Raw genomic sequence first — 223,690 nt, forward strand, 5'->3', positions numbered from 1 at the left:
CAGAAATGAAGAGAATGTCCCTGAAAGATGTAGGGGGAGCCCAACATGACGGAGGAGAGGGAACCCCCACGCCTACCCTTCCCGGGAGGTCTCTGACCCTGGGGACCAAGACAGACTTGTAATAATTGGTCTGAGCATCCAAGGTGGGATCCACTCAAGGAATCCTGAGGTAGGAAACTGCACACAACGTCCAACATCTGGGGGGGGGGGATTACTTCCGATCTAGAGTATTTTCTCAGATGAATGTGGTGGGAATAGGAAGCATCTTCCCTGGGAAGATATGGAATGATGTCTGCATCCAACAAAGAGGACACCATGCAGGGGGCAGGAGAGGACAACCGGGGGCGGCGGACGGGCCCCGAGCTGGCCGGGGGGAGCACTCCATGCACAGACTGACACCCAACATGTGTGTTGTCACAGGAGGAGCCTCCTTAACTGGAGGGTCTGCACATGACCCTCAGCGCACACCCAGGCAGGGGAGCTAGCACACGCACAGTGACCAGTCACCGAGGGACACGGTGAGCCTCAGGCTCGTCTGTCAGCAGTGTCCGCAGTCGTGACAGCCAAATAATGAGGGACAATCTCACGTGATGCCCAGTATAGCTACCCTGGGGGCGGAGATCGTGCGATCCGCCGTGGCCCAGGTGCATCCTGGTGCTGTCCTCGCTTCGTGGCGGGGAGTTAACAGCTTTTCCTGGGAAGTGGCGTTCAAGGACAGACCCACTCATTTTTTTAGGGATCTAGAGGCGGACAGCGGAAGGAAAGGTGACAAACTGAACATCTTTCCGTCTCGGGAGCTGGAATAGAAGGGGCGGTATCTGGGGTGCCTTGTTTTCATAACGAGCCCTAGACAGTGGCTGCCCGACCCCTACACCAGGTATGCTGAGAACGACTTTGATGAGAACAATTCAAACCTTGTCAACTCGATGCCTCCTTTGTTTAGCGTGATGACTGGGAACTGCAGCCTGAGCGACCGCGCACGCTCCGGCATTGGCTGGGCGCGCTCACAGTTTCTGGAATCCGTACGCGAGCACTCCCCAGAACCCAGAGGCCCCGGTCCGTGGCGGGGAGCAGGCAGAGGGCGCGGGTGGGACTGTCCCTTGCGGTTTTACGTCCCTTGTCCCCTGCCCTCTGCTACAGGTACTTTTCCAGGAGACGAATTCCCCGGGATTTTCAAGGCTAGAGCAGAGGGCCCGTGTTAACAAAGGCGCTAAACACAGCTGTTCAATGTCTATATTTAAAACCAGTAACGGGCGCCTGGGTGGCTCAGTCGGTTGGGCGTCCGACTTCGGCTCAGGTCACGATCTTGCGGTCTGTGAGTTCGAGCCCCGTGTCGGGCTCTGGGCTGACGGCTCAGAGCCTGGAGCCTGCTTCCGATTCTGTGTCTCCCTCTCTTTCTGCCCCTCCCTTCTCATGCTCTGTCTCTCTCTGTCTCTCAAAAATAAACATTAAAAAAAATTAAAAGAAGTAAATAAATAACCAAAACAAAAAAGGAAGAAAGAAACATAAACAAGCCTGGTCTTCTTTAGCCCAAAGCACAAACTTTTCAAACAGAAGCTCATATGATTCTATTTCTCATGACAAGTTATATTATTAGATTTCAATCCATCTCTTAATTTATAGTATTATAATATAATAATTATATTATATAATAACTAGATAATTGTATGTAAATATGTATAAGTAAATATGTAATGCAATTATCATATAATAGTAATACAGTAATAATATAAAACACATATACAATACATAATTATATAAATATATATTATATTATACTGTAATCATCTGAAAACCAAACATTCTATAATCATTCTTGAATTGGGGGACAATTAATGCTTTTTATTTAATACACCACTAATTTATTTTTTTTTTAATTGTTTTAAACGTTTATTTTTGAGAGACAGAGAGACAGAGTGCAAGCAGGGGAGGTGCAGAGAGAGAGGGAGACACAGAATCGGAAGCAGGTTCCAGGGTCCGAGCTGTCAACACAGAGCCCAATGCGGGGCTCGAACTCACAAACCGTGAGATCATGACCTGAGCCGAAGTTGGATGCTTAACCGACTGAGCCACCCAGGCTCCCCGATACATCACTGATGTAAAGTACCCTTTACAGTAGATACCCTGTAGATACCCTAACAGTAGATACCCTTGTTAAATGGGGAAGGTCAAATTGTTTTTTCCTTATATTGTGAATGTCAGTAACAAAGTCTAGAAATAATAAAGTTATAAAGAATTTTGTAACACAACCGTTACTAACGTCCTGATCTAAAACTCAATTTTACTTAAAATCACTTATTTACCATATTTCGGTTAAAAAGAGGAAGTGATTTGACTATCCAAGAAGGGCAGGCCATCAGCCGAAGCCCAGCCTAGGAGTTGTTCCCCGAAGGCGCGCCCTTCCTCACCCCTGCGCGTGGCACTACCTGATGGTCCTGCAGCGGTGGGCAAGCACCTGTTAGGCTAGTGCGTCTTTGCTGAGTCGTTCACTGTAGCAAACCTGCTCAGCACGTGTTCTGCGTCTTCCCAGTCCGGTTCAGTCCAGTTCAGTCCAGATCAGTCCAGCTCAGTCCAGTGCAGGGCACAGAGCCTGACAGACTGTGGTCCCAGCCCTCAAAGGCACACAGTGGAGTCAGGATGCTGGGCAGAAAGTCCACAATACAGCTCATGAGATGGCCTACAGCCTCCAAAACTTTCTGGAAAATTCTTTCTGGATAACTCACCACATCTCCAGTGAGAATCATGAACTTCTCAATATTCACCTGAAGAACAATGTTACTTTCTGTGCACTCTGGATATTTTCTTTTTCTTGTTGTTTTTTTTTTTTTAACAACAATATTTCTGAAAGTTAAGGGCCTAAGAAGAGAAAATTATTAAGAATTCCAAGAAAGGGACTTTTCAGGAGAAGTGTCACGAACCCACTAAGTGCCCCGATGAGCGGCAGACAAGGTTTCTTTCTTTTTCGGTGTGAGGCATCTGGTGGAGGACATATGTGACATCCACGGTGTGGACTTGGCACCCTGAGCAGGAATTAAGTGCCTCCAGCACTGGGCAGTGAGCTGGTGGCTCTAGAAGGCTCTACCCATTTACACTGACTGGAAAACAAGACCGTTCAGGTGACTTCCTGCGGGTGCCCGTGATGTGGATGTTCTTTGTTGCATGGGGCAAGATATAGGATGCTTTTGTAAAGAGTCCCCTGGGAACAGAAAGCAATTATTTAGAAGGCCATTTCATGCCCTTTTGGTATTTGGTGCCCGACTCACCGTGAGGAGCCGGGGCTCTGAGTGTGGCCGGTTTCCTACCGACTAAGCCAGGGGGGCCTGTGCTCCGGAGGAGCAGGGAGGCCCCAGGGTTCAGGGACAGCGCGGACCTTCGGCGGACAGCCGGACAGCTGTGCTGCTAAGATTAGGCGAATTCCTGCCACACTTAGACACCAGGTGAGGGGCAACCGTTCATGAGTTTATATGACTTGTGACTAAGCTTATTTTGGTTTCAATTCATATTTCACTCAAGGTTGTCATTTCTGTAGTTTTGTTATTTCTGTACGAATTAGTGCTTCCTTCTCTTCATCTGTGGTCACCTTAAATGTCAGGAGAGCACTGGAGAGCCACCTACCACAGTGAAAACACACTCAGGCTTTGTGCGCACGATCTCTGAGCTCCGTTGAAACAGCACACCAACACCTGACCTGCCTTCTCCACAGGAGCTTATGAACATCCCACGATAATAATGTGCTCGAAGGCATTTTACAGAATAGAAATATGACATTATTTACTATTGTTATTTCCAAGTGTTAGAAAAAGAACTTATTTAAAATAATTTTTACCTAGTTTTCGTTTTGTTTTGTTTTTTTTAATTCACTCTACATATGTTGGGTACCAGGCACGGTTCTAGACTCTGGGGACATAGAAATAAACTGGACAGGGGCGCCTGGGTGGCGCAGTCGGTTAGGCGTCCGACTTCAGCCAGGTCACGATCTCGCGGTCCGGGAGTTCGAGCCCCGCGTCGGGCTCTGGGCGGATGGCTCGGAGCCTGGAGCCTGTTTCCGATTCTGTGTCTCCCTCTCTCTCTGCCCCTCCCCCGTTCATGCTCTGTCTCTCTCTGTCCCAAACAAATAAATAAACGTTGAAAAAAAAAATTTAAAAAAAAAAAAAAAAGAAAACCACATGTTCAACACAGGACTGGTATCCAGAATATTCAGTGAACTCTCAGAAATTCAACATTTAAAAAAATCCAGTTAGAAAATGGGCAAAAGACACAGACACTCAGACATTTCACCAAGAAGATACACACACGGCAGGTACGCACATGAAAAGATGCTCAGCTTCATAAGCCGTGAGGCAAATGCAGAGGAGGACCACAGTGAGACCACCACACGCCCATCAGAACGGCGGGAAAAAAGTCGGGACAACAGCAAATTCAGTGAGGGGGCCGAGAAGCTGGATCCTCACACGTGGATTGTGGGAAGGCAAAATGGTGGAGTCACCATGGAAAACCGTTGGGCAGTGTCTTTAAAAAATAAAACTAAACATGCTGTTACCATATGGCCCAGCAGTTATACTCTGGGGCAATAATCTCAAGGAAATGGAAATTTGTAGTCATGCAAAAATCTGTACACGAGCATTTACGGCAGCTGTATTCACAGTAGCCCAAGACCGCGAACAACGCTGATGTCCTTCAGCAGGTGAACAGTGGTTTGTCCACATCGTGGAGCCCCCTCAGCAATAAGGAGGAGCCAGCTATTGGTACAGAAACACCCTGGCTGAGTCTCCAGACACTGAGGCCGAGGGAAAAAAGCCAGTCTCTAAAGACCACAGACATCCTTGAGATGACAGCAGGACGGAACTGGAGGACGGATGTGTGGCTGCAGGTCGAAGTGGGTGTAGTTACGAAGGACGGCACAGGGGACCCTTAGGGGAGGGACGTCCTGTCTTGGCTGCGGGGCGGGGGGGGCACATGCTCACACACAGGGAGGGGACACAGTGACGCGGATGATGCACGTGCACACACACACTGGTGGGTACGAGTACACCTGGGCCGTCCAGCTGAGATCAGTGGAATGAATCAACGTCCCGCTGGGGGTAACGTCTTACGGTTCTGCAGGATGAGGACGGGGTAACGAGTACGGGGCATGGCGACATCATCTGTTCAGCTGCACACGAGTCTGCAAATGTTTCAAAACACGTAAAACAAAGAAAAGCGTGGGGCGCCTGGGTGGCTCAGTCGGTTGAGCGTCCGACTTCGGCTCGGGTCATGATCTCACGGTCTGTGGGTTTGAGCCCTGTGTCAGGCTCTGTGCTGACGGCTCGGAGCCTGGAGCCTGCTTCCGATTCTGTGTCTCCCTCTCTCTCTGCCCCTCCCCTGCTCGTGCTCTCTCTCTCTCTCTCCCTCAAAAAAATAAATAAACCAGTATTAAAAAATTTTTTTAACAAAGAAAATGTACAGTATAATTTCACATAGTGACAAATGCCATAAAGAAAGCCCCACAGGCTCTCATCCGAGTGACAGTGGGTGACAAGACATTGCCAGCAGAGCTTTGGTTGAGGGCGAAGTGTGGCCGGGAGTCTGAGGCCACCCCCTACCTGGCCAGTGTCATTGGTATCTTCGGCCAAGTTCTCTGCTAAACACCCCACTTAAGAGCTCATCCTGGGGATCCCGTCGTAACTTATCACAAGCAGCAGGTGTGATGGAAAACCGTGCGCGGCAGGAGCCATAGGTGCCTAATCCCCCTACTGTCGCTGAACAATTGGGAAAAGGTGATTGATGCCTTATAAGGTCGCGTCCCTGAGGGAGTCACTCATCCGTGGGTCCTCCGGGAATTCTCACGTAGCGAAAGGTGTGTCGCTCAAAGAACAGTCATGTCACTTCATTTCATTCTTTTTTAACTTCTGTTTTTAAGAAGAAATTTCTGTTTTACATGCCAGCTGTCTTCAATCACAATGTTTATATTCATTTAGTAAGAAGCTTCAAGTTCCCTTCGAGGGCATTTAACCTATAAGCCATTCGCCAGTGACTTTTTAATCCACATCTCGTAACGGCCCAGATGAAAACACTGACAGCCCGGGCCTCCCTTTCTTCTGGAAGGAGCGGGTGTCTCTGCCTTGTGCAGCCCCAGCCCCTTCGGGGCTCAGGGCCCAGGACAGGAGCCAGCGGCCCCATCCGGTGAGGCAGGGAGGACAGATACAGTGACACTTGATGGAGAAAAGGTTGAGTGCAGAGTGGAGCTGTGTGGGAGGGGACAAAGCGGGGGTTCACTGCCCTGGGTTCTGAACGTGTTCCTGGAGAATGCAGCACCTGCCGAGAGAAACCTGTCATCTTGTCCACAAAACTCCATTTTGTAGACGCTCATCACTTTCATGACAAACCTCCTCCCAACCATTTCTGGACTCCTGTGTGGTCGGAGTTCTCCAGCCACGGCACTGTCCAGGTCTTTCTCCCGTGACCTTCTGTGAACCACAAGGGTTCCCCCAAAACGACAGTACATGCTTAGAGTGATACAGGTGAATTTCTGGCGTTCCCAGAAGAGTGGGATATTGTGAAAATCAATTTAATAATGTTTTATTACAATGTGATTTTTTTACATTTTTTAAATTTATTTTTGAGAGAGAGACAGAGCACAAGTGGGGGAGGGGCAGAGAGTGAGGGAGGCACAGAATCCGAAGCAGGCTCCAGGCTCCCAGCTCTCAGCACAGAGCCCGCCGCGGGGCTCGAACTCACGAACCATGAGATCATGAGCTGAGCCGAAGTCGGACACCCAACCGACTGAGCCACCCAGACACCTCTGAAAATGTGATTTTTAAACAAAGTGCCAGCAATACATTGGATGGAATGTCTTTGATCCTAAAAGTCCTTTCCTATTCACACATTTTCAACCGCCTAATTGTTTTGCTTTATGTTGGTTCATTTATAAGATGTATTTAAATTTGTCTATTTGACATTCCTCATCTGGTGAGAAAAAACATCATTTTCATAAAACCACTGTACTGAATACTGCCCAGCTCACTCTTAGCCAGTTTAGTGAGTAGCATCTCAGAACGTATTCAGAATAACTGTGCCCACTACATAAATACTGATCATAGAAGGTTGTACATAAGGCCCGTTGTAAACACTATATTTGGGTGTAACTTTATAGCCATAGCAAATACAAAATTTAAATTATCACTTAGGATTGTATTTTGTTTTTTTAGTTAGCAGAAAGCATGCTCTTGTAAAATCTCCTCTATGGAAAGAACTGCAGGTTTTGTGTGTGTCTTTTGAATGGAGAAGGACAAACATAAGAACCCACGTGACGGGCGCCTGATGAAATGAGCTGTGTGCGCGTGGGCAGAAACATTACGTTTGCTTCTGCAATTAGCCCTGAATCGTTCACACTGTCTTAATACTTTCCAGACACAGTCGCAAAACAACTCTCACACTCAGTTTTATAAGACTTTGTTGGGGCACCTGGGTGGTTCAGTCGGTTAAGCATCTGACTTCGGCTCAGGTCATGATCTCAGGGTTTGTGGGTTCGAACCCCTGTGTCAGGCTCTGTGCTGACAGCTCGGAGGCTGGAGCCTGTTTCGGATTCTGTGTCTCCTTCTCTGTGCCCCTCCCCCGCTCATGCTCTGTGTCTCTTTCCCGCTCTCAAAGATAAATAAACATTAAAAATAAAAAGAATTTGTTTACAGTTTTGTGTAATTTGCACATCACAAATACTAATTTAGTTTTCTAAAGGAACTTTTCTATTATGAATCATTCATCAAGAACTAATCGCTTGTGGGGTGCCTGGTTGGCTCAGTCATTTAAGTGTCTGATTCTTGATTTCAGCTCAGGTCATGATCTCACGGTCATGAGACTGAGCTCGCGTCAGGCTCTGCACTGAGTGTGGAGTCTGCTTAAGATTCTCTCTCCCTCTCTCTCTCTCTCTCTCACTTTTGCTCTCGCTCTCACTCTCTCTGCCCCTCCCCCATTCACGTTTTTCTCTCTCTCTCTCAAAAAATAAAGTAAAATAAAATAGATTACTCGCTCGTGATAGTAGGTGGTCCCATCCGCTGTCCCCACTCGCGACAAATCCTGTGTCTGCGCACTTGGCCTGGTTACTCTCATCCCTTTCCCTTTAAGTGCGTTATAAACAAGCAAACCTCCCTGATAATTATATCCCTCAGGTAGGATTTTTCTTTCATTATGTATGTCAACCTCATTTCTCTGCCTTTTATTCTCCTCTAGAGTGACTACATCTGGAAGAAGGAAAAAATGTAGTTATCGAATCCAATCAACTGTTTGTGTCTCTGAAATTATCAACCACATCGGGTCAAGAAAGGTTCTGGTCGGTGCCACAGACGTATGGCTGTCCAAGAAGCCACATAAAGGTACCGGTTCTATGTCATACTTTACGACCTACATGGAGCAAAATGTTTTATATATTTATCTTAAACCATCTTACTTTGAAAAAGCATAAAGATAGGCTTGTAAATGGAAGGGTTTTTTATTTACTAAAGACCATAATGTCCATTAACTTTAACAAGCAAGCTCCATTTAAAGTCAAAATTTATCATCTATTACTAAACATAGACTCAGAGGGTCTCCTGTTATTCGACTACAACATTAACCCCCAAATAATTTCATAGCCACATTGACGGGTCTGGTCACTCTTTGGCAGTTGTACAGAGATTCCTTGGTGTAAAGCTTTTTTTGAAATCAGATCTGTATTTCCACTATCAGTTCTATTCGGGGGACATTTTATCTTTAAGTAAAATAAACATGTCTTTAATTAGGGCCTAATCTGCATTGCCCAAGGCCTTTTTATAGATTGCTGTCAATTGCTGTTGACAAACCTCTCCTCGGTGCCACTGTGGACATTGAGAGCCATGTTCCTGACAAAATTTCAGGTTGTGGCTGAGTTTGCTTTTCAAGAATTTTTTTAAATTGTGGTAAAATGCATATAACATAAATTTACCGTTTCATCTGTTTTTAAGTGTGCAGGTCAGTGGCATTAAATACATTTACAAAGCTGTGCAGCCATCAGCACACCCGTGCGCAGAACTTTTTCATATCCCAAACTGAAACCCCATGTCCGTTAAGCCCTTGCTCCCCAACCTCTCCCCCAAGCCCCTGGCACCCACCATCCACTTTCTGTCTGTGTGAATTTGACTTTTGGAGGGACCTCATACAAGTGGAATTACACAGGATTTGTCTTTTTGTGTCTGGCTTGTTTCACGGAGCACGTCTTCAAGCTTCAAGCTCCCTGTGGTAGCAGGTGTCAGAATTTTCTTCCTTTTTAGGGCTGAATCATATTCCATCATATGGACGGACCACAATTTGTTCACCTGTTTGTCCATAGGTGGATACGCAGGTTGTTTCCATCTTTTGACCATTGTGAATAATGCTGCTGAGAACACGCGTGTGCAAATATCTGAGTCCCTCTGCTCTCAGTTTTCCTGGGTCAATACCCATAAGTGGAGTTGCTGGGTAATACGGTAGCTCGATTTTTAATTTTTTAAGAAGCCACCCTATTGGCTTCCACAGTGGCTGCGCCATTTTACATTCCCACCAACAACCCACAGGGTTCCCATTTCGCCACACCCTTGCCAACACTTGTTATTTTCTGTTTTCTGGGTTGTCTATTTGTTTAAGAAGAGCTATCGTCACGGGTGGAAAGTGGTACTTCAGTGTGGTTTACATTTGCATTTTGCTAATGACCTTTTCCTGTGCTCGGCGGCCATTTGTGTGTCCCTTTTGCGTCATTTCTAAGAAATCATTGCAGACTCCAATTTCATAAAGGTTTTCCCTTGCATTTTCTTCTAAGGGCTGAGGAGTTTTGACTCTTCTGTTTAGGCTCGGATTCCATTTTGAGTCAATTTTTGTTGTGCTGTAACTTGGGGATCCAACTTCACTCTTTTGCATGTGGATAGCCTGTTTTCCCGGCACCATTTGTTGAAAACACTGTCCTCTCCTCACTGAATGATCTTGGCTCCCTTGTCAAACCATTTGACCACATATGGGGGGAGTTTTTCTGGCTCTCTTTCCTATTCTATTTCTATGTGTCTATATTTTTTTACAAGCATCTGATTGGTTACTGTAGTTTTGTAGTATGTTTTGAAATCAAAAAGTATGAAACCTTGAATTTGTTCTTTTTCAAGATTGTTTGGCTATTTGGGAATCCCTTTAGATGCCATATGAATTTTAGGATGGACCTATTTCTGCAAAAAATGATATTGGGATTTTGACAGGGATTCCATTGAATCTGTAGATCATATGGCTAAGTATCTTAATCAGAAAGAAATGGGGGTTTTCATCCTTTTTAGTAGTAGATTTCCATATCCCATTTCAGCATGTACCATTATCTTTAAAAATTCTTTTTTCCACTTTGAAAAAAATTCAGATTTTATTACTATTTTTTTGGAGGCTGGTCAGGTGAGCCACGAGGATTTACAAAGAACATTAAATACAACATTTAATAAAAAATCTTTGCGGAGGATGAAGATACGGTTCTGTTTAATTTATTAAAACTCCACATTTCACAGGCTTTTTCCCCTTAGCAGTTACTTTGTAGTGGAAAGCCACTAATGTCATGGAATGTTCCACACAATCTGCCATCGAAGGCAAGCTTGTCCGGCATTCAAGAGTTCTTTGTTCATAATAAGACCATAAGAGATACAGAAACTTAGATATCATGAGGCATCATCCAAGACGACAGTCACTATTAACGATGGGAGAAGCACTGGGTTCTTCGGTGTCATTTTCACACCACCACACCCCCACCCCGGGGTGGAAGCCTGTAAACCATGAGCCTGAGCCGTATGCTGAACACCAGCCCTGGGCAAGCCCTGAATTCCTCCCAAAGTCCCCAAGTCTAAGTGATTATTCTTCCCATTTTAAAGGCCAGTAAAGGGAAGATTAGTGAACTTAAGTATCCATCCTAGGATGACATTATTAAGTGGCCAAGAGGGTACCTGGTCTACAAGGGGAGAGAAGGGAATTTTGTTAAGAAATCCAGATTTAACATGAATCACTAATTCCAAGTAGCCTTTACACTTCAATGTTTAATCCAAGCCTATTTCCAAGCTGAATAAAAATATTGCCAAGTTAGCATTAGAATAGGATAAGACAAAAAATTACTCCAAGAAAAGGCTTTGTTTCCAACCACGCTTCCCTGGCACAGGTACCAAGGAAGGAACAAGTGTGTGTTAATCCATGTTTTCATCAGTTCCTCATTTCTAACACTGTTGAGTACCCAGTTTGTGCTGGGAATCCCTCTGGTCTCTGGAGGTACAAAAATGAGGGAGGCATGGTCATAGTCCTCCAAGAGTTCAGATATGGAACCAACATAAGGCGTGGTGAGACCTGTGAGACCAGACCGCACAGTGCTTCCTCAACCATGCAAGCACCTGGCTTCCTTCTGCCCTCCAGAGCACCCACCTGCCCTGAACCCTGTGTGGCACTCGGTCACCTCCTGTCGAGTTGACAAGGTCGAGGTGAGATGATTTACGAGGTCTGGAAGAGATTTTAATTCTGACCAGAGAGCCCAAGGATGTCTTTCTAGAGGAGGTGACCCCAGACCTGGGTCTTCAAAGGTTAGCTCAATAAATGTGCAAATATAGGAGTGGCTTTGCTACATGGTGGAAAAATACAAAACCCAGAGGTGGGATCAAGGCACAGATATGGGTATGGGTCACTTGGTATGCACAGCAACATATTAGGACAAAAGGGCTTCTTCACTCCTGGTGACTTGTGTTTGGTGTTCGTAAAACAAGTCTGCGTGCTGTACGATTTGTGTGGTCCACGAGAGAGGCAATGAGATGTGGTGTATCTCCCTTCCCGTTCAGAGGGAGGGTATAGAGTGGTCCACTCTAAGGATATGCCTTCTTGCTCTCAACCCTAGAGACTGACCACTGCTGTCTGTCATCTGCCCACCACTCTTCCCACCTCTAGCACCCAACTTTATTGTACTCAACTGAGCAGATTCTAGTTTAACGAGCAGCTGTACAGCTCTTTGAACTACAGGTTCTCAGGATTATTCTTTTGTTGATCCTACTCTTTGTTGGAAAAACTCAGGTGGAAGGACCCTGGGACCAACCGCCCTTGCTAAGCAGAGGCTATCCTTCCTTACCTGTGATTCCGCCACTGCCCCTCCATGCGCCATATCTCCTGTCCCGGCAGCTAGCTTCCTTTAGCATCCCCAGTGAAGAAGGACTTTGGGGCTTGCTCCTATGGGAAAAATGAAAGTGCCATAGAACAAGATTTAGATTTAGGGCAATTTTTTTGTCCTACTGTGTCCCAATTAGCCACTGTGATTGCTGAGCCATGAACACCTGTGGCGTCTCTGCAGCTGGCACTCTAGGAAATCCAATTTCCTCTGAACTAGACCCAAAGAGAAAATCACACCCTGCATCCAATTTCCATGCTAAAGACTTTACTTAAAATAAAATCAATATCTGTTTCCCAAAAAACGTCGTGAATTGTGTTCTGAATGGCGACTATTTTAAAGAAAAGTGTATTGTGTATCCAGAAGGAAGAATCTGCTGAAATAGTTCAAACTTTATAAATCTGTGTTCTTTGACCCATTGAAACGAATTTATTTAAAACAACTGACAAATACCATTAGGCTTCATCCTAGCACTGCCAATAACCATTTGAATGCCTTTGGGCAGATCACATCAAATCTTTCTTTTTCTGTGAAATAAGGATAAAGGGTTAAATCAAATGAGTTGGATTACATGAAAGTAATGTAAACTACAAGTGATGATAACTGTAGCTAAATATATATGAAGTCTCCAGTATGTACCGAGTGCTACTCAACGTGGGCCATTTTAGTCCTCAAAGGACCCTACAGAGTTGTTACCGTTCTTATCCATATTCTTGCCCATGATTTATATCAGAAGAAACTACTGTGCAGAGACGTTAAATAACTTCTGCAGTTAGTAAGTGGCACAGATGGAATTCAGACCTGGGTAGGTATTTAACTTCCCCACCAACATTCTTTACTGGGGCCTGTCTCTGTCCTGTCTCCAAAGCCTAGGCAGATATTACACATGTCATTCTGGTGTCTATCCCACATCCAGGCACAATGTGTTATGTGTATACACATCGCACCCTGTGTGTATGCATACACGCCAAGAATTTGCAAAACTGCCGTGTGTTGCTACTCGATCACCCTGTTGTGCCTCACGGTAGGACGTTGCTAATATGACTTCAGTTCACCGCTGTCAGACATGCTTCCCCAGAAAACAACCACATAATCTGAGTCATGCTTCGTCAAGGATCAGCTCTAACTCATGACATGGTGCCTTCCGACTGTTTTCACGACAATTCATGCACATTGCTTAAATAATTCTCGTGACTTTCGTTACTCCCCATTTTAACAATATTTGTTAAATGTGATGCTACGAGATCTTGTGGATAGTAAAAACTAAACGAAGGTGCTTGAGCTTTGGTTTTTCTGGAATTTAGCTCAGGAAAGAGTAGAAATACGCATTTTTCATCATTGGTATCAAAGCCGTGGACCACCACTCTCTTGGAAAGTAGGATACAAACTGCTGACACCTGCTTTCCTTCCCCCGCAGTGTGACAGAAACTGCAAATCATGAGGTTTCTTTCTTCCCAACAGAGAACAATCACCTTCAGTCAGTGGGCGTTTTGATTGAAGCAAGGTTGGGAAGTAGGCAAGGTCATGTGGGACCGTAGATCACTGAGGGACTCAGATCTAGGGGCAAGCATCTATCACAAAGGGCTTCAGTCAGCCCGGGTCCACCTGGCAGGCGGGGGGAGCGATCACCAGAGAGGAGCTCTCTTTGCGCTGGAGGGCCCAGGCCGTGAGGGGAGGTCAGCCGCGGGGCCACCTTCCATGAACTCCTTGTTCACTGTGTGTGATGAGATTAGGGGGTCCCAGCAATGCCTTAACGCCCCACAGGTCCACGGACACCTTGGGACGACTTGGGTTTCCCGCACACGAGCATCAGAGATGGAGAACGCTTTCCTGCTGCTTTCTACCCTGGGAGTGAACTAGGTGCCTTCCAAGCCCAGAGATGCCGGGAGAGAGCACAGCGTTCTCATCAGCGACGCCGCTGGGGCTGCTGCAGGTCCTGACCTCTCAAACCATTCTACGAGCTTGGGGGAATGAGGGAAACACTAGTGGAGTGTGCTGACACTGTCCCTGTGCTCACCGGTACCAACTGTTTGGAACATCAGGCTGTATATCACAAAATTCTCAAAAAAAAAAAAAACCCCAAAAGCAGAAACACCACGAGAGCAGGTGCTGCGCGTACAGTATTCGGACCCGTGTTGTGGCCTGTGCCTTACGGAAGCTTCCGGTCCAGGGTCCGACACACTGCACGGTGTCCCCAGGAGGCCCCACACCTCACTGCAGGGACCTTCGCAAATACCCGTGGTGACAGAAACCGCAATGATCTGCTAACACTCTGCGTCTCATAAGCAGTGTGTGCCCTGGCACCTTGGTGGGCGATTTTGTTCTGGTGCTTTAAGACTGACTTCGGTTCCTATTTTATATCTCTTCCTTAATAATACTTGATGTCCTTCCCTTGGCCTTAATTTTTGTGTGACAAAAAGATCGTGTGCCGTCTTAGTTACAAAGATCTGCCGTTAGTGTGTCTGGAGAAGCACATTCCGCCTAAATAACGAGGGGCGCCTTCCAGTGACGCTTCTCATAATTAAACCCCTTGTCTGCTAATGTCAACAGCTCCTTCTGTGTGTACTGAGCCAAAGCTGCGTTATCAGAAAGAAGCGGTGTGTTGAGCTTTTAAATTTCCTTCCAAACGGTGGAAACTTGTAATGACTCAATACCCCGAGTCTTGTACAGTTTTTCTGCCTGAGGATACTGTTGTTAGCGAGGTGGGGTCTCCCTCCTCGATCCTAGAGGACACTGTTGATGGAACTACACGTTAGGTTCTAGAGTGGCCATCGGAGGTACTCGTCCTTCTTTTTCCTCTTTGGGAGGAAATACAATTATCCTTGGGCATATCATCTTCCTTTGCCTTGTAGACTCGTTCTAATTTGACCAGGATAAAAATCACGTTAGCCCTTATCTCATTGGTAGCTTTCATGAGCAATTTAAATCCAATGTAAAATTCATGGCTGGAAATTAGTAGACATTTGCTAAAGCATAATGAATAACATATTCCAGTCGTGAAAGGGGTGTTAAATTTACACAGAGATAATATAGAAGTTAAATGAATAAATCTTCCCTCATCAAAATCGCTTCTAAAATATGGAAATTCTAGGGCATGAATTGTTTTCGTGTTGCGTTAATAAACCAAACAAACACACAGGAAACAACCCATTAGAATATGGCAGACGCGGGCAGACGGCGACTCACTGGCATGTTACATTTAACAAAATATTAAGCAAAACAAGGACCGCGGATCTGGGAAGATATCTCAGAGAGGACACAGCAGCTTTTATACTAGGAAAGGGGCTCAGCCGCATTAGCATCGTAAATTCGCCGCCGAGTCACAGCGTCACAACACTGCTGGCCTCTCGACCCGCGACCCTCCCGCAGGTTACCGGCGGCAGAGACGAAGAGCAGGAGCCCTAAACGACGACTCGCGGTATCACTGTATCTCCAAAGCTTAGGAAGGACGTGCCTTCGTGTTAGCGAGTGCAGAGGCTCGCGCGTGGATGCTCAGACGCACGAGCAACGTGTGTGCGTGGAGTTGCGGTCCGTGAGCACGGCCCCCGCGGGCGCCTCTCCTGGCCCCCGACCGGCTCCAGGAGCTCCGACGAGCTCTGCGGGCTCTGCAGGCCTCGCCTCCCTCTTGGGTGCGTCAGGAACCCGACGTCTACCTTAGACGGCTGGGGAAGGACTGGATGAATTAAATGGCGTGTGTCGCACAGTGAGCATTTTAGGAGAGTTGATTACCTTATGACGCACGTTGCGGACCTATCTGTGGGAGGACGATTCGGGGAAGGAGCTCTTTACTCGCCCACAAAACGCCGATTAAATAAATTATGATATATTTACGCGACAGAACAGTATGAATTAATATTCTTAAAGGCGGGGGCTTACGTGGACTTAGCCCAACGTATGTTGTGAAGTGAAAAATCGCAGGGTACAAACGCAGGTGTGGAGAGTGCTGCCACCAGTAGATTTGGGAGCGTGTTTAGGACGCACCTCTGTGGGGAGGAAGAACGTTGTCCCACGTACACGTGTGTTCCTCTTTAAACTGTGCCCGCACTGCCGTGTAGAACCTGCAAAGTGTCCCAAAGAGATGCCAGACGGCCGTGGCTGGAGGAGCTGACACTCCCACAGGGCTCGGGTGGCTCCGCGAAAGGCTCCAAGTGGACAGGGACGCAGTCACGGGAAAGGGGAGCGTAGGGTAATGTCCGTACCCAACTCAGAGACAGGCGAGGCTCTTGGAAGGAGAAGGTGTCCCAGAGATGCTGACAATTCAATAAATGTGAGAGTAGTAGAGACAGGATGTCCGCCAGCATGAGCAAAAGCACCGTGGCAAGAAAACGTGGGCCTTATGTGGAAAAGGGCCAGTCTGCCTCACTTCTGACGTGTGCACGGTGCAACCACGTGAGCAGGGACAGGGAGAAGGGGGCAGTTGCGGGGAACTCGTTCACAGCACTCCCCCGCACGCCCAGGAGCAAGTGTAAGCATGAGCAGAGGTGGGGGGAGAGAACCCACCCACGTGGAGGGGGCTCTCGGTCTCACCCTTCTCGGACTCTGGGTCACGAGCACGCGGGTGGCGTGGAGGGCGGCCTCGGCGTCGTTCCCAGCGCTCGCAGACCCAGCCTTCGCCCCTGCGCTGCCGTGCGGGCGCCTTCCCCCAGCCCCCCGAGGCCGCCACACCAGCACTTTCGGGCACGATCTCTCCCGCCAGCCGGCCTGCCGGCTAGAAACCGGCCCCAGACGCTGTAACACCCGCACAGTGATGGATGAGGCTCATCTCCCATCGTTTCATGGGAGATTTACATGCGCAGCTCTCATTAGTGCTAACGGGAGTCGCCTGCATAAATCTTACACGCGGAAGGTAAGAAAAAGCCAGCTTCCTCGCAGCCTCTGTGGGTTCTCTGGCTCAAGGCTTCCCTCCTCCAGTCTGGGGCCAGCTCCGGTGTGCTACCGCGTGCCTTGCACTTAGGCGGCTGGCACTCTTCATTTACACGGAAATGGACCGTGAACAGGGCTCTGAGCTCACATGTTGCAACACCTCCTCCTTGTGCCCATCAGAGATCCAATTAGCGTGGCCGATCCAGCGTATTTCCACGTGTCAGTTGTACCTGCTGCGAGTGTCATTCTGCTCCGTGACAACGCGGCTTGCATCCCAAAATAGAGGCAGGGGGTAGAGGGATGGGGACAGGGAGTCCTTGTTGTGCACTGAATTATTCCTAAAGTGACTACGGATACTGGTGCTTTTTAAAGCGCCGGCCTGTCTGTGAAGCGAGGACTGTGTCCAGGGGCAGGAAGGCTGCCCTCGGCCAAGTCGCTCGAGGGCCGTCCCGTCCTCAGGCCCGTGAAGTGTGGGTCTATTTGTGATGGCGAAGCGAGGACTGCAGAAGAACTGGGGCCGGCTGTCTCTGGGGGCACCTGAGACCCTGACTCACCTTGCGTCTGAACGGGGGGTACCAGCAGTTTTCAGGAACCAGTCGGATACTTTCCTGTTACCAGGTGTTCCGAGCACCTGCCACGTGCCCACCATGTGGTGGTGTGTTCAGGGCCTCGGGCCCCTGGGCTGGGGGTCAGGCCGCGGCCGGCGGGAGGCAGGGTCTGGCCGTGTTCATACGCCAGCGTGCACGTGCATGGCTGCTGATAAAAGTTGACCATGATGGGGGCGCCTGGGTGGCTCAGTCAGTTGAGTGTCCGACTCCGGCTCGGGTCATGAATTCGCGGTCCGTGAGTTCGAGCCCCGCGTCGGGCTCTGTGCTGATGGCTCGGAGCCCGGAGCCTGCGTCCGATTCTGTGTCTCCCTCTCTCTCTGCCCCTCCCCCGTTCATGCGCTGTCTCTCTCTGTCTCAAAAATAAATAAATGTTAAAAAAAAAGTTGACCGTGATAACTTCAGGATCATCCCGCTCTGATGGTGAGTCACGACTGTGGGCGACAGTGACCTCGTCCCCGTGACTCCAATAGCATAGTGACAGCAGACGTCGCATTAGCACCATCCGCGTGCAGGTGCCCCACACAGTGACATGTCACAAGGACCAGTGTGTGCGTGAGACGAGCAGAAGACGGACGGACGGACAGTCACAGAGGAGAGGGGTCACGAAACAGGAACTTGAACAGTTTGATCCAGGAAAGCAACACCTCAGTGAAGAAAGGTGCCTTCCCGAGCTTTTTCCTTCATTACCCAGTTTTTTCAGAAAAAAAGATCCATTTGATGGAATCAGTCTCATTGTAAGCAAAATGATGAAAACTGTGTCCTCCTCTGTAATCAAATTCTCCTGTGGTTCAATTCGTACAGTCTTTTTGATAGAGCTGATTTTTTAAACTGATGGTCACTTGGGCTACTGTGGGGATAGTTGGATGGCTGTGTGTCCCCCACCACACGTCCGTCCGTTCGGCACACGTGACAGAGCACCCGTGAAGGGACGGCCTTGTCCTGGGGCCGGAGTTGTGACCGAGCGGGACACAGATCCTGCCCTCACCTTTCCGGACGGTGGGTGAGGAAGGAAAGGGCAGGATGCAGGGGAGTGAAGGAGGCTTCCTGGAGGGATGGCCCTGACGAGAGAAGGGACTGCTGACCTCTAACAGGAGCAGGGACAGCGCCCCCGCCCCCCCAGGGATTCATGACAATGACAGGACAGAGATGTTGTAAGAGCTCAAGTAGCATTTTCTAATCGTGTCTGTTTCCTTGAGGAGAGAGGAGGGTCGTCCCTGAACTTAAGGAGGGAAGGGATGGGGTGTGGAGGGGACGTGAGCGGGAGAAGGGAAGAGGGCTCGGGGCCGCGGAGGAGCCTGCATCACCAGAGACCCCGTGAGGCCATGTCAGCTGTGCTCCGAGGCGGGGTACAGCGGGGGGCACAGAGGGGCCAGACTGGGGTTAGGCTTTGCCGGGGGGGATAGTGCGAGGAGAGACCAGCTGGGCAGCTTCGCAGAGCGGGAGGCGGTGCCTGCCCTGTGATGTCTCTGGTGTGTCCGCGCCCGAAGGGAGGCGGGGCTGCTGTTTGGCGGAGGCCAAGGGCCTGCATGAGGCCACATCATGCGCACCCCAGCAGCAGAGGGACGGAGCCAGAAAGACCCGAGGTGCCAAAGTGGGTGCGGGACCGAAGGACAAGAGGGAGCAGCTGGGCCAGACGCCGGCCTGGGGGTCCGTGACCTGGTGCGGAAGTCACGGGGGATGTCACCAGGCAGGACGTGCTGAGAGCCCTGGGCTTCGGTGACACCAGGAGTCTCTGTCTTGGACCAGCTGAGACCCAACCGCAGGGCCTTGCGGGGACTCAGGGAGTGCGGAGGGGGGTGGAGGACATGTCCCTTTGGCTGCCACGTGAGGGCCACCAAAGTGCAGTGCCCAAAGACTCTGTTGCCACGGAGGGGAGGCGGGCAGGAGACCTGTGAGGAGCGCACAGGGGACGGGAGTTTGCAGCTGCCGGCCCAAAGCCAGAGGACGCCACCGATGGTCTCCAGCAGGAGGAGAGAGGGGTGCGGCAGAACGGGGACGTCGGCGGTCAGGGGGTGACCCCAGAACCTGAGCTCCACGGGCACAGACACTGAGGGCAGGTCCACAGCGGTGCCGACCTCGGGCGCCCACGTCAGGAGCCGGGCGGCCCGCTCTGTGTGGTCCCCGGGCCCTCTTCTTTCTGCCGGTGGTGGCGATGGACAGATGACAGCAATTCCACGGACCCCCACTGTAATTCAGCATTGATCGCAGATAATCTATTAGAACAAGGCTCCTGAGAAAATACACGAGCCAGTGGGAGTAAACGTAATATATATGACATTGCAGTTTGGAGCACAAAACTCATTTAACTGCTTAATAAGACGTCACCTGCATCACACGGGTTATTTTAAACCGTTTGCCCTGTCAGTGCTATTCAGGGCCAAGGCACAGCTGTAGCGTCACCGTCGTGAAAACAGAACCTGAAAATGCGGGTGACGTAACGGAAGGCTGTTTGGTAAGACGTCTGGAGGGAGAGAATGAGTACGGAGCTGTGTTCGTGGCCAGAGAAGCCTCGAGCCCCGAGGTCCCACGTGCGCGGTCACAGGCGGGAAGGCGGTCGTCGTGAGCCACGCCGGCGGGACCCAGCTCGCGTGACGGGCGTCTGAGCCACACCTCGCCCGTGCCGGGAGCCCTCGCCGGCTTCCCGAGAGGCCGTGACAATGACCCGGGGCCGGGCAGTGAGGACACCCCAACTCTGCTCAGAGCATGAGGGGCTGTGTGGGCTTTTCTCGTGTTTGGTCGAGGAAACATTCAGCAGAAGAAGGTGGCTACAGCATGATCCGATTTTCAGTGGATTCGGGTGACACACTGCCTGCAGGGCCGTCCGGGCGCCACGGGAGCAAGACCGGGCCCCACACAGGCTCCTCCCCGATGGTAACAGGTCATGCTGCGTGTGCGGCGGCCCCAACCAAACCCAGATGGGTGTCTCCACGGCCTGCATCGGCCCCAGCAATGACAGGTTTATGCCACGTGACTGACCTTAATTCCTACTTTCCTCAAAGCTTTAATTTGATTAAAAAGGCCAGCAACAGAATGATTGATGCAGGGGCAGGAGATTTCTATGCTCACCTACGGTGTCAACTTTCATAGGATAAAACCTCAGGTAGCTTGCGTTTTTAGATAATACGTCTTTACAAGCGAACATGTCTCTCCAGAGAAGGCGGGACAATCAATACTAGGTTCTCCTTCGCCGTGATTTATCTTGTTTCTCCTTTTGTCCTATTTGGCTGTGTCCGTTTTCCCCTTTCTAAATGCTCGGTCGTGTGGGGGTGCTCAGCAGAGATCATCAGCCCGTCACTGAGCGCTTTCGGACCTGAAGTTGATCGTAAAAGAGACGTATGTTGAAGTTGAACGTAAAAGAGACGATACCCCTCCCTCAGAAGGAACACTCTCACTTAACAGCTGCAGATACCCGCCCCCATTGACCAGCCCCCCGGAGGGGTTCACTCTTCAGGAGCTGACAGAACATGAGAGAATATCAGTATTTTCCCCAAATAAGTGTCACATCTTTCTAATTCTCTCTGAAAGGAGGCCAAGCGACTCTGCAAGAATGTGTCTTAAGTTCCTTCCAGAATTTGAAAATGTAAATAACAAATTCACTTTTAATTAATTTTCCTGCCTGAACACACACAGCTCCATATTATAAATGCGCAGCTCAGCTCTGGGGCAGAGGGATGCCCCGGAGTCTGGCAAAGCTGTCTCCTGCTCCAGGCACGCGCACCCAAGGGAAGACGGGCCGCGCGGGGCCCGCGGTGTCGACGGGTCCTCCGTGGGCTTCACCTCCGGCATCCCTCCACCAACCCTCCCGCCCCAGAGTCCAGCCCCCACGTGTCCCTGAGGACGTGTGGCCGGACAAGCTAGATGCGCCCCTGCAAAGTCACTCACTCACCGAGGACCCGGAGGGACAAGGACAGACCGTCACTTGGGGCCTGGACCCCTGGTCCCTGAACATACCGGCCGACAAGGCTCATTAAACCCAGGGACCAGGATGAACGATATGGGGCTGCAATGGAAACACGGACCCGTGGCCCCAGGCCTCATCCGCGTACAGCAGAGCGGCCCCTGCAGGCAGAGGTGTGGCCCAAACCTGCCCGTAGCTCTGTTTCTCACACACACATGCCTGGGTTTGTCCCTCTCTTCCTCTGCTGGCTGGCTCTCCACTCTGTGTCTTCACATGCATGTCTCTCCTCGGCCGGGGTGCCAACAGCAGCTCTGCTCAGTCCTTCTCACACCCCCACGCCTGCAGTCACCCCCCAGGAAAGCCTGCCTTGTTCTGCACGCCCGACAACACCAACCGGCACCCCCGAGGGACTCCCGGGCCCGGCACCGTGAGCAGGGCCAGCGGGACGGCTATAGCAGACCCGGGTGGAGGCCCGCATCTAGGTCCACAGTCCTCACTCGTCGGCTCTCCCGTAAGAGTTCACACATCCCCCGTTCAGAAACTCCATCTTGAACCTTCCTTCCGATGGTAAGCTCTCCGTCCCATAAGTTAGAGAATGGAGATTCTGATGAGTTGACGACGTATTTACCGGGAGTCTGTCGTAGAATACACAAAGGTCGGGCACAGAATTGTACCGAATGGCCGTTGTGATATAGTCAGGGCTGACGCCGCGGTATGTGTGGGGGAGACGTGCGCCCTATGGGGCCGCACGACCCCTACGTCTCAGCACCAGGAAAGCTGTGCCCACTGAGGTCCGACACGTCCAACAGTGCTTGCTGGCGGTCTCTGGGCACTGGGATGTGGGGAAGGGTGAGACCCGGAAAGTCGGGAGCTGGCTTGTTGCAGAGCCTGGTGTCGGCAGGGTGGCTGGGAGACGACTGACGTCACAATACTTGTGGTCGTAACAGGCACACAGGTGAGGACGGGCCCAGGGAGAGGTGCAAATGGTGATACCTGAGTGTCAGCCCCAAATGAGGATGGGGTAGCTAAGAGAGGTTTGGAGACCGCGAGGGCCAGTGCGGGCAGGAGACGAGCAGAAACCAGGGAGCTGTGATTCAGTGCGACGGCGTGTCCTGTGCAGAGCGAGCTGGGCCTCCCCACCACTCTGCACGTGTCGGGAGCTCGGATTTTGCTCTGAGGGCCGTGAGAATGGACCGGAGACACGGAGGCAGACAAGGACCACGGCCATGTGTGTGACTCATGACCACAGCATGGAGAGTTGACCCGAAGGAGGTGTCTTTGTGGCGGGAACAACGAGGACATACTCTGGGACACAGACAGATAAGTATGGCACCCTGACAATGGCGGTCGGAAGGGTGGACAGAAACAGGCAAATGGAGATACACACTGGGCATCGACGGCCATTGTGGAATCAGGGAAGCAGGCCCGTGGTGGAGAGGAAGCCGGAGCAGGCAGGACTCCAAGGGCCTACCTGCAACCTTTGGTCGGATGGGGATCCCATTCCCTAGAGCGAGAACGGTAACGGTCACCCCCGAACGCGGGAGATTCTGCTCCGCTAAGGACACACTTTAGGTTTCTACAGTGTAATCTTAGACTTAAGAGGCATCTCAGAAGTCTGCCCATTGAGTTCAGTTGTGGTGGGATGATAGGTCATGAAAAGGGTCATGCTTCCTAAAAAGTGAATCTTAGTGCAGGCAACTCTCACATTCCCCCAAGACGTGTGCGTGCCAGGAAGTAGCATCGTTCAACCGGGAAACACTCCCCTAATCCCATTCCCTGTAAACATTCCCCGTCCGAATGGCCACGCTAGACCCGCGTGCATCTCACAGTCCACCAAGGCCTGACCCAGGAGTGAGCGTTTCTAACCTAACAAGGAGACAAGACAGTCACACAAAATAATTGCTCTTTGAGGCCGTGCAGAATCAATGCTAGGGCACGAGAGGTGCATAGTGATTAGGGGCTCCCACCAGTAATTTGTACCGCCCGAGCCCAGCGACTGCCATGCCGGGCAAGAGGGCCATCACTGTAAGCGGAGAAAAGCTGCCTTCGGTCTCACCAGAGCACTTCTGGCCACGCTCTGTGCCACGTGGTGGAGGCAATGGGGACAGGCCTGGTCCCAGCAGCCACAGAGCATACAGATAGGGATCATATCCACACGTGGACACGTAAAATGGCTACAAGTTGCAGAAGGTGTCTCGTTCTGGGGGCAAAGGCAGGCATATTCCCCGTGTGGTGACTCGGAAACGCCTCTCCCAGGAAAAAGCAGTTAAGCCGAGGCTTGAGGTGGAAGGGTTGGTGCCAGGAAAAGTGTGGGGAGAATGTTTCAGCAGAGGGAACAGCAGAGACCCCGCGACAGAACTGAGCTGGGCTGATAGAACCAAAGTAAGACACTGTTGCTGGAGCTGAGGGGCTGCAGGACAACATGGAACAAAATGAGACCTAAAAGGAAGGAGCTGTTTCCCCAGAGAGCCCATGGCCACCACGAGGAGTCTGAAGATGAGGCACGATGGGAAAACGACCAATGGGTTTCAAACAAGATAGTGCTGGGAACACATTTGTGTCTTAAGTTTGGTTCTTACACACATTGTGGACTTGACTGTTCGAGGCCGCGGTGGCGATGGAGAAGCCATGTGGGAAGCGCTGCCTTCGTTAGGTGACAGGTGACGTGGCTTGGACTAGTCAGTCCTGATGAAGGAAACGTGGTGTGAGATGCCTCGTGGAGATGGACCGTGAGGACGTGCTGACGTGGGTTCCTGAGAGCAAGCGAGTAACTGAGGCCAGCTCCCATGTTTCTGACGTGGGCAACGCTCCGGGGGGGGCTCCCCTCCACGCACAAGAAGCCTCGGGGGGTAGAGACTGTGCGCAGGAGTCAGGAGTCCCATTCCGGGTACTTGTGGAGGCTGGACGTAACGTTCAGCGTCGATCTGAACATCTGAGTTGTGCTGATACCAATGCCCTGGTCTGAGCTAATCTCCCCTCGGGGCTTCTTTGAGTTGGAAACCACAGTTCGAGAACTTCAGAATCATTGAATCCTTCTGTTGCAGTTTTAAAATACGAGAGATTTGTTTTTTTTAAGTTTACTTATTTACTTTGAGAGAGACAGAGAGAGAGCGAGCATGGGAGGGGCAAAGAGAGAGAGAGTCCCAGGCAGGCTCCAGTGCCCGATGTGGGGCTTGAACTCACGAACCAGGAGATAGTGACCTAAGCCAAAACGAAGAGTCAGACGTCTAACCAACCGAGCCACCCAGGCGCCCCTGAAATACAAGAAATTTAATGACTTCTCTCCAGTCATGAAGTCACTTCCCTGAGAACCCAGAGCAGACCCAGACCCTCACCCTGCGTGTGTCCACCGCTTAGGTTCTGGGAATGCCAGCATGTGTACCTGTCCGTGGCAAACACCCTCCTGTCACCGCCATGAGACGGTGGACTGAAACGCGATGGGACACCGTGTGGTACTCAGCTGCCAGGAGAAGCTCCTGGAAACAGAACGTCCAGGACACAAAGTGACACCACCTGGGAACGATCAAATCACCGTGTTCTTGAAACCGTTTGGAATGGGGGACAAACCAGCAGGGCGGTGAATCGCCTCCTTGGATGGTTTGTGTAGTAGTCTCCCTACTATGGACCATCCCTATCAGAATATGATGAAAAGCAGTTTCTTTAGCAAGGTGCAAACCTGGATTTTTTTTAACGCTAATCTCTGATGCTCTCTGCGAATATTGAAACACGAGGTTCTTTTCCCCTCGATGTCCAAATGCCTATCGGGCAGGAGCACCGTGAACAGAGCCGCGTCCACAGCTCCGCGTCCTTGGGCCAAGGCTGGGCCGCTGCAGGGTACCTGGTGGCCGGCCTTCCTGCCAGTGCCTCCGTGGCTGTCATGACATGGGGCCATGGGCGATGCACTCAGTCTCTCGAGTGCGCCGTCTCTCCCAGGAGCTCTGAAAGAGGCGACTAACTGGGTCCAGTGTGACCCTCAGTCTTGAACGCGTCTCCCTGATGCCACGCTTCGTGATGTTTGCCTGTTGTTCCGTGTTGGTGTCATAGCTACCGTGACATCATCAGGGCATCAGACATGATGTCATCAGGACATCGGACAGTCCTAGAGGTCCGAGGTGTCCCAGAGTTCAGTGATATTGACAGGCCAGGTCTCTCAAATTTATGGAAAAATAAATTTTAATTTCTAAAGTGAAAGGGTTGTTTTGCTGGAAATTAGTAGACATGCTTTTATTCGAGTCGGTGATGAAACATACACAATTTAAAAACTAAGTCACACAAGTACTTAGTACGTGTACGAGATATTTAAGAAGTAACTATGTCCTCATGATGCGAGATGTTAAAAACTAATGCTTTTATCAGCATGTAAGATGGACTTAATCTGATGTAAGTGAAAAACGATTAAACCAAGCACACATAAGCACCATATTGAACAGTCATTCTGATTAGAAGTCAGAACAGGGGCACCTGGGTGGCTCAGTCGGTTAAGTGTCCGACTCGGCTTAGGTCGTGATCTCACAGTTTGTGGGTTCGAGCCGCGCGTCGGGCTCTGTGCTGACAGCTCAGGGCCTGGAGCCTGCTTTGGATTCTGTGTCGCCCTCTCTCTCTGCCCCTCCCCTTCTCATGCTCTCTCTCTCTCTCTCTCTCAAATATAAAATAAATATTAAAAAAAATTTGAAAGTCAAAACAGGCATATCTTAAAGCTTATCAAATATATACCTAAAATGATATATAAATCACACTATACTTTTGAGGAGATTTTTCCAAATTAATGAAATGTTACCTCAGTATACTCCAGAAGCAATCTACATTTGTGAGGCCTGCATAATTTCTAAGGATATACATTCAGCTTACAAATACATGCCTAATGAAGCTAAAAGTAAAATATCTTAAAGACTCACACTTTTTTAAGTTATAGTTAAGTCATTTGCTTTCTCCTATTCATTTTGTGAATCTTTTTTTTTTCATTTTTGTTTATTTTTGAGAGAGAGAGCTCGAGTGGGGGAGGAGCAGAGAGAGAGGGAGACACAGAATCGGAAGCAGGCTCCAGGCTCCAAGCCGTCAGCACAGAGCCCAACGTGAGGCTCGAACTCACGGACTGTGAAATCATGACCTGAGCCGAAGTCAGACGCTCAACCGACTGAGCCACTCAGGCGCCCCTCATTTTGTGAATCTTTAGCATCTAGGACAACAGCCTGCAATTAGTAGGCGTTCAATTTGTATTTACAGAGCAAAAGAATGCATGGATGAGTGAGCAAATGAATGGTAGGTAAGAATCAATGCTTCAGACACAAAATACGAATCTGTATACTTGAAAACATGCTAAATTGTACATTAGCCAATCATTGCTGTAACAGGCACTCTACCAGATTATAATTGGTTCTTGCCAACCGTTGTCTTACAGGAAAAGGAGTGACGAACTTAAATTATGAAATATGCAAATGAACATCGGTGAAACATTAGCTTAAAACAACTCAATCATGGTGGCCGTGCGTATGTTTATGTTCGTATCATCTTAGACATAAAAATACATATCTGGTCAACACACATGGACACACGAACAATTGACTTATGCCAACAATGTTCTCAACTGTGTGCAAATTCTTCAGTTAGGAATTTTGAAGATAACGTTAGATTTATTTTTAATGAAACGGGGCCTGGGTTATTTTATGTGCACAAACATATTTCCAATTCCAAATCATACCACGCATGGAGAGCTGTTTCAGCCAAGCAATAACACGTGTGTGTGCACGGACACAGGCACGTATAGGTCAGTCAGCAATGCAATCTACCGGCCACTTGAGCCTAAAGTAGGAGTGATTGCCCGTGTCATTACACGTCAATACAAGTTACCTTTCTCTTTCTGGCATATTTAGAAGAGTCCGTTGCTCTGATTTGTTGAACATCTAGAAGGTTTCTTTTTAACTCTAGAACATTAGTTGGAAAGAATTTTGAGGAGCGTCTGTTCTCGTATTTCATTTTATAGATAAGAAAACTGCAGGGGCGCCTGGGTGGTGCAGTCGGTTAAGCGTCCGACTTCAGCCAGGTCACGATCTCGCGGTTCGTGAGTTCGAGCCCCTCGTCAGGCTCTGGGCTGATGGCTCGGAGCCTGGAGCCTGTTTCCGATTCTGTGTCTCCCTCTCTCTCTGCCCCTCCCCCGTTCATGCTCTGTCTCTCTCTGTCCCAAAAATAAATAAACGTTGAAAAAAAAAAATTAAAAAAAAAAAAAAAAGAAAACTGCAGCTCCAAGAGTCTCATTAAAAAAAAAAAATTAATCACCCTCCTTTTCAAGTGCTTCCCTGACATGTAAGCCCCATTTTTTCTGGCTCGAGTGCCAGAAAAGGGCCTCTTCTCTGCCCCTTAAACATGGTTGGCTGGCAGTTTGGTTTTGGTCTATTCCATTAGACTGCAGGATCCTTGAAGGTTTGAGGGCTCCATCCTGTGTCCTCGTAGCCGGCCTTGGCCCACCACTCACAGACGATTCCCAGTAAAAGGTGGGGAGCCAAAGAAGGAAGTTTCCCTTAACAAAGTCAAGGTTAGTAACCGTGTCTCCCAACAAAGTCTAATCATTTTTTTTATGTGTATTTATTTTTGAGAGAGAGAGACAGAGACAGAGTACAAGCCGGTAGGGGCAGATTGAGGGAGGGAGACAGAATCGGAAGCATGCTCCGGGCTCTGTGCTGACAGCTCAGGACGCGGGACTCAAACCCACAGACCGTGAGATCATGACCTGAGCTGAAGTCGGGCATTCAACCGACTGAGCCCCCCAGGTGCCCCTACAAAGTCTAATCTTGATGTTACAAGAGCAATATTTGGAGCCATGATGCGCTCGTTTTCTTGCTATAACCAGGTATCTCTTCAATTAAACAATCCCCTCACGTGTAGAGCGGACACGAAATCTGCCCTCTCCGGGCTGCCCCCTGCTCTTGGAGACGTTTTGTTACTTGTCATGCGCTTTCCTAACTTTGCACCGGCCAAACTTCCCATTATTTAATTACCCTTTTGGTAATTTACTCCCAACGATGCAGAAGCACCCCAACAGATGCCGGAGTCCATGGCAAGCGTAGACCTCTTCTAGGCTATACCGGGGACACTGTGTTGTGTCTGTCCGGTGCTGCTAAGCTGAACTGAGTGACGCTGCACCCGTTGACCCCAGCTGGGGGCTGGCCCCGTGCGGCCCCGCTCTGCCTGTCCAGCTGCCGAGTCCCCTGAATCGGGTAGATGCCCGCCTGCCCCACGGAGGCGCCTTGCGCAGTGCTGGGGTGAACACCCCTGAAAGGTCTCAGACAGGTCTGGAGATTCAACCCCCATGTAATCTCCCTTCTGCCACCCCCCGCCCCTGCAGCTTCAGCCCCTTCCCTGGAGACGGCGAGCGTCGTCGGGCACGTGACGACACGGATGTGCCCTGTTCTCTGTCTGCCTCCGGCTCATTGTTCTCTCTGCCGTGCCGGCCACGACTTGACCACTCACCCTCAGTGAAAACCGCTTCATGGACAGGCTGACTCTGTCTCCCGCAAGGTGTCAGTGGAGCTGGTTCCCAAAAACCCACCACTGCTGGCCTTGAGGGGCCGGCCAGCAGCAGGGCTAGGGCGGCACTCAAGAACATTCTAGCTGAGTGCCACCAGCAAGGACACAGGGGTCCTCTGCACGTCCCGGCCTCAGGAGCCAGGTGGCGGCGAGCGTCGGTAGTCGGCAGAGGGCCCCCCCCCTCCCCGCCCCGAGCCCTGGCTCAGGGAGAAAAACTGGTCTCCAGAACCAGCCCTGGGAGGCCATGCGCACCGGGCTTCCAGTGGCTGCGGGGGGTGTCCCGGTCAGGACCCCTCAGCCCACCTAAGGGCCTTGCAGCCCATGCCCTCCGTCTGCTGCCTGGTCGGCAGCCTCGTGCCGTGCTCTCCGAGCCTCTCCACACCCCTCTGGTGCAGGCAGGCGTGGACCCAAGACCAGCAGACCGTCTCCAGACCCTCGTGGGGACAACGGTAGAAACAGACGTGATGTCATGTCACACCCAGAGGAGCCTCAACAGATGTTTGTTCAAACAGGCAGGGGACGGGTCCAGTGGGGCAGTGGGACCCAGCCCACGGTTTCGGTGCGGTGATGAAGCTGGAGACCAAACGGGGAACTCGTAACGCGGAGCCCCGCTCAGCGCGGAGCCAGAAGCGTCTCTGAAACCAGCGAGGACGGTGAGGGCGCAGGCGCGTGCCGGCTGCTTCTGGAAAGCCCGTTCAGACTTCGGCTCTCTGTCTGGTTTTCCGTTTCTCGCTGAGGCTCCGCCCGTCTTTATCCTAATCAGGCGCGTAACTGGTTGTCTTAGGCCTTTGTTTCGCTTCGTGCGTCTTGTTCTGAATGTTGGGCTGGAATATAATTGCCATAGGTCACACTGCCTTTTTAAAAAATTTATCCAGAGTGCAGGTTTGGGAGCTGAGGGTGCCAGGAATGTTACATGTAAATGTATGTAAATGTATGCTAATGTCCCACTGCAGCCCCCAGGTGAGGGTTCGTGCACCGGGGAGCCCGCGCTCCCCACGCGCTCAGGACGGCCGGAGCATATTTATTGCTCTGTCGCAAACAACCTGGCAGCTTTTCTCAGAAGAGCCCAAAACTCCCCCAGACTTTTCGAGTTGATGAGGAAAATCACACTGGTGATCTTTCAAGTTATCTGTGTCTTTTTTACACAAGAACCAGCCTAGATGTTTCTTACGTGTGCTGGGTTTTAAGCGACTTCAGTTCGGTAACCACCATTCTGCACGTTTCTGTGAGACACTGTGCCGGGTGAACACAAGGCAGCCGCTGGTGCGGGGGGCACCCTGCAGCCGGGGAAGCTGGCCGCGCGCGGGTGGACCCCGGGTGGGGAGCGCTATGTGTCAGCCTGGGGGGACCACCCAGGATCTGGAGCGTTTGTGACCTGTGCCCAGCTGCACTCTGCTGAGCCCAGGGCTTCCAAGGCCACAGCGGCCGAGTCGGGAGCCCGTCCCCCCACGTCACCCCGGGTGTCCCAGTTCCCATCCATCTTACGTGTTCGGTTTCCAGATGAGACTCTAAAAATGAAAGATTTCCAGGCGGAAAAACCGCGGGTGCTCAGGACGGCTCAGGACGGCTCAGCCCGTAGGGAGGCCGCAGAGGCTCTGACACGCGGCCCCGACGCGGGCAGGGGCAGTGGGGACAGGAAGGCGCGGGTCGTGTCGGAGCCGCCGTGGAAGGGCTTCTGAGCCTTGTACCGACTGAGAACCTGCCAGAAAGAGCGGGGAGAGGGGGGACGAGGCGGGCACGGTGCTGACAGCGTGGCCGGACGGGCGTCACGGGTCCGAGGCAGGGTCCCCGGTGGGCGGCTGGCGGCAGGAGCACGGGCCGGGGCACCACTGGCGTCTGGCTGGAGAAACGACGCCTGACGTTCAGGAGGTGTGAGGGAGCAGCGGTCTTGGCGGTAACGCTCCACGACTGGTTGAACTACAGATAAAAGCGAAGCGTGTGCGGGGCTCGAAGACCACCACGGCCCGCTCGGAACCCTGGGCGCACCCTGGTTTGGGGAACAGTGCCGCGTGAAAATCGGGAAGAGGCTTCCAGAGCGATGAAAGGTCCAGGCACGTCAGACGCTGCACCGGGAAGCCCTCCTGGATTCGGAAGATGTTGTCGTTGGAGTGGAGGCGGAAGGGAGAAAGAAGACAGAAGAAGACTGTAGTCAGGACGAATACCTTCAGAATTACTTGAAATTGGCATTTGCTTTGAGGGAAGTATTTCAAAATCAATGTAAAATATCTTCTCAGAAGAGAGTCCAAGTTTTCCGGATATAAAGAAAGCAGGCTGGCAAGATCGTTTTTACCCTGAATCTTTTTTTTTTCATTGAGGAACTTTAAAATCAGGCAATTCCAGGGCTGCCTGGGTGGCTCAGTCGGTTAATCGTCCGACTTCGGCTCAGGTCACGATCTCGCGGTTTGTGAGTTCGGGCCCCGCGTCGGGCTCTGTGCTGACGGCTCGGAGCCTGGAGCCTGCTTCCGATTCTGTGTCTCCCTCTCTCTCTGCCCCTCCCCCGTTCATGCTCTGTCTCTCTCTGTCCCAAAAATAAATAAATGTTAAAAAAAAAATTTTTTGGGGGGGCGCCTGGGTGGCTTGGTTGGTTAAGCATCCGACTTCAGCTCAGGTCACGATCTCACGGTCCGTGAGTTCGAGCCCCGCGTCGGGCTCTGTGCTGACGGCTCGGAGCCTGGAGCCTGCTTCCAATTCTGTGTCTCCCTCTCTCTCTGCCTCCCCCACCGCCGTCAAAAATAAATAAACATTAAAATAATAATAATAAAATAAAATCAGGCGATTCCAAAAGTACCTAACGCCGTGAATCATATCCGATCTCATCACCGATTTATATTTTTCTTCAAAGGAAAATCTCACCCCAGGAAACGCATCCCGTGTTGATTTTAACGCTTGCGCCGAAGGAGTGTGCTACCGAGAGTCTGCATGCTTCTCTAGATCCCAGATGAGATCGTCCAAGACGGGAACGCCTGAAGGGGCCCCGCCCCGCTCGGGTGGCCCGTGTATGTTCCTTCCCCTCCAACTCCCTGGTCCTCGCCCGCCGCGGCTTGACACGTGGAACAGACCCCCGCGCAGTCAGCACAGGAGACGGCGCACCAGGTCTGCAGATCGTGAAGGCGGCAAGGGCGGGTGTCTCCTCTGCTGGGACCCTCCCTTCCACACCCTTGCTGGGGAGGGGTTCGCACCAGGGCCGGAATCGGGGAAGCCGGGCACGGATCGCCCACGCAGGTCTGGCATGGAGTCCAGCCGCACCTTGGACAACCCACCCACAGGCAATATGCAGGGGCCCTTGGCGAGGCTCCCCGCGTCTTAATGGCAGTCGTGTGCACAACCGTGGTGAGGTCGGCCGCCCGTGTTGGGATGAGGCCGCTGACGTCCGGCAGCCTGGAGCCCCCAGAGCACAAGCCCGGGCCACCTTGGCCCTGCTGCCTCCTCCTTTCTCCCCCTCTTTCCTCTCCCAGCTGGGGGCAAGCACCCCGTCCCCCCACCTCGGGCGAGGTATGAGAGGCCGGCTCGCTTTCTAGTCTCCTTCTAGCCCTTGACCATGACTGGAATCCCGTGCCTGCCTCCTGTGTCCTCCTTCAGATACTCCGGACTTATTACGGAGGCCAGAACACTAAATCGCCTCATTTATCTTAATTCTGGGTTCCAACCGCAGCCACGTCAGTTCCCGTTCGGGTCATGAGGGGCTGGTGACAAGGAAGCCTGAGCAGTGATACCCCAACCAGTCTCCATTCATGCATCACATCCCATTTCCCACAGACAACTGGACAGTTAGTTTCTCTCCCCGTGTGAAGAGAATAGAGCAGGTTGACATTTGCCTAAAAGGCCCCTCGGCCAGGAAGGCTGAACCAGAGTGACTGGCCTCACCTTGCATGTGTGGCCATGACCTTTGGCCTTCAATGCCATCCAAGTGAATTGCCCAAAAGAGGCCATCGGGGGCCGTGAAATGAGATCCAGTGGTGCAGTGAGGAGGACGCCAGGCCTCGGCCCAGTAGGTGGTGTTCACCCCACGGGCTGGGGTGTCCCTGAGAGGGGACAGGGGCTCACAGTCCCACAGTCTGTGGGTGAAAGACCACGTCCCAGGGCAAGCCGTCGGTGGGGCAGGTCCAGAGGCCATGAGGGATGCTCTGCTCCAGCCCGTCCCCAGCTTCTGGGGTCTGCCGGCCTGCGGAGGCGTCACTGATCTCCGCCGAAGGGCCACAAAGCATCCCCCCGCCTGTGCACGTGTCCAAGTGTCCCCCTTCTGTAAGAACACCAGTGACGGCGGGTCGAGGCCCACCCTGTTATGTACGACCCCATCTTCACTCATTTTGTGTGCAGTGACTCTATTTCCGGATAAGGTCACATTCTGAAGTCCTGGGTTAGCACCTCCACATGTGAATTTTTGAGAGATGCAATTCAGCCCTTAACAATTAGGCTAGTGAAACACAACATTCGCAGGAATGTTGATAATGCTCCTTTGGTCGTACAGGAGGCTATTCCAACAATGACCGTGGACGCTGTCTCTTTTCTAAACGGTGGAGAAAATTACCCAGTCCTGAGCCACATCAGTGAACCCCGGATGCGACTGACTTTGGAGGCAGTAACCCCCGAGTACTTGAATCAATTCTCAGCAGGAGCAATCCTTTAAGATGAAATGTCCCTGTCATTTTGGTCACACGTGGGTGGATGATCATCTCCTATCACACTTAACCAATTTGGCCATGTCGAGCCTGCAGCTGAAAAATGATATTTTTGGATGGATAAATCAGGATGAAGGTTAACCTTATACATCAACATCTTGTACATAATCTTGACCCCAGAGACGTTCCAACACATTCACAAGAGGAAAAGAAAAATTGAAATATCTCTCGCATTCCCTCATCTTGTACCTGGCCGAACCTGTGATTCTTTTTATTTAAAAACCATTCAAAATTACTGCTACGGAACTCTGCATCTGACAAAGAAAAGCTACCACCCTATAAGATAAAGGGCATTTAAATTTATATGAGAAGCTGTTAAGCAACTGAGAGCTTAAACTAGTTTGTCAGAGCACCTGGAGGTAGGTGTGCTCGCAGGGCGGGACAGGTGCACTTATGCGACTGCGCAACAGAAGGACCCCAGCCTGTCCCCGCGAAACGCCTCCGTAGACTTGGAAGGAACCCGACACATTGTCAGCAGACGTGTGCTGGGGGCCACGGCAAAGCGAGACCCTCGGTCACCAGTATCGTGAGGTTGTGTTCCCCGTACGCGCAGTACCCTGGGCCAGAGGCGTCTGCGGGAGGTCTGGGGTGCACACACTCAGCCCTGAGGGGGGCCTGGTCCGTGCCGAACAGACCTGGAGCGTCTCTGGAGCTGGGACTCACTGTCGCGGTCCCCGCTCTGCACCGACACGGAGTCCTGGTCCTGGTGGGGGCTCCACATACCTACGCTTCAGCACATGTCCCGTGTCCCCTCCAAGTGGCGCCATCTCTGCGGGTCTCAGGCAGGGACGGGGCCCGTTTCCCAAGACAGCGTGCGTGTGCCCTCGCTCCCCACTCTCTGGTTTCCAGAGAACACAGAAGGCCAGGCTCAGGGGCCGGCCCAATGAAAAATTTTCTGGACGACTTGCCCCCAGCGCTCCAAGCCCATTGAAAAGTCCCTGCCGAGGTCAGAATAAAACCGAGAGCCCGTCTGTGGCAGCAGGATCCCCTGAGGCACTTCCTGCCTGCCTGCCTGTGGCCCCTTTGCCGACACCTGGGTCTCCCCCTGGGCCTGCCCTTGGTCTGGAAACATCCTCACTGCTTCTCACTCGGCCACCCGTCTCCTCCTTCCCATCAAACCCGACACCCCATGTTGGAAGAGCCAGAGTACCGGTGGCCTCCAGAAGCCCCCCCGCACCGCCCAGGTCCGGCCGGCCCCTTCCTTTCTCAGAGGCTGCTCACCTCTTGCTTTTGCCCATCCTTCTGTCCCGGACCTCTGTCTGTCCTGGGCCTGCGTCCATCGGAGGCAGGGCTGCATGCAGGGCTGTCTGGGGGAGGACCCCGCTGAGGAAGGGCTGCTGCTCTGGGCAGCTGAGGTCCCGGGAATCGCAACCCCGGGCCAGGCCCCCGCTGCACACCCGCAGACGGACTGAGCGACTGTGATTTAGGGGGATGTGGGAGCAAATCCTGGAGGAAGTCCCTCCTAGATGCGGCGTAGAAAGTAGAGGTTTTGCAGGCCAGGACTGAGGAGGATGGCCGCCTCCCATCCCACACTTTGTACAGGAAGCTGAGAGATCCCGTGACAAACCGGGGCGGGGGGCTTGCCGCCTGAACAGCAGGAAACAACAAATAGCCCACGTGTATGCAGACCACGCAATCAAGAAGGGGAAGGAAACAGGGGCGCCGGGGTGGCTCCGTCGGTTAAGTGTCGGACTCTTGATTTGGGCTCAGGTCATGATCTCACGGTTCGTGGGTTCGAGCCCCACGTCGGGCTCTGCGCTGAAGGCGCGTAGCCTGCTTGGGATTCTCTCTCTCCCTCTGCACCTCCTGCTTACTCTCTGTCTCTAAGTAAATAAATAAACATTAAAAAAAAAGGTAAATGATGCAATCAGCAAATCATAGAGGAGGAGACAGAAGAGGCTACGGGAAGCAGGAAGTTCAGACACAGAGAGTCTATAAAACAAACGTCCTGTCAGAGGAAGTTTGTTGCAACCAAGTCCCGGCACAAGTGTTGGGGGACATGCACGTCCACACGCTTGCCGATTGTGAACGGACTCGGCCCCTCGAAGGGCGGCTTGCTGCTGTGTGCTAACGTTGTAAATGTTGAAAAATCTAAGCACGTGTGTGAGGAGGAGAGACACAAAAGGACGTTCATCAGAGCACGTTGGCTCAGTGAAAACAGGAAACAATCTGAAGCTGTGTTGAGGTATTGGAGAGTTTCGGAAGGTCCGTGCCGCCCGGCGACGACGTCATAACCACCGGTTACGAAGTCTGCAGTATAGCTTATCACGTTCACGTAGAAATGCTTCCAGCCTCAACTGAAAAAAGAAGTTGGAGAAGGATGTGTAAAATATAATAGCATTTATGCTTAGAAACGGGGTCCTTCTGCCCTGTTCCATGTGGCACAGCTGGTGACGCCCAGGCGGATGGCGTGTGAGCTGGCGTGTGTGCGTGCCCCGATGAGCGTCACGGCAACGGCACAGACAAACCGAGCTGCCAAACGCACTTGGCTCCGGAGAAGGGAACGAGGCGGGAGGTCCAGTCCAAGGTACTTGGGTGTGACCTGTGACTTCCGAATTCTTTACACGGGGAATGTATCTGTGTCCCACTTCGCAGCAGTGGCTAGGGGGCCAGGACCCCTGGGCTTGGAGAGAAAACCTGTTCTGTTGTCTGAGTGACCTGGGGCATGCTGCTTGACCTCGTCTAAGTTCCCAAAATTGATTCCTTTGTGTAAGAAGTGGAGATTGTGAAGTCAGCACCAAATACGGAATTGAAGCCAGCTGCTGTTTCTGACCTAGGTCAAAACCCAGGCTCTGCACCTGCCTAAGCCGCAAATCAGCTGCCCAGCCCAGTGCTGGCCACCACCCCCCAGCCAGTGTAGACCGCCAACCAGTGTAGAAACCGCACCTTCCTCCAGCCTGTGTACAAACCTCAGGCTCGCGTCGGGGACGGTGCGTGGTCTCCGAGCCAAATGGCACGTGAGCAGGAGAGGCCATCCTGACTCTGGAACATTCCCTGCTCTGGCCTCACTCCCACTAATCCAGGGTTTGAAGGGCAAATAATTGCTCGTTGACTTTGCGTTGTTTTACAGCATGCACATTACAATAAAAGGCAGAAGAGTGTGGGTCAGATGAGCTGCTCGGGAGACCTCCTGTGACCACCGTGCTTGGGCCCTTCTTGTTCTCAACACTAACACAGAGTCCACAACGCGGCCCGACTCTTTCTGCCGCGGAGCCCTCCCCCCCTTACAGTGTGACTTTCCCCTGTCCCGGCCCCGCCCTGGCTACCTGACTGGGGACTCGGTTGGGTCTAACTCCCGTCTCCTGCCACGATTCATTCCTCTTCGCTGGGGAAGTAACTAGAACAAAACAAAGATCGCCAAAATCACCATTAAATGAGTATTTTTAAAGACCGTCAGCCTGGCCAATGACAAGTGTCCTTTTGTCCTAAGAATTTAGTAGCGGTTGGGATATGTACTTAACGTCTCGGGGCCACGTCAAGGGTACGAGCATTGTCCTCACAAATAGCAGCTCAGAGCACAACGGTGGAGAAAGTGTGGGCTAAAGAGCACATATTCCAAAATCCCACCCCCACCATCACAGGCCTTATCCACACTTGGATTTATTTCTTACCTATATTTGTTCGTGTTCACTGTGGGGGTGTTTGTGGTTATTGGCATATTGTGCTTTTAACTGTGCAACCAGTATTCACTTCAAAAGTACATCATTAGCACTTAAGGCACTGCCTCCAGGTGTTCATAACCACTCGTGTTACCTGGGGAAGAAGGGCTCCCGATGGCCGGGCCCTGGTCGTGTGCTGGGTTAGTTCCGTTCTCTCCCCTCTGGTCTGCCCAGCGGCCCATCAGGCAGGAGTTCCGACTCCCCTGCTGCGTAGAGCCTGGGACTCCGAGCTGCTGGGTCATCGGACCCAGGACTGGCTGGCAGCTGGTCAGGCCAGAACTCGGCTCCGCTCACCAGAGATCAGTGGTCTTTGCTTTCACACCAGGAACTGGACATTTGGTACATCCCCCAGCCTCCCCGTGGCGTGGGCTATTTACACGGTTTTCCGGTTTCCACTCTCCCGAGTAACTTGTGCCAGGCTCAGGAGGTGACGGGTGAGGGAAGGAGAGACAGCCAGGAGCCCCGGAGGCAGCTGGCCCTTCTCTGCACAGGGGCAGGTTGGAGCGAGGCCCCGTAAGGACGCTCAGGCGCCCTGGGGTCGTGGGAGCCCAGGACCCGACCCTCTGCCTTCTGGCCCCTGTGATGCTGGCTGCCTCCAAGCCCCGGGTGACCCAGCCTCTGCTCCCTGCTGCTTGAAGTGAAGGAGGCACAGCTGTCGCTGGGCCTTTGGACTCGATTATTAGCAGGGATTTAGTATCACCTCCTTTAAATCGTAATTTAAGCAGAGAGATGCTTTTTAATTGCTATCTGTGTCGCCAACTCCATCCCTGGAGATTAGGTCTGCTTTAATTAGATGTAACCTGGTGGATACGCGCCCGAACTATGGCTGCGATGGGCAGGACAGGAGTCGCAGGGACGCACGTGGCCGTCAGTCCTGTGGGGTTCCGTGTCCCCATGTCGCGGACGAGTACACGCGCACGTGCATACGTATGGGTGTGTGTGTCTAGATGGAGACAGGTGCGCACACGTGTGTGTGTTCTACGTACTGTTAGCCTTTCTTATCCCGCAGGCCAGATTCTTTCCTGCCTCATAAACGTTACTCCCCTTTGATCGTCTTAAATTCTGCCCGCGCCTGCGTCTCCCCGGGAGCGGCCTCGCCCACCAGCGGCTGCAAGGAGCGGTACTGCGGGTGCTGCTTCCCGTTTCCTTCCAGACGGTGCTGTGCGGCCGAGGAATTGCCCCCCCGGACACCTAGGGGAGCCAGCAGTGTGCTGGCACCTGTGAGAACTCCAGACTCGGAATCTGAGTGCGCCTCGCCCCACATCCCCCGCGGGCCTGCGTGGGGCTGGCAGGGGCAGGACAGTCACTTCCCCCACCGGCGTCCAGGCAGCTTCCCTGCCACCCACCCTGCCCTGCGGGTGCCCCGTGGCCCCAGTACACCCTGTGCGTCCTACCCAGTAAGGTCCTGAACTCCCCCGGGATCCGGGCTGTGTCAGCACCCAAGCTACGAGCAGGGACACCAGAGATGCCTTCCTGGGCAGCTGGGCGTGGGAGTCCCTGCCCCGCTGCTGCCCGTGACTGGGGGGGGGGGGCTCCTCTCCCGAAGAGACCTCCTCCCCCCTCCTCCCTCCTCCCCCTCCTCCTCCCCCTTCCCCTCTTCCCACCTCCTCCCTCCTCCCTTCCTCCCTCCCTCCTCATCCCTCCTCTGCCTCCTCCCCCTCCTCCTCCCCCCTCTCCTCTTCCCACCTCCTCCCTTCCTCCCTCCCTCCTCCCACCTCCTCCCTCCTCCCCCCTCTCCTCTTCCCACCTCCTCCCTTCCTCCCTCCTCCCCTCTCCTCCCACCCCCTCCACCCTTTCCCTCCTCCCTTCCTCCCTCCCTCCTCCCACCTCCTCCCCTCCTCCTCCCCCCTCTCTCCTCTTCCCACCTCCTCCCTCCTCCCAACTCCTCCCTCCCCTCCTCCTCCCCCCCTTCTCTTCCCACCTCCTCCCTTCCTCCCTCCTCCCCTCTCCTCCCACCTCCTCCACCCTTTCCCTCCTCCCTTCCTCCCTCCCTCCCTCCTCCCACCTCCTCCGTCCTCCCCCCTCTCCTCTTCCCACCTCCTCCCTCCTCCCTTCCTCCCTCCCACCTCCCACCTCCTCCCCTCCTCCTCCCCCCTCTCTCCTCTTCCCACCTCCTCCCTCCTCCCTTCCTCCCTCCCCTCCTCCTCCCCCCTCCCTCCTCTTCCCACCTCCTCCCTCCACCCTTCCTCCCTCCTCCCCCTCCTCCTCCCCCCATCCTCTTCCCACCTCCTCTCTCCACCCTTCCTCCCTCCCTCCCCCCCTTCCTCTCTCCTCTTCCCTCCTCCTCCTGCCTCCTCCCTCCTCCCCCTCCTCCCTCCTCCCCCCTCTCCTCTTCCCACCTCCTCCCTTCCTCCCTCCTCCTTCCTACTTCCAGTTCACCATCAGATATTAACCCAATGCTCCTTATATGCCATGGTGTGTGAGATATTAGTGACACATAGCCCCCAACTTCTCGAAAAGATTGAATAATCACCAAAGTAAATGCAAATGTATAACTGTGGCAAATAAAATAGTATTCTTGAAATTTTAAAATGCAGCTGAAGAACTAAAAGATAAATTTGAAGAAATCTCCCAGAAGGTAGAGGAAACAGAAAAAGAGATTTAAAAAATACAAAAACAAAGATCTCTGGAGGGTAAATGTGGACAATGCAAATCCGTTTAGGGGGAATCCTCCCCTCCCCACCCCCAAAACAGTAAAAAGGGAAAAAACATAAAGAGGGAGAAATCAGCAAAGAGAGAAGGAAGTTCTGGCTGGGTCGGCCTGTGTGAAGAAGGCCCCACGAGCCACCGAGGTGGGGACCGCGAGCGCCCGTGACAGGACCGGCCTCAGTGGTGGGCGCTGTGTCGGTAGCCGTGCCTCCGTGGTCTCAGGACGTGTTGTACCCCGCGGCCACATGCCCAACAGCGAGGGACGTTCCCCAGGGGAGCCTCAGCAGGAACTCGTCCTGGGAGGAAGCTCAATACGCCGGGGGCGCAATCCGGGCCGGGACTGTGCCCTGCCCTCAGGGGTCAGGCGCGGGGCTGAAGAAGCTGGAACAGCAGGCAGGAGCCACCATGGGCCCAGGCGTGACCGCTGCACCCCCGAGTCAGTCTGCCTCTTTCCTGTCAGGCTAGCCACTCAGACACCGTGAATGCACGTTTTTCTAAAGCAAATAAACAGAAATACGTTAGGTCTGAGACCTTGATTTCCTGAAATAATTTTCCCAGACGGGTTTCTGCCACACTTTGAATGTGAAAAAAAATACTGGGGCGCCTGGGTGGCTCCGTCGGTTGAGCGTCCGACTTCGGCTCGGGTCATGATCTCCTGGTCTGTGGGTTCGAGCCCCGCGTCGGGCTCTGTGCTGACGGCTCGGAGCCTGGCGCCTGTTTCGGATTCTGTGTCTCCCTCTCTCTGACCCTCCCCTGTTCATGCTCTCTCTCTCTCTGTCTCAAAAATAAATAAACGTTGAAAAAAAAAAAAAAAATAATAATAATAATAAAAAGACCTAGAGGGACCTGGGGGGGCTCAGCCAGTTAAGTGTCTGACTTCGGCTCAGGTCATGATCTCGTGGTTCGTGAGTTCGAGCCCCACGTCGGGCTCTGGGCTGACAGCTCCTGGAGCCTGCTTCGGATTCTGTCTCCCTCTCTCTCTGCCCCTCCTCTGCTCGCGTTCTGTCTCTCTCTCTCTCTCTCTCTCTCTCTCTCAAAAATAGATAAACATTAAATTTTTTTTTAAGTAAAAAATTTAAAATTCTTGAAAAAAGAGCTGGTTGTCAGAGGAGGGGCCCCTGGGGTGGTGGGGCCCACCCGTCCCTGTTCCTCCCACGAACACTCTCCTGAGCACGAGAGCCGCCTTCTGATGGAAGCGTGGGATGAACCCACCATCGGTCCTTCTTGTCCATTCGTTCTTGTAAAGGGCATCGTCTTCTGTGCCTTTGCTGGTAACGAAACACAAACCCACAGGCGAAGGCGCTTCAGGTGTGTGTAACAACCGGCAGAAACCGGAATCTCGAATTCAGTTGAATTATGCTAAGAACATGAGTGGAACCATAATTAATAGTTTGCCTGTCATTCGTCAATATGGAACCTAACTGTTGGATTCTTAAACATTATGAGCTATTCATGTGTGTATTTCTTGATAATATTACCAACGTTCAGTTGAACATTAGCCGTTGGCAAATGCTTCTTTCACCACTATGGTTTCATAAAAGAATTTATTTTTTTAGTTTATTTATTTAAAATCAAGTCAGTTAACACAGTGTGGAGTCTCGGCTTCAGGAGTAGAACCCAGTGATTCACCTCTTACGTCCGACGCCCGGTGCTCCTCCCGACAAGTGCTCTCAAAACATTAAAAATAGAATCACCCACAACCCAGCAACTGCACTACTAGGTATTTATCCGAGCAAAACAAAAATGCTGACACGAAGGGGCACAGGCACCCGATGTTTGTAGCAGCGCTGTTGACGACAGCCGCAGTGTGGAGACAGTCCACACGTCCATCGACCGATGAATGGAGAAAAGAATCTGTTTCAAAAGTCAAACACCTGCCTCTGTCACAGCATCAGCACCGAACACGTTGGCAATGTATCGTTTCACCTTTTGCTCCGGTAGATGGTGTTGTATTTTTCTCAATTATCGGGGTTCCTCTTTTTACTTCTTTTAGTACATCTAATGATGGCCATGGGGTTTCTATTTTACCCAAACAGACTGGTTTTTCTTTGTTTTTTCCTTCTGTTCCTTCACGTTCTCCGTTTTTCTTCATACCCCAAACAAATTATTTTTTCACATGTTTAAGATTCCCACTAGATCGATCCCAACTTCCCTGTGTCGTTTCTTTCACTCCTCCCCTATGTGTGTAGGAATATCTTATTCACCTTGCTTTATAACGAGTCAGAGTCCAGCAGAGCTCCGAAGAGCGAGCCCTCGGTAAATATGGCTGAATTCATTGAAGGCGTTCGTTCTTGGCCAGAATTCTTTGCATCTGGCTTTGTTGCTGTTCACAATATCGTGATCATACGTGAGACACTGAAACTCAGAGACGTTATGCAGGTGTATAAGTAAACCGGTGATGATAAATGTAGCGATGGTCATATGTAAACATACCACGCCATCCTGAGCCTTTACGTACAGTATGCTAGATCCCTTCTGTATCCAGTCTTCTCTAGAGACTGAAAAATTCTGGAAAATGTAATGCTTATAAAACAGCAAGCTCAGGTCATGAGGTGATAACTGGTAATGATTTAGCAACCCAAGTCAGCCTGATTTTAGATCCTTTAACCATTGAACATTTCATGGGGAGCCTGGGGGGCTCAGTCGGTTGAGTGTCTGACTCTTGATTTCGGCTCAGATCATGATCTACAGCTCGTGAGCCTGGAGCCTGCTTTGGATTCTGTGTCTCCCTCTCTCTCTCTCTCTCTCTCCCTCAAAAATAAATTAACATTAAAAATTAAAATAAAATAACACATTTTACTCGTATATCCTAATCCAATCACTTAGAATTCATCCTGCCCCTGTCAGTGGGAGTGCTATCTTTTTCTTTTTTCTGTTTTTCCTTCTCCTTTTCTTTCCCTCCCTCCCTTCCTTCTTTCCTCTTGTCATTTGGATCAACAAACCCACACTGCCCACCACGGGGTGTAGGCAGCCAAGATACAGAAACAGGTAGAATTGTCCCAGCCCCGAGTGATGCACCGTCCAGGGGCTTGGCACGCAAGACAGATGGCGAGCTCATAGTAAGGTTTCACGGAGATTATCAAACCCTCAGGAGGAAGTGGGCAGAAGTTCTCTTGTTTTAAGTGGCAACGTTGAAAATGAAAAGACAAATGCTTTCTCTTTCTGGGAATTTATGATTTAAATCTCCTGTGGTCTACATCCTTGTGTTTTTGGCAAGACAGCGTGCTCAAACACTTATTCACTGCCTGTGTGGGTGAAGTCACTCCTTGAGAAGAAGTATTCCCGGAAAGGATTTACAGCTCTGTCCCCAAGGGTCAACAGCAGCAGACAGGGATGCCGGGTCCCAGACGACAGGAAGGAATTGCTGAGTTCTGAGGAAAATGGCCTAATGACCTTTGTTTTTTATTTAACCCCAGAACCTAGTTGCCTGTTGTTCAAACAAAGCAATTTGATATGATAGTTTATTGCTGGAAGGGTTATGTGGCATCTATGTGAAGCTGGTTAACTGAATTGTCGGTGTTATCTTGTAATCTCTGCGAGGGTGCCTGGAGGGATCCTGGACCACAGGGACGGGAGTTCTAGAACCTTCTCGGGTCCAGCACAAGGTCTCAGACTGCAGAGCCGACTTTGCAAGTGTCTGGGGAGACCCTTTCCCAGAGTCCCAGGTCCGGGAGAGTGCTTCCCAGGGGAACCCTCGTCCACAGGCAGGACAGATGACACAGGGTCCATGTCTGCTGCTGCCACAGGGTGTTCTCCATGTATGTATGTCCCCTTCTCACGTGCTAACGAAATCAGAGGCACTTCATACGGTGGTTCGTATTTTGCAGATGGAGAAATGGAGGCACAGGGAAATTAAGTGACTTTGCCACAGTCCCAAGCTGGGGAGGACCAGGAAGAGAACGTAGAGGGACCCTGACTCTGGGCCCGCGTCCTGCCCACGGAGCCACGCTGCCTCCCTTCCTAGGAGAGAAGACGCCCCGCAAGGTACTGTGGGCCCCTGCGCCCCAGGGTGCGTGCGGCCCGCCCTGGGGGGACGTCGCCTGGACCACCTGTGTCAGGAACACATCCTCCCTCTGTGAGAGCAGCTCTCACCCCTCCTGGGCCCTCGCCCCGCCCTCCCCTCCTCCCGCATCAGAGTGTCCCTGCCTTCTCTATCCACCCCGTCTCTCGTTCTATCCACCACCTCTCCCCCTCCGAGGACAGACACACTCCGTGCTGGGAGTTCAAAAGAGTTCGAGAGACACTTTCTTCAGCCCCCATAAGCTCTTGTCTTATCTTGGTCCTTCCGGGGCAGTCTCTCGACCTTCTGCCTGGCCTCCCTCGCTGCCCGTCCGCTGTGAGGTTCGTGGAAACCGCCCCCCTCCCACTGAAACCGCTCTCTCAAATCCCACCTGGATCTCATGAGCACCTGTTCCAAACAATGTCAGGGTAGAAAGGGTTTTAAGCACCAGGCAGACCCACATGCCAAAATTCAGTGGATGAATCCAGCACGGACCCCAGTGAGGCAATGCCACCCACACTGGACCACTTCCCAGTGGGGGTCAAGGTGGGACCAATGAACTGCACGCAACATTCCCCCCTCAAAATCCTGTGGTCACAACTGAATGCACCTTCCTCCCCTCCCCCACACCCCTTCTAGAACTTTCTCCTCTCTTGCTTTCTGTTCAGTGCTGTTTCTTTAGGTGTCCTTCCCATCACTTGAATAGTCCCGTCATCTTCTGTCAATGTGCCATACCCCACTGCCTGCCCTTTGAGAGCCCCTTGAGGTGGGGGGCGGTGAGTCTCCCCTTGAGAAGGAATGCTGACACACAAACAGGTGTCCCACAGTGACAGCCTGGTGAGGGCAGGCAGCACCGTGACAGCAGCCACACAGCCACCAGAGTAGGGACACCCGAGGATAGTGCCACCCGCCACACGGGCAGAGCGGGTGCCACACAGTTTACGGATTTCCTCTGGACCTACTATGTGCTTGCACACCCGCCTGGCCACCCCATGAAGTGCCCGGGGACATCGTTCTCTCTGTACCATTTGTACGGGGCTCAAGGGGCAAAGACACAGTAAGTAGAAAAAACTCAACTTCAGGTTTAAGACTCCAAGCCCAGCCCCTTCTCGCCAAAACTCATGAATATCTCCCATTTACTGATCTCTGAAATATCATAATTTCTGAACATCTTCTTGGGAATGGTGTTCCTCTCCCCTGAACACAAACATGCTTTACATGTAGACATAAGCTTTTCTAATTCTTCTGTTTTTTCTTTTAACTTTGTTCTCCCCTTAAAAAACAAGCAAAACATTTTTTTAACTGGATTTTAAAAGTACAAAGTTCCAATTATAAAGTAAATAACTCACAGGGATAAAAAGTACAGGAAAGGGAATATAGTCAAAAGTGTTACAACAATTGTATGGTGACCGTGGCGAGCCTTTCATAACGTATACAAATGTTGAATCACTGTGTCGTGCACCAAAGCTGATATGGAGTGTGGTGAGGATACTTTCATTTAAAATGAAAAAGTGGGGGCGCCTGGGTGGCGCAGTCGGTTAAGCGTCCGACTTCAGCCAGGTCACGATCTCGCGGTCCGTGAGTTCGAGCCCCGCGTCGGGCTCTGGGCTGATGGCTCGGAGCCTGGAGTCTGTTTCCGATTCTGTGTCTCCCTCTCTCTCTGCCCCTCCCCTGTTCATGCTCTGTCTCTCTCTGTCCCAAAAATAAATAAACGTTGAAAAAAAAAATTAAAAAATAAATAAATAAATAAATAAAATGAAAAAGTGGGGGCGCCTGGGTGGCGCAGTCGGTTAAGCGTCCGACTTCAGCCAGGTCACGATCTCGCGGTCTGTGAGTTCGAGCCCCGCGTCGGGCTCTGGGCTGATGGCTCGGAGCCTGGAGCCTGTTTCCGATTCTGTGTCTCCCTCTCTCTCTGCCCCTCCCCCGTTCATGCTCTGTCTCTCTCTGTCCCAAAAATAAATAAAAACGTTGAAAAAAAAATTAAAAAAAAAATAAAATAAAATGAAAAAGTGAATTCAAAAATTCCAAACTAGAAAATCAGTCGGGTAATTTGAAATACTTAAGTAAATAGACAACTCTATCAGTACTTTTCCGGGTCAAAACATATTTGAATCTTTGAAATTTTTTTACACATTTTACTTGTAAGTAATCTCTACACCCAACATGGGGCTTGAACTCACAACCCCAAGATCAAGAGTCACATGCTGTTCCAACTGAGCCCGCCAGGCGCCCCTTGAATCTTTGAATTTTATTTTTGGTGCCACTTTATCAAAATTTGGGTTGGGAGAAGTGAAGGTAGAAAATGCTGAATACAGACCGAACATAGTCTTGGAGAGCACGTAGCTGAGCTTATGAATATAGCACATTATCTACTACTTATTAAAAGCTGTTCTTGGGTCACATTTGTGGGTTTTTGTAGCTTCAGAAGGAGAGGTGTGGCCTCTCGTGGCCTTGCCACCTGAGGGTACATGTAGCGGAGCAGGTGTTCATTAGAGGAGGGGCTGGGTGGGCTCGTGGACACGTCTCGGGGGTGTGGAGCAGACCTGCGTGAGGCCGCACACGCCCGGCCCCGGGAGACAGGGCACTGGCAGGAGGGCGGGGAGCCACTCGGAAACTGCAGCCGAGCCGGAGAGCCTGCGGCTCTTCCCAAGGTCCTGGCTGGGTCGCCGACACCTTTCACATATCCTGGGGGAAACACCACCAGCCAAGGGGGAAAAGGCCACAAGAACATACTCCCAACGGATAAGATGGGTAAATGGATTAATGCCTTAAATGTACAAAGAGCTATTGCAAATCGCTGTGAACATTTCAAAAACAGGCCGAGAGTGAGAATAAGGGCTTCTCAGCGGCCAGAATGCAAGAGGCCAGCACGTGAGAAGGCACGGACGCTCACCCCTGGGCAGGGGAAGAGAGGTGGGAGCTCTAGTGAGTGAATCTATTTCCCTCTGGAAAAGTGACACTTGTGTGGTGCACTGTGGGAAAGCTCTTAGAAGAACCATCACACGTCACCAAAAAGCACGCAGCTTTGTACGTGTTCCAGAAGTACCGAAGATATCGCCCTAGAGGACTAGATTATGGAGATACGCACAAAGATGTGTGTGATATTTATTGCACTTCTTTTTATAGTGGAATGAGACAAATAACTGAAGTAAAACAACGTAAATGTCCATTAGTGGGGGAGCTTACAGGGATGCTTGGATAAACCATAGGACACAAGTTCTGGGGAATACTACGCACCCGTTCAAAGGAGTCGAGTCCACGGCGTTGGCCTGGAGAGGCAGCTGTGACTCCTAGTAAGTGAAAATAGCAACTCACAGAAAAGTCCGCGTAGCACAGAGTCTGCTGTTGTCAATAGTCCACACACCGAGGGACAGTGCAGTGTGTGTTCACAATGATGCTTTAGGAGGAGAGAGCGCTACTCTGCACGTGGAAGGTGCTGGAGGGAGGAGACGGCCATGCCCCGCTGCCCAGCGGGCAGGCTCCTACGCTCCTGGTCGTGACCGTTTCTGCCCTGGGAAAGAGAGGGGGCGTCGCTGCTTAGACGTGAGGGAGGGGGGCAGCAGGGCAGCACGGAGGGCTCTGGGGACTCGGCAAGGGACGCGGGCCAGCGGTGTCTCAGCCCACAGCCCCTCGGAGGCTCCGGCGTCGGAACAGTCAGGGCGTGAGGTAGCGCCTCCCCCAGCGGTGGGAGGGGTGGCCGTGACAGCCACCAGGCGCGGAGGGAGGGGACGGACGGCGGACAGAAGTCAAATGTGATAAGGTTTCGGAGCACTTCCTTTATTCAGTCAATCACAGGAAGGCCAACCCTGGGCTGTGACAAGGTCCCTCCTCCAGAGACCCGGCGACACAGGGAGGAAAACCTTCCACCGTCAGGCAGAAAAGCCCACGACTGAGAGTCCACGCGTGGCAGGGAGGAGAGCGGCGACAGCGATGGACGTGGGGACAGGAAGCAGGGACGCGGCTCAGGAGACCCCGGGTGGCAAGGGAACACTGAACGTGGCTCTGGGGTGGATTCACAGTGACCGGCGCGCTCTGGGGGCCGCTAGTCGTGAGGTTGAGGCTGACCCAAGTTCAGGGGCCCCATGTGCTTCCAGGGTGGCGCAGCCGTGTCCCCAGTGGGTGTGGCCTGGGGACAGAGCCCCGAGGGAGCAGGGGAGTCGGGCGCCACATGCTTTCCTGAGGCATGAGCTTCCGTGAGACTTTGTGGCTGTAGGACGTGGCCACTGGTGGCCCCTGAAGTGACACCCGACAGGTGCAAACCACCTGGAGGCCTCTGTGGGAGCAGCCCGGCCACAGAGGAAGGAGGGGCGTGGCACCTGCTAAAGGTCAACAAAGTCAAAGGGTGGAGGGGACCTGAGCCCAACGGAAAGCACGAGGGCCAGGTGAGAGCAGATGGAACATTCTAGAAAGAAGGGATCCCCCACCTCACAGGAAAGTGATCTCCAAGATCACAATCCCCGGTGGGGCCCGGGGCAGGAATCGGACGTGAGCTCCAGCCCTGCTGTGTGTCCTGCATGGCTAGCGTGGGCCCGGCGCTCCCAGCCTCCGTCAGTCCTGGTGCTGCCACCTGCCACCTTCAAGGGCCGCTACCAGAGGGGACCCACGGGAAGCAGGGACGCAGGGGACGCAGGGAACGCAGGGACGCAGAGGACACAGAGATGTGGGGATCAGGGAGCACGTGGTACAGCACTCGCCCGCAGTCAGGACGTGGGGGTGGCCAGAAGCGTCCGGAAGGCAGACTTCTCTATGCGGGGCGGGCTGGATGGGGGTCAAAGCAGACACCGGGCAGGTGTGCATGGGTGACCCGGCTTGCTGTGAGGGACGAGCGGGGACGCTCCTCAGGACGGTGGCAGCCAGGTGGCCCTCCTGACGGGAAGACCAGGGGTGCCGGACGTGCCGCTCCCCCTCGCCAGCCGGCCTCCACCTGTGCGGCCCGTGGAAGGCCTGTGCCGACCGCACTGCTGTGCGTGATGCGGCCTGAGCCCGGGACTTGGGTCCGTACCACGCACGGCCGCTCAGCAGACCGGGCGACACCTGGCCCGTCACCCCAGCGCCCTTGGGTTACTCGGGACTAGTTCTTCCCCGAGAGCTCACAAAGCTGTGTCCTCCTCTGATCTCCCAACACCCCGGGCTCCTCGTGGGAGCAGAGACCGGGGACGCACCGGGCTGGCTCCTTGTCCAAGCTCGTGCAGCTGCGGAGGACGAAGAAACGGGCCCGGGGGTTCAGCTCCAGGACCCCGGCAGCTGCCCCCCGCTCTGCACTGCCTCCAGTGACGCCACACGGCCGTCTCGTATGTCGGCACTTGACCTTGTCTTACAGTGTTTTGTTTGCGTGTCTGTCCTTGCTTGATCTGGCAGCTGTTTAAGGGTCTTTTATTTACAAGAAATGGCACGAACACAGAGGGCCCCCGAGAGAATAAAGGTCCTGCTCTCGAAAGCGACTGGCTGGTCATAAGTAGTTTGCAAATTGTAACCTGCACCGCTCAGGAGAAGGTGCGGGGGCCGCTGCCACAGTGTGTCCCCGGAGCCCCTGCAGCACGGGCTCCCCTTCTCCGCGCCCCGAGCGGATGGGACAGGAGGGGCCCTGCCGGTTCCCCTCGACCACGCCACGACCCGGCAGGACACTGGCGTCATTGGAGCCCCGCGGGCTGAGATCGACGGTTTTTACTTCAGACCATACTTGTCTAGGAAACACCAACGACCAGCCACCACACTGATCCTGTTTTGAATATTCCTTCTTAATACTTGTGAACGGCCCCTTCCGAGGTAGGAATGTTCCTTTCTAGAAAGTAGTTCACTTTTGCTGTCCTCCTCTCTACTCGGTAGAACTTCTTTCCATATTTCCAAGAAAGTTTGCCCGACATCCGCGTGACCTTTAAGGGGATTGTGATATTTTTATTTTTAGCACAACTCGGCCAGTGTTTATCAAGCAACCGTTCTGGGCCAGGCACCAAGCGGGGCTGCCCCTGCCAGCTTCTCCCACAGCCCTGGGAGCCACGGAGAGCCACCCTGGGTGCGATGCCCTGTTTCCAGGCTCCCGGGACGCCAGCTTCTCGGAAGATGTGCCTGCTGCCAGGCTTTGGGAGCGGTGAGTCTCCAGCCCCGTTGAAATGTTAGCTGGACTGAGGGAGGTGACCAAGAGTCTCTCTCTCTCTCTCTCTCTCTCACACACACACACACACACACACACACACACACTGAACTTCTGGCCCGGGGTCATCATGGAGACTGCCCTCCCAAGCTGTGCACCATTGAACTGGTTCACATACTCAGAGGCCAATAAAATGCTGGTGTTAGCAAAGGTGATTAAAAATACAGGGAGCACAGCATCCTACGTGCATCACAAGTGACGCGTGTGCCCATAACTCGGACGCCGTGAGCTCCTCTGCTGCCAGCACCCCTGGGGACACGCGCCACACCTGGAAAATGGAGGAAGGAGGGAAGTGTTTCTGGTGCACAGGCGCCATGCTGGATTCTCCCATGGAGTCGTTCTGTTCGAGCCTCTCGGCCGCCCAGGGAGATAAGCAGGAATTTCACAGACGAGAGAACCGTGATCCACAGACCGGACCCTGCCCGGCCTCGCGCAGTTAGCGAACGTGGAGCCTGCCGTCACACCGCGGGCCAGACTGCGTCCATGGAGACGAGCCAGGGGCACTGCCGACACAGAAGGCCCGGACGCGGCCAGCCCTTCCATCTGGGCGGCCGGCTGGCGGGGGACCGCGCTCCCTGGCTGCGGCCTGCGAGGCAAACCCAGAGTTGTCCAGCAGGCCCTCGAGGCCACGGGTGCCCTCCCAGCACGCCCGGCTGCGCTGCCCACGGAGGCCTCGGCCGACAACCCGGGTCTTGAGAGCCAGGATGGGAACAGCACACGCTATGAAACTCCCTGAGATCCTACCACGTGTGTGACTCTCCGGGCCCCGGAACTTAGATGTTTCCTCGGACTCGGGTATCCCCCAGGGCAGGGACAGGAGAAGCTGCTTCAGTGGACAGAGAGAATCGTCACATGCCCCGCAGTGGGCTGCTGTCACCAGCAGGCACGGGATGGACGAGGACTCAGGCGACGGCGGCCACGGGGGAAACCTGCCCGTCTCGCCGGCTGTGGCTGACAGAAACCGAGCGCGGTGTTTCCAGATCCTCCTGTTTTTCCAGAAAAATCAGAAGTGCAGAATCGAATATAAAGCCCCGGATTTGTGGGTGTTAGCTCCACGGGGCGAGCACTGAGAGCCCAGCAGAACCATTCTGGGCCCGGATCCTGCATTCTGACTCTCGGCATTTTCTGCCAGAACTTGCTGGCGGGATAAAGGGGTGCGGTGATAGGGCCACACCTGAAGTCAGAGAACCCGATCAGTGCAGGCGCGGGCATCTTTTCTTACGCTTTCACTCGGGGCCAAAAGAGCACTAGCGATCTTACAAAAACTAAGGCTCCTGACTCGGCATTTCACCCAAAGCTCTGGAAGCAGGCGCCCGTCCCGTCCCTGCTCGGCTGTCCCACACTTGAAAGTAAAGACCCCACCGTGACCATAAACAGCAGTGAAATATGGGCTCTGCCCACCCGCTGCCCCCCAGAACCACCTCTGGGATGTCGGTGTCACCACGGCCGTGATGGACGATATAAATTGGGAAGAGGGTTGTTTACGGATGTAAGATCGCCAGGTCACCCAAATAGGAGCGAAACCGAAATGGGAGTCATTTTGTTAAAAGCCACTGCCTTCATCACCCTGGAGTCACCTTCGAAACTTGGGTTTGGTCCCCAACGCTCCTCTAGGTCCCCGGCCCCCACGTGCCTGTGAGGAAGCCGTCTGGGGCCCCATCCTCCGGGCTGTGAAAGGCTCCTCAGAGCTCGCAGCCCCCACCCACAACGTGAAGTCAGCGGGCGCGTGCAGACCTCCGTGGACGTGGCCGCCCGCGTGCTTGCAGCAGAGGCAGAGCCTGCCGGCCTGGGGGAGGGGGGCGCGTTTCCCTTGCAGCCTTACGTTTGATCACAAAGTTCTAAAGCGCTAATAAAGTTACTAATCAGTAGTCATTGAACAGTGGAGCTGAGCAAGCGAAGCATCAGCGCCTGTAACTCTTCCCTTCATTCATTCCTTCGCTCACGAACCCACAACGCCCGCGGTCACCTGTCCGCGTACCTCAAGAATAAGATCATTTTCTCTTTCCCCACAATTTCCTTTTCCTACGTTCAGAGGCTGGAGTGGAGTGGACTTCCTCGTGGCCGCGCTCTTGCCTCTGCTGGACCGAGCCCTGTCCCCCCAACACACACAGGCCTTGGGGTAAAGAGACAAGGTCCGTGCGCGGGGATCGGGGGTCAGCGTGGGGCCCCCTTGTGCAGGCGCCTGAACCAGCACCATCCCCAGCGCCTGGCTCTCCAAGTGACTGCGTCGAGAGGACGGATTTCCCTTCGAGGGCCCCTGTTACAGGGCGTTGGCATGGCCGACCGCTGTTCCATTGACTGCTGTTTCCTGAGGGTTCTTCTTAGGATTCGTCGCGTTATTCTTAAAGCCTTAAGTCCCAAACCACATGCATTGGTTTACTAAGGGTTCCCCGGTGTTGCCTGGAAGGGTGACCTCCCGGGGTTCCCCGATGATACTGGCGCATCAGCCCACGTGACAGTCCCGAGCCCTGAGGGCAAGCATGCTTCCCGGGTGATTTCAGCTGTCCTATCTAGGCGTGCCAGAGATTCCCTCCCTGTCCCCGAGTTCCAGTAACTTGGCTTTGGAGCCTGCTTTTGCCCCAGGACACAGCGTAAATGTGGGTCAGACCACCAGTCCACACGGCTTCTTTTGAAAACGTGGCCACTCCCCCCACGGCACTCAAACCGCTCCCACCACCACCACCACCACCGTGGACGGGGCGCGCCCGGAACATTGCAGCGACGAGGAGTTTCCAGAGTTCTCTCAAGACCACGAGAAACCCAGGGGGTCACAGACTCGCCTGCTTGCTCTCTGTGTTCCGCGTTTTCCTGCCGCACACCTGGGCGTCTGTGCCCACCGTCCAGGGCTTCCGTCTGGGAAACAACTAGCAGAAAGCCATCGTCGGTGACAAGAGTCCGAGAAGAGTATGACACTCAAGGTCAACATTTAACCGGACGTGTAAACGCTTCTGCCTCCTTAGGGCCTGATGACGAGGAATCCACAAGCAAAGCAAGGGTGCAGCCTCCCTCCTCCGTTCCCATCAGGGTCAGGCCCTGGCACGCCACGCTTTTGTAACGAGTTTCTAAATTTTTGTGTATGCCACCTGCTTGAACTTGTTCACAAGTTTGCAACATAATTAGCCTCCAAATCTCCTCGTTTAAATGATCCTCAAATACGCTCATTTCTGAAGCACCTGGGGGCTCAGTCGGTTGGGCATCCGACTTCGGCTCAGGTCATCATGATCTCGCGGTCCGTGGGTTCGAGCCCCATGTCGGGCTCTGTGCTGACAGCTCGGAGCCTGGAGCCTGCTTCGGATTCTGTGTCCCGCTCTCTCTGCCCCTCCCCCGCGCTCGCTCTCTCTCTCTCTCTCTCTCTCTCTCAAAAACAAATAAACATTTAATAAAAATATGCTCATTTCTATATTGTCCTACACTCCGTCACTGATAAGTGTGTGACGTGGCTCCCCTGGGTCACCGTACCGCGCTGTGCACCGTGGTCCCAGGTGGCGGGGGGGGGGGTGGGGGCATAGCCGCACCCTCACTTTCTTCTCTGCCCAGATAATTCCTACTTTTCTTTTCCTCTCTCTTTGCCCCTGTTGGCCCCAAGCACACGTCACGGGATCAGTCAGGGTGGAGAATCCCCGGGATATGGGCCACCTTCCCCGGAGGTTGGTTTCAGTGGCCACCAGTCCTTGCTGAGAAAGGTTGGGAAGGGAGAGGAAAGTAGGAGCAGACAAAACAAGGCTCTTGCAACTGTTGTATTTGCCCAATTTTTCCTCATTTCCAGCCTGTGAGGTTGGAGACCTAAAACTGAAACCATTGAAACCATGAGGCCTGAGCTGGAGACACTTCTGTCTCTCCTAACTTTGCAACGTCTTAACAGCATGCCGTCCTGTCACTTAATGTAAACATCGAACAGAACTCCCAAAATGTAATGTATTTGCACCACATTAAATTCACTAAAAAGCAGAACATTTTGTCATAGTGTGGAAAACAACTTTTTTTAATGTTTATTTATTTTTGAGAGAGACACAGAAAGACAGAGTGCGAGCAGGGGAGGGGCAGAGAGAGAGGGAGACCCAGAATCCGAAGCAGGCTCTGGGCTCCGAGCTGTCAGTGCAGAGCCTGATGTGGGGCTCAAACCCATGAACCGTGAACTCATGAGCTGAGCCTACTTACTTAACCTACTCAGCTATGAGCTTAACCTAAGTCACCCAGGTGCCCCTATAAACCTGCTTCTTTAAAAAAAATTTTTTTTTAATGTTTTTATTTATTTTTGAGACAGAGACAGAGCGCAAGCAGGGGAGGGGCAGAGAGAGAGGGAGAACAGAATCTGAAACAGGCTCCCCAGGCTCTGAGCTGTCAGCATGGAACACGACACAGGCCTCGAACTCACGAACCAGTGAACCGCGAGATCACGACCTGAGCCGAAGTCGGACGTTTAACCGACTGAGCCACCCAGCCCTCCCGGGAAACGACTTTTAACTGCAATCGTATTTATTCTAAACACAATTCAAGGATGCCAACAACATATAATTTCTGACCCTTGCTGATCTGTACCGATGGGTTTTTATGAGCCAAGACTTCCATGCGTCCTAGGGGGGGACACGGAGGCCATGGGGGCCAAGGTTGCCTGGGGGGCAAGTGTTCACGGGAACAAAAGTGCACAGAAAACGTGGGCGCGCAGTTTGATCCGCACACTTGAGGTTGCCGGCCACTCTGGTTTCTCTCCATTAGTAGCGTCCGCAGACCTTCTCACCTGCCACACCGCTCGGTAAATGAACCCGCCTCTGGGCGCGTGTAGCCCACTCCTGCTGCCGGTGCTAATGAGCAGTGAAAGGACCCAGTGCTGAGCAGCGGGAGGTGAAAGACAGGGTCTGGCTAATTGACAACATAGGTAATTGCTTCCTGAATAATTGAGGGGCGTCTCTGGGGGAAGGAGCTCGGGCTCAGCTTGTGTCCAGTCAGAGCAGAGCTGTGCACCAGGGAGGCTGTGACCCCGTCCTTCCCGGCCTGGTCCCACCGGAAGGCGCAGGTCGCCGGAGCGCGGGGTGGCCGGCAGTGGGGACCCCCGCGCCCCTCCCTGGGGTTCGCTGCTGTGGCCCGATAAGCACCTTCCTGCAGAAAGCAGCCTCTAAGGACTGGAGGGACCAGAGAGCAGCGTGTGAGGCTTCGATATCATTAATGTTCTACGATCTTCACGGAGCCTCAACCTGAAGGAAGTGTGCACTTTGTGGGGTGGGGGCGACAACAGAGGGAAAATCATAAAAGCGTCCTGACTCCAAGGGTGACGTCCCGTATTACAAACCAGTTCACTCTCTCTTCAGCAAATCAGTGTGATCGCTTTTGTTGGCTCCAAAGTAAATGTCTTACGTTTGAGTCTTTTCTTTAAGAATAAAACCGTTTAAAATTCCTAAGAAAAACCTCTCCTTATTTTAAAACCGAGCGCCCGACTTAGAAACAAAAGCGTTCCTGCTAAGTGCGGCTTTGAGGCTCCGCTTTCCAGATGCGCGTTGCTGGAGAGGGATGGGAACGCGGTGAGGCGATGACGGCAGGGTTACCCCTCGCGGGCTCCGGGGAGGGACAGATCTGAGATGACCCCGACGTGGCATCACCCACTGATGCCTCAGAGGCACTGGAGGAACTAAGTGGGCACCACGGTCCACCGGGCGCAGAGGGCAGTCGCCAGCCTCAGGGGAGCCACAGGAGGAGACGAGGAGGTGAGAAGGCGGGCGAGACCAGGGTCCCACAGGAGCCGGCGTGTGAATGAGCTCGTGCTGTCAGCTCACCTTCGACCACACGCTTGTAGGCGTAAACGTCAGGACACGAACACGCTCCTCAAACTCTGGGTGACAAATCGCACGCTTTCTGCTTAACCTGAACTTCACCGGCGCTTTGCGCACTGACACATCTGAGCGCAAGTAAAATGCAAAACCATTTCGAGCTCTTCGTTCGGGGTCGTTGGCTGAAGGAGAAAGAACAGGGAGCCCCCGTGTGCTTGGTGCCTCCCGTATGTTTGCCAAATTACCCCGAGTCGCCCTGACAGCGAGCAGAACGTGTCACGGAGCCCTGAACTTCAAGCGGGATCAGCGCTGTGACAAACACGTACAAGAGTGGCGTGCGATGGCCCCAAGGTAGACCCAGGTTGGGTGAGGGGTAACATCAGCGAGAGGGGTACTGTGGCGTAGCGGGAAAGCGAGGTTCGTGTAACGAGGGATTAGCGGCAGAGCTCACTTCTCCTGGAAGGAAATAAGATCGTCCTTCTATATGTAAAGTATGGATTAAAAATTTAAACGTAAAAAAATAAAGTAATCCTCACACAACTATATGAGCAGTTAGCAAATGAGGCTGAGTTTTTCCATTTAATACCCACAGAGGGATGCCAGCCTCACACCCTTTGGTCGCAAGGTCTGTCCTAAGCAACAGGCGGGTTTCCCATCAGAGACTGCAGAGGCTGAGTGTCAGGAACGGAGGGTGAGTGGCCCATGTGCTCCTGGGGGGGTAGGGAGCGGGCTGAGCCCGCCCTCCCCTCCTCGGGTGCCCTGAGCGCACCCCCAAGCCCGCAGACCTCTTTGCACATCCCATTCCCTCTGCCTGGAACATGAGCACCCCACCCACTTTTAATCTAAACCCAGCAATTAACCTTTAAAACTCAGATCAGATTCCACCCCTCCCCAGAAAGCCCCCCTGGCCCTCCCAGAATGGGTTGGCTGCAGCGCGTCCCAACGTCCTCGTGCCCCAGTGAGAACGGCTTTCAGGTCATCTACCCTAGCGGAAAGCTACTGCTCGGCGTTGAACTCCTTAAAGAGTAGGATTTCACCCCACAATCGCTGCATCCGCAGTCCTACGGCCTGGCGGGCCACGTGGCAGGAAACACAGCATTTCCACAGAACGTGGCCTGGTACGTTCTCCATCACCTCCTGAGGGTTAGCCCACTCTTGCTCTGGGTCACACGGGCCCCACCTGCCTTGCCAGCATTCCGCAGTGTTTGGAAAATGTTGCCACGTAGGGAAGCAACTTTGGAGCATCGATGCGTTACCCCGAGGTGCTGTTGACTCACACCGCGAACCCGCACAGCGTGCCTGCCCTCGGGGATCTCGCACCCTGTGCCCCGGCTGCGATGCCAGAGCATGGGCGGGAAGGCGGGCCCACAGCGGAGCCTGCATCACAGTGACTGTTCCTGAAACGTCCCTCACGGCCATCTTTGTCTTCTCGCGTCTCTGTTCCGGACAACCGCACTCCAGGAGGGAGCCACCACCCCGACGGGGCTCCTTCTCCCAGCGCCGTCCGTCTCTGCGGACACCCCCTTGCTCCCACCACAGGCTCTCAACCCCCCCGAATCAATTTGTTTCCACAATACACTTGAGACATCCCAGCCCCGTGCCCGTGCCCAAGGGTCGGCTGCAGCTGTACACCCACCGGGGCAGCAGGGCCCCCTCTGGGTGTGCCAGGCCCTCGACGTGCCCCCCGCTCTCCCCGAGGCTGCGGCCCCCAGCCCCCACCCGCTCGTCAGGACCGACCTTGCTGGCACCAGCTCCGTGACGGCCAGCTTCCCAGGAAACACACCCACCCACTCCCACTCCCTCTCTCTCGCCCACGACTGGGTCTCTCGTGTCTCCATACAGGCTTAAAACACGACCTGTCTCTTGTTTCGTTCAGATAGTGCTTCAGCCGCGAAGATTCCCCTGTGAAGCCCTTTCTCCGTGACCCGCCTCACTATGGCTGCTCGCCTTCTCAGATCCGTATCTGACTGAATCTACAGCCCTACATCTGCACACACATGTCTTCCGTTAAAAGGCATGACACTCATTAAATGAGCTATGTTTTTTATTGTATGTGTGTTTCATTTGCCGCCATACTCAGCACACAGTATTAATGAATGAGGGTCTGGCGGTCAGTCGGCGGGAACACTAACTCAGGAGCCTGGTGTCGCACTGCCTGAGCGTGGCGTCCGCGGAGAGCCACCCCTCGCCGGCAGCTGCTTGTGACAGCAGACCTGCCCTGCTCTCCCCCTCGTGGGAGTCTGACCGACCACATGCCCTTACGACCCTTCTGTGCCCCGCTGCGACCTTCTCGTCCTAAATTGCGGGGCAGGTGAACCATGCACGGAGGAGAGGACACTTTGTGCCCCTGTCTTCTGCCTCCTGGTAGCTTGGGTGGGCAAGGACATCACAGATGGGGCTGAAATTTCCTGTCCTCACGATCAGACAGACCGTTCTTACCGCTCTCCTCCCATCAGCCCCCCTGTCCTGTTGAGTGAAATTCTCCTACTATGCGACTTTGCATGTATAAATTATCCAGACATGTGGAAATACTGGGTGTACCAATACACTAGCACACATCCGTCCCTCCAGCACTGGTCCCTTGGCTTAAAAATGATGTGTAGGGGCACCTGGGTGGCTCAGTCGGTTAAGCATCTGACTTCAGCTTGGGTCATGATCTCGCGGTCCGTGGGTTCAAGCCCCGTGTCGGGCTCTGTGCTGACAGCTCAGAGCCTGGAGCTGCTTCAGAGTCTTGTCTCCCTCTCTCTCTGCTCCTCCCTGGCTCGTGTTCTCTCTCTCTCTCTCTCTCTCTCTCTCTCTCCCTCTCAAAAATAAATGAATAAACATTAAAAAAAAAAAAAAAAAAGATGTGTAGAGACAGGTGGCTTGGATTCAGGGCCCTGAACCAAAACTCCTAGTTAGACGGTCTTGGGCAAGTCCCATCTACAAAACAGATGTAAAGATACCTTTCCTAGAAAATTGTGAGGATCAGACACGGTAACACACAAAAATGCTCGGTAGTCTGTGACCTGTGAAACGGGCTGGTTACCATGAGCAAAGGGCCTCGTCTCTGGAAAGCATCCTAATGATTTGGAGCAGTGTGGACGGTGATTATACCCGGAACTAGATGACACGGCATCAGCCCCTGGCTTAGACATGTCCTGCCACACCTGCCCGCCCCCCTTAACTGTGTGATCGGATTCAACTCTGGGTTCCGAGGAGATTCCAGCCTACACGTATGAACCTTCCTGCAAACATAAGGGCTACCTCTCAGGTGCTGGCTACAAAGTGCGACTCGGAACTCACACCGAGGTCTCCCAATCGGTCTTTGAAAAGGGCAAAGAGGCTGTGCTGAAGCTTCATCAAAGCCCCCCCACCCCGTTACAGAGGGTGGGGCCTCCCGCTGACCTTGCGTCCCCCGCAAGGTCAAGGTCCGCTTTGCTTTGTTAAGTGACACAGTTAGATTGCCTGGTGCTTTCCCCCCATGTCGGCCTCCCAGAGGGTTGCCCCATAGCCACTAAGATGCCCGTGTTTGGCCATATGCACTGCTGACCAAACTGACCGCCTGCTCGTCTATCCACAGATGGAGGTGGACGCCGAGGAGAAGCGCCATCGGACACGGTCCAAAGGGGTTCGAGGTAGGTCCGCGCTTCTCCAAGCCCCCAGAGGCCCCGTTCAGGGTCCCCTTCGTCCTACAGAGCAGGGTGCGAGGGTCACTCAGACCTGCTCTGACACCACCCTCTCGATAGCTTTCTGTGGGAGAGGGCGCGTGTGATCGATGATAAATCTCTGTTTCCCATCTCTCTGCAGTTCCCGTGGAACCAGCCATACAGGAGCCCTTCAGGTTAGTACTCCGTGCACACGATGTATCCCCAGAAGCCGTGTAGAGAACCCATGCCTTTTAATGGGCACACCGCTCCCCTCCCGCCCCCGGTCTGTCGGCGGCTTGCTCCTACCCTGCTGCACTGATGGAGGCAACTCCCTGAGACCTGCTAAGAAAAAGCAGCCCTAATTGTTCCCTCCTTCCAGATTTGCCTCCTCTCCGTCCCTCTGTGTGCCCCTCCCCCGATGCCACCAAGCGCTCGGTCCCACCCGCCTGCAGCGAAGCCCCCATGTAATTACCTCTTTCCCGTTGCAGTTGTCCCACGCCGGGCTGTGATGGCAGCGGTCACGTCAGTGGCAAATACGCAAGACACAGAAGGTAACGGCCGCCTTTTTCACTATATACGGTCTACAGTGGCTTGTTGAGGGACCCAGACCCAAGGAAGAAAATGAGTGGGGGGTATTCCTGGAAAAGAGTGAGTGCTGTCTTTTCCTCCACTCCTCTGCTGTGAATTCAGCCTTTGGTTTCCCGGACAGGGTCTCAGAGGGTGGGCAGAATTCACGATAATACATAAGATGACACAAATTAAGACCAGCCTTAAACTCATTTTCCCACACACACAGGGCACCTGCTAAGAGCCTCCCTCTGCCTCACTGGGACGGCTTATTTGTCCGTGCCCACGTGCTCATTCTGGTAGCTGCGGGGTGGCAAGTCACGGATGGTAAATTAAAGTGTGACCTTCCTGATCCTTCTGGAGGAGCTCAGCTTCCATAATTTATCTGTCCTGGGAAAGGAAGCCCAGGTGGGCACCTGGGCAGCTGCTGGGGGAGGTCCCGGCAGGAGATTAACGTCCAGGACAGATCACACTAATGAGACTTTGGGGCTTAAACGATTATATTATTCTTGCAAACACTGGAGTTTAGGTCCGTAACGGCACTGGGTGTGAACATCCAGGAGATCAGGTGGCTAGATAATTATCGCTAAAAACGCATCACGGCAGAATTGTATTGCACATCTAGGGCTGAGAGTCATGAAGAGATCAATCTTTAGATTTACTTTTGCATAAGGAATTTCTTCCCTGTGCTATTAATACCTTTCAAGGGAAGATTTCGGTCGTGAGGAGTTGGAGATGTTTACAGGCTAGAATAAATTTTTAGCTAATTTTTCACAAATTAGGTTGCGAGGACTAAGGTCGTTCATCCTAACAAACCATCAAGAAGGAAGCCCACGTAATGAAAGCTCAGACCCTCAACCAGGTGTGCCTGAAACACCTCAGGGTGACCCTGCCTGCGCTGCCCTACGTTTCATTTCCTCTTCAGCTGAACATTAATTTATGGGTGAAATCAAGCAATTGTTTTGATTGTCCTTCAGTAAAATCAAGGGGAAAATTACAAATTACTCCCCAAACCCCCATGCTAGCATCTAAGGAGATGGGGAATTTTTAACAAGCATCCATGATGAAATGGTTATCAGACTTCTCTACATACCAAAGGAACGACAGGTCGTTTCTAAGGGAATCTGGCGATTTAAAACCTAAATTCAATTTATCATATTATTATCGTTATTGTATATTATAGTAAATTACTGAGTATGTAAGTTAAATAATTAGTTTACTTAAAGTATGTTATTTTATTTTATAAGAATTTATTTTGTAAATTCTTAATCTAAAGGTTTTTAAAACCACATTGCTTATGTTTTCAATGAAAAACAAGTTAGCAAGCCACGAATGAAATCAAGGTTTTCCCTTATTCCTCTCTTGATTAGTCAATAGTTAAAATTTATCATACTGTTACCGGAAGGAGTGATTACATTTGGCTAGAAAGTTTGAATTAGATGCTAGCTAGACAATTCATCACCACGGTTTTTCAGGAAAACCCATGACGTTTCCAAAGAATCCTCTGAAACACATTCTTACCCAAGGCACATCAAGCGGTGTGTCCGCGTCCCCACGTGACATGGGCGTGCACACCTGCCTGTGAGGTCTCTTTCCCCGCGTGCACAGAACTTCGGCGCTTAGCTTGGGGGTGGCCTCAAGACCGCCAGCCTGCATTTTCCTCTGGGACACGATGCGGGTGTGAGCACAGAGCATGGGAATCTTCCAGGAGTGATGGGGCCGGCACTTTAGAGAAGGGCCACGGAAACATCCAATTTTAGACAATTTTTCAACCCATTTCTAATTGAATTTAAAATAATGTCATAATTTTTATCACAAGTCATAGTCTACGTAATTGTTAAAATTTCTAACATTTTGGTAGAAATAGTTAATGTGGTGGCGGCGGACGAAGGACTTTCCTCCAGCACCACGGCGCCACGAGTCAGCGAGGGGCGTTGGACAGATTACTGAACATTTAGGACTTCGATTTCCTCAGTTTTTGAATGAGATACTTACAGACTTTGTTATGTAGAATTAATCACCATTGAGAACTCATGTGACCACATAAGCCGCTTCTCGACAAGACTGTCAGGGCTGTCCATTTTATTTTTAATGTCTATATGTTGTCAATAATTCTCTACGATGGTAGACACACAATGTTACATCAGCATCAGGCGTGCAGCACAATAATCTGACAGCTCTATACGTTGGGCTGTGACCATCACAAGTGTAGTCATCATCTGTCCCCGTACGACACCGTCACAGTATCGCCGACCGTGCTCCCTGTGCTCTGCCTCTCATCCCCGTGACTCACTCATTCCGTGACCAGAACCTGTGTCTCCTCCTTCCCTTCACCCGTCGTCCTCCTTCCCCACCTCCATCCCTCTGGCAGCCACCAGTTCGTCCTCTGTACGTAGAGGTCCGATTCTGCTTTTTGTGTGTTTCTTTGGCTTTTTTTTTAGATTCCCCATATGTATTTGCCTTTCTCCGACTTATTTTACTTAGCATAATACCTTCTTTTTATGGCTGAATAATATTCCTACATATATATACACATACGACGTGGTTTTTCTCCACTCACCTACCAAGAGACACTCGGGCTGCTTCCATATCTTGGTGATTATAGCTAATGTTGCAATAAACATAGGGGTGCATAGAGCTTCTCAAATTAGTGTTTTCGTTCCCTCTGGGTAAATGCCTAGTAGTGAAACCACTGTCTGTTTTCAGTTTTCTGAGGAGCCTCCACCCTGGTCTCCGGTGCTGCTGCACCAGTTTGCGTTCCTGCCAACAGCGCACGAGGGTTCTTTCCCCACCTCCTCGCCAGCACTTGTTTCTTGCGTGGTTGATTTTAGCCATTTCTGACAGGTGTGAGGTGATATCTCATTGTAGTTTTGATTTTCATTTCCCTAGTGATTATATATTATCGGCAATTTTTAACTAAGGGATGACATTTGAACTACTTAAACCGAAAAGGTGCTTCTCGTAGTAGATGAGACTCATGTATACATTAATATCTTGTGACTGGCTCTATTTCAAATCTGTAACATATTAAATTATTTCTGGCTTTAAAAGATTCCCTGCTACCGAAGTATCTCCCCTCTGACAGCTATTTATGTACATAAGTGTCTGCACGCACCCCACAGCCCAGGTGTGGCCCTGACCTCCGTACCCACAGCACAGGTGTGGCCTTGACTTCTCTGCTGTTCCATCCCCAATGAGACCCAGCCTCTTCCAGTGTGACAAGAGTGGCAGCCTGGGTCTTGGTTTTGATGAAATTGCCCACCCTTTTGGTATTTTAGCAACATGATATTCAGGGAATGTATTTTCATTTTATTAGGGATATAATTTCATTTTATTCGTATATCATGTCAGTTCGTAGTCAAGTAAAAAGGTACTTTAGTATGTGGACACATCTATTTATTTGAACACGCAGAAGGTAATTCGAGGCAGGTGTGGGAAATCTATACTGTGCTTGAACAAAAGACAGTCTGTTCATGGGTATGTTTTTATTTTCTTTTAAGTGTATTTCTTTATTTTGAGGGGAAGGGGAGGGCAAAGAGCGAGAGAGAGGGAGAGAGAGAGTCCCAAGCCGGCTCTGTGCTGTCAGTGCACAGCCTGACATGGGGCTTGATCTCATGAACTGTGAGATCTTGACCTGAGCTTCAGTCAGACGCTCAACCACCTGAGCCCCCAGGTGCCCCCACGGGCATTTGTTTATGTTCACGGGTCATAAACAGTCTGAAGTCGCTGGTAAACACGCGTGCAACTCTGCACAATTAAAAGTTGGATCAAAGATGTAAATTAGGAAGCACGTGAGGGAAACAGGAGCATACTTTTACCAGAAACCCAGGATGTATCAGGGGTTTGAGCAGAGCGTTGCGTTTTGTTCTGAGTCTTTGGACAGCCGAAGCAAAAATGGGAAAAAAGAAAGACAGAGTTCCACTACCTGGTGCAAGTGGTACATCAGTCCCTTCGTGCCGGAGGTAAACACATCTGAATTGCCATCCAGTGACCAGCAGGGATCCAGGCTCAGTCAACACTCTGTGCCCTGGAAGACAGAATAAGGACCAGGCCCCTCATGAAGCTAATCAACATCAGAAACGTTTCTCTTCAGAAGCATCGTCAGTATCTGGACACATGAGTCTGACTTCTGTTTTTCCCACCTGAGGTTTCGTGTTACCACCATACAAGTGTGACAAAAACACTACGGACTTGGCAATCAGGGCAGAAATAAGTCTCCTGTTATGAACCAGGGCACTAACATAGCCTCTTCTGTATGCAGTGAGCTGACCTCTTCCTTTGGACTCACTGTCACACAGCCTCACACGTGGCTCAGTGAATTCTGCCTCCCTGAGTGCATACGACTTTTCTTAGCGATACTTACAGGCAGCTAGAGACCCTTGTGTATCTCAAACATGGGTCCAACTACAGGGCTTCTCTGTAGATGGGAAAACTCACTTCTTTTTCAATGTTTATTCATCTTTGAGAGAGACAGAGCATGAGCAGGGGAGGGGCAGAGAGAGAGGGAGACACAGAATCCGAAGCAGGCTCCAGGCTCCGAGCCGTCAGCACAGAGCCCGATGCGGGGCTCAAACTCACAAGCTGTGAGATCATTCCCTGAGCCGAAGTCAGACGCTCAACCGACTGAGCCACCCAAGTGCCCCAAAACTATCTATCTTAAGTGGGTTTTCCAAAGTCTTAGATGCCCAAGTTCAGGGACAGGAGCTTCCTGAGCCCCCTCTGCTCTCCTCCGCATCACCTCCTTTCCCAGAGTGTAAGCATGTCAGACGCCCATGGGTGAAAAACCACTGGTTTCCCACGTGTCCACAGCTATCTCTGCGGTGGGAAGGTGGCAGAGAAAACGGAATGTGTGGAAGCCACACCCTTGGAATTCAGGGAGTTGCCGGCCCGTGAATGTGTTGGCGGAGAAGGGGCCAGGCCAGGTGGGAAGTGTGCAGACGTCGCCAAGGCCCGCGGAGGGAGCAACACCACCGCGCAGGGTGTCCGTGGCTGCTGAGCCTGACCCCGGAGCTGGCGGGGGCGCCTCAGGCTGCACGTCCCCCCGGCCAAAGATGGACATCTCGAGGAAGGGTGGGGACATGGTGACAAGAAGCCTCACATATGACTTCTTATGTAAAATCATTGTGGCCGCTCAGCCACACGACGGAGAGATGTGGTTATTAATCCAGAGCTTTGCAAGAACGGATACTAAGATAGGAGCAAAATGCCAAATGTCAAAGCATTTCTGCAAAAAATCTACTTACGAACATTTAATGAAGATTGAAAACTCTGCTGCCTTATATTCACAATGCATGTTTTTTCTCCCCCTGTTGATATGAAATATTGTTTGTGTTAAAGCAAAATAATGTTTAGAAAGGGGTATATCTCTGTAAGCTAAATTTATTGCCAAAATTGTGGTCAGTTTACTATTCTTAAAGTTTTTAGAAATTTCACCAATGCCAATTAGAAATAGGAATGATAAAAAATATATCAATATCTATTACAGATTAATACTAACCAGTGTAGAGGAATTTGAATCGTAGCCTTTTCTGTAATAGTTATGTACATCCTGGAACATTTGGAATTGTTGGATTCTTTCTGAATAGCGATTGTTGTATGAGCCTCTAGTGAGAGAGACAGAGAGACAGAGGAAACCCCTAACTTGGATTCATTCCTCACTCATCTGTTGTGTGACCTCTCCAGATTTCTTTCTGAAATTTAGTGGATTTCATTTATATTTACCCCTCACTTCAGTTTCTAAAAGTATGTGTTTGTTGGGCATAAGGTTCTGATGGAATATTTGACCTGAAATCTACCTTCAGAGTCTCGCCCACTCAACAAGCACCCAAAAGCTAGGTGATGGGTATCAGTATCATATTTCAATCCTCCCCAACTTAGAAAATTCTGAGTCAAGTCAATTGATCTTGAAAATTTAAAATTAAAAGCTCCAAATGGTAGCTTTCCTTTTTCATTAGAAAATTATTGGATTCTCTCTGGCTTGTTGTGCACATTCCGCATTCAGATTTTTTTCCCATCTCGTATACCTCTGCACCCGCCAGTGTGATTGCCATGGCGGCAGCCGCGGGTGAATAATTGCCTGTCTTCACTGGAGCTTGTTCTGGAGCTGAAGTCGAGGGCTTGCTTCCTGATGTACGCATGCCTCATTTGGATTCTGCCAACAGCCTGGGGGCTGTATTATTCATGCCTTGGCAGAGAGCACTCACTAAAAGCCTTGGAACAGAGCCAGGTACTGGCGAGAGATAGTGGAGTGGAGCATTGCAATGTGCAACAGAGAAGAGCATCTATAATCAAAAAAAAAAAAAAAAGAAGAAGAAGAAGAAGAAGAAAGAAAGAAAGAAAGAACGAGAAGAGGAGCAAGAAACAGGGAGGAAGCAGAAACAGGGATCCCTGCACGTCCCTTTTACCCATTTCACACTGATAGAAATTTCATTTGCATTAAAATAAAACACCCCAGCATAATTGCATTTTTTTCTAACTACGCTTGAAAGTTTAACACAATTTTCCACGTTTAATTGCAAAGCTGATTTTAATTAGTAAGGGCCTGCATGTGAAAAATGAAGATTCACTCGGGTGCATGGGGCACACTGCAGTGTTTGCTGAATGCTCTAATTAATGTATGGATGCCATACAGCAGGGCACGCCGTGGGACGCTCATGAAAAATTCTGTGCACGAAGCCACTCAGCCAGGCTATCGGTGTTTTACTTCACGAACCCGCAAGAGTCAAGAACTCCCCCCTCGTTCTTCATGAGCCGTCATTGTGCACGCCATCACCCCATCCGTGAACCCTATGGCACGCCTCTCCTTTTTACCGTTCGTCACTGGCATTATAAACCAGAAGTCAGGGCACATATGTTTTAATATCAATTTGGTAGCTTGCACGACGGTACAGGGGGCAGAAATTTGGAGATCTGGGGACTCATTTGTATGGAGTAGAATCAAAGCAGGAGGGTTCCCGGACTCGCCGCTCACAGCTTATCATTAGTCACATGTGTGCAGACAGACGAAACGCAGGCACAGTCCTTTCAGACCGAGACGACACTTAACCTTTATTGTCACAATACATCCTTTATTTGAAAAAATAAATAAAGAAATACAAAGCTCCCTGGCCATTATCCTGGAAAAGCAATCTGCCTGCTGCCTGTAGTACGTCTGCCCAGATGGCCAGGTCTCTGGCCGTTGCCTGTTTCATTATGTATCTTAGAGCTCAGCGTGACTGATTCGGTGCATTTAAATCTGGAAAACAAAACACGTAACGCATTTGGGGCACACTTTCGATGTTGACGAAATTCTATATATGTTTCAAATAATTCCACATTCACAGAGAAGGAACTTGGGCATTTTCGGGCAGTTACGAACGTCCGTAAGCATACCCGCGGACACTCGGTGGCATTCACAGTCTGGATTGGTCAAGTCTAGACGTAGCATTTATAACCTGGCTCTCATTTCTTGACCAATGATGAGAATATATAAACATGGCTTTGAAACGTCAACAGAGTGTTTACTCCTCAGCAATTGGTGGGAACAACAGGCATCATCTCGGGTTCTCCCCAAGTTCGGTTCTGACCGCCACCACGTGCACCGGGATTACGGCAGCTGCTTTCTCCGTGGGATGCGCGGACAGGAGGGTTCCTGAGGTCGGGGGTGCTGAGCCGCTGTGGGACCCACAGTGCTGACAACTCTTCCCCCTGGGACGGGAGGGGCCAGGGTCCTCCCGCTGCAAGGTGCACGTCCCCACATGAGAGCTTGCAGGCGGGGGGAGAGGGGATCTCCGGGTGGGGAACCCCCCACCAGATTTCAGCGTGCACACGGGTGAGGATTCCAGGAAGGGCTCCCAGCGCCCGGAATCTGTTTCACAATGAACGGTTTTGGGGGAACCGCCTGGTGAGCCCCACTGTGTGCCCGTTCCTTAAATCCGTGTTGGAGAGCGGTCACACTGCGCTCACCTGTACCCACACCCTGAGGACCCCGTGAGGACTCCCTTCTCCTCGTTCTCTGATCTTGTGTCCCGAAGAGAAAACGGTGTGTCAAACATCAGACCCCAAGACCCGATTGAAACCGTACCCTCTTCCTGCCTGAATTAGCGAGAGACGGAGGGAGGAAGTGCGCACTTAGCGGTAACGCTTTCGCTCAGTGAGATTTTAGTGCTTTTGTGTGAAAAGTTTCTGTGTGACTAAGTATGTCGCCAGCTGCAGTAAATGGAAAACCCTCGTCCGACGGGCTTACAAAATGCAGAATTAACCATCTCACGTGAACTGGAAACAAAGAGCCCCCCTCCCTCAGGGGCTTCTGCCCCATCACCGGCCCCTCTGCTGCAAAGCTCTCCCGAGTCACGGGACAGAAGACACCGGACGGGTCACTTCTAGGACCTCGCGGAAACACAAGGGGGAACTTTCCGAGAAGCTGCCAACACCACCCTCTGTTCCAGTGCTCCAGCTGGGTCTCCAGCCACCTGCGAGCCCTCCCTGATCGCCCTCCTGACTGTCGGGCCCACCCCTGGAGCTGGAGGCGGGGTCAGTGCCCCTAAGGCAAGGGTTCTCAAAGCAGGGTTCCGTGACCTGGAACATCAGTGCCACCTGGAAACCTTCTGGGAAGCCAGCACGTGCTTGGGCCCCACTCCAGACCCGCTGGATGAGACGCTGCGGAGGGGGCCCCGCGGTCTGGGATTCTGATGCTCCCTGAGATGGACAGCCGCTGCCCAAGGAACAGGTCTGTGTATACACAAGGCAGGCACCTGGTCAGAGGGAGTCTGCAGGTAACGGAGGAAGGAGACTTCTTCTGGGTAGAAGCATCTAGCAGGAGCGGGTACGAATCTGAAAAATCTTGGGTGGTGACAAAAGCCGCGCCCCGAAGACCCCAAGTGCCAGAAGCTGCCTCACAAATCTGTCCTCCTCCCCTCTCCCGGGTGGGGGGCGGCCCGGGAACGTCTCGGTCCCGGCCGGACAGACTTCGGCGGACGCGAGGCCACAGCCTGGCGTCCCACCTCACAGACTTCAGCCCTGCCTGTGACCATGACGTGGTCCCGGCATTTCCCAGGAGCTGGGGAGGAGGGCTGTCCCCCCAGCAGCCCCAGCCATGCCCCCGTGGTGCCGCCATGACCTTCGCTCCCCAGGCCTCCCTGTGGCCGTGGAGGACGACTCCCAACTGGGGACAGTGCCGTCCTGCATCCGGCTCTCCTCCCACGGCAGAATCAAAGAAGCAGGCCTGGTTGGGAAGGGGTCAGGGCAGACCAGGCGGCCTCGCCAGGCTCAGCCCCGTCCCGGATTGGGACCCCGCCAGAGCCATCTCCGGGCATCGTGTTGCACTCACGGGTGGGGTCCAGGGACTCAGGGCTGCTCGGAGCCCCCTCCAGGCCCTGGGCCAGCGTGCCGTCTGAGAGCCAGGCGCTGCGGCCACCTGGCCGTTTCTGCCCCACGGCCTTGGCCCGAAGAGAGCGCGGCAGCCAGGGATGCGGGGCCCGGGCGGGCGGGCTGGGGGGAGAGCCGGACGCGCCCTGGAGACTGTGTGGAGCCTGACTCGGACAGGCGTGCCTGGGCCCCGGCAGTCTCCATCGAGCCCTTGTGGGCTTAGAGTGGATCCTCAAGATAAACGCACCTTCCCTTTCCCGCTAAGGGAGAGCGCTGCACTCCATTTGTATGATTCAACCGACTTTGAAAGATCCACTCATTGTAATTTAGTAGCCACTCTCCGGGCTGTGAATATTACCTAATGCTATATTTAACATCGCCAGGGATACGCTTCACGTACAAGTGGATGCATTTCCTAAAACTCCAGGGAGCGAGAGCAGGGAAATGAGCATCTTGGAAGAAATTCCATTCGTAAATAATGCATAACGATTCAGGGATGCGCCCGAACCGCTTTGTGAGCCCCTCGGCCAGCGCAATGGCTTGTGAGTGGAGAGTCTGTGCTCCCCGGAGAGCAGGTGGGCAGGACAGGCTGGAGGGGAGCGGGCCCAGCGGTGCCGTGTGCTTCTCCAGAGAGCAGCTGAGCTAAGAGGGCGGGAGGCAGAGGCGCCATCCGGGGAAGGGTCCGCCAGACGGCAGTCCTGGAGTAGAGGCCTCAACCGCGGGTCGTGCGCTCTCGGTCTCATGGATGCTTCCGGTCCCTGCTCACGCAGACCTGGCCCGTCACGTGGAGAGCAGCTACTCGGCATGGGGTCAGGAACAGAGACTCCGTCCTGGTGGGGCCACATATGGGCACAGGCCCCTCCTCGTGTCTTCTCGATTCACCCCCTCCCGGCCGGGGCCCAGGGGTGGGGACAGGCGAGGTGGGTGCCGACAGAGTTCTCTCCAAGGACAGGTGGCTAAAGGAGCCACAGGCCTCACAGGTGGGACACAGCGTGGTGGGACGGTGGCCGCCAAGAAGGGTCCTGGCCAGCAGACATCGGGAACGCCGCTGTAGCCCCTCCCCCCTTCCCTACGGGAAGCCCCTGTAATGCCTGTAACAGTAACGACAGCGGCAGGACTGTTCGAGAAGCACTTTATAGTTTACAAGTCCTGGGCCCGTGGGTGGTGGCACTGGCCACCAGCGCAGCTCCGTGGTCCTGGGCTGCTGTCCACACCCGGGTGGACTTCTGTCCCCTCCAGCGCCAGCCCCTCCTGCGAGGCGGGCATGGCCTTTATCGGGGACACTTCTTAAATTATCCTAGATCGACTTCTAATACACGAAAAGAAGGGGGTGTGTTGCAGGCTGAGAAGAGGAGAATTTGGGGGGGGCTTTCACAGCCCTTCCCCAGCCAGGATGTGCGTCCGGTGGCTCTCGTCCCCACCCGAGGCCATCGGGGCACTGGGAGTCACGGGGCACGCGACACGGCGCCTGGCACCAGGTCTGCGGGGAGGGACCGTGCACACGCAGGGCTCCGCAGTCTTTGAAACGCTTCCGAACTTGGAAAGATAAAAAGGGGTTAGCTTTTCAGATGCTCTTAACTGACTCTCCAGGGGCCTCTGTTCACCAGAGAGGCTGAAGGGAGTCAGAGTGACTTAAAGGACGGAAATGGGGACAGCCTTCTCTGAGTATTGATTGCGTTATGGTCACTGCGTGACATCTGCCCCGGACGTCAGCCACCACTGCTGCTGGGTTTTTCCTTTGATTTTAATGCATTTTTGCTGTTTATTCAAATCAGTCTCAGGATTTAAATTTGTATTTCTTTTTTTATTTTCACTGAACATTGTAACATGAGCCTTTTCCTATATCAGTAAAGACTTTTATTTTGACTTTCATGGCTGACTTCCAACTCCACTCTTATTGTTAGAAATAATTTAGTTTTTTGAAACTTTCTCGTGTTATGAAAAATGTGTGATAAGTATCTTTACAGATAGCTTTTTACGACTTTGATTCTTTGGTGCATGTTGTCATAAGGAGAAGCATGGGGCTGGAGAGCAGGAAAACAGGAACTGTTCTTTTAAGTTTCTTTCCAGCAAAAGGAATCTTCGTACGTTCCCACCAGCAGAAGGATGCGATGTTACCCCATTGCACACAATAGGGGATGCAATTGTTTCTAAAATACTTCCTTCTTCTTGGAAAAAGAGTTATAGTATTTGTGAAAGGACCCATTTTTAAAAGATTGATCATTATTTTCAACTTTTCCGGACAATTCCGGACAATGGCATGCTTAGCCATGAAAGCCACGCTTTCTTCTTGCCTGAGAATGATCCCCCTTACTGTTTGGGCGAGCTGGCCCCCCAGACCGCTCCTCCCTCCCACAGCCTAGGACAATGTTTTCCACAGCCGGACAAAGGCAGAGGGGCCGATGCTTTGCGCCAGGCAGAAAAGGACACTCACCTTCTCCTCTCTGTCATGGTCACCCGGCTCACCCCCCCCCCTCCCTGCCACCAGCCCAGCCTTGAACGGCAAGCACGGGATTCAGAAGAGGAGGCAGGTGACCAGACAACAAAGCCTGAAGCACAAGTGTGTCTGTGCAGGGACAGGGCACACGAGAAAGTGGAAAGTCACCTTGACCTCCTCAAGGCACATCCACGGGCACACCTGTCGTCGCCTGGGTTTCTTGGAGGCCTCTTCCCCCCAAGTCCTTTTCCTGCCACCGTGGACACAGCACCAGGCCCCGGGCGTCTCTGTGCTCCCATCAGCCGACGAGTGAGCAGGACCCCCCCCACCAATGCTGCTGCATTTTAACTTTGAGCTGGTGAGCGTGCCCAGACACGTTCCTTTCCGTCTGTCACGTGTCTTCATGATTTAACTTCAGGAAGATTAGAGAATCTTCTTCTTGTCACCAGTTGCAATGCCGAAGGACAGCAAGGCAACCACTTAAATTGTCCTGGCTTCATTTGTACAGGGAAGGGAGGACAGGGTGTGAGCTTGGTCCCCGACTGATGGTGATCTATACCCGCCAAACGCTCGGGGACAGCCCCGTTCACCGTGACCCTGTCATTCCATCATTCCATGCACTTGGACAAACTCTGGCCAAACGTGTCCCTTCCTGATGGTGAGAGCTGATCTGGTGCGTGGGAGGCCGACCCTGGACTGCTCCTGCTTCTGGCCGGTCGCCGCAAGCTCCGGGATGGCCTCCGTCCCTTTGCACAGACAGGGCTGCCAGTGACCAGAAGGTGGTTAACTTAGTCTTCTGGAAACTGACGGTACGTGAGATCCCACAGTTGTCTCCATCGAGTTACTGGAGTAAATCGTGTGAGCCGGCAGTGTTCCCAGCACAGGGACTGATGGCGAGTTAGCACGCCCAGGCCTGCCCCCGACCCCTGTGGCCTCGGGCCCCAGCCTCCTTGACAACAGGGTTCTTGCCTCGGACACACGCGACCAGCCTCACGTAAGCCTTTCGTACGCACGGCACCCGCTCCCTATGCCGTGCACCCCACAGGCTGGCGCTCGGCCTTCAGCCCTGACGCCCTGAAACCACCAGCAGTTTTAATCCCTTCGCACGGGCTGTTTTTATCTTTATATCACTTACAAATGTATAACTCTACAGAACAGATCTACTTAAATTATAAATTGTCATCTGTTTTCTCCTGAAAACAAGAAACACTGTGGAGTACTTGGAGAGCATTTTCGTAGATTACCTTTTTCCACTGCTGCCATTCCGGGTGTGAACACTGCACAAAAATGTCTTTAGATTTTAAAACGATCAGAATTCAGGCGACAGGCGTACAGATTCCATCCAGGTGAGTCCTCCCGCTCCTGCCGCCACCCCGGGGCCTCTGCAGGTTATGAGAGGCTCCCGCACGTTGCGCGTCTTTGTGCCGCTGCTGGGAACCCACCCCGACGGTGTGGCTGGGGCGAGCTGCCGGGAGTCCGGCGAACCTTTTCTGGGGCAGCTGCCCTTGGCTGCAGCCCCGGGACACACGCACTGAGGAACCGGGCGGACAGACAGACATCAGCACAGCGCTGCGAATGTCATCCCAGGAGCAGGGACCCAGCAGGGGCAAGCAGATGGACGGGCTACATTTCCAGCCCGACGCGAGGACTCTGCCAGTTGCTTCCTCCAGAAATCACAGGGCTCGTAGGGAGCGGCCTAGAGGCAGGTGGCGAGACCATGTGACGTCACGGACTGCTGGAGGGACGCCCCGCGATGCTGACGGCCGAGGGCTCGCTGTCCAGCAGAAAGGATACCTGGGGGGGAGTGGGAGGGACGCCTCCCGCCCTGGGAGCAGCTGTGACCTGTGTTGTGCGGCACTGACAGGGAGGCACGCGTCCGGAGGTGCGGATCGCGAGGCCGCGGCCCAGGGCTGCCGGAGGAGGAGGCTGGGACGACACAGGCATGCCCACGGAGACCCGTCTCCAGCCACGGGCCTGGCTTTCCACACGAGCTCTGCCGTGCACCCCAAAATGCCTGAACAGGAGGCCACGTCACTTTCAATCTCTTTCGTTCACTTATAAACGCACCGGGCCCTGTTCCTGGTGACCTTCACCTAAGAAATGACTTGGACCCAGATCTCCAAATGTGACATTTTGGAATTGGAAGTTGGAAGACTTTTTTTTTTTTTTTTTTTTTGTCCCAGCTCTGGTCTGGAACAATTCACTTCACCTCCCGGCAGGTGGGAGACACAGATGGACGCCAAACCCCCGGTTCGGCCCACATTCCGCCTCAGCCACTGCCCGATGGCTCTCACTTTGTGCAAGGAGTGGTCACGACCCTCTGAAGACCGGGTTCCCTTCTACACGTCAAACACGTGTCACCAATGCCAACCTCGCCAAGCACATGCTTGCACACGCCCCTCCACTATTGCTGCGTCTGCCCGTGGGGAAACTTTGCTTCCCAGATGGATGGCCCTCGATCCCTGGGACACAGCCTCTCCGTCTGCCTCGCCGCGGGCCCCCTTACAGCGCGGGCTCCCCGTGGGCCCTCACTACATGCCTGCAGAAGGGAAGCTACCGGCGAAATGCAAGACCCTGAATAAGGGAAACGGTCGAAAAACAGAGCGACTTCTACATGTGAGCAGATGACTGCCTCGGTTTACCGTCCATAGTAAGACACTGTGCCCTTTCCCGGAGGAAGGCCCAGGGCCGCCACCCGGATGCTAACTGCCTCTGCACGAGCGTCAGTAACTTGCTGTGCATGTTGGAGCACATCCCGGGGAGGAAAGCACCTCTCCCTACAGCACCTGCTCCTCCCTGTGGAAACACACGTAGGGCACAGCGTCCCGGTGCCGTAATGGAGTCACGTCGAGGGGCAGTGGGACAGAGGAACGTGGACGCACCCTCCTGGGCTGGTGGGTGCTCCCGCGGGGAGAGCTTCCCACTGGCGAGCAAGGGGGACCGCGGTGCTCAGGCAGAGGGAGGCAATGCGGGATGAGGCCTGGCCCGTGGGGAAACTCCACATTTTCGTTCACTCGTTCAGCCCGCCGGCCGGGCGGCGAAGCTAGCGTTTGCGCCCCTGTGACGAGGTAGCTGCGTGCTGAGCGCCGAGGCCCCCGGCCACCAGGGTGGGCGGCTCTTCCAGTGCCCGGGTGCGAACTCGGAACGCAGGGGCAGCCGCCCACCAGGTAGCCGAGGCCCAGGACGGGGCAGCGCAAGGGGGAGTCAGCCCTCGAAGGGGCAGGTGGGGCAGGGGGGGCCGGGAGCCCAGTGAGGACAGAAAAGCAAGTTTCCCGCGGGGACCGAGGCCGTCCCCCAGGGCAGGGGTGCGGAGGACAGCAGGTGAGGGGCCTCCCGTGTGCCGACAGGGAGAGGTCGGAGCCCCAGCTTCAGGATGGCGTGCGGGACAGGAGCAGACATCGTGAGCCGAGACTGCGGTCAGGAGCAGGGTGGAGAGTGAGGACAGCCTGCAGACGGGGGGTGGGGGGGGGGGAGGCGGGGAAGGGCCCAGCGTGGCCTCAGGGCAGCGGTTCCCAGGTGCGCGGCCCAGGACCGGCCGGGGGACCGGAGGAGGCGCCAGGGTCAGTGCCAATGTCCGCGCCGCTGGGAGCATTTCTGCCGTGACGTCAAAGCCTTGTAGAGCGAGGGGACTCTGGACGCACCTGCGGCCTGGCGTCCTCGCACGCTGGCCAGAAGGCTCTCTCGCCCCCAGGGAGCTGGAGACACTGAGCTCGGGGCCGGGGGACCAGAGTCGTGCGCCGGCTCCGGGCTCAGTCCTTCCCACCTGCGCCCCGTGCCCTTCTCTGGTGCCTTCTGTTTCCAGCTCAACGGAAATCTGACGGCACTGAGGTTCTGGGGTTCAGGGGTGGCTCACAGAACCCACGCGGCCCAGGAAGTGGAGCTACGTATGAGGGTCCTTCCGCTCGCCGCGAAGGCGCAGGGAACAGAGCCGGTGATGCTCAGAGCACGGGGACTCGCAGGCGGCCACTCGCTAGCCCAACTGCCGTTCCCAGTTTAGCGATTCCGGCCCGTGTGGAGGTACCGGAGGGCAGACGCCCCTTGTAATGGCGGGCCTGTCCCGCGTCTGACACTGACTCGCGTCTGGGGCACGCGGGCATCTTTGAGAAGGTAAGTGAGCACATCCAGGTGGGCGGCCCTGCTCGGCCCCTCGGCGCTCCCACGTGCGGCAGGGTCACTGCCCTCGCCGGGGGCAGGAAGCCAGCGGGGCCGCACCGCCGGGTAATCGCGTGCACACCCCGCCGGCCTGCCCAGCACAGAGCTCACCGGCTCATCTGCTGGCGGCCTACGTTTTCTTATCACGAGGCGGCGGAAGGACCAGAAGCAGCGAAGCCCGTGCGTTGTTCTCGGCCAGCGGCGAGAAATTGTTTTTATACGAGAGTCGTTTCCAGAGAAACGGAATTACTCTGGGTTCTCTGTCTCCAGCCAAAGGCTGACCGGCCTGCTGTGGTCCTGGAATCTGACGTCCCCGCTCGGGGAGTCCTGGGCCCGGCCTCTGCAGGGACCGTTCTGAGACCGTGCAGTGGACGCCCAGGACTGTCAGCCAGCCCCCTCTGCCCTCTCCAAGCCAGCCTTCAGACGGCAAAGCCCTTGACCCGGGGAAGGGCCGGATACGGGCAGAGGCGGGGTCGTCTGGCTTCAGGCTTCTCCCTCGGGGCTGCCACTGGGTCAGGGCCACGTCGTGCTGTGTGCGGCCCAGGAAGCCCACGGGCACATCACATTGGAGCCGCACCTCTGAACGGCCTGTGGGATCCGGCCTTTTTGCTTCAGGTTCTGGTTTTTGTGTTGTTTGTTTTTCTTGCAATAAGTTGATGTCACGCTATTGACCTCTCTTGCCGCGTCTCAGCTTCTGGAAAACTCATCCCCAAGCAGACCCGTGCTATACACACCGGCCCTTACTCGTTTCTTTTCAGCGCTGGGGATTTTTACATTTTTGAGACTTATTTCAATAAAACATGTGAGGAACCGCGTTGACGTGGGAACTGTTCAAGGAAACACACGGGATCCTACAAGGAAGGGGCCTCAGCAACCTCCCAACCCCCTGGCCCGGTGAGAGTCTCACAGGGAACAAGGGCGTCCCCGACACAGCCCCCTCGGTGCTTCCAGACCCCCGGACACACCTGGTCTGTGGCCCCCAGCTCCAGACGACGCCTTTGAAAGTGCTGAGGATCTGATCGGTGCCTTCTTTTCTTTCGCAGACCCTAGTTAAGGACAGACCCACTCGTCAGTAAAGAGCTTTCTGGTCCCAGACCGGCATCCATTTCTGGAGCAAACAGTCTCAGAACCTTTGCATTTGTACGACTAAGATTTACTTTTCTGCTCACAGGGAGGAGAGGTCGGCAGTTTGGAAAAACTTCCTGTCTCCTTACTGTTAAAAATGGAGACAGATTTAAGTGCCTCGTGGCAGAACCGTTTCCATTAACCCAGTACGGAGTCGGAGGCCAGTGCGCGCGCCTCTCCTGCGTTCCCCACGCGCGGCTCCCTCCTCCCCAGGCCCCAGCAGGGTGTCTGCACCATGCAAAAGCATGGTTTCTTTAAAAAAGAAAGAAGTTCTACAACCCGGATGAGACCCTGAATGCAGTGAACTCGGCGGGTCCAGCTGCATCTGAAGGTGGCTTCGGAAGCCTGTCCCCTTTGGAGGGGCAAAGTGCTGGGGGCGATGAGGAAGCCTCCTACCCTTGTTAGCGCTCGTGGGGGACCCGCGGGGAGGGTTAGAGCCTTGCTACCAAAACATCCCGTGTCTTTCTGCAAATGAGCCAAGTGCTCAATAAAACAAACATAAGTACGTAAACCACACCAAGGACTTACCCAGCCAGGTGTGCCCAGGAAGATAGTCCTCCTCCTTGTTGCCTAAACACATGAGCAGCTTCAAAGCAAGAGGAGAGAAGTGAGGACCACCGTGTAGGAAGTCAGAGACAGAACTGCCTCACACACACACACACATGTGCACACACACACACATACACACACACCCCAGGACCTCACACCCAAGCAAGACTCCCAGGGACACCACACCCAAATAAAGCAGTGTGATTGCACCGTGCAGCACGCCTCCCCCGCCAGCCACTTCTGCACATCCTTTCTGGCTGGGGACTCTGAAAGACCACAGCCACCAGCGCAGCCACACAGGGCACCCCCGTGTCCCCTGAGGGCCCCTCCCTGCTCACAGAGACAAGCAAGCTGGAGGTAGACGGGACAGAGAAGCCACATTCAGAGGATCCAGGAGAGGTCCTGAGAGGAGGGGCACGGCGGAGGCCCCGAATTTGTCCTCAGAGCACCTTTCCCGTGAGATTCCACTCCGGCTCGTGTGAAACCAACAGGGTGCCCCCCAGCGCTTCTCACTCGGCTACCGTGTGCACGCCGGCTGCCTGTCCAAGCAGAGAGCAGCCTGCCACAGAGAACGTCACGTCTCGTCGTCTGAGTTCAGGGAGGAGAGCAGGCGGTAGGAGGAGTGGCGGACCCACGGCCGCGCGTGTGGTGCTCTGCGACGAAGAGTCACCCGCACGGGGACGTGGCTGCGCCACATACACACCCTGGGCCGGGTCGTGAGCAGGGCAGTCACGCAATAAGGGAGCCGCCGTGTGCTTCCTCAGGCCCAGCACGCCTCCTGGACTTGGAGACGGAAATAACGGGAATAAACATAGCTGCGTTCAGCTGAGAGATCATCCGGCTCGGGGGGCGGAGCCCCAAACGCAGATGGATCTGGGGATAAGGTTGCTCTCCGGCAAAAATGTGCAGCGGCGACAGCTGGTAACTAGCCGTTGCCACAGACACTACAATCGAGGCTACGTTATGAAGAAAACATTCTCAAATCTTCGTAACGACCAGATTTTCAGGCTCATCATTTGTAGCCTGCTGTCGATGAAACTGTAGAGCAGCTTTTGAAAACCTATGTGGAGTAAAAGCTTATATATTTTGCTTATTAGAAAATGCATATTTAAGAAGCTTCAAATTTCTACCAAAGGCGTATCTTGCCTGGAGTGTGCATGTGTGTGCATGTGTGTGTGCACATGTGTGTGCTCGTGTGTACACGTACACATTATGTGTTCGTGTGCGCTCATTGTACATGTGTGTGCACGTGTGTACACGTGCACGTGTGCACGCATGTGCATATTATGTGTTCGTCTGTGTGCATGCGTGCATCTCATGCAGGCTTGGTTACATGTGCGTGTGCGTGCATATGTGCACTGTGCACATGTGTGCACTCATGTGTACGTGTGCGTGCATGTGTGTGCATGCTTGTGTGTGTGTGCGCAGGCAGGCATTGTGTGTTGCATGTGTGTGCACAAGTCAGTGCATGTGTGTGCATTATGTGTTCATATGTGTATGTACATGTGTGCATACGTGCATCTCAGGCAAGCATTGTACATGTGTGTGCATGTGCTTGTGTGTGTATGCATGTGTGTGCACGTGGGTGTGTGTGGGTATGTGTGCACGTGTGTGAGCGCATGTGTGTGCGTGCCTGTTTGTATGCGTGCATGTGTATCCATGTGTGTGAGCGTGTGTGTGTGCATATGTATGCGTGTGCGAGCACATGCGTGTGCACGTGTGTGTACATAAAATGTACATCTATGATAGACACGAGCCACGGACGTTCATACGCATCACCTGCATTCCCACACTAAATCTGTAAACAGCTCAATCCCTCAACTACCAGAATTTTAAATACTTCGCAACTGAGCAATTTCCTACCAACCACATGAAGACAAAGTATCGTGTCCTACCGCGCCTGAAGGAGAATAATCTAGCATGTATTTGGGGAAGAGACGGAAGGACATCTTTAGCCCTTTGTTTTATGCCTTTTCTTACACGCTTGTCCCCGGTGCCATCATGCAAGTGGCATGCTTCTCAGTTCTTCCTGCGTAACCTACTGACCACGGCTCACGGAAGCTGGGACGGCCGTGTCAGTGTGACATATTTCACGTCTCCGGTGTGGGTGGCGCCAGGCGCCAAGTCTTCCTGCCGCATTAAGCGTTACCACGGCACTGAGTGCCCGTGGCGGTACCACGCGGAACAGCCACTCACTAACGGAGTTGTCACACTTGCCACCTCAAGCGTTAAATTCCTCATCTGGACTAAATGCGGACCGGGTGGCCTCCATGGCTAATGTTCCGTGTGACCTGGCGCCCTTCAGACCAAGAGGGCCGGCGTCAGCCTGTAAATGTTCAGAAAGACAAAGTTGAAGTTGCCGCGTTGTCGAGAGAAGCCGACGCTGGTATCTGCGTGCGCGGGTCTCTCCGGGGACGCCCTCCTCTGGCCGGTGCGGGCGGGATGCCTGCGGGCTGCAGAAGAGCCCCCCACGGAGGTGCTGCTTCTGGCTGGCGTCAGCCTCTACCGCGTGGTGCCCGACAGAAGAGCTGCTCACAGACAAAGTCTGGTCTGATGCCACCCCACGCGTCGGCCCCTGCACACCACTTAATCCCTGTGGCCTCAGTTTCTTCATTTTCTAGGTTGAAAGGTGGATTTGGCGATTTCTAAGGCTTCTACCTCCTCCAGACCCTACCGCTCTGAGGGTGTTGCCGTAGTCAGCAGCATCTCCTCGCACGCAGTTCACTAGCTCATGATGGACCAGCCCCTTCTGGAAACCTTATCAACCGCTTGACATTTTAACTAAAATAGAAAAAGTCTATGTGTATTTACAAAGTGGTTTAATTTTCTAATCTCACTGCCAAGAGGTAGCCTGGTTCTTGGGGTAATTTTATCCTAACATTCTCAACATTCTAGTCTCGTCAATGACAAAGATAGTAAATGTTGTTTTTGTACAGGGAGAGGAGAGAGCACACATTTCGTTGAAAGCCAGATGCTGGTAAAATCAAGTCTAAGACTGGGGGGCCCATTCTGAAAGCGCCGATAATATTGATCGATAGAAACAGACATATCAAAGACCCACTCCTTCATTTGGCACAGCGAGGATTGAGAACAATTAACTATATGGCACAGTCCCTTAGCCAAGGAGAAAACAGTTGAATCGAGATGATAAGGGAAATGCATCTCAAAAAGTCAAGACCACAGTAAGGTGGTTTACAAGATTGGTGCGAGGTATCAGATGGTTCCTAAAAGTAGAGGGTCCTGAATTCTGGACTGGTCAGGAGTGACTTTACGGGGAGGGTGGACCCCAAGACGGATTTCGAAGGGTCAGCAAGAGGGAACGATCATGGGTGGGCATGGGATTGCGGGAGGAGAGTGGGGGGAAATGGGCAGCCACCACCAGAGCTCCAGGGCCATGTGGTGGGATCTAAAATACACGGGAAGGGCGCCTGGGCGGCTCAGCCGGCTGAGCGTCTGGCTCTTGGTTTCAGCTCGCGGTTCACGGACTCCGCTTGACAGCATAGACCCTGCTTGGGACCCTCTCTTCCGTTTCTCTCTGTCCCTCCCCCGCTCATGTGCACGTGCACACCTTCTCCCTCTCAAAAACAAATGAGTAAACTTTAACAAAGAAAAGAAAAGAAAAAGCAGCCAATTATAAAAAATAAAAACAAAATAAAATTACATAGGTAGGACAGAGCCATATTTTTTAAGTTTTTTAAAATTAAGTAGGGGAGCCAAGATGGCTCAGTTGATTAAGCATCTGACTCTTGATTTCAGCTCAGGTCGTGATCTCGCAGTTTGTGGGAACAGGCACTTTGTCGGGCTCTGTGCTGACAGTGTGGAGCCTGCTTGTGATTCTCTCTGTCTCTCTCTACCTCTCCCCCATTCACTCACTCTCTGTCTCTGTCTCTCTCTCTCTCAAAATAAATAAACTTAAATTGAGTAGACAATGTCCAAGTTCCAGAAAGAGTTGAACACACTTGCCTTGCAGACCTCACTAAAACAGTGGCCAAGAGTCTGGTTCTTAAAGGCAAAAGGACACTGGGAAAAATAATGGGAAAGGAGAAACAGCACCAGAATTTTGGAGCAAAGGAGCAGAGAGTTGAGTACTGTGAGATCTAGCAGACGCCCGGCCCCTAACAACAGGTGAACCTCAGGTGGCCCTGACGAAACCTGAACCCTGGAATCCTCTAGAACTCCAGAATTGATGGCACCAGGCATGGCTGGACGTGTTGACAATGGACCTGACAGCGGGGAAACTGGTCTTATGCGTGGGTAGAAGCAGCCACCCCAATGTGCCGCTCCGGGCCCGGAGCCGATGAGCCAACTCTTCACCCCCGAGACCTGACCAGCTTAAAAAACTGTTCTCTGGAGAGAATGAAGCACAAAGTTTGTCACCGAGGTCACCGGTCGCTGCCACGGGGTCACTGTCTGCTGGGGGGAGGGCTGCGTGGGCATCTGTGCACGGAGTGCCGAGACCCTGGGGTCTCCACACTGGATTCCCAGCACGTCGCCTGCCGGGGAGGAACGGCCGCATCCTGCCGGACCACCTGAGGAAGCAGCCTGGCCCAGCCGCACCCAAGACCCGCAGTCAGTGCAGTCCTGCCCCACATGTGGGGGACGTCCAAGGACCAGGCACGGGGGAAAGCCTCTAAAATGAAACAGCGCAACAGAAAAAACAACCCGGAGAAAACAGAGAAAATCTTCCCTGCAAAGGTGTAATATTCTCAAACAGGAAGATGAGAAAACAATTAGGACCTCAAAGAAACTCAGAAAAATGAAAGATAGCAAGAAATAGAACTCAAGAGAAGGACTGGAGGCAAAGTTGAAGGAACTGTCCAGTTAGAAGGACAAAACCCTGGGGGAAAACAGAGAAAAGATAAGACAACACGAGATTTGGCTCCGGAAGCACAACAGCCAAATAATGGCAATCCAGAACCAGAGAAAACAGTAAGGATAAAATAGCGCTGGAGGTAAGTAAAAAATTTCCCTGAACGGACTCCAGAGCAGCGTGTGGCCCGGAACGTGGGAATGTATCCCCCACCAGAGAAACTGGCAAAGACTCTCAGAAACCCAGCTTCATACAGAGGATCAAAACTCATAACAGAACTGGACTTCTTGACCGGCTCTCAAGGAACTAGGCGGCAAGGAAGAAAACGGCAGACGTACCGAGGAAAATGCCATATGACCTAGAATTGCATTCCCGGGCGGACCATCGGTTGCGGGCAGCACACAGACACCTGCACACGTGCCAGGGTCTCACACGTGTCCCTTTCTCATGCCTCCTCCATGAGCTCCTGGACCATGTGCTGCACCCACGCGAGACAGCGGAGGACAGAGATGTTGGGTCCAGAAGCAGGGGAGCCAGCACAGGTGAGGGAAGGGCGTCCCCAGCACCGGTGGAGGGAAGGGCGTCCTCGGGAGGAGGCTGCTGGGGCTCCCAGGGGGACAGAGGTCTAGGGACAGACACTTAGAGCAGGCTAGACAAGTCCAGGACAGCTTCCTCGAGGGTGAGGTGGGGGGTTCCTAACGGAGTGCAATGTGTGCAGAGTTGACCCCCCGAAGGAGAGTTTGGGCATCGAGAGTGAGAAGTAGGGACACGTGTGACCCGTACTGTCTGCGTTTTTGCGCATCTGCGGCTGTCCACACGCCTCTCCATGTACATGGCCTGAACTCTTCCATCCGTGTGGGTGTGGCCCCTCCTTCCCAGGTGCCTGTCTGTCTGCCTCCTGCCCCACAGCCCGTCCGGTCCATCAGGCAACTCTCTGCTCACGTCCTGTGAAGTTGGGGACTGTGTCCGTGCTGCTCAGTGAAACATTTTCGGAACAAATGCGCAAAGGAGCCACCCTGTCTAATTCATTCAGCAAAACGTATTTTTTGCTCACCGTGTGATAGACATTAGAGGAACAGGTGTGTGATTGTTTTAATGGATCCTGACCACAGCCCCGTAAGAAAGTGGGACAGGGTTTCTTGGTCCTTAGAGACCAGAAAGGCAACATGTGGGGACAAGGCACTCTCCAGTACTTTGTTCAATGTTATTCAGCCGTGTGACCTTCAGAAGATCCCTCACGATCTCCGTCCCACAAAAAGGGAATTATAATCATTTCTATCCCGTCGTCGTGTACCGTCGCCATGAGCGCTTAGCGGGCTCATTTTTGTGAAGATGTTAAAAAACAGCAGGTAAGGGCTCTGTGAGTCGTGCCGTATTCGCCAAGCTGGGATTTGAACTCAGGGCTCCAGAATCATGTGCAAATATTACTTACATGATTCCAAAATAAGTATTTTAGCCCTGACACAACCGAGGCCATTCAGGCAATACAAGAAAGGTGTCACCCGTGAAACAGCGATCATACACAGCGACCGTGCGTCTGTGAAGTGGCTGTGGCTTCGCGAGCCTCCCCTCGATGTTGGGAGACGTGATCTGCCTGCCCAAGTCCTTCCTCTCTCATCAGAGGCCATGCGACAGGGCCGGAGCAGGAACACGCCGCCAAGCCCATTTTCCAGTTACTGAGACCTGACCTTCTGTTTATATTAAAATCAGATAAATGAAAACACCAAGCAAGAGGCCACTGAAAACCCCACAGAAACCAGCCCTGAGAGCTTGTAATACACAACATTTTAAATGTAAGTGTTCACTGCGGCCAGGTAACCAGTTTGCTAGAATAACGTGACAGGAAAGACTCAAGATGGCTTACGTCAAGCTAACAGCAAAGGATCGTAAGAGCTGCACTGGCGGAGACGCTCCGGGCATACGTGAGCGGCACAGCGAGGCTCGCAGGACGTGGGGGCCCCGGGAAACTCACCGCTAACGGCACACAGTTCTTCCCTCTGCAACTTCAAGGCCTTCGGCGGGGCTCAAACACATGAGCTACCATCACCCTGAGTCACCACATTACTAGTGCTTTGAGGGTTCGACTGCGGGGAGAAAACCAGAAAAGCATCCGTCGCCATCTCCAAAGGTTGTGATTCTGTAAAGTAGGATTGGACGCAGGAGATACAGAGCCTGTCGACACCCCGCAGACGGGGATCTGGCGTCCAGGGTCACCGTTAGCTGCGCCTGCCAGAGCGTGCAGGGAGCTCTGCTTTGAGGCGTCTGCAGGCATCGCTGGGATCTCCACCCGGGATCGGCCTTGCCCCTCATAGACGGATCCATCTGATTTTGCTACAGTGACACCGAACACATTCCCTTGAGCGACTGGAGAAGAATGAGCTTTCTTGACGTTGGAGTTCTGGGATCTTGAGCTACCTCCCAAAGCTCAGCCCTTCCTGCCCCGTCCTGCTCTGTTTCCCTGCAGTAGCCAGTGGCCACTATTCACTCAACAAACACCTGATGAACACCTACTGTGTCCCAGATGGCCGTCACGGATCTGTCCACTGAATTTTTTCTGTGGTGATGGAAACCACCAATATGGCAGCCACTACCCACCTGTGGCTACTGGACCCTTAAAATGTGAGCAGTGTGGCCGGGGAGTCCATTTTTTTGATTTTCTTTAATGCTAATTAAATAGCTGCAGATGACTATGGGGTACTATATCGGATACTGCAGCCCTGAATAAAACAATCAAACACAGGCCATTTTCTCAGTGTCGTGAAGGAGAACCCATAATCACACTAGTACGTGATAAGTGCTTTCATTTTTTCTTTTGAGAGACAGGAAGAGAGGAAGAGAGAGAGAAAGGCAGAGAGAGATAGAGAAAGGCAGAGAGAGAGAGAGAGGCAGAGAGAGATAGAGAAAGGCAGAGAGAGAGGAAGAGAGAGAGAGAGAGAGAGGAAGACAGAGAGAGAGGAAGAGAGCACAAGCAGAGGAGGGGCAGACAGAGAGAGACAGAGAAGCCCAAGCAGGTTCCACACCCAGCGCAGAGCCCGACTTGGGGTTCGATCTCACCAACCATGAGATCATGACCTGAGCTAAAATCAAGAGTCAGACATTTAATCAGCTGAGCCAGCCAGGGGCCCCAGTAAGTGCTTTCATTTTTAATAAATGGAGGAGACCATGGTTTGTTCATTCAACCGATATTCCGTGACCACCGTCAGCAGCAAGCTTCCGCTGGCCAGCATGGGAAATACACAGCTGGTGGAGCCCCACCTGTCCTATTGAGGAACAGAATCGGGGACCAAAGCAACAACATGAACCCCACAGTCAGCTGAGCTCAGGCCCTCCCGCGTGTGGCGATGTGGAGGAAGGGCCGGCCGTGCACCTGCTGCGTTCACGTAACTGGCGCTTCACCTCGGCGCCAGCTTCTCAGTTACCCCCAGGACTCCACCGTTGATCCCGTTTGGCGTCCACAATCTGGAGACATTCCAGGACTGTGGTTTCTGCTGTCTTCTTAGAAAGACTCGCATGGCTGATAGGCATGAGCCCGGGTGAATGGAGCACAACACGGCTGTGGAACAAGCCCACTTCCACAGCACCTGCCCTTCCTGTGCGTGCAGACTCTCTCTTTCGGTGGAGGGATATTCCAAGCCACTGGGTCCCATAGGCCGGGCATCTGGGCCACCTGCTTCTGCCTGATGCATGAGTGAAATCTGTCTTATGGGCTGGGACTTTGCTCTCACCTTGAAAGTGGGCACTTAGGGAACGGGGCAACGGAATGTGTTTGCGGTAAGCGTGATTTTGACCTACGGTTCATGCTAATGGACGGAGGAAAAGGCTTTGAGCATCGAGCCATGTGAATTAGCAGAAGGCACCGGACGTTTGAGGCCAGCTAATTCCAACCGTCAGGAATTTAGTTGAAACGGTTTCTTGCCCTCTATGGGACGCAGGTCCTGGTCCGGGGGTCTTGCCCAAGTTTGGACTGATTTCAGCGGGGTTTAGGGATGGCTGCCTACAACACTGACTTTTGTCCATAACGTTGGGACTGACAATGTTCTTCATCAATTTAAACTGTGCGGCTGTTCTCACCAGCAGGCATTTGTGGCTCATCTTCTATGAGTGGCTCGTTAGCTTACAGATACCATTTTGTCGGCAGCATCTACAGATACAAACACATCCAAAGCTTTCTCACAACACATATATTGTCATATTTCACAGAAGAGGGGATATGTGAATATACTGTGCATGAACTAATTCTTCTCGTGAAACGCATCATACGTAATGTGTATCTGGCAAGATGTTTCAGAAAGAGAATTTGTGCGGTCGACTGTCGATTGTGAGGGGTGTCACAAACCGTCCTCCTGAGCGCCATGGGGTGTGCATCCCTACGTGATGGCCGGGACAAGGGGCTGGGAGGTGGCATGTGTGTGTGGTGACTAGGTGCCTGGCGCTCTGTCGCCGTTGCAGCATTGGCACCGAGGCTGTGCACACGCAGGAGCGTGTGCAAGACCCTGCCCGCGCCTGTGTGGGTGGCACTCACACTAAGCCCTAGCTCTCTCGCAGGGCGCCCATGCTCTAACCTCCAAAGATAGTGACACAGGTCTTCTCTCTCTGTCTCTACACAGCGTGTATGGCTGCCCCTTGGCTAAAAAAAGAAAAACGCAGGATAAGCAGCCCCAAGAGCCTGCTCCCAAGCGGAAACCATTCGCCGTGAAAGCCGACAGCTCCTCGGTGGACGAGTGTTATGAGAGCGAGGGCTCGGAGGACGTGGATGACAAGGAGGAGGACGAGGAGGAGTACTCGGAGGACGAGGACGAGCGCAGGGAGGAGGACGAGGAGGATGAGGAAGGCGACCGAGAGGAGGAGGAGGAGCTAGAGGAGGAGGAGGACGATGACGACGAGGATGGGGAGGACGTGGAGGACGAGGAGGAGGATGACGAGGAGGAGGAGGAGGACGACGAGGAGGAGGACGAGAATGGTAATCTTTAAAATAGTAGTGATGCGTCCGGTGGTGATGGGGGCCAGTGTGTCATTGGGGAGGCGCAGGTGCAGGTGCAGGTGCAGGTGGAGGCACAGGTGGAGGCGCAGGCGCAGGTGGAGTCGCAGGTGCAGGTGGAGGCGCAGGTGCAAGTGGAGGCGCAGGTGGAGGCGCAGGCGCAGGTGGAGGCGCAGGTGGAGGCGCAGGTGAAGGTGGAGGCGCAGGTGGAGGGGGAGGCGCAGGTGGAGGTGCAGGTGGAGGCTCAGGTGGAGGTGGAGGCCCAGGCGCAGGTGGAGGCGCAGGCGCAGGTGGAGGCACAGGTGCAGGTGGAGGCGCAGGTGCAGGTGGAGGCGCAGGTGGAGGCGCAGGTGCAGGTGGAGGCGCAGGTGGAAGGGGAGGTGCAGGTGCAGGTGGAGACGCAGGTGCAGGTGGAGGCGCAGGTGGAGGTGGAGGCGCAGGCGCAGGTGGAGGCGCAGGTGCAGGTGGAGGCGCAGGTGGAGGGGGAGGTGCAGGTGCAGGTGGAGACGCAGGTGCAGGTGGAGGCGCAGGTGGAGGTGGAGGCGCAGGCGCAGGTGGAGGCGCAGGTGGAGGCGCAGGTGGAGGCGCAGGCGCAGGTGGAGGTGCAGGTGCAGGTGGAGGCGCAGGTGCAGGTGGAGGCGCAGGTGGAGGTGGAGTCGCAGGCGCAGGTGGAGGCGCAGGCGCAGGTGGAGGCGCAGGTGCATTTGGAGGCGCAGGCGCAGGTGGAGATGGAGGCGCAGGTGGAGTGGGAGGTGCAGGTGCAGGTGGAGACGCAGGTGCAGGTGGAGTCGCAGGTGCAGGTGGAGGCGCAGGCGCAGGTGGAGGCGCAGGTGGAGGTGGAGTCGCAGGCGCAGGTGGAGGCGCAGGTGGAGGGGGAGGCGCAGGCGCAGGTGGAGGTGCAGGTGCAGGTGGAGGCGCAGGTGCAGGTGGAGGCGCAGGTGGAGGTGGAGTCGCAGGCGCAGGTGGAGGCGCAGGCGCAGGTGGAGGCGCAGGTGCATTTGGAGGCGCAGGCGCAGGTGGAGATGGAGGCGCAGGTGGAGTGGGAGGTGCAGGTGCAGGTGGAGACGCAGGTGCAGGTGGAGTCGCAGGTGCAGGTGGAGGCGCAGGCGCAGGTGGAGGCGCAGGTGGAGGTGGAGTCGCAGGCGCAGGTGGAGGCGCAGGTGGAGGGGGAGGCGCAGGCGCAGGTGGAGGCGCAGGCGCAGGTGGAGGTGCAGGCGGAGGTGGAGTCGCAGGCGCAGGTGGAGGCGCAGGTGGAGGTGGAGTCGCAGGCGCAGGTGGAGGTGCAGGTGCAGGTGGAGGCGCAGGTGGAGGTGGAGTCGCAGGCGCAGGTGGAGGCGCAGGTGCAGGTGGAGGCGCAGGTGGAGGGGGAGGTGCAGGTGCAGGTGGAGACGCAGGTGCAGGTGGAGGCGCAGGTGGAGGTGGAGGCGCAGGCGCAGGTGGAGGCGCAGGTGCAGGTGGAGGCGCAGGTGGAAGGGGAGGTGCAGGTGCAGGTGGAGACGCAGGTGCAGGTGGAGGCGCAGGTGGAGGTGGAGGCGCAGGCGCAGGTGGAGGCGCAGGTGGAGGCGCAGGCGCAGGTGGAGGCGCAGGTGCATTTGGAGGCGCAGGCGCAGGTGGAGATGGAGGCGCAGGTGGAGTGGGAGGTGCAGGTGCAGGTGGAGACGCAGGTGCAGGTGGAGTCGCAGGTGCAGGTGGAGGCGCAGGCGCAGGTGGAGGCGCAGGTGGAGGGGGAGGCGCAGGCGCAGGTGGAGGCGCAGGCGCAGGTGGAGGTGCAGGTGGAGGTGGAGTCGCAGGCGCAGGTGGAGGTGCAGGTGCAGGTGGAGGCGCAGGCGGAGGTGGAGTCGCAGGCGCAGGTGGAGGCGCAGGTGCAGGTGGAGGCGCAGGTGGAGGTGGAGGCGCAGGTGGAGACGCAGGTGGAGACGCAGGTGGAGATGGAGGCGCAGGTGCAGGTGGAGGCGCAGGCGCAAGTGGAGGCGCAGGTGGAGGGGGAGTCGCAGGCGCAGGTGGAGGCGCAGGTGGAGGCGCAGGTGGAGGCGGAGGCGCAGGTGGAGGCGCAGGTGCAGGTGGAGTCGCAGGTGCAGGTGGAGGCGCAGGCGGAGGTGGAGGCGCAGGCACAGGTGGAGGCGCAGGTGGAGGCGCAGGCGGAGGTGGAGGCGCAGGCGCAGGTGGAGGCGCAGGTGCAGGTGGAGGCGCAGGCGCAGGTGGAGGCGCAGGCGCAGGTGGAGGTGCAGGTGGAGTCGCAGGTGCAGGTGGAGGCGCAGGCGGAGGTGGAGGCGCAGGCACAGGTGGAGGCGCAGGTGGAGGCGCAGGCGCAGGTGGAGGCGCAGGCGCAGGTGGAGGCGCAGGTGCAGGTGGAGGCGCAGGCGCAGGTTTAGGCGCAGGCGCAGGTGGAGGCGCAGGTGGAGGCGCAGGTGGAGTCGCAGGTGCAGGTGGAGGCGCAGGCGCAGGTGGAGGCGCAGGTGGAGGTGGAGTCGCAGGCGCAGGTGGAGGCGCAGGTGGAGGCGCAGGTGGAGGCGCAGGTGGAGGCGCAGGTGGAGGTGGAGGCGCAGGCGCAGGTGGAGTCGCAGGCGCAGGTGGAGGCGCAGGTGGAGGTGGAGTCGCAGGCGCAGGTGGAAGCGCAGGTGCAGGTGGAGGCGCAGGTGGAGGGGGAGGTGCAGGTGCAGGTGGAGACGCAGGTGCAGGTGGAGGCGCAGGTGGAGGTGGAGGCGCAGGCGCAGGTGGAGGCGCAGGCGCAGGTGGAGGCGCAGGTGCAGGTGGAGGCGCAGGTGGAGGGGGAGGTGCAGGTGCAGGTGGAGGCGCAGGTGCAGGTGGAGGCGCAGGTGGAGGTGGAGGCGCAGGCGCAGGTGGAGGCGCAGGCGCAGGTGGAGGCGCAGGTGCAGGTGGAGGCGCAGGTGGAGGGGGAGGTGCAGGTGCAGGTGGAGACGCAGGTGCAGGTGGAGGCGCAGGTGGAGGTGGAGGCGCAGGCGCAGGTGGAGGCGCAGGTGGAGGCGCAGGTGGAGGCGCAGGCGCAGGTGGAGGTGCAGGTGCAGGTGGAGGCGCAGGTGCAGGTGGAGGCGCAGGTGGAGGTGGAGTCGCAGGCGCAGGTGGAGGCGCAGGTGGAGGCGCAGGCGCAGGTGGAGGCGCAGGTGCATTTGGAGGCGCAGGCGCAGGTGGAGATGGAGGCGCAGGTGGAGTGGGAGGTGCAGGTGCAGGTGGAGACGCAGGTGCAGGTGGAGTCGCAGGTGCAGGTGGAGGCGCAGGCGCAGGTGGAGGCGCAGGTGGAGGGGGAGGCGCAGGCGCAGGTGGAGGCGCAGGCGCAGGTGGAGGTGCAGGTGGAGGTGGAGTCGCAGGCGCAGGTGGAGGCGCAGGTGGAGGTGGAGTCGCAGGCGCAGGTGGAGGTGCAGGTGCAGGTGGAGGCGCAGGCGGAGGTGGAGTCGCAGGCGCAGGTGGAGGCGCAGGTGCAGGTGGAGGCGCAGGTGGAGGTGGAGGCGCAGGTGGAGGTGGAGGCGCAGGTGGAGGCGCAGGTGGAGGTGGAGGCGCAGGTGGAGACGCAGGTGGAGACGCAGGTGGAGATGGAGGCGCAGGTGCAGGTGGAGGCGCAGGCGCAAGTGGAGGCGCAGGTGGAGGGGGAGTCGCAGGCGCAGGTGGAGGCGCAGGTGGAGGCGCAGGTGGAGGCGGAGGCGCAGGTGGAGGCGCAGGTGCAGGTGGAGTCGCAGGTGCAGGTGGAGGCGCAGGCGGAGGCGGAGGCGCAGGTGGAGGCGCAGGCGGAGGTGGAGGCGCAGGCGCAGGTGGAGGCGCAGGTGCAGGTGGAGGCGCAGGCGCAGGTGGAGGCGCAGGCGCAGGTGGAGGTGCAGGTGGAGTCGCAGGTGCAGGTGGAGGCGCAGGCGGAGGTGGAGGCGCAGGCACAGGTGGAGGCGCAGGTGGAGGCGCAGGCGCAGGTGGAGGCGCAGGTGCAGGTGGAGGCGCAGGCGCAGGTTTAGGCGCAGGCGCAGGTGGAGGCGCAGGTGGAGGCGCAGGTGGAGTCGCAGGTGCAGGTGGAGGCGCAGGCGCAGGTGGAGGCGCAGGTGGAGGTGGAGTCGCAGGCGCAGGTGGAGGCGCAGGTGGAGGCGCAGGTGGAGGCACAGGTGGAGGCGCAGGTGGAGGTGGAGGCGCAGGCGCAGGTGGAGTCGCAGGCGCAGGTGGAGGCGCAGGTGGAGGTGGAGTCGCAGGCGCAGGTGGAGGCGCAGGTGCAGGTGGAGGCGCAGGTGGAGGTGGAGGCGCAGGTGGAGGTGGAGGCGCAGGTGGAGACGCAGGTGGAGATGGAGGCGCAGGTGCAGGTGGAGGCGCAGGCGCAAGTGGAGGCGCAGGTGGAGGGGGAGGCGCAGGCGCAGGTGGAGGCGCAGGTGGAGGTGGAGTCGCAGGCGCAGGTGGAGGCGCAGGTGGAGGGGGAGGCGCAGGCGCAGGTGGAGGCGCAGGCGCAGGTGGAGGTGCAGGTGGAGGTGGAGTCGCAGGCGCAGGTGGAGGCGCAGGTGGAGGTGGAGTCGCAGGCGCAGGTGGAGGCGCAGGCGCAGGTGGAGGCGCAGGTGCAGGTGGAGGCGCAGGTGGAGGGGGAGGTGCAGGTGCAGGTGGAGACGCAGGTGCAGGTGGAGGCGCAGGTGGAGGTGGAGGCGCAGGCGCAGGTGGAGGCGCAGGTGGAGGCGCAGGTGGAGGCGCAGGCGCAGGTGGAGGTGCAGGTGCAGGTGGAGGCGCAGGTGCAGGTGGAGGCGCAGGTGGAGGTGGAGTCGCAGGCGCAGGTGGAGGTGCAGGCGCAGGTGGAGGCGCAGGCGCAGGTGGAGGCGCAGGTGCATTTGGAGGCGCAGGCGCAGGTGGAGATGGAGGCGCAGGTGGAGTGGGAGGTGCAGGTGCAGGTGGAGACGCAGGTGCAGGTGGAGTCGCAGGTGCAGGTGGAGGCGCAGGCGCAGGTGGAGGCGCAGGTGGAGGTGGAGTCGCAGGCGCAGGTGGAGGCGCAGGTGGAGGGGGAGGCGCAGGCGCAGGTGGAGGCGCAGGCGCAGGTGGAGGCGCAGGTGGAGGTGGAGTCGCAGGCGCAGGTGGAGGCGCAGGTGGAGGGGGAGGCGCAGGCGCAGGTGGAGGCGCAGGTGGAGGTGGAGGCGCAGGTGGAGGTGGAGGCGCAGGTGGAGGTGGAGGCGCAGGTGGAGGTGGAGGCGCAGGTGGAGACGCAGGTGGAGATGGAGGCGCAGGTGCAGGTGGAGGCGCAGGCGCAGGTGGAGGCGCAGGTGGAGGTGGAGGCGCAGGTGGAGACGCAGGTGGAGATGGAGGCGCAGGTGCAGGTGGAGGCGCAGGTGGAGGTGGAGTCGCAGGCGCAGGTGGAGGCGCAGGTGGAGGCGCAGGTGGAGGTGGAGGCGCAGGTGGAGGCGCAGGTGCAGGTGGAGTCGCAGGTGCAGGTGGAGGCGCAGGCGGAGGTGGAGGCGCAGGCACAGGTGGAGGCGCAGGTGGAGGCGCAGGCGGAGGTGGAGGCGCAGGCGCAGGTGGAGGCGCAGGTGCAGGTGGAGGCGCAGGCGCAGGTGGAGGCGCAGGCGCAGGTGGAGGTGCAGGTGGAGTCGCAGGTGCAGGTGGAGGCGCAGGCGGAGGTGGAGGCGCAGGCACAGGTGGAGGCGCAGGTGGAGGCGCAGGCGGAGGTGGAGGCGCAGGCGCAGGTGGAGGCGCAGGCGCAGGTGGAGGCGCAGGCGGAGGTGGAGGCGCAGGCACAGGTGGAGGCGCAGGTGGAGGCGCAGGCGGAGGTGGAGGCGCAGGCGCAGGTGGAGGCGCAGGTGCAGGTGGAGGCGCAGGCGCAGGTGGAGGTGCAGGTGGAGTCGCAGGTGCAGGTGGAGGCGCAGACGCAGGTGGAGGCACAGGCGCAGGTGGAGGTGCAGGTGGAGTCGCAGGTGCAGGTGGAGGCGCAGGCGGAGGTGGAGGCGCAGGCGCAGGTGGAGGTGCAGGTGGAGTCGCAGGTGCAGGTGGAGGCGCAGGCGCAGGTGGAGGCACAGGCGCAGGTGGAGGTGCAGGTGGAGTCGCAGGTGCAGGTGGAGGCGCAGGCGGAGGTGGAGGCGCAGGCACAGGTGGAGGCGCAGGTGGAGGCGCAGGCGCAGGTGGAGGCGCAGGCGCAGGTGGAGGCGCAGGCGCAGGTGGAGGCGCAGGCGCAGGTTTAGGCGCAGGCGCAGGTGGAGGCGCAGGTGGAGGCGCAGGTGGAGGCGCAGGTGGAGGTGCAGGTGGAGTCGCAGGTGCAGGTGGAGGCGCAGGCGCAGGTGGAGGCGCAGGCGCAGGTGGAGGCGCAGGCGCAGGTGGAGGCGCAGGTGGAGGCGCAGGTGGAGGTGGAGGCGCAGGAGCAGGTGGAGGCGCAGGTGGAGGCTCAGGTGGAGGTGGAGGCGCAGGCGCAGGTGGAGGCGCAGGCGGAGGGGGAGGCACAGGCGCAGGTGGAGGCGCAGGTGCAGGTGGAGGCGCAGGCGCAGGTGGAGGCGCAGGCGCAGGTTGAGGCGCAGGTGGGGGGGCAGGTGCAGGTGGAGGCGCTGGTGCAGGCCCCGGCACAGGCACAGACAGAGTTACAGTTCCAGGCACAGGTGCAGGCACAGGTGACGCTGCAGTCACAGGCGCGGGAGCAAGTGCTCAGGACTCACTCCCGATTGCTCGCCTGCTGAGTCTGCCTGGTCAAGGCTGAGAGAAACAACCACTCCCGTGTCCTTACCCTGGTTCTAAAGAATCCCTTTCCATTTCCTGCTAGATGGTAGCTGCCGACTCCCCCGAGCTACGGTTCAGAGAGCTCGTGACGGACGTGTGCCGTGGCCTTTACGGTGCGCACGCTTGATTAACTTGTCTTGGCTCCCTCGTCCGGGAACCTAGGGCGGCGCACCCAGTCTCCATCCGGCATCTTCTTGGATGCCCTTCCCAGCACGTCGTGACAGTAGCCCCACCATTGCCGGGAAGGCTCACCCGCTTGCCTTCCCAGCAGCTGGAAGCTTTGCAAGACCCTCTAGGGCGCCAGCTGCCGGAGTCAGGCTTGTCTGCTGATCACCGAGGCTTTACCTTTCGTCACGGGCCAGGGTGGGAATAGATACCGCTGAGCTGAAATAGTTGATCGATCCGTCATCTGCTTCGCATCTGAGACCCGTGTCTCTGACCTGAGGTGTCCGGCTCCCGTGAGACGTCCCTGAAAAGGCGCAGCGCACGGGGCGCTGAACGTGTTTCGGGCGATGAATTTAAGTGCTTTTGCTTTTATACCCAATTTTCTGTCAGGGTCAGACTCAAACTATGACATCAAAGATAATCATTGTATAAAACTCATTTCTTTTCCAGAAAAAAGTAAGCTTCTGAAGAATGTAGATACATACAGTCTTCATTGGCCTAGAGTTTGACTCAGAGAAATGCCAAACGTGTTTAAAAGTAAAGGGGGTGTCTTCTCTTACGCTTCTTCCTTGGGATCAAAGCTCCTCAAAACTCTGAATTCGGGGGAGCAAATTTCTCGGTATAGTGGACCGCTGGACAGCCAGTGTGGGGAGCTGTCTCAGGCCAGGGGGGTGTGAGCCCGTTGTTGTTAATCCCACGTGGCGGACAGAAATTCACGCTCCCCCTTCAGAAGGAACAGTCTGTTCCGGGAAACCTGGATTTTAGGAAGTAATCCTCAATTGTTCCAGGTACATAGACACGCGAACATGTCCATGTATGCCTGTGTGCACACATGTGCACACACACACGCACACACACACTGCAGCGTGGGCTCCCAGACTGTTGCTCCTGTTGTGGCATCACAGAGCAGGCGTGGAGACGGTCCAAGCAGGCGCATCGGGACACACACACATGCCGGCAGCAGCCCCGCCGTGCCCACGCCCCAGTGTCACTGACCTGACGACCAGGGCTGCGTGCGGAGGATGACAGACAGGGGCTCCATGTAACACAGTGTGTGGGACGTTGGAAAATAGACGAATTTGGCAAATTGCTTATGGACGCTGTAGGGAACGTGCGCAGTTTGGGGCGAAATCCTTATCTGCTGAAGCCGGTGAATGGTTTGTAACTTGACTGTGGCTTCTCATAAAGATGGTGCACAGCCCCGCTCTTCCTCGTGCCCAGGCTGCGCTGCCCGGCGCCAGGCATCAGTGTCCGAGGTACGGCTGTTGTGTGTGACAGGGTCGGGCAGGAGAGGTTCGTACATGTGCGGTTAGCCAAGGGTCTGAACCAGATTTTAGGTCCTGTCTTCGTTTGCTACAATGAAACTTTCAATTCTAGCTTACTTAGGGTCATTTTTTAAACAATCTACTTTTAAAAGTACAAAGTGACATATTCTGAAAGAGTAGAGCCTTACTGGAATAGCTTTAGAATGTGACTAGATGGAGTTTTTTTTTTAATTACTATTCTAACTTGAATGCCTAGAACATAACTGTTTTTTAAAAAGTGAGATAGTAGGTCAAAACTAGTGACATTGTTCTAGAAAAGGTCAAGTAAGTGGGCATAATAAATGGATGTATGATGGAGACACGAAATGAACAGCCGCATGAGTATATCGCAGCCCCAGAGTGGTTAACTGCACAACCCACCTAGCACGGTGACTGGCACCCTCGTGTTCAGCAAACATCAAGTCCGAATCTGAAGCATACAAGGAATTGGCTTCTGGAAAGCAAATGCCCATTAAGAGGATAAATAATCCATTTTTGGATTCATAGATTCAGAATTCATATTCAGCATCCAGCTCCCCAGCTAAGCACCTTCTAGAATCATCTATTGTGTAAACTGCAAAGGAATCCCCTGGAACCACTAAAGAAGGGTTTGGCCACAGTGAAGCGTTACGAGATCGTTAGACTATCTGCTTCGTTGTAAGACAAATACTTCCGATGAACTGAGTGTTCTCGGCAGTAAAGTGTAACAACCCACCCCCTCTCAGATGGGCTCTCCCACAAATCCTCGGTCCCGAGGAGTCGCTCCGACCAAACCGTGATGGTCCACATGAAGGACCTTCCACTGTGGTTCTGACCACTGCTGGTTCTCTGCAGGAAAGCACCAAACGCTTTGCTCGATTTCTGAGCCAAGCCAGAGTATCTTTCCTGAGAAATCCCTTTAGATGCCTGATATCTAGAGACGGCTTCACCGAGATTCTCTATTATACAGGAAGTCTCCGTTGGAGGACGCACCCCCATAATACATGGTCCAAGACTCCGGTTAGCCAGGTGCTTTGCTGAGGAAGCACTCATTTTACATGATCAAACTCTGAGCTATGTTTAATTCAGTGAAACAGGACTCTGAAAGGCATATGTCTGTCAACTTCCTGTTTTCATGTCCTCACTTACCAAATACATTCTGTTTTACCTTGCTGGTAAATTTAATGCCAAAATCGCTGTCGACATACGTGAGCTCCTGCCATGATAACAACATGTCTACCATAAGAAACACAGTCCGAGCACAGGGCATCCCACATTGTATGCCTTTGTCCACTCCTTGAATGGATTTGGCAGAAATCATATGTTTGTGAAAAGCTAGGAACAGGGTGTACCTTTTTTGTCTGGTGACCAGAGTTCTGGGTCACCATCTTGAAGTCAACCTTTCATGTCCCATGCTTTACTGGGTGACCATTATATCCCCGAGCGGTCAGCATATTCCCTCCAAGGCGGATTGTGCCTTTATCTCAGCAAATAGAAGCACAGACAGTGACTTAAGTTAACAGAGAAGCAAAGCACTCATGCCATAGTGAGAGAACATTCCAGACGGTGCCAGGAGGCTGGTTCACACATGAGCACGTCCACAAGTAGCAGACCACCATCTAACGTGAAGAAAGCAGGGCACCATGATGGGGCCACATGGACCAAACAGGCTGATGTTAGCCCTGTGAGCAGGTGCAAAGTCTCCATCTCTCCCAGTGGGATGCCACTATGCATTCATCCGGTGTGGCAATCCCATCTCTATTATAAGCTGCATTGTGCCCTCTGAGAGATTTTGTTTGAGCTAAAATAAACGCATATCAACCCCACATTATTACAGAGGAGCCCATTGTCCATAAAGGACCATCATTTATAACTCGGGAATTAGATATCTGTTTTAATCCAAGGAGCCTCTGGCACTGTAGTTACGTATGGACAAAATCTTGCCTCTAAGGTACACCTCCAGCGGGTGTGTTAACATACAGGGTTGTGTTGGATCTTCAGTGATTACGTGAGACAGCTAGATACCATTTCACTGTCGTGCTCCCTGGACAGTGAGACTCAGAAAGATTCGACGATTTCCAGTAAGTGGTGGGTACGCAGTCCGATTCTCCTGAGGTGTTCTCTTACCAGGGGCTCATGTTCTTTCTATCACTTGTTGCTTGTTTGAACAACAGGAAAGAATATCTGAGTCGTTCATTTCAGATTACATTAAATTCAGATTTGATTAATCAAAATTATATTTTGTCCAGGTGGCCTGGTCTTTGCATGGAGAATTTTATGTTCACAATACATTGTAATGGTCTAATCTGCATTCATTAAATGAACGCCCCCTTGTTATACTAGAAGTAAGAAAGTTATTGTTCAGGGGTCATAGATTTTTCTCATGGCAGATTTTGCAGATCTTGGGGTAAATATCTTTTCAGACTCTTATGATTTGGGAAATGTAGATCAAATGGTCATTTAATGCCCAACAAGTTAACGGGTTTTTTTCATAGGTCACCCTACTAAAAAGAACACAGCTTTAAAGAATAAACACACACATATGTGTGTGTACAGTCAATGTGTGCATATGTGTATCCTTAGGAGTTCATATGGATCTGCCCATGGGGAAGAACGTAGCGATTTGCTTCCAAGACTAGAGAGAACTTTCGCATTCACGGCCATCTCCAACACAACCGTCTCACAACATTCTGTTTCTTAAATACATTTGTAACTAAATAGAGTCCTTTCTGTGCTACTCTTGGTTGAATCTTGGGATTGCCTTGGACAATTCACCTCTGAGGGACGATTCACTTGGCCATTGGATCGGATGGTACAGACCGCAAATGCCTTCCTGCCATGAGGGTGGTCTGGCTCCCAAAGCCCCTCTTCTGCACGTGGATTGGCTACAGATGGGTCGTGGCGGTCCCGAGAGCTCACAGCCAGGGAGGAACTGGGTGGTTTGGAGGGAGTGTGAGTAATGGTGGTGAGAACCTCCTGGGTGTGCGACTGATCGCTGCAGGCAAGGGGAAGCAAGCGGACCACGTGCAGAATGACTGTGTCAGGTGCACAGCTGACCAGGGTGCTTGCACGTGGTTCTCCTCTGGCCTCTGCTCAGATCGCCATGCCGCACTGGTGGTCAGAGCCTTTCACGTCTGGCTCTGGACTGTTCCCACCACCCTCGCGTGAAACTGTCCTGGACACAGTTGAGCTGTTAACAGAGCATTCTATGCAATAACTCCACTTTCTTCAAAGGGAATCCAAAGCAAAACCCACCCTATATAAATTCCTCCTCGAAGAAACATTGTTTTTTAATTGCAAAGTCTCCAAGGTATTTTCTCTTTCAAACAGGATCATGCACTAGGCCCCACATTGTTAGAACATCGTGACAATTTGCAATAGACGGGCTTGAATTTCTCTAAGACAAAGGCAGAAGGAAGGTGATGAGGGGTCTGTATTGTGGCCGCTGAGTTCCCCAAACTCCCTTCAGGAGGCTGTTCTCATATTGATTAGCCAATTATCCTCTTACATCGTTCTCGGGGAAATGTCCCTGATGAGGAAGCAAGTTGAAATACAGACAGACTGTGAAAATCAGAATTAGCAAACCAGTTTTCCACTGCAGTCAGCAGAAAAAGCAATGAGTTCTGAGACCAACATAGAAACAAAGATGATGTGTTTAGTATGCAAGGTTTCAACTCGAGAACGGCTGTGGACAGAGCTGGGAGAAAGAATATGATGATTTTATATCATCTTAAAAATTAATCTTTCCCTCCATCCTTGAAAGCCTTATTTTAGGAGGCTTCCCACGCAGGTATACGGGAGGGTGTGGCTCTGTAACTTGGAAATGAGTGAGCACAGAGTTAGACATTTGCAGGTAGAAGTCGGTGACAAAAATTAAACTTCCCTCATTCAAGCTAATTTTGCACAAGTATAAAATATAACTAGGGCTTATATTTCATGAATTTGCAGACAAGTAAATCCCAACCACAAATCTTGCTGAGGTTGTAACGTCATGTATGTTTAAGATGCCAGCAACATGCGTGACGTACTGGGGAAAAACCTGTCTTTACATAGTAAGGAGGAATAAAAGATATGAGCCAACAGACTTAATAGGTTTTCATTCGGTTTGTTTTAAGGTCCACTTGAAGAAATCGCCAGCATATTTGTTTTGTCTTATTAACATAAGTTTTATTACAAACGCCAGTTTTTCAAAGCGTAGAAAAGAGCCCAGGGGGTGAGGGGTGTTTTCTAGCCCTGGTGACCCTATCGCACCAGGCAGGTCACTGCCCCCACTGGCTGTCAGCGGGCCTTCCGAGGATTCGGGGGCTGACGCTGGCCCATCACTCACCTTGCTATCTCGTCTGGAAGCAGAGAGAAGGTGCGGTCCTGAGAGGGCAAGCAGCTCAGAGCTACACGCAGCAGCTGGGCCCCAGGGACGCTCTCGGGCTCGTCCATGATTCTGCGCCCCAGGTCCCAGCTGTGGGTAGCAAGCCTACTGTGCCTATCAGGACTGTGTTAATGTGAGGGACTCCCGGCACGGTGACAGCCTCTTACAAAAAATCGTATGTGCTTTCCCTACATCCAGACGTGCATGGGGTCCCCTGAGTGCATCCGTGAAAAATTATAAATTACGATTCTTTACAAATGGCAGAATTAGAAGTCGCGTGCTGAGGTACAGCCTTAAAGATTTGGCCCAAAACAACAAAACTTCCAGACGCTGAAGATTGTGGAACTTAGGTCCCTGGAAAGCTGTCGTGCCGTTTGCCAAGGGCCTTTACAAACAGACCAGATTATTTCCATCCAGTGGGGATTAACCATGGTTGAGTAGGAACAGAGAACAGGGACTCTCAGGTTCCGTCCCAATCAAACCTTCCAATTGGAACAGTACCTTTAAGTTTCCAGCCCGTTCTGTAAAATTTAGAAACTCTGTGAGCTCTGTGTGTGTGTGTGTGTGTGTGTGTGTGTGTGTCAATGAGCATGAGAGAGACAGAGACAGAGAGGGAGAGAGGGGAGAGAGTGTGGTTAATATGTGTCAGTCTGTCTCAGTCTGGGAGATACTGACTTCTTATAGTTGCTTCTCTGGTGGGGAGGGGCCGATAGGACTACCTTATTTTTAAGCCGAAATTTAGGTAAGCCAGATACCCAAAATGTCATCAGGTAGAAAGGCCCTCAAAGCGTCATTCTTCCATTTTCCACTCTCTCAGATCCTCAGGAACAACCACTCTAAAAAAGAAACCTACCTCACGATTTCTACAAGTTATTATGTGAGTTGGGTCCCTCGTGAAAACTTATTTTTCCTTCAGTTTATCTCACTTAGCTTAATGGGAATTTTCCAATCATGGTTTCACTTGCAGTATAGACAAGATTTAGGGGCACCAGTTGGTTGAATGTCCAACTCTTATTTTTGGCTCAGGTCACGATCCCAGGGTTGTGGGATCGAGTCCTGCATCTGAGCGTGCAGCCTGCTTAAAACTCTCTCTCTCCACCACCCCCCCACCCACCGCTCATACTTGCTTTCTCCTCTCTCTCAAATAAAAAAATTTTTAAAAAAGAATGGGCAGCATTCAGAATTAATGAGACAGCCATAGTCCTCAGACAATTTGTAATGATTTTTAATGGGTGCTTTGACCTGTGTTCCCACCCCTCCCGCCTGCCAGCACGGGGGGCGGCTTCGCCGTCTAACACAAGATCCAACACGAGACCTCAGGTGCGACCCGGGACTTCCAAGTTCTCTGACAGGCAGGATGAGGGGCAGAGCCCACAGCAGACAGGTTGAGGGCTCCAGGGCCAGCCCTGTGATGATCGGGAGAGGTGTCTGCCCACCAGCTCTGCTTTTCCTCACTGACTTCATTCACTGGGTGACAAACGTTCTTGGAGCCCCGTCTATATTCCAGGCCCCATTGCACGCACTGGAGGTTTGCTCGCAAAAAAACACAAGCCTAGCGCTGGCCCCCGGGAGTCAGGGCGACAAGCAGTGAACGCTTCTCGGGCTTCGTGCCCAGGACCAGAGTATCCATCACGATCCAGGGTCCAGGGCTCACGGAGCCGCTGCAAGGCCTGCAGACCCATCAGAACTGGTCCGCGCATACACGGTGATCGGCCAGTAGATGGTTCGTGTAAAATTTGTGTTATGTAAGTATGTGTATAAATTAGATACACACGTATACACAGGCACACCTCCGAGATATTGCAGGTTCCATTCCAGACCACTAAAATAAAGCGAGCCCAGGGACCCGTGTGGCTTCCCGGTACAGGTACAAGTTGTGTTTACACCGCACGGTAGTCTGCTAAGTGTCCAAGAGCAGCATCTCTAAACAAACAAAGGACACACCTCAGTTAAGAAATACCTTGTTGCTAAAACTCGCTAGCCGTCATCTGTGCTTCTAAATCACCATAACAAACATAATAATGACCCAAAAAAGGTTGGAATATTGCGAGAATTACCCAAATGTGACAGAGACAGGAAGTGAGCGAATGCTGTTGGGATAGTGGTGCTGACGGAGGTACCCGACACACGCTGGCCGCGGATCTGTAAAACCCGCAGTGTCTGTGATAAAGGGAAGCCCAAGAAAATGAGGTGTGCCCGTGCACATGCTGCGAAGATGGAAATCAGAGCTCAGCTCCCGCTGACTCTCCGTGTTCTGACCCTGTGCTGCCAACATGGCAGCCCGTAGCCCAACATGGTTATTTATGTGTGCATAAGTCAAATTTACTAAGTATGAAATTAAATTAATTAAATGGCAAAATGTTAAAAACGTGCTTCCTGGGTCTCAGCAGCCTGCGCGCTGGCCGCTCGTCCTCGGGGCCCATCCCGTGACCTGTCTCCTCTCCTCCAATCTTGGCGCAAACTCAGCTTCACGGGGGCTCTGCTGACTGTGCACCTAAGGCACGCCGCGCCCTGGCCCCGTCTGCCCCTGGGAGGCCTCGTTCCTCTTCATCCCACAGACCCCGACCCGACACCATGGCGCACACTTACCTCCCCTGCGGTGTCACTTTCAGGCCGCCAGGACTAGGCTCTGGTCCCTTGTTCCGCGCTACAAAGTGCTCGATAAGTAGCTGCTGAATGAGTCACTAAGCAACACGGGTCTGTGTCCCCCAGGCCCCGAGTACCAGTACTTCTAAATCCCCACCAGAGTCGGCACCACCTGGTCACCCTTAGGTTGTGCCTCGGACATCTGTGGGGGCACAGGAAATGCTTGTCATTCATTCCCAAGGAAAGCTTGAGGGCAGTGACAGGAGCCAAGGTCAGTAAACCTAGACACTCATAACCTGACGGGGAGCCTGCACGTGTTCACGAAGGGGAGGAGCCAAGAGCGCGTGGCACCCCAGCCGGCAGGCGGCAGGCACGACCTAACCGGGTGCAGGAGGCATCTGCTCCCGCTGCTCAGAGCGGACCGACCGCGAAGACAAAAGCAACGGACGGCGGCAAACACCAAGGCGCAGAGCCAATGTACAGACGTTCATGGGGATGAGGCCACGGCCCAGAAACAGCCCCAGAAGGAAAACACGCAGTTCGGAAAAAAAGGGCTGGAAGTACACATTTTGGTTGATGGCAGGTAGTTCACCGAAATCATCTCACCGGTGATTAGCACCAACTGGAACAGAGAAACCGCTGTCTGGAGGAACCCAGAGTGAAGCCCAGTCAGACGGGGCCCCTCGAAAGTGCCCAAGATTCCTAGGAGGCTCCATCCGTGACCCAGCCCAGAAGCGTCGGTCCACTTCTCCCCCTGCAGCTCACAGGTGAGGAAGCGCGCCAGGCCAGCAAGGACGAGGCCATCTTGGGGGGGCCCCCGCCCCCTGAGCTCTGGGACCCGTGAGCAGCCCCCCGCTGGGGGTGCACGAGAGCAGGTCCCCTCTGGGACCCGTGAGCAGCCCCCCGCTGGGGGCGCGCGAGAGCAGGTCCCCTCTGGGACCCGTGAGCAGCCCCCCGCTGGGGGCGCGCGAGAGCAGGTCCCCTCTGGGACCCGTGAGCAGCCCTCCGCTGGGGGCGCGCGAGAGCAGGTCCCCTCTGGGACCCGTGAGCAGCCCTCCGCTGGGGGCGCGCGAGAGCAGGTCCCCCAGACAGGCCACACAGAGCACCAGAGCCTGAGACCGCACTGGCCAGCACCAGCCTCCCACAGTAGAAACAACCAAAACCCAACCCAAAAACTCAGCGGGAACTGCCGATTCCCACATGGGCCTGGGGCCACCCTGCTTCGTTTACACAGTGCGGGAAGATCATTTGGGGCATGCAGTATCTACTTTCCTTAGTTAAAAGCAAAATCCAACTTCTTCTAAATATTTTTTCACAATCAACTGGGAAATCGAACATCAGATTTCAGTGACTCACTTGAAACGTTTAATTGAAAGAGACTGAGTATTTCATTAGTCCGTATGAACAAATTTAAACACATCCTCATCCTCATCATGGCCACAGAGTTGGTGGGTACGTGGCTGTGGCCGGCACCTCATGCCACCCACAGCAGCATTAGCCGCCCGGGGACGGGTCCTACGCCCGTGTCACGTTCACGTGCGTATCTGGTGCTTGAAGTATCGGGACCGCAGACAGCTGGTTATGGTAGACAAACGTCTCGTCGTTTGGAAGAGAAAGGAAAAAACAAGGCAAAGTAGAATCAGACCATATCTGCATCTGCTGAGCAAAATGAGAAACGAATTAATTACGGAAACATAGAGGGCTCTTTCGGCGACCTGGGGGGTGGGGGGGGGCCTGGAGAGCCAGCGTGCAGCTCTGTCCTGAGATGGCCCTACACCCTCCCAGCCCCTGGGAAGAATGGAGGACGCTCAGGAGTCAGAGCTTCCCTTAGGAGCCGTGAATTCAGTGCCCACCCCCTCCCCCCCAGCCTAGAGTCTGTGACCCTTCCGACCACCGGTTCAAGCCCGGGAGCTGGGGGCTCCTCGTGAGTCATTGTGCCGTCCAGCTGGGGGGGCCCGCTGTGCCTTCACCAGCCTGCTCACCTACCCGCGCAGACTCGTGGGGGCCAGGAGTCACCTTTCCCACTGGAAGCAGCGACAAGTCTTCTCTTGGATCTTCTTATCTCCTGGGAACTGATCTTTGAGATTAGCCCATTAGTTAACCCCCAGAATCTCTGCAAGTTCTGGAGAGTTAAGGAAGTGTCATGGGTGGGGCAGGAAGCCCTGGTGACCTTGGACGAAGGACTCGCTGCCCAAAGACACGTGGCTGCAAACAGGCCACCTCAACTCCCTGGACTCACCCACGCGTCTTCACACAGGAGAGTCTTGATGGAGTTGTACCTGGAACGCTCTCCCACACGAACGTTCTGCGATCCTAAGAATGCAGCCTCGGGGCTCCAGAAGACTGGGCATCCCTCGCCATACTCACACTGACAAGGGTCATGACAGCGCATCTCCGCTTGGATAATTTTAGCCTCTAATAATTGCTGTCACTGTGAATATGAGCAGACCTAGCCTAAAAGTTCCCCATAAATAAGACAAACAACATCGCTGAGTAACTGTGATTAGACAACGCAACAGCTGAGTCTAGAGGGTGACGAACGGGGGTCTCCTGGCTCTCAACTCAGACATTCCCCTCTCATCCCTGTGGAACAAGGGGCTCCGGGGGCCCCTCTTTGTCAGGACAGAGCGTGACGCCTTGGGGAGGGTGCCGGGGGCCCGGACCAGCTCCTAGGCAGGTGGGAGACTTTCTCTACCTCAGAGGGAAAGACGCCACATTTGTCCCAGAGCAGATCCGGAGTATTTGACAAGGATGAAGGCAGAGGGATGTGAACTCAGGTCACTGTACCTGGGCTCAGGGAGGGGCTGCAGAGGTCACAGGGAAGGAGAGGGTCGTCACCGTCAGAGCAACCAGGCGGTCTCCGTCTGCCCGTGGCCCTGCCCAGCCCCCCAGTGGCCTCACCAGGGCGTCCACTACCTTCCCACCTGCTCCAGTCCCCTCGTGCTCTGTAGGAACATGACCTCATGACTCCGGCGGCCTCCTGAGCATCAGTCCAGGATTCCCCTAATTTCCCAGCCTCCTCTGCCTGTCTGAAAGGGTGTAACTCGTTGGCCAGGCCCCAGGACATGGCAGGTTGAGGAAGCTGACGATTCGTTTCTGTAATCAAAAAGAAACACCCATCTAATGCTGCAACAATGCACTTCATTACCTGAGACCCTTTGGGGGGCGCTCCCCGACCACATCTCCTATGACCTGGAAAAGTCTAGAGCAATTCCTGCTTTGAAGTAGTATCTCTCATTTCTCGTTGTTCTTCTGGGTTCTTTCTTTCTTTTTTTTTTTTTTTTTTTTCCATCAGTTGTGTACTTGCTTGCCCATAGTTTATTTGAATGTCTAGAAACAACAATAGTAACACAATCAGGACTAGATCTTGAATTGGGTCTCAATCTAGACTGTGTCTCAGTCGTATTTTTTAGCAACAACGCACTAAAAAAACAAATAGCACTTGTAATTATAAAGTTGTAATCCCCAGAGTTCTAACCACATCAAATTATAGTCATGAAGGTGGAAAAGAAATGCCCTGTGGTTCTGTTTAAGAATTTGGGTGGGTTTTTTTGTTGTGTTTTCAAATTGTAACTATTGAGTATAAATTGCTTATAACAATCTGACTCAAAGGAGATAAAATTCACACCCACAACATTTCAGGACACTCACGTAGAGACCGAAAGGGCCCTTGGGCCCAGCCAGAGCGGCCTCTGCATTCTGGGCCCGGACTCCACCCTGGAAGTGGCTGGGCCAGGCCTCCCTCACCTATGCCCCAGTGTGACAAGTCCGACCCCACCCCAGGGGAGGACGCCAGCGCTGACACCCACCTGCTGTGGCTCCGACTCGTGTCCGTTACTTCACAGCTCTGCTGGGCCCACGATCGCAGCAGAAAACCACAAAAAGGAAACTGAGGTCCTCGGGTCTCCTCCTGAAACCCCCATCTATATAGTTATGGTCTTTTACTTAGCATGTGAACCCATACTTTAATATGATTTTCAGGTAAAACCCTTTTCTTCAGCACACATTGTCCCTGTCTGACAGAACGTGGGTTGCGTGAAGAACTAGTCCAGCGGACTCCTGAAGTCCCTGCAGTGGGACGTTCAGTGTGTGGACTGTTGTTGGTGCCACGCGGTTAACCCCGGATCGGCACCGAAAACACTCGCCCTTTCTTCATACCTGCTTTCACCTGTGACCCATTTCATTATTCGCCTCAGCACAACGTAAGTAGAGCAAATTGCCTGAAAACACAAAACCAGAGATAGAATTCTGTAAATGACTTTGGATCCTGGAGGAGGCTGGTGCGTGGAGGATATTTAGAGCCTGCTTGGTGACGGGTGCACTGACTGTCCCCCTCCACTAGTCCACATAATGAAGAGCAGACTTTATTGCACATATGCTTCCAAACAGTTAAATGCCAGTAACTTGAGAAATTCCATTAACCTGCAAGGAGCTGTGGCCACTGGCACCATTGCACCAGCCATCGCCACCTTTACTGATGGCGGTCACGCAATCGCAGACGACGCCGAGCACGGTGGCCCGGAGGAAGAGCTGCGCTCTGCCGTTGGCCGGGTAGCCAGGCGCCGACGCGGGTTCCCTTGCCTGTTTCCAGCCAGGCACCTGCCTGGGCTCCTTCCCCGGGTGGGGGGCAGAGGGGCAGCCGCAAGCTCAGAAATGCAGCGAAAACCATTTCCTTCTCGGGACAAATGAATTGAAGATAATCCTAAGATTTACAGTGTGAAGAATTAACTGAAGTTCCCTACAACTACAGCGTGATAGGAAGGTGCAGAGGTCATACCCATGGACCGCTGGCATGTTCTGGGCAGCCTCTCTCGTGGGTGTAGAAAGAGCCAGGCGGTGACAGGGGCATTCTGTTTCCGTGGTTGCTCCCTCCATCGTTTCCTCCTCCCCAAGCTCTTGAGGGTGATGGGATGTGTTTCACAAGAAGTTCAGAGAAAATCACAAAAATAATAAGTCTCACCTGATGCGGCCTCTCCTCGGACTCAGCTTGGAAAATGCCCCAAGATGTTGCCTGTGCTTCCGTGTTTTCAAACGTATGTATAGATTCGTGTCACGGTCAGTCCTTCGCGGGCACAGCAGTGCTGGGCTCCAGGTGGCCAGTCACGGTGCCACGGAGACACAGCGGCCGCCTGGAGGCCTGCTTCTCCAATCACGGCCCGGGAACCTAACACGCAGTGTGTAAATTGAGAGGTGAATATAACTTTTATATTTGCAAGAATTCTGTAGAACAGGGTCGCCTTCAACTCATATCACCTTGAACCCTGGGCCAAGGGCACGGTGCATGATCGTCGAGTCCTTCCACAGTCTTCCTGACTGTACTCACTGGGTCAGGTTTCTGTCCTCTTGCCGCTCTTTGGGAATACATGTATCTCTGTACTAAAGAAAAGTATTTGTAGGAACTATCCAGAAAAGAGACGATATTTGTTTTATACAATTAGTGACGCTCTATGACTAAGGTACGGCAAGTCTGACTTGCTGATGTTTAGAAAGATGTGTTAGATTTTTAAAAATGTGTTGATTTGCTATTGATATGTTGGTGCCCAGACCTCTTTTACCAACAAAAGTCTTTTCTGAGGGAACAGCATGAAATCCATAAAGGAGGCCCCCGGGGGACACCCTGACTCAGCTGTTAGCGAACAGGTATTTTCTCCTAATCAATACACCTCATTTCCTCAGTGCATCGATAAACTTGAACAATCCTTCTTTGTTTTTTTAATCAAAGAAACAAAAAGCAGGTGTGAAAGTGGCATGGAGGTAACAAAGTCCAGTCTGAGGGCTGGGGGGGAGGGGCTCTTTAGAATCCACACATACCGTTACCTGTATTTGCAATATACCTGCCAGCAATTACGCAGCCCGGTGGAGACAGATGCGCGTCCCAAACATTCCTTGAGCGTTAAACAGGATACATTTCGGGTGAAACATAGGGCTTTTATGTAATTTTTAACATGGCCTTCTTTCAGCAGATTTTCCTAAATGCTTTTTTGCGATTGAACATAATGCTCATTCGGGTGTTATTTCTAGCAGCTCACCAAAATTCTCCTGAGGCTGGGAGGCAGGCCAACGCAGGGGTGCACTGGTCACATTAAATGACACATCGTTCGGGCCACGGTGGCACCAACTGACCTCAGTCCTGCATTTCATGGGCGTTTGGTCACTGCACACTCCTCCCCCTCTCTCTCAATCCTGCTGAGACACGCATGCGGGAACCACAGCGAATTAGATTTAGCTTCTAAACTTCTACGTGCATTCCTGTTGCCTCGCTGCATATCATAATGAATTGTCTGTAAGGTAGAAAATTCCAAATAGCTTAATTCAGCCCAAACATGTGCTTCTGATGCTGAACGCCCAGCATAAGTGGCGTCGCTGCGTGAGCCCGAGGCCTTGCACTGTGCTGCCTGAGCGTCACTGCGAAAACAAACCATTTAAAAGCAATCGCTGCGAACATCTGTTTAAGAGTTGGTAACAAGCAAAGTTCATGAACTCTTAGAAAGCCTGGTGATATGATGAGTGTAATTATCATGCATCTGTTTGGGCTGTAAATAAATAAAGCGGATAAAAAATAAAAGTCACTCGTAAAATTTAGAATGAAAAATTAATATTTTAAAATTACATTTACCGCATATACTGGTTTATTCTCAGAAGAATTAAGGAAATTGATAGTTTCTAGCAAGTGCTTCCTGTGGCCTCCTGGTTTTAGAGCAGTCCGCTCGATTTGAGCCACACCGCCCGCCGAGCCACACGCGGGACCTAAGTCTCCAGTGCGTGGTGAACAGGGTTTGACATGCCATTGACTTGCTTTCCATGCTGTTGCAACTAAACTTCAAGTTCTAGCCATTTTTTTCTTTTCTTTTCTTTTTTGTCCTTTTTTTTTATTTTCTTTGCAGAAGACCATCAAATGAACTGTCACAATACTCGAATAATGCAAGACGCAGAAAAGGATGATAACAATAATGATGAGTACGATAATTACGATGAGCTGGTGGCCAAGTCCTTGTTGAACCTCGGCAAGATTGCCGAGGACGCAGCCTACCGGGCCAGGACTGAGTCGGAGATGAACAGCAACACGTCCACCAGCCTGGACGACGGCAGCGACAGGAACGAGACGCTGGGCCGGAAGAGCGAGCTGAGCCTGGATCTGGACAGCGACGTGGTCAGAGAGACGGTAGACTCCCTGAAGCTGCTGGCGCAGGGACACGGTGTGGTGCTCGCAGACAACCTCGGCGACAGGGCGTATGCGGACTCTCTGTCGCAGCAGGACAGCAGGAACATGAACTACGTGATGTTGGGCAAGCCCATGAACAACGGGCTCGTGGACAAGATGGTGGAGGAGAGCGACGAGGAGGTGTGTCTGAGCAGCCTGGAGTGCCTGAGGAATCAGTGCTTCGATCTGGCCCGGAAACTGAGCGAGACGAACCCGCAGGACCGGAGCCAGCCCCCCAACATGAACATCCGCCAGCACGCCCGTCAGGAGGACGACTTCGCGGGGAGGACGCCGGACAGGAGCTACTCCGACATGATGAACCTCATGCGGCTCGAGGAGCAGCTGAGTCCCAGGTCTAGAACTTTCTCCAGCTGTGCAAAGGAGGACGGGTATCACGAACGAGATGACGACACCACCTCCGTGAACTCGGACAGGTCTGAGGAGGTGTTTGACATGACCAAGGGGAACCTGACCCTCCTGGAGAAAGCCATCGCTCTGGAGACAGAAAGGGCGAAGGCCATGAGGGAGAAGATGGCGATGGAGGCCGGAAGGCGGGACAATGCGCGGTCCTATGAAGAGCAGTCGCCAAGACAGCTTCCCGGGGAGGAGAGAAAGCCTAAGTCCAGTGACAGCCATGTCAAAAAGCCATACTATGGTAAAGGTAATATTTCTACCTAACGTAAGTTGCCTCACGCAAGCAGGAGCTAGGGTGAAAGATGCGAGGATAGTCCACAAGCGAAGTGCGCATCGCACTAAGTCATGTCACTAATGCAGATTTCTCAGAGTTGGTTACACGATTATGTTTTGTGACTATGTTGCTGGACAGCAAATAAAATATTTGTCTGGGAAATACACAAAGCAGCTCAATGCCCTATGATCAGAGCAGACGAGTAATATGATATTTCAGCGGGAGACGCCTGCCTCGGAAAGACAGGGCTAGCGCACACACGCATCGCGTGATAGAAACCACTAGCACGAGCCTGTGTTCTTACAAAGGAGCCACGATCTATGTGGAGTGGCAAGGGTTTACACAACAATTAGCCAATCAGGGAGGAAGCACATTTTTTATATACTGGATTGGGTAGGTGGCATCATGATTTATAAAATTATCATCAAATGGCGGTTATTGATGAACCCCCCCCCATAAAAAACATCCCTGATAGAAATTGAACAGTAACAGAATGACCGATAACGTAAGACAAGGGCAGTGACTGCACATTAATTATCCTAAGATAGTAAGTAATGGGAGCCATTTGCTATGCAAGGCATGGTGTATCCCAAGCTGAGATCAATAGTAATTTCTTTAGTATATTCATTCCCGCTCTCTGATTCCATCCCATGGTGGAAACAGTTATGGTGCTTACTTTATTATAAAACACTCAAAAAACCATCCAACATGATAGCTTTAACAGATTTTCACTTATAAAATACATTGACACGTATCTGCATATATGTGTATGTTTAATCGTTCCCATGTGTAGTCACCATATCCACTAAGAGTATGAATACACACTGAATGAATGACTGACTTCATGTTTGCAGTAACAACCGTGTCCACTTGTGATATGAGGTGGGTCATGATTTAACCTCGTGCAGAACCTTGACGCTGTGGCTATTTCGGTTACAAGATTCTCTCAGAACTAAATAAGCAATTTCAAGAATGAAATTGGTAATTCCTTAAATCCTTCCATATCAGGACCAAAAACAGAACTTTTGTCTTGTATTCGATTGTATTCCTTATAAAGACTGAGTTTCCCCACCGTGGATCTGATGGTGAGGTTCAGGAATCTGGTTTGAAAACCGATCAGAAAGCCTCTTTCTCCCGCTGTGACATAGGTGTGTATTCTCCTCTCAATGTGTGCACAGAACTCTGTGGCATCGCTGTAACCACAGCCCAACAGGGGACGAACCGTAGCCAGAGGCCCGTCGGGTTCTTGCTTTGGCAGGTGCTTGAGCGCTGACCGCCGTCTCGGGCGACGCAGGGAGACCCTCCGGAGGGGCGGCATATGAGGAAGGGGCTGTTTCTTAAAGGCGACAGGCTCTAGCTCAGTGCAGCATCGGGCTTGCGTTGGTGCTGTGAAGACTGGGAAACAGCACATGCGTTCATAACCGTAGCGCGATCTATCAGGACCTTTTAGTTGGACATTTGAGAGGCGGAGAGGAGCTAAACGCTTTTAGGAAGGAAGAGTGTCCTTTCTCACAGGGCGGCTCGGTGGGGCGAGTACACATTGGGCTTACGTGTCAGACGTCTGCAGACCGGGTTTCACGCGGAACGGGCAGCGAGGCACGCGGCAGAGCACTGTGGGAACACGTGGGCTCCCGGGGCGGCGCACGCAGTGTGTGCCCCTGGCTCCTCTGGCTTCTGTGGTTCCCTTAAGCCCAGCAGCTTTCTGTAGATTCTTACTCATTTTGCTTTGTTATTGCTATTTGGTCTTGTTTTGATTCGGGCAAGAAATGGAATTCAAACCGCTGGCTCCCCTTCAACAGACGGGGCAGGGGTGGGAACAGTAAAACCCGAGATGTGCTTTTCCCTGAAATGGGGGAAGGGTTGGGGTTGGGACCTTCCAAAAGAGTCAGAAATCTTTGATTCCTGACTGGACCAGTTTCTCTAGATTTCTTCCTCCGAGCAAGGCTTGTCCACTTTCATGTGTGTCCTGCTTCATTCCCGGGTCCCTTCTCAAGATGTCTGTGGGCATGTTCAGGACCAAATCAGTAAAGCCAAGCAAGGACCCCCAGTGGGGCCGGGAGATTAATGCCCTCCTTACTAAAACGATTAATTATGTGACATTTTACCAACATAGCCAATGGACAATTCCTACAACCGTACAGCACGTCAACAATCTTCATTTCCAGCTTCTTTGTTATTTTATTGCATCAGTTCTCACTTAAACACGATCTTCTCAAAATGATTTGAATTATACATGAGTGACTCTTCCAAAATCTTGAGCTAAAACAAAAGACGTTCATCATGAAACTCCTCTACCTTTTTCCTCCTCAAGCATCCACTCGAAAGGGAGGAAGGGGAGCAAAGCTAAACCCAGCCTGCAATTTTTTTTTTTTTTCTAGACATCCTTGCCGGGTTTTCGGTTGAGTTACTGGCCTGTTTGCTTGCTTGGTTGTTTTGGGTTTGTCTGAATGTTTACCTTCAAGATGAATTGAGATTCCCGGAAATCAGCATGCACGGGGAGGCGATGGCGGAGGCGAGCGGCATCGAGAGGAGAGTATACCCTTGTGTCCTCCAAAACTGAAATTGTTTGAGCCACTTGTTTTTACACAGATCTGCACTTAACTTCAGAACACTTTGGAAATGTATGAAATGATAGCACTTGTTAGGAAACTGCAAGTGTACTGATGAAAGCGTCACTTAATGATGAATAATAGTTAAAATTTAGGTTTTTACCTTTAAAATGCTATTTATATTCAGCTTATGATCTTAAATAATGAGTATTTTGCTCTGAAACTGTTACTGTGCACTTACTATTTTATATTTACATTAAGTAAATGATGCTGATATTATTACAACACTAGCCAAAAGGCAATAAAACTCCAGGCTTTTTGATTATATGTGTAAGGGAAGCTCCAGTAAGATACTGAGAAAGTGAAGCTACAACATAATTTCAGGTGTTTCAGGAAACCGTGATCTTCGACACCTGTAGGAAGTAGCTGACAGTTGCATCCAGGATACAGGCCCGTCAACAGCAGCCCCAGTTTAGCGATCCAGGACCTGAAAGATGTATGACCTAGGTTAAAATGCTAGCTTAAAAAAGGAAGGGGGGGGGAGGTGAGCTTTTTATACAAACGTAAAAGCGTTTACATATTCCTGTGACTCCTGTGTCCGTTTCAAGTTCACATGAATGACTTAAGAAGAAAGTCCATCAGAATTCAAAAAACTTGAACCAAGCATGTATTTTCTAGCTGTCACTATTGGCCCGGTTAATCAGCCACGGATAGAAAAGTGTTACACCCCTAAAGAAATGTTAAGCACACACTCCCTGGGCCGAACCACCGTAGTCACTCTCTGTTGATGATCTGTGCAACCGGTTTTCAAAAACTGACTCAAAAATAATTTTTTTGCACACTTATATTACTATTTGGTCTGAGCTTTATCTTAGAAATATTTCTGCACATTGATGAGCTGTGGTCAATTCTGGATAGAGAAATAATTTTATTAACAACAGCATTGCATTTCTGGCATCTGGCGTTCAAGTTTTGACCAAAGGTCTGCTCTGCGCCTCCCTGCAGAGAGCCAACAGGGCTGTATAAAACCATTCCCTCTTAATTTTGTGTACGCATGCACAGCATCGTAAGATCCTTCCTCTGGTTCCAAGGACAGATGAAGAAATCAAAAGAAATGGTTGCTCCAGCAGCTTCTGAAACATTTTTTTATTGCCCATCACCCCCATCGGGTGGGATTTCCACCATTCTGGTCATTTGCTTACAGTGCCTTCTAAGAGTTCAGCTTCTTTTCAGAAAAGTCTCTGAATTGGTGTGCTATGGAACATCGTGGCAAGATAAAAAAAAATAAAGATAAAAAAATTCCACCACCAGTAAAATTTTGCACCTAGTAGCGTATCCGATTAGAGCACCCGAAGAGACAGACGCTGCACTGAGCAGTGTTTTAACGGCATTGTGCCCCCTGGTTGGATTTCACAGAGCGATTGTTGAGGGTCGCTGGGCGGTTTTGCTCTCTGAGAAGGTCACTGTCTCATCAGTATTTACGTTGATTTCTTTGAGCAACACAGCTTATCATGTAACACACGGGAAAGCAATTAATCAGGAGCTACGGTAGGGCTGGTCTTTTTTTTATCTCATAGAAAGTAAATTATTTTATGATTCATGATTGCAGTGTTTCAGGTCAAAAAAATCACCCAAAACCACAGAACTACCTACGCAAAAGTCTATGTCACAGCCTGTCCCCTGACACCTGCTTTTCTTCTTTATTTGTCAAGGTCTCTTCAGGTTGTTAACTTATCACATTTGTCTTCAGTGGGTAAAGAAATTCATTCTCTTGACACCTGTTGTCGCTTTTAGATCCCTCGAGAGCAGAAAAGAAAGAGAGCAAGTGTCCCACCCCGGGGTGTGACGGAACTGGCCACGTAACCGGGCTTTACCCACATCACCGCAGTTTGTCCGGATGCCCGCACAAAGATAGGGTCCCTCCGGAAAGTAAGTCCGTGTTTCGCCAACACCCGTGGGAGCGCAGCCCCGGGGATCTGTTTGTGTCACCCCGCGTGCCTCTGTCATTTCCATCTCGGTGCAGCCCAACCTTGTCTCCCTGGCCCTTCCCCGTGTTGACGGGCCGCTCGGCCAGGACTGGCGGCCCCTTCGAGGCCCGGTCACTCCTGCTCCGTGGTGGCCCAGGACGGCAGCTCACCGGCCGGGACTCCACTCCGCTTCCATTTCTGACTCGCTCGGGCCCCTCGGGCAAGTGACTTGTCCCCGCATCTCTCAGAAATCATAGCAGTGGACTGAGATGGTCTCTAAGACCACCGCCCCCTGCAAGGCTAACCTCCTATGAGTCCCCGAGAGAAAGGTCCCAGAGCCTCCTCTCGCCCAGTTACGTAGACTTCTGTCTATACGAACCCATATTTGTCTTCGTATCTTACTGCATTTTGCTTGTCCGGAGTCTGTCTCGTGTCACAGCTACCCCAACTTTTCCACACAACAAAACCTTAGCTATGGAGGCCAAAATCGGGTGGGTCTAGATCTTACGCATTCCTTTTAATGAGTCAGGTTGTGAGAGTGTGCAATTTATCTACGAACACAACTAAATTTAATTCGGGACCGAAACGGTATGCACCTTCTCTGTTTATCTTCCTCTCAGCACATAAAGTATGCCAGCTATTTAAATACAATTAGAATTGATTGCTCAGGGGAAAAGGCCCGTTTTCAGAAATGACAACGTGAGTTTAAGATCCCGATTTTGAGCCTAAGGTATGTGAAGGATTTTCCTCATTAGCTGAGACACAGTTTCTAGCAGGGAAAATGAAATCGCTTGGCCGACATTCGTCAGGATGACCAGGTGACAGTTCAGAGGAGTTTTTGAGGGTTGTCCCATTAAAATGGGTAACTTTGGAATTCTTGAGACACAAATCTGTCAGAACAAAGAGAAATTCAGGGTAGTCGCTGAGGCTTAGAAAACGGGTTTGGCTGAACATTTTCCGATGAAATCTTTTTAGAAACTACTGTGCCTCCAGGTTTTCAAACGGCTACTGAAAGTAAGCAGCCCGTGTTTCTTGTAACGGCCTTGTGAGCAAACCTGAAGGGTATGGAAAGAAACGAATTCGAGTGCATGGCCGTGCCCGTGTGTTACATGAGCAGGGAGACAGCATGGTCTGACCGCAGCGGCTTCCTGTCTGAGCACCGTCCGTGCCGGCCTCTCCGCGCACTCCAGCCTCCCTGCCTCCCTCACTCCCTGGCGAGCCCCTGTTTCCCAGATGAGGAAAGTGGGGAGCCGATGCCCTCACCCTCTCTTCCTGGGGGATTAGCGCGGTGTCTGGCCGACCCCGATCTGCACAGGTACTAACCCGCCTGAGCAGGGAGCAGGGCTGAGTTGGAGACTCTACCTGTCGGAACCCCAAGCTTGTGTTTCCGCCGAGGCCTGGCTTTGCTGCTCCTGCCCCGGTCCCCACGAGCTGAGACACCGGGCCAGCCACGGGCCCTCCACACCCCACTTTCCTTATCCCCAGCTTGGGGCACGAGGACATCGCTGGTGTCTTAGGTACAGAGAGGCTCCTGACGCGACTTTTCCCGAAGGCACACGTTTTCGCCTCCGAAGTGGAAAATCAGTTCCCTTCCGTGGCTGAGAAATTCTCCACGCTACTCGTTTTCACAGGAAGAGCCTACATGTAGTAGAGACGGGGGCTGCGCCCCGACCGGCTGCGTGGTGTACGTGCTCCCACAGACCACGGGTCAGCCCGCACCTGGGCTCACCTCTGCCGGGAGGAGGCCGGAGGTCTGCTCGACACCCGTCTCCCAAACGCCTTCCAGAGCGTCTGTAGGAAGCTGTTTCTAAATACTTGTGTATAGTTCTTTGTAGAATCATAAAAACTTTAAAAGAAAAACATGAGACTCCTCAAAGGGCATGTCTTATTTTTTTAGTTTTTTGGTGTTTTTTCCGGTTTTTCCTTGGCTAGGCTCCCCTAATCATCCTTTCCGTCCAGCCGAAGGCATTAGAGTGTCGCACACCCCAGTTTGCAGCACGCTGTGCTAGGAACACGAGGACATCCCACTTGTGGGACACGGTTCTGGCCCTCTAAGAGCCCCAGCCCAGCCAAGGACAGCCGCGTGCTCAAGACAGTGGGTGACTCACACCTGAGACATCAGACTTCCCAAGGGCCCGCAGGCTTCACCGGGGTCGCACTTGAGCCGGTCCTGAGGGAGAGAGAAGGGGTCCACGGCTTGTCCGAAGGCTGTTGCGGTAGTCCACGCGGGAGACCAGGCGTGACGGAGGCAGTGGCCAGGGAGGGAGGGTCTGGGACAAGTTCAAGACGCGTTCCGGACACAGGCTGGCGTGCAGGAGGGGAGAGGGAGGGGGTGGGGGTGACGCCGAGAACTCCCGCCTGGCACGTAAGAACGTGCACTCCAGGAGTAGATGTGATGGGGAAACAGGGCCCCATGTAACAGAAGGAACAGAGGCTCGGATTTGCCATCTTCCCTGGAAGCGCTGGGTGGCACTGCCACAGGCTGCCTGGAGGAGGGTCCAGGGTCAGGTACACAGGCGGCTCCCCAACCTCTTTTCCCAGCCATGCTGCCGGAAACCGGGAATGAAATTGCCTGGAGAGGAGACATAAAGCGGAAATGGACAGGAGCCAAAAACAGGAGTTTGGGACACGAGTGTGTAGACCGTGGGGCCGAGGAAGAGCGGATACAAGCAGCCAGGAGAGCATGGTTGTTCTGGAAAGATCCGCACGTGTCGGGGGGCCAGACCCCGGGGTCACCAGGCTCAAGCAAAACCTGTCGCTGACACTTAAGGGAGGGCAGAGGGCGGCGGGGAAGAGCGGGAACCGTGGATGCAACACAAGTCTGAGGAACATGGGGGGCGCAGCGGGGGAGGGGGCAGCAGGAGCACAGGAGGGGGCTCAGGGTGGGGACAGGAGTGGGGACAGGAGCAGGGGAGGGCAGGAGCAGGGGAGGGTAAGGGGAGCTCTTAAGTCAGGCTTAAGAGCTCACACACACCTTATAACAACCAGGCTCCTTTTTGTAAATGAAGTGAGAGTATACGAGGGATGATGGAAGGCATCTGACCTTCAGCCTCAGTCCTGGGGATACAGTAAGGGAGTGGTGGGTCCTGACGACCTGGAGGGCACTCGCCGTGACCAAAGGAGCACAGGAGGGGACAGGAGCAGGACAGGAGTGGGGACAGGAGCAGGGGCAGAGCAAGGGGGGATGGGGGTTGGGGGCGGCAGGAGCACAGGATCCTGGGACGGGAACAGGATTTGGGGCAGAAGGGGGGGCAGCAGAGGGCGGCCGTCCCCCCAACCGCTGGCTGGGGAGGGGTCCAGGCCGCACGCAGCGGGCAAGACCGAGCTGCAGACCAGCACGGAGGGGTCTGCTATCTGCCGTGAGGACCCAGCTGTGGCAAGTGTGGATAAACAGACAGGAAAGAGGACATTGGGAAGAGTGCGCGTGATGTTGTAACAGGAAGACGGGAGCACCCTACTGAATAAAGACTGATGTGGGTGAACCCAGGCCCTGGCGGGGAGTGGAGGCCTGGGGCCAGGGAGGAGCACAGAAGGAAGCCTTGGGTTGGGAGGGGGGCACCCAAGCTGGGAGACTGGACCGGGGGGGCGGAGGGGGCGGAGTCCTCGTAGACGGGGGTGGGGATGCCCTGTGCCAAGTGGAGGAGAGAAGGGGCAGGAGGAGCCTCCTTGTGCTCAGAGGACACGGTGGGGGGTTATAGGCGGGGTGGGGGTGCAGGGGTGCCCGGGGAGAAGGCCTCCTGACACCCCACTCTGGCCAGCTCCCCAGCACACAAGGAGCCTAAGGCTGACTCACCCTCGTCAGGTCGGTGCTTACCGAGCGCTGAGCGGACGTCCAGATGACGCGGGAGCCGTGAAACCGTAAAGATGAAACCAAAATATACTCCCTTTTCGAGAAACAGGCCAGGAGTGAGGAGGCTCTCGTAGGCTCCAGTAGAACAGTGTCTTATGGGAATAGCATGTAAACGTCAGGGAAGAGAGAGATCGTTCTAGAGAAAGAGGAAAGTTGTAGAAAATAGAGAAGTAGTTCGGGCAGACTTTGCTTTCCGTGGTTCGACCGCGGGGTGAACCTCGCTGGCCGGGAAAGCGCCCCCGGTCTTGCTGCCTCGAAGCGGACGGTTGTGTGGGGGCAGGTGCTGTGGCTCAGTCCTCCTGGCTTCCCACCGGCACCTGTCACCCCCTCCCGCTTCCCCAGAGTAGCGGCCGCTCACGGAGGACCAGACAGAGGATGACATAGGCAAACTGTCAGGGCCTGTTCCCGACACGTGTAAACGCAAACGCTGTGTCCCAGCAACGGGCCGCTTGACTCCTGGTGCTGCCGAACCACATCCTGCCGTGTTTCCGTGCTGACTTCACTTACTATTCTAGCTCATTCCATTGGAAGAATAACAAAATACTTGATTCTCAGATGAAAAGTCATTATTTAATCCATTCTATTTAAAAATCAGGCTTGGGTTTCTCTATTCACCGGTGACCACCTTCTTAATAAATACCATGTGATTCCAGAGAGTACAGGCGTGTCTTACAAATCACCAGTGTATGTGCTGTTACATGGCCAACCGATGTTCAGGGCTGACGCGCAGGAGATGTAGGGAGGCCCTGCTTTCCTGCCCCATCTGGAACGTTCCCCACCCCCACGGCCCCCGCCCAGCGCTCCCTGCTCTGCATGCCCACTACACTAAGGTTGAGAGAACCTTCTTCTTTCCACATATGTGTTCCCGACCATGCCCATCACAAGTGTGTGTAGGACTGTCCATTGTGAACCAACCCAGCCTTTGTTAAAATGATCGTGTACTCGTATCCGGACCATTTCTGTGTTTTAACGCTGGGCTGTCTTCTCTGCCTCTTCCTTGTCAAGTTCTTGCCATGCATGAGAATGTTCTCAAGTGTCCTACTCCGGGCTGCACAGGGCGAGGGCATGTAAATAGCAACAGAAACTCGCACAGAAGGTAAGCAAAGCGTCCTGCGCCCCACGCTGCGGGGAAGGCGGCTCCCCGACAGCCCCATCCCCGTCCCTCGGGAGGGAGTGCGCCCCTGCACCCCTCCCCCTCCTGGGTCGCTCTCTGGGAGCGGAGGGTACTGGTGCATGGTGCATGGGGAAGCAAATCCGGAGAACCGTTTTCGAAGCGTGGACTTTTTTACTTGTTCCGCTCATTCGTCCTGCGTCCTCTAGAAGGCGCCCTCCTTGGTGTGAGGAACGGATCCACAGCCCTCTGTGGGGAACGCTCAGCTACCCTCGCGGGTGGGGAGAAGCTCTCCTGTGCGCACCGTGCAGGGAAGGGTTCCAGCGCACCAAGGCTGGGGGGTCTGCGACCCAACCGAGTTGCCCCTAAAACTCTGCCGAAACCCCAGTCATCAGTGTGGACACGGTGTGGACAGAAAACACTATCAAGTGTCCAAAAGCGCTAGTTGGGGGGCATTTGGCACGACCGTGAGCCAGGTACGTAGGCGTACCCGGAATCACACTTTTGCTCTGACAAGTTCCAATTCTCTTTCCTCCCCTGTTCTGACTTTTACCAAGTTGCTCATGATATTCAGATCATATCAAATACTTCTTTATCAATAGCGGAGTGATTCTGTTACGGTCCGCCTCATGGCCTATACTTTCAGCTTCAAAAGCGCACGTAAAATTATGCCTAAGTGGAGGAAACGGTTATGAGTTTCATCTTAATCTCTGCTTGCCTGACTGGTAAATGTTGTTACTTGTGTGAAGTTTACCATGAAACCAATCACGACCCTGTGCCCTCAGAGATCCTCCAGGCCTCAGTCTGCCGAAGAAAGGGATGATCAGTAGGTCGGTTCAGTTCACGCCGAGCACTGTTCCATATGGTCTTTACAATATCAGCCCCCTCCTCAAACCTGGGCGGGGTCGTGTATTTTTGAGACGTGACGCACGCGTGGGGTGAGCGTCCGCACATGTGTGTAGATATATATGCAGACACACAAAGAATAGACACCGTGAGTTCATGAGGAATAAGCCCAAACACAAGAGAGCCAACCTGCCATCTCTTCCATGAGCATTTAGTTCCAAAACCCACTGAACGGTGGTCCTAGAGACTATCCTGCTTCCTCCCCAATGCCATTCGTCCCCCGGGGAGGGCGTGAACGAGCTGGTCAGTGACAAACCAGAGCGCTGTGGTCGGTGGCGCTCACGGGGTCAGCCGAGAGCTCGCCTTCTGGTGCCGGTCAGAGACCTGCCGTTCTTGGGCTCATCCGGCCCAGACGGCTAGATCCTCGTCTCCAGAAACATCCCGGAATGGAATCTGTGTCTGAAATTTCAACTCGCTCCTGTACTCTTGAATGACACGGAGCTTGGCGTGCTGTCACTGGAAAGGACTGCGTGCCCTTGGTGCACGGCCTGGCCCTCGGCACCGTCCACCGGAGACCCAGAGGAGCCCGTGCAAGGTGCAGCCGCAGTTGTTGCTCTCTAACCCGTCCCATCAGGAAATCCCACGGCAGGTGTGGGAACCCGCGCTGAAGCCTTCTCGCGCCGACCGGGGGAGAGGGGGAGGTGGTCACGGGGTCAGCGTGCCGTGAAGCCGCTGGAGGAGACAGCTCAGCCCCCTCTCTGTCCTTGCAGCCTCTCTGGATGTCCTATTGCCGCCGCGGAGAAACTGGCAAAGGCCCAGGAGAAGCACCAGAGCTGCGATGTGTCCAAGTCCAACCAGGCCTCAGACCGCGTGCTAAGGTACCAGATGCCGAGCGCGTCGCCTCGTGAGAGCCGCGCGTGCCCAGCACGCCAGGCCATGTGGGGGTCCGGACCGGGCGGGCGGGCTCACGCCACGGCAGGTGGGCACACGGTCACCGGTGCGGGTAAAAGAGCCGAGCCCCCGGCCCACCCCTCGCCCGCAGGGCTGTGTGAGGGCAGGGGGTCGCTTCGGTGGTCGGGGCCTCCGTCCGCCTGCTGTCGGTGGACAGGGTTGGTTCTGGTTTTCTTTCCGGCCTTGAAAGTATTCGGTGATTCTCTGTGGGGGCAGGGAGGGGAGCTCTACACGTGAATGAGACAGTCACCCGAAGTGGTTTTATCTTAATGTGGGCGAGAGGGCGGGAGGCCAGCCCGCAGCCCGGCGCCCCTCCCGGTGGGTGCAGAAGCCGTTCTCCACACGGGAGCCCTCGGGGGGCCTTCTACCCTCAGCCACCCGACTGAGAACCCGACAGCAGCCAAGTGACTCACGTGAACCCGCTCAGTCCCTGACGGTCCAAGCAGGAAGACCTCAGAGATCACCTGGTCCAGCCCACTGTTTTATTTTGTGATTTTTTAATGTTTATGTATTTTGAGAGAGAGAGAGAGAGAGAGAGAGAGAGCAGAAGCGGGGGAGGTGCAGAGAGAGGGGGAGAGAGAGAATCCCAAGCAGGCTCCGTGCCGTCAGCACAGAGCCCGACGCGCGGCTCGAACTCATAGACCGTGAGACCATGACTGGAGCCAAAGTCTGACGTTCAACCGACTGAGCCCCGCCCCCAGGCGCCCCCACCCACTGTTTTCTTAAGTTTAGAAAAGAAGGATTCTCGGGAGGGGGTGGAGAGAGAAAACTTCATCCCAGACGGGACCCACCCACCAGCTCATTTCCGCTTGCTCCCCGCACACCCCGGGTTGTGTGGCCATCATCGGGGATTTTGACTCTTCATTGGACGTGGTAGTGGGAACACGCCCCGTGTCCTTACAAAGGCGGCCCTGGTGGCCGTGGTGGCTTCAGACCTTCTCCAGTGGGAGGTCACTGGCACAGAAAACAGGCGCTCCCTCGGAGGCATTTAGGTTGGTTCCAAGTCTTGCTGTTAAAGAGGAAGCGATAGGTTCATGCGCGTGTGTGCACACGCACACACACACACACACACACACACACAGTTTTGATTCTGTTCAATTACCAATTCTTTCTTTGGGATAAATCACCTGGAAAAAAATCACTGTTCAAATGGCCTGAACACCTGCTTGGTTTTGTTGTGTATTATTTTGAAGCATTCTGAAGGGATTTCACCACAGTCGTTAAACACCCTTTTGTCCCTCAATAGAAAAGTTAAAGTCTTTATGGAAAATGAGAAATACTGAAATAGACAAAAATAAGAAAAATAAAAATCATTTATAATCCCGCTATTTAGAAACAAGCCCTCCACAAATGTTGGTGTGCATCCTTCTAGACCTCTCCGTGTGCCCTCTTCCCAGAAGGTAAAGCAGACAGGGGGCGAATGGCTGCCCCCTCGGGCCCCGTCCTCCTGAGGAGACGACTGTGGGCCACAAATGGTGCATCTGTAGGCTTTCTTTACATGCCCAGGCTGGGCCTGGCGAGGAGGGGCCACAGAGGGAAGGACCCTCAGCCACCATAGCGGGAGACACCGGGGAGCCAGCCCGGGCCGTGGGGACTGGGGGCTCTCTCCAGAGGCGTTACCTCCAGGCTGGCAAACGGGCCAGGCCTCCGGGGCTCCCCGTGCTCCCCAGCTCCCGACGGCTCACCGCAGGCACTGACGTCCCAGTTAGGAGCACGATCTGGGGGACCTGGTTCCCAGGTGGGCCACCTTTGCGCTCCCTGTGGTGTCTCCATGCGGGGATGCTCACTCAGTGGGCGAGGGAAGAGACAGGAAGGGAGGAAAGAGATCGCTTAAACCTACACCTATGTAGCTAAGAGTTGAAAAGTCTTCAAGCAGAGTGTCCAACAGGAGGGCTTAGTGTTTCCAGTTCTGTCCCAGTTTTCCGCTCCCCGGCCGCGGGGGCCGGCCTGCGTCACAGCCTCTGTCCGTCACCAAGTGCCACCTTCTCTCCGATGCCTCTGCTCCAGGCGCCGCTGCTTCTGAGCTGGGCCTAGACTTTTGAAGGTTTGGGGACCACGCTTCCCCGCCTTGCCCCTAGGCAGAGCAGATTCCCCCTGGCCCCATGCTACCCGCCTCCCAAGAGCCCCCAGTGATGCTGTCGCCGCACCTGCCTCTCCCCTCTCACCCCTGCACTTGTGCCCCCGGACCACTCACCCACCGGGACAGCTGACCTCACACCTCGACTCATAAACTAATGTCACACTCTGCCTGCTCTTGGAAGACAAGGCCACGAGTGTTATTCACTTCTGCACCTCCAAGTGTTACCTGGAAAAGGGCCTCCAACAACAGGCGTTCCACGAATCACCACATTATTTCGTTAATTTGACGAGAAGAAGCTGAATTAATGAAACCAAAATAAATGTGTTGATGATCTGGTAACATCCTAGCATGATGGGGGGCTGAGTGAAGAATGCAAGGAGTCCTCTGCACAACTTGCCTGTAAATCTCAAGTGATTTCCCAAAACAGTTTAAAAATCCCACCCATGAGATCAGGAAATAGGTGGGCACACACACGCACGCACACGCACAGCACAAGGCAGAATAGTGATGAGCGTATGGAACTGAGTGCTTCTCCATTTAAATACTTCATTCGAGAGTCTGGAAAGCTGAACGACTACCCATAAAAGCACGGGAGGCACAGGCTGGTGTTTGTCAAAACACATCACATGTTCTGTTTTAACATCCAGTTTTGCGTCAGCCCATGTCCCTAAGGGTATGTCTCTAATTTCCTCTTATTCTTTTTCTTAAATGTTTTTTTTTTAATTTTTTTTTAATGTTTATTTATTTTTGAGACAGAGCATGAACAGGGGAGGGTCAGAGAGAGAAGGAGGCACAGAATCTGAAACAGGCTCCAGGCTCTGAGCTGTCAGCACAGAGCCCGACGCGGGGCTCGAACTCACGGACCGTGAGATCATGACCTGAGCCGAAGTCGGCCGCTTAACCGACTGAGCCACCCAGGCGCCCCTCTTTTTCTTAAATGTTTATTTATTTTTTGAGAGACAGAGACAGAGCATGAGCGGGGGAGGGGCAGAGAGCGAGGGAGACACAGAATCGGAAGCAGGCTCCAGGCTCCGAGCTGGCAGCACAGAGCCCGACGCGGGGCTCGAACTCATGCGCCGCGAGATCACTACCTGAGCCGAAGTCGGACGCTCAACCGACTGAGCCACCCAGGTGCCCCTGTGCCCAATATTTGAAAAGATAAAGATGAAGCTTATCAAAAAACTTGTAATAGCTTAGTCTTTGAGCAAATACTACCCTTTCACCTCATATTTCCCTGATTTCTTCTTTTTTAAAAATGCTTGTTTTTGGGGCGCCTGGGTGGCGCAGTCGGTTAAGCGTCCGACTTCAGCCAGGTCACGATCTCGCGGTCCGTGAGTTCGAGCCCCGCGTCAGGCTCTGGGCTGATGGCTCGGAGCCTGGAGCCTGTTTCCGATTCTGTGTCTCCCTCTCTCTCTGCCCCTCCCCCGTTCATGCTCTGTCTCTCTCTGTCCCAAAAATAAATAAAACGTTGAAAAAAAAAAAAATGCTTGTTTTTATTTTTGAGAGACAGAGGTGGGGGGACAGAGGAGAGAGGGAGAGCACAAGCGGGGAAGGGGAAGAGAAAGAGGGAGACAGAGGGTCCAAAGCAGGCTCTGCACTGACAGCAGCGAGCCCAATGCGGGGCTCGAACTCACGGGCTGTGAGACCACGACCTGAGCCGAAGTCAGACGCCCAACTGAGCCCCCCAGGCGCCCCTCCGCTTATTCCTTTGAGGAAAAGGTCTTACTAGCCCACCTCCTTTGCTGTGACTCTTTGAAGCCACTGGGAAAGGAAGGCCCGGCTGTGAGGTCTTTCCCACGTTCATCAAGCCGGCTAGGACTCCAAAAAAGAAATAAGGGGAAAAGTTAAAGGTCTTGCTTTCGTTCTCTTTATTGGCGTGTTGAAAGTCAGCAGATGGCTTATGCGGTGCTATAAAATCCCGGCACATGTGGTCTGTGCTCGGGAAGGTGGGATTTGAGCAACGTGTCCTCGTTTCGATGTGAACCGTGTCTTCCCTGCCGCCGCGAGAAAGTAAACTACCGGTTATCTCTTGTTTGCTCGTAGGCCAATGTGCTTTGTCAAGCAGCTCGAGATCCCTCACTACGGCTACAGAAACAACGTCCCCACGACCACGCCTCGCTCCAACCTGGCCAAAGAGCTAGAGAAATATTCCAAGACCTCGTTTGAGTACAACAGTTACGACAGCCATACTTACGGCAAGCGGGCCATAGCCCCCAAGGTGCAAACCAGGGATATATCCCCCAAAGGATATGATGGTAGGAGGTGCACACTCTTATACACGAGAGTCACGCTTGCCGTTAATAATGTTGTTGTTGTGTCTATCCGTTCCCTGCACACTGGTCGAGCATGTGGTCCCTTGGGTACCAAAGAAAAGCATGCCCACCTGGGCGCACCTGTGTGCTCACGGGTGTGGGTGAGCGGGAGCCCTGCGGGAGGGAGAAAGCCGCCCTTCCCTCGGGGTTTCCAAGGCAACGCATTCTGGCCGCTTTCAGATGCGGACAGAGCGAGCCTTTGGCCGGTCTGCATTCGGCTGTGCTGCTGCCGCGTCCTTGGGTTCATGAACTTCCTCTAGTCGATGGCCCCAACGCAGAGAAGCCTGGGAGAGCCGGAAGTAGCCCCCAGCACCAGCACTCTGCAGTCATCTCAACCTTGGATGCACACTAGATTCATCTGGGGAGATTTTAAAACTTCTATTGTCTGGGATGCACCCCAGACCGATTAGACCGGAATCCCCGGGGGCGCTGCCTGTGTGGTGACATTTTCTAAGTTGCCAGTGATTCCAAGGTGCATCCAAGGGCACACGATTTCTACCGGTGTCACCCAGCCTCTTTCCAGCAGGCACCGGCCCTGGCCTGTTCCTCCACCGCGAGTGGGGCCAGGCAGGGCCGCCCCCTGTGACCTAGCGACCACACATCCGCCAGAAACAAAGAGCAGGTAGAACAGATGAGATGCCACCTCCTCAGGAGGGGGCAGCTTCCTTCCTCTCGCGGGTTCTGGGCCCTCCGCCAGGGGCGTGAACTAGTTGCCTTCGGTCCCCACTGCTAACATGGTAAGTCGTTGAACCAGAGAGGGACCGCTGCGTTTCTCTGACACCACGTATTTATCCGACCGCAACTCTGCTTGGAATTCTAGGATATATATGGACCGAGTTGGCAAGCGTTTCCGACTAAGATGTGGGTTATAGGAGTTCTGATGACTTATAAGTCTTATCTTGGTGTTCTGTAGTGGAGGCAAGGAGATGGGCCTTTAAAGATCTTTTAACTCCTCTCTGAAAAAGATCTTTAATTAAAATCACAGCACACAAAAAAGTTCATTTCGATTGAACGCTTGGGGAGTTCCAAAACCTCTTTACAATTCAGTGTGAGTTGCTGCGCATGTTTCTAAGTTATGGTAGTCATTCTTTGCCTTAATAACAATTAATATGCATAATGAATGAAATTTAGTATTTCCTAGATGTGTTGCATATTGATTATCCTTGTGCGTATCGATTCTCAACGTAGAGGAAGAAAAATGTAGGTGGAGAAAAGGGAGTGTCTTAGGGTATAACGGAAAATAGTTATTTTTGTTCTGTTTATTTTATCCCAATGATTTGCCAATTTCTGGTTTGTGAGAATTTTATCCATGTGATTGCAAAGGAAGGATCAAAAAAACTGAACCCACATCATCAGGGTTCCGCTTACACGATTTCCGATTCAGTGACATCTCACGGTGACTGGAGAAGGAGTTCCTCTGGAAGCCTGTCTTCCCGCACCTGCCTGCCACACCTGTTGTTATGTGTGGCCTGATTTCCTTAACCTCATAGTTATGGTTGCACTTTGGGTGAGGTCACGACCAGTAGAGAACGTTTTCCTGCACCAGAAGTCAAACCTACTTGGGCGTATTCTCGGCTGTTCCGTTTAGGAGCTGCGTGGTGTGGGGCAGATAATCTTCCTGGGTGTTAGTGGTTAGTTCGTGAGTTAGCGGTCCACCCCATGGACCTCACAGAGCTGTTGTGAGAATTGGCTGACAGCTCTAGAGAGTCGGACAGACATTCGATCGTTGGCATTCATTCTCACCGACCCTGAAAACACCTGTTGTCGGAAACCAGGGCTGAGCCATGCTCTTCAGCTGGCCCACAAAGAAGCAAGAATACAGAAGAAAAACTTCAATATTACGTCTTTAAGAAAGGAGAAAAAAGCAAAAGAAAGGCAGTCTTTCACCACAATTTACCAAGAAAAGCATCGGTGACTTCATGTTTTCCTTACACTAGATTCATCTGACAGACTTTTAAAACATCAAAGAAAGTGCCCATTAAGGATGAGACAGGTCAGTTTTCTTGATGGGATAGAGCTGAGAAGAGCCTTCCCTGGACCTTTGCACCACAGAGCAACTGTAGTCTGTGGTCCCTACAAGAGCGTCCTCCCTGGGACTTGCTGCAGGTGCAGAGAATTGAGTCATTGCTCTTGAAGAATAACCATGAAATGAGCCTATTGTGAGGAGAAGCATAACATGTGGGAGGAAGGGGCAGGACCATGGAAATGCCAAACAGGAAAAAAGAGTAGGACCTTTCTCTCCAGTGTTTGGATATCATGACTTAGGTCCCACCACCTGTGATCAAAAACACTCAACACACATTGATGTAGTTGCCTGCATTCTTCCAGACACTGGCTAGTTGTTATCTGTCTTTCTATCTGTCTATCCACCCATCCACCCATCCATCCATCAGTTTGTTCATCCATCCATCCATCCGTCTGTTCATCCATCCATCCATCCATCCATCCATTCGTCTATCCATCCATCCATCCATCCATCCATCCACATTCATCCACTCATCTGTCTATCATGTATCATCTATCTATCTCTTCTTTCCCTCTGGATGTCAAGTTTCAAGGAAGAGCTTGAGAACAAATGGAAGGCAGTGAAACACACACTCATGCAGGCAATGAAGGAAGGAATCCATTCTGGAGGAATTAGCATGAGCTTTATTGAAGTGGCAAACCTTACGCTTGATCATGAGCTTGAGTAGAAGTTATACAAAGACAGAAGCCCCATGGGCTGGTAGGAATGGCCAGTGGCCTGGCGAGGTGCCTGAAAGTAGCAACAGGCAACTGTGGAGAGGGCGACGAGATGGCTGTGTATCACCCACTGTGCCAAGGAGCTTGGGGTTCTCTCTCATAAGGCTTGAAAGTCTACGTACAGGGCATTCAAGGAGGGAAAGTGGGAAAGAATGTGGGGCTCCTGCACATGTGTGTCGGCCCTGCCCTCTCCCATGGGCACCAGGCTGGCATCTCCCCTTACCTGTTTGTTACCATGAGCTGAGAATGGCTCTAATATGTTTAAATTGTTGGGGGGAAAGGAAGAATTTGTGACATCTAAAAATCATGTGACATTCAAATTTCGGCGTTCGTAGGTAAAGCTGTACGGGCCCCTGGCCACCCTCATCTGTTTGGCCCGTGACCGCTTTCGCACAACGGCAGAGCTGAGTGCTTCTGCCGGAGCCCGTGGGGCCCACGACACCTAGACTACTGTCCGGTGTTTTACAGGAACAGCTGCCAACCCCAGGCTAAGACATCTCCACTCTTGTCTCTGGGCAACTTCTCACGGCCCCAAGCTCTGTCCAAACCCATAGTCGCCAGAGCCCCCACGGGCTCCCACCACGAGCCTCCCTTTGTATTGTTGCCAACTCCCAAATCCTCCAAGCCAAGCGCTTAGTGATCGACTGGACTTTCTCTTTGCTCCTCAGACTCAGTACCACCCCAATGTGCTCAACCTCCCGCCTTCCGCCCTGCCTGGGCCCCCCGGCTGGCGGAGCTGCTTGGACGGCCGTCTGGGGTGAACCCTCAGGAGCTGGGCCCTCCAGGCCTCCTCGCTGCTGCCCCCAGCCAGCTCTCCCCGGAAGGCCCCCGTCCTGCCGGCGCCTGGCCGCGGGCTGCCCCGGGGCCCGTCGCTCCCAGGGCCTCTCAGGCTCTCAGCGCTCTGACTCGACCCGGCCGGCACTAATCAGCCCTCCTCCTAACTTCACGAGGTCGCTTGTGCAGAACCGGACAACTGGCCTCGGCCCACACGCAGCTCTGGGCCCCACCCGTGGCAGTTCAGGGTAAACAGCTGATCTTCCCCCTGGACCGGAAGCGCCCGTCCCGATTCAAACCTCACAGTGCCGGGGCCGGCCGGGCAGACCGGAGCCATGCAGAGAGCACCACCTGACTGCATGGGTGAGCGGGACAATGGAGAGTCCCAACTGGGATCCGATGCTTTAAGTAACGTGAGCAAATGACGGGCAGACCTCCTCTAGCGGGTTCTCGCCAAAAAGCTCCTTTCCCACGTATCCCCTGCGTCTGTCTCCACGCGCTCAAGACGACGCCGACTTCCGTGGACACTGTGAGAGTCAGCGCCGTGAATCAGGGTGTGCGGATGCCTGAACCCAACCGGGCTGCCGGCTGCCGGCTCCCAGCCCGCGGGTGAAGCCTCAGGAGGCGAACGTCTGGACTAGGCTCTTTATGTCTGGTTTTCGTAAGGACGCATCGGTCTGTTCCCTTGTGTCAATACATCAGAAGGTGGGCATTCCTGGAGGAAGGAGGCACTCACTTAGCACAGGGTCACGAGAAGGCTCTCGTTGGAAGCTGGTTGCTTTTACTTTCCAACTTGTCATATTTAGTCAGTAAAAATCCCGCGGAGTCTTTCTTCGTCCCGCCAGAGAGGGCAGAATCCTTGAAGAGGGGTCTCAACGCGGGGTGGGGCCTGGCTGGCTGCCGCGGTTGCCGCGCGTGGTGATGGCAGTCTCGTGGGAAAGTGTGCACCCCATAACCTCCAGTGACAGGCCGACACGCGGAGGGACACTGACAGATTCCGTCTGCTGACTGACTGGGAAGGGGAGCGCATTTGGTCGTGGTCAGCGGTCAGTGTCGCCGGCTTTGCGAGCATCCTACGAGTAGGAGCCACGTTACCCGGAAGACTTGAAGTCCACGCTCTTGTTTTCGTTTTGAATGAAAGGAGGAAGGAGGGGTCACGTTGAGTAGGAGGCCGCACGTGACGTGGGTGCCTGCCCCAGGACTTCTCCTGCGTCAGGCCCATCGGCAGGTGGCCCCCAGGTCAGTCACGGCTAGGATTCTGCCCCGACCCCAGAATTCAAGATTCCAACGTTTGCTGCGGTACACGCACTTTCCCAAAAGTTTGCTGCCAGTTGCCGTATGAACACGTGTCCTGCTTACTTTCTTTCAGAAATTGAAATTTGCTCCTCTCACCCCAAAGTGGCCTTTTCTCTCACGTACGTGCACCACATTTCTTTCCTGAGCCAGCGGCTAACCCTCGCTAGGGACAGGAGCCCTGATAAATACTATCTCATTTCTCCTACAATTTTTATATCCTTATTTTTGTTTATTTTTGAGACAGCGTGAGCAGAGAAGGGGCAGAGAGAGAGGGAGTCCCAAGCAGGCTCCACCCTGAAAACAGCGAGCCCGACCGGGGCTCCGACTCAGGTGCCGTGAGATCATGACCCGAGCCGAAGTCGGCTGCTCAACCGACTGAGCCCCCCAGGCGCCCTGATAGTCCCGTTTTTGTGTCAAAATTGTAAATGGTGTAAAGCCACGACTTCAGCCCAGGCGGAGCGTACCCCAAGCTGCTGTGTCACGTGGTTCCCTGTGCCTGATGCTCAGGTCTGGCACGGGGGGCTGTCTCTCCAGGGAGGGTCTCTGTCGGGTGCCCCTGCATCGCTGCCTCAGCCCCCCAGGCCACTGGCACCCACTGTGCCGTCTTCTGCTTAGACAAGCTGCCTTCGCAGAAGAAAGAGGAAGGAAGGTCACACCGCAGACACGCCAACAGGTGTGTGACGAGTCCTCGAGGAGAGAGAGCTGGCCCGCTCTCGTGCCGGGTCCGAGTGCGTGCAGTCACCCTCTGGCCCACGCAAGGGGACTTCAAACGGCCACCTGCCCGTGCAGCGGCTCTGTGACTCGCGGTGGGGGCCGTGGGGGGGCCTGGTGGCCCTCCGCACCCCAGGGCCCGCGTGCTCTCTGCCAGCGTCGCTGTGCGACCCGGGGACGAGATGGAAGTGGCCTTCGGTCCAAAGTTGCAAGTTCTCAACCGTGAGGCCTTCTTTATTCTGCCACTTGTATCCGAATGAGGTGTTCTGGGCACCCTGGTGCCATTGCTCACGATGACCGACCGTGCCGGTGCGGGAGGGGGGTCCGTTGGTCACATCGCCGGGTGTGCCCCTCCCTCCGGGAGGAAAGCGCTGCGCGTGTCCTCCGCAGAGAGCGGCTCCAGGTACGGACCGCTGCTGCCAGCGCTGGACACGCGGGGAGAGCCGGCCGAGTCGCTTTGGAAAGGACGCGCAAACGTGCGGGTGGGTCGGGAAAGAGCCGCTCGAGGACGGAGCGCGGGACCCCGTGAGGGAGAGGACCGTGGGCATCTCCCGCGCCCCCAGCTTCGCCCTGGGTGACCCCTCACCGCCCAGGACCCCAGGGGAGATCTGACAGCCTGCAGGTGGACAGACAGCCTGTGTGGCTCTGCCGCCCCTGGCAATGGCCACAGGGCCCGGACGAATAACCCACAAACGTTTTCCCACCCGCGTGCCAGAGATTCCGAACGAACAAAAGCAACACTTGCTCCCAAGTGGCTGAGCCGTGGGTGGCGCGGGTTGTTCACCAGGGCATCCTGGGAGCCAGGCTCCCTGCAGGTGACAGGAGGCCGTCCCGACGAGGAGGAGGGCCAGTGTGGGGCATGCACGTGGCCGCCCTGCCCTGCTCACCTTGGGCTCAGCCCACTGCCTGTGCCATCGTCTGTCCCTTGACATTGCTGGTTCCTCCGTGTGGCCCTTTATTAGAATCACAGGACCAGGCTTTTCCTGAGGAAAGGGGTGTTTTGGTCCCTCATGCTCAGCCAGACGGCCACCCCCCAAAGCACACAGGCCCCCACCAGGCTGTGCGGTTGCACACAAGACAGCGAGCCCCAGGTGGCCACTGAGGCCCCTCCCGGCCGGAAGGAGCGGCCAGTCTCTGGAGCCATGAGGTCTGTGGGGTCCCCGTGGCCCCCCTGAGCCCATGGGCAGTCATGACCGGGACACCCCTCCTCCAGGCTCGAGCAGGCCGGCGCGCTGGTCACGCCCTGACATCAGGGGACCCAATCCTAACCAGGTGTGCGCCTCTAAATGGATTGGGTGGTGGCCACCGCAGCCACGTGTGGCCTGCCAGAGAGACGCGTGCGTCTCCCCTGCCGCCCCGCCCCCCACACCCGGCTCTGTCCCCGCCAACTTCCCAGGGTCACAGGGGAAAGGCCACATGGGCTTTTCTCCACCGATCGGCCCCCTCCCCCGCCGCTGGCGCGGGTGTGCCCCGGGCCGGCGGGAGGGCAGCGGTGCGGGTGGCGGGGCGCGGGGCCCCGCTCTGCCGTCGCCCCGTTGGCGGGGACCCGAGTCACCCCTGTCCCCGTGTCTCCCCAGCGAAGCGGTACTGCAAGAACGCCAGCCCCAGCAGCAGCACCACCAGCAGCTACGCGCCCAGCAGCAGCAGCAACCTGAGCTGCGGGGGCGGAAGCAGCGCCAGCAGCACGTGCAGCAAGAGCAGCTTCGACTACGCGCACGACATGGAGGCGGCGCACATGGCCGCCACGGCCATCCTCAACCTGTCCACGCGCTGCCGAGAGATGCCGCAGAACCTGTCCACCAAGCCGCAGGACCTGTGCGCCGCGCGGGTACGCGCCCCCCCCCCCCCCGCCCTGCCGGGCCGTGCGCGCCCCCTGGAGCCCGCGCCCCCGGCGCTCCTACCCCAGCAGGTCCCGCCACAAAGCGCGCGCGCGTCCCGGGGCCGCGCCCCCTGGAGCCCGCGCCCCCGGTGCTACTTCCCCCACAAAGCGCGCGACCTAGCCGAGCCCCAGGCGTGGCTTTGCTGGGAGCGGCTTCAATCGCACGAGTCCCGGGACGACCGGCTCTCTGACGCGGGGGGCGGGGGGGGGGGGGGGGGGCACGCGCAGGCCTGTTAGAGTAACGTGTGCGTGGACCCTGCCCTTAGGACCCAGGGGCGGTTCTGGAAACGGGACAGCCAGTGCCCTCACGTCGGTTCAATGGCCACAGGGACAGTAGGAAACTGAAGCGGCCACGTGCCCGGAACCCTGAACACCAGGAGGGTCCGGTGGCCCCGCTGTCAAATCAAGCACGGGACTGTCCCTTCGCTCCCAGTGGGTCACTAGTATCAGGGAAGAAAGAAAGTAGAAATCCAGTCTCCGCTGGGACTGCCACGCATCCCGGCTGGCTTTCATTAGTGCGGAGACGTCTGTCCCCGCAGGGTCTGTCACCTTGCTGGCGTGGGGGCAGGACGGTCCCTCGGGCTGCCGCAGAGCGGAGGGCGCCACCTGGCGGGGGCCACTCCGTCACCCCCTCTCCTGTACTAGCGCGGCCGGCCATGCACCCTGAGCACTCAGACCTGAGGGGACTCGTTACGAGTACTTGTGATGCGTATGAATGGAGACAGGCCAGTAATTTCATGTTTTGCAAATGCTTTCTTTACTTTTTTTTTTAATGTTTATTTATTTTTGAGACAGAGAGAGACAGAGCATGAACGGGGGAGGGTCAGAGAGAGGGAGACACAGAATCTGAAACAGGCTCCAGGCTCTGAGCTGTCAGCACAGAGCCCGACGCGGGGCTCCAACTCACGGACCGCAAGATCGTGACCTGAGCTGAAGTCGGCCGCTTAAACGACTGAGCCACCCAGGCACCCCTCTTTTTTTTTAATGTTTATTTATTTTTGAGACAGAGAGAGACAGAGCATGAACGGGGGAGGGTCAGAGAGAAAGGGAGACACAGAATCTGAGGCTCCAGGCTCTGAGCTGTCAGCACAGAGCCCGACGCGGGGCTCGAACTCACGGACCACGAGATCATGACCTGAGCCGAAGTCGGCCGCTTAACCGACTGAGCCACCCAGGCGCCCCTCTTTTTCTTAAATGTTTATTTATTTTTTGAGAGACAGAGACAGAGCATGAGCGGGGGAGGGTCAGAGAGAAAGGGGGACACAGAATCTGAGGCTCCAGGCTCTGAGCTGTCAGCACAGAGCCCGACGCCGGGCTTGAACTCACGGACCGCGAGATCATGACCTGAGCCGAAGTCGGACGCTTAACCCACTGAGCCACCCAGGCTCCCTGCTTTCTTTACTCTTAATATTTTTATTCCATGATTATGGAGAAGTGTCAGGGGCGTGTGATTTCTGTGGTGATCAGGGCTGCTAAAATTCAAGGCTAGCATGGACGGGCTTCCCTGGCAAGGAGGAAAAAAAAAAAAAAGACAGTAACCCCTTCGGATTTTGTTTCGCTTTATTAAACCTAAGACTGAGAGAATTAACTCCAACATTATGAAGGCTAAATTAGTAGGAGAGCTTGAAAGCTGGAGTGCTCACGGACAGGAAGAGCACAGACAGAATCCCGCTCGGTAATTTGTCAAGGTAGCAGCCTGGATGGGCCGACGTCCCCGCAGCTTCCCTCCGCTGTGACGTCCAGAGGAGAGAGCTGCCAGGCGCTGGGGTAGGCAGCAGCTTTCACGCCAGCCTGAAACCCGAATTTTGCTCAGGAGAGTGTAACTCTCCGGGAACGGAAGCGGAGGGTGGTTGGCGGTATTTCTCGCTCTGCCCTTCATGTGTCCTTCCTTGCCTCCCTCCTCCGGAGAGGCAAGGTCCGAAGACTCCTTCGTCTGTTTCAAAGCATCATTTAAACAAAAAAAAAAAACCCTCACCCTGTACTTCTTTGTTTTTTTTAAGACAGTTGTCTCAATTTCGGGCTTGCCGAAACGCAGAGCAGGTCAGACTGGAATCACTGGACGAGAGGTCATTTGAGCTGTGATTGCACACCTCCCTCCCTTAAGGTGGAAAAGGCTGTTCATCGCAGCCTTTCTTGTTGGAAAGTAAATTCTGGCTCCTTCTCCCTCACCCTCCATGCCTCTGACTGGTCTGTTCTCCTCCTCTCCCGGTCTTGAAGTATTTGCATCAGTGAAACTGAAGGCGAATTCTTAAGCGTAAACACACATCTATCTCTGATCTCTCAGACGGTATTTGAGCTGGAATAGAGTGGAGATTAGGCATGATTGTCTTCCGGCCAGGCTTATTTCTAAAAGCAGAGGGGAACTGCAGAAAAGAGAAGCTAAAGAGAAGTGGTGAGTGGTAGACAAATAAATAGGAGCTAGATGGACAGGTCGCAGGTCACCGACAGGCGAATAGATGCATGCACCTGCCATCCGATGTCGCGGCTAAGTGCGGGACAGCAGACAGGTCCCCAGGGCACCGCTTCGCTCACCTCGGGAGCCCATGCGCGGGAGACCCCGGGAGGAATCCGCGTCTGGATTCTGCACTGGCCGAAGGCAGGGCTGCGGCTGGCGGTGGGGCCGCACGGTCACCATGTCTCTCTGTCCGGCAGAACCCCGACATGGAGGTGGACGAGAACGGGACTCTGGACCTCAGCATGAACAAGCCACGGCCGCGGGAGAGCTGCTGCCCGGTCCTGACGCCCCTGGAGCCCATGTCCCCCCAGCAGCAGGCGGTGATGGGCGGCCGGTGTTTCCAGCTGGGCGAGGACGACTGCTGGGAGCTGCCCGTGGACTACACCAAGCTGAAGCCCCGCAGGGCGGACGGGGGCGACACCGGCGAGGCCCCCGTACGTCCCCCTCACCTGCCGGCCGGCTCGGGGCGCGGGGTCGGGCGTCAGCGGGCACCCGCGGGATGACCTCAGCTGACTAGGGCTGACCACACACCTCGTGGGCCAGGGGGAGATTTGTCACTAACACCGATTCGGTGAAACAAACCACGGGTTCTTTTCGAGCGTGAATTTCGCTTTCCAACAAGTGCGTTTAGTTACAAGCGGTTTCTCCGAGAAAAGACGTCGACAGCCAGCCAGCCCGTCCCTTTTTCTGGGTGACGTGCTGCTACGATGCACGGTTTTCCCCGCAGATAGAGAATCCCAAGGAGAGTGTTAGGTATTTAAATGGTTAATTGTGTGCTGCTGATTAGCTAGCTCTTTGGAGCGAAGGCCCGTGCCTATTCCCAGGGAAACCCAAAATATTCAGAAGAGTGTATTCCGGCCCCGGGAAGTCGCTTTAGTATAATCGCCTAAATCTTCCTTGGCTGCAGTATTGCTAAAACAGCTCTGTCAGGACCATACTTCTGAAGCACGGTGACCGGAAATTGTAGCTTTCCTGTGGAGACTCTCCTAAGCCAAACGGCACAAAGTGCAGAAGCAGTTACCAGTAATTTACATGGAATGTATTTTCAGCATCCCCAGACCCCAAAAATAACCTCTCAGGCTTTTCTCAACCCGAGGACACACTTTGCGAAAGGGAAACGGCCTGAAACGAAGCCCAGGTGCTCACCTCTCAGTGGTCGGGGCCCTGGAGCCGGGCGCCGAGACGCTGCTGCGTGGGCCCCCGGGGGCAGGTGCGTGCCCGTCGGGGCGGCTCGCGCGGCCCGGGTGCGAGCCGCCGCTCCGACGGCTCTCCGCAAAACCAACACTGAGCGCTGTTGCGTTTCTCGCCCCTTTTCCTAGAAGCACGAATCCTCTTTGGTTTCTTTCTGTTAGCAGAAGCAGGTACTAATGTGGGTCTTTCGTGAGAGCAAAGTGGTGTGACGTGCGCTTTCGCCAAGTGGGGGAGACCTGTAGTCACAACGTTCACACTCAAGTTCCCCAAGTCGTGAAAATAGCCTTGAAGCTGAGAAAAGAAGCGAAGAAAAGGTTGCTCTTTATTGTCCCGGCTTTGTCTCCAGTGTTCAGTTCTGAAAATTATGACATCTTCTTTAGTCACTGGAAAATGAAAACCCTTTTTGAATACAAGAGGGAGACCACCATCAAAGCAATAGCTTCTTAGGGAAACAAGGTAGTGCAGAAAAAAGGGAACATTAGCAATTTGTAAGGATTGGCAGAAAAGGCACCCGGTTATAAGGCCATTTCATCTCAAAGCCTATCGTCTTTATTCTTCAAAAATGATTAAACTTGACTAAATTGAAGCCACGCGTTGCCAAAGAATAGAGTCTGAGGGCAAAAGCTAAATTCCAAAGTATTCTTTTCTCTCCTACGGTGTTAAATCATTACCACCAAATAAGGCGTGATGGTTGAGTCTCCGAATTTATTTTAATTAAAATTAAGCCCTCCTAAACCGACGGAAGTGTTTTCATCAAACAGACCGTCCCAGAAGGAAAAAGTACTCGCGAGCACTCACAAGACACGTTTGCTGAGTACTGCCATCTATAGGCATTTCTTAGTTAGCGCAAGGGGACCCGCTTACCCAGGAGGAGACACTTTCCGTTGAAAAAGAAAATGTTGCATAAGAGTAACTGAGAACCACAACATTAATCTCAGTTGGTCTTCCCCCGCCTTGGGACTTAACGCACACGCGCAGAACGCTCACCGATGGTCGGAATAACTCTCGTTCCAGAACACGCGTAGGGTCAGTGTTTAAGCTTAGCAGGTCGGTGTCGGACACGGGTGCCGGACAGCAACAGGTGCTTGCTGGGCATCGAGTGAGGAAGGCCAACGAAGAAACAGGGTCTCTGGTTTCCGAACCATGTGTCTGTCCCTCTTATTAGTACCCCAACAGAAATATCGAGTGAGGCCCTGCCCGCCGACAGGTGACCGTGAATTTAGAAGTTTAGAGCGGTAGGTGAGCGGCTACGGTCCGCGCCGAAAGCGATAGTCTTTGAACAGAGCCCCGCTCCGCGCTCGCGGCAGGGGCCTCATCCGGACAAAGGCGTGGAATACCTTTAAAGGGACGGCGGTGGGAGGGGAGGAAAACGCAGAGGCGGCCGGCGCCCCGGCGGGACGCGTCTGCGGTCGGTCTGTCACACTGTCGTCCGTGCGGCCCTGAAGCTGTGTTTTGCCCGCAGCCGGAAGACTTGGACCCATTCCAGGAGGCTCTGGAGGAGAGGAGGTACCCGGGAGAGGTGACCATCCCCAGCCCCAAGCCCAAGTACCCCCAGTGCAAGGAGAGCAAAAAGGACTTAATAACGTAAGCATAACTCCAGGCGAGATGCCTGCTCTTCTCGACTGTCCCTTTCTTTGGCTTATTTTTAAAAACCGATCTGTACATGCCTTGCCGTTTGAGCATGCGACGTTCGCAGCATATAAATGTCTCAAACTGCCAGTTCAGTGGAGCGAGAAGCCGCGTGGCTTGCTTGTTCCCAGGACGCTCTGTGTGATGGAGACGCCTTCTACCATTTGGTCCGTGCCGTTTTTGCAGCTTCCCTCAGGGCGCTTAACCCCCTCACAGACATTGCAGCTAAACTGGAAACAATGAAACTTTCTTAAAGTTTTTTTTTTTTTTTTTAAACCTACTTACTATTTTGGCTGTTTTTGTTTTTGTTTGGTGGCAGATGTCCAACACCAAGGTGTGATGGGAGTGGTCATGTGACTGGTAATTACGCCTCACATAGAAGGTGTGACTTCATTTTTTCTCATGGTGGATTCTGTCTTTTCAATTTATTGTTTTCAGCTTACCTCAACAATGCTGTCAAAGTAAAAACGTCGAATTACGTGTCAACCCTCTAAGTGCTCTATGTTGACCTATAAAATCGTGCTTGATTTACGTGTTGTATAGTGTCTTTTACATTCGGATAAACCACCTCGATTTGGAAAATTCTTTACAAACGTTTAAACCAAAGAGCGCAAACATTTCGTACTCTTTTTCAAAAATCGTTTATTAACAGACCTGTTTTCTTCAATGAAGACGTAAACATACGCCAAGTTAATTATACCAAAAAAAAAAAAAATTCAATATACAGCACTTGCCCCATCGCTTTTCTGCATTAAACTTTTGAGTTTCAACTTTATGTTGTGTTTGTCCGGGAGCGTAAGCTGGCGGGAGCCGCTACTCACCTGACTCTCTGGCCTGTCTTACAGTCTGTCCGGCTGCCCCCTCGCTGACAAAAGCATTCGAAGCATGCTGGCTACCAGCTCACAAGAACTCAAGTAAGATTTAACGAAAATCATTCTTTTAAAAATCTCTGCACCTAGTAGTAACAAAATGGGTGTGTCACATGTAAAGGAAAGTGTCTTTAAGAAAATCACCTGCGCCCGCAGTGCCTGGACAGCACACACGACCGGGTCCTCGGGATTTCGGTCACCTTTCCGCACAGTCTCTCTGCCTCTTGCTTCTCATTTGTCTCTAGCTCTCTCATGCCATAGCCTTTCTGTCCTGAATTTTCTCAGGCATAAGTAGTTTCTCTCCTGATACGCATGCACACGGAAAGGAAGTTTGACAGAGGTACTCAAGCTTTTAGGAAATGATTATAACCTAAAAGATGAAAAACTGTTTTTTTAGCAGTCACTAGTTAATACGATCATTTAAAACATGGGCATTTAAATAGCACTGATGACAAGAACTCACCACGACAGTAGCCAATTCCCTAGGCATGCTGTGGTCATAGTTCCAAAGACTCTAGGACAGCATCACCTCACCGATGGGTCCAGCCAGGAGCTCGCCAGCACTCAGGCACACACCCCTCCAGCCGCTCGCTCTCCCTCTCCCCTGTGCCTGTAACTCTTTCTATATCTTAAGCATAAATCTGATCACTTACATTTATTTCCCCAGACTAAGGTTTCTCTTCTTTGAAAATGCAGAACCGCATTCAGTTCCGACACAAGTTTTGGAAGGAGTCAGTACAAGTCATAGAGAGTGCGTGAAAGTCTCCGGCGCTCTGATCGGAGGAGACACGATTCCTTCTCCAAGGATTCCACCCCACACCTGTCCCACTGTGCCACACCAGGGCTGTCTCAGAGTGCAGGGCTCTGTTTCACATCATGTCATTTTTTGCAGGATCCCTGTCCAAGGCCCTAGCGCCATAGATCACCTGCTCATGTTCAGTGACCTCCTGAACTAGCCCTTCCGTCACGAGACTCTTGGCGTTTTCTTCATGGCGTGTAAACACCCGGAGGGCATCCTCTTACTTAACGGCTTTAAAGTCTAGTGTCATCCACGCAGTGCCTAATGGACAAATAGCTTTTAGAACCTCAGAACGGACAGGTGCAAGAACACCTCAACCCACTTTGTTAAGACATCCTTTCTCACAGCTTAAAACCGTATTTCCCTCATGATCAAAACGTGACTAACTGCACATGGAACGTGGCCAACACATCAGACCATGGCACCTTCCCTTTGAATTTCTTGATGAGGAATGCTTTGCAAAGTCTGGCATACGTATATGCAGTTCCAGCAGGCCAGCCGTAAACAAGAAATGGCCTCTGCACGGCTTGTATCTAGGACTGCTCCTAAGTGGTTAGCATCTCCACGCCCCCAGAGGCCAGAGTAGTTTTCTGAGGGACCTAGGTGTTGTGGGTGTTCATCCCTTGACTTTGGGCTCAGTTTACGCTGCCCCGAAGCTCCGAGCATAGCCGCCACTTCTCTGGCTTCCGTCCGCGCTGTCTTCTTCTCTTTCGTCTCGGAAGGTGGGTGAGGGTCCTCGCCATCCGCGTCTTCAGAGGCAGGCGGTCCGCCCTCCTCGTCCTCCAGGGCAGTGTTGGAGGGGTCCGTTCCCTCCACGCTGCCTGTTCCTGGATGAGAACTGATCTTCAGGGAGTGATGGCCTTTTCCTAATTGTGGTTCATCTGAAAGCCACGCTCGTTTGTCAGCGTGTCTTTGCAACAACTAAATGCCATTTTGAGCGATCCTTTCTGGGAAATCTAAACTTGACCAGTTTTCTAAAATGGCCCATTTTTATCGGTGGATCTTCAAAACTACGGGTTCCGATTAAATGTCTGCTATAAAAACTCCAATATTTCAGCGACTGAGTTTTACTTGATGATAAGTCTTTCCCACCTGAGGAAACGATAGAATACAATATCTGTTGTCCTGTAACGTCTTATTCGATGACATCCCTCCACTTGTTACCTTTAGTCTGAGTCACGAGGGCCTTGGGGATGGCTTTTCCCTGCATAGGAGTGTAGGTTGATTCCTTAAAGATCTACAGCAGCTTTCTCTAGAACAATTCACGCACCTGCCCCCCTCAACAGATCACATACATCTTCAAATCTTCAAAAGGATTGGTCAGTCTGTGCTGCGGCAGCCGCTTACGTGACAGAGTGAGATCACACCGTTCATTGTAGGCGCACAATTCTACTTCTTCATAAAGACCTTAGACGGGAGGTCCCAGTACCCTCCCAAAGATCCTCTAGTGTGGAACTTTCTGGAAATGTTCCTCTTGTCACACTTGACACTGAATTTTGGTTGTTGGCCATTAACAGGACGTTTCTGATCATGGAAAGATGAGTTGTGCCAGATAAACTCTTGGTCTTGGATCTTCAAGCGTCTTAAACTTCCTGAGACAACACTTTGCTCCGCTCTTACCCAGGGCAACACATTGGGGATATTCTTTAAAAGAAGTGGGTAATTTTATGTCTAATTATGTGCAATATGTAAACTGAAAACGTATTAAAATGTAACCTGTACGTGAATACCATTCGCACTCTTCAAGGGCTGCTCGCCCTGGTCCCCAGCCCGTGCAGTGTAGACAGCACAGCGTAGGGGCTCAGGAGGGAAGCAGGGGTGAGCCCAGGAAAGCCCGCGTGCCACGTGCACACACTTTTGGGCCGATGTGCCGTGTGTCACATACACATCCTGCGAACCTGCCTCACCGGCCGTGACACTCACTGGGACCCCAGGCTGAAGTACGGGGGAGGATAGATAGAATTGTTCAAATCAAAGAGGACTTTTGGTGAGGACTCTGCCTAACGCGAGTTCTCATTTCTGAAGGGACGTCCCCTCTCTAAAGATTTCATGGCCAAGAGGACCCGAAGGGACCAACGGGGAAGAGCTTGGAAGCCGCCTCACATCGCTGTCCGCCTCTTTCATGCGAAGCGCGTCCTCCACCCGGGAGCCGTCCGCTTCCAGATGCGCGATCACTGTAGACCGGGCGGCATGTAGGTGCCGTAGCCGTCTGAGCCTCCAATTCGAGCAAATCAAAAACCGATTTCAATCAGAGGCAATTAGCTCTAAAAACGGGCCCCCAAATTGGATTCCATTATACTTTGGTTGGCCAAATTTAGATACCTCTTCATTATTTGGATCTTCTCTTAGCAGCCCCGTCCCTGCCGCTCGTGAGCGTGGTGGGAGAGGGGGTTGTGGGGGCCGCTCACCCCGTCCTTCTGATGCTGGAGCTTCTGGTTCAGCACCATGGGGTGGGGGCCCTGCGTTTTTCCTGCATTTCCTGGCGTCTCTGGGCATCTGTCCTAGGTACACAGGAATTGTAACCCCTACATATGCCACAATTATTTAAATCAACGAATTAAAGTTTGAATTTTGGCCACGATATTATTTTGCTCTGCAAGCTGCTTGTTTCTAGAATGTTCTAGGGCTGGTTTTTTTAGGCAGCAGGAGGATTATTTACTGGGGTCTGATGCAGGAGGCTCGTCCTGAGGCTTCTGTTGTCCGGCATGCACTTTCCCTGGGCACCAGTTCCCGTACGTAATCCTCAGTTCTGTAATGGTTTGTCTTCACGGTTTACAAAAGGGAATGCACAGGGCTTGGTGAATCACAGCTGCCCTCCACGCGGGCCTGGCTTCTCCCACGGAGGGGCGGCCACTGCTGTGTGAGTCCAGCTTCTTGGTGGTGGCAGGGTCGGGCAGGGCTGTAGCCCCACCAGGCCCCTGGTGCGAGAGCAGAGCTCTGCCCACTGGGGTTGAGAGGAGCTCAGGAGCCCCCACTCCCCACCGCACCTACAAGAGCGCAGCTGATGGGTTGGTGTGTCCCCCGCCCAGGGTGCCTGACGGTTCACAGAGGGCCTCTGCACACACTGCCCCGGAGAGAAGAGCTGGAGGGGTTCGGCCCATTTTCCGGGTGTGGACACTGAGGGATGGGTGTTTTGGTGGCTAGGCCTAGACCCACGGGCTGTAGGGGGCAGTGACAGCGCTCAGACCGAGTGGGTTTTGCACACGGTGCTGGGCCTCCTCAGATCAGGGGCAATGCAGTGGGAGTGCACGGCTCAGTCCCACCGGCAGCCCCACACGCACAGCAGCCACCCCCCCCCAGCCCCCCAGGGCTGCACTGGAGACCAGCCAGGACTGCTGACCTGTGCACACGCAGCACACACAGCTGGGGATGTGTCCCGGCACACACGCCCCTAGCTCGGGTTTTGTCCGGGGCACGTGCCCACCGCTCCCCCTGCAGAACGTACCTCAGGCCTCAGGGTGCGACAACTGTACAAGGTCTAGGACGTCCGCTCCCCGGCGGGTTCCGAAAATACCCTAAGACACACGCTTGGCTGCACGTAGATTTTCTTATGTTATCGTAAGTAGGACTAATTTAAAATAAGTTAAATTTAAGAATTATAGGTAAGCACATTGTAGCAAACCGAAAATGAGAATGTTTGAGGATGACTCCGGGCATACACAAGCACACACACACAGATGAATACACAGACAGGTGAGCACACACGGATGTACACACAGATGTACACAGATGAACACACAGACAGGTGAAACACATGGGTGAACACACAGATGTACACACGATGTACACACACAGAAGAGCACACACAGATGAGCATGCACACGGATGAGCACACGGGTGAACACACATGGATGTACAGACAGATGAACACACAGACAGGTGAACACACACATGATGAACACATAGATGTACACGAAGATATGCACACAGATGAACACACACGGATGAGCACACATGGGTAAACACACATGGATGTACACACGGATGTACACAGATGAACACATAGACAGGTGAACACACACGGATGAACACACGGATGAACAGGGATGAGCGCACAGACAGGTGAACACACACGGGCGAACACTCAGATGTACACATGGATGAACATAGGTGAACACACAGACGTATATGCAGATGTACACACGGATGAACACAGATGAGCACACAGACAGGTGGACGCACATGGATGAACACACAGATGTACACATGGATGTACACACAGATGAGCACACACAGATGAGCACACGGTGAACACACATGGAGGTACACACGATGTATGCACGGATGAACACACAGACGGGTGAACACACACATGATGAACACACAGATGTACACACGGATATGCACACAGATGAACACACACGGATGAGCACACACACGGGTGAGCACACACGGGTGAACACACACAGATGAGCACACACACGGGTGAGCACACACGGGTGAGCACACACGGGTGAGCACACACATAACTGAGCAAGCACGGGTGAGCACGCACACAGATGAGCACACACACAGGTGAGCACACACATGATGAACACACAGATGTACACGTTGATATGCACACAGATGAACACACACGGATGAGCCACACACGGGTGAGCACACACGGGTGAACACACACAGATGAGCACACACACGGGTGGCACACATGGGTGAAACACACACAGGTGAGCACACACGGTGAGCACACACATAACTGAGCATGCACGGGTGAGCACGCACACGGATGAGCACACACACAGGGAGCACACACATGATGAACACACAGATGTACAACGTTGATATGCACACAGATGAACACACCGGTGAGCACACACACGGATGAACACACACGGGGGGAGCACACACACATAACAGGTAAGCAAAGCTGTGTGCTCCTCAGCTCACGGCTCACGGAGACTCTCGCTTACGGGGAGGACAACCAGAGTAGCCTCCACTCTCCCGGGAGCACGGACGCTGCCACGGTCAGCACCGCGGGAGGGGGCTCGCTGCCCCGTGTCCTGGGCTCAGTCTCTGCGAGGGAGCCCCCTCCCCACTTCCTTCTCCCGGTGGTCAACGTCACGCCCAGACTGTGCAGTGGGCATCCCAGGTGTTTGGACGTGGGCGTACATCTCGTTAACCTCACCGGAGGTCATCCACACACACACCAACCAAAACAAAACCGGAAGCAAACTTCAGTGTCCCATTCCCTTTAGGAGGTGACCTGTGCTTTCCAGAAGCACACCCGGGGCTCTCCGGCAACATCTGGGATGCGGTTCGGGTGTTTGCGTGGGCCTCACTGTCGTTCGGACTTGGTGCCTCAGTGTCCTCCCCTGTGAAATGGGACCGTGCTGGGAGCAGGCACGTAGAGGACGCTCAGTGAACATTATTATCAATGCACAAAAAATCACAATAGCTCTTTTTAAAATTTGGATTTTGTGAAAGTATTAACCAGAATTGAAAGGAGGAGAATGTACGAGTTAATTGATCATTTACTGAATGACTTTGTATCCTGAGAACCTTAAGTCACCCCGTAGTCAGTGAGCCTCTAGGTGTGGAGGACATCACGTGTCCTCCAATTCAAACAGGAAAGCCCCTGCTGGTGACACTGGGCAGGAGGTCCGGGGAGCCCCTCTGGAGCCTGTAGGTACGCGCGCGTCACTTAACGCACATGCCCAGGCTGTCCCCGCGCTCGCCTCTGGCTCACAGCGCGCAGCCCTTCGGAGGGGGGCAGTCTGGACCCTCCAGAGACTTCTGGATGGGAGCACACACCACAGCCTGTCCACGAGCCAGGAGCCACACTGCTTCATTCACTTATTTATTTACACACCTGTAATCGGTAGTCGGAGAACAGACGCAGTGTCTGCCCTCAAGGAGCTCACAGTCAGACGTTTTCGACAGACCTCGCTTCCGGACTACTCACTTCTCTTTATAAATACGCAGCATACTTGGTGCACCAGACAAAGGAAACATTACTGTCCTTACAATTTCAAATATTACAGTGTTACAGGTATTCTATATATGCATACACGTTTGCATAGAAGATATGTCATTAATGTATTCACACACACACACTCGTGTGTGTGAACCTGTAGGCTTTGTCGTCCGCGGTTTCAGGCCAGGATTCAGAGCTAGGCACGCTTCCTGTCACAGAGCACATCAAATTGTCGTTGGGTCTGCTTTATATGCTACGTCTAGTTGACTCTGGCCTCTCGCAATTCCCGGGGGTTTGGTCTCGTATTCCTGTCATGCCTGGCCCCGCTGGGGTGATTCTCAGCGTGGACCTCCCTTCAACATCACGGGAGCCCCACACTGGCGCTGAGTAGGGCGAGAGGCCAGCCTCCTTGGGAAAGACGTGTGGCCAGTAAGGACCGGGTTCATCGGCCTTTAATTATAAATTGAGGTTTTATTTCAGTAAACACTTCACTAATTTACAGTTCCCTGGAGCAAAATGAACAAATTGGAAATACAGTAGATGTTCCTTCTGGGAAATTATTGACAAGGATTTGGGAGGACACTTTCTCTGACAATTTCAGGAGAGAGAAACCATTCTCTTGGTTTCTTTCTTGATTAGAAAGACGGACCCCGAAGGGCTGAAGTATCTGCAGGTGGACCCAGGAGTAGAACGGCTCACAACCCCACCTGCCCAGGTCTTTATCCCAGAACACGACCTGTGATCTCCCGGGAGTGACCGTTCAGGGGAAATCCCACCCGCCCCTTACGGGGGGGTGCAGTTCCTGCGGCTGCCTGTTTACAGAGAGAGCTACAACCCTGGCCCTGGTGACTGCCATTTGGTTCTCCGCATGGCCAAAGTCTCCAGGCTCCACAGGTGCTCAGCAGTGTCCTCTCCCCACAGTTAGGAAATAGTGGCATGTGGTCGGCCTTCCAGTAGAGTCCGTGAAGATTGTAATAGCGTAAAGACGTGAGAAATCCCAGTCTCGCCTGATTTTCTTTTTAAGAAAAAAACTTTCGGTGCAAATAGTTTCTAATAACCAAAACGAAAATTCAATTCGGCTTTGTGAGATGAGTCTTTCAGGGCCGTCCAACAGAAGTCTTGGGGAGTTGGAAATGTTCTAGATCTGCTCCGTCCAGTACGGCAGCCGCAGCCACACGCACCTCCTGGGCGCCGCACCACGCCCTGGCCGCCAGGGGAATGCACTTTCCAGGGTGTCCATTTTGTCAAAGCTAATTTAAATGTCACAGCTATCAAGCGGATGTCCATATAGGACAGTGCCACTGAGAACCCCAGACTCGGTTTGTACTGTTCTTTAAAGATATTTTTTACCATATTCTAATAAACATTCAGGAATATTTTATTCCTACAACTGAAAAGCTTATGACTCTTTTTAGCATCTGGGTACTCAACATTTTTTAGTACTAGGCCATAGACAAATGGAGGGGAGGTCTTTTTATATTTACATACTGGCCTCTTTTTTTAATTTAATGCCATTTGTAGACAGATTAGAATTAAATACGATATAAATTTCACAGTGTAACTTTTCAGACTCGAATACCTGCGTGTTGCCTGGACCTCACTGTTGTGGGCCATGAGAGCAGCATTCATTAGAAGTTAGGAGAAAGTCTGTTATGTTATTTAAAAGTATATTCCACTTTATTACTTTCAAACTTGTACAGAAATTCAAATTTCATTAAGCAGATGTTATCAAAGAGAGATCCTTAGGCCACCTTCTTCAGTGACTAAATAAACCGGGCTTATAATTAGCAGATACATTATTAACACTTGGGGCTTTAAGGTTGTTAGAAGACTGTTTGCCATTAGTATCTTAAATATTTCTCTTTCAAGCCTGCTTAGACCATTCATTAGCCCGCTGTTAGAGAGCTCGCTACACAGAGGGGAGCGTCAGTCCTTCCCTTGTTCCAATTACGTTAGCGCCTGCTTCCTGAACGCGTCATTACAATGCCCTTTCCACAACCCGGGTTCACGCGAGTGACTTGTTTCAGCCAAACTTCATTCTCAGGGCCCCCAGAGGGCCCTCCTTCTCTGCTCTCGCGCTCGAGGACGTGGGACCACGAGCCCCGGACGTGTGCCCTTTCTGCCCTGGCTCCCGGGGCAGGTGTGGGAGTGGCTGCTTCTCATCTCCTTGGTCCGTGTTCCTTGTTTTCTGCTTCTGTGCTCAAGTCCTGGCGGTGCTTCCCGCGTACGTCCATTCTGTTCAGCTGACAATGTGCGTCACGTGTAAGATCACCCTCTCCCGGGACAGAGGTATCCTCTTACGTCAGACGGGGGCATGTGCTCTTAACAAGGCAAGGAAGGCTTTTATGGGGCGCCTGGGGGGTTCAGTCGGTGGAGGGTCCGACTTCAGCTCAGGTCATGATCTCGCCGTTCGTGGGTTCGAGCCCCGCGTCGGGCTCTGTGCCGATGACTCAGAGCCTGGAGCCTGCTTCAAGTTCTGTGTCTCCCTCTCTCTCTGCCCCTCCCCCGCTCGTGCTCGCTCGCTCGCTCTCTCTCTCTCAAAAATAAATAAAAACATTAAAAATTTAAAAAAAAGAAAAAAACAAGACAAGGAAGGTTTTAGACATAAGCCACCGGAAATTGAAAAAGGAGGGAAAGAAACCCTGTACCTTCGTTTCTGTACTGCATCTGGTAAGGCTTTCTTCAACCACAATCTCTCTGTGATCCTGAAACCTGCTTTTTTGCTCAACACGTTGCTCGGGTAATCTTATTTAACAGCCGCATCGTATCTCTGGGTGGGGAGGCATTTCTGTGGCTTCCATTCAACACACAAAGCAAGAGCAAACCCCCAGCGCCGGGAGCCCGGATGCCCGAAGTGCGCACCGCCCACGGGGCGCTCTTCCTCTGGGGACTAGGGCAGACCCCTCACACGGTCAAGGTCAGCGGGGGTGGACTGCAGATGTGAAAGTGCTTTATAAAGTGCGACGGTATATTCTGCACGTGTGTAGTTTATTTCATAGCAATGACAACTCAAGTATTCTTGTCTAAGCTTTAGAAAAGGACAACAGGCAAAGTCTCACGTTGCTCACGGTGATTTGCTTACAAACGCCTGCTGCGTGAGACCGCTGCTCCGGTCCCCGGCAGGTAGCCAGCGACCCCGCTCCCTGTCCTTCCCTGCCTCCTGATAGCGGGGGAAACGGCAGGAGCACAATGCCTGCACACTCAGAAGAGGAGCAGCTGGAGGGATGTTCTGGAGCGTGAGGCTTGGCTGCAGGGGTCAAGTCCCACAGGGGCTTATAAGGGCTCTGAGTTCCCTTCTGAGTAAGAGCAGCCCCCCGCCCCCCCCCACCTGCGCACTGGTGACAGGATCTGACGTGTTCCCACAGCCACGCCAGGTGCCACGTAGGGGACAGCGTGAAGTGTGGCAGGAGGCGCAGGGAGGGCGGGCACAGGTCTCGGTGACAGTCCCGGCTAGAGGTGGTCGGGAGCAGAGCAGGGGTGAGAAACAGCCAGTTCTGGGCGTTTTGTGGGCAGAACGGCCGGTTTGCAGGGGGGGTTGGACGTAGGCGTGAGACGCACCCAGAGGCGCCCAGAGGCTGCCCTCTCCTGCGGCTGCGGCCGCAGGAGGGGCAGGGGACACGCGGGGTGGGGGCGGGGCAGGCGGAGGTCGTGTGGGTGCCCGTGCTGAGGGTGCACGTCCACGCAGGACTGCGGGGGAGGCCAGAGCAAGCGTGGGGCTCTGGGGGGGGACAGTCGGGCGCCTCCACGGCGGGCTAGGTGACGCTCCAGGAGCGAGCGTGGACAAAGAGAGCAGGGCCGTCCTTCTCACCCACGCGAAACCCAGCCGGCCAGGCTCCTGGGCTGCTACCTGCTCCCTCATTGGCAGGAGGGGCCCGGATGAGCTGATCGTGTCCTGGAAGGGAAAACGGTTACAAAGCTGGGAAGTCCTGTCACAGATAATCTCCCTCCAATCGTCCGGCTGACCCCAGAGGACAGCATCCCTCCGTCCCACCGGTAGGACACGGCCCTGAGCACGCGGGAGCATACGAGGTTTCCAGGTTACAGACAGTGGTGGGCGCCTGCAGACCTCACCGAGAGTGCGTGCTTAGCAGGGTGAGATTTCAAAACTCAAAACTGTACCGCTGACTCGTGAAGACAGTATGACTTTGTGGGGATCACTGAGACAGGACTCCAGTGACGAGTTTTCCGTGGCGCGTGATCAAAGAGGCAGGACACGGCTGTGAGGGCAGGCGTCCTCTGGCCGGAGGGAATCCTTGGGCCGGTGGCGCTGAGGCGCAGGGGACGCGTTGGTCGAGAAAGAGTTAAAATGAACGTCTGTGAAGATTGTTCCTGGGCGGCGGGCTTCCACTCGCGCTTCGGGGGACCTGCCCCCAGGCTTCCCCGAGACCCCACCAGCACAGCCTTCCAGGCGGGGGCAGGAGAGCAGTGAGGCCGGCTGTCCCTGGGGAGCTGGGCCTTTTGGGGAGAAACGCCTTGATGGGAAGGAAACACCACAGATTCGCATAGATTTGCAGAGCGTTGCACCTTGAGGCTTAAGAGATCGTTCACTGCGTATTTCTTCTTGAAATAAGCATTTACAAACGTATGCGCAGTTCATGGCACAAAGAATACGTGACCCTTGTGGCACAGGCACATTCCCTTGCAATGACCTTCCCTGACCTTGTGCCCACGGAAGCCCGGCCACGGAACGAGGTCAGCCCTTCCCAGAGTCCCTGAACGCACGGACAGACCGCTCCACACCCAGGACCCGGCGACGCACCGGCCTCTTACTGCGGCGATGACGCCCTCCCTCACGCTGTGGGTATTTGGTCACCTGTGTCGTGCATGGGAAGGGAGGCTCCTGGAGGGTGTGACCTGGGCCCCCAACGTGTGGCCGCTCCCCTGCAGCATCCACGGGCGTTTTGCACGTCGCTGGGCGGCCAAGCCGTCAAGTAATGAAGTTCGTGAATGAGTCAGAATCATTTGCTTGTACAACGGGCCGTGTAAGGAGCCCGGGAATCGAAGGGAGGCTGCTGAGTGGGGTCAGTGCTGGTCGGTGGGGTCAGCAGGGGGCTCGCTCTGAGCTCCAACCTCCCCCTGGCGAAGGGAGGCCCTCTCGCGAGCTGACCGGGGAAGAGTGAGCCTGGAAACTCTGCACCCCGGGTGGAAAGGCGGGAATGGCGTGTGAGCTTCACGAGGTCGTCCCCATCGCGCGCGGGGGAGCGCGGACGAGGCCACCGTCGCGGTGAGCGGCGTCCGTCGTCGTCGGCTCTGCTCCAGGCTCGCGCAGTCTGTCCAGCCTCGCGGAGGTGCACGCAGGTGATACGGCTGCAGCCTCGGCCCCCGACGCAGGACCGGCGGGAGACAGAGCAGAGAACGGAGAGGAGGCGTCCCTTCTCGGCCCCACTTGCCAGCTGAGGGTCCCAGGACTCACTGCAGCAAGTACATGGAACGTGTCCGCGTGCGCCCGCTTACGCACGTCTAGATCTCGTCTTCAGACAAAAAACGGTTTTACCTGTTGTCAAGCCCTGGGCTGCTCGTGGAGGGAAACAGGCGCAGGCCCGGTTATCTGGGGCGTGGGCCTCTCCACTGGGGCCTCGGAGGGCGCGTGTGTGGCGCCTGACGGGTGGCCCAGCCCCCTCTCCGCTTCCTTCTTCCCGGCCTGACAGCCTGTCGCTGCTCCTGGTCCCGAGAGCACTTCCCGTGGCCCCAGCCCCTGGGCCGCCACGGGCCACCCTCTCCCACGCCCGAGACGCTGACTTAGAGTGAGGGTAGGAGACAGTGTCCCAGTTTCCAGTAGGGCGTTTTTAGGCCACATAGCATTGAGCACACGCTCCCCTCCAAAGTGTATTCGTTCCCGAGGAAGTATGTATATCGACGTATACGTGTTGGATTTTCTGCGTTTGCTTGTTCTCAGTTAAACGTGTGACGTGTCAGCTCAGTTTTCCTGGCCCAGCGAGGCCCCACGTGTGCACTTAGGGCCCCTCGAAACCCGCTGAACGGGCGTGTGGACGTGGGCAGCCCTGTCCGCGCCCGGCGCCCACTCCCACGCCACACCGAGCGCTGAGTGCACTCACCTGAGCCGTTCCTTCCGGTCGCCGTGATTAATTCTGGCTCTTCAGAGGGGCGCTCAGCTTTTCTCAGTCACACCTCCCTCACTGTCAGATAATCCCACGGCGACGGGAAGCCTGGCTTCTCCCTGAGGTATTTCTGCACTTCTCCTTTTCATGTCCTGACAGCAACTTCTGCCATTGAAAACGCCCGTCTCTGGCTTCTAAGCCCCAGGGATACCAACTGGAGGGAGTTTCTAGGCCAAGTAGAAATAATTAAATTGGGGTTAATGTTTCACTCCAGGTAGTTTAGATCTATTTGTTTTCCTTAGAAAATTATTTTTTAAACCAGGGTATTTTAGTGCATTCACAGAGACTCCTCAAAGGCCCAGAGACGTTGAAATGTCCCCGGGTCTCGGAGAACGGGCCGCGGGAGACCGCGAGCATCGGGGGCTGCGCGTCCTGGACGTCCGGAGGGGGGGTGGTTGGTCCGGCCCAGCGCTGCGGGGGCGGGGGCGGGGGCGGCCAGCAGGCTTAGCGGTGTGGACCTCCGCCCGGGCCTCCTGGCTCCCGACGCACTCCACCCCCACACCGGGCCGCCTTCCGCAGACGCTGCTCACCTCTGTGATCCCATCCACAAAGTGGGGCGGTTCCGGCACCCCCCTGGCAGTTCGTTACCGGGACTGAGGGGTTTGTGTCTGTCAAGTGCTCGGAAAAGCACCTGGTGCCCAGAGAAGTCGACATAATAATCCGTGTTAATGAAAGAGCACGGTCTGAGGCAAGACGGGGGCAGGAGCCAGCCCGCGGCAGCCGGGTGGGTCGGGCCACGGGCTCGGGCAGGAATGAGGCCGACTGAGCGGGGGAGGGGGCCCTGGAACAAAAAGACAGGCAATCAACGCCCGAAGTCTGACCCGATTCCAGCGACGAGCGAGCGAAAGAAAACTTCTTACATTTCAAACTCCAACAACCGAGATCAAAATATTTCAAAGATGAAAGGATTCCATTTTCCTAATATGTCTTTTCTCGCTCTTGTCTGATCTGGTAGAGTTTTAAACACTTTTATCAGACTTGCAAATCAGGCTTAAAACCATCAACTGGAGGTGTCCGTCAGCCTATCAGACTCCCCAGCAGCCCCGGTCCCTCGGCGACCCCCCCTCGGCTCCCGCCTCCCGCACAAAACCGTTTTCCCAACTGGCATATTTTGATCGTCCCATTCTCCGTCGTTTCTTTACTTTTCAAACTATCTCGGATTCTTGCTTCAGTTCTCTTGCCTTATTTGGATGACGTGCATTTTAAGATGAGAACCGCTTAGAAGCAGGCGTTTGTTATTCAGTGCACAGCCTTACGGGTCAGAGCGGCGCAGACGACCTAGAGAAACACGCTTCTCTTTCCTGCGTTCGTAGATCTAGGCCAGACCCCGAGCCCACTGCACCGCAGGTTAGATTTCCGCTTTCCTGGCCGCACGCTAGTTACCTCTGCGCCAGGCAGAGCCGGGAAAGACGGTCTCGGCACGAGCCCAAAGCCTCCCTCTGGCCGAGCCGCATCCTGAGGGGCACCGCTGAGCAGGCTTCCCCCGACCCCGACCCTGACCCTGACCCTGACCCCGACCCTGACACAGACAGGTGCGCCCTCAGGCGGGCGGCCATGTGGCTGGGCCCGTGCGGCGCGGGAAGAGGGGCTCCACCTTGGGTCAGACGGGATCGTCTCAGACCCACTCCGTGTCCTCGCTGAGTGGCCCCCAGCAGCAAGTCAACCAAAGTTCTGAACTTCATGTTTCTTATTTGGAAAAATCAAGATCACGTGCCCAGAGACTTTCTGGAATCACAGCTTCACTCTAAGTCGCCCGGGGCCTGGCCTCAGCCCCTCCCGGCCGCCCTCACGCAGACACCTGCGGATTTCCAACTCACTAAGGGTTAAAGGGTAAACACAGAGCAGGACTCAGTTCCGCCCCCGAAGTCAGCTGATTCTCAGTTCGTCCGAATCCTGGCTTTCTGCCGAGGTTCAGTGACACACTGTGGGGAATGAGCCAGGCCTGGAGGTGGCCGAGATGCTGGGAGAGCCCGTCTGCAGTGGCCCCCACGGTGGCCCTCTCTGATGTCCACCCCCTCTCATGGTCCGCCAGAGGAGACTTTGCGATGCCTTCAAAATACGCAACGTGCCCCTTCCAGTGGCCAAGGGCTGAAGCCAGGGAGAGACTGCTGGCCAGCGGAGAAGGGCTGACAGCCTGAAACCCGCCATGGGTGGGGGTTTCTGCTCCCACGCGGGGACCACACACCGACCGTCTGCGACCTCTGAACGTGAGTTCTGCACTTGGACCACGGCTGCGGAGCTGTTTCCCACGCGGGCAAGACTCGGTCCTGTCTTCTAACTAGAGGAGAAGTCAGTACTGACCAACACATCCACTGTGCTGAGCCATAAGGGAAAACCCTCCTTCCAGATCCTGGCCAGAACCTTGGCGCTCACGGTGGATAGGACCCGCCGACCTTGTCTAGCGTTTGAGCTCTGCTGGTGCCCTGGTCCAGGAGAAAGGAACACACTTTCACCTTCTTCTGAAATGTGTGCTTTGGTCCAGAGACAACTGAGGAGACGACCAGAGACCAGAGACGGAGGTACGGTTTCGGCAGGACGCGGCGCCTCCACGCGCACCCGCGCCTGGAGCCCCTGGGAGGGCCATCTCAGACCTCCGGGTGCGGGTTGTCGTGACCTCTCCACACCCCCCGAGAGCAGGGAGCAGCCATAGAGGGACCAGTCCCCGCCAGCAAGTACAAGAGCCTTGTCACGCTTCCTCCCACTGGTGGGAAGGGGCAAAGAGCCTGATGAGCCCCGGGAGTCGCGCACCTTCCCGGCAAAGTAGCGGGTCTGCGGTGGAGCAGGGAGCACGGTCGGCGGACGCCCGCGGAACGTACTCGGATCGCTACTGGGTAACCCCGTGAGCGCCGCAGGGGCTGACCTACTCGTGCAGAACGAGAACCCTCCATGTTTCCCTACTTGGCCTGAGAAAATGTGACGCGAGGGCTCATCACCCTTCGAGAAGCCAATTGGACATTCAACGGAGGACGTTTCTTTATTTTTAACGGACTTTTTTTTTTTTTAATTTTTTTTTCAACGTTTATTTATTTTTGGGACAGAGAGAGACAGAGCATGAACAGGGGAGGGGCAGAGAGAGAGGGAGACACAGAATCGGAAACAGGCTCCAGGCTCTGAGCCATCAGCCCAGAGCCCGACGCGGGGCTCGAACTCACGGACCGCGAGATCGTGACCTGGCTGAAGTCGGACGCTTAACCGACTGCGCCACCCAGGCGCCCCAAACGGACTTTAAATGTAAAGAGCTGATTAGGCCAATGGCTCCTTTCCTGACAAAAGAAATGAAAACCCTTGTGCAGTGATGGGCAAACCCAGGCTCCCCACTTTCACAGACTGGTTCACGTTCGGGTTTGGCCTCTTACGCGCCGGGCTCGAGACGCCCGGCGCGATGCCCTTGCCACCAGGCTGCACCACCTTCCCTGGACCCTGCTTCTAGGATCACGCGTTTTAGTCCCTCACGGGCTCACACACAAAACTAGCGAGGCTCCTGCTTCGTGTTTGGTAGCGTGTGCTCAGGGACTGTGGCGCATGCGGCCCTGATCTACGGTTTAGGACAGCGAAATGCACGTGACCCGAGTCTCCCTGGTGGCCCCGGGGGCATCCTGGCTGCAGGGGAGCCTCCTGAGGCCCCGAGGGCCATGGTTCACCAAGCACTGAGGCTGGCGTGTGTATCCACAGGGCTCTTCATCCGGGTGAGAGACCCTTAGTGCCCGCTGAAAGGCCTGCCCTGCCCCCCCACCGCCCTCCGTGCCCTGCTGCTCAGAATGTCCTGCGCATTATAGAACCTGCAGCAAGGCAGGGGGGCGGGGAGGGGGGTGGGGGAAACGGTGGGTTGCCATGGCAACTCACTCCTCACCCAGCCCCCCCCCCCCCACCCCATGACAGGTCTGCCGGGGGTCGGGGTGAGGAATGTCCTCCCCACCCCTCACGGGCCTCTGAGGAGCCCCCTCGCGGGACATTGACACTGGCCCTGTCTTCTGAGCCAAAGGACGGCCCCCAGAGACCTTCCCGCACAACGGCTGCTGACACAGGAAGACTGGAAATCACCAAAGCCCCTTGACCCCTAAGAGATTTCCCAGCTATAAAAGTTGTCTTTGTTTTTCTTTCTCTTTTCCCTCCCTTCCTTTTCCAGAAAATCTTTCCTAGTCCTTTTTTTTAGTTTTTTTTTTTAACGTTTATTTATTTTTGAGACAGAGAGAGACAGCACGTGAGCAGGGAAAGGGCAGAGAGAGAGGGAGACACAGAATCTGAAGCAGTTCCAGGCTCCGAGCTGTCAACACGGAGCCTGACGTGGGGTTCGAGCCCACGAGCTGTGAGATCATGGCCTGAGCGCAAGTCGGACGCCTACCCGACCGAGCCCCCCAGGCGCCCCTCCTATTCCTTTTTTATAGCTTACATAACAGAGATCATTTTTAAATGTGAATCTTTTCCTAAGAAACACCCTTTTGGTGTTAGGCAACTGAAGTTTCCGTCAAAGTTCGCTGTGGAACAACCATATCTTAAAATTCCTTCCTTCAAACTTGGACCCAAGGCTGCTTTCGCTCACACGGAGATGGACGGCGTTGACGCTCCCACTTCCACAAGCAGCAGACCCCGTGGCTCTGACTGGGCGCGGGTGTGTTTCTTGGCAGAAATACCTGCACCTGAAATGAGCGCGGAACCTCCAGACTCCACCGCCCGCGCCCTCGTGCAGCAGCGACACCACCCAGGACCACAACTGTCACTTGTCATCGCCCGACGTCCCCTGCTGCTTCCTCTCCGCGGGCAGATCCAGATGCGCCCGAGGACTGGATGCTTGTCTGGACGTGGTGGCTGGGAGTCGGGAAGGCCCGACTCGCTCACACCGGCTCCAGGGACGGAGGAAACCACACAGTGTCCACGGGAGCACCCACGTCACCATCGCCAAGGCAGGGTGCCCTCGCACATGGCGTGTGTGTGGCCGGCCAGGGTCACTGCAGGCCATCCCTTCCGACCAGAGCCCCCGGCCCGGACGAGAGCCCCCTCCCCGTTCGGACGGCACCCGGCTGGGGTGCGAAGGGTCCTTCCTCTGCTCCCGCTGGGACCCGGCACTGTAAGGCCCTCCCCTCCCGTCCCCTCGGACCCGCCGCCACCTGCTGCCGCGTGTGTCTGTACTGTCCTCTCGTCGTGGGCCCTCGCTCTGCACGTCGTCCGACCTTCCCTCCCCGCTCTGAAGGAGCCCTCTTCTCTAGACATCACCAAGGACCTCCTTCTGTGCCCCTCCCCTCCCACCGCCTCTCTGGGGACCCCGGTCACTCCACGAGCATTGGCTTTGCTCCCGCACCTGCCCCGCGTTCCCGCGAGCATGCCCCGTCTCTGACGCACACAGCAGGCCGCCAGTGGGTGGGAATCAAGCCTCTCTGCCACTTCCTGCTGTGTGAGCACAGTGTGAGCATCTCTGGGCCTGTGTCGTCGGTGACACGGACTGATGGGGGGCAGGACCCAGAGCACAGGGTGCTCGTGAAGAGCAGGCACACCGTCTCAATGTCCTCGGCGACCTTCCGGGCCCCCAGCGTGATTGCCGAGGACCCGAGCGCCTGGAGTGTCACCGGTCGGTAGGAGAGGCTGTCCTCGTCGACCCTCCCCGGAGAGCCACAGAGCACACACTGTGCCCCCGGGAACTGAGATGGGCGCAGGGCGGTCGCCTGTTTCTCCACCAGGTGGGGGACGGACGGTCAGCAGCCCCCAGGACATGAGGATCTTTGTGGCCCGGCAGGTCATAGAGCTCCGAGTTCCCGGCCTCAGCTCTCAGGCCCCCCAGGGAGCCGAGCACTCGCAGGCAGGTTTGGGCGCCTGAGATGGGCAAGGCCCCTCCACCTCCAAGTCGACTTCCCGGCAGGAGTGGGGCTGCACGCACTCACCTTCTGGGCAGAGTCCCCTCCGACACCCCCCAGCCCCCCACACCCAGACAGCACGGTCCCCCCTGGGCAACCCGCCGACACCCCCTCGGGGTCCTCAGGCCAGCCTCCCCTGAGAGCAGCTGGGGACAACACCCTGGGGACGGCGGGCCACGCCCAATACCTAGGACGCAGTGACCCTAGCTGCCAACGTCCTGCTGAGAACGAGGAGGACATTTAAGACAGGCCACACTCAGGGCCACACGCCGGAGCTCTGAGGCATCTGCACCTGCTCTGTGACCCTCAGGACCTAGTTTGCAAACGGGAAGACCAAACGGCACAAGAACCACACCAGACAGAGAGGACGACGAAACCACCAGACGCTGGGCCCCAGCGGGGTGTGCCCTGGGCTGGCCGTGTCACCGCTCGGGCTCCGCCCTCCTTCCCCAGAGCCTGTGCTCAGAGTGACAAACCACCCGGAAGGCACCCCAGCTCCTGGGCACGGCAGGCAGGAGAGGAAGGTTCTGGGAGGTCAGAGGGGACGGCACACAGCCAGGCACAGTGCTCGGCTCACGTGAGGCTCGGGGAGGCTGGACACACAGGAGGAAAAGCCGGAGGCCAGAGGGCCTGCTCGAGGGAGGAGCCCCTCGTGGGCGGGAAGTCCGCGTGACAACGTGGGGGCCCTGAGGCAGAGCTTTCCAGGAGGGAGGCCCAGGCGTCCAGTCACCTGCAGAGACGTGGGGGCCGCAGAGAGGAAGGCACGGCCTGTCCCCCAGAGGGAGGACGCCTCGGGCTGTGCACAGAGCCCAGGCCCTCAGCCCCGGGAGGCCTCTGGGTGGTCACAGCAGGCGCCAGTCCATCCCGCCCTAGGGACTGCCACGCTCCCAGGGGGCCCCACCTTGCTGTTGAGCACCGCGTGTTGGGGGCAGGACCCCCCAGGAGCGTGGCCCCGGGCTCTTAGGCACAGTCGCGCAAGTGTCCCTCCTCCCTTCCCGTTGTGAGGACGGTGACTTCGGTTCCTGCCGTCTCGTCTTCTCCAAGCTAAGGCCTCCGAATGCCGTATTGACTTTTCTCTCAGGTGACCTGGTCGCCTGCCGGTCCCTGCCGGAAGGCAGCTCCTGTCCCTGCAGAGTCAGGGCACGGCACGGGCTCGCGGCGGGCAGGTGTCCAGGGAGGCCGTCTGCCCAGCAGCGTCTTCCACGTCCGTTCGGTTTATCACGGCTTTTCGTCTTGTTTCCTCAGCATCTTTCTCTGCTCCGTCTCTTCTAACTTGTCCGGCAGGTCCGGGTGGGACAGACCCCGAACTCCCCCAGGGGCCCGGGCGAGGGCTGAGCAGACAGCCTCTGTGTCCCCTCTGCCGCGTCACCACCGCGTCCCTTCCGCAGACCGGCTGGCGCACGGCACACCGTCCTCGCTTCTCCCAAGCTCCCGACCCTCAGCTGAGGCTTCCCCAACAAGGTGCGGGCGTCTGTGGAGGAACGGGTCCCTGGTTCTCTCTCCTGGGGGCTGAGGGGTCGGGGCGAGGGCGGCCCCGTCGCTCTCGGGTCCCCGCCACAGGACGCGTCTGGCCGGGCTGCCGAGCCCGGAGGCACCACGGGGGTGCCCGGGCCTCCCGGCCCCACACCCGCCCGGGACAGTGGCCCGTGTGCAGGGGCTGCAGGGTCTTGTGGACGCCTGTGCTGCCCTCAGCCCCCTTCCTGCCACCCTCCTCTGCGCCTGCCCTGGTCTCTCCATCTGGACTTGGTGTCCCCGTCTTCAGCTCTCGCTGGTTCCCGTCTTGTCCTCAGTGGAACGCACGTGCTGTGCAGACTCCAGAACCAGCACCGGGGTCAGACCTTCCGGTCGCAGGGGTGCGGGCACTGAGCCCCCTGCTCTCTGCTCGGCCCCTCGTGACCGGAAGGGGACCACACGGTCGGCGGACAGTGTGACTCTTAGAAACCGCTTTGGCTACATCCTCGGTACAAAGGTCTAGAGCAATTCATTGTACTTTCCTGCTATCCCCTCCACTCTCCCTGTTTTAGGAGACACGAGGGTCCTTGCAGATCGATCACTGGGGATCGCAAACAGACGAACAAGTGATCTCTGTCTTGCAGCACAAAATGAGCCCGGCATGAGGGGCGGCTTGGTAGGGTAGGAGCCACTGATCACAAGGGGACATTTACGGCGAGTCTAGCTGAGCTTCGGGTCCGAAGGCATGTCTGTTCTCATCTTGACCTGGCGGCTCTTTGTGCAAATTTAAACAGTATACTTCACCTGTTTAGGTCTGTCTCTTTGCCTGTAAAATAAGCATATTTGATCAACCTAGTTCTCAGAACTCATGCTAACTTAAGAGTCTCTGAAATCACTTAGAAACGGGACCCAAAAAAAACCAAGGTACGAAACAAGGCAGGCCCCCCAGGAAGAAGGGAGAAAAGGCTGGAACTCAATCTTGTTATGTGAGGGATGACAGAGCAGAAAATAAACTAAAAAAATAGCTTAAAACCAGGTAGCTAGCAACAAGCAGCTGGGCAGAAGACAGGGTTTGGGGACGGCAGGAGAGGAACACAAGGTGGCACTGTGAGAGATGACGGAGAGGCCCAGGCCAACACAGGATGCAGAGGCAGCAGGCCGTTTTCTCGTCTCCCGGTTAGGACCAAACACATTTCCTCCAGACAAAAGACAAAAGAGAGATTCAAAAAATAAAAGACCCCCAAACATGACAAACAGGGGAAAAACGGGACAAACAAAACTAGAAAGAATGCTAGGAGCAGGAACACGACCTCAGCTACCAGGAGAGCGTGTGCTGCTCCCGGCTCCGTGGCCCCCGGGCCTTTCCTTTCCTCTGTCCCGAAGACCTGACTCTCCCGCTAACGTCTGGAAGCTTGAGGAAACGCAGCTGCTTGTAAACCACCCAAGCCCCTCTCCTCATTGAACTCAAAAGCAGTTTCAAACCGTCTCTGGACAGAGAAACGGAACCCATGTCCCCCAGTCACTGTGGCTTTTACAGCCCGAGCCGCTGGCCACGGAAGCCTGCGCGTGGCCCAACAGACCGCTCTGGGCCTCGGTGTCCCCAGACGTGCAAACGCCGCGTCTGCGCTGCCTCGGGTTTGCAGCCGCCCCCGGGTCTCCCCGTCTGTCCTCAGAGCCGGGGCGTGGGCTGGCGCGTGCCCACCGCGGGTGGTAGTGGTAGTGTAGCCGCGAGGGTGCCATCGTGGTCACACTGGGTCATCCGTCTGTCTCGGGCGCGGCCCGCCTGGCTCGTGACGCGGGCGGAGCGGCGTGGCCGGGCCGCCGGCCTCCGCAGAGAGCCCCTCCCCAGCCAGCGGCCCCCGACGGCAGGCCGGTCCTCGTGGTTCCACGTCTGGCTGTTCACCAGCAAGGCCGGGGGTCGGGGGGGGGGGGGGGAGGATACGGTCCCCAGCGCCCTCCCCTTCTCAGAGGCCGGGCACCTTGGTGCGGTCCTCGCGGGTAGAGGCGCCCCCCGTCGCGCATCTCAGCCCCGCCCCGCGGCCGGCAGGCGCCCCAGTCCTTGCCAACCGCCCTCCCTACACTAGACGACACTGACTGCCTAAGAGCTCAGTGCGATCGGCCACAGGTGAGTGCCTCCTCGAGGGCCCCGCGCGAGGTCCCTGCATGCCCAGGGTGGAGCCCGCCCGCATCCCGAGGTCGCGGTGCACGTGGACGCCCGCGTGGGACAGGACGTTGGAATGCTGGTTTCTGTTGCCTTCGCTCAGCCGCACCAGTCACCTTTTGTGTGTTTTTTCTTGCATGGGTCCTCCGAGTCCAATTCCAATTGTGGCTCCGGCTGCCCCAGTCTCTTGTTTAGCCGCTTCACTGCTGCTGGACGTGCATGTGCTCTGGCAGCAGTCCCCATGGACACATCCCGTTAAGTGACTGGGACGCCAGGATGTGCTAGGTACGTTCGGCCGCACCGGACAGGAGCCTACTCCCGGACGTTGCCGGGACCACCCCGCGGGCGGCAGTGCGGTGTGGCGGCGAGGGCCCCAGTCAGGCTCCCCCCCCCCCCCCCCCCGGACGAGGAGGCAGCATGACCGACCGAGGAGTTAGAGCTTAAGACCCGGAGGCTGCATGCGTGGAGAGGACTAAGAGTTGCATGCGGCATGAACAACAGGCTGCACCTCGCCCCCAGCGGCTCCCGCGGCCCCCGGACAAACGGGCCCGGAACGGCCCAGACTCCGCCTCAGCTCCGCGGGGGCCCGTGTGGTCCCGCAGGCCCGGCCAAAGCCAGGGAGGCGCCCCGGGGCCCGGGTCGGGGGAGGGCGGACGGGGGTTCACACAGCACACGTCAGGGTGGAGGGGACCCGAGCCTGGCGGCCAGCGCGTGGGCCTCTGAGTCAGGATGAAAATCGCTAGAAGCATCCCGGTTGTGGATGGGTGGAGGCTAAGAACCCGCCCCCTGGACCTGAGCGCACGCACCGCGTGCTGTGGCCCGCACAACAATTGGGCACCGCGGAACTGATGCGGCCCTAACTCTCCACCCACGTCCCCCTGCTTCTCCCGACCGCACAGCTCCCGGGGCGCTCTGTCCACCCGGGGCCCAGGGTTCCCGCCCCGCACGGCCGCACTCGCACCTGCGGCCTGACCTACTCAGAAAGGTTACCTGAACGACCGAAATGAATTTTTTTAATCATGCTAAGAGTACCTCTAACAGTCTTTTTCCTTTGTTGGTTTGTTTTTGAGTGTAATTTAAAGAGAAAAGTGCTCGGACGAAAATGTGACACACAATCAGGGAGCAAGCAAGTTTTCCAACTAAATTCTTCTAATATCGGGGTGGCCGCTTCACACTTTGAAACATGTAGGTTTCCATAAAGCTAGAATGTCCTACACGGCCACGTGAAAGCCCCTCGCCCGACCCTCAAGGAGGAAGGGGGACGGGGAGAAACCAGGTGTCAGGGGACCAAAGCGGGAAGCAAATGGGGGACTTCCCCCGGAACTGCCTCCCGGAGGGGACAGGCGCTCAGGGGCTCTGGCAGGCGGGACCGGCGCCCCAGCCGACCTCTCCGCAGGTGGGACGGCTGAGGGGCCTGACCCGCCTCTCCCCAAGCCCTGCAGCGTCCACGGGGCTCCAGCCCACAGCTCGGACTCTGTAGCTCGGCTGTGTCGTGAGCTATTTCTGCCGGGTGGCTGGGGCCGGGGGACGCTTGGAGAGTGCCACACGACAGCGTGGGGCCTCTGTGTCTGGGCTGCAGAAAGCTCAAGTATGCATACTTAATATTGCATTTCAAAAAAAAAAAAAAGGGAAAATTAATGAATGTCTTACAGGTTAAAAAATGGTTTGCAAGATTTTGTCTTTCCTTGAGTTTCAGGTAATATATCCAAGAAATTGGGCAGAAGTAATGTATGTTGCTTTTAAGTGACCTGTTCTCTTTGCATTTGGGGAGAAAAATCACAGACATGTAGCGTAAGAATCGGTGTATGTCATTTTTCCATTGAAAATATCTTTATTTTGCACTCCTCTGAATTTCTTTACTGTTTCCCGTCTACGTGACAGAAAAAAACAAAATAAATATATTTTTAGAACCATATCTCTTTAAGCAAAAAAAAAAATAAATAAAAAGCAGTTTCTGAATTGAACTTTTTATATAAATAAAGCAAAGACTTTTGTACATGTGGCCTGAATCGTTCCAATTTACAAACATATTTTGCTATTATGGACGAGGCCTAATCTTACATTTTTATGAGTTCTTTTAAAGTTGAGGGCAATAGAAAAAAATTACATATTTTTTAATACTTGACATTTTACTTAATTACGTTCCCTTGATAGAGTGGCCATGAAAGAAATGAGCAAGAAACGTGGCCGAGGGCCTTTCCACGAAATCCTCCCAGAACTCCAGTGCACCCCTTGGACCATTTTGTATGATCACCCTGGATCCTGTTTCTGTGGATTTCTAGCTACTGTCCTCAGCCTCGCAGGGCAGTTCACGGAGGCGGGTCAACCACAGACTCTCCCGGTGCAGCCCGGAGACACCCACGGTTCTTTCTGCCTCTGTGTAGAAGGTTTTTAAAAATAAGTGATGGACTTTTACCAGGAGGAGAGAGCCTGAGACACCTTCAGATATTTTTTGCTGTAAGCTGATTCGCAGGAGATGAGCTGGGTCTTTCTGCCAGCACAGCGAGGGGGGACGCCGGGCACAAGGTCACAGAGGCTGCCGCACCCAGGGTGTGTTACCGCTCAGGGCGGCGTCACCCCCCAGGTAGACGGCGAGGGGCTGGCCCTGTGGGGTCAGGGGCTTAGCCACCTGCTACCCGGCAAGGGCGCCTGGGCAGCACCTTGGGGTCCCCAGGAAGAAATGCTCGTGTGCGTGGAACCCGCCCTGCACCTCACTGACGTGTCACCAGGGGGGCAGAAGCCACAGCGGTTCACCAGTCTCAGATCACAACGTGTAGTAACATGCACTCTGATGCAGGCATCCGTTTAACTGCAAGAAAACGCCCTATTTTAGATGTCCTTCTTAATAGAACTCTTTACCAAATCCTCATATTTATTTTCAAAAGAGAGGGGCACAATAGCGCCTTGGAGGAGGCACTTTAAAGATGTTCTTACCAATAACGAATCGACACTTCAGTCGTGGGTTTGATGAGTTCCATTGCTCCCACCCGGTCTCAGGACAGGGGTTTTAGATGGGCGGGAAGACGACACTGTAACAGGTGTGTGTCTCGCGGAGGGACAGATCAGGGCAGACACGAGGCTGTGACATTCCTGGGACGTGTGCCAGTGCAAAGTCTTATGGTGTCCAGGACTATGTATTTTAATGGAGAGACATTAAGTTGTGCTTTGACATTAGGGCATACATCCTATGACCCCCATTGTGGCTGTGATCAGTGATAGTTCCTGTGTAGATCCAAACAGAATGTTTGTTTTGGTGTACATAGCTCAGTGCAGCCATGAGCACAGGGCATTCTGGGAGGTTCGGGCTCGCAGGTCTCTTTGCCGTCTTAGATCTGCAAAAGCAACAGAAACCCACACTGCTCCCACCTGAGAAGGAGCGGGTCCATGACGTCAGAAGTCCAGGAGTTTGTGAGTGGTCCTGATGTTTTTCCAGATTATACTTGGATTCTGCAAAACCTAAACACCTTTTAAAACATGTTAGCATGATGTTCCCATCGCCATTCTTTTTTTTAATGTTTATTTCTTTATTTTGAGAGAGAAATAGCACTAGTGGGGGGAGGAGCAGAGAGAGAGGGAGAGAGAGAATCCCAAGCAGGCTCCACACTGTCAGCCACGGGGCTCAAACTCACAAACCGTGAGATCATGACCTGAGCCAAAATCAAGAGTCGGGCCTAACCGACTGAGCCACCCCGGGGGCCCCGCCCCATTGCCATTTCTAAATGTCTTTTTCGGACCAATTTTTCCAGCCAGATGATAACATGCCTCAACCCCAAATCACTTTCTCCTGGTATCACTGAGACCCCGAGGCAAATGCAAGATCACAGATAAGGCACAAACGTTTTTGTCTCGAACATCCCCCACCCCCACCCCACCCCGGGCGGCAAGGAGAGCTCTAAGATTATCTCCGCACCCGTGCTTGCTCAGACTATCGCCACCAAAAGTCCCTTGGACTGAAAGAGAAGCGATGTGTGAAGCAAGTGTTTTATGTCACAGAACTTTGCATCTCCAAGTACAGGAACCTAAAATAGACTCGGTGCCATTGTCCCCGGGAACTGCCAGGGAGCAGGGAGGGCGGCCGACTACTCCAGCGCAGAGAACCCGTGCCTGCCTTCTGGGGAGTTTCCATGGAAACCCAGTCAATCTCTCCTGCCATTTCAAAACCCAAGCTGTGCGGCACATGCTCCTGTCTGATTTTATCCACGGGGGACTTTGATTATCCCACACGGGCCTCCTTTCATGGAAAAGATGTGCTCTTAGATGGGTAGATGCAAATCGAGTTTTGGTAAATCGATTTTACACCGCCCCGTTATCAAGGGTCCTGGAGCTGGCTCGCTTGGGAAGCAAAGACCCCTTTTGTTAGGTGAATCATCACTCCCTCATTCACCGACTTCAGAAAATTGTATTTTTGAGTGCTGAGATTTCTTAAAGCTAGGAAATCGGCATGTAAATCCAGGAGTTTAAAAAAGCCTTAAAGTCTTGAGCAGCAACAGAAAAATGAACACGAAGAGCTGGTACAAGACAGAAACCTTTCTGGGCTGCCTTACGTGGTCCGGAAGCACCACCTAAAGGTGAAAAGGCTGAATCACCTCCCCCCCAAAAGCCTTGGCTGCGTCACGGGGAGCGAACAAAGAAAGGCAGCGAGCAAGGCGTCCCACACCCCCGCCTGGCCTGGCCAAGGTCTCGGGCTGCCGCGCGGCCGGCGTGTGGCAGGTGGAGGCCACGAGGCCGCCCTCGGTGCCCCCGCGCAGAGGTGTGGCCCTCGGGGAGCAGACTCGGGTCACAGGGCCTGAGACAGGCCTGGGGCTCCACCCCCTCTGCCCGGCTGACGTTGAAGGCCGAGAGGACGCTTTCTGGAAACGTTTTTTCTTTCCCAACACAGCGGAAACGGGCCAAATCAATATTTTGTGTGTTGTTTTCATGGTGATAAAGGACATTTTAAACACCTCTTTTTTTATCAGATGATGCCTTTGTAAATGGCTTAAACACACAAAATCTACTCTGAAAGTCTTTCTCTCTTTTTTTATAATTAGTAAAATCTGATTTTCATTTGCATTATTTTGGTTATAATGGTTCACTTTAAATTTGAACAGAATATGTCAACCTCCTCCAGCCCTCACCAAAAAAAGGCACATTGAAAATTCTCTACTCGTGTTAAAATGAATAAATTTTAAATAAATTTGCGCTGAGTGCTTAAATTAGGAAGAGTTTGAAGAATTTTTTTTTAAGCAAAAAGCAAGGCCAAGTGTGTATTATTGGCTAGTAGGAAACATTTCTGTTTCTTGATACATTTTCAAAACAGAAACTTGCACGAAGATGAGCTTTTCTTAGACAGAATGAGGTTTATTGCCTTCAGACTCCCCTCCCTCGGGGCATGTCGTGGGCGGGGGCAGGGCGGGGGCAGGGCGGGGTGGGGGGGTGCGGAGAGCGGGGTGCCTGTCCACACGAAGCACCATCCATGAGAGGAACCAGGCAGTTCAGCTCGGTCACTTAAGTTATTATTTAGAAAATAAATACTTACCCATTGGCAGAATAGCCTCGCGATCAGACTTTAATTGCACACAAACAGCTGTCGCTCTAACAAAACTCAGGTCAACAGTCAGATTTCGGTGGTGGTTCTCGACACACAGATTCTGCACACACTTCATTGTTCCACCACAAGCGCATATATTAAAACTCCTGGTTCCGAGTGTCCACACCAGCGACGTGGCAAACGTGATCCGTTTGCCTCTTTAAGCTCTCACAGCAGGGGCCGTAAACGGAACTTTAACCTGTAACATGACACGGCAAATAGCCGTTAGCGCACCGTGAGAGCCAGGACGGACCCCTCTCTTAGGACTGAAGGAGATGTAGACAGACACCGAGTGTTGGCTTGTGACACCCACCGCCGTCTCCGCCGGCATCCGGCGGTGCTGGGGGGGCAGCGGGGCCACCGCGTCCTGCTCCAGACAAGTCACTTGCTGGCCCCGTCTCAGCATCCGGTGTCCCCGGTGACTCTGAGCGGAAAGCCACGTGAAACCCCTCAGAAGCAGCAGACACTGGTTAAATACTTGAAGTTTGTGATTTTTGTCCTTACCAGGCACTCGGGTGCTCACGGAGTGGGGGTGAGGCACAGGGCTGACCCAGGCGTGATGTTCTTACTAAGTCCCTTCATCCTTGTTGTTTTTGAGAGTTACAAGCTATCTGGATAGAAAGAAGAATTTTTTCTTAATTTTTGTCCTTGTTTTTTACAGTCCCGGTGGCCACATGGCAACCAGAGTAGCTTGAGATGCAAGGTGTCTGCAGTGCACCTGACTTTCCTTGAGACAGTGCACTTAGGACGTCATAGGAAGGGCAGTGATGACGAAACCGTTCTTAAAGAACGCCGTGTCCCGTAGCGCAGGCCGACACAGAGCCGGTGCAGGTCCCAGAAGGACTCTAGGGTCTGGGCTGATGGGGACTGCTGGACCAAGAGATCCGGGCTCCGTGCGGGTCGGTTAAGGTCACGGGGCTTTAAGGCAACTCGAGGTGGCCTGACGCTCTCATGGAGTCCCCACGGCTCAGGCCCAGGCACCGCCCTCACTGGACTCGGGTCAGCCAGGTGGCCCAGCTTTAATGGGAGCCCGATTTAGTGCCGGTGTTTCAAGTGTAGACAAAGAGCAGTCCCTGCGCACGTCCGCCGTGTACGAAGCTTGCTTCGTGGACGACTGCTGTGGCTGAGTCCCACCGACCCCTCCCTCCCCGAGGCTCACATGAGCAGGAGGGAAGCAGGCGGGGGGTGTCTGCAGGGGTCAGAGTCTCTGGACTCAACAGCCTCGAGCCCAAGCCCGAGGGGGTGTTGTGAGCGAGGCAGGTACCGAGGGCCTGATGCTCCGGAAAGCGTCCTTGTGCTTGGAAGGAAGAAGGTGGCCAAGGTTGGTATCTGGTGGTGCGCTAGGTGGGCACAGGTGCCCGCTCCCCGCCGCGGGGCTTCCTGTTCCGCTCGTCTCTCTCTGGTAGGGAGGTGAAGCATTGAGAGTATGCTTTCTGGATGAGTAAGGGCGTGACGTGTTGAGGGGGTCGATTTCTCTCAAGTCAACTGGCCGATCTGCATTTGTGTTTGCAGGTGCCCGACCCCCGGCTGCGACGGCTCTGGGCACATCACCGGCAACTACGCTTCTCATCGAAGGTACGTGACGAGCCCGTCCCCCTGCACGGCCCCGCTCCTTGTCCCGCCGCGCGGGCGCAGGCCTCCAGCAGGCTCGGGTGCACGCTCCGTGCCACCCGCCGATGCACCAGACGCCAGACCACCACGTGGCGCCTTCCCCGTGGGGTCCTCACGGGAGGCAGACGCTGCCAGCCCCAGACCGCCCGCCCCCCGACGCCCCACCTGTCCTGCACCTGCATCCGCCTGTGAGAGACTCCTCGGGTCATCCAGCAGCAGCCGTTCTAAAGCAGAAGAGGACGGGGAAAAGGACCATCGCTGGCAGAGAATAAGGTCCCTGGGACGGCCACTGAGAGGCAGGCGTTCCAACACCGCTGGGAGCCGGCCTCCTAAATATGAAAATCTGAGCCCCAGTAGCAGAGCTGAAGACACGACTCGTCACAGGCCCTGCTGCTCCCAAGGGGAAGGGATTGTCCAAAGGGCAGCCTGAAGTCTCCCTCCTGGGTGCCGGGCCAGGCGTTGGAAGTGACCTGAAAGAAACTCTGGAGACCTTGGGTCCACAAAAGTGGATCTAGACCTGGGGTCACCGCACCAATTTCTCGTCCTGTTCAGTGAGCAAGAACAGGCAAGGCCAAGGTCGGGACAAGGAATTCAGGAGCTAAGGCCCATCCAACAGTGGGAGGTGGTGCTGCAAATACAGAGACTGACACTGCTGCTGGGTCACTGTCTGCATTTCCCAGCATAAAGTGGGCGGTCCCCAAGTGGATGAGCATCTGGGCTTCGGATGCACCTCCCACGAGGAAACAAAGAAGACAGGACGGAGCGGAGGGGGAGAGAGGGAAAGGGAGGGGGAGGGGGAGGGGGGAGACAGGGGGAGAGAGGAGAGAGGGGCAGAGAGGGGGACAGGGGGACGGGGGTGCAGAGGCCCCTGACAATGAGAGTTAGCCGCCGGCCACCCAGCACAGGGAGGGTGCTTGCCGGTGGATCGTGTGCTGCCCGTGGCCGCCCGAGTGGTCAGATGCCAGTGGTCAGAGCAGGGGACGCTGAGCGGCTGCCGGCCCGGTTTGGAGGAGGGCAGATGCAGCCTCCCCATCGGGACCCCACCGCGTGCCCCGTGCTCCCCGGGCTCACTCCGGAGCACTCCTCAGCCGCTCAGATCCGTGAAAAGCGCAGCTTAGGAATGGAGAACTGAACGGTGGGGTCCCGGGAGGATTCCTCACATGCGTCCTCTACGTCAGGGGCACCCGCCTGGGCCCTGCGGACACTGGGGGCCGGACGGCGCCCTGCCCAGCGCACGGTGGGACGTCTGCCCACCAGACGCCAGCACCACCGCCGCCGTGGCTCGTGATGGCTGCGGAAAGTCTCTGGACGTCACCGAATGTTTCCCGGAGCCACCCCGAGGACCACAGGGGGCGGAGCAGGCGGGGGGGGGGGGGCAGCTTGGAGCCCGCCGCGGTCAGGGGAGTGCAGAGCAGGAAAAAACACCCGCAAACACACCGCCAGTGTGAAGTCACTGGTCCGGAGTGAATTCGGTGAAAGTAAACCCTCCAGTTAAGTGGGAAACGCCAAGCACATTCTACGCTACCCTTTATTTTAATTTATCTTGAAAAGAAATGTCTGTGTCCTCACGTGACCACGACTCCCAGCACGGTGTCTGCACAGCTAAAAGTGGACATTTGGTGGTCACTCCACGTCCAAATGCGTGTTCTGCTACTGATTTCTCTTTGGGCTTGGTGACACGTAATGTATTAATTCAGTTTCCCCATTTTTACTCCCTGAGCTTCTAGGTTAGAGAGGGGGGTATTGATAGAGCACAAACCTATGAATAAAACGTCACAAAGCCCAGGTTTCCTGAAAAGCCAAGCCCGGGCACGTGAATCTGACCCGGTTCCCGGCAAAGCTGAGCACAGCCAGCGCCCCCCCGCAGGAGCGCCCCGAAAGTCCAAGCGGCGCACAGGGCCATGCCGTCTGTCCCACTGGCTGAGGCCACCACCCGGGGAAGCACAGACACGGCTGGCAGCTCCCTCGGGCGGCCACTGAGGAAGGAGAGGCTGGCGCGGAGCCCCCCGGGCCTGCCGCTCACGAGGCCCAAACACAAGGAGAGAACCTGCTTTCAGGGTTAACCGTCCACTGTCGCTTCCCAGGGACGCGAGGAATGTCACCGATGAGCAAACAACAGAGAAAACGTCTTTAAAACGGTGCCACAACTCAGGCAGCCGTGAGCCCACGCAGCCCTCCTGCCGTCCCGGGTCTCCCAGGAAGCAGGGGCCCAGAATGGGGGCCGTGGATGCCGAGCCCCCCTCCCTCGCCAGGGAAAGCAGGCGGTCAGGCCCTGCCTGGGGCGTTGCTGTGGGCCGGCCGCCCTCCTGACTGGGGCACAGAGGCCAGGTGCCCCTCTCAGCCGGCAGCCGGGGACAGTGCGCTGTCCTCCACGGCTCTCAGGGCCACGCCGGTGTTAGGTGAGGTCGTGTCCTCTCGCACGGAGGAAACAGGTTCAGAGTTGGCCACCTCCCCGCCCAGAAGGGCCCCGAAGGTCGCCCAGTCCCGGCTCTGGGTGGGAGAGGTTCTGGCCTGTGCACACTCCATTTCCGTTTTCATGGTGCGATTTTCTCATCTCTGCACCAGCTCTGACGCTTCCCTGAATTCAGTACAATCCATATTTGCTGGCGGTCTCTAGGGTTCCGTCGACAACAAAACAAACAAAACCGGATGCCTGGAGGGCTCGGTCGGTTAAGCGTCTGACTCTTGATTTCAGCTCAGGTTCTGCTCTCACGGTTTTTGAGTTCGAGTTCGAGCCCCTACTTGGTATTCTCTGTCTCTCCCTCTCGCTCAAAATAAATAAACTTAAAAAAAGAAAAAAAAAACGACCCAGCCCACCGTCACGTGTGCTGCCTCCCTCGGTCCTCAGTGACAAGAGGGACCGCGTCTGCCACGTGAGGCTGGAGGGGTCCACAGAGACCACGGCCCTGTCCACAAGGACAACAAGGATCCATTGCTCGAGCTGGCCCTTCCCAGGCCGGCCGTTTCCTGCCAGCGCAGCGGCCCCCCCACCCCCACCCAGCGTGGTCCCAGCACTCGGTCCCGAGGAGCTCCTGATCCCTGTGACCTGCCATGGCTCACATGCAGCAAGACTGCCAAAGCCTTGAGCTGTCACAAGCCACCACGTGACTCTGGCTCCCCAGGACAGCCTCCCAGGCTCAGAGAGCAGCTGCTCGCTTAGGGTTCCAGAATGTTCTCTGATGGCAAAGGTAGCACGTGTCGAGCACGTACTATGTACCACGAGCATGGCTGTACACGTTGCCTGTGTGGTCTCGCTGTCCTACGGGACTAGTATTTGTGTCCTGACTGCACGTGAGGAAACCGCGCAGGGAGGACCCGAAAGCCGCGTTCGGAAGTAACGGGCACATCCAGGAGGGGATGGCCGCTGGCGGGAGGAAGCAACGCGGGCCGCAGGGCCCCGGATCCAAGCCAGGAAGGGCCGCGGGCACACGCAGACCCCCGGCTGGACACACGGTGTGGGACTGGACGCGGGCGACCGAGCACATGGCTCTCGCGCCCCCGGAACTCGCAGCTCAGCAGCCTGTGGTGGGTGGGCGGACAGCTTCCAGCACAGCGCGAGTGACACCCGCAGGGGACGGGGCCCCGCGGGCTCCCAGGGCCGGTTGTCAGAAGGGCGCCCACACCGAGGAACACACCTCGAGGGATGTGCCCGCCAGCAGACGGCGGGGACAGTGGCGCCGGAAGAGCGTGCGAGGGCGCAGGCGTGCGCCAGGCGGGAGAGCCGGCAGACACTGGGGGCGGGGCCGGCCCACGGTGCCCACGGCGAGGCGTTTGGTGGTGGGCCACCGGAAGGTCCTAAGTGGAGCGGCTTAACACAGCTCGGAGCTGACGCCAGCCCGTCCCGACACGGCGTCGCGGAGGCAGAAGGGGGATGGTTCCGAAGGTACGGGGGACGTAAAACCAGCAGGACCCCGGGCAAGTAAGGCCAAGGATGAGCTCAGTTCCGTCTCGGGCCGGGGAGCAGACGCCGATGCCATCCACGGAGAGGAGCGCACGAGACGTGGAGGGAACTGAGGGCGAGGAGTTTAACCTTCAGAGGGAATGAAGGGCGTCGCCCAAAGAGACGTGACCAGGAGTCGTAGGACGCACGGCTTGAGTTTTGTCGTGGATGGCAGAGGGCTCAGGAGAGCTCTGCCGGAAGGGAAGGACGTGCGGGGAGAGGGCCTGGCGGGGGCTCAGGAGCACGAGGGACGTGTGAGCTCAGGCCTCAAGCGAGGGCAGCACACGACACCGACCTCCCGGGACACAGGCCCTCCAGACGCCGAGGCTGCCGACAGGCTCGGAGGAGCATCGCCTGCAAGAGGCCAGGGGCGCCCTCCGGCTCCGGATCATGGTGACCGGAAAGAGCGCTCTTCCTGGCAAGAGATCAGAGCTGGACGGCAGTGGGGACAGCCACGGAGCGGCACACCCACTTTCCAAGTTTTTACCTTGAAACGGAGGACCAGAGGCAGCAGGAAGGAGAGGATCCGGGCACATCTCGTCTTTCCCACATTCCTATTAAAGGAGACGGTGACGTAGCAGACGGGCCACGTTCCAGAGGGGTTGGGACACCTGTCGACGGAGACAGGAGGGGGCAGCGCCGGGGCCCGAAGCCCCAACCCCAGCACCCGCCCTCTGCCTGTGGGGTGCTGCTTCTTACCCGAGAGGAAAGGAGGGAAGATGCTGGGGGGGGGGGGGGCAGAGCGCAGCGATGGGTGAGGGGACCCTGAGACTCAGCGTGGTCAGCCAGGACTGACCGGGAAGCACGGCACAAGCTCAGGAACGGAGGAGGGGTGACGGGTACCCACCTGGGCCACGGCCGCACGTTGGCACCGGACGAGTCTGCACCCGTGTGTCCCCGCGTCTCCGTAAATGGCCTAGTTCCTGGTTTTTCAGTCTTTGCACAAGAATCGCATTTATTCTGTACGTTCTCGTGCACAATCTCATATCACAGCCTATTGTTAGCCCGTGTACACCCTCATGCAAGTTAGCACATGTGCAGTTCATACATGTTGGCCCACGTGCATGATCAGACATGTAGGAGTAGTTTTCTGTTCCAGCCGGAAGTCTTCCTTTAGATAAGCGTGAGCTTCTATTTCCGAAATTTTGACGACTGAATAAAATAATCATGTTCAACTTCCTCTGCGCCTTCTGCAGACTCACAGTAAGTCTGCACTTGAGAGGAATCAGACCACCGGGTGTCATTGTCCCCAGATGGCAGGGCCCGGGCAGCGGGCTGCAGACAACAGGTCGCCGAGGAAGAGACGGAGGGAGCGTGTGTTTTCTGCTCAGCGTTACCCCTTTTCTGGGCCCGCCACCCAGCCTCTCTCTGGTGTTCCCAGCCACCCAGCGCTCCCCCTCGCCAGGGGACTGACGGGGTCTAAAGACTTGGAGAGCACACGCGGGGCCGTCCCCGGAAGGTCCCTCCTCCCGGAATAATTTTGTGTTCACGGGGAGCAGCTCCAGCTTCTGGAGAAACAGAATCTGAGCAGCGACAGCGGGGAGGGACCTGCCCACGCCACGGTGGACGCGTCCTGAGGCTGTGTCCCTTCTTTAGTCTTTCAGGTTGCCCGAGAGCAAAGAAAAGTGGCATCAGGGTGGCACAGAGCAAGGAAGACAAGGAAGACCAGGAGCCCATCAGGTGCGCGTGTGGGGCTGGCAGAGGGCGGGCAGAGGGCAGCGAGCCCTTGGGGGAGCCCAGGGGGGCGGTGGGGGCAGGGGGAGGGGACGCCAGGCACCTGCAAGGCCACCTATGGGGCACCAATCCCAGAGCACACCTGCCGGTCAGGAGCACCACGTAAATAGGGAACCTCCAGCCACCTGATGCTTGGGGGAAGCAGAGCCAGGAAACGTCCCTCTGCCCCTCGGTGGGAGACGCGGTGGCGCTGGCGGGGAGAGGCAGGTGTTAGCGGTAACACCGACGGCGAATGTCCGCTGGAAGCCACGTAGCCGCCCTCTGTCCGGTTCTCCGGCAGGACCTGAGAGCGGCGGGCAGGCACCCCGGGCTTCCAGCACATCCTCCGGGTGTTTGCCACACACGGAAGCCCGGAGCCCGGTCCCAAAACTCCGTAAGATAAACCTGGGCTGTCTCCCTGCGATGTTCATCTCAGGGCCTTTGGAGAAAAAAAGAAATTTTTTTAATCAAAAAAAATAAAGATGAAAATTATTATAAAAATTACATAAAACGTATCAAAGTAATCAGGTTACACTAATTTTGTAGAATGTAAACTCTGCCGTTAAAAAAACGCATGCGAAACCCGCCGGCCCGGCCCGGGCCGGTGAGGCGCGCTGAGTCGCACCTCCGTGCGGTAACCGTCGGTGGTCTGCCTGCGTCCTCGGCCCCACGGCCGTCACTGCCCCGGGGAGGTTCAGGAGCGGGGTTAGCCTGCCCTTGACCTCCAGCTGCAGCCAATGATTTTCCTACCTATTCCCCAAAAGGTACTGATGGGGTACCACGTGCCGACACCGTTCCAGGAGACTTAATTAAAATCTCTGCCTCCTGCTTAACACCCTCTCTGGCTGGAGGCTATTTTATGGCCCCGGGAGAACACAGCCAAACAGAACGCGCTTTCTAGCTCTTGAGAAAAACCACGGGTTTATACAATCGCCTTTAAAAACCAATCCTGCAATTTCTCCTTGGCCTTGCATTCCTCCACCGAAAGAGCTGTGATTCTGTCCGAAAGGGGGTCTTTTCAACAGATGCCTGCATCTCACTTGCGACATCCAACATTCCTCCCCAACGCAGACATTCTCCCCAAAACCGCCTTCCTGGGGTCAGCGGCTGACCAGGCGTTTCCACGCGAGGAATTACCTCGGCTCTCCACTAGGTGGCACTTTCAGGGCCTTTTTCTCTGTCCTTTTCCTTTGCTGGAGCAGAGCCTGATGGGTTTTTCCTCAAGCCAGGTTCTTCCGACCTCGTTGTGGAGGCCACCAGGCATATGGTGGCACGACCATCACGTGCGTGTCTTCTGCTCCCCAGATGTCCCGTTCCTGGGTGCGACGGCCAGGGCCACATAACCGGGAAGTACGCCTCCCACCGCAGTGCGTCAGGATGTCCCTTGGCCGCCAAGAGACAGAAGGACGGATACCTCAATGGCTCCCAGTTCTCCTGGAAGTCGGTCAAGACGGAGGGCATGTCGTGTCCCACGCCAGGATGTGACGGGTCGGGCCACGTCAGCGGCAGCTTCCTCACACACCGGAGGTGAGTGGCCGCCTGTCCCGGGTCACGGCCGGCACGATGCGAGGCTCGTTTAGAAAGAAAAGGTGCAAAGGTGCCACCGGCTCATGATCTCCTGAGGCAAAAAGAGGAAAACCCTCGAGTGTGCTTTGAGACGTTCGCCTCATTCCCATCTCTGCCTCAGGACAGGCGTTTACCAAAGTCCTGGATCGAGATCCACAGTAAGACGCACGCTGTAGCTGCACACACACGCGCATCTGCAGGTTTGTTCGTTTGGCCTAGAGACTGCAGGCAGGCCCTTCACTCCGGGAAGGAGGATGGTTTTTAGCACAGGGACCTCATGTTGCATGCCCGGGCCAAAAGGGGATCAGGACATTTCCAGAACAGCCAATCAACCCGTTAAGTTGTACTCGCTTAATTTTAAAAGAAATACGTGCGGTTGGGTTGTCTTAGCAGAAGAGGCCTATTCTGTTGAGTCAAATGCCACCCGGTGGGCCCTGCGAGGAAGAGTCGGGGTGGGTGGTGTAGACAGATCGCGGAGGCGGTGGAATCGGTCGGGCCACGTGTCCCCAGCTTCTTGCAAAGCAGGCTGGAGGACGCCAGGGGAAATGCGGTAGGCCGTGTCCAGGCCAGAATGATCAGAAGCGTCCACGCAAACAGGAAGGGGTCACGGCATGTGCAGGAATGTGTGGATCGGAGCCTTTCGGTGCCCCTTGAAAGGAAGGTTACGCTTTCACTGTGAAAGAGAATCCTGCCGTGATAGGAACTCACACAGGGTCAGGGGACAGAGAGGAAACACGAATGGCTCTCCTTGACCGAATCTCTCAGCCTACGGCCCAAGGCCAGCGGCCTGGTGTCTCCTGGGAGAGGCTGGCCTTGATCGGAGGGGCCCCCGCAGCCTGCAGGCGTTCACATGCTCGGGGCCCACACGGCGTCCGTTCTGCCTCCGTGCACAGACAGACCCCACTCCCGCTACTGGGACGAGGGTCTACGCCGAGGTCCGCTGGGACCCAGGACGGGCAGTGACCCCAAGGCGCCCCCTTTTGCCCATTTGCCCAGGTCCCCGCAGGAGCCACAGAGGGTCCCGGATGTGACCCATGACGCCCACCCAGCCTGAGGGCCACCAGCCCTGCTGCACGAGGCTGAGACTATGGCGCTGGCCACCATGACCCTGCCTCCAGAGGACCTGGGAGGGGGGACGCGTCAGGGCGCTGAGTCAGGGGCCCTGCCTTTCGCGCTCCCACGGCGGCCGAATCCTCGCGCTGTGAGCTGGCGTCTCAGTCGTCCCCGAGGAGGAAGAGGGCTGTCGGCGTGCCTGTCGGCGCCGCTCTGCCCCCACAGGTGCCGGGCGCTTAAGATGCCTTTGCAGGCCCTCGGCGTCTGTGCAGGAACAGGGTGGCGGCACGCGGGTAAAGGGGACGAACAGAACCGAGCGCAGAGCTGAACTGGTGTGTGTACGTTGAGGTAAAACGCACGTCTTACCGTCTTAACTACCTTTACGTGCACAGCTCAGCGGCAGAAAGGCCACTCAGGTTCTTGTGCAACCGTCCCACCATCTCCAGAAGCTTCTCGTGTTCCCAAACCGCAGCTCTGTCCCCAGTAACACCGAGGCTGACCCCCTCCCCCAGCCCCGGTGCCCACCGTCCACCCTCCGCCTCCACGATCAGACGACTCCAGGGACGTATGACGAGTGGAATCAGCCGGTGTCTGTCCTTCTAGGTCTGGCCGATTTCACTGAGCACAGCGTCCCCAAGATTCACCGTGTGTTGCAGCTGTCGCAATGTCCTTCCTTTTTAAGGCTGAATCACACCCTATTGTCTATTGACCTGCGGTTTTTATCTGCTGAACAAGTGCTGATTTATTTTATCGGGTAGGCAAAATGCGATTCCCAGAAGGTGCGAGAATTGGACGATTCCCGGGCAAGAATTGGAAAAGCGTGCAGACGTTAGCTGAGCAGAGTGTCTGAAGGCTCAGCCTTTGGAGGCTGTGGCCCCGGCCTCGTGGGGTGACAGGCCAGCCGTCGCCCCAAACCTTTAAGGTCTTAGCGAGGAGGAGTCTCCAGAAAGACGGCCTTGGCGCATTGAGACGTGGGGTTCCTGATGCACCCCCTGTGCTGGGAAAACACAAAGTTCCCGTTATCCCTCTTTTCCTCCAAAGTGTGGCAGCCTTCATAGGTGACAAGAGATCATGTCTAACGGTGCCGGGACAGAAGCACCGGGCGAGCGGGAACACGCGTCTGTGGCCTCCAGGCCCTCCGAGTCGCTCTCCCCAGTTTCCTCCTCTGGGAGGTCACAGCCCGCGGACACCCCGGGACAGGGACGGTCAGAGCCCCAGGGGCTCTGCGCGCCACAGTCCCCACAGTTCCCGCTTGCCGCGAAACCGTTGGAGGCAAACTCTCCACCCTGTGAGGGAGGGTGGGGGGCTCCAGCCCGTGTCCCCAGCAGAGCTCACGTAAAGGGCGTAGGAAATGTCTTATTTTTCTTCAGGATTGGCCGAGTCTTCCTAAAACAGCAGTGTTTAGAATGAAAACCCAGATACTTTCCCATGTAAATCAGACATTTCTATCAGGACATACTGCGAACCCTCCAGCAGTACGGGAAGCCGAAGTCGCTGTCTTCTGACGATGCGGCACAGGCCCTCGTGATCTGCAGATGCTTCTCGAGCGTCCGGGACGGACCGGCTCTCCCCGTCGTCACTTCGAAGGCCAGCTGTGAGCCAAACGAGTGCTGTCACCCGAAGCAGTGGCCACACGCACCTCCCAGGGGGCCGTGGAGAGGGTTCCAGAAAACCTGGATGGGGACAGCTGGGACCAAAGCCAGCCTGAGAGAGGGCAGAGGGCAGAGGGCAGGTGTCAGGGTGGGGAGTGAGGATGTGGCCACTGGTAGAAGAGATTCAGGAGGGAGACACGTATCTCCCCAGGGCCCAGGATTGGAGGCATGGCCTCGGGAAGAGAGAATCCATGTGTTACCAGAAGGGGAAAGGGGGGGAGACAGTAAGACACTGAAGACCCAGGCCGGCTGCGGGAGGTGGGAGCCCGGCCAGGACGACGACAAGTGGGGCAGGAGGAGGAGGGGTGGGTGGGCAGCGGACGGCGGCCCAGGGGGCCCCAAAGGGGCGGCACGCCCCGTCCCAGCAGCCAGCAGGGTGCGGGAGGGGAAAGCAGGCAGCAGCCTGGCACAGCCCGGGCACGGGCCCCGGGGGTGACTGGGAGCGGGGTGCAGGCAGGCCGGGAAGGGCGGGGAGGCCGGGAGGAGCCGGCTGACCCGGCGGTAGCGACACAATTCCCAGCCGGCACCCGCCTTCCCCCCACCTGGTGCCTGGGCTTCCGCCCGGGGACCTCACTCCCCTCCCTGCCAGCCTTGCTGAGTGCCATTCCCTCCGCCTCTGAGCGCCTTCCCGTTGCCTACAATGCTCTTTCCTCCACTTCCCCACCTGCCCTACGAAGGCCTCCTCGTCCTTCAACGTGATGTCGGGCTCGTCGTGCGCCAAGCAGAGTTCGAAATACCTTGCGATGTTAACCCTCGTCATCTTCATAAGAACCCATGGAATTAGGCCCCATAACGTGCCCGGTTTGTAAACATTCCTGGTCTGTAGACCAGAACTCAGGCCACAGGAGTTAAGTACTTGTGTGTCTAAGTGACGGGGCAGGACTCGAACCCAGGCAGCCTGCCTCCTGCATTCCGGGGCCCCTCCTCCGAGCTGTGCGGCTCCCCTTCACCCTGAGCCTCTGTATCCAGGTGGTGAAACAGGCCGGACTCCCCTGTCCACGCAGGGTGCCCTGTGTGTCCCGCTCCCCGGTAACTGCAGGGTCTGCCCTGCTCCGTTGCAACGGCTTCTTCCCCCTTCCACGTATCCAGGGCACCTCACTTGTCCCCGCATGCCAGCATTTAGGAAACGGTCTCCCGCCTCCGTGAGTGACGGAATACGTTTTCTGAGGTGGTCAGAGCCCTGGTGAAAATAGGAGGCAGCAGGGGGCTCACTGGGCGCACCGAGCAGCCTGGCCTCCTCCGAGACAGGAGCGCTTTCCAGGTGTGACGGGTCCCGAGGCAAGAGGTTCCAGCACGGTCTGGGGGTGAGGGGCATGAGGTGGAAAAGCAGGGCACAGGGAGAGAGCTCTGCCGGGGGCCCCGCTGCCTGGGGAGGCCACTGTGCATCCTGGGGCACAGGTGCGGGAGGCCGGGGGCGGGGGGGGGGGGGGGGGGGGGAGGTGGGTGTCCCTAGCTGTTGAACCTGCTTCTCTGTGTGTGAGTATCCCCTCCACCTTACTGCCCTTCAAGGAGCAGTGGAGGAGTCGACAGAATCAAAGTCGCTGGTTCTAACCCTGGAAACAAAGTACGCAACCTTGGAACTAAGTCGTATCTGTCACTGGGCTTGACCAAAATGAACTGTTTTCAAAAAGATCACACCCTAGACCCTCCCGAACTTCCCCACTTGGATCCGACGACCCGATTTATTTTATTTTATTTTATTTTATTTGCAGCTCCCTTCTAGTCCATCCCCACAGGGAGCTGGCTTTCTTCAGAACTTCACCTTGCTTGGCACTTCCCGAGAGAATTGCATTAAAAATCATTCCCCGTGCTGAGCGCTTCCTACCGGAGTTATCTTGTACTCAGTCACCTCCCGCCACGACCCGGAGGAGGACCCAGCTCCTCCCCCACATCCGTCCCGTAGGGAGACCCAGGCCATAGCATCGCCAGATGCAAGGGACGCTGGGGGATGGAGTCTAGGAGCCCAAGAGGAGGAAAGCCCTATCCTTATCCGGCTTCCATGGGGTATTGAGAAGCCCTAAACTTTTCACAAACGTACGTATCACTGAGCCACCGCACCCTGAGATTCAGAGGTCAGACAACCGACACCGAGGAGGGAAGGCACTCTCCGGCGGGCACGCTGCCAGGAAGGAGAAGGTCCCGCCCGGGGCATCACGCGGGGACCGTCGTGTATACCTGCAGGACGGGCCCGGGACGCCTGTAGTGCGGGAACCCTGGCAGGCGTTGGGAACAGCACTTCGGCCACCTGGCCAGCTCAGCTTCCTCGTAGGCGAGACACCTGCTCCTGGTGAGGCACGGGGGAGGCGGAGCGGGGCAGACCCCTCCCGCCTCGGGGGCGTCAGCAGCTGGCACGGCCCTGCCCGTGCCCAAGCCGGAGGTGGCGGCCTGGGCAGCGAGCCATCTCACGGCTGAGAGCTCGCCCCTCCCTCCAAGACCACACGTGTGCACAGAGGACCCGCAAGGAGGTTCCTCGATGACAAATCCAACTTCCACCGCTTTCCACCGCTTGGAGGAATGAAAACTCACGGGTCTAGTAACTGTGATCCAAGGTGTGGAGGAAGCCGGGGGGCCTGCCGCTTCTGGAATGCTCCCTCTGGACTCTGCCCGGCCCCCTGGCCCTCACCCTTGTCACAAGGACACTTGTCTGAGTTCCCTCCCCCCGCTGCTGCCACAGGAGGAAACGGGGAGGCCGTGGCCGGGGTTTTCGGGGTCACAAAAGCTTACTGAAGGCTTTTCTTTACAGCACGAGAAGAGAGGTCCCCTAACTTGCAGGCTTCTGTCCCAGGGGAGGAGGGAAGGAGGGGCTGAGGTGGCCGCTCTCTGGAAGGAGGAGGTGCCCTGCCAGGCGGGACGGGGATCTGCTGGACCCCCGCCCGTGTCCGGGAAGGCAGCCGTGCCCCCACGCCCCCCTGGCCACCACGGGGCCGTCTCACCCGGTGGCGTCATCTGCGGAAAGATGCCTCCACGCTCTGTTCTGCTCGAGGCCTTGGATTTGCTCTGTTGGCCGAGGAGGCCGGGAGGCAGCGTCCACCCTGCAGGGCCACCTGTCCTTCGCGGGGCCGGGGCTCCCCGGCAAGAGGGGTACCGTGAGGCCGCGCTGAGGAAACCGCTCTCCCCTGCGGGGACGCACGCGGGGCCGTGGGCCCCGTGCCCTTGGCGAGAGCCGCCCACACAGCCTCCTCCTGCACACACCCCGGAGCAGCGGGCAGGACCCAACTGGGGCACACGACGAACCCTCCTCCGCACAGGTGGCCTGGCCGGTCCCCTAACCGCACGGGAGATCTGAGTTCAGGGCCCCGAGCGGCCGGCCGCCAGGGCCCGGGTCCGGACGCGCCCCGTGGGACTGGTCCCCTCTGCACGACCCCGTGCTGACCCCTGTCCCCCGAAAGCACCCTGTCGTCTGACTCCTGTGTCTTAATCTCCACGTTTTGTGTCTGACGGGAAGCAGTTGAGAGGGAGAAACGTGGGCCCAGCACCTACCCGGAACCGCGAGCCCCACGGGCCCCGTGAAGAGTCAGAAGGGAGAGGTCACGCCTGTGGCCTCCTCGGCCTGAAGAGGATGGGAGACGTGCAGTGTTTGCTGGGGGGGGTGGGGGGGGGGGTGCTCGGCCCTCCCTCCTGGACCCACGTCTCACCCGCACCACATCTTTCTGCCCCCGGGCCCAGTCCGCACTCGACGGCTGCTGGAGGCTCACTTCCCTTCCAGGCGGCCTGACCAGCAGCCGGTGCCACAGATACCGCAGCCCGGGCCGTAAAGCCAGCTCCCGGCTCTGCTCCTGCCCGCGGGACACCTGCCCGGCCGCGGGAGCCCCTGCCGGGCCCTCACCAGGCTGAAATCAAGGTATCAAGGCCTGCGCCCCCACCCGGAGCTCACTGTCCGCCTCAGACTCACTCGGGGTCTTGGCAGAATCCCGTGCCTTGAGGCTCCGGGACTGAGGCCCCTCCCCCACCTCCCCCACCCCCCACCTCCCCCACCCCCGTGTCCAGACTGATGGCCGCAGGAGCAGCCACCTGCTGCGAGCACCGCTCACCCAGGGAGGGGTCGACAGGGGCCCAGGCACGGGGGCAGGGACTCCAGGGTCCCCCTGAGCGCTCGGCCCCCACCAGCATATTGTCGGGGCCACGGCGCCAGGGTCTTTAGAGAAACTTTAAATCTCTCCTACCGTCTCTGCCTCAAGAAACGCAGCCTGTTAGGATTGAGTAGGGAAAGCCAACGTGCAAGCCAAAACCCGATAACGCAAACGAGCTCGCTTTTATCTCCAATAAACAGACGAAGAAACGGAACTCTTAAAAGCTTTAAAGTCCCAGGATGGGAGTGAATCTGAATTAAAACACCAACACAGAACAGCACAAAACCAAACGGCACAAAGACCTCGGAGCTCTAGGTCAGAGGTCGCCGCTCAGCCGGCCCCGCGGACCCTCTTGTCTCCAGCCACTTCTGACCAGCGCGACACGACCCTCAACCCGTAAGCAAACCGCAGGTTTTGGGGATACAGCAGTTTTGTGAATGTGATTGTGTTGCACAGTTCTACAAGCCTGTGTGTCTTCTATGACTGTGCTCGTGTCTGTGCTTCCTCCCCGCGAGGCAGGCACGTAACCTGGGGTCCTGCCTCCACCCCCTGCTTTCTCCGAGGGCACACTTCTTGCGCCTGGGGGCGAGGTGTCCTTGCTCGTGGCCCCTGCGCCCCACCAGCTGCCTCCAGCGGTCCGCACGCTCCGTCCTCGGCAGAGGCACTGGGACCACCTGACAGTGGCCACCGGTGCTCAAAGACATCTGTCCTCTCTGTCCCTTGAAATTCCTGTGTCCTGGGGTCTCTGGGACCCAGCACCCCTGGCCTCAGCCCTCCCTGCCCGGCTTGAGCTAGCCCCATGGACACCCAGCACTCGGGGCTCCCAGCCGGCGGCGGGGGGGAGGGGGGGTCCTGCTCCCTCCCGGGAGCCACTGACACCCCTTGTGCCCTCTCCTCCCCCACAGCCTCCTGGCAGCTGCCCAGGAGGAGGACCAGCCCTCCAGGACCCTGGGGACAGGCACCCAGGCCTGTGGCCACCAACCTGTGGGGCTGGGAGCCATCGGTGCGGTTCCCCGCAGGGTCCCTGCCTCTGTTGTGTGACTGGTTCGGACGATTTGAGTTTACATGCGGACCCACGTGCAGCCCCTTGTGGGGACACCCTGGAGCCACCCTGGGGTTCTCGTCTACAGCTGCTGCAGTGGTGCCTTCCCGCCGTCCCTCCTCCGGTGCTGCGAGCAGAGCACAGGCCGAGCCGGTGCGGGCTCAGCGGGGGTAGGACGCGCACAGCCCCCTCCCTGGACTGAGGCCACCGGCCCTTCCCGAGGTGCGTCCCCGTGTCGCCGGAGCGCCGGCCTGCCCCCTGCAGTGTCCCACTCGGGAAAGCTCCCATCCACGGAACAGGGAGGGGTGGGAACACCGAAGAAGCTCGCGCACACGGCCGCCCTGACACGCTCCCGAGGCCGCAGGCGTGTGTTCTCTCGCGCCCTGGAGGCCAGGGGTCCAACACCAAGATGCGGGCAGGGCTTCCTCCAAAGGCTCCGGGGTGTCCTCCCGGCCGCTCCAGCACCACGGGCACAGGGCATGTCCCTCTTCTAGGGGACACCTGTCACTGGCCGGCATACCGTTGTCTCAGCCTGATCACATCGGCGAAGGTCCGGATAGGGCCCTGCTCACAGGTTCTGGAAGCTGGGACATCAGCATATCTGTCTGAGGGGACCGCTGACCCACAGTAATAACTCTGCTGGATTTCGCTCTGAGCTTCCTGAGAGTGAGCAGAAGGACAGACAGAAAGACAACGGCGTCCTCACCGCCTGTTCGGATGAGCTTCCGCAGCACAAAACCCAATGGGCTCAGCAAGGTGACAAGGGGACAAGGGGACAGGGGCTGTGTCTCTCCGAGTGGCGGCTTGTGGCCGTCAGATCCCGGCTCCCGTCTTGCTGCTGCACCATCGGGACACTCCGCGCCTCCTCTCGGGGGCTCCTTCTGTCCCCGTGAGGGGCTGGGGGCCGCGGTCTCTTGGGCACCCACTCAGCGTTTGCCTCCGTCCCCTGGGCCGGGTGTCCTCCTGTGGCCTCCTCACCCGTGGCCTCGCCTGGGGTCTCATCACACCGGATTCCTCGCTGAGGAGGAAGAGTGGCCGGGCTCCCGGCCATTGTGACCCACAGAAAGGAAGAGAAGAGAAGAGCGCACTCCGTACAGACGGACGGACGGACAGATGTCCTCCCTGCACTCGATTTCAGCAGCCGCCTCCAGGGAAAATCCCGGTCACTCCACCATCTCAAAACTCTGCTGAAACGACCTGCTCTCATTTTACAAACCCAGGAAACAAAAAACAGCGGGAACGCAGAAAGCGAAGAGGGCTCCGTCACTCGCACCAAGTAGCGGGAGCCGTGGAGGCGGCGGACGCAGGTGCACAGACCCAGGAAGGTGGGGACCAGAAGTGAGCACGCGGCCCGCGGGCGCCACGGACCCCGCGGCGGGATTCGGGGCGGGCTCCAAAATCGCACCAGGTGGAAATCTCTGTAAGGACAGCGGGGCTCCAGGAGCCCGGCCTCGTGCGCCCCCCGCCCCAGCAGAAGGGACGGGGTCCCAGGTGCGTGGGAAGCAGGAATGGAGGGGGGCGTGGGGCCCTCCGCCTCTTGCTCCCAACCTGCTGTGGCCACCGCGTCAGCCCGTGTGCAACCCCTGCGACCTCCAGACGGACATCCGCAGGCCCCAAGGACAGGCCTCAACTGGCAATACTGGGGCCATGGGAATGAACAGCCAAGGACGACCAACTGGTTAAGGAAAGCGCTAAGCAACGTAACAGAAAGCGAGAGAAACTGCACAAAGAGAAAGAAAGGCTCAGAGAAACAGGCATTTCTGGAAAGAGGAGATTTTTTTTTTAATTTTGTCATCAGAAAAGGAGAATAAACAGAATGTAACAAATTATTATATTCCTAATCCAAGAAAAATTAAGAGAACAAGAAAGATCTTTTTAAAACAAAGACAAGCGAAATAAAAAGTTCAGTTACAAGGTCAGAATATAAAGTCGAGGAAATCTCTCTTAAATTACAAACATGAGAAAAGAAGATAATTTAACAAAACAGAGAAAGAATCGAGACGCTTCCTACGGAGCTCACAGGGGTCTGCGAAGGTAGGAAAAGAGAGAAAACAGGAGAAGGAAAATCACCGAGGGAAGAGCGGGACACACACCCAGGGGAAGGTCCCCGAGCCTGGAGGGGGTTCGGCTCAGATCTGCGCTTGCTGAGTTTAGAGAAGGCGTCCTGAAGGAATGAGAGCAGCCGTGGAGGGGGCACCGTGCCCCACGGGCTCCCCCAGAGCAGCAGAGCCAGGACCAGAGACCTGCCTCAGGGCCCCCGATGCTCTGTGGCCACCCAGCACCCAGACCCAGGCCCTCCCGCTGGGGTGACCGTCCTGTCGGGGTGACCCTCCAGCCGGGGTGACCATCCTGCTGGGGTGACCATCCCGTCGCAGTGACCCTCCCACCAGGGTGACTGTCCTGCTGGGGTGACCATCCCGCCAGAGTGACTGTCCTGTCAGGGTGACCCTCCTGCCGGGGTGACCCTCCTACCGGGGTGACCCTCCAACCGGGGTGACCGTCCTGTCAGGGTGACCCTCCAGCCGGGGTGACCATCCTGCTGGGGTGACCATCCCGTCGCAGTGACCCTCCCGCCAGGGTGACTGTCCTGTCAGGGTGACCGTCCTGTCGGGGTGACCGTCCTTCTGGGGTGACCCTCCTGCGGGGTGATGCTCCTACCAGGGTGACCCTCCAACCGGGGTGACTGTCCCGCTGGGGTGACCATCCCGTCGCGGTGACCCTCCCGCCAGGGTGACTGTCCTGTCAGGGTGACCCTCCTGCCGGGGTGACCGTCCAGCCAGGTTGACCCTCCTGTCAGGGTGACCATCCTGCCCCGGGGCAGCCAGCCTTCCCGTGGGCAGTGTACCAGCCTCCTACCCCCTCCCCGCACGTTGGGGGCAGGTGGTCTAGAAACCCTAGAGAGCCAGGAAGCCCAGTAGGCAGTTCAGCGGGGACATTGGTGCCCCTCCCCCCACACGATGCCTCCTGCTCGTGAGTCAGCAGAAGCGGGGGTGGGGATGGCTGTGACCATTGACCGTCCACACTGCAGGCCCCGTTACTGAGTGTATCTCCTCTCTCTCAGGTGACAGTCACACAGGAAGGGGGCCGTTCAGCAAGGTGAGACAGCAAATAGTAAATCAAGTGTCCAGGTGGTAAAACGTGGCTGGAAAGAGGCCGGTTGCATCTGGGTGTGTGCCCCCGGGCCGAGTTCTGAGCCACAGACAGCCCCGCGTGCGGGTCCCCGAGAGTCCTCCGTCCCTAAATGCTCGGCCCCCCGCCCCCGCTCTCTGGGCCTCTGGGCAGCACACCCCACCTGCCCACAAGGCTCTTATTCTCCTCCTCCCACGACCCACCCTCACCGCCCCCGTGTCTTTTCAGCCGTACCTTCCGGAGCCTTTCCCTTAATTTAGCTATTTTCAGCTGTAAGATTCTCCTGAAGGACGTCCGTTTGGGGCCGATGTCCTGACCGAATGTCCCTCCTCCCTCTGAAGCATTTGCCTGGACCCACCCTGGGCTTCCTGGTGCTGTCCCTGTGCCTGACATCTGGGGGAGCTGGGGGAGGGGGGGAGGCAGCAAGCTGGGTGGGCAACAAGTTAAGTGATGCCCAGAGCGGCCAGAACTAAGACTCCGTGACTTTCCAAACCCCCACTCAGAGCGATGCGGTTGTAATTAGAGGTGTTCCCATCATGGCCCACTGGGCCCCGTGGGAGCCACACCGAGACCCCCAGGTCCGCTCCCTGCAGGCAGCGGGCGTGGGACATTCCCCTGAGTCCTCAGCCATCCGGGCCCCCAGGAGTCAACATGCCACAAAGTGAGGCCAGCGTGAGCTGCCACCAGATCCGCGGACCCGCCCCGCACCCAGCTCAGTGCCACGGGACGCTTCCAAATTTGACCCATGAGGTCATGCGGTCCCCGTGCGCGGGTGGGTGGGCCTGAGCAAAACAGATGACTCTGCGGTGCTGAGTCCCGGTTCAGTTTCCCGGCTTCAGGGCGGTGGCCTGCCATCCCCAGCTGGCCCTTCGCGTCACTGAAAACCAGGAGAAGCCTCGGAAGATGAAGGCAGTGTGGGCGAGGAGTCCGAATTTGGACGTGTTCCTTCCGCTGCACGTTCGGGTCTGGGAGCAGCGTTCTAGGCACCCCCGGAGACGCCCGGTGGGTCTACTCTGCTGATGCCTCCCCTTCGCTGCTTTGCGACCGCGCACTGCCGCGTGGCTTAGTTCCCACCACCCTATCGTCAGGGCAGGGGAACTCGGGTGGGGAGATACCCAGCGGGCACCACACTGGTGCTAGCGGCTTCCAGGAGCCGCCAGACTCGGCCGGCAACAAGCTGGCCTCTGAACAGCCCTGCTGAGCGGGGACAGGAGAGGACACCAGGATGCGAGAGCCGGGGGCTGGTGACCGGCCGGGCCCGCTTTCTAGCAGCGGGGCAGACGCGGACACGGGCAGGACGAACCGCGCTTGCCGACATCGGACGCGGAGCCCCGAAAAGACAGTGGAGGCGGCCGCTGGGACACTGCTCTGGAGAAGCCGGAGGGCGGTGGTCCGTCCACAGTGGGCTGAACAGGCACGACCCAAGCTGAGGGCCTGGCTCCATGAAGGGACGGTCACGGGCCACGGTGGTGACAGACAGTGGGGAACAAACACACACGAGGCTCGTTCCCGGCAGGAGCATGGACCCCCCCCCCCCAAGATGACTAAACCCCGGGGGACCCTCCAGTGCCTTCCTGTCCCCCACCCGCCATGCCATCGGGGGCCCAGAGGCATTTTCCCTGGGAGCTCACGCCCCAAAAATCTGGAAACACCATCAGCAAACACGGCTCACGGAGGGAAGGTCCCAGGAAGAGCAGCAGGTGTGGTGATTTCTCACGAATACTCTGCACGGCACCGAATACCAACGTCTCACAGACAGCGGACCAAAGACCGCTTGGACGTCGGCGTGAACCACGCAGAACCGTGAAAATATGTGACGTACAAGGATACGTCTTCCCCCAAACGGTGCTAATCCCCATCAGAAAACGTGTGAGAAAAGTGTGTGAAGACACTTAGAAAGCCTCCGACATGAACACAGACATTACATGGTATTGCTAATAACCACGTAAGCCACGCTGTCACCGAGTGTTGGATGGACACAGATACAGGTAAAGCCCTCACAGCATCGCTAGGCTGTGAACAGGGTCCGTCTGGCCCTGAATTATGGGTGAAATACAACATTATACATACGTGATATAATATAATGTGATATTGGACATACAGGTGCATACACACGTACAGTTTTCATTTCATCCACACACAAAGTGCCAGGGGAACCACGAGTGCGGGGGCCCCCAGTGTCGGTCCCTCCGGACGGTGGCGGGTAAGAGTGAGCCCCCAAGGGGCAAGGGTGGGGAGGCCCAGGCTCGGGGCCACAGAACATGTCGGATGCAATTGTCCTTAACGCTTACATAGTGAGAAAGAGAAGGAGGGAGGGAGCCGCCTGGGAAGACGGTCGTCAGACAGACACAGGGGCCAGATTCCCGGTTCTGCACATGCACCCGGAGGGGACAGAGTGTTAGCAACGTCAGGGGGCGGATGGGAAGTTTGCAAAGAGGCCACACATTTGATGTCAGTGGCAAAGGGGTTTTAAACATTCCACTGAGATCATGATATTGGGGCTCCATTTTCACAACTGCGATCGCCCCCAGTACTCTACTGGAGGCAGGACGGGTGCAGGAGGACCCGATGTGCCGTGAGACGGAACGGTGAATGTGGGGGTGAGCTCGTTATCGGCTCTTTCCGCTTTCGTACGTTTAAAATCAGATCTTAATCCAGGCCTCCTGTAAGTTTGACACCTTCTGTAATAAGGAAGTTTTCCAAAGCCAGACAGTCGCTCCATAGACAGCCACGCGGCCCCAGAAGGCACACGGTGAAGGGGGCGAGCGGCGACCTGCCCCGGGGCCCCGTGCAGAACCGTCCCCGAATCCACAGGCAGACACAGCCCCCCTCGTGCGCGGGGACTGGGCCACGCGGAACCCATTGCTCTGGCTTGTTTCCCATTCGCAAAAAGCCTGTGGCCGGCAACCAGTCTGACGAAATGACTCGGCGACACGCCCCGCTCGTGGCTCACGACTGTTCTCTCTGCAGGACTTTGGGGGTCCCGGAGGCCCGTGACTAATGCCACCCGTGTCTTGTCCCCAGCTTGTCGGGATGCCCGCGAGCCACGTCAGCCATGAAGAAGGCGAAGCTGTCAGGAGAGCAGATGCTGACCATCCGACAGCGGGCCAGCAACGGTAACCACCCCACGGGCTGCCCGGGGGGCAGGAGCTGCGGCCCCGCTCTGTCCTCTGGCGTAACCACAGCCTGAGACAGTCGCAGCGTCTCTGCCGGGGCGGGATAGTTCTGGCCGCATCTAAGAGGCCAGTCCATCCGTCTGGGGTCAGGGGGAGTGTCCCCAGCAGTCCCAGCAGTTTGCCCCCGTTGTGCCTCTGCCCCAGGCCCTCCTGGAGCGGCCGGGCTGGGGACAGCCGCCCTCCTGCCCCCTCCACGCTGAGCTTCCCAGCTGGCCCACCGTCCACCTGCAAGGACCTCTGGGTGCCAGAGCCGGGAGTACAGGGGTGCCACGGGAGGGAGGGCGAGGAAGCAGCCCAGCCTCTCCAGTATTCACAGCTTCCTCCTTCATTCACGAGTTCATGCAGAGTTGCAAATCGCGGTGCGTGTGTGGCCCCTGCGGATGTGGCGGGAGAAGTGTGGCTCTGCAGGCTGAGGGGACAAGACCGCGCTCATGCCGCAAACGGGCTCCTTTTCACAGTCTTTTCAGAGGGGCATTTTCGGAGTTGTTGAGCCTCTGGGGGGGGGGGGGAGTTCTGTTGGGAAGGCGCGGTGCGGCGAGTGACGCATGTGTCAGGTGAGCCCGCCCACGCCTGTCGTGTGCCGGTGGCCGTGAGGTCAGCGCTAACGAACCAACAACAAGCATCCAGGTGTCTTTCAGCAGAAACACGCGTAGAGCGAGCCTCCAGCCCGATGGTCGCTGGGACGTAAGCAGGGCTCGCAGCCTGTGACCTGCGCCCGCCCTGACGGCTGACTCGGCGTTGGCGGGACTTGGTAGAACACGACTCGAGGGATTACGGCGCCTGGCATTTGCAACCACTCGGCAAACTGCCACTTCGGAGAGCAGGGGCAGGGCCCCTCCTCAGAGGATGCCGCGAGGAGGGTGCCGGGGCAGGGCCGACCCCGAGGCTGGCAAAGCAGGGGTCCCGGGCAGGCACCGCCATCGGGTTGGGCCCCTGGGGGCAGCGGCCAGCAGCGCAAGACGTGGGCCCACATGAGCCCAGTCCCTGGGCCCATCCCTGGAGCTGCGGCCCCGGGGACCTGGCCCCCTCTGCTGGGGTCTGCCTGAGGCCGCCTCCCCCGCGGGAAGGCCGGCCGGGCCAGGGCCCCGAGGCCTCCGCCGGTCACGGTCACGGTCACGGTCACCCGACCACTCATTCCAGGTCCCGACAGCAGCTCCGGGGCGTCCTCGAGCCTCCTGCACCACGCGGTCCTTAACACGCGGCCGTCACTGCCGGGAAGACGGCCAGGGTCACGGTGCGTGCGTCTGGAAGGCTCGGGCTCTGGCCTCCCCGCTTCTGTGGGACACACGCTCGGGGCCACAGGCACAGAGCTCGAGCACGTGGAGCGCCGCCTCCCGGAGCTTCGGGAACCGCACCGTCACCCGCAGGCCCGAGGCCGCGCGGGGAAGGCGCCGGGAGGTGCCAGGCCCGCTGCCGTCACACCTCTCGGCCGTGAACAGCAGTGCCGGCCACCGGGAAGAAACCACCACCGCCACCCTTCCGGAAACACTCAGCGTGACCTTTCACCAGACGCCCTGGGGGTCAAGCAGCCGCCCCCCGCCGGTGGTCGGGCCTGTGACGGTCCACACTCTTCGGTGACAGAGCAGCAGCGGGCTGGGGGTCAGTGCAGAGGAGCAAAGGACAGAAAACAGACCCGAGGAGGGGCCATGCGGAGGGAGGCAGGCGGGATCCGGGTGCTCTCGCCAGGGTGCGGCGGCTCGGGTCACGCAGCCGTGAGAGGTGGGAGCTGGACCGACCCGGGTCCTCCTGAGCCCGAGTTTCTCATCTGTCTGGACGTTCTTCGTGCCAGGACCAGAGTCACCTCTTAGTGACCCCTGGGGACACTCCTCTCGGTGCAGAGGCTGTGTCGTGAGGCGAGGATGGTCGGGCATCACCCTGAGCCGCTGACCCGCGGGCAAGCACGGGGGAACGCGCTGCCGCTCCCGGGGACGGGCCAGAACACGCCGTTTTCCACAAGGATCGCCCCCGTCCTGCCACGTGCAGAGATCTGGTCGCGGCGTTGCCCCCGCTGAGATGTGGAAAACAGTCTGTCTCTGTCTCTTTTCTCGAATATCTTGAGTGCAACCTGGCCTGACAATGCTCTAACACCTTCGCGGGTAACGTGGCCAGAAGCTCCCCTCCCTCCACGCCCGGCTCTTCCGTGAGCGCGCAGGCCTCAAGGAGACCACTGTTCAGTTGGCTGAGCTACTCCTGTGTTGGGATTCCAGCACCTTCCGTCAAGTGTTCACCTGAGTGAAAAGGAGCTCTTCTGAGTGTCCTTGAAGCTCCCTTCTGGCGCGGAAATCTGGGGCCCTGCCCCCCCCCTTCCTTCCTTCCTTCCTTCCTCTTCTTCCTCCCCCTCCGCCCTTCTCCTTATTCTTCAAACTTAAAGGTCGCCATGATTTCTTTGTCCCCCAGAACGGCTCTCAAAGCAGCAGGAGGTGTGGCCTCTGCTCAGACCCCTCTGCAGAGCCCCCCCTGCCCCCTCAGCAGGCAGCTCCCCACCCCCCCACCCCACCCCCGCCGCCAGCCCAGCTGTCCCCGCCTTTGATTTTGCTCTTTTGTTGTTGTTGTTGGATCTTTGTCCGCGTCTTGCCAAGGACAGAAGGAAATGAGGCAGCCCTCCTTCTTCCTCCCTGGATTGTCACAGAAGTCAGGCTGCGGGAAGGGGCTGTGACATCTATCGAACACGGAGGCCGCGGGCGGACCTCTCTCCCCGCTGCCCGCTGCAGGCGCTGACACACTTAAGCTCAGCCTCCCTGCAGGCGAGGACCCAGCAGAGGTGCCACTGCCCTGAGATACGGACAAGCGCGCTGCACCCCGGTCGCTCTCTTCCGTCTGCAGAAGCGGGCACCGCACCATGACCTGGGGCCTCGGGGGTGTCCTAGGGGCAGGCGTATGGGGAGAGCTTGAGGAAATTTGTTTCCAGACGCTGGAATTCTCTGGACTCTCTCCTGAGCCCAAGGGACTGAGATCCCGTCCACCTTCCCCCCACTCTGTCCCTGCCACCCTCACAGGTGAATGTCCGCTATAGGGGCGGCCGGGATGCTGGGCTGCGGGGGAACCGCCCGGGCACGCGGGGGGCCCGCCAAGCGCACAGGACAGACGCGGCAGGCACCCTGTTTCACAGACGCACTAACGGTCGTCCGTCCGTGAATCCCGCGCTCCTAGAAGAAAACTCAGAGATGGGAAGGTCAGCACAGGGCCCCTGCCGTATTTTTACTGGACGTGAAATGATATGACTTCCGTCAGAAAGTGGATCTGACCCGCAGGCCGCTCTGGTGATGACGCCTGAGTTGCCGCTTGGTCCGTGCAGTGCAAGTCGCTCGTAAATCTTATGGCCTAAACTCTTTGGTCCAAGGCTCTGATGGCCATTATTTCAAGCGCTCCACAGCATACAATTTTGAAAATACATATCTTTGGAAACTGAACTTACAATAAAACACTTAGAGGACCAAGTTAAGACTTCTAAAAAGGAATTTTCGCTTTTGATCCCTCAGTTCAGCAGAACTGGAAGCCCACCGCGCTAGGCCACATACGGTATTTCCACTCTTCCTTTTCCGCTTGCAGCAAGGTCAGCAGGAAAAACCAGTCTCTGTCACTTTTCACTGAAGACAGGTGACCACGGACGGAGACCACGCTGGCTTCTCAAGGAACACTTGCTATCCAGCCGCTTCCTTTAGCCCCCGCCGCTCGAGTCTGACTCCCGCGTCTTTTATAGATTAATTCATCTCTTAACAACCACTGTGTCAGAGAGGGACCATTTTTGCCATGGAGGAGTTTGAAGTTTAGGACTACGAAAATGACTCATCACCAGACTCTTCCGTGGGAAGACACGGACTTAGGTCCCGGGTTTGTCACGTTTCAAATTCCAGGCTCTACAGCCGTGGCTTCTCAAACCCCTCAGCGGGGCGGGTCAGAAATGCGTCCAGTGTCCGGGAGATATCTCAGGTCGTGTGGTCTCTGCGGCTGTCCCAGGAAAGTTAAGTAGAAAGGAGGAAATGCTGGACACTCTTTTGTAAAAACTCAAACCAGTAAAAGCGCCCCCAAGATGTCACCCGTTTTCCAGAGACCACGTTCTCTTCTCAGAGCTTTCTCAAAACTGTTCTAAGCTTTCATTTGCTAGAAGGCAGCCCCACGAGAAAGATGTCGACACGTCGGGGGGTTTTACGAACTTCAGCTCAATTTGGCTACCGCTGGCATCGCCTCCAACAAGCCAGTGCGATTTTGCCCACAGTCCTCTGGGCGTTGTGACAGCGCGGTCATCTTCAACCCGCCTGACCTCAGATGAGTTGTTTCGGTCACAATTCCACTCCGACACCATCAGCGGAAACGTGCCACGCTGACGCTGGGAACAGGCAGGTGCGCAGAGCATCCTTTTCTTATCAAGAATTGTCCAGAGTCAGACGTCGTGACCAAACAGTTCTGAGGGTCCACGCAGGACGGGTCCCCAAGAAGAGCTACACCAGCCTTCCCGCACAGGCTCCACCGCGAAACACGGTCAGGTCTAGCCTTCCACACTTTTAGCCACCACACACAAATAAAAACCTAGACCTTTCATTTGACATGTAAGAGAAACCAGTTGTTTTGTTCGCTGATGGCTCTTCCTTTGCACGGTGCACACAGGACGGAGACTTATTACCAGAGGGACTCGGGGAGACACCCCCTTCCCTGCGAGCACCAGAGAGAAGGCTTCGCCGTGAATAACGGTGTCTTTCAGAAGTCACCTGAATCTGGATGAGACAGACCTCAGGGGTCCCTCAGGGGTCGGGACAAAACAGGAAGGTTCCCTGTGCCTCTTAGAAACGAGACCACACTCACACTGATGCAGTGTTTGGATCCACAGAAACATGACACACAGCCCGAAAAAGCCAAGTTTTAAGTTTGTTCAGACCTAAAAAACCGCAGAAAGTATCACACGAAGCACTTGCTCAGAAACCTGAACCGAAATTCATTTTGGAAATCCACCAGCTCAGACACAGGCTGGAAGGGCCGTCGGTACACAGGTCCCCAGGTCCGTTTGTGTGAGAGATGTTCTCCGCGCGCCTGGGCTGCTGGCGTGGCCAATCCGTGTTAGCAGATAGACTGCTTCACAGTCTAGCTGCTTTACAAATCAGGATTCTTACGCACCCGTGTTCTTATCTCCAGGCGCATCCGAACGTCCCCAGAAACAATAATGTCATCAGCCACCCCTGGGCTGAGCCCTCCTGTGTGCTCAGGACCACATGCGGTGACTCAATCAGCCTACCCCGGCTGAGAGAGTTGCCGAGGAAGTCTGGTCACAGATAAAAAAGGGGGGAAATGTAACAGCTCAAATCGCTGGAAGGATTTCCTCTTGGACCCGTGAACAGCTTTGGGAGATACGTGGGATGGCGAGCAGGGAGGCTTTGCTGGTGACGTTCCGGACCCTGTAAGACATGGCTGGGGACACATGCTGAGGCCTCTATGGTGGAGCCAGGGCCACGAGACCCAGCCTTGGGGTCAGCGGGCCACAGCTGGTCCCTCTGGGGGGGGGGGGGGGGGGAGGGGGCGAGGGGAGCTCCACAGGTTCAAGATCTGCTTGTTTGCAATTTAGCCCCCGGGGTGGGTCTGTGGAGGAGACTGGAAAGGAAGGGTGGTGGACCCAGAAATCAAGCTGAACATGCGTGTTCTCTCTGCTGTACAGAGGAAAGGCCGCGTCTCCCCCAAGACGTGCGCATGTGGTTCACCTCAGGGAGATCGCCTACTGTTCCGATGTCCATTTTCTTTTCCATTTCACTAAAATCAACAACTGAGACCCAACACCGTGGATCCCACCACTCTGTCTTTGTCTTTCGGACGCGTTGGTGGGGAGGCTGGGTGGGCCAGGGCCCCAGGTGTCCCGGGCCTTCCCTCCCAGGGTGGCCGCCCCCCCTTCTGTCTGCAGACTGGAGAAGGGCGTCTGTTCTGGCCCCGAGGCCTGGGCTGCGTGCCTTGTCCGAGCGTTAAGTCAGCCTCCACTGCTGAGCTATGTGACCATGGGATGGCAATCCCGAGTCCTGGGCTGTCAAGGGTGAGAGTCTCTGTGGGACTCCTACCATTCTTCCCTCGACTACATTCAGCCTTAAAAGACCCACAGGCCAGAATGAAAAAGGGTCTGGATCATTTCCGCCCTGGCGCCTTCCACTGCCAGCAAGCAGCCAACTGAGCTAGAAACTTGGCCCCGGCGCCCCACGAGGCCAGAGCTGGCGGTCGGTCCCAGGGCACCCAGGGCGGGGCGGGGGGCTGGTGCAGCCTATACTCCCCATCGCCCCGCAGCCGCAGCAGTCCCAGCAGCAGATGCATGCTTTCTAGCATTTTCTTGTTTGTGTCAGTTACGTGGCCCGTGTGCAGAGAGCCCTTTGGGGACGACCCCCGCAGTCCCCCTCAGCCGCCACGAGTCTTGGCGGGAGGGGGCCCCGGACACTCGGGCCGCAGGTGTGGTCACATGTCAGCGGCTCTGTGGGGCCTGGCGAGGGCAGGGACGCTGTTGGCCTCGTTTTCGGATGTGTCCATGGTGTGACAAGGGAGAGACTGAAAATGGGCTGAGGGGGGTGAGCCCACCTCCAGGACAGAGACGGGGCAGCGGGGCCCCGGGCGGTTGTCCCCGAGGGGCCCCCTCACGGTGGAGAGGGGTCTGTGTGCCTCGGTTGTAGGGCTGGAAGAACATGCAAACTGGGCTATTCTATAAACCCAAGAGTCTCTTCTTCCAGAAAACCCAGTTCCAAACATAAAAAGAGCACAGAAAACTCAAAACGGTGGCTGTGTCTACACGCACGATGCTTGAACGCAGTTCTGTCCTTACAGGCATAGAAAACGATGAAGAAATCAAGCAGTTGGATGAAGAGATCAAGGAGCTCAACGAGTCCAACTCCCAGATGGAAGCCGACATGATCAAACTCAGGACTCAGGTAACAGTTTTTGAAGCCCTCAATTTTAGCCACCGTGTGCGCTCGGGCCGGGGACCCGGGGACCCGGGGACGTGCCAGCTCTTGGGCCTAGGGACAGGCCAGCGCTCAGCCTTGGGGCTCCGGGGACGCTCCAGTGCTCGGGCCGAGGTCACGTGCTCCCCTCCCCCTATATGCCACCCCATTTTCATCCCATGTCCTGATTGCTCATGTGGGCTGTTTTGGTGGCTGAACCCTTGGTGCACAGTGACCGCCAGCCCCCTGCTTCCTGCCCCAACACACACTTGAGTGAAATGCCCTTTGTGAGCAGTCCTGCCCGAGGGTCTCCCGTTCCTGCACATGAGCTGCTTTCCTCCCGAGACACGGCAGGCCCTAATGTCCTGTGGTCACTGTGTTACCTAGGGAGACAGCATAATTCCCAGAGAGGAGCAGCCTGGCCCCAGGGTCTTATGGAAGGCCGCCCGTTCGTGGGGTCTCAGGCCCAGGTACCCAGTGCAAGGAGGGAGGGAGGGAGGGAGGAAGGCTGCCCGTTCATGGGGTCCTAGGCCCAGGTGCCCAGTGTCAGGAAGGAAGGAAGGAAGGAAGGAAGGAAGGAAGGAAGGAAGGAGCAGCCATTATTGAGCACCTACTGGATACCTGGCTGCAGGGGCCGTGGTGTATAGTCCCACTGCACGCACAGTGGTCCACGGGGTAAGTGTCATCACTGTCCCGTTACACATGACTGGCTGAGCCGAGGCCAATGGCCCGTCCGCGGCAGCTCCGAGCCCCGTCCCCGAGTCCACGCGGCACCCCAGGCGCCCTGCCTCCTCTCTGGGAGCGCACGTGGGTGCTGCCGTCACAGCTGCAACGAGGCACGTCCGTCCTGGAGGAAGCCAGGGCTGCACGCCCTCCCCCTGCGGACCCCTCCTGGCCGCCTACAGAGCGGGCCTGTGGCACATCGGGTAGGGGTCACAGCTCTGCTGTGCAGCGGGCTGGCTCCGTCCGTGGCGGCATCGCACCTCCAGGGAGGCTGTGTCCCCACCGGAGCGCCCAGGGGGACCCCACGGGTGCCCCTGAGTGGGAAGGAAGCGCAAAGCGGGGGCGTCCTCTCTCCGGCGCGACTGTTCTGTTGAGCCGTTTCCACGCCAGCCTGCTGGCCCACGGCAGCCTCGCCAGGGCTCGCTCTGGTTACCAGCTGGGCGTTGTCCTTAGCACCAATCCGCATGCAGGGCCGTGCCCGGCCCCAGGTCAGAGGCCCGAAGCAGGTGAGGGCCCCAGGAGGACTCTAGGGCCACAGGGGCCCCCGTGAGCCCGCACACCTGCAGTGACTTGTTTCACTGGGTCCAATGAAAGCACCTTCCCGGACTTGTATTCTGCTCCCACGGGTGGAAGCCTGAACACCGATCGACCCAGCTCGCGCTCGTAATCCCGAGGACTCAGAACCCCCCACCCGCCCTGGGCGGTGAGCCGCAGCCGGCAGGGCCCCATTCTGACAAAACGCACTCGTGTCCCGCTGGAAGGCCTCCTTCCTGCCCACCTCCGTGCCCGGCCAGCCCTGCGGTGGAAACGCAGCTTTCCCGTGTGTCTGCTCGAGGGGCCGAGCCCTCACACGCTGGAAATGGGGCCCAGCAGCGGGAGCCAGTGCAGGGACGAGGGCCAGGCGCTGGGCACCCCCAGACCCGAGCTTCCCAGCGGCCCCGCACATCCGGAGCAGAGACAGGCCCCTGTGCACACATTCGTCTCACCCCTCCCTGGTCCTTTTGTCCCCGTGTGGATTGCCACTGCCCACCTGGGGCTTTCCGACATCCCGTGGGAACGTGTGCTCCTGGAGGCGTCCATGCGCCTCCAGCGTCAAAAATGAATTTAAGGGTTGACATGTATCCCACTGACCTGGCTGCTGTCCCTCGGTGGCTCCTCGTCTCTGGAATGCAAGCCCGGTGTCTTCAAGGGACTGCAGCACGCTGAGCCAGGGTCCGTGAGCCCATGGTTTCCGGGGCTGGAGGGTGCAGGGCAGGTCAGCTGAATGATGACACGGTCAGTCGGCCACGGAGACAGCACTCAGCAGCCCGGGAGCAGCCCGGACCTGGTGTCCCTCAGGAGGAAGGCATACGTGCTCATTCCTGGCAGCCTCCCGCCCCCAGTCGGCGCTCAGGGACAAATGAGGCTGTGGCCACAAGAGCCCCGCTACCCAGCAGCCCCTGAGTGCCTCTGCCTTCTAAATTTTGGCCATGGCACAGTTAGCCTCCCAACCTTGTCTTGGAAAGTGCCGGAAGGTTGGTGGTCCTGCCCCTGGGTTTCCCATGACCCCTGGCACCCTCACTCCCTATCAGTGACCAGAGGTAAAGGCAAGCATTCCCGGGGCCACCAGGCCGCACAGAGACACCACAGGGGACACAGCCCAGCAGTCTGAGCGGACGAACCACTGAGATGGTCCGTTCCCTGCTGTTCTCCCCGACCCAGCAAATCCAGGCCTGAGGCCCTGCCCAGGTGACTCGGAGAGACAGGGACCGAGCCCGCGGCTCTGGGCCCAGTGCTGCCTCGCCTGTTCGTACGCTGCGGCTGCGTGCAAGTCTTCAGCGTGGAAAGAGATTCTGCTGCTTCCGATCATTTTCTGGGTGGCGGGTCTGACCCCAGCCTCTCCCCAGGTCCCAGGTCCAGAACTGGAGACCGAAAGTGGCAGTCTCTCCATTTGAAATGGTCAGAACGGTATGAAGACTTACATATGTTTCTAATATTCTCAAATCAGTGATTCTTAGCTACGTCTATTTTGCTTATAAATCTCATTTTTCACTCAAGTCTTGTCTAGATTTTGAATGCACACACACAGGCCTTCCCGGCGCCTCCCAGCTCTGCCACAGTGACTAGATGCTCCCCAAGCATTTAGAGAGGATGTGCTTGTCAGATAGGGACACCTGTGTCCTTGTCCCCAAGCTGAGGACAGGGAGGGGACCGAGACCACATGGCTCATGGGCAGCAGAACCAGGCTGCTGGCCGGCTGCCCAAACCCCCAGTCCTGGAACCCCCACCAGTGCAGGCCTCTTGGTTTGTAGGCCCCTTCTACCAGAGTTACCTCTGGCCTTTCTTCCGCTGGGCTTTGCCACGACAGCCGCTTCCCTACTGGCTCCAGGACGGACTGGAGAGGTCTCCGCTTCCGCCTCCTTCTCTTCCACAGCCCCTCCCAGAGCAGGGGAGAGCCCCACCCTCAGACAGCTGGGGCAGGAGGGCGGGGCTGGGGCAGGAGGGCGGGGCTGGGGCAGGAGGGCGGGGCTGGGCAGGGGGCGGAGCTTGGGCAGGAGAGTGGGGCGGGGGCAGGAAGTTGGGGCTGGGGCAGGTGGGCGGGGCTGGGCAGGGGGCGGGGCTGGGGCAGGAGAGTGGGGCGGGGGCAGGAAGTTGGGGCTGGGGCAGGAGGGCGGGGCTGGGGCAGCTAGGCGGGGCTGAGGCAGGAGGGCGGGGCTGGACAGGAAGTTGGGGCTGGGGCAGGAGGGCGGGGCTGGGGCAGCTAGGCGGGGCTGGGGCAGGAGGGCGGGGCTGGACAGGAAGTTGGGCTGGGACAGGGGGCGTGGCTGGGGCAGGTGGGCGGGGCTGGGGCCTGCTTTTGCTCAGCAGCCTGACCTGCGGCCAACTCCACGTGTTTCCGGGGCGGGTCACTTTAGTTTGGGCCCGAGCTGATGAGCGGTGCAGGGGTAACCGAGGTCTTGTGGGAACACAGTGCGCATCCCTGCAGGAGAGCCTCGTGGGTGGGTGTTTTCCAGAGCCCTCCCGTGTACCCCCGCGCCGCTGCGGCCCGCGGCCCCCCTTAGGCCCCGGGTCTTGGCTCTCCGAGGAAGCAGCAGGCAGGCTAACGGGAGCAGGGAAGGGCTCCGTGAGGAACGGGGGGGCAGAGTTTGAGGGGCGGTGCAAGTAACTCAGGGTCGAAGGCGGCTTCCCCGTGAAGAACCGGGTTCAGGTGCCCGTTTTCCTGGGCCCTAACTGTGCCCTGGGTCGCGGGTCGCCCGCGAGCCCTGCCTGCCTCGCCCGGGCTGCGTGCACGCCCAGCAGCCCAGGCGGGTGGGGGCGGCTCGGGCTGGGTCAGTGAGCGCTGGCTGTGGGCTGGAGGCGGGGCCGGGGGGCGCTAAGGCCCCTGAGCCTCTCATTTAAGAGAAGCCCGGTAGGCCTCAGGTAGTCCAGGAAGGCGGTCATGTCTCCACCTGCAGATGCGGAGAACGCCTACTGCGTACCACCCGGGGGGAGGGGGCAGCGATCGCCCGTGGAGGTGGACGAGGGCCCACTGCCACCCGTGGACCAGACAGCCACCTGCCTCACGAGTAACTTTACAGTTTAGGACTTAACCGGGGGCAGAATTAGATTCAGGCTGAACCGGACGAGCTGGCCCCAGCGTTGTTGGGGTCAGAGTAGTCGCTGGAGACGTCCTCGTGGGAGAGGTCCTCGGTGATAGTCCTGCCTGAGGACAGAGCTGTGAAAACGTAGAATAAAAGCCGGCCCAGCCCATCGGCCCCTCCCCGGAAAGACAATCTGCCGTAGCCGAGTTAGCAAATTTTCGAGGGTAATGCATCAAAAGCGTAAGAACGGGACCCTTAAAACGACCGCTTCTTACCGTCGAAGCCTTTCTGGGGGAAGCAGGCCTCTGGGTGGCGGGCTGCCGAGGCCTGCCGCTGTGGGGGCACACGCACCCCACGGCCCGCCCTCCTGTTACATGGCACACAAATTTGTGCCTTCTAGATCACCACGATGGAGAGCAGCCTGAAGACCATTGAAGAGGAGAACAAAGTAATCGAGCAGCAGAATGAGTCTCTCCTGCACGAGCTGGCCAACCTGAGCCAGTCCCTGATCCACAGCCTAGCCAACATCCAGCTGCCGCACATGGTAAGTGACTGAGGGCGGGCGTACAGGCAGTCGCTGTCTGCTTCTGTGCCTAAGCTCATGGTTCTCCACACTTTGGATGTCTGCGCTCACCGTCCCCAAAACCGTAGCGCTAGCGGCTAGAAGCACCGGTGGGGCAGATCCTGCGCTCCCCGTAAGGTTAAGTCCTTACGCTCTGAGTAGGCCTTTTAAGTAGCGAAAAGACGGCGGCCCTATGCTATGATACTATTTTATGCTGATGTGAATATCCTATTAAGAAAGTAAAAGTTGTGTATGAACTACTATTTAATATCTCGTAGGATCCAATCAATGAACAAAATTTTGATGCATACGTGACTACTTTGACGGACATGTATACAAATCAAGATCGTTATCAGAGCCCAGAAAATAAAGCCCTACTGGAAAATATAAAGCAAGCTGTAAGAGGAATTCAGGTCTGAGCAGCTGCTGTAGGTGACGGGATGTTGTTTAAAAGGAGACCTGTTGTTCTTTGCTGCTGTGATTCACCAGAAAGTGTTCTATATTTATTTCTGTTTGAAACAGTGTGACGCTTACAAGACTTCATAATGATTTTATGTCTTGCTTTAAAGATAGTACCTGCAGAATAGTTTTCAATACATTCACATTTTGTACGTTTTCATATAAGCTGACATAGTGTGATATGCCATGTAATGTTTATAGCTGCTAATGTATGCACATTTGGGGGTATATATATTTCTGAAGAGGTAAGCGGATCAAAATAAATAGAGTGTAAATTCTTTTTAATGCTTTAGTGATTAAATGTTTTAGTATTTTGAACTGAAATGGACAAAAAAAACAAAAAACAAAAAACAACAAAAAAAAAAAAAACCCAGCTTTGAATGATCATGTGGTGACCCCGCAGCCACTTTTTAGACATTATCATTTTGCCTCATGTTGGAGGATTTTATGGAATTTAAGAAATAACATTTTGTGTGCATATTGTTTCATAGCAAGAATTGGTTGCAAAAAAATGCTTTATTTTTGAACAATGCTTGGAAATATTATGTGATTTTTTTGTTTGTTTGTTTTAGGAGGATGGTGTATGGTGGGGGCAATAAATGAGGTTTTTTGCATTCCAAGGAAATGGCATATGGATTAACTGTAAGAAATGAGATAAGTAATTTATTGTAAGACAACATCAAGCCATGGAAACTTGGCAGAAGATTCAAAGCAGCTTAAACAGCACTTTTAAATTAACTCCTGAGCATTACATGGTGTGCCTCTGGGAACTGCAGTTAAGACAGGGGCTTATGAGAGGTGGACAGCGCGAAGATTTCCCTTTCCAGTGTCAGTAGACTTTGGAGCAACCTCCCCTTAACTCCCCGAGAGCTGTGTGCCCCTCTGAAGCGTCTGTCCTTGCAATGGCGTCTGTCTCACAGAACCTGTGTGCTCTAATTTAAGTTCAGAGATAATTTCAGAGTATTTATTTCCCCTCTTTCCACCTTTAGAAATTATTACTGTCGTTGTTGCTGTTACTATGACCTCACATTCGGGGAATAAGGCAAATGAGGCGGGAGTCCTACCGCGGGGCGCTTTCTGCTGGGCGGCGGAGCGCAGCTCAGCGGGGACGCCCGACGCCGAGTGCCCGCACACGGGCCTTTCTGTTCCACCTTCCCTTGGAGACCCGGCGACCACAGGGCCTTTGCAGAGCCTTGCTCTTTGATTTGTCACGACCTATTCTAAGAACGAATGCAATCAGATTTTAAGAGTAATTACCTATACTTCAGCACTTTTTTGCTTTACACTAGATCATCCTAGACTTGCTTATACTTGGAGATTTGATTGTTTTCTTCCAATGACTGCACTATATGTATGCATAAGACCACTTTTGATTGCTGCGCCCTCCCCTTCCGAGTAGTCCCTAGGACGGCGTGTTGTGTCTTCTGGTGTTGACTTGAGTTACATGTGACGGCATCTCTTCCCTCCATGTCTTGATGTTATGCAGGAAGTACAGAAGTACTTTAAAATTTTGTTATGAAAAAAAAAAAAAGATGGGTTTTGTAAAAATAAAAAAAAAATATTTTTAGCAGAACAGGACTTACAGGGTCATTGTCCCCACAACGTGCCAGTCGACTATTTGCACTTACCTTGTCCTATATATCCGTACGGAGGTGTGCAATTCCCGGGGTCAGCAGCCTCGCGAGGCCGGCCCTGGAAAGATGACAGGAGCCCTCACGGCTGACCCGACGATGTTGCTAAGGGAGATTACAGGGATCTCACAGCAAATACTGATACAATACTCAACCTCGGTATATATATGTGTATAAATATATGTACACCCCCAGCGGCACTTTATACTGTCCACTGTACAAACGCTCACAGTTTTCCGCGAGGACGTTACTAACGAGCTGGGAAAGATGACGGACCTCCCGGGGCCCTGCAGCGCCCGCCCTGGAGAGCGCCCTCTTTCTGTTGTGCGATTAGTTGTAGCTGCCGTGCTCAGAATTGCCTTTTCGAGAGCTGAAGCGAGGTGCTTCTCGGTCACCCGATGCCATATACACCGTCGGGGCCCTGGGCTCCCGGGGGGGCCCTGCCGTTCGTGTGGGCGAATGCGTTTCCCTGCCGCGATGTGTCCGCAGCTTCTTTGCCAATATAGTAATGCTTTTAGTAGAGTAATAGCTAGTATCAGTTCTGGATTCTTCTCGTTATCACCTATGTACAATGGAAAGGGGTTTTAAGCACAAATCTGCTGCTCATCTAACGTTGGTACATAATATCCAATCAAGAGTTATCTGTGACTATTATATAGGGATCACAAAGTGTCACATATTAGAATGCTGACCTTTCATACAGAATTATTGTGAGTCATCAGAGTTTATTTATTATAACTTATTGTTCGTATTCATTTCTGAGTTAATTTAAGTAACCATTTATGAAGACAGAATTTTGTATAAATATTTATTGTGCTCTCTGTGGAACTGAAGTTTGATTTATTTTTGTACTACACGGCATGGGTTTGTTGACACTTTCATTTTGCTATAAATGTGTGGAATCACAAGTTGCAGTGATACTTCATTTTTAAATTGTGAACTTTGTACAAATTTTGTCATGCTGGATGTTAACACATCTTACTCTAAATAAAAACGGTGTTGCCACATTTGTAGCACGATGGATCTCTACCCAGGGTCCGCGTCTTCACTTGAGTCTGGAAGCGGCGTCTGGGCCCACGAGGAGCGTGTGGCCCCAGAGCCGGTGGCTTCAGTGTCGGCCTCTCTAGGGGGGCGCCTCCCTCCGCGAGGGCTCCCCGTAGATGGTTTCTCGAAGCCGTCCGCGCAGCTGAGGACGCTCCCTGCCCCTTGCTGCTGCGCAAGGCCGCTGGGCCACGTTTGCCTCCGCTCCTGTCCTCGCTCTTGTGAGGACACGTCACGTCTGCACGCAGGTGTCTCCCAGGACAGGCTCGTTGTCCCGCACAACCACAGCGCGATTACCACACGCGATACGACGTCCTCCTCGCACCGTATCCACACGTTCCAGCCGAGCCGACAGCCTCCTTTACGGTTCTCCCTTATCCCACACCCTGAGGGACACAGCCTGCTCTGGGGCCTGACGGCCGTGTTCCTGCGCGGCCCTGGGCCGCCCTCTGCCTCCCGGGAGGCAGGGCAGGGCAGTGCGTCCAGGGCAGTGGGTTTGCAGACCCTGCCGAGGTTGGCTTAGCCTCACAGCCACGGCCCAGCGGCTCAGGTGCTCTGAGCGATGCCCTGCGCACCCCTGCAGGTGCTCTGAGCGATGCCCTGTGCGCCCCTGCAGCTCCCTTCCGTGGGCACTGTGTCACCCCCCATGATCGGCCCTGCTGCTCAGTCACCCACTCTTAACTTCAAGCTACTGGCAAGGACCACCCATAAGACAAGTTGCCCTTCAGACATGACGTCACTGCATCACCCCCTTTCCTTCACTTATGCTGGTAAAAGTCACCCTTTAAAATTCCAGAAACGCCCTCCTATGTAGACAAAATCCCCCAAAATACAACATTTGAGGAAGAGGCCGGGTGATCTTTGTTAAATCCAAACTGTATCCCGGGGAGGGGGTGGGGGGTCCTCTACGTCCTCAAGCATCAGGGCCACCTGAGCACCCGCCCGGCCGGCTGGCGCTGTCTGAGATCTCACGGGTAACATCTGGGCCAGCTTCATGGAGTGACCAGGACAGGAGGGACGGTCTCCCTCAGCAGGTGCAGCTCGGTCAAAGGCCCTGCCCAAGGACCAAACGAAGTTGACGCAGAAGGTGGCATGTCCGTGAGCCGCTGTCGTGACTTAAGTCTGTCATCTTGTCACCAGAAAGCCACTCCCCCTGAGGAGCAACGTGGCTGGGACTGTTGTCAACACTTTAGCAGTCATGTCAAAGACCTTATGAGATTCACATTTTTGGCCCAATAATTCCAGAGGTCTATCCTAAAACACCAAAACAATTGCAATTATACAGGCACCGAGGCAAATGAAAGTAACTTATAAGTCCTGTTTTGGAGGAACGATTGAACAATTCATGGTAAGTGCACTTTTTAGGATGCTACGGAGCTGTTAAACATCGGTGACAAAGGTTCACGAGTGAGACGCTTGTGATGCTACAAGTGAATAGTGCAGGGAACAGAAGTGTAACCACCTGGGTGGCAGTGAGGCTGGGGTCCGTCAAGGTGACCTGGTGAGCCGCACCCCTGCGTGGGCGGCGGGGGGCCGGCCTCAGGGAGAGGGAGGAGGGGGACACTGGAGGCAGAGGGAGAGGTTGGGGGAATGACGGGCTTCCGGGGGCCTGGAGGCAAAGAAGAGAGTGGGCAGAGATGTCGGGGACCCTTTGTTCTCTGGCCCCTTTGTCTGAAGCTGGCCTACTTCAAAAATTTTTTGAGTAAATAAATAAAAAGCCTGAGTGTAGTGAGGTTTCTAGAAGGTCTTGAGCTGCCCCGAGGGTGTTAAAAGCGGGAGGACACAGAACAGGGGCAGAGGGGGAGGGGCAGGAGAGCCGGTTGGAGAGGAGGCTGCTCTAGGGCTGGGCCCCTAGGGACCCCCCCCCCCCCAGACCCCAGACGGAGCCCAGACTCCTGCTCAGTCCCCTCCTGGACACCCACTGTCCATTCCCCACCCTCCAGAACACAAGGAACCCCCAGCCCAAAGCACAGAGGATGCCCGGCTTTCCCGGCTCCCCGCACCTACCCCCCGCCACCTCCAGGGTCCCTGGCCACAGACATTCAGCACAGCAGAGCAAGGCGGGGAGCCAGGGTCTCAGGGGTAAGATTTAAAATACACGTTAAGGGAAAACTCTAGCTTCTGTACTTTGTCTTTATATTTCCATCACATGACACCCAAAAAAGTTATGGGTCACTGCACAGACTCTGAACAAAAGTGGAAAAACAACGTGAACTTAAGCACAAAGCCCACCACGCCCTGGAGCTACCTCCTTGCAAACGGACAGAGCAGACGTGTCCCCACCCCCCCCCCACACACACCTGTCCCCCATCCAGGGCCCGAGCCCGGGACGAGGCGGCCCCAGAGGACCTGGCCTGTGCCGGCCGGCCTCGGGGAGCATGCTGGGACCCCATCCCGGCGCATCAGGGTCCTCTCTGGTCTCTGGCCCCGTGTGCCCTTCGGAACCCTCCGCTTTCCACTCTTTCTTTAACCGGCACCCGCTTTCTTCCTGTGTGATTGTGCACATGCCTTACGTTGTCTCAAAATAATTTTTGAGCAAGACAACATAAGAAAATAAACAAAGCTAAACATTGGGGGGGGGGGTAGCTTCCCTCCCACCCCCCTACATTCCCGGCTAAGTTAGCTGCCTCTGCAAGACATTGAAAAGAGAAACACCTACAAATCCATTTAATGGGAGTTTGATAAGACCCGGGAGCCTGAGTAAGGAAATGAAGACCAGAGAAGAGTATTGTTACAGGCTGAGTCACCGGCAGGGGGCACTGCGCTGACCCCCTCTGCCTGGAGACGAGGGTGCGTCTTCGCTGGGACGTGGTGAGCACCTCGCTGAGGGGCCGACCCGCTGGGGGCGGGGGGTAGAGTCCTTCCTGAGACGGCTGTCCCCAAATTTCTCCACTTTAAAATACTCAATACTCAAGGGCGCCTGGGGGACTCAGTGGGTTAAGCGTCCGACTTCGGCTCAGATCATGATCTCACCGTGAGTTCAAGCCCCGTGTGGGGCTCCGTGCTGACAGCTCAGAGCCTGGAACCCGCTTCGGATTCTGTGTCTCCCTCTCTCTGCCCTTCCCTCACTCATTCTCATTCTCTCTCTCTCTCTCTCTCTCTCTCTCTCCCTCTCCCTCTCTCTCTCTGTCCCTCCCCCACTTGCATGCATTCGCTCTCTTTCTCTCAAAACAAATAAAAATAGACTTTAAAAAGGGACGCCTGGGTGGCTGAGTCGGTTAAGTGTCTAACTTCGGCTCGGGTCATGATCTCGTGGTTCCTGGGTTCGAGTCCCGCGTCGGGCTCTGTGCTGACAGCTCAGAGCCTGGAGCCTGCTTTGGATTCTGTGTCTCCCTCTCTCTCTGCCCCTCCCCTGCTCTCTCTCTCTCTCTCTCTCTCTCAAAAATAAATACACATTTAAAAATTTAATAAAAAGACTTTAAAAAATACCCAGTGTGCCCAAGTGCCATGTTCTGGGAAAGCATGCTCTGAACCTCATCATTATGCACAAACATAGGGGTGGGGGGGAGCATGATAAAGACAGAACGTTAATTTAACATTAAAGGGAAGAGAGAAGAGTACAGATGAGTCAGGAAACAAGAATTACACCTTAGGGCGTCGAGAGGGAGCTGGTGTCAGCTGGTGGGGACCAGCTAGGATTTGGTAAATGTGCAGGAACTGTCCCCAGGGTTTGGGACACGAGAGTGTTCACTGCACTGTCCTAGGTCCCAGCACTGCAACAGCGGGCCGGGTTCAGCGCTGTTTCCAGGGGCGCGGTCAGCCCTAGCCAGCACCCCCCTCGCCCGCCTCACACCTGCTCACCCCTCTGCCCCTAGATCTGAAATAAGAGACAACAGGTCTGTGAGCCCCAGGCAGCCTCCAACCCCCCCACAAGCCCCCAGCCCAGCAGCGCTCCTGCAACACAGGCAGCGAACGCCAAGAGGCTGAGCATCTAATAAAACGGCCAGCAGTCACAGCGTGCGTGTTCTCAGGGTTGGGACTAGCTTCTTTTTGTAACAGGAGGCGTTCATTTGCCAGAGACCTTTGGGGAGCAGGGGGGGAAGGGCCACTGGCACCTAGCACGCGTCCCCCCCCCCACGCTCGCGCGTGTCCCCACAAAGGCCCGGCAGCATCCACCCCAGGACCAGCTTGGCTGAGGTGGGAGCAGGTCTCGGGAAGCACCCTGAGGAGCCTTGTGGGGGAACCTGCCCCCCCCTCTGGACCCCCACCCTGGAGACCCGCCCTGGCCCGGCCGGCCCCCCTTTCCGAGCGGTGGGACGGACGAGGTGCGGCCCCAAGGCCTTACAGCTCTGGCGGACGTATCCCGGTCGCTGATGAGACATGGCCGGTCAAGAACGGAGGGCCAAGGGGAGTGTGGCTCCCTCCCGGGCGAGGTCCCTCGTGACACGAGCGCCGGTCAAGGTCTGAGGACGAGAACACAGCTTCCCGCGGAGGTGCCTGGAGGCACCACACGGTCCAGGAAGGGGCGGCTGACGCAGGGGAGGGGGACGTAATTGTCACTCTGCCCTCTGGGTTCTGGGCTGGGGGGCCCTGTAACAAATGACAGAGGAGCCACAGGAAAAGAAGCTGAGGTTGATGAACAGGCATATCTCACGTCCGCCTGGGAGACGCCAGGGAAAGCGGCTTGGCAACAGGTGCCCGGAGACCGGGGCTCAGCAGCCCTGCGGCTAAACCCAAACCAGACGGGGCCGGGAGGGACCAGGCCGGTGTCTCGGCAATCAGCCCGCGCTTCGGGCCGGGGGGCCGCCTCGAGGGTTGGACCTGGACGCAGGGGGATGGAAAACGGCCTTGGGAGGACGTGTCGTCCGCAAAGCACGGTCACCCGGTCACTCGGCGAGGAGGTGCATCTCGCCGCCCGGGCCTGGGTGGTCAGCTGCTTCTGCGGTGACTCGCGGTAACTAGCTCAGGTTCGGGTCAGAGGCCCACGCGCTCGGCCTTCGTCTGTCTAAAGTCAGCTGTTGCCGTGACTCTTACCTTTTGTTGCTAAACTGTCTAAAGGGCAGAGAGTGCCCGGGTTTTCTCAGTCAACCGGGAAAGTTCTTGAGCACAGGACACGTAGCTGGAGCTCTGGCTGCTGAAAGAATAAATCCGTCCCCTGGTGAAAATGAGCATAAATCACTACTAGTGACAGTGCATGGCTTTGTGTCTTTTAAAAATAGATGAACCCCAACAAATGTGTATTTTTAGTGCGACATTTGAGATTCATACCTATGGAAGGACTTGGCTGACAGAGGAGAAAAATAGATGGGTTTATAGAATTTATTTGGATCGTACTTAAAGACATAGTTATCATTTCGAGGGGCGCCTGGATGGCTCAGTCAGCTAAGCTTCTGACTTTGGCTCAGGTCATGATCTCATGGTTCATGAGTTTGAGCCCCACGTCAGGCTCTGTGCTGCCAGCTCTGAGCCTGGAACCTGCTTCACATTCTGTGTGTCCCTCTCTCTCTGCCCCTCCTCCGCTCATGCTCTCTCTCTCTCTCTTTCTCTCAAAAATAAATAAAGATTTTAAAAAATTTTTAAAAATTATTACTTCCAAATTTTGAGAAAGCAGACCTCTATTTTACCCTCTATTAAATTCTAATGTGTGTAAGTTTACTTTTCTGGAAACATTCATTCCTGGTAAATATACGTCCCCCTTTCAGACATAACTTCAAACAAGGGAATGGGAGGGAAGATTACAGAAGGGTCAAAAAGGTCAGATGAAGGCGGATGTGGGCTTTCTCCTCTCCACGTGGGAGGTACGCTTGTCCCTGGAGGGGCACCGGGACAGGGGCCCATGGCAGGACCAGGGCGGGAGCAGAGATTAAACCCTTGGCTAGAACACCACACACGAAAAGGAGGTCGTGAAGGTGTTGCTACTGGTGAGAGATGTGCTGATGCCACGACACCGTCTCCCCCGGCGCTTTGTCTCTTCCCCTCTGGAGGCTGGTGAAGGTCTCTGGCATTTCCTGTCCTAGTTTCCATATGATATTCTTCAAATTCATTAAGTTACATTAGGGTGGGTCAGCAACTTGTTCCAGGCATAGGACAAATCGATAGAAGGATCCATCCGATGCCGCCACCGTCATAACCCAAGTTTGAGAGCTAGAGTGGACGGAGGCTGGAGAGTCTAGGGAGTCTGCTCCCCGGCACGGGCTGGGGCCTTCAGAAGACGCCTCATTCTCCCACTTTCTGGAATTAGTGGGTCGCACTGTCTGCTGGGGATTACCATGGAATAAATGGGTGTGCCCCAAATTCTGACACTGAAAATCTAGCTCCCGGTGTGATGGTGGGAGGAGGGGGACTCAGGGAGGCGGTTGGGTCACGAGGATGCAGACCCTGTGATGGGATTAGCCCTCTCGTGATTCCTTCTCTCTCTCTCTCCCTTTCTCTCCAACACATGAGGCTCCCTCCAGATGGCCATCTGCCAGCCAGGAAGCGGGTTCTCCCCAACACTGGACCAGTCAGGCACTGGTCTCAGACTCCCAGCCACCAGAACCGTGAGGAATCCACTTCTGTTGTTTGAGCCCCAAGTCTATAGCTGCGGCCCAAACTGACATGACAGACACTTGTCGGAACAAAAATTGCGGACTTCCTTCTTTGTAAGATGAGTTGGTAGTGATTCCACACACAGAATGACCGTAAGGAAAGCTCTCCAAGTTCTCGGAAGACCAGTCTTAAAATAACCACAGGCATTTTGCAATAATGAGGAATTTTCCTTTTTGATTTGAGTATGGACGGCACACAACGTCCCTCTGTGCAAAAAGGCTCAGATGACACGATTTGTAACTCATTTTTGGTTTGAGTTGGGGCAGGCAGAGAGATTTGGGAAAAGTAATGGACCGGCTGAACACTTTTTCCATTAAACCAAAGTAGATTCCTGATCACAGAGACACCAAAGACACTGGAGAAGGTGCTAGATTAGCAACAGAAGGATCTAGAAAACGAGAGGCTGGTTTTCATAGATGTTACCCGCTCCCTTAGAGCTACATCATCTGGAGCCCAACTCCCACAGCTGCTGTGACATCCTCCCCCGAGCATCTCAGCCTAGACCATGTGGTGCCACCTTTTCCAGCACCAATGTGATGTGCCTCGATGGCCGGGACCCAGCCTCCATCATGGCTGGAGGTCCCACAGCACCCCCCCCAACAGTGCTAGAGGTCCCACAGCCCTCCCCCCCCCACCCCAGAGCTGGAGGTCCCACAGCCCCCCCCCCACAGTGCTAGAGGTCCCACAGCCCCCCCCACCCCAGAGCTGGAGGTCCCACAGCCCGCCCCCGACAGAGCTGGAGGTCCCACAGCCCGTCTCCCCTCCAAGAGCTGGAGGTCTCACAGCCCGCCCCCCCAACCCCAGAGCTGGGGGGTCCCACAGCCTGCCCCCCACAGAGCTGGAGGTCCCACAGCCTGCCCCCCACAGTGCTAGAGGTCCCACAGCCCTCCCCCCCACCCCAGAGCTGGAGGTCCCACAGCCCGCCCCCCGACAGAGCTGGAGGTCTCACAGCCCGCCCCCCCAACCCCAGAGCTGGGGGTCCCACAGCCCGCCCCCCACAAAGCTGGATGTCCCACAGCCGGCCCCCCTCACCCCAGAGCTGGAGGTCTCACAGCCCGCCCCCCCAACCCCAGAGCTGGGGGTCCCACAGCCCGCCCCCCACAAAGCTGGAGGTCCCACAGCCGGCCCCCCTCACCCCAGAGCTGGAGGTCCCACAGCCCGCCCCCCACAGTGCTAGAGGTCCCACAGCCCCCACCCCCACCCCAGAGCTGGAGGTCCCACAGCCCGCCCCCGACAGAGCTGGAGGAGGTCCCACAGCCCGTCTCCCCTCCAAGAGCTGGAGGTCTCACAGCCCGCCCCCCCCCCCCAAGAGCTGGAGGTCCCACAATCCCTTCAGGGACACACATGCCATTGCTCCTGAACTACAAGTCGTCAGTCGCTATGCTGCCACAAGTATTTCCCAAGGATAATCCAGTTAAGTGTGGATTCCAAAACATTCTCACATGCTTTAGGCTTCTCAGATGCACAGCACAGAAGATTAGCCCATGGCCACATTCTTAAATTCTTTTATTCCTGCAGAATAAAGGGAGAGTCCCCCTTCACTTTCCAGATGGAAAAGGCCTTCCTGAAGTCTGGATTTGAACCTTGATCTGTGTCTTTCGCTGAAAACGAGATGGTTCCATTTCTTAGCCCCACCTGAGGCTGCACCGCCTCTAACCTTTGGTCGGCCGCCAGATGGGTGTCCTCTGTCCCCCTATCCCTCCTGCGCCTCATCCTTCCTGGTACAAAACTAGGTTCACGGGCCTTAGTAAGCCTTTCCCAAGACCTGGCTGCTTGTAGAATGAGCTTGCAAGCCTGGCTTCTGTGGGTCGCGGGGGGGGGGGGTGCCTGTGCAAATTCAGGGCAGAAGGATACAGACTGGGAAGAAACAAAACTCAGCCTCGTAAATGTGCACATCCACTTGGCTTGGTCAAGGGATTCATCCCATCAGGCAGGTCCATGGGGCTGGGAGCACTTGCACAAAATGGAAGGTCTTATGGGGAGGAGGGTGGGCAAGGAAGTTATTAGGTCACCTTCCCTTAGGGGGAAGGGCAGGGGCCCCATTAGCTGGGCTACCTTGTCTTCCTTGGGGGGGGATGGAGAAGGCCCGTGTGACCTTGACTTCCTTGGGGGGGGGGGGTGGAGAAGGCCCGTGTGACCTTGACTTCCTTGGTGGGTGGGTGGGGATGGAGAATCCATCTTGAGTGATGGACAGAGGGACGGCTTCATTGGTGCTGATCAGAAAATTTCTGTCTGACCCATCAAGACTTCTGTTTTCAGGCGAGGCTGAAACTGCAGTCAGGTCAGGTTTGGAGGCCCAGTTTGGTGACTTGGCCTAAGTGACACCATGTGGGAAACAGGACCGATGGGAAAGTGTACTGAAGTCCTGATGAGACTTTTTTGGGGTGATGCTGGGGTTTGGAGCCATTGGCCACTAAACGATTCTTGAGACGTCTTTGGTGCAAAAGAAGTGATTTTATTAAAGCACAGGCACAGGACCCGTGGGCATGAACTGCACTGAGTTTGCAAGATTCTTTACCTCAATACCCGGGGTTCATTGTCTCGCAGCTCAGCTCGGAGGGAAGAGGGGACACAAGGAGCAGCAGAGAAGTTTATTAGAGTATCAGACCAGAAGAATCAAGGAAAGCTCTCTTTACCGAGAGGGGACGTTTGCAAGTGAATGCCCGGCTATAGGGGAGGGTCCTCGTTTTACCAGGTTCTGGCCATCCCCCCACCCCCACCGCTTGTCCCTTCTCGGGTCCTACCCTTATTGGCTTGATAACTCCAGGGCATGTCCATTCCTGATGGGCTTGACTCCATCCTGTGAGAGGTGGTCTGTGGCCACACCTAGGTCTTTCCTCAAATGCCTGAGGGAAACCAGAAGGGGAGTAGGTGGGGTCTGTTAACATTCTTAAGAGAAGCCTTATGCCTGAGGGGGTTTGCTGTGGTCAGACACTCCCAGCATTGTTCCAAAGTGTGTGTTTTTTCCACCCGGGGACCTCAGGTCTTAACCTTTCCCTCTCTGTTTACTTTATCCTATCTTTTCTTATCATAAGGAGTCCCTGAGGAGAGACTGGTTACATACTATGGAGTCAGGGAGGGTCAAATCCAGGGGAAGTTTCCAGTGAGATTTTCAAATGCTAAAGAAGACGCCCAGGATCCTGGAGGCCTAGCTATTGTCATGCTAAGGTGGTTTTTCCCTCTAGCAAAGCTTCAGCAGTAAGACAGCAGGGAGTTCTGGAGGAACCTTCTACTCTGCAGCCTTTAGTGTTTGTCGGTGGGCTGCAGGGTATAAGGAAATTGAGTTCCTTCGGCCATTTCTTTCTGCCTTTGTTCCCACCGTGGAGGGTGATGTTGGGGCTCCTGGAAACCGAGTCTATAGGTTCCTGGAGATTGGGCTATTGATAAGATTGCCTCTTCCTTGTAATTTACCAAGACATTTGTAAACAGATAGAGACCCAGGCCCTGCAGGACTGTGATCTCTGTCAGTTGGCCACTTGTTTTCCGTCCTCCGCTTCGTCCTTGGTCACCAGGAGTGGCTGAGGAATGTCACACACATCCCACCTGGAGGGGGGCTGCTAGCCTGTGCTGGGCCCTCAGCCTGCCCTATGCTCCCTCATCACAAGGATCGTTTCGATCTGAATATTTTGAGAAACATCGGACCCAGGAGAAGCTCTACCCACAGAGCCGCGTTTCCCTTTTGCAGCGAACTTAACGATGATCAGGGAAATCTCCGTTTGTCTCCCTCTCCAAGCTGGGCAAGAAGGATGATTCTAAATTATCAGAGATTCCTTTTTTTTTTTTTTTTTTTTTTGTCTAATGTTTGTTTATTTTTGAATGAGAGACAAAGCACAAGCCGAGGAGGGTTAGAGAGAGGGAAGGAGACACAGACTCCGAAGCAGGCTCCAGGCTCCGAGCCGTCAGCACAGAGCCCGACGCGGGGCTCGAACCCTCCAACCGAAAGATCACGACCTGAGCCGAAGTCAGACACGCAGCCGACGGAGCCGCCCAGGCGCCCCAAATTCACCAGAGATTCTTACCCGTGCAGGATTCCCTGCGTGGCTCCTGTTATTTAAGGGGTACGTGTAACTTGTTTTTCTCCTGTTGCTCTGTCTCGTCGCCGCGGCCCCAGCCGAGAACATGAAGGGCTGAGGGAACATCATTCTTTCTCCCCTATTATGGAAACAGGCTACGTGCTCGAACCCCAGAACAATCAGGGTGAGTGGCCACTCCGACGGCGAGTCCAGGAAAGCACTACTTAAGGAGACGCGGATAAATTCTGCTGGGTCGCTGGATCCTTGCCGCAGACGGTGGCCCTGGTGCCCAGAGCCACTGAGATGTCATCAGACAGTGAGGCGGGCAGCCGACCCCAGGGAGACGCTGGCTCTGACCTCTCCACGCGTGGGGCCTGGCTTCCACGCCCCCACCGGGTGCTCCCGCATCCACAGCCCACGGTGCTTCCGGCTCCTGTCATTCCTTCTGGAACATTCCTCCGGTGACCGGGCAGGGAGGGTGCAGAGCATTCCACCCAAACGCGGGAGGTCCACGCCAGCCAGCCCATCAGCTCCCGGTGTGGGGCACAGGCGAGTGAAAGCACGAGGCCTGATTCCCATCTCCCTCCGCCCCGGCACTCCTGCGTTTGTCCTTGTTTGCACGTCGGGGTGAAAACCCTTGTCAGGGTCGCGCAGGCCTCAGACCCAGCAGCTCGAGGGCCCAAGAGCCACCCTTGGAAGTGGGGTCAGGGCACCAGCAGCGCCTTCCAGGCTCCCGTGGGGACACTTCCTTCCTCGCCGACTCCAAACACCACGTGCACGTAGGAAGCCAGTTCTCTCGTCCGTGGCCCCGTGGCAGGCTGCATGGGGGGGGGGGGGACCTCCAGGCCTTTCTCTGTCTCCTGTGAGGCTGTCTTCCTGGGAAGCGGGGTGGGGGGGGGGGATGGCGGGGAGGGAGTAATGACGTTGGGTTCCTTCCAAAGGATCTGTCTTCGGGCACATGGAGGGGAGCAAGGCACAGCACCCCAAAACGGGCCACCTCGGTCTGTAGGCTGTTTTGAGCTAAAGACGACCAAGACTCGACCGACTCAGGACGCCCGGTGCTGAGCGCGTGGGCCCAGGCGCCCCCCACACCGCCCGCCAGGCAGCGGCCACGTGCTGTCACCATGGGCTACAAGGCCTCCCCGGTGTGGACGGCGGAGCGAGTCCAGACCAGGGACCTCACGAACGGAGGAGCCCGCGGGGACGTGGGCCGAGTGCCACGCAGCCCACGTGAGGAGCCGCCCGGCCAAGCCGCACGCGCTCAGACGACAAGCAGGAAACTCGGCCACACGCCCGGCTGCCCTGACCTGAGTCTAAGCCGGCATATTCCGTCATCCGCCTCATTTTCGAAATTCAAATTAAAAAGAGCCTTTGGATGATCTGGTGTGAAGCATGGCGTCGTGCTCATCTGAATGTGGAGGCAGCTTGGCTGGGGTAAGGGCAGGGTGCGGGGGGGGGGGGTCTCTTTGTCAAAAGGAGTGACCTGGACTTTGGAAAAACCCACCCTGGACCCATTTGTCCATGGAATGACCTGGTTTTCTCAATAAAATGACACACGTGTTCACAGTGGTGTCGTTTCGCCCGCAGTGGGGGTGTGCAGACCGGCCTTGAAAGAAGGGGAGCACGTTTATCCAGAGATAAAACAGGGCCCGGGGCTGTGGTTCCTAAATAATCGTTCCAACAGAGCACAGAGTTACGACCGGTGGTAGTGCGACTTTTCTGAGGCTGTCGGGACAAAGTGCCACGACTGGTTGGCTTAAAACAGCAAAAGCGTCTTCTCTCCCAGTTCTGGAGGCGGGAGGTCTGAGACCCACGCCGGCAGGCAGGGCAGTGCGCCCTCCACACCCCGAGGGCGGGTGCTTCCTGAGTCTCCCTGCTTCTGGGGCCCCCAGGTGCTCGCAGACTCGCCCGCCCATCTCTGCCCCTCCGCCTCCACCCCTCCACGTTCATCATCCCAGGTCCCCTTAGCCCTGTGTGTCCCTTCTTAATAGGCGGCCAGTCTCCGGGTGTCAGGGCCACCCCTGTGACCTTGTCTTGCCTTGATCATCTGCAAAGATCCTATTTCCCTGCAAGGTCGACTCACAGCTCCCAGGGTTAGGACTTCAACCTCTCTTTTGGGGGGACATGACTCAACATGATGAAAAGGAATGCCCATCCCTAATATGTATGGGGTCAATCTGTAGACTGGGGAGAAGAGCCTAAATTTATCAATCCTACAGTTTATTAAGTGAAAAACTGGCTGGTGGTTTTGAAGGAATGCCTAACAATTGGAAGGATCTAGAGCTAGCTTAAATAAAGATTGACCTTTAAAAAAAGAATGGGCCAGAATTGCTTTGGGTGGCTCAGTCGGTTAAGCATCAACTTTGGCTCAGGTCATGATCTCATGGTTCGTGGGCTTGAGCCCTGCGTCTGGCTCTGTGCCCACAGCTCAGAGCCTGGACCCTGCTTCGGATTCTGTGTCTCCTCCCTCTGCCCCTTCCTTGTTCATGCTTGTCTGTCTGTCTGTCTGTCTGTCTCTGTCTCTCAAAAATAAACATTAAAAAACAAAAACAAAACAAGAACAGGCTAGACTCTGGCTGAGCCCCAACATACCCGGGCCCGCTGGTGGGGTGGCAGTGACCCTGTATTGGCTCGCCCTTGTGAAGTCGTGTGCCCATGCGGTCTTCCCCGTGGACCATTTTATGAACAGTTATGCCTCCCGTCAGTATTGCTGCAGCCTGGGCCCCCGAGACTCCTGCCCTCTCTAGGGTGCACTTCCATAAAAAGGGGCCACACACAGATCAAGGAACGTGCCAGGCGGAGTCTAAGCCCTGCCCCATGTTCTAAGAATTCTTGACCCTCTCCCAAAGGAAGGGCCGAGCAAGCAGTCCTAGGCTACCTGGTGGCTGTTGCAGGTGGGACCGGTGTGCTGGGGCTCAATGATGGGCTGGGAGGGGACACATAAACCAGGCCCCACCCGAGTCTCCATTTGTGTGCTTGCTCTGGGCCACACGGAGCGAGGGGTAGGCCTCCCCCAGGGCTGTCCCAGACCCTTGCACTGCAGGTGGGGGTCCACAAGACCGTGCTCGCGTTCAGTCATTTCTTAGGACTTAAAACTTAGAGAAGCTGTCACACATAGCTAAGGTTCGCTTCAGGGAAAAGACACACTGATTAAAAAAAATTTTTTTTTAATGTTTATTTATTTTTGAGAGAGAGACAGTGTGTGAGCAGGGGAGGAGCAGAGAGAGAGAGGGAGACACAGAATCCGAAGCAGGCTCCAGGCTCCGAGCTGTCAGCACAGAGCCCGACGTGGGACTGGAACTCATGAACTATGAGATTGTGACCTGAGCCGAAGTCGGACGCTCAACCGACTGAGCCACCCAGGCACCCCGGAAAGGACAGGGGCCCCGAAAGGACGGGCGCCCCGGAAAGGACACACTGAAATCAGCAACACGTAAAGGTGCGGGAGGCAGAGTCCAGGGAAGGCCAGCAGAAGAGCCCGCTCACGCCCGCCCATCCCCCACGCACAGCCAGGGCGCGGCTGTTCTCAGACCTGGAACAGCCCTCTGGGCCAAGGATGACCTCCCACGGCTGCTGGGTGACTTCGAACAACAGAAATGAATCCTCTCTCCGCTCCGGAGGACAGGAGTCCAAGATCAAGGTGTGGGCAGGGTCCCGCTTCCTCTGAAGGCTCCAGAGGTGGACCCTTCCTGCCTCTTCCAGCTGAGGTGTTACTGAGGTCACTGGGCTCCTGCGGTCAGTAGCTGCGCTGGGCCCCCCTCCCCCGGCCACAGGGCGCTTCTGGGTGTCTTTGTTCCCGACACTTTCCTCTTTTTGTAAGAGCAGGAGGCTTCGCCCTGCTGGCCTCCAGCCTCACCCCAACCGCGTCTGCAGGACTCTATTCCCAAATAAGGTCACATCCTCAGGCAGCCATCCTAGGACTTGAACACGCCTCTCTTGGGGACACAGTGCAACCCCCACCAGCCTGCCAGGGTCCCCGTCCCAGGACAGCACCTGCCCAATGAAACTCCGTGAATTCACTGAAGGTGCGACGCGTAGCCCCGGCGTTTGTTGGGTCCGAAATCACCAACGTTACGTCCTTACGGCTCTGGCTGCAGAGAGACGCTTGAATAAGCCACTGTGGAAATCCACAATAACGGCCTGGGAAATTGAAATGACACTGACCATCACTCTGACCTCTTGTTTCTCGGATCAGAGTGACAAGGAAAAACAATAGAAAAGCTTGAACCTCTGACTTACGAGGTGGACATTACGTGTGAGGTTTGGAGGCCAGGCCATGGAGAAAAGCTAACTCTTGGCAAAAATTGCTTTGTATTAATGTCTTTGTTCCCATCATTTCCCATACAGTAGTTCAGACGGTATACTCTCAAAATACGCTCAGGCTCCAATCCACGTAGCTCCAGAGACACAATTATCAGGAAGGAAAACAGGACGAGGCTGAGCCATCTGGTTAACGCACAGAGAGCTTTACGCTCACAACCCGTGTTTGCAGGGTCTGCCCGCGGACCAGCCATTCTGGTTCCCAAATGTGACCGCAGCTCTGTGTGACCAGGGGGCGAGCCTGGGGTCCTGCCCCGGAGGTAAGGCCAGATGGACAGCATCACCATGCTCTCTCGCTGATCCCGCCAGACACAGGAACTTAAGTATTAAGTGCCTGTAACAGTGTTTATGTTTCTCTCCCACTGTGGTTTTCTTGCCTTGTGGAGTGGAGTGTGGTTTGGGGATGAAATCACGAAGTTTCCGTGTCACGATAACCACCGTGACCATAGAAGGCCATGTCCTCTGGAGCTCTAGGGGGCCCCCGGCCAACCAGTCTGGACCAGTGACTCATAGACTGGGAGTTCACGAATGTGAGCTCAGCCCACACACAGGGGACCTAGACTCCCCTCCAAAACCATCGGGTGTCTCTTCCCTTAGCCGGGAAGGAAGGAGTAACTCCTGAGAAAAGTCCAGGCTGGCAGAGCTGAGCATGGGCCCCGGTGACCCCTCCTGTTAGGACACCCACCCCATGACATGCTCAAACCTGGATCCTTTCTTCCTGGGCACGCAACTCCTGCCCCCGAATGGGGTTCCAGGTTCTGAAGGCCCCGTGTGTCCAAAGTCGGGCAGTTGATAGCCTCCAGAGGTGAATTCGGAAGCAGGTCTGTCTGGCACCAGGCGCCCTACCTGTCTGGCTGGCGGGAGGGCTTCCCATAGGAAGACACTTCGACCCGGCCCTGGGCCTGTGCCTCAGGGCTGCCCCGGTCCCAGCCGGTCGGAAGGAAGGGGGCCCTTCAGGCAGAAAGGAGGCAAGAACCTCCCAGTTCTGACTCCAGGCGGGAGTTCACAGTTCAGACACAGTCAGCGGCTGTGCTACTTGGACAGAGGGACTCTTCTGAAGTCATGTTGATTTTACAAAGGAGGGCGCTCGAATTTTCTCATAAAATAGCCTCCTTCACTCCACAGCAGGCTGACGAGGCTGTTTACAGTGATCGTGGGCAGTGATTGTGTGCATTAGTCAACGGCCGCCCCGGCCCACACTATTGTTCCCGAAGTGATTAATTTATCCTAAAGGATTACGGGGCATTTCTGGCAAGGCCGAATAATGATTTCACCTCTGTTGGCTAACTGCTTGCTCAGCTCGGCATTGCACAGAACGCTTCTGGTCGGGGAGGCAGTGTTTTTGCCAAAATGGGAGGGGGACACCCACCAGATGCTCTCAGTCACTCCCACGTGAGGGCTGCAAGAGCCACCCCAAACCTGCTCCTCCTCCTGGAGACTTGCACTCTGCCGTGCTTTCCGAGGCCTCAATTTCCCGAAGCTTTCCACTGTGCCCTTGACAAGTCAAGGGTCACCTCTACAAGCAACCTCACGACCTAGTCATGGAGGGAAGGGCTCTGTGAACTTCAGATCAAGTGACTTTCTGTGTCGTCAAAATGGCGAGGTGTTTGGGGTGATGGTGGGGTTTGTGCGGTCCAGAGCCAACGGCCAGAAAAGAGTTCTTGAAGACGTCTTTGGTGCAAAAAGGTGGTTTTCTTAGAGCACAGGGACAGGACCGTGGGCAGGAAGAGCCGCCCAGGGCACCGTGAGGAGAGACTGGTTACATACTTGGGGGTTGGGAGAGGTGAGCCCCCCTCCCCCCAGGGAAGTTTCCAGTGAGGTTTTCAAATGCTGAAGAGGACTCCCAGGATCCTGGAGGCCTGGCTACTGTCAGGCTAAGGTGGTTTTCCCTCTAGTGAAGCACCAGGATTGAGACGGTGGGGATTTGTGGAGAAACCTTCCACTCTGCCCCCTCTGGTGTTTGCCCGTGGGCTGCAGGGTATACGGACATTGAGTTCCACCTACCATTTCCTCCTGCCTTTGTTCCCACGTCGCTGCGGACGGTGATGTTGGGGCTCCAGGAGTCTATGGGTCTCTGGAGATGAGGCTGTTGATAAGATTGCCTTTTCTTGAGATTTACTAAGATATCTGTAAATAGATGGAGACTCGGGTCCTGCAGGACTGTGATCCCTATGGGTAACCCTTTGTTTTCCCCCTTCCCTCTGTTCTTGGGCAGCGAGGAGAGTCCAGGGACATCGTACATCCCACCTGGGGAGGGGGGGCGGTTCGGCCTGGCAGCCTGCCTTCCGCTCCCTCATCAGAAACTCTCCGTGTTGAGGGGTGAGTATTAAGTATCTTGGGTAGAGTCTGAACACGTGTTTACTAACCCCCAAACACAAAGCAAGAATGAAGATGCCTGCCTGAAGGACCCCGGGGGCAGGATCCTTGTCCCCCCCCCCCCCCCGAGGTGCCTTGGTTATTCATTTGCTCCACAGATATTTCCCAGGGGCTTAGTAGGGGCGCCGGCCACACCTTCTTACCCCACCCCTGCCTGTCTGTCCTGCCGGTGGGGACACGCGCTCAGGGTCTCTCCGTGCCTGGCACGGCCTCTGCCTGTGCCGGGTGCTGAGTGTGCACACAGGTTGGGGCCCAAGGGGCAGGGACTTGCCCAGCGTGGACGTGAAGCCCAGCCAGCACGACAGGAAGGAGCACAGAGCCGCGTGGGGACCTGCGGGCACGTGAGGTGGCCCCGGAGGGAGAGGGCTGTGGGCCTGCGAGGGAAGAAACGAGGAAGGGTCACCTCATCTGGGAAGACGCCTCCTTCCGGGCCCCCGCATCTGCTGGGGGGGTGCGGGCAGCAGCCAGACCAGCAGAGTTAGGACCTCAGACCACAAACTGACACGGCCTGTTCCTGCCTGGCGGGCAGGTCAGCCGGGCGTCAGGTGGCGGAGGGGCACTGGCGGGTCCCCACAGAGGGCAGTGGGCTCAGGAGGGGGGATGGGGTGAAGTCCCAGCTGTGGAGGTGACACAGGACGTCTCCAGAGAGGAAGACTGTGGTTCTGAGTTGCTGACGGCTCCCCGTTGTGCAGACGAGCCACAGAGCCCCCCCCCCCCATCCAGTGCTCGAGTACAGGTCTGTGTTTCCCCCAGATTGTGGGGTTCTCAGCACACGGCACCCGCCCACGGGCTTCAGTCACTCACTGCGTGAACCCACTGCCCTCCGTTCTTCCGCAGGCCTGGTCCTCTAAGCCGAGGGTCACGGGGATCCCTGCTGGGTGGGTGACAGGTCTGGCGCGGGTCACCCCATCCCTCCCCTGCCTTCCCAGGCCTGCGAGGGGTGGAGATGTTCAGGGGGCGGGCCCTCGTGCCCCCTGGCTTTTTCAGGTCCCCTCTCCTGGCTCAGCCCTCCGCGTGTGCACGTGTGTCCTCCTGGGAGCGCGAGGCAGACGCACCAGTCACCGTGTGTGCACAGGCGGGCTGGGTGGGTGCC

At 55.3% G+C, this 223,690-nt stretch overlaps 1 protein-coding gene and 2 long non-coding RNA genes across 6 annotated transcripts; 1 reads left to right on the forward strand and 2 right to left on the reverse strand.

Annotated features, from left to right (window-relative positions):
• The first annotated feature begins 8,209 nt into the window (after positions 1-8,209).
• On the forward strand, positions 8,210-205,348 carry MYT1L (myelin transcription factor 1 like). 2 transcript variants are annotated; one of them, XM_030311735.1, is made up of 22 exons: positions 8,210-8,348; positions 43,829-43,985; positions 59,477-59,531; positions 59,704-59,737; positions 60,032-60,094; positions 87,136-87,488; positions 109,457-110,434; positions 114,805-114,939; positions 119,833-119,923; positions 121,555-121,662; positions 125,859-126,070; positions 133,228-133,478; positions 136,182-136,418; positions 138,638-138,759; positions 139,650-139,718; positions 169,046-169,108; positions 174,681-174,764; positions 176,103-176,324; positions 190,334-190,425; positions 197,269-197,372; positions 202,068-202,211; positions 202,508-205,348. In XM_030311735.1, exons 3-22 carry the CDS (start codon positions 59,477-59,479, stop codon positions 202,646-202,648), a joined length of 3,558 nt encoding a protein of 1,185 aa, XP_030167595.1. In that variant the 5' UTR covers positions 8,210-8,348; positions 43,829-43,985; the 3' UTR covers positions 202,649-205,348. The 2 variants fall into 2 exon arrangements, with proteins under 2 accessions (XP_030167595.1, XP_030167597.1); XM_030311737.1 differs by having other exon boundaries at positions 109,457-110,428.
• LOC116737995 lies at positions 164,560-169,293 on the reverse strand. Its single transcript, XR_004343458.1, has 3 exons — positions 167,483-169,293; positions 164,899-165,296; positions 164,560-164,773 (listed from the first exon to the last, which is right to left on the reverse strand). It is a non-coding gene; the product is annotated as an uncharacterized LOC116737995 (long non-coding RNA).
• On the reverse strand, positions 172,829-200,512 carry LOC115511166. 3 transcript variants are annotated; one of them, XR_004343457.1, is made up of 4 exons: positions 200,419-200,512; positions 199,239-199,431; positions 173,932-175,236; positions 172,829-173,638 (listed from the first exon to the last, which is right to left on the reverse strand). It is a non-coding gene; the product is annotated as an uncharacterized LOC115511166 (long non-coding RNA). The 3 variants fall into 3 exon arrangements; XR_004343455.1 differs by having other exon boundaries at positions 172,829-175,236; XR_004343456.1 differs by having other exon boundaries at positions 172,829-175,236; positions 199,239-199,440.
• Positions 205,349-223,690: the final 18,342 nt, after the last annotated feature.

Source organism: Lynx canadensis, chromosome A3, assembly GCF_007474595.2.
Source record: "Lynx canadensis isolate LIC74 chromosome A3, mLynCan4.pri.v2, whole genome shotgun sequence".
Lineage (NCBI taxonomy): Eukaryota > Metazoa > Chordata > Mammalia > Carnivora > Felidae > Lynx > Lynx canadensis.

Bases quoted from the DNA above. Each gene is read 5' to 3' on its own strand.
- MYT1L (XM_030311735.1), top strand. From the start codon at position 59,477: ATGGAGGTGGACGCCGAGGAGAAGCGCCATCGGACACGGTCCAAAGGG. The intron at 114,940-119,832 runs GTAAGTCCGTGT...TTCCTTGTCAAG, and splicing joins AGATAGGGTCCCTCCGGAAA to TTCTTGCCATGCATGAGAAT. The intron at 133,479-136,181 runs GTACGCGCCCCC...TCTGTCCGGCAG, and splicing joins AGGACCTGTGCGCCGCGCGG to AACCCCGACATGGAGGTGGA.